The 219,193-nt window shown below is 43.8% G+C and overlaps 4 protein-coding genes and 1 long non-coding RNA gene across 7 annotated transcripts; 1 reads left to right on the top strand and 4 right to left on the bottom strand.

Moving 5' to 3' along the window:
- Positions 1-9,624: 9,624 nt before the first annotated feature.
- LOC125122757 (uncharacterized) lies at positions 9,625-21,494 on the top strand. Of its 2 annotated transcripts, none has more exons than XR_007133894.1 (2): positions 9,625-9,895; positions 20,772-21,494. It is a non-coding gene; the product is annotated as an uncharacterized LOC125122757 (long non-coding RNA). The 2 variants fall into 2 exon arrangements; XR_007133895.1 differs by lacking the exon at positions 9,625-9,895 and adding an exon at positions 18,731-19,329.
- A 1,191-nt stretch (positions 21,495-22,685) lies between these two features.
- On the bottom strand, positions 22,686-24,196 carry OXT (oxytocin/neurophysin I prepropeptide). The gene is made up of 3 exons (XM_047771476.1): positions 23,325-24,196; positions 22,816-23,017; positions 22,686-22,741 (listed from the first exon to the last, which is right to left on the bottom strand). The coding sequence occupies exons 1-3, from the start codon at positions 23,442-23,444 to the stop codon at positions 22,686-22,688; spliced, it is 378 nt and encodes a 125-aa protein (XP_047627432.1). The 5' UTR covers positions 23,445-24,196.
- A 21,485-nt stretch (positions 24,197-45,681) lies between these two features.
- MRPS26 (mitochondrial ribosomal protein S26) lies at positions 45,682-47,547 on the bottom strand. The gene is made up of 4 exons (XM_047771474.1): positions 47,302-47,547; positions 47,042-47,188; positions 46,832-46,955; positions 45,682-45,923 (listed from the first exon to the last, which is right to left on the bottom strand). The coding sequence occupies exons 1-4, from the start codon at positions 47,511-47,513 to the stop codon at positions 45,789-45,791; spliced, it is 618 nt and encodes a 205-aa protein (XP_047627430.1). The 5' UTR covers positions 47,514-47,547; the 3' UTR covers positions 45,682-45,788.
- Positions 47,548-47,661: 114 nt separating this feature from the next.
- LOC125122754 (progonadoliberin-2) lies at positions 47,662-50,626 on the bottom strand. Its single transcript, XM_047771475.1, has 2 exons — positions 48,912-50,626; positions 47,662-48,779 (listed from the first exon to the last, which is right to left on the bottom strand). Exons 1-2 carry the CDS (start codon positions 49,063-49,065, stop codon positions 48,484-48,486), a joined length of 450 nt encoding a protein of 149 aa, XP_047627431.1. The 5' UTR covers positions 49,066-50,626; the 3' UTR covers positions 47,662-48,483.
- A 4,040-nt stretch (positions 50,627-54,666) lies between these two features.
- On the bottom strand, positions 54,667-214,348 carry PTPRA (protein tyrosine phosphatase receptor type A). 2 transcript variants are annotated; one of them, XM_047771472.1, is made up of 23 exons: positions 214,051-214,337; positions 159,014-159,091; positions 118,357-118,435; positions 117,504-117,833; positions 109,263-109,289; positions 94,927-95,011; positions 93,156-93,229; positions 92,798-92,934; positions 79,092-79,182; positions 77,473-77,549; positions 73,313-73,349; positions 69,877-69,974; positions 68,337-68,456; positions 67,430-67,596; positions 66,825-66,960; positions 66,036-66,185; positions 64,260-64,353; positions 63,867-63,943; positions 63,248-63,382; positions 58,573-58,698; positions 58,342-58,493; positions 55,946-56,081; positions 54,667-55,299 (listed from the first exon to the last, which is right to left on the bottom strand). In XM_047771472.1, exons 2-23 carry the CDS (start codon positions 159,038-159,040, stop codon positions 55,225-55,227), a joined length of 2,430 nt encoding a protein of 809 aa, XP_047627428.1. In that variant the 5' UTR covers positions 159,041-159,091; positions 214,051-214,337; the 3' UTR covers positions 54,667-55,224. The 2 variants fall into 2 exon arrangements, with proteins under 2 accessions (XP_047627428.1, XP_047627429.1); XM_047771473.1 differs by lacking the exon at positions 109,263-109,289 and having other exon boundaries at positions 214,051-214,348.
- Positions 214,349-219,193: the final 4,845 nt, after the last annotated feature.

Raw genomic sequence — 219,193 nt, 5'->3', positions numbered from 1 at the left:
AAGACAAAAAGACCAATAATAATAATAACATCCTTGGAGACTGAGACACAGCTTCAGGGACCCACCCAGATTCCCAGCCTAACTCATCCAAGGCTATGCTTTATGCACCCAAGTGTTGGGGGACAACCCTAGACCCAGGAGAGAGAGGGGCCAGGTACTGCCTGTCCAGGAGGAAACTAAGCACCCCATTAGGGTTATACAGCCACCGTGAGAGACAGAGTTCACAGAGCCCACGGAGACTCTAGCTACATGCTGGCTCCCACCGGATACAGCTGCACCAACCACACACACACACCAAGACAAACACAGACAAGAAAAACAAAACTTTAGGGCCATGCCTCGTGATCCTTGACCACAGTTACAGATGCAGACCCTGAAATACACATTCAGAAGCAGACAGACCCAGAGAAACACAGACTTGGCCAAGTCCACTAGAGACAGGCACATATATATGTACACCCCCCCCCACACACACACACACACACACGGATCTTTCCAGCCTTGGCTCTGTAGCTTCAGGGCAGATGTCCCCTAGCATTTGGCAGATGCTCTTCTGTATCCCCCTGTCCCTCTTTGTCCCCTCTATCCCATCTGCCCCTTTATCCCTTTTGCACTTGTCCTCCCCCTCCAGCTCCTTGGCCCCCTGCTGCCTCTCACTTCTCCCTCCATCACCTACACCCCTCCCTTTCCTCTTCTGCCCCCACCCCCTGCCTCTCCCCTGTAACCTCCCAGCCTTCTCTCTCTACCCCCTTTCTTCTCTGCATCCTCTCCTTGGGACTTTTTGCTCCAGGGCCTTGGGGCCACCGGAGGCTGCACCTCCTCTGGAATCCTCGCAGACTTGGAGGCCAGGAGGGAGCACAGGGGGAGAGAAGTCACTCTGAGCCCTGACCCCCACACCCTGCCTTGGGGCAGAGCCTGGTGACTCAGCCTCAGTCAGCCCCAGGCTCTCTTCTGATCTTAGAGCGCTCTGCTCCTTCACCACCCCCTCCCGACTCAGTGTCCAGCGTGATTAAGTCTGGCTGGGGCAGGGCTCACACTGGCCTCTCTCCCTGCCGTGGTCTCACGCCTCTGCCCTAGTGTGGCCCACTCAGGGCCAGTCCCCAGGTCAGGACCAGCCCTAATGGAAATTCAGTAACATTTCCAGACAGAGTAGGTGAGAAGATGGAGATTGGTTTTTAAAAAATGGATCTTGGAGTTCCCGTCATGGCGCAGTGGTTAACGAATCCGACTAGGAACCATGAGGTTGTGGGTTCGGTCCCTGCCCTTGCTCAGTGGGTTAACGATCCGCCGTTGCCGTGAGCTGTGGTGTAGGTTGCAGATGCGGCTCGGATCCCGCGTTGCTGTGGCTCTGGCGTAAGCCGGTGGCTACAGCTCCGATTGGACCCCTAGCCTGGAAACCTCCATATGCCGCGGGAGCGGCCCAAGAAATAGCAACAACAACAACAAAGACAAAAGACAAAAAAAAAAATGGATCTTATGGGAGTTCCCATTGTGGCTCAGTGGTTAGCGAATCTGACTAGGAACCATGAGGTTGCAGGTTCAATTCCTGGCCTTGCTCAGTGGGTTAAGGATCTGGCGTTGCCATGAGCTGTGGTGTGGGTCGCAGATGCGACTTGGATTCCGAGTTGCTGTGGCTCTGGTGTAGGCTGGCGGCTACAGCTCCGATTCAACCCCTAGCCTGGGAACTACCATATGCTGCGGGTGCAGTCCTAAAAAGACAAAAAATAAATTAAAATAAAATAAATTTAAAAATAAAAATAAAAAATGGATCATATGTTCAACATCACTAATTATTAGAAATGTAAATCAAAATTACAATGAGGTATCACTTTACATGGGTTAGAATGGCTGTTAACAAAAAGTCTACAAAGGAGTTCCCATAGTGGCTTAACTGGTTATGAACCTGGCTAGTATCCATGAGGACACAGGTTTGATCTCTGGCCTCACTCAGTGGATTAAGGATCCAGCGTTGCTGTGAGTTGTGTAGGCTGAAGACTCAGCTCCGATCCCACATTGCTGTGGATGTGGCATAGGCCAGCAGCTGCAGCTCCAATTCAACCCCTAGCCCGGAAACTTCTTTTTTTTTTTGTCTTTTTGCCATTTTTTTTGGCCACTCCCTTGGCATATGGAGGTTCCCAGGTTAGGGGTCGAATCGGAGCTGTAGCCGCCAGCCTACACCAGAGCCACAGCAATGCGGGATCCGAGCCGCATCTGCAACCTACACCACAGCTCACGGCAATGCCAGATCCTTAACCCACTGAGCGAGGCCAGGGATCGAGCCCACAACCTCATGGTTCCTAGTTGGATTCGTCAACCACTGAGCCACGATGGGAGCTCCCGGAAACTTCTATATGCTGCAGGAGCAGCCCTAAAGAGTAAAAAAAAAGGAGTTCCTGTCGTCGCGCAGTGGTTAACGAATCCGACTAGGAACCATGAGGTTGTGGGTTCGATCCCTGCCCTTGCTCAGTGGGTTAATGATCCGGCGTTGCTGTGAGCTGTGGTGTAGGTTGCAGACGCGGCTCGGATCCTGGGTTGCTGTGGCTCTGGCGTAGGCTGGCAGCTACAGCTCCCGATTAGACCCCTAGCCTGGGAACCTCCATATGCCATGGGAGCGGCCCAAGAAATGGCAAAAAAAAAAAAAAAAAAAAAAAGACAAAAAAAAGAGTAAAAAAAAATCTACAAAAATAAAAAGGAGTTTCCATTGTGGCTTAGAGGGTTAAGAACCTGACATAGTATCCATGAGGATGTGGGTTCCATCCCAGGCCTCACTCTGTGGATTAAGGACCTGCAATCTGTAGGTCACAAATGCAGCTTGGATCTGGTGTTGTGGCTGTGGCATAGGTTGGAAGCTTCAGCTCCAATTCAATCCCTAGCCTGAGAATTTCCATATGCCGTGGGTGTGGCTCAAAAGAGGAAAAAAAGTCTACAAATAGTAAATGCTGGAAAGGGTGTGAAGAAAGACAACCCTCCTACACTACTGGTGGGACTGTAAATTGGTGGGACTGTAAATTGGTTCAACCACTTTTTATTTATTTATTTTTTTGGTCTTTTTGTCTTTTTAGAGCCGCGCCCAAGGCACATGGAGGTTCCCAGGCTAGGGGTCCAATCCGAGCTGCAGCCTCCAGCCTACATCACAGCCATAGCAACTCAGGATCCAAGGCTCATCTGTGACCTACACCACAAGCTCATGCCAATGCCAGATCCTTAACCCACTGAGCGAGACCAGGGGTGGAACCCACATCCTCATGGATGCTAGTAGAGTTCATTAACTGCTGAGCCACCATGGGAGCTCTGGTACGGCCACTTTGAAGAACAGCTCAGAGATTCCTTTAAAAACTAAGAATAAAGTTACCATATGATCCAGCAATCCCACTTCTGGGCATATATTCAGAGAAAACTCTAATTTGTAAGATGCATGCACCCCAATGTTCATTGCAGCATTATTTACAGTAGCTGAGATATGGTAACAACCTAAATGTCCATCAACGGCTGAATGGATAAAAAAGATGTGGTACAGGAATTCCCTGGTGGCTCAATGGCTTAAGGATCCAGGATTATCAAGCTTGTGGCACACATTCAATCTCTGGCCTTTGAACTTTTGAATGCCTTGGGCACAGTCAAAAAGAAAAAAAAGATAAATGTGGTATACACACACACACACACAGACACACACAGACACACACACACACACAATGGAATATTATTCAGCCATAAAAAAGAATGAAATATGCCATTTGTAGTAACATGGATGAACCTAGAGATTATCATACTAAGTGAAGTAAGTCAGACAGAGAAAGACAAATATATGATAGCGCTTATAGGTGGAATCTAAAAAATGGATGTAAATGAACTTGTCTATAAAACAGAAACAGATTACAGGTATAGAAAAAATTTATGATTACCAAAGGGGAAGGGTGGGGGGGATAAATTAGGAGTGTGTGATTAGCAGATACAAGCTGCTAAATTTAAAACAGAGATAAACAGCAAGGCCCTACTGTATAACACAGGGAGCTATGTTCAATCTTGTAATAAACTATAATGGCATAGTGGGTTAAGGATCACAGTGGCTCGGGTCACTGCAGAGGCAAGAGTTTGATCCCTGGCCTGGGGCAGTGGGTTGAAGGATGTGGTGTAGCTGCAACTGTGGTGTATGTCCCAGTTCTGGTCAGATTCAATGCCTGGTCCTGGAACTCCCATATGCTGAGAGTATTGCCACAAAAAAATATAAATAAATAAATAAACAAACCAAAATTGATTTGGCTTATTTATTTTCTTTTTAGTGGCACCTGTGGCATATGGAAGTTCCAGGCTAGGGGTCAAATGGGGGCTGCAGGGCAGGTCTACACCACACCTACAGCAATACCAAATCTAAGTCACATCTGTGACCTACACTGCAGCTTGCGGCAATGCTGGATCCTTAACCCACTGAGAGAGGCCAGGGATCAAACCCCACATCCTCATGAAGACAATGCTGGGTTTTTAATCCGCTGAGCCACTACAGGAGCTCCTGATTTGACTATTTTAGTTCCTTTGCAACTAGTACAAAAAAAAAGAAAAAATCCTGAGAGTTTGATTAGAATTGTGTAGTGATAGAATTGTAGCTCAATTTTCCAGCTTCATTTGCATCTATCTGGCCATGTTCTTGTCAATACAATGTGAGTAAAAGGAATAGTGAGGAGTTACTGTTGTGGCTCAGTGGTTAACGGATCTGACTAGCATCCATGAGCATGCAGGTTTGATACCTGTTCTTGCTCAGTGGGTAAAGGATCTGGTGTTGCCATGAGCTGTGGTGTTAAGTCAAAGATGCAGCTCGGATCCCTTGTTGCTGTGGCTGTGGTGTAGCCTGGCAACCTCCATAGGCTGCGGGTATGGCCCTAAAAAGATGAAAGACAAAAAAAAAAAAACTGGGTCCCTAAGTGGCAGAGTGGAACAGAGCCAAGAATGCTCCTTTAGGACTGGTAGGACAGACAGAAATAAACATCCACCTTCTTTAAGCCCCTAAGGTCACTTTACTGTTTGGGTGTCTTTCTTATAGCAGCCAAACCTTACCTTAACTAACTGTATCCCCTGATTTCTGAAAACAATTAAAAAATAAAACAGGAGTTCCCTGGTGGCTCAGCAGGTTAAGGACCCTTATTAAGTGACTGTTGTCACTGCTGCAGCTCCGGTTCGATCCTTGGACCAGGAATTTCCACATGCCACAGGTGCCGCCAAGAAAAGAAAGAAAAAAAGAAAAGAAATAAAGGAATGTGACATTTCGTGGTGGGAAGACTACCTTATTACTGATGAAACTGATATAAGAAAACGCATCTTAACATCTGCTGGCAAGGAGGCTTCATAAAGCTGAACAACAAGCTAGAGCTGTTCAGGTATGAGAACTGGACCTCCCAGTGCTTTCAGGCTGAGTTCCTGCATTTGCACGGCAGCCTGATCCCAAGAGGAATCGGAGAGGAAGGGGTGGGATGGTGCCTACTTTTTCCTTCTTACTCTCACCCCCAATCAGCTACTCCTTTCTCCCCTGGGAGGAGTGCTACCTCCGGGAAATCCTTCTACATGGAGGAAAATATCAGGAAAAGGGAAAAATATTCCAGACCTCTGCCCCACGGACAATCATCTTTTATGATGCTGGGAAAACTCTTGGTATAATTTCATACCATTCCAGATTTAACATAAACTCTACTCAATTTAGTAGGCATGGCAACAGGGCAAATTTATTTCAGCCATGGCTTACAGACTGAACAGAAAACTGAAATTGCTGCCTTTCAACGCGGTACTGGAGGAGCCAGAGAGTACAGTGTGACACAAACATAAGTCACAGCCATAAATGCTCGGGGACGAAGTTTGTGATTATGGTTTTCAGACAGGAATGCTCTGTCCTAAAGCTGCTCACAGCTGCGAGAAGTGGTCTGCATTTGTATTTTACAAACTGGTGTCATTTCATAATCTGTAGATACAAATTCATGTCTTTTTAAATAAAGTAAATTTGGGGTATCTCTCCGTATCAGAACCTACAATTGACCTACACCAGAATCTTTCTCCTTTTTTTTTTTTTTTTTTTTTGGCCGCATAGATGGCATATGGAAGACCCCAGGCCAGGGATTGAATCCAAGCCATGGCACTTCCCTTGTGGCTCACAGCGTCACTACTCTGCGTTGCCTCTACAGTGGCTGTGGCTCTATCCCTGAATCCAAGCCACAGCTGCTGAACTTCGCCACAGCTGCAGCAACACCGGATCATTTAACACACTTTGCGGGGCTGGGGATTCAACCCAAGCCTGAGCAGAAGTCAGAGCTGCTGCAGTCGGATTCTTAACTCACTGTGCCATAATGGGAATGCCTCCTTTTTCAGTTTTTACTATGAGAAATTCCTTTTTTTTTTAGGGCCACACCTAAGGCATATGGAGGTTCCCAGGCTAGGGGCGGAATCGGAGCTACAGCTGCTGGGCTACACCACCCACAGCAATGCAGGATCTGAGCCGTGTCTGCGAACTACACCGAAGTTCATGGCAATGCCAGATCCTTGACCCACCGAGCGTGGCTGGGGATCGAACCCACATCCTTATGGATGTTAGCTGGGTTCATTTCTGCTGAGCCACAATGGCAACTCCTAGGAATTTCAAATATTTTTAAAAAAGAAGGAGTTCCTGTCGTGGCTAAGCAGTTAACAAACCCAACTAGTATTTATGAGGACGCTGGTTCAGTCCTTGGCCTTACTCATTGGGTTAAAGATCCAGTGTTGCCGTGAGCTGTGGCGTAGGTGCTGCCGTGGCTCAGATCTGGCTGTGGTATAGGCCAACATCTACAGCTCTGATTCGACCCCTAACCTGGGCACATCCATATGCCAAGAGTGTGGCCCTAAAAAGACAAAAAAAAAAAAAAGAGTCACTAGACAAAACTCCTCATGTTCCCACCCCTTCCTTAGCTCCCACCCCCAAGTCGTCTTAGAATGATACCGTGTCATCTGTAAACGTTCTAGCGTGCATCTCAAATGATAGGAATTTTCTTAAAGACACAACACAACCACAGACTGTTTTTCTTTTCTTTTCTTTTTGGGCCCCTCTGAGGCATATGGAGTTCCCGGGTCAGCGATCAGATCTGAACCATAGTTGCGACCTAAGCCACAGCTGTGGCAATGCCATACCCTTAACCCACTGGGTTGGGCCGGGGTTTGACGCTGCATCCCAGCACCGATCCTGTAGCGCCACAGAGGGAGCTCCATCACATACTGTTATCACACACAGGCAAGCCCCAAGTCAAACTCAACAATATATTATTATCATCAAATAATCAGGCACTGTTCAAATTTCCCCAGGTATTCCATGAATATATTCTTTGTGATTCATCAATCTCTGAGTCCATTTTTTTTTTGGTGGTTTGAAGGGGTCATTCCGAGGAGGACCATGGCCATGGGGCTGAGCCAGGAAGAACGGTGAAGAAGAGCGGCAAGCTGGCTTCTGCGCTGTCTGATGTCCAGGCGCCTCGCTAGACAGACACACGGCTTCTCTCCAGCGCCTCCCCCTCACCAGGCCCAGCTGGACGCCACTGTTGGAACATCCCCTGAAAAAGAGGTGTCCATCTGCCCCTGGGCCGGAAAAGACAACACAGGAGGGGCGAGAGGACCCTGGACTCTCTCTGCCGGTGGGGAGACCTGGGCTGATTGCTTTGTGGAAGCTTCGGGGGTGTGGAGGGCTTGCAGGACACTCAGGGGCAGAGGTCCCAGAGGGGGACCCCAGGCTTCCTGCTGCTGTGGCAGGGGGACACACAAGCTTGGAAAAGCACAAAGCCGTAACCGTGTGTCCCTCTAGTTGAGCAGCGGGGTTCCTTCTAGTTGCTTCCCTCTCCGATTGTGTGGTTTCTGAGGGACCACAGATCTTTGACGTGGTCCTCAAATACCCATGTTTGTACATCACCTACTTCCCATTGCTGATCTGAACAGGACTCAGCTTTCAGTTTTTTCTTGCTCCAGATGCGGGGTCAGAGGAGGGACCTGCTCACAGCCTTGTCGGGACCATGGTCTGGGGTCTGGGCTGCTGTTGGCCATCAGGGTTGTCATGAACACTAGTTGGGTTCATTACTGCTGAGCCACAATGGGAACTCTTTTTTTTCTTTTTTCTTTTTGGTAGGGCCGTGCCTGCCGCATGTGGAAGTTTCCAGGGTAGGGGTTGAATTGGGGATGCATCTACAAGCCGCAGCCACAGCCACAGCCACTGCAACGTGGGATCTGAGCTGCTTTTGTGACCTACCTACACCACACCTCACAGCAATGTTGGATGCTTAACCCACTGAGCGAGGCCAGGGATTGAACCCGCGTCCTCATGGAAATTAGCTGGGTTCTCATTGGGGCTTTCAAAAGCCTCATCTCTATTCTCTTCATATCTCTTCGTAATAATGATGTTTTTCATTTAAAAAACTTTTATTCAAGTATAATATACATACAAATGTGAACAGATCACATGTGTGCAATCTGAATAAAATTTTTTCTTTTGTATTTTTGTCTTTTTTCAGGGCCACACCCGAGGCATATGGAGGTTCCCAGGCTGGGGGTCTAATCAGAGCTGTAGCTGCCGGCCTACACCACAGCCACAGCAATGCAGGATCCAAGCCGCGTCTGCAACCTACACCACAGCTCACGGCAACGCCGGATCCTTAACCCATGGAGCGAGGCCATGGATCGAGCCCCCAACCTCATGGTTCCTAGTCGGATTCGTTAACCACTGAGCCACAACAGGAACTCCAATCTGAATAAATTTTAATAAACTGAATGCATGTGTTTTACCAGCTCCTAGGCCAAGAAAAAATATAAGCACCCTAGAAGCCTTTGTATACCCCTTTCTGTCACTATCACACCCAAGACCTTCAGCACCATAGCTTAGTTTTCCTGTTTTTGTAATTTATAAAATTTATATAATTTATTTATTTATATTTATTTATGTATTTAGATGTTGGAGACCAAGGAACTGCTGAATTCTGCTGATTCTAAAGTACAGGGTCGCCTTCAAAGTACAAGAGTAGGAAGTTACGCATAAACCGTGCTCTTCACTAAGCAGCTGCTACGCCCTAGAGGCAGGCACCAGTGCTAATAGTTTCCTTTGTCATTCACTAAGAGTAGCTTTGTCATTGCCTGTGCTTGATTTTGCTCCTTCCCCTTCTTACTTTCCTTAATAAAAGGCGCGTGGGCTAAAGCCTGGGTGCCTTTTGTTCTCTGGAACCGAGTGCCTCCTGGTCCCCCTCTTTCTAAATCTAAAGAGCCTTGTTTGTGTGTTTTGTTATCCCGCCATCCCTCTTCCAGGATTCCCCGTGGCCCTGAAAGCGCAGGACACGGTCGAGTGGCGCCCACCGTGGGGCTGGAAGAGAAGCTCTGTTGTAGGAGAAAGAGTCCTGATAAAAATGCACAAAGGAGAGACCCCGGCCATGATGACGAAGCAAAGTCTAGCCAACTGCCCCCCACCCGCTCCCCCACACATCTGCTTCTGTAAACTTGTTTCCGCATCTGCTACTTTGCCTGACGTCACTCCGGCCTGACTAGCCAAGCATGGACCCGGAAGAGGTAGCCCTTCAAAGTCTTGTGAAACCCTTCTTCCGGGCTCAGACTTCGGAGAGCGATCTCCTCTGAGCCCGCCGGCGTCATAAACCTGAGTTCTCCAACTCTCCAAGTGCTCGCTTGGTTTCTCGCCGGGTCAAAGAGCTGATCCACTGCAGCCACAGAGCTGCTGGAGTTGGGACACGACAGCCACAGGGCTGTCGCCAGAACTGATACGCTGCGGCCCAGGGCTTCTGGGCAGCTGCCATAACACTGCCACAAGCAGAGGAAAGAGAAGTTGGGCCACGAGCAGGAAGAAGTGCAACTACAGACGGCGGAGACGGTAGCGTTGCACTCGACGGAATTGCAACCGTGAGTAAGTAGAAACTTTAAGCCAGGATAACAATGGGGCAGAGTCAATCACAGGAAACCAAACATTATATTCAGTTGCTGAAATGTGTGTTGAAATGGTCGGGGGCTCAGGTAACAGGGTCTGAGATCGAGGAATTGTTAGAAGCCGTGGTCAAATATAACCCTTGGTTTCCAGGCGAGGGTACTGTAGACCCGGAATGCTGGAATCTCGTGGGGAAAAATTTAAGGCATGCCCATCGGTCGGGGGCCTCTCTTTCTGTTTCTGTTTTTTCTACATGGGAACTAGTAAGACGTGTTTTGGAGCCCTTACGGGAGCATAAAGAAAAGCCTATGGCTTCTGCTCCCCCTCAGGCCGATCCCTTTCTTGATGAGAGTTTAAATAGGCCATTAGCTGTGGCAGCAGCACTAACTCCCCTTCAATCAGCCTTAAAGTCGGCTAGTCTAGAGGATCGGACCTTTTTAGCATGCCCTATACCTATTGTCCCCAATCCTCAAGTCCCAGGACAAAATATCCATGCACAGAACCCTTTTGATTTTAAAGATCTTAAAGCTCTCCGGGAGAGTGTGATACAGAACGGAGTGAGAGCTCCCTTTACGATGCGCTTGGTAGAAAGCATGGGGACACTCCAGCTTCCCCCGTGGGACTGGCATATGATAGCCAAAGCCACCCTAGATGGTATAGATTATTTAATTTGGAAGTCTAGTCTTTCAGATTTTTGTCGGGAACAGGCTTGCTTAAATCGAAGAAATCATGTTCCAATTACTTTTGAAATGTTGGTGGGGACAGGCCCTTTTCTTGACGTAACAAAACAACTGGCTTATGATCCTCTGGCGTATGAGCAGTTGAGCCTGGCCGCCCAAAGAGCATGGAAGACAATTCCTGGGACAGGAAAGCCACAAGGATCTTTTACACGTTGCCTTCAAGGCCCTACAGAACCTTACTCACAGTTTGTGGACCGCCTAACACAGGCCGTCCATCGCCAAGTAGCCCATTCTGAGGGGGCTGATATTTTAATTAAACTATTGGCATACGAAAACGCAAATAAAGACTGTAGAAGGGCAATGGCCCCTGTAAGAAATTCAGGAGACCTCTTTGATTATATTAAGGCATGTCAGGATGTAGGGAGTGTAGGTCATACTCAAGAGCTGCTTGCTGCAGCATTGAAAAGAGCACTTGGCCGCTCAGGAAAGACATGCTTTAACTGTGGAAAGGCAGGACACTTTCAGAGAGAATGCCGAGCCCCCTCAAAAGAAAAGGCACCCTCTGCGACAGGATCATCTCTGGGACCCAGTCAGAACCCCGGCTTATGTCCTCGCTGTCAGAAAGGCAATCACTGGGCTAATCAATGCCGATCTAAGTTTCACCGAAATGGTACTCCATTAACCACTCTGGTGTCGGGAAACGGGAACCGGGGCCAGCCCCGGCCCCGCCCAACAATGTGGGCTTTTGTGGCTCCAACTGAAAAGGGAACCGATCCCTCCCAGGGGTTTCCCAAGGGTTGGACTTGCCGGGCGCCACAGCAGCTGTTTTAGCATATGAACAGGGCTTTCAGGCAATCCCTCCAGGAATTTATGGCCCTCTTCCTCCAGACACCGTAGGCCTCTTTAGAGGGAGAAGTGGCTTAACCTTGAAAGGCTTACAAGTTTTGCCTGGAGTGATAGATGCAGACTGTCAAGGAGAGATTAAGGTGATGATGAAATCCAAAACTCTACTTCCTTTGCATCCTGGAAGGAGGATTGCTCAATTGTTACTGCTGCCATATCTTAAAATAGGACAGAGTCCTCAAAAAGAAAGGGGAACATCAGGATTGGAAGTGCAGGGACTTTTCAAGTCTTTTGGACTCAGGAAGTCACAACTGAACGTCCACAAATGACTATTACGGTTAATGGAAAAAAATATCACGGGATTAACAGATAATGGAGCCAATGTTTCAGTTATAGTGATTGCACCTCCCGCATGGTCTTTAATTACCCCCAAATCTAAAAAAAAAAAAATCTAAGTTGAGGGGATAGGAGTCCATCAAAGTCAGCAGATGCTTTCCTGGGTCGGACCAGAAGGAAAAACGGGTTATTTTATTTTATTTTGTCTTTTTAGGGCCGTATCTGCGGCATATGGAGGCTCCCAGGCTAGGGGTCTAATTGCAGCTGTTGCTCCCAGCCTACACCACAGCCACAGCAATGTCAGATCTGAGCCGTGTCTGCAACCTACACCACAGCTCACGGCAATGCCGGATCCTTAACCCACTGAGGAAGGCCAGGGATTGAACCCAAAACCTCATGGTTCCTGGAGTTCCTGTCGTGGCGCAGTGGTTAACGAATCTGACTAGGAACCATGAGGTTGCGGGTTCGGTCCCTGCCCTTGCTCAGTGGGTTAAGGATCCGGCGTTGCCGTGAGCTGTGGTGTAGGTGGCAGACGCGGCTCGGATCCCGCGTTGCTGTGGCTCTGGCGTAGGCCGGCGGCTACAGCTCCCATTAGACCCCTAGCCTGGGAACCTCCACATGCCTCAGGAAGTGGCCCTAGAAAAGGCAAAAAGATAAAAAAAAGCGACAAAAAAAACCCCCTCATGATTCCTAGTTGGATTCATTTCCTCTACACCATGAACTCCAAAAGGGGTTATTTTAAACCTTACATTGCTGATATACCTGTCACTTTATGAGGAAGAGATTTTCTTTCTGCTCTGAGACTTAAATTAACAACTGAGAATGTCTATTGTGATTCTAATGATTCTTCTCCTGGATGGAAATTAATGAAAAAATTAGGATAGCAAAAACAAACAGGTTTAGGAAAAAATAATCAAGGCATAAAGAACCTATGAACTTGCCCATTAAGCTTAATAAACATGGACTAGGATTTGATGAGGATTTTTAATAGGGGCCGTTGAAAATTCCTCTGTTCTTTGGGCCTCGGTTCAGGCTGGTGAGACACGTCAAAAACAATTGTTTGGAAGCTTTTGCCGTTTGGGGCTTTCCATAATGTATTAAAACTGATAATGGGAGTTCCCATCGTGGCGCAGTGGTTGACGAATCTGACTAGGAACCATGAGGTTGCGGGTTTGGTCCCTGCCCTTGCTCAGTGGGTTAACGATCCGGCGTTGCCGTGGGCTGTGGTGTAGGTTGCAGATGCGGCTCGGATCCCGCGTTGCTGTGGCTCTGGCGTAGGCCAGTGGCTACAGCTCCGATTAGACCCCTAGCCTGGGAATCTCCATATGCCGCGGAAGCGGCCCAAAGAAATAGCAAAAAGACAAAATAAATAAATATCCTGTGAACAGTAAAGCGGCCCAAAGAAGAAATAGCAAAAAAAAAAAAAAAACTGATAATGGTCCTGCTTATGCTAGTAAGGCTTTTGCTGAATTTTGTCAAATTTGGGGTATTTTACATGTCACTGACATCCCTTATAATCCCCAAGGACAAGCTCTAGCAGAATTGAGGTAGAATGCTTATTGCAGGTAGTCGGTGTAGGAGCAAGGGCTTTCTTTGATATGGCCATTGATTAATATTTGTGGCTTAAGAGCTCCAGGGAGTAACATCCCCACAGGCCTTGTTTACTATAGGGAGTGTGCCTATGCCCAGATGCACATTAATCCCTAATCCCCTGTGACTCAGTTTACGAGAAGAAAAGGGCAAAGAAACTGTGAGACTTATGAGACATTTCCACCCCTAGGACCTTATTGGACAAGGACTGAGCAAGGCCAATGGGAGAAAAAAACTGCATCTTTCTGAACCCCATGTTGGTACCCTCCCCACCTTTAAGTGATAAAAACCCCTATAGGACAATAGAGAATGGGGGCTCTTCTCTCCCCTCCCAGCAACCCTAGGAGCTATTTGCTTTCCTTTAATAAAGACTTTGTGGGGAGTTCCCATCGTGGCGCAGTGGTTAACGAATCCGACTAGGAACCATGCGCTTGCTCAGTGGGTTAACGATCCGGTGTTGCCATGAGCTGTGGTGTAGGTCGCAGATGTGGCTCGGATCTGGCGTTGCTGTGGCTCTGGTGTAGGCTGGCAGCAACAGCTCCAATTGGACCCCTAGCCTGGGAACCTCCATATGCCGCGGGAGCGACCCAAGAAATAGCAAAAAAAAAAAAAGAAAAATAAAGACTTTGTGGGAGTTCCCATCATGGCACGGCAGAAATGAATCCGACTCGGAACCATGAGGTTGCGGGTTTGATTCCTGGCCTTGCTCCAATTGGACCCCTAGCCTGGGAACCTCCATGTGGTGCAGGTGTTGCCCTAAAAGGACAAAAGACAAAAAAAAAAAAAAAAAAAAGGAAAAGACGTTGCTTGCTTGCTGCCTGTGTTTGCAGAGTTCATTCTTTGACTGCTATGAACAAAACCCCAGATTCTGGTATCATCTTTCCAGTGTCAGAACGTCTCATAAATTGAAACTCCAACTTAAAAACAAAAAGGAAACAAGAAGCAACACCCCCCCCCTCCCCGCCGCCGCCGCCCCCCCGCAAGATTATTAAGCCAAGCTTTGCTTACTTTAAATTTTTTCACCTGTAATGAACAAGGGATAACGCCCATGGAACGGCTCTATTGTTGGGGAAATAAGACAACTCTGGCTCTGGTTGTCAGTTTTGGAGAGTGGACAGGGGGAGATCTCAACAAGGCTCTTTCCTTCTGCAGAAGGGCGGGCACTCAAAAAGCCCACACACCCAAGACAAGAACCTCCCTATTTAGCCCTAAGGCAGGTGATGCACCTGTCCCCTTCCCATTGGTCAGGTCAGGGTGCACCTTCTTCCCAGTTGGCTAATTGAAACAAACTGTTGCTGGGAGAAGAGGTATCGAGGAGGGGGTCACAGGAGGGCGTTTCAGCTGAAAAACAGAGTAACCAAGATTTCCTTTGATAGAAAAGACATTATGGGAGCTCCCTTTGTGGCTCAGTGGTTAATGAATCCGACTAGGAACCATGAGGTTGTGGGTTCGATCCCTGGCCTTGCTCAGCGGGTTAAGAATCTGGTGTTGCCGTGAGCTGTGGTGTAGGTCGCAGACGTGGCTCAGATCCTGCGTTGCTGTGGCTCTGGCGTAGGCTGGCAGCTACAGCTTCGATTAGACCCCTAGCCTGGGAACCTCCACATGCTGTGGGAGCAGCCCAAGAAATGGCAAAAAAAAAGACCTTATGTTACTTTCCACAGTATGGCCAGCGTATTCCTTGTACCTGCGCATTAGTGTACCGGAAAACATCTGAGGAGAATACGTGGTCCTTACCCTGATCCTTTAATAACTTGGGGAAGAGGTTATGCTTTTGTCTTTCCAGAAACAGTGGCTACACCTTTTTGGAATCCTGGCAGGTGTGTGAAACTGGCATGGAAGAAGACCGACCGGGACACGCGCCTTCCAACAAATGAACTGGGAGCCTGGGGTCTGTACAATGCTCCATTTTAGAAGCCAGGCTTCCCCTGACAGGTGAAAACTACAAAAATTAGAACAGGGCCCACACACACCATTCCTGGTCTTACTTGACGTGGCCTTTAAGGTCTCAGGGAAGAGGCTTGTAAGTATTGAGGGAAATTTTTTCCGACCCTAAAGGAACAAAGTCATCCTCTAGGAACTAACCCGTGCCTTTGAGATGCAAATGTCTTACCTGACCTTCTGAAATCCTTCTCTCACCATCTTTTTGAAATACAAATTTCAGGAAAAGGGTCTAAGTTGGAAGTTGAATTCTCAGGGACAAAGAAGTCCTATGTCTTTTTCATAAGCATTATTAAAAGGGGGGTTAGCCATCTAGACAGGTGACAATGATTTATTCCATCTGCCAGAAACCCAGTTTGAATCCAGTGTCTCTTGTAACTGACAGGTTTTATACAGATGTACTTTATTCATGGCTGAAACTTCGAAATGGGAAATATGAGGTTTCTGTTTTGCTTGTTTGTACGTGTCTTTGTGTGTGTTATGTATGTATGGCATTGCCAAAATTAATTCTTAAAAGAGCTCAACTTAATTGGCTTAAAGGAACTTAAGCGCTTACATAAATTCTCAAAATACGTAAGGTAAATTTTTGGTTCATGTGAACTGGAAAATACTCAGTATTTGATATTCATTTTTAGATGTTAATATTGAAATTAAAATTTGTTTTTTTACTTTTATTTTTTTGTTTTAGGGCCACACCCAAGGCATATGGAATTTCCCCGGTGTGGGGTCTAAATCAGCTGTGGCTGCTGGCCTAAACCACAGCCACAGTAACATGGGATCTGAGCCTGCAACCTACACCACAGCTCACAGCTGTGCTGGATCCTTAACCCACTGAGTAAGGCCAGGGATCGAACCTGCATCCTCATGGATCCTAGTCGGGTTCATTAACTGCTGAGCCACGAAGGGAACTCCAAGATTAAATTTTGTTGATCTAATTAATATAGACATGTCTTTAGAGTCATCGACATAAGTATAATACCCATTGTACCTAAGTTTGATAAAAGTCAAATGAGATACTGAGACTTCAGTTAGAAAACAGAGAAACTGAAGTCATTTAAGACTATTAATCGGTATGTTCAGTGCCATCCTGAGATGTTCAACAAGAAAGCGCATGCCTTTAGAAATGATAAAAGACAGTCCATGGTTGCTTCAGAATGTAGGAAAAGTGCCGGAGGCCAGCTCCAGCAACCAGGTCTGGCAGCCAGGGTGTATACATCGCGATGAGAGATGAGATGGGAGATGAATGGCGTTGGCTTTTGCAACGGAGACAGCCTCTTTGTCCCTTCTTTCAGGGCGCTGGACTGCTCAAATTTTATTAGCCTAAGTGGTTGATTATATAGGCAGTTTTTTATTACAGATTACATCATAGTGTTAAAAGTACATTGGTAATTGTAATGTATACATGTAAGGATAACCTGACCCCCTTGCTGTACAGTGGGAAAAAAAAAAAAAAAAGTACATTGGTTAACTATTAGGCTTTGGTTTTTGATCACATGGTACAGTAGCAATACATCATGTTTTAAAATCTTCAGTTTAACTAAATTTAGTGAGTACAATTCAAGGACAAACAGGCACAGGATATCATATGGGAAAGAGGAGACCCAGTACAAACCATCTCATGGCCAGCCAGTTCCCACAAGCTGAAGAAATTACAGACACAAAAAATCTCGTCTTCAGACTAGTGTCTATCTTTAAAGCGTCCTTGGCAGGGAAACAGTATGAGAAAATACAAATCAACTTAGCTGCTACCGCTAAAAGTTTCTAAAGTCAAGGACAAAACTCACACCTGGGTTTCTTTTGATCAAGAATAATATATGTCTAACTTCTATAGACCTCATTAAAATCCTAACTCTAAAGTTTACTGTATAACTAGTTAGTAGATAAACACGATGTTTTAAGTTGGATTTAAATAGGGGAAAGTCCTTCAGGATGAAATTCTTATTACATTATTTTTGTAATTTTGTTAAAGCACAAACCAAATCACCACAGGAAAATAAGAATGGTAAATAAGAATAATAAACAAATAATCAGGAAAGACTGAGGAAAAACTGAAAAAACAACAGGAAAGACTAGCTCACCGAGAAACAATCCATGTTCCCCTGGCGCAAACATGGAAATTGTTTCCCAGGAAAGCCCCAATTCTTCCCCATCAACGTCAACATGAGAGCCCTGTAACCTGAGGCCTGCCCTCGGCTTGTACTGTTCAGGCAGGCTTCTATCCTGACCAGAAGCCCACCTTTGGCATGTACCCTTCAGGTGAGCTCCCTTCCTTGGTTAGGAACCTGCCTTCAGGTTTTTCTGCCAACAGGCAAGGTCCTTTTTACTGATTAGGAGCCTGCCCTCGGTTTTGCACCGTTCAGGCAAGCTCCCTTCCTTGGCTTCTTGTATCTTGGCTCCCCACAGAAAAGTAAGCTAGTTGCAAAACTTGAATTTGAATTCAGTCTCTCTGTTAAAAGAAGGTTTTCTTAAAATGCTGCTTTTGATAACAGATTATATGAATTTCTTTGCCTTGAATTTGTATTTGCTTTTGAAATCCTTTGTTACGTTGGTTGAATGAATAAGTAATGTGAAACAATAATCTATGATTCTATCTGACCAGGTATTTTTAAACTTTTCCTTGTGTGTTTTTTTTCTTTTCTTTCTTTCTTTCTTTCTTTTTTTTTTTTTTTTACAAACTAAGTGTAAATTACAGGGGAAACATTGTCAAATGAACAATATGGCACAAAGAATTAACCCCTCATTGTTAGACTTTTGCCATCCTGACGCCCTTGTAGCTTGGTAACAGTCTGTTCCTAAATCAGCTAACATAGGTAAACAGTAGTTGTGAATTAGGAGTTCCTGTCATGGTGCAGCAGAAATGAATTCGACTAGGAACCATGAGGTTGTGGGTTCGATCCCTGGCCTCATTCAGTGGGTTAAGGATCCAGCATTGCGGTGAGCTGTGGTACAGTTCACAGATAAGGATGGGATCTGGCGTTGCTGTGGCTCTGGTGCAGGCCGGCAGAAACAGCTCTGATTAGACCCCCTAGCCTGGGAAACTCCATGTGCTGTGAGTGCAGCCCTAAAAAGATAAAAGACCAAGAAAAAAAAAAAGTTATGAATTAAACAGTCAGGGCTATGGGAAATTCAAGACAGCCGCTTGGTTCTTCCCGGCTCCCTGGCAAACCCAGTAATATTAGACAATGTGTTTTCCATCTGGAGTATACTTTCTACAGTCCAGTCCAAATTTGGTTAAAATGAGGGTAATTTTAAAGAAAAAGAATGTTTTGGAGTTCGCGTCATGGCGCAGTGGTTAATGAATCCGACTAGGAACCATGAGGTTCGGTCCCTGCCCTTGGTCAGTAGGTTAACGATCCAGCAATCCTGTGAGCTATGGTGTAGGTTGCAGACACGGCTCGGATCCCTCATTGCTGTGGCTCTGGTGTAGGCCGGTGGCTACAGCTCCGACTGGACCCCTAGCCTGGGAACCTCCATATGCCACGGGAGTGGCCCAAAGAAATAGAAAAAAAAAAAGGAAAAGAAAAAGAATGTTTTGATTTATATTCTAGTTTTGTGTATTGACATTGTGTTTACTGACTGAAACTCGCCTCCCAAATAGTTCTTTGCCGCTGTTACATTATTATAAACGTTAACCAAGTTATTAAGGAAAATAATCTAAGCTTGTTTCTGAAGCTGATTGCTGTAATCCATTTCTGGGCAAATATATCAGATGTCCCATGATAACCAGGGGAATATATATACATTCTGGAAAAGTATCATTTAAAGGGTTGTCTCCAACCTAAGATATAAAAGCTTTCTTTTTAGGAATTCTTAAGTGCCATATGCACAAGGAAAGTGAAGAAAATTAACTCTTAAATTTATATTTCTCACTCAAGAAGGGCCTCTACATTGGATTGGTCTATAGAGTGAACTACTGACTTCAAACTCACCCTAAACCAAGGCCTTAATAAGAAAAACACCAGTGCAGGGACAAAAAGAAGACAACATCAGAAGCAGTCCACTATCCCGAGACTGTCGCCTGACTCGCTCGTATGGTTATTTGTTTTACTTCTGATTTACCCTGATGGGTTTCTCCCCTCCAAGGCTCTTATTATTGCTGTTACTAGGTGGGATCCCCACACCTGGCCAGTTAACACCTGCTCTGACCCAAACCATAAATACATTTTCTTCTAATGTTGCTCAAGCTCAATCAACAATAAGTGAGACTTCAGCCAAGAGATATAACTTTGCCAGGCTATATTAATTTAAACTTAAAGCCTCCCTTTTGTTGGGAACAATTAAACCATCTAGGGATAACCAGCCTGATAACACTAAGAAATTAGGCTGAATGGACAAAGCCAGTATATAATACTCTTTAAAGATAAGAAACAACCGGACTTTCTGTTGTGGCTCAGTGGTTAATGAGTCTGACTAGGAACCATGAGATTGAGGGTTCGATCCCTGGCCTCGCTCAGTGGGGTAAGGATCTGGGTCACAGTGGTAGCTCGCAGACACAGCTCAGATCTGGCGTGGCTGTGGCGTAGGCTGGTGGTTACAGTTCTGATTCGACCCCTAGACTGGGAACCTCCATATGCTCAAGTTAAATTTTTGTTTATAACTTTATGAACACATACTATTTTTATTAACTGCTTTCACAAAATTGCTATTTCTTGCCTTGCCAAATTTGTAACTGAGTCTCTGATGAAATGATAATACAGTCCCATATGAAGTCAGTGATCTCTAGATATGGGAAAATGCAACAAGAGGGAATATTTTCCTGGACCTTAACAGACTAGGAAGACAGGTGGTCCAGAGACGATTGGCTACTGTTAATAAGGCCTAGTCCAGCAATAGCACATTGAGTTGCCTGTCAGCGAAATCTTTGCCAGATCTAGGAATATCCATTCCTAGCACCGTGGGACAAAATGGTCATGACATGCCTCCCAAAACTATGGTCGAATTTATGACCGTGGGGGAGCGCTGGGCACTGGAGTTTGGCCCTTGCCATCAGCCTCTACATGGAGTAAAACATGAGCCACTGCAGCTTCCGACCCGCAACAGCCCCTGAGCAGAGCTCAGTGCGGAGACCAGGAGTGAGGCACTCGGTGCTAAGGGAAAACGGACCAAACAGGCCTTCAGATAGTTAGATTGCAGGTAAGGATTTTTATGGGCCCAAATTCTTGCTTCTTCTCATATCTAGAAAAGCAGAAGTCATTAACAGTGGCATCTGCATTGGCCATTAGAGAGAAAAGGCAGGATGGAGTAGCCTTGAGTCAGACACCCAAGCCAAGGTGATACTAGGAAATGTTAAGGGAGTGATTTTCGACAAGACTTTGTATTGCTAAGAACTTCAGGTTTATATGCCCTGTCAGACTTGATGCCACCAGCTACCAATAGCTCCTTAGATAAAACTACACACTTCAACAGTACCGGCGTCAACCTATATCACAAATCTCTGCTTAATCTTATTTTTTTCTTCCCATCTTCCATAGTAGGAACCTACCACGTCCAGTCCAGCGCCCCCAGCACTCGTCGCCCCTAGCCAGCAGGAAGTAGCTACAGAAGAGAGGACCGTCGCCCCATTCCATTTAAAAAAGGCTGGAATGATAGGTTCCCAGGAAGATGGAGACAGGACCCCTGACCCCTCCCCTCCGCCCCAATGTGACTGTTCACCTTGGAGACCTGCTGTGGATGTCGGTACCGCCCAGCACAAGGTCGACACCCTTTCCCGGACTATGGAGCCTAGATTCACCACCTACAAGGATTAACTGTCCTCCGTCTCGGCCGTCTCGGGACTCCATTGTTGTTTGAGAATCCAAATTATTTCTTTTATTTGTCCCTGTATTTGTAATTTCTCTTTTTTTGTGCAGTCTACAGAATTGGCTTGATCCATAGAAACCAAATGAACGCCCTGCAATCAAAATTTACTGTGGCTGTTCTTATACAACAAATAAGTGGAAATGGGAGGAGATGTTGGAAACCACTGAACTGCTGAATTCTGCTGATGCAGACTTCTGAAAGGTCACCTTTACAGACAAGATAAGGGCGTTTTTCCTAAACCATGCTCTTCACTAAGCAGCCACTATGCCCTAGAGGCAGGCACCAGTGTTAATAGTTTCCTTTGTTATTCACTAAGAGGTAGCTTTGTCATTGCCTGTGCTTGATTTTGTTAATTCACCTACATACTTTCCTTAATAAAAGGCGTGTGGGCTAAAGCCTGGGTGCCTTTTGTTCTGTGGAAGAGTGTCTCCTGGTCCCCCCCTTTCTAAATGTAAAAGAATCTTGTGTGTTTTGTTATACCGCGCCATCTCTTCCAGGATTCCCCCTTGTCCTGCAGTGCTGAACGTGACATTTATATGTAATTTAATTTATATAAATTATAATAATGTATGTAATTGATATAAAGAAAATCTTAGTCCTCTTTAGAATATTTTCTCTCCACTCTGGTGTGTGGGGAGCCTCTGAGTGCATCCTCATTGAGGCGGTGTGTGAGAAAGCCACAGAAAGAACATTTAACCAGCACAGTGATGCATGCCTGTTTTATTTGGAGCGGGAGTGTGGCATGCACCTTACCAAACTGCTTGTTCCACAGGATGAGTGAGTAAATGGGGATATGTTCTGGGGAGAGGGTTCAGGCTGTTATAGATTCCCCCCCAAAATGGTCTTTGATCCAGGAACAGATGACAAGTGTAGTTTGTGCGAGTCTCTGTGCGTGTCCATTGCATTTTGTGGTCATTTCAGTGGCCATGAGCTCGCAGGAGCAGGGCTTCTGGGTTCAGTCCAATGCTGGGGACACAAGTGCTCCTTGGCAGGAGCAACAAACAACAGGTGTGGGTGGCACTGTTCCTCTTCTGAGTACCTGTGACCTGAAAGTGCTCCCTTCAGCTGCCCCAGCCAAGCACCCCTCTCCCAGGCCAGGCCTCCTGTGTGGCTCAAGCCTCCTTCCAGATACCTGGAAGTCTTTCACTCTCCATTGACTGCCCTGTATCCCTCTGGTCCCTGGTCAGACCTTTATCTCGGGGACCACTCTGTCACTTTGAATCTTTGAAATCTCCTCTCATTGCCACCCTGCGGCAGGTCCCCAGTTCTGTTTGGAGCGGGAAGCTGGCTTGTGGTCCCCTTCCTTCCGCCACCGCTCCAGGATGGCGCCCGGATCCGCACGCCTTGCCTCCCGTCGGGGCGGTGGCCCGACGCTTCTCCCCTCGGCGGATTCTCGTTCCCTCCGAAGCGCCGAGAGCCGGCGCGATGTTCGACTCCCCCCCAGTGCCCGCCCCTCCCAGTTCTGACACTTAGACGCCAGGTTGCAAGGGAAAACATGTGCTTTATTTCAGAGTCATAATTTCGGGGGCGGGGTGACTACGGAGGGAGCAAGAGGTGCGATCCGACAGGGCTGGGGCCGGCGGGTCTCAGCGCTGGGAAAAGGTGGCTTCGGGGTCGCAGGCGGGGTCGAAGCGGCAGCCGTCTGTGAGAGAGACGCCAGGTCAGCGCCCGGCCCGGCCGGTCCCGATCCCTCGGTCCCTTCCCGTCCCGACTCACCAGGGTTGCAGCAGATGCCGGCGGCGGCGCAGCGGCCCTCGCTCCCGCACGGTTTCTGACCGGACTGGCAGGGCGACGGCAGGTAGTTCTCCTCCTGGCAGCGCAGCGCCTCGGCTGTGCCCACGAAGCAGCCCAGCTCATCCCCGCAGCAGATGCTGGGCCCGAAGCAGCGGCCTTTGCCCCCGGGGCCGCAGGGGAGGCACTGGCGGAAGGGCAGGGGTGAGCCGGGGTCGGGAAGGGGATCGGGCTGGGGCGGGAGACCCTGCGGGGCGAGGGGCTGAGCCGGGCGTGAGAGGGTGGGGCAGGGGAGCGCTGGGGGATCGGGTCTCTGGTGCTGTTTGGGTCCCAAAATTGGTCGAAGGAGGGCAGTCAAATCTACTTGATTCCCCGGGTTTCCAGGCCAGGAGAGGCTGGAGCGGGGTCAGCGCGGGGAAGGGACAGGTGGAGGCGGCCCTATGGCCGCAGGTCCCCCAGCCCCGATCGCCGCGGGACGAGGGCTGGGCGCTCACCTTGCGCACGTCGAGGTCCAGCACGGCCCTCTTGCCGCCCAGGGGGCAGTTCTGGATGTAGCAGGCGGAGGTCAGCGCCAGGAGGCCGAGCAGGCAGCAGGCAAGGCTGGGTCCGGCCATGGTGAGGGCGCGCTGGGGTTCGGGGTGCGGTGGCTGTGGCTGTCTCTGCGGCCCGGCCTTTTATGCCCAGGGCCCACGCGGGCCGAGCAGTGTCTAAGAGGACCGCCGCATGACTGGTCACAGCGGGCCGCTGCTGGGTCAGGCCCTGCGCTCCTGGCGCGCCCCCTCATTTGCAGGGGCCAGACCCAGGTCAAGGTCACCGCATTAAGCTAATGGCGAATGGCTAATGGACTGATGATGATACGGAGTGCCACTAGGGGAAGGAAGCAGCTCTGAGAAAGGAGCCTGTGCGGTGGCCTGGGCCCTAGGGTGGGCCAAGGAGTATGGGGGCTGCCTGGGGCCCCACCAAGAACTGTGGAGCCCACTCCCAATACTTTGGGGCAGCGGTCAAGGTGGACCATAGGGCCTCTATGGAACAGAAGAGACTCCAGCAGGACTCCCTATCTGCCCTCTTGGCCAGGGCACCCTAATTCCCCTCTGCAAAGAAATTCTCTTCCTGAACCCAAATTTTCTGGAACCCAATCTCTACTCCCCACACCAAAAGCCATTTCCCTGCACCTGGAACTTGGCTTTTATTTTCTCTCCTTTCTCACTGAAATTCAGCCTTTCCTTCAACTGTGAGATAGGCAACAAACCACAGTGAAAAGTGGCTTTGTCACCAAAAATGGCAGATCTTCTATCCCATCACAGCTATTACAAATGGCTCTAGGAATGCCCTTCGTGGCGCAGTGGAAACAACCCCACTAGGAACCATGAAGTTGCAGGTTCAATCCCTGGCCCCCTTCAGTGGGTTAAGTATCATGGGTTGTCGGGAGTTGTGGTGTAGTTCGCAGACGCAGCCAAGATCTGGAGTTGCTGTGGCTGTGGTGTAAGCCAGCAGCAGCTGCAGATCCGATTCGACCCTTAGCCCGGGAACTTCCATATGCTGCAGGTGCGGTCCTAAAAAGAAGAAAAAAAGTTTTTTTTTTTTTTTTTTTTTTTTAAGGAGTTCCCATTGTGGATCAGCAGCTTAAGAACCCAATAGTCTCCATGAAGATGTGAGTTCCACTTCTGGCCTTGCTCAGTGGGTTGGGAATCCGGTGTTGCCACAAGCTGTGCCATAGGTCACAGATGTAGCTCCCGTCTGGCATTGCTGTGGCTGCGGCATAGGCCCCAGCTGTAGCTCTGATTCGACCCCTGACCTATGAACTTCCATATGCGGCAGGTGAGGCCCTAAAAAAGAAAAAGAAAAGGCTTCTTTTGGAGTTCTCTCTGTGGTGCAGTGGGTTAAGAATCTGACTGCAGTAGCTTGTGTTGTTTTCAAAGTGCCAGACTGGTCCTTGGCCAGGAACTTCCATATGCCATCGGTATGGCTGTAAAAAAAATAAATTTTGTTTTGCGCTTGTACGGTATCTTTTTTTTTTCTCTTTAGGGCTGCACCCACAGCATATGGAGGTTCCCAGGCTAGGCGTCTAATCAGAGCTGCAGCCACCAGCCTATGCCACAGCCACAGTAACATCAGATCTGAGCTGTGTCTGCAACCTACACCACAGCTCATGGCAATGCTGGATCCTTAACCTACTGAGCGAGGCCAGGGATCGAACCCGCAAATCATTGTTCCTAGTCAGATTCGTTTCCGCTGTGCCACAATGGGAACTCTGCTCTCATACAGTATCTTACAATGAAAATAATTAAAATCGCAGAAAGACGGAGCACCTCTGTGGAAGGACTTTGGACAGGGTTGTCGTGACCAGGGAGGTGCTCCCCATGGATTCGCCTTCAAGAAGGGACGCGCCACCAAGCTGCTGGGAGAGAGGTCCGCAGACAGCCTTTGGCTGCTCCAGGGCCTGCCTCAGCTACAGAGAGCCTCCTAACCCAAGGTCATGGTCACACCTGTCCCCGGGGGCCCACATCCAATGACTGGCCCATTTTGGCCCAATGCTGGACACCTCTGAAGGGCTGTTTCAAGTTCAGATTTCCTTATGGAGTCAACTGAGGCTCGCGTGGAAGTTCTCGCTCTACCCAGTGCTGTTTCTACTCCCTCCCTCCCCCAGGCAGGGGTCCCAGGGTCCTTTGGTAATAAGCCTCCTGCATGTTAAACTCCATCTCAGTCTGCTCCCTGGGGAGCCCAATTTGCGGTAGGAAAATCCTTTCACCCCTGGTCGCCACCCCCCGACCCCCATCCCCCGCCCACGGAGGGAGCTGAGGCTGCGGGGCTGAGCAGGTCAGGCTGACCTGGATGACCAGTCAGCAGCTGGTCTTGTTTCTCACCCAAATCAGCTCATTGGCATTGCCAGGCTGGAAGGCCAAGGACTTGACCCCAAGGCAGCCCCAGAAAGCCCTCTCCCCTGCCCTGTGTGGGCACACTGACCTCACCCAAGTTAATACATGCACACAGATTCCATTAGCCTAATGGCCCCCATAGGGCTGGTGTTCCATCATCTGTTCAACAAACTGTCATCTGAAGATGCACCAGGTCCCAGTACAGAGGCTTGGAAACACCAGCCAACCAAAGAGACAAAAATCCCAGCCCTGGAAGTCCTGTCGTGGCTCATTGGTAACAAACATGACCGGTAACCATGAGGATGCGGGTTCAATCTCTGGCCTCGCTCAGTGGGTTAGGGATCTGGCATTGCCATGAGCTGTGGTGTAGGTCGCAGACTCAGCCTGGATCTTGCGTTGCTGTGGCTATGGTGTAGGCCAGCAGCCACAGCTCTGATTCGACCCCCAGCCTGGGAACTTCCATATGATACAGGTGTGGCCCTAAAAACATCAGAAAGAAAAGAAAAGAAAAAAAAGACATTAACCTATTATCCTACAGTTTCTGCAGGCCTGGGCGCAGGTCAGCTGGGTCCTCTGCTCAGGGTCTCATAGGGCTGCCATCAGAATGTCAGCCAGGCTGCATTCCTTTCTGCAGCCTGGGAGCCTGTTGGCAGAATGCATCTCCTTGCAGCTGTAGAACTCATGATGCATTGCTTCTTCAAGGCCAGCAACGAAGAGAGTCTCTGGTGCTATAAGCCTCTAAGTACAGAGAATCTTTATTTTATTTTTTGGGCTGCATGTGGAAGTTCCTGGGCTAGGGATCAAACTTGTGCCATAGCAGCAACCCAAGCCACTGCAGTGGCAATGCCAGAAACTTAACACAGTGCGTCACAAGGGAAACCTGGGAATCCTCTTTTTAAAGGGTTCACCTGATTAGACCTGGCCCACCAATGTCATCATTATTTTAACACAAAATCAAACTGATTAATTTGGATAGTTGGGCCCTTCATGACATCTGCAAAATCCCTTCATCTTTGCCATATAGTGTAGTATAATCATGGGCTTACTTTTGCCATATTCTTCTATTGGTTAGAAGAAAGCTAGCGGTCATACCCCCATGCAACAAGAGGAGATTACACAAAGGTGTGGATACCAGGGGCAGGAATCACAGGGGCACACATTTTAGAATTCTGAAGGGAGACTATTCTAGGCAGGGGAAAGAGCAAGTGCAAAGGTCCTGAGGTGGGAATGCCTGACATGTTCAAGGAAGAGCAAGAAGGCTGGTGGGACTGGAGCAGAGTGACCGCGTCCTGAGGTCAGAATGGTGACATGGGACTGGGTCACATAGGGCCAAATGAAATGCAGAACCAGAGAGGGTTCTGAACAGAGGTGAGATGTGATTGGGTTTATGTGTGATGAGCACAACTTTGGATATCGTGTTGCTTAAAGTCTGTGGGGAAAGGGTGGAAGCTGGAAAGAGGAGCGTCCTGCAGCAATCCCTGTGAGGGATGACGGTGGGCTGGGCCATGGTGGTGGGGTGCATGGGGAGAGTGGTGACCCAATTTGGGGTGTGTTCCTTTGTTTTGCAGAAGTTCCCGGGCCAGGGGTGGAACCCTCGCCACAGCCGTAACCAGAGCCACAGCAGTGACCATGCAGGATCCTTAACCCGTTGAGGCACAGCCGGAGTCCAGCCCTGGCGGTCAGGCGATTTCCCAAAGAGGAGAGGCGGCAGGAGCAGGAATCACGGAGACGCACACTCTCCAGTAGTGTTCACGCAGTCTCCCCTTTATTGGCGGTCAGCAGTGACTTAAACAGGAGAAAGGACTATAACTTGTAGAAACAGTAACAGATCAATATCTTGAAATGTTTTCAGAGTTACACATTAAGTTTAAAGATGAAGAAGCACATTGTCGGAGTTCCCGTCGTGGCGCAGTGGTTAACGAATCCGACTAGGAACCATGAGGTTGCAGGTTCGGTCCCTGCCCTTGCTCAGTGGGTTAACGATCCGGCGTTGCCGTGAGCTGTGGTGTAGGTTGCAGACGCGGCTCGGATCCTGCGTTGCTGTGGCTCTGGCGTAGGCCGGTGGCTACAGCTCCGATTGGACCCCTAGCCTGGGAACCTCCATATGCTGCGGGAGCGGCCCAAGAAATGGCAAAAAGACAAAAAAAAAAAAAGAAGAAGCACATTGTCCAGGCAGGGTAGGCGCTCAGCCTCTTCAAAGATAACCAGGCAGGACTCAAGATCACACGTAGGCCATCAGTGTCAGAGGTGTAAGACTTCTCGTGACCTTTGTGATTACTGCACATGCATTGTGTTTTTAGGACAGGTGTTTGGTTAGTAACTCAATAACCACAATCTGTTTTTTCTAACTTGTATTTAACAATCAACAATAGGCCTTGATGCCTATTTTCTTTTTATAGATTAATAAATCAGCCAAAGAAAAACAGCTTGTCAAACTAATCAACAACTCTAAATGTTTCAGGCTACATCTATAAAACTTAACAATTTCTTCTAAAACCACAAGTAGTAAATACCATTGTTATCTATGATTCTCTCATAAGGAAAAGGAATCCTTCTAAAGACTCACGTGATTTAGGTGCAGATAACAAAGAGCTATTCTCCCAAACATTTAGCAAGCAAGAATGACTCCCAAGATTTAGGAATCAAGAGTCAAGGCACAGTAAACAGAACACAGGGTGATCATTAAAAGCAAGAAGGGCAAGAATTTAGAAACATGTTTTTTCAGGCATTACGGCCTTCTGCCTTTTGTGTACTGGCGGACGTGCTGCCTTGCAGCCTTTCTTCAGAATCCCCTAGACTTTGTCATCAGGCAGATTCTCTTCTTGAAAACTCTATTCTTGAAAATCGGCTCCCAGCAAGGCACGAGGGAACTCCCTGGGTGTATTTAGAGGAAGTGCCAGTTGGGGTTTGCTGATGGATTGGACATGGGTGGAAGGGAAAAAGAGGAGTCAAAGATGACCCCAAGGCTTTTGGTCTGAGCAGCGGGAAGGATGGAGCTGCCGGCCACTGGGATGAGGGCCCTGAGGGTGGCACAGGTTTGGGTTGAGAAGGACAGGAGCTCAGTGTGGACATAGGACGTTTGGGATGCCCATCATACATCCAGAGGAGACTGTGAGCAGACATTTGGGTTTAAGAGCCTGGAACTCAGGAGAGAGGGCGGGGTACAGACACACAAAAGTGGAAATCATCAGTACTGATATTTAAAGGCACAGGACTGATCAAGATCACTTGGGGGAACGGACTGGATTCTGAGTAAGGTCGGAGAAAACACAAGTATAAAGTGAAGACAGGGAGTTCCCGTCGTGGCTCAGCGGTTAACAAACCCAATTAGGATCCGTGAGGATGCAGGTTCAATCCCTGGCCTCCCTCAGTGGTTAAGGATATGGCATTGCCGTGAGTTGTGGTGTAGGTCACAGACGTGGCTTGGATCTGGTGTTGGTGTGGCTGTGGTGTAGGCTGGAAGCTGTAGCTCTGACTGGAGACCCCTAGCCTGGGAACCTCCATATGCTGCGGGCGTGGCCCTAAAAAGCAAAAAAAGGAAAAAAAAAGTGAAGAGAGGATTTCAAGGAGGAGGAAATGATCAGCTGGGCCAAATGCTGCTTCACGTGAAAGCTGAACAATTTTAAGGAGGTATCATTTATATGGCATAAAATTCACCCACTGCAAAAGCACAGTTTGGTGATTTTAGTAGAGTTGTGCAACCATCACAACCTGATTTTAGAATGCTCCCATCCCAGAAAATGTCCCTCCTGCCTGTTTGCCATTACTCCCTGCTCCCACTCTCAGCTCCAGAAAACTACTGATGTAGGCTTACCTTTTCTAGAAAGTTCCTATAAATGGAACCATATGGTACTGCATGTAATTTTTTTTTTTTTTTTAGGGCTGCTCCATTGGCATATGGAGGTTCCTAGGCTTGGGGTCAAATCAGAGCTATAGATGCCAGCCACAGCCACAGCCACAGATCCAAGCCACGTCTGAGACCTACACCACAGCTCACAGCAATGCCAGATCCTTAACCCACTGACTGAGGCCCAAAATCAAACCTGCATCCTCACGGATGCTAGTCGGATTGTTTCCGCTGAACTACAACAGGAACTGCTGGTATGTAATCTCTTGTGTCTGGCTTATCTTACTTGCCATAGTGCTGTCGAGGTTCATCCACGTGTTGAGTGTGTCAGCAGTTCGTTCCTCAGTATTGCTAAGTCCATGGATGGACATTTTATCCATTCATCAGCTGATGAACATTTAATTGTTTCTAGTTTGGGTGATTATAATAATCTTGCTATGAATATTTATGTACACATCTTTGCGTGGGCATATGTCTCCATTTCGCTTGAGCAGTTACCAAGGAGTAGAATTGCCAGGTCCTATGGTAAGTGTCTGATGAAATTTTTTTTTTTTTTTTTTGGTCTTTCTAGGGCTGCTCCATTGGCATAAGGAGGTTCCCAGGCTAGGGGTCGAATCAGAGCTGTAGCCACCGGCCTACACCACAGCTACAGCAATGCGGGATCCGAGCTGCATCTGCGACCCACACCACAGCTCACGGCAACGCCAGATCCTTAACCCCCGAGCAAGGCCAGGGATCGAACCCGCAACCTCATGGTTCCTAGTCAGATTCATTAACTACTGCACCACGACAGGAACTCCTGATGAAATTTTTTAAGAGGTGAGAAGTATCACCTCCACCAAAGTGGAAGGTCCTGGTGCAGAGCCAGGCCAAGGCCTCGGGAACAGTCCCTTAGCGGCGGCTGGAGGAAGAGTAGGGCTGAGAGAATTTGGAGACGGTGCATAAAGCTGTGCCACGCAATCTTGGTTTTTGATGCTGAAGCTGCCTTCTCTCTTCTTATGCCAGAGTGACTGAGTACTGCTAATGGAAATCTTGCAGCTACAAAGAGTGAGCAGTTTCTAATTCAACTAGTCTCTCAGTACTTTTCATGAATTGCTCTTCTTTGAGGTTAGCCATTCTTTCCCACACCACGGCTTATGGGGAGAGAGCCCCACACATTGTTTGCAGATTCAGACAATGATATACCCCCAGGGAGTTCCCGTCTTGGCTCAGAGGGTTAAGAATCAAACTAGGATCCATGAGGATGCAGGTTCGATCCCTGGCCTTGCTCAGTGGGTTAAGGCTCCAGTGTGGCCATGAGCTGTGGTGTAGGTCGCAGACATGGCTCAGATCCCGCGTTGCTGTGGCTGTGGCAGAGGCCAGCAGCAGCAGTTCCAATTCAACTCCTAGCCTGGGAACTTCCATATATTGCGGGCTTGGTCCTAAAAATAAAAAAATAAAAAAATCTCCCCCCAGGTGTGGTCTCTGAGCTGGTGCCAGAACTCCATCTTCCTTTTTCAATAGGCTGCTCTGGCCTTTATCCTTCCTTTCCTATAAAGGAAGTTCTTTGGTCAAAAGCAGTTTGGCAGGATATCTGTCATGCTCTATGAGGCGTTCAGTGGGTGTCTCAGTACTGGTGCCGGCAGGGATTGGCTGGGCCCCAAGGAAACAGAGCTGTTGGTGGGTTAGATTCCCATCAGTGCTAGTGCTGGTACAAAATCAGTCTTTTTTTTTTTGTCTTTTTGCTATTTCTTGGGCCGCTCCCGCGGCATATGGAAGTTCCCAGGCTAGGGGTCTAATCGGAGCTGTAGCCGCCGGCCTATACCACAGCCACAGCAACGCGGGATCTGAGCCACGTCTGCGACCTACCCCACAGCTCATGGCAATGCTGGATCCTTAACCCACTGAGCAAGGCCAGGGATCGAACCAGCAACCTCATGGTTCCTAGTTGGATTCATTAACCACTGAGCTACGACAGGAACTCCCAAATCAGTCTTGATGAGGGGCAGTCCCTTTGGTTGAGCCCACACAGTCTCCACCTCAGCCACCGTGACCACTTTGCTCATAGGTCCAATGAGCAGGAATCGGGGTGGATGGAGATGGACCATGTCTGCCAAGCTGAAGGTACCTGTTCACCTGATTACTGGCAGCCACCCCTGCAGGAGGTCCTTTTGATGAGCCTCACAAATACCCCAGATAGTCTCCAACTTTAGGTCCATTCTGAGAGGTCCACCCACAAGCTTCCTTGTTACCAGTCCCCTGTCACATGCCTGCTAAGTCCCAAGTCCCTTATGCAGCCAGATCATTAGCTACATGTCTGTCCCTAAGGCTCTCTCTAGTTCCAGCTTAACTGGTTGCAATGTAATTTATCAAGTTCTGCCAGCTGGAGATTTATCTCCTTACTGCCCTTTGGTAAGACAGAGGGACACTTAAGCAAGACAGAAACACTGCAGCCACCTGCCATCTGGATATGAGCCATCTGAAAAATGGACTTCATTTTTTCCTCTTTGGTCAGCTGGACATATAAGACTCCCCCTGAGATCACAAGTATGGGCTGAGGAAGGAGTATGAATTCAGGAAGAGTCCATCTGCCCATGCAGCTACTCTGATCCCCTGCTGACCGTGAATGAGCCCAGCCAAGAGCAGAAGAATCATCCACAAGACCTGGAGTCTCAGAAGCAGTAATAATTGTGTACCATTTCAGGCCAGTAATGTTTTGGTGGTTTGTATACAGACTAAGCTAAATGATACACCCTGGGGTCTCAGCGTCAGGCAGTCTCTAACGAGGAGCTAGTGACTTGTCAAAAAGGGTTATGGCTTTGCTTTAAAACCCTAGGGATGGGAGTTCCCATTGCAGCTCAGCAGAAACCAAACTGACTAGGATCCATGAGGATGCGGGTTCGAACCCTGGCCTTGCTCAGTGGGAAAGGATCCAGCATTGCAGTGAGCTGTGGTGTAGGTCACAGATGCAGCTCTAATCTGCCATTGCTGTGGTTGTGCCAATTACACCTGCAGCTCTGATTCAACCCCTAGCCTGGGAACTTCAACATGCCGAGGGTGCAGCCCTAAAAAGAAAAGAAAACAGGGAGTTCCTGTCATGGCTCAGTGGTTGACGAATCCGACCAAGAACCATGAGGTTGCGGGTTTGATCCCTGGCCTTGCTCAGTGGGTTAGGGATCCAGTGTTGCCATGAGCTGTGGGGTAGGTCGCAGACGTGGCTCAGATCCCGCGTTGCTGTGGCTGTGGTGTAGGCCGGCGGCTACAGCTCCGATTTGACCCCTAGCCTGGGAACCTCCATATGCCGCGGGAGCGGCCCTAGAAAAGACAAAAAGACAAAACAACAACAACAAAAACAAGAAAAAGAAACAAAACCCTAGGGACTTCTGATGTGAGATCCCACGGGGGCTGGCCACAGGCTCCCTTAGCACTCAGATCACCCCTGGGCATCTTGAGCATGTGTATGTTGGGGGGATCCACTGGGCCATAAGGGCCCAAAGGCCAAGCTGCCTGCCTCGCAGCTGGATCTCCCGTGGCATCCTGGTGCCCCGCATGACCCTCAAAGCCAACAGCCCTCTGGTTCTGCTAAAGGGGTCAGAGTAGTACCTTCAAATGTGGCCAAGGTGGCTTCTGACATCCAGAGGTCACCGTGCACTGTCTTTCTTCTTCAGGGACAAAGCGCTCAAAGAATAACGACTTGTCCATCTTTTTTTTTTCGGGGTAGAAGACCTCTCTTTTGCTGTTACTGTCAGTGCAGCCAGTCATTTACATATTCATATGCATATTACATATTCATGTGTGTTCACAGGATGCACTTTCTCTTTTCGTGGCCAACAAATTTATGCTGTCCTTTCTAGCTATGTCATCTTGTCCTGTGATGAGAGATACGGGTCCTTCACTTTTATTATCAGAGTCAAATTTACATAAAGTGCACACATCTTGAGTGTACAGCTCAGTGAGCCTTCACCTATTTATACACTGTTTAAACCCAGAGTGATCAGCGCCCCAGAAGACCCCCCCCCCCGCCGCCCCACCATGCTCTCTCCATCACTGTCTCCTCAGAGACTGCTTCTGTTCCAAGGTGTATCACAGTAGATTTGTTTTGCCCATTTTTGAACTTCATATAGATGTAATCGTAGAGCATGTACCTTTTTTTTGTCTTTTTTTGTCTTTTTGCCATTTCTAGGGCCGTGTCTGCAGCATATGGAGGTTCCCAGGCTAGGGGTCTAATCTGAGCTGTAGCCATCAGCCTACACCACAGCCACAGCAACACCAGATCCAAGCTACATCTGTGACTTACACCACAGCTCACAGCAATGCCAGATCCTTAACCCACTGAGCAAGGCCAGGGATCGAACCTGCAGCCTCATGGTTCCTAGTTGGATTCATTAACCACTGAAGCACGATGGGAACTCAAGATGAACTCTCTTAAAATGAATAGAAAGACAATCTCAGCAAAGAAATAGGAGATATATGAGTTCCCTGGTGGCTGAGTGGGTTAAGGATTCAGCATTGTCACAGTCGTGGCTCAGGTCACTTCTGTGGTGTGGATTCACTCCCTGGTCTGGGAACTTCTGCATGCCGTAGGCATGGCCAAAAAAGAAAGAGAAGACATAAGTGGAGTTCCCATTGCGGTGCTGTAGAAACAATCGGACTAGTATCTATGAGGATACGGGTTCGACCCTTGGCCTCACTCATTGGGTCAGGGATCCGTCATTGCTGTGAGCTTCGGTGTAGATTATAGGCACGGCTTGGATCCCAAGTTGCTGTGGCTGTGGTGTAGGTCAGTGGCTGTAGCTCCGATTTGACCCCTAGCCTGGGAACTTCCATATGCTGTGGGTGAGGGCCTGAAAAAAAATTATTTTTCAAGTTCTTTTCCACTATAGGTTATTATAAGATATTGAATATACGGTAGGTGCTATATATTAGGTCCTTGTTTAAAATATATATTCTTGGGAGTTCCCTGGTGGCCTAGTGGGTTAAGGATCTGGTGTTGTCATGGCTGTGGTTTGGGTCACTGCTGTGGTAAGGGTTCAGTTCCTGGCCCTGGAACCTCTGTATGCTGCAGGCACAGCCAAAAAAATAAAATAAAATACATGTTCTTTTACAAAAGCATATGGAACTCACTGACCAATAGACTACATTGTGGGCCATAAAACAATATCTAATTGTTTACAATACAACAATTCTAATCAGAATCCCAGCAAGAGGAGTTCCTCTGTGGCTCAGTGGGCTATACATAACTAGTATCCATGAGGATGCAGGTTTTATCCCTGGCCTCGCTCAGTGGGTTAAGGATCTGGCATTACTATGAGGTGTGGTGTAGGTCATCCAAAAGAATTGAAAGCATGGTACTGAAGAGATATGTGGGAGTTCCCGTCGTGGCACAGTGGTTAACGAATCCGACTAGGAACCATGAGGTTGCGGGTTCGGTCCCTGCCCTTGCTCAGTGGGTTAAGGATCCGGCGTTGCCGTGAGCTGTGGTGTAGGTTGCAGACACGGCTCGGATCCCGCATTGCTGTGGCTCTGGCGTAGGCCGGTGGCTACAGCTCTGATTCAACCCCTAGCCTGGGAACCTCCATATGCCGCGGGAGCGGCCCAAGAAATAGCAACAACAACAACAACAAAAAAGACAAAAAGAAAAAAAAAAAAAAGGGAAGGGAATACTTGCCAGAGTCCAGCTCCAGCAGCCAGGGATGTTCCCGCGGGGATGGACGGTGTCCGCAGCAAGAACACGGAGACAGTCTCTTTGTGAGAGAACCGGACTGCTCGTTTATTAATTAAATCAACCATGCCTATATACAATTTTACTTTCCTTTGGCATACGTCATTCGTCATACATCTAGTGATATTTTTTAACTTTCCACTCCATCAAGTGTTACCTGGCACATGACCCGGCACATTTGGGAACACAGACAATGCTCTTTTTTGTACTTTCCACTTGACTTTTCAGAATCAAATGTATTCATATTCATGATCTAACTTTGTGGGTTGCAAAAGCACGAACTTATTAACTTTATAATTAAAAATATTTTATATGTCTAAAACTTAAGACCAAACTATGTTCTGTCAGTAAAGGTTAATCATATATATCAAAGGTTATTTTGATTCTTACAGAACTAGAAACCACAGGATTGACACTTCTTAGGGTTGGCCCAGTAGGCCTGGCATAACAATATACAGTTGACTGAGACTAGGTAATTTCCTGATTTGTATTCAATTATGTGGTGCAAACCGCACAGGTTTTTCTATAGCTAAGGCCTAATATCTACCCTATTCATCAACTAGTCTCTAGCATAGAAAAAGAACTACCTACTGGAGCATGGAGAGAGAGACCTGTGCCTCAAGCCTCTCTTTTGTCTCCAGGGTTTTCCACAGGTTAAACAGTAACAGTGAAAATATGAAAGCATTCTATTAGGGTCTCTATAGAAAAAAAGGGAGGAAACTCAGAAGTGGATGATGATCACAGAACAAGGGGACAGTAGGAATTTGTGGGTAAGCACTAGGCCCCAACATTTACACTCCCTGGGGTCTTTTTTCGGGGAACTTTATTTGACAGCAGTTTCCCAGCTCTCGCAGTTTTTATTAACAGCATAAGCAGGCAGAGCAGAAGCAGCAGGACCGTCACTTTCCCAGACATGCTGTGTCGCCTGGACTTTGTCAGCAGGCAGACCTGCACGAACGGCTCCCAGCAAATACTGACACATGATACAACATGGATAAACCGGGATATGTTAACCATGGGTAATGTGGAGTGAATAAGCCAGTCACAAAAAGACAAATACTCTATGAATTCCCTTATATGAGATATCTAGAGTAGTCAAATTCATAGAGACAGAAAGTAGGATGGCGGTTGCTCGAAGCTGGAAGGAGGGGGAAATAGGAGACTGATTTATTGGGTTGATCCCGATATTATGGTTATTTTGGTAAGTGACCTTGTGTTTAGAGATGAAGTGAACTGTTACGATGGATACAACGTATTTTCAAAGGAGTGACAGAAACAGTCAGCATTGCACAGAAAACAACAGATTTTTTTTTTTTTGGTCTTTTTGCCATTTCTTGGGCCGCTCCTGCAGCATATGAAGATTCCCAGGCTAGGGGTCTAATTGAGCTGTATCCGCCAGCCTACGCCAGAGCCACAGCAACGCGGAATCTGAGCCACATCTGCGACCTACACCACAGCTCACGGCAACGCCGGATCGTTAACCCACTGAGCAAGGGCAGGGATCGAACCTACAACCTCATGGTTCCTAGTTGGATTCGTTAACCACTGCAGAAAACAACAGATTTAAGAGACAGAGTGGTGTTAGAGAAAACAGACTGAGAGAACAACTAACTACCTAGGTTCCTGAGGCCCTTCCTTTCATGTCTTTGTAAGATAATGTAATCAGATTTACAAATTTATCTTTACATGTTTGAGGGCCCTCTCACTGTCTTGATGAGACTGCCCTCTGCTGGAGATAAGGGTAATTGCAGAGTGGATCTTAGCTTCCTCTAGCAATTGATTCCCAGTTTGACTGTATTTAGCAACATAATTCTTTTTCTTTAAATTAAAACTTTTTTCTTTTTCTTTTCATTGCTGCGCCTGCAGCATATGGAAATTCTTGGGCTGGGAGTCAAATAAGAGCTGTGGTGAGGGCTACGCCACAGCCACAGCAACACCAGATCTGAGCTGAATCTGTGATTTATGCCACAGCTTGTGGCAACGCAGGATCTTTCACCCACTGAGCGAGGGGCCAGGAATCGAACCCACATCCTCACGGAGAAAACTCTGGGTCTTTAGCCTGAGGAGCCACCATGGGACACAATGGGAACTCCAGTACAAAATTCTTTTGAGGAATCATCGTTTCAATCTCATGGTATGAGTTTGAAGCCACACTCTGGTTTCATTAAAAAATAGCATTGCTTGGAATTCCCATCGTGGCTCAGCGGAAACAAGTCTAACTAGTATCCATGAGGATGCAGGTTCAATCCCTGGCCTCGCTCAGTGGGTTAAGTATCCAGCATTGTCGTGAGCTGGTGGTGTAGTCAGCAGACGTGGCTGGGATCTGGCATTGCTGTAGCTGTGTAATTAAAAATTAATTTATTTGTAATTTTTTAATTGAAGTATAGTTGATTTACAATGTTCTGTTTCAGGTGTAAGCAAAGGGATCCATATATATACATAAATATATAAAACATATAAAGAACAAATACATATATATAAACACATAAAGAATATGTATATATGCTCTTTTTTTTTTTTTGCCTTTTCTAGGGCCGCTCCCACGGCATATGTGGTTCCCAGGCTAGGGGTCTAATCGGAGCTGTAGCCGCCGGCCTAAGCCAGAGCCACAGCAACGCGGGATCTGAGCCACGTCTGCAACCTACACCACAGCTCACAGATATGCCAGATCCTTAACCCACTGAGCAAGGGCAGGGATCGAACCTGAAACCTCATGGTTCCTAGTTGGATTTGTTAACCACTTTGTCACGACGGGAACTCCTTATATATGTTCTTTTTCAGATTCTTTTCCATTATGGGTTATTACAAGATACTGAATATAGTTCCCTGTGCTATACAGAAGGTCCTTGTTGCTCATCTATTTCATATATAGTAGTGGGTATCTGTCAATCCCAAACTCCTAATTTATCTCTCCTCCCACCCCTTTCCCCTTTGGTAACCATAAGATTGTTTTCTAACTTTGTGGGTCTGTTTGTTTTGTAAATAAGTTCATTTGTATCTTTTTTTATTCTTTATGTATTTATTTTTTGTCATTGTTGTTTTTTGTTTTTTTGCCTTTCTGCCTTTTCTAGGGTCGCTTCCCAAGGCATATGGAGGTTCCCAAGCTAGGGGTCGAATTGGAGCTGTAGCTGCCGGCCTACGCCAGAGCCATAGCAACTCGGGATCGGAGCCATGTCTATGACCTACACCACACCTCACACCTCACAGCAACGTCGGATCCCTAACCCACCGAGCAAGGCCAGGGATCGAACCTGCAACCTCGTGATTCCTAGCCGGATTTGTTAACCACTGAGCCACAACGGGAACTCCTGTATCTTTTTTTTTAAGATTTGAGTGCTAGCATATATTTGTCTTTCTCTGATTTACTTCACTTAGTACGATAATCTCTAGGTCCATACATTTTGCTGAAAATGTCATTATTTCATTCTTTTTGTTTGTTTGTTTTTTAGGGCTGTGTCTGCGGCATGTGGAAGTTCCCAGGCTAGGGGTTCAATTGGAGCTATGGCTGTGGACCTACCCCACAGCCACAGCAACGTGGGATCCGGGCCACATCTGCGACCTACACCACAGCTCACAGCAATGCTGGATTCTTAACCCACTGTGCGCGGCCGGGGATTGAACGTAAAACCTCATGGTTCCTAGTTGGATCGTTTCCGATGTGCTACAATGGGAACTTCCGTCATTATTTCATTCTTTTTATGGTTGAGTAGTTTTACATTCATCTTCTTAACTCATTCATCTGTCGATGGAACATTTCAGTTGCTTCGGTGTCTTGGCTTTTGTGAATAGTGCTGCTATGAACATTGGGGTGATTGTATCTCTGGATATATACCCAGGAGTGGGATTGCTGGACCATAACTCTATTTTTAGTTTTTTAAGGAACCTCCATACTGTTCTCCATAATGGCTGCACCAATTTGCATTCCCAACAGTGTAGGAATTTTCTTTTCTCCACATCCTCTCCAGCATTTATTGTTTGCAGAATTTTTTTTTTTTGGCTGCATCTGCGGAATGTGGAAGTTTCTGGGCCAGAGATTGAACCTGCACCACAATCGCAGCAATGCCAGATCCTTAACCCTCTGGGCCACAAGGGGACTTCCTGTTTGTAGATTTTTTGATGATGGCCATTCTGACCCATGTGGGATGATACCTCATTGTAGTTTTGATTTGCATTTCTCTGATAATTAGCGATGCTGAACATGTGGTTGTTGGCCCGTTGTATGACTTCTTTGGAGAAATGTCTCTTTGGGTCTTCTGCCCATTTTCTGATCTTTTTTTTTTTTTTCTCTTTTGGCTGCACCCGGGACATATGGAAGTTCCCAGATCAGGGATCAACCTGAGCCACAGCAGTGACAAGGCAAGACCTTTAACCTACTGAACCACCAGGGAACTTCTGATTTGTTTTATTTGATATTGAGTTGTATGAGCTATTTGTATATTTTGGAAATTAAGCACTTGTTGGTCCACTGTTTGCAAATATTTTCTCCCAGTCTGTAGGTTGTTTTGGAAATTTGTTATTTAAAAAAATTTCTGGGAGTTCCCGTCATGGCGCAGTGGTTAATGAATCTGACTAGGAACCATGAGGTTGCGGGTTTGATCCCTGCCCTTGCTCAGTGGGTTAACGATCCGGCCTTGCCGTGAGCTGTGGTATAGGTCGCAGACGCGGCTCGGATCCCGTGTTGCTGTGGCTCTGGCGTAGGCCGGGGAATATGGCTCCAATTCGGCCCCTAGCCTGGGAACCTCCATATGCCGCGGGAGCGGCCCAAGAAATGGCAAAAAGACAAAAAAAAAAAAAAAATCCTAAGTGCTGAATGTCACAGGCAGCAATCAAATATTCAGAGGGAAAAACCATGTTGTTTCACACAAGGATGTGACAGTCCTGATAGATGATGATAAAAGGGATGTAAAACAGCCGCCTATAAACTGTTTTCAAAAATATGATGACTTCTGCCGAACATTAATTTGGAGATATTTTATATGAAACTCTTCTTGCCAAATGCAATTTGTCTACTATTAAAAATTAGAGGAGTTCCCGTCATAGCTCAGCAGAAACAAATTGGACTAACATCCATGAGCCATGAGAACACAGGTTTGATCCCTGGCCTCGATCAGTGGGTTAAGGATCTGTCATTGCCATGAGCTCTGGTGTAGGTTGCAGACACAGCATGGATCCCGCGTTGCTGTGGCCATGGCATAAACCAGCAGCTGCAGCTCCATTTCGACCCCTACCTAGCCTGGCAACCTCCATATACTTCGGGTGGTACCTTAGAAAGACAAACAAACAAAAAAGAGGAAAAAAATAGAATTAAACTAAATTCGTTTTTAGACAAAATTCTAAAGTATCAGAATGTTTTTCAGATTAAAAAGCAAGCTAGTGACATGCTGTTTGTAGCTACTGATAATTTCTGTAGAATCTTAGAAAGTGTTAAGTCCCTCGGTGTCAAAATATTTTGTCTCAAATTTCGTTTCAGCTTATTTTATTTTTTATTTTTTTTCCTTTTAGGGCCGCACCCACAGCATGTGGAGGTTCCCAGGCTACAGGTTGAATCGGAGCTAAGCAAAAGCCATCGCCCTACGCCAGAGCCACAGCAACGCGGGATCTGAGCCGCATCTGTGACCTACACCACAGCTCATGGCTACGCTGGATCCCTAACCCACTGAATGTGGCTGGGGATCAAACCCGAGTCCTCATGGATACTAGTCTGGTTCGTTAACTGCTGAGCCATGACAGGGACATCTCCGCTTATTTTAAAAAAGCCCTCATAAACCAATTCTGCCTATCCCATTCTAATTACTGTAAATTATAATAGTGCTTCTAAAAAAATCAGTTTATACCAGTTATTCATTCATAGCTCTCAGTTCCACAGGAGCTGGAGGCCTGCACACAATTCCCAGCCTTCCTTGCCAGCTGGCTTCCATTATGAGTTATCCAGGAGGTACTAACAAAAGATTTGTTTTTAAGGCCAGAGGAAGGGCAAATCCACCCCCCCTGTCAGCTTCTGACACTGGCAGCAGCCACAGCAGTGAAGGTGGTGCGGCCGATGAGTGTGGTGTCTGGGTTCCTGCACAGGTGCTGCAGTTCCATCAGGAGCAGCAGTGGGTCAGCCTGCACCAGTACCTCCGGGTTTGGCTCTGGCAGTGACAGGCAAAGGTGCGATAGCCATGGTTGACTTTGTATCTGTTAGGGATTTCCCAGACACAAAGTCCTCCTCCCAGACTACCTTCTCCCCCAGTAGCCAGCATGAAAAATGAGAAAAAAAAAAAAAAAAGAGGGTGTAAATATAATGCTTCCCTCAGCGAGGGAAAATGTTCAAAGAATGTATGGGATATTGGTGACCTGCAGAGCCACTGTGGAGAACTGGTGAGGGTGGGACTTTTGCAGCTCTGCCTTTCCTTATGTCTTTTTTGGGCCCTTGTGGCAGTATGGTGTTCTTTCTGATAGGTTCTTGATCTTAAGGCCTTGTAAACAGCCCTATGCATTTACCCAATCTTGTCTTTTTTTTTTCTTTTTTGCTTTTTAGGGCTGCATCTGAGGCATATGGAAGTTCCCAGGTCAGGGGTCTAATTGGAGCTGTAGCTGCCAGCCTACGCCACAGCCATGCCAGATCTGAGCTGTGTCTGCGACCTACACCACAGCTCACAGCAATGCTGGATCCTTAACCCACTGAGCAAGGCCAGGGATCAAACCTGCATCTTCATGGATCCTAGTCAGACTCGTTTCCATTGAGCCACGACGGGAATGCCCCAATGCTGTTTCTTGACATGGATGTTCATTTACGGCTTATGCACTCACTTGCACTGAGGAAATAGTTATCGAACACCCCTCAAGAGAAATTACTGCCTATCTCAGGATTGGGGGTTGCAAATAGTGCTTCTGACTTCCTGCTTGAGAAGGAAAGATTTCCAAGCTTGACTCTTCCTGCCAGAATTCAGAATTGCCTTTATTTCAGCAGGCAACTGAGCTTGTTCCCTAGGTCTCCATTTCATTTGTGTACTTGTCGGGGAAATAACCACAGAGTAAGTTCAAAGGGAAACTTTCCCAAAGATTTCAGGGAATACTGGATACACACAGAGAGCTTGGAGCATATCGAAAAATATGGGGAATAACTCTCAGCTTACTCAGGTCTAGGTAGTCTCCTTGACGGAACAGACTAAGGGGATACCTGGCACCTGTCCGTGTGGCAAGTGCTTTCTTGGACCACTACCAGCAGCGTGCCTTGCCCTGGCAGCGGTGTTTCATTGCAATCCAGCCCTAGAGGCGAACTCCTAACATCCAGACCGAGGACATCATAGTGGTTCACCTTGTTGACATCATGCTGCTTTTCTTAGAGAACTGCAAGGGGAAAGAACCTGGGTGTCTTGGTAGAACACCCATGCTTAATTAGGGACATAAATCTTGGGAAAAAACTGTTCATTCATCGAAGTTCTTGGGGGTTGGTATACCTCTCCCCATAATGAAACACAAATTGCACTTGTCCCCCAGTCTACCCTCTCCACCCCACTGTGCATGAAGTATGGTAGGCTTCTTCAAATCCTGGCGAAAGCACTCACATTTGGGTACATTGCTTAGAGTGCTCCAAATGCCTTTACTGGGTAGACCTCACACCTACTGGCCTTGAGCAGAAGATTCTCTAGAAGGTACCACTGTCTATAGTGGGCCAAACCATATTTGAAACTTATTAAGAATCAGAAAAGACGCTAGTGGGAGTTCCTGTTGCGGCTCAGTGGTAACGAACCTGACTAGTATCCATGAGGACTCGGGTTCAGTCCTTGGCCTTGCTCAGTGGGTTGAGGATCCGGTGTTGTTGTGAGCTGTGGTGTAGGTTGCAGACGAAGCTCAGATCTAGTGTTGCTGTGGTTGTGGCACAGGCCAGCAGCTCCGAGTTGACCCCTGGCCTGGAACTTCCACATGCCTCAGGTGCAGCCTCAGAAAGACAACAACAGGAGTTCCCGTCGTGGCGCAGTGGTTGATGAATCCGACTAGGAACCATGAGGTTGCGGATTCGGTCCCTGCCCTTGCTCAGTGGGTTAATGATCTGGTGTTGCCGTGAGCTGTGGTGTAGGTTGCAGACGTGGCTTGGATCCCGCGTTGCTGTGGCTCTGGCGTAGGCCAGTGGCTACACCTCCGATTCGACCCCTAGCCTGGGAACCTCCATATGCCGTGAGAGTGGCCAAAAGAAATAGCAAAAAAGAAGAAAGAAAAAAAAAAAGAAAAAGAAAGACAACAACAAAAAAGACCCTGGGGAGTTCCTGATGTGGCACAATGGGATTGGCAGTGTCTCTATAGCACCAGGACACAGGTATGATCCCTGGCCTGGAACAGTGGGTTAAAGGATCCTGGAGTTCCTGTCATGGCTCAGCGGAAACCAACCTGACTAGCATCCATGAGGATGCAGGTTCGATTCCTGGCCTTGCTCAGTGGGTTAAGGCTCCTGCATTGCCAGGAGCTGTGGTGTAGGTTGTAGAGGTGGCTTGGATCTGTCATTGCTGTGACGGTGGTCTAGGTCAGTGGCTACACTCCAATTGATTCCTAACCTGGGAACCTCCATATGCCATGGGTGTAGCCCTAAAAATAAAAATTAAAAAAAAATAAAGGATCCAGCATTGTTGCAGGTGTGGCGTAGGTTGCAACTATGGCTCAGATCTGATCCCTGGGTTGGGAACTCTACATGCTGCGAGGTTCCCTGGTGTTTCTGAGCAAGACTGCCCATCAGGTTAACTATCAGGATTCTACCAGAGATTAGGCATTCTTCCATGGGGCACTACATAACTGCAACCTGGACTGGGTGTGATCTGATAGTTTACCTGTGCACCCAGCAGCACTCTACAATCTACCAGATGCAGGTACAAAGGGGACTGGGCTTGAGTTAATGCTGAAGGTATTAGTAAATTGACTATTTGTGCCTGAACCAGTAAGATGGCTATGGATGGACAACAAAAATGTTGAAGGTTGGTTTACAGGTGGCTCTGCATGATATACTGGCATCAGCAGTGAATGCTAAGGAGTTATAGCCCCATGCAGGGCACTAGTGAAGGAAAAACTATAGTTTCAAGAAGGTATGACACTGGTCTCCTGTACCTGAGGACAGATACCTTGTCTGCATCCTGACAGAGGGGCAGGAACTTGGCAAGAATAAAACTTGTCTTTCCAAAACAAGCCCCATGTCCCATGCGAAAGCTCACGCAAGGCTTCCACTGCAGGGTACCACCAGGTGGCTCACTCCTCACAACAAACCACAATGTGTGCCTACTGGCTTTCACCCCAGAAACTATGCTGAGCACCTGAAATCCAGGACTCCACTGAGCTACACCTGGGCTCAGTGCCAGGGAAGTTATTACCAGCCTGAGGAGGGAGGCCACTGCTCTCAGGGTGCAGGGCTTGGGGAATGGGTCCCAGGCACTATGATAAACACTGGCCCTTTGCTCTTGCACCTCTATTACCTGCTTCCCTGCTTGAATGTGAGGGACTGTCCGCATATATTCCCTAAAGGGTTTTCATTCTTGAGGGTCTAAGACCCCATCCACAACATGGGAGTTAGGGAAAGAAACTAGATTCTGTTTTTCCCTCTGGTGGTATCTGGCCAAGTTTCAGTGAATGATGGCAAAGGGACATTAAGCTCTGGCTCAGAGCAACATTTCTCTTACTGATCCTAGATGTTCCTTGAGGGCCTGCATCTGAATCAGGGCCATGGAGCTGAGCTTTAATCACAAGTACTTCTAGTATCCATAGGGTTTGCTCCAAGTGCTTGACAAGTCACACTGACCTCATCAAGGTGAACCAAGACCCTGCCATCACCACGTTGGTGTGTGGTCTAAGACGGCACTGCCAGGGTAAATGCAGTCACTGAAGTCAAAGGTGGAGAGACCACCAGAAAAATGGGGTCTTCTTGCCTGTGTGTCCTGGGCACACAAGACCTTGGCCCGTAAAACCCAGGGTCAAGCAGAAACAGCACTTTGGTCAATGGTTACTTTGTGTCTGTTACTTGCTCCCAGTTGAAGCCTGAGAGCCCTAGATCAAGGTGTCAGCAAGCTTCTCTAAGAAGTCATATAACAGTATTTTAGACTTCGCAAGTCACATGATCTCTGCTATAACTACTCATCTCTGCCATTGTAGTGTGAAAACAGTCAATGACTAGGTGTAGCTCTGTGCCAATAAACTTTATTTACAAAAAGAAGTAATGGGCCAGATTTGGCCCATGGACTGCAGTTTGCCAACCACTGTCCTTGATGATACTCAGATGACCTGGCTGCCTAAGGGGACTATGGCCTAACCTGCTCCTCTGTAAGATGGAAACTTCTAAGGTCTGGTGCTTGGCTGAGAATCATACATGGGTATGGAACAGGGCACTATGTGAGGGAATTTCTAACCAATTGGTGGGTGTTAAGTACCAAAGTGAGGGCTACAGTGGAATCCGTAGAGCCTCCTCCTTCATAAGAAACACCAACTGCTTTATTCCAGATCAGGTACGACACTCCAATCCCTCCGCCCCTCAACACACAATGGTTCCTGGGTGGGCACTGTCCTTACTGGGTCCTTATGAGCCCTTTTGCTGGGGCCTGACAACCAGCCCCTCTCTGGTGATGGCCCAGTTGTAGCTCTTTGGGGAGTCCAACGCTTCTTCCACCCGTGCCTCCAGGTTCTCTCGAGTGATGAAGGTTTTTGCCTCCTCCTATTGGAAGAGAGAAAGACAGCTGAATGGGAGCCCCCAGCACACACCTGCTGGCTTTAGCCCACTGAAGGCGGGGCTCCAGCTCCCCTGTGGGAAAGGTGTTTGGTCCAGGTCCTTTGAATGCTCCACTGACTTTCCAGTGAAGAACATCAGGCAGCTTGGCCACATTCAGCTTTCTTAGATAATCATGCCTTGGACACTGCCCAAAACCCAGGTACACCAGCTGTGACAATCCACTGGGTGGAATCAGTCCCTCAGTGTTGCCTGGGTCTCTCAATTTCTTTCAAACTGACCTTCTCCCTCTATAATTTAAATCTCATCCATTCCTGCTAGGTCATTTCTTTTTTGTCTTTTTGGGGCTGCACCTGAGGTATATGGAGGTCCCCAGGCTAGGGGTCAAATCAGAGCTGTAGCTGCCAGCTTACACCACAGCCACAGCAATGCTGGATCCAAGCCGCATCTTCGACCTACACCACATCTCACGGCAACCCCGGATCCTTAACCCACCGAGCAGAGCCAGGGATTGAACCCATCCTCATGGATACTAATCGGGTTCATTAACCACTGAGCCACGACGGGAACTCCACACTGGATTACTTCTAACTGGTCTCCCTGCTCTTAAGTCCCACATGTGACATCCGAGCCCAGAACGTTTAACCCCTCAGTGACTTTTTTACCCTTGTGGCAAAAAACAAACTTCTTGGGGAACAATGCAATGCCAACTCTCACCTTCGGCTTTTTGTGTCTGATAGACACTCACCCTGCACTGCTTCTCTCCTAAAGCCTCACCTGCTACTCCCCTCTCAAGACTCAAAGACACTCTGCACGTAGTTAGAACCTCCCCCCCCCCCCGCCAACACCTGTGGAGTTCTTGGCCTGCAGCCCCACCCTCGGGAGACGGGACCCACCTGCAGTTGCAGCACTTCCTGCTCCTTGAGCTGCGCCCAGGCCTGCGCCTCTCGGGCGTGCAGGACGGCCTCCTCGGCCTGCCGCCGCTCCTGCTCGAGGGCCTCCTGCCGCAGCCTGGCCAGCCTGGGAGGGGTGAGAAGCCGAGGCTGAGCGGGGCTGGGGGGGGAGTCTCCCGGACAAGCCAGGCGGCCCCGCCCCGCCCCACTCACCGCAGCTCGTACAACCGCTGGTTCTCCGCCTGGTTCCAGGCCATCAGCTCGCGATGCTCAGCAGCGTCCTCCTGCGCCTTGCGCTCTGCCTGGACCCCGGCCCGGGCCTCATGCAGCTTCTTGCGCACCTCGGACATGAACTCCAGCCTGGGCGGAGACGCGCCCAAAATTGGCACTCTCTTCGCCCGCCCGCTCGCTCGCCCGCCCCAACACACACGCCGGACAGCGACGACGGCCGCCGCCCCCTCCGTCTCACACACCTGAGCGCGCGCACCGTCTGGCGATACTGGCGGTAACGCTCGGTCAGCACAAAGAACTCCGTAGGATCCACCGCTGGCGGAGTCGCCACGCGCCCGACTTTGGACTTAGCCGGCGGGTCGTGGCGGGTCTTGCGGCCGCGCGCGGGGACCAGAAGCGGGGCCGGGAGCCGGCCCGCAGGCCGCGCACCCAGGCCGCCCAGCACGCGCAGCATGGCGAGGCCTCCCCGCCTCCGGCGAGCCGCAAGGCTTCATGGGTGTCCGGAAGTGGCGCGCGAAGCACCACGGGACATGTAGTCCGGCGGCTCTACCCCCACCCTCAGGAGCCCGCTGACACCTCAGGCTGCTCTCGCCTGCTGTGTCCTCCCTGCTGGGTCCAGTCCCGCCCCATGTCCCCGGCCCGCGTCTCTCCAGCCGCACGCGGGAATGGCTGTCAGTAGGGGTGGAAGAGAGGGGACAAACGAAAGAAGATGCAAAAACTCAGGGAACTTCACACCTTTATTGGAGGGCAGCGGGGCGCAGCGGTCGTGGTCGGTTCTGTGGGAGGAAGGGGCGGTCATTCCACTGGATGCTCTGGTCATCTGACCACCGAGCTGAGGCCTTGCCCACGCCCTCCTTTCCTTCCCGTCCCGACTAGGCCCAGCTGCGTGGGATCGGCCGCCGGCCGGCGGGTGTTCCCCGCTCCCACTTCTTGCGGACGCACTGTTGCCTCCTAGAGGACACAGCGTGCAGGTTCTCCAGCTTCGTAGGCGTGGAGGTATAGCTCACCTTAAACCTGAGCTCCTACCATCTTATATTTGGGGATAAGGTTTTGCCTGCCTTACAGGAATTTACCTTTCTCCTTTAGTTAAGATGCTCCCAAGGGGCACTTTAAAATACAATTTGCAAGACAGTAATAAACCACCTCCCTACACCTGTTTTTCGCTATTGGCCTTGGGGAGCTCTTGAGTCATTCCTAGTGCAGCTATCAGTAACCAGCTGGTTTTCAGGGCCCTACAGCTAAGTGTAAGGTCGCACCCCTCACTTTCCACTGGCTGCCGGCCTGCGCACCTGGAGACACAGTGGTTTCTCCAGACTGTCAAGAAGTCTGGGGAACCTCATTACTGCCACTGTCTTATTTATGGAGGTTTTTAGTAGTTACCTCCTGCTCCACTAGTAACTTATTTGCTTTAATCTATTATCTCATCATAAACTGTCTAGATTTGGGGGTACTGAATAGCAGGTGGCACCAATAGCTGGGCCAAGGGATATCTCAGTGGTATCTTGTTCCTTCCATCCCCAACCCCTCCCTGGCCAGTGCTGGGGGCCTTGCGCCCTACTTACCAGCAGTTTCTGCACCAGGTGCTGCTTCCCACGGAGAAGCCACTGGACCATGGTCTTGCCCTCCCAGGGTACAGTGTCCTCAGGGGGAGCCAGGGCATTGCTTGGGAGGCTATGAGCAATTTGGCCTGGGCTGCCTGCTGCAGTGCCCAGAACCCTTCCTTAGAAGGGAACTAAGCCTGCAGCCTAACCCTCTCAGCACCCCCTCCCCCCGCGTGTGTGCCAAGGTTCAAGGTAGGCAAAGGAGCCCCAGCCAGCACCTTCTTCTTCCCACTTGAGATCCTTCAACCCACCTGGGAGCCTAGGAGCATGCTGGGGTTCCTGGGATGAGCTAGAGGCTCGCTTTCCTCCAGGGTACCAGCCATGGGACCAGTGCTGAGCCTTTGAGGATCCAGGATGTGTGGTCAGCAGCAGCAGCAGCAGGAGGCCTAGCCCAAAGCTGGCCATGGCAGGGCTGCCCCCCTGGACAGTGGACAGCACTCAAGGAGTCTGACACCCCCATACACACCCCCTTCCCCTTCCTCCAAGGTCCCTTTGGACAACTGGCACTTCGGGGGCAGCTTTAGCATTTCCTAATGTCCTCCCTTCTGCTATTGTTTCTCATCCCAGACTACAGGGGTCCAGACCCTCGAGGTCTCCTGGGAAAGAGACTCCTCCCACCTTTGCCAGCAGGGGGCCCTCCCCAGTAGGTCAGGCCCACCTTTTCTCCCTTCAGGGCTTCCAGGAGAGAAGTTTGGAGAGGGGGAACAGACTCTGGTCAGGGGAGTTCTCCAAGAGACATGCAGCAATGTAGGGGTACTTGGGCACCCTGTGCTGGGGACCTGATTGACAGACCCCTTGCCCCTTTTCTCTGTGGGTTTCATGGCAATTAGGGATGTGGAATGCATGTGTGGTGGTTACAGGGGCAAGCGCCTCCTACCCCTTGCTCCTCTCACGCTAGGGAAGGGCAGCAGGCACAGGAATAGCGTTGTTGGGGAGAGAAGCGGGACAGGGGGCTTCTCTAGGCATGGGTCAGGGGTAGAGGGACGGGGAAGAGGAGCAGGGTGCCATGCACCCAGAATGGAACTCTGTCCTGGAACCCCAGCCCTTGGGGAGGGCAGCCTTTTCACTCACCAAGGGAGAGCTGTGGATGAAGTGGCTCCTTGAGGTGGCTCTCCAAGGTTGCAGTGGAACCCAGCCAGTCGGCCCCAGGCTTTATGGATCAAGCAGTTCCACCCCCATGGACGCCAGTGACGTCTCAAAGAGGAGAGGGGGAGCAGCTCGCCACCAACCCCCTTCCCATCCCAACATATGCATAGCTGCTGGCCCTGGGGTCACCAGATAGATGCTCCCTCCTCATGTCTCAGAGGTCTGGTCAGAGGACTGCTGCTTCAGCCTGGCCCCTGAAGTCTCATCTCCCCACTTTCCTGACTGCATTCTCAAGCTCCTGCCCTTAGGTCCTCAGAAAGCCTTCAGAGCCCTCTCTGACCCCCAAAATTGTGGCCCTGAGAGGCAATGCTTGGGGTCTCCTTGAGTCCCACTAGCTCAGGGCACTCCCCGATACAAACAGGGGGGCCTAAGAGGCCTGTTAAAAGGTCTGGGGAGTGATGACTACCCTTCCTGTGGGCCTGTTTGCCACCTGTAAAAGGGGTTGTGGGCATGGTCCTCATCTGCACATCTGGGCGCCAGGGCTGGGGCACTCCAGGTGGAAGCAGATATGCTGGGGCCTCTCTCTCCTTCCAGCCAGCCCATGTTAAGGGGGTGGCGTAGCCTCTGTGGGTCTATGAGCAGGAGGTAGGAATAATTTGGCCCCTGAAGGTTCTGACCCCTCCCCATCCTGTGCTCAACCCAGGACCACATTCATGGATTTGGGTACGGGTGCCCTGGAATGCTACAAACAGGCTCTCATCTGCGTCAGCTCAGCTTTCTAACGTCAGTGATCAGTCTCTGGGGGCAGAGGCCAGTTTACAGGGTTAATAGCCAATTTCTGCTTTTGGACTGCAATTTGAACAGCAAACACAAAGGGCTGGCGCTGGGCTGGGCATCATGATGAGCAATCATTGGGAGAGCAGGTGTGCTAGAGTCTGTGGCAGAGATGGGGGAGGGGATGGCATAACAGGCATTACAGTTGGTCTCGGGCACCTAGACTTCAGCTGCTCAGGCAGGAGGCACATGTGAATTTCCAGACTGACTCACCTGGAATGAATGGACTATGTGATCAGTTAAATTATTTTGAAAAAGACTGTCCCTTCATTCACTGGTTAACCAAGTAATTTTTAGGAAAACATTTGCTTTGTGGTTTAATGAAAATGATTCTTTGGGTTCAGTAAACTATCTCAGTTTTGGTTTGGGTTTACAGAATTTTATTCAAAGGCCCTGGTATTTATTTTGAAAGAGGAATGGGTTGTCTTTATTTTTTCTATAATTTGATTGTGGTTCTTCCTGAAAAATCCAAACACAACAACTAAGCTTTCCAGGCCAATCTCTGGTCCCTCTCTTCCTGGCAACATACGTAGCCTTTCAGGAACATTTGCCAGAACTTTCTAGACTAAAAACTCTGGAATGCATCCTTGAATCCCTCTCAGCAGGGCACAGAATGCCATTTGTTCACCATTATGCTCCAACTCATCCTTAGCCCCAAGGTGATATCATTCCAATCTGGGGGCTGCTGTAGTCAGGTAGGAAGGCAGAGGGTTTTTCTTTTTGGTCTTTTTTAGGACTGCACCCACGGCATATGGAGGTTCCCAGGCTAGGGGTCTAAACTGAGCTGTAGCCGCTGCCCTATGCCAGAGCCACAGCAATGCGGGATCCGAGCCACGTCTGTGACCTACACCACAGCTCATGGCAACACCGGATTCTTAACCCACTGAGCGAGGCCAGGGATTGAACTCACAACCTCATTGTTCCTAGTCGGATTCGTTAACTACTGAGCCACGATGGGAACGCCGAGCAGAGGTTTTGAGTTGAATTCTCAGGTGCTGTGGGAGCACAGAGGCCTAGGTGAAGGATGGAGACTTAGCTAGAGTCATGGCAACAGGGCAGCACTGGGTGCTCCAGGGCAAGGAAGAAAATGGAGAAGAGCCAACACAGGAGCTGCCAGGGGACTTGTGGGGCTGGGGCTGTTGGAAGTGGGGATGGGGACGGAGAATGCTGGAGGCTGCACAAAAGGGTAGTGGGCTTTGGAGACTGGGTGAACCCCTGGGTGTGGGGAGTCTGAGACTGGTGTCTCTAGACACCTGTGGAGTCACACTAGGAAGCAGGATATGTGGACCTGGAGCTCAGGGTCTGAGGAAGCCTGAGGGTCGACAACATACAAACTGCAGGAAGGCTGCCTCTGAAGAAGGGGACTGTGCAGGAAAAGCTACAGAGTGAGGATAAAAGTCAGGAGGCAGTCACCACACTGGACCTCTGAGGCTTAGCACTGAGGATGAAGGGGTCAGAAAGGAATAGGTGGGAATGGAGGAACTTGGGCTTGGGAAAGTGCCTTTTTTTATTTTTTTATTTTTTTTTTAAAAGGACAAGCATTTGGGGCAGGTGAGGGTAGAGGATGAAGGAAAATCCAGGTCAGAGCCCATCTGATGAAGTGAGGCCGCAGAGTGTGGCAGGCCACAGAGGCCTGGTGTATAGTGGGCACTGGATGCTACTCTTCCCTCCTGAGAACTCTCAGCCCTGCTCTCGCCCTCCACCCCCCACCCCCCCACCGGGTCACAGCTGACTGGCTGAGGGGTGGGCACAGGAGGAAGTGGTCGCCCCTGCCTTTCCCGCACAGTTGAGCTCTGTGAGCCCCAATACACTTCCCTTTGAGCCTAGATTCAACTCGACTCCTATTGGGTTTATGTCACTTGTGACCATGTGAGCCGTGAATCATACAGGAAAAGAGGTGAAGAGAGAGAGGCGAGCCATACCTTGTAAGCTGAGGGAGAGAAGGGAAGCAAAGAGCAGAGATAAGTCCTGCTTGAAGATGTCTAGCAACCAGGTGATACTGAAAATACTGGCCTATTCACCAACCAAATGGGCACAGACCCCAGCTTAACACCAGCCGGGGCAAAAAGGGGGAAGGCAGCCTGCAGGGAGGTGGGGAGGCAGTGCAGGGTGTACGAATGCCTCCCCTGTGTGATCACCATGTGGCTTGCTGACCCAAGGCTACTCTCCTGCATCTGCCTGGACTTGGTCACCCAGAGGCACCAGCAGTTAAGGAGACGGTTTTCTTCCTAAGATGGCACTCCTCTCCAGAACTTCCTTAGATTCTTATCTTCACTTAATTCATTCATGCTGCTGCTGCTTTTTTTTTTTTTTTTTTTTTTTTGGTCTTTTTAGGGCTGTACCTGCAGCATATGGAAGTTCCCAGGCTAGGGGTTGAATTAAAGCTACAGCTGCCGGCCACGGCCACAGCCACAGCCACAGCAACATGCCAGATCTGAGCCATGTTGGTGACCTACACCACAGCTCACGGCAACGCTGGATCATTAACCCACTGAGCAAGGCCAGGGATCTAACTTGGATAGATGGATATTGGTCACATTTGTTTCTGCTGGGCCACAATGGGAACTCCCATGCTTCTTTTAAAACTACTGACTCTTAGGAGTTCCCTGGTGGCTCATCAGGTTAAGGATCCAGTGTTGTCACTGCTGTGGCTCAGGTTATCACTGTGGTGGGTTTGACCCCTGGCCTTAGAACTTCTGTATGACGTGGGTGTGGCCAAAGAAATCTTTTAATTAAAAAAAATAAAACTACCGACTTTGGGGTTTATTTCCCCTTGGAGTGCCTCACTTCTTACAGAAGGATCAGAGTACCTCTACTGACCTACACTACTCACCTCTTAACAAGCTGTCTGTCACAGTGCCCCTGCTTCCTGCAGAGATCTTGACTCTGTGGCGCAGAACTTGGCTCCCACCTTGTCTTTGTTTGCCTGGACTCTCTAGTGCTGCTCCACTCATCTTTCCTCCTTTTCAGACATCTGCCTTCCCAGCATTCCTCGGGTCCAGTTCAAGTCCACCTCCTCAGGAAGCACGGCAGGTGGCACTGATCTTGGAGCATGCCTCCTTGGAGCAGGCAGGGGTGTCACTTCCCAGTCATAACAGCCCCTGAGGTGTCCCAGGCCCTCCCTGCTCCTCAAATAAAGGCTTTGAGGGCTGCAAGGTTCTCTCAGCCCTGCACTGACAGCCATGGCAACCAGATTCCTCTCCTGTTCCCACGAGCTGATCATGAGGACACAAGGCCACGGACAGACCCACCCTCTCAACTGTGCCCCCAACTAAAGACCACATTTATCAGCACTCTTTGGAGCTCAGTGTGGCCTTAGGACTTGGTTTTAGCCAAGGGGATATGAGGGGAAATGAAGAGTGCACCTTCTGCTTCATGTCCTTGAAAAATGAAGGTGCTTGCTCATGCTCTTTCAGCTTCTCCATGGGAAAAGACAGTGACCTCAACCGTGAGGTTGAGAACATCCTAAGGCACACTGAGACCACGAGATGGAGGACACTGGGTCTCTGAACTGGGCGGACTGTTACATGAGAAATAAAGGAACATCCACTTTATTAAGACACTCTAACATGTTAGGCTCAAAGTCAAGGTGGGGTCTAAGGCTCCCACCATTTTGGTCTCTGGATGGGAGGCACTTCCACACAGCGGTCCTGGAAATGAGGACAGATACACAATAGAAGCTGTTTAGCACAGCAAGTGTAGATGTCAATGCTTACTCTGGACAGAGCAATGTGATCCACAGAGTTCTGCAACAAAGCATCAAGGACTGGAGAGGTCACACTGACCTCAGCCCAAAGCCGAGCCACCCCTCTCTCCGCCACGCCTCGGTGCTTAGGGAAACGGTGAGGACCCTGGCCATCTTGCCCAGGGAGCGAGCCTGCCTGGGACCACAGTACCAAAGACATGTGGCGGGTGAAAGGAGGGTCCTGGGAACTACCTAAGAGCTGGAGGAAAAAGGAGTCAGGAAGACTGTGGCCTTTCTGTGGCCAGCTGAGATAGAACAGTAACAGCAGGGCCAGGAGTGGCCCAGAAGAAGCCCAGCCCTGGTAGGACTGCCCCGCCCCAGACAAAGGGAGAGACAGTTCCTCAGGGAGTCAAAGCTTTTATTACCTGATAATCCCTAGTGTGGTGCCAGAGGTACCGCTCTGGTCCCTTTACCCCTCATGGTGGGATGTGGGGGGTTCAAGAAGGGGGCAGGGATGAGGAGGGGAGAGATTATTTACAGAGCAGGGAGGGGACAGTGGCCTGAACTGGGGGCAGACTGGGACAACCAATTTCCTCAAGAGCTCTGATACCTTTGTGCTTTTTTTCTTAGTTGATGCCTAGGTACCTGGAACCAGGTTTTGCGTTTCTTCTTTAGGAAAAGATGTATAAACCAAAGAACACTAGAGCCCAATTTCCAGGCAGAGGATTTCACGATATCAATCCAAACATCACACTATTTAATTCCCCAATAAAACATTGGAAAAAGGACTATCAGTGCTAACACATTTACATATAAAATCTCCACCTAATAGGTAATAGAAGCCTATGTACCAATTTCTAAAACAGTTATAAGATATATACACAATTTTGGGTATATTAACAAAACAGAATATTACAAAATATTAAAGGCAATTCTCCTGTCCATGGCCTCATCGCCTCTTACTTGAAGTTGGCATAATCTGAGAATGCGTCAATATATTCCTGCACCACCTTGTAGCAGAATTCATACTGTTCCTGGAGAGTGAAAGGTGGGGGAAAAGGCCAGGGTTACTGAAGATAGCAACGTACATGCAGCTCCTGACCAGACCCATTTTTTAAAAAACAGAAATTAAGAGGAAACGAATGTTTCTGGATTTCCACCTGAGCCCCGATCTGCCTGCCAGAGTTGTGACAGCATTCCCTTTCTGGGCTGAGTGCAGCCACCTGCTACAGAGAACAGCGACTGGACATGCACACGGTGGTCCTAGGCCTGCAGAGGTCAGACATGAGCTCATTTCTGTCCCCACACTCAGTGGTTACTGGTCATGTAGACTGTAAAGGGGGCCTGAGCAGAGAAGAGGAGGTACGCCCGAGTCTTCCCCACCCCAGGACCCATGGAGGGTCTCTCCCGGGGCGGGGGGCACGTGAGCACCCCATTCTAGCCTTCACAGAAGCCACGTGCATCTCTTAGCGGTGTGGGCCTACATGTGTCCCCACTGCTCTCCTGCCTCCCAAAGCTCATGCTGTTTGACTAAGGCACTATGGGGAAGGATAAGTCTGGTTAGTCTTTTGATTACCAGATGGAGCCCTCAAAAGACCGCCCCCCCCATGCCCATGTTGGCACTGGCAGAGAAGAGCTGCAGATGATGTGGTGGCACGGATAAAGATGCAGGGAGCATACCAGTGTCTGGACCATATGTGGCCTCTGCAGCCGCAGGCTCTTGACGGTCTGGAAGACATCCAAAATCCCTTCCGCCTTCACTCGTTCTAGGACTGTGCTTAGGGCACAGAAGGTCCCTGTCCGTCCTGCCCCCGCACTGGAACAAAGCAGATATACTTATTACACCTGCAATGGCTCTCTGCCAATGTGTTGAGTGATAGTGGCATTGAGCAAAGAAAGGCTGAGGCTGGTGCTCCCAGGAAGGTCTGTCATCCCTGGAGCTACTGGGATTGGGGGCAGGAGCCCCGCACTCTGGGGAGGTGTGTGCACCCCTGCTCTCCTTCCTGCACGGCCCACTCTGCTTGCTGAGGGGCTCACTTACAGGCCAGTGGTGAAGAACTTTAAACCCCACCCCAACCCCTAGCAATGAGGCTTCGCTGTCTACCTACAAACAAGCCTGGGGTGCCTTGACCTGCGGCTCACTCATGTCAAGAGTTCTAGTCCTCTCTTTCCTGTCCCTCAGCCGCATTTAGCTGTATGGTGCAGGGTTTGCCAAGACAGTGTGAGCAAGGGAGAGAGGAGCATGGGAGATCACTAATAAGGATCTTCTCATGTTTACTGTCCATTTGCATCAGCTGATGTACTTTGCCATTTTTTCTAATTCTTTTTTTTTTTTTTGGCTTTTTAGGGCCGCACCCTGCGGCATATGGAGATTCCCAGGCTAGGGGTCGAATCGGAGCTACAGTTGCTGGCCTACACAACAGCCACAGCAACATAGGATCCGAGCCGCGTCTGCGACCTCCACCTCAGCTCATGGCAACGCCAGATCCCTAACCCACTGAACAAGGTCAGGGATCGAATCTGCATCCTCATGGATCCTAGTTGGGTTCATTAACCGCTGAGCCATGACGGGAACTCCCTGCCACTTTTTCTTCTTAAAAACATTTTTAAAATGATTAATTTTTACGTAGGTAATAAATTAGCATAGTTCAAACTTCAAAAAGGTCCAAACAGTGAAAAGTCTTCCTATTCCACTTCTTCCCCTGTCTTTTCTCCTGGGAAACAACCAATGTCATCAGGTCTTTATGCGTCCTTCCACAGATCACTGACGCATATACCAACATAAACATACACATATTCTTTTTCTGTCTTCCACTGCTTTTCTTACTAAGCAATAAATCTAGAGGATTTTTCCATATCAGCACGTAAACAGATTCCTAATTTACTTTCTGAAGCTTTGTAGTATGAGATATATCAGAGCTTACAGAACCAGTCCCCTATTAATACATGTTTAGATTATTTACCACCTTCTACTATTATAAGCAGTGCTTCAATTCTTGTAATTACATATTTCATTTTAGCCATTTGAAGAACATGTACTGGATACATTTCTAGAAGTTACTTGTTAATTTTTTTTTTTTTTGGCTGTGCCCATGGCATGCAGAAGTTCCCAGCAGGGATTGAACCCATGCCACTGCAGTTAGCCAAGCCTCAAGAGTGACAACACCGGATCCTTTAACTGCTACGCCACCAGGGAACTTCATCCTTTGTTCATTTTTCTATCTTCAAACCCAATTTGTAGGAATTTTAAATATTTTCTTACTTCCTCTTTAAAAGAGATTTCCCCCTCTATAATTATAAAAGCCACACTCACGGTACATTTTTTTTCTAAAATGCAATCTCAAACAATGTGTCCCAAACACCCGCCCCGCCACGGGTCCCCTTACTATCTTCATTCCATCAGTGACATCGGCCATTACCCAGCCTCACACCTAGGAGACACCCTTGATTCCTCTTTTTTTCACAACTCTGTTCCTAGTCTTGTTCATTTTTTTTCAAACTGTTTTTCAAAATAGTTGCCCTTTTCTCTTTTCCTGTGTTTCTGAAGGAGGCCAGGCCTCATTCCCACATTGCCCAACTGGTCTTCTCCACTGTCATTCTCCCCTGCTGTTCTCCTGTGCCCCATCATCACCTCAAATGCTCCCCTACCCCATAGCCTAACTCAGGGAATGTGGTTCCCTTGCACTTAACGTGTGAAATTCAAGGCTAGGCGTCAAATCAGAGCTGTAGCTGCTGGCCTACACCACGGCCACGACAACACCAGGATCTGAGCCATATCTGGGAACTACACCACAGCTCATGGCAGCACCAGATCCTTAACCCACTGAGTGAGGCCAGGAATTGAACCCACATCCTCATGGACACTAGTCAGGTTTGTAACCCACGGAACCAAAATGGGAACTCCTCCAAGGTCTTTTCTTATCATCTGGGTCTGTCCTGGTCATCAGACCTGATTGCCATGTGCTCACCAAGACCCTGTTCTTATCTGGCTTTCCTCACTGCTACATGCCCCGCCCCCCCCAGTCTGCCTCTCACGGCTTGCTCTCTCTTCCCCCCGAGGGCTGGGGTGCGCGTACCTGCAGTGCACAGTGATGGGGTGGTTTCCCGACTGCTGCTGCTGCTTCTGCACGGCTGCAATGATGCTGATCATGCCTTTTCCATCGCTGGGGATGCCCACTTCAGGCCAGCCATGGAAGTGGAACTGCCGGATCTGCCGGCTCTTGTTCTCCTTTGGAGGAAGGAGGATCAGAGAAGGAGGGGCAACCCTGCTTTCCCTGTGGAAGGGGTCCACCCACTGGGCATCTTACCCTGGTGTTGGTAACCAGGAGGTCCCTGACGGTATAACTCTCACATTCCTCCTCCTTCTTCAGCTCCACTGTGATGTCTCCATAGGACACCAGTCCATCAGAGGGCCAGTACTGGGCACACTTCTCCTGGGGGACAAATGGGAGCAGTGAGGGGTTCAGAATTTCACACACAGTAAAGGCAGGACTGCCCGATGAGCAGCCTGCTCCTCTCAATACAGCCACTTCTCACACCAACACACTTCTTCCCCAAGGGATCAAATACTCAGAGGGGCTATTCCATTACTAAACATCACTCCAATTAACTTCTTTTTTTTTTGGTCAGTTTTGGCCACACCGTGGGATATGGAGCTCCTGGCCAGGGATCAGATCAGAGCCACAGTTGAGACCTAAGCCTCAGCTGTGGCAATGCAGGATCCCTAACCCACTGTGCCGGGTCAGGGATTGAACCCACATCCAAGTGGCTCCAAAGACGCCGCTGATCCCATTGCGCCACAGCAGGAGTTCCTCCAATTCTGATCCTCACCAGGACATCTATATTTAACAACTTGATTCCACTACTGGAGACAATCACTTAACCTTTTGCTGTTACTTATTTATAGTCTAACTTGCAACACTGACAGGGTCTGTGAAGAACTCTGACCATCAGCTCGCAGCTGCATCCAATACTCAATGGCAGGCGGAGGAAGAGGAAGAATGAATGTCTTTGTTGCAATTCTTCTTTTTTTTTTTGGCTCCTTTGGGATGTTCCCACATTTTATAGTTGCTTATATATGTTCGACTGCTAACCCAGAGAAACTGACCCACTCACATTCCCACCCTGCCAAGATGTGTCACCACAGCCCAGTCCGCACTATGCTTTCATCCCTTTCCTCTTTCATACTTTCATCTGCAGTGGCACCTTAGAGTCGCTAGTACTTGCATTTCTGTCCTTGTTAATGAGCAGATAGTGTACCGTTGTCTCTGTCTGCACCTGACTCGGTTCCCTCTACAGTTTGTTGTGGGCAGGGGCCGCCTCTTCATCTTTGTTTTTCCAGGACCTCTGCACCCTGCCTGCATCTGGGAGGCTCTCAATAAGTATCTGCTAAATGAATGCGTTTAATGTCTGCAGAACAAACCAGGGTAAAAGTACATCAACAAAACACAGTTATGCGGTCCCTTTCTTCAGAGCATTTGGCAGAGTGGATCCTAGATACTTCACTGTTAGCAATTTAAAAATACTCAACCACTCCTAGGCTTAAGTCCTAATTTTGCCCCAAATAAAATGTAACTCAAAAAAAAGAAAAAAAGAAAAAAGACACTAAACCATAAATGTACTGATCCATTAGAAGCTTCCGAGGGCAAGAGCTACTGCTCGTTTCACCAGCCCAAGGAAGAGAGAAGCACAAGGCATGGTGGTAGGTAGACGGGAATGGGCTTCACTCAACTGACCACAATCCTGGCCAATGGGCAGGACAATTTGTGTGCACATGTCCTCTTTCTCCCTACTTCTACCCCGGGGAAGGTTTCCGACCTCTGTGCCCTCACTAGGTCTGCTTCAAGGATGGAATCTGACTAGACAGAGTTTGAGGTCTTCACTGCGTCACTTTTCATTACAGGGCAGTGGGCTGAGATGTGCTCGCCATTCCAGTTTTTCTGTCTGCTCTCTGGACCTGCTCATCCCAGATTCAGAGGGTGGAAATGCGTGGGGAACCTCACGTGGTCCTTGGTTGTACTTCCACCAGGGCTTATCAGAGAGGGAGGCTGGCTGGCCTTTGTTACTCAGGTGTACACTTCCCCCAAACCTCTCACCTCAGTGTTGTTCTTTTTTACGGCCAAACTCATGGCATATGGAAGTTCCCAGTTGAGGCGTAGACTCTGAGCTGCAGCTGCCAGCCTAGCCACAGCCATGGCAACACCGGATTCTGAGCCACATCTGTGACCTACCCCATAGCCTGTGACAACGCCATATCCTTAACCCACTGAGGGAAGGCCAGGGATTGAGTCTGCATTCTCGAAGAGACAATGTCAGGCCCTTAACCCACTGAGCCACAATGGGAAGTCCATTAGTATTGTTCTTTTTTTTTTTTTTTTTTTTTTAATCTTTTCTAGGGCCGCTTCCTGCGGCATATGGAGGTTCCCAGGCTAGGGCTCTAATTGGAGCTGTAGCCGCTGGCCTACATCAGAGCCACAGCAACGTGGGATCCGAGCCGCATCTGTGACCTACACCACAGCTCACAGCAACGCTGGATCCTTAACCCACTGAGCAAGGCCAGGGATCAAACCCGCAACCTCATAGTTCCTAGTCAGATTCGTCAACCATTGCGCCACGATGGGAACTCCTAGTATTGTTCTCAATGATAGGTGAAGACCTATAAAGTATGTCTGTTGATTAGGTACATGATACTAATCTGGGAAGAACAGCTAATGAGTTAAATGAATAAACAAAAAAAAATCTTGACATAATAGAATATCAGGGTGAGCAAATATGTATAAAGCCTGAATCAAGGTTAAAATAAACAAACTGCCCAAGTACAGAATGGGGAAGGTGTAGCCTGGAACAACTGATGTAAAAAACATACTTAATTCTTCCTCCCCTCACCCCAGCCCAGTCAGTCCACCCCTTCATCATCTCTGGAGCAGACCGCTTCTCACCAGCATCACTACTGCAGCTTCCTCTCTGCTTCTGCCTCGCTCATTTCTAATCTGTACTCACTGTAGCCAAAGAGATTTTTAAGAGTGCACAAATCTGATTCTGTCAAGGGTTCTTAAACTTCTTTTATAAAATCCAAACTATGTTTTAGAAGGACCTTTATCCCCAGGCTCTTGATGGCCTCTCCAGCTCATTCTCTCCATCCTGACGTGTGAAGTTATGCACCAGGCATCATGAAGCACCCATTTATTGCACCGTCATCCTCAGCAGAAAGAGCTTGAAGGTAATAAGACTGTCTGAACAGACTGGGCCACCGATAATACTGAGGGCTGGGGTGGGAATGGAGAGAAAAAGAGGGACCCAGGAGACAGAAAGTGCTCAGTAGAGGTTGCGAGATTCTGACTCAGGAATAGTGTTAAGAGATTTGCTACAGTGAATGGGAGCTGGCCTGGGGGCCTCTAAGGTCTCTGTATATTCTGAGTTTGCAGACAATTCTAATTTGTAATTGACTCAAGGGCTTTTTCCTTTAAAAGTTTTTCTTGTTATTAAATGGCCTTGGTTTTGTTATTTCTCAAATTCTACAGCTTTCTTGGTGTGGTCAGCAAAGAGGTGACCCATCTGGCTTGGAAGGCACTCTTTTCTTAGGGACACTCACACAAATGCCACATCAGAGCCTGTGTGGCTATGCATCCCTCATCTCACTAGCTCTGTCATGGCTGTGGAGGTGGGTGCAGAGGGCATGCACAGAGCTAGGCTTGGGGAGACCACACTCAGAAGTGAGAGGGTGTAAACGGAGTTCCCATCGTGGTGCAGTGGAAACGAATCTGACTAGGAACCATGAGGTTGCGGGTTTGATCCCTGGCCTTGCTCAGTGGTTGAGGATCTGGCATTACTGTGACCTGTGGTGTAGGTCGAAGATGCAGCTCGGATCCTGCATTGCTGTGGCTCTGGCGTAGGCCAGCGGCTACAGCTCCAATTAGAGCCCTAGCCTGGGAACCTCCATATGCCATGGGTACAGCCCTAAAACGACAAAAAGACAAAAAAAAAAAAAAAAAGAGAGAGAGAGGGTGTAAATGTTCTGGGAATCGAATGGAAGCTCAGACAGTCTTTCTTTTTCTTTTTTTTTTTTTGTCTTTTTGCCATTTCTTGGGCCACTCCTGCGGCATATGGAGGTTCCCGGGCTAGGGGTCGAATCGGAGCTGCAGTTGCCAGCCTACGCCAGAGCCACAGCAACGCAGGATCCAAGTCGCGTCTTCGACCTACACCACAGCTCACGGCAACGCCGGAACCTTGACCCACTGAGCAAGGGCAGGGATAGAACCCGCAACCTCACGGTTCCTAGTCGGATTCGTTCACCACTGCGCCACGAAGGGAACTCCAGACCAGTCTTTTTTATTTGGTTTGTTTATTGTGCTTTTTTAGGGGTTCCCAGGCTAGGGGTCAAATCGGAGCTGCAGCTGTTGGCCTATGCCACAGCCACAGCAACTCAGGATCTGAGCTGTGTCTGAGAAACTACACTATGGCTCACAGCAATGCTGGATCCTTAACCCACTGAGCGAGGCCAGGGATCAAACCTGCCTCCTCGTGGATACTATTTGGATTCATTTCCGCTGCACTACAATGGGAACTCCTCCGATTAGTCTTGAGAGAAGCTACTTACTGGCTGCTCTCAGACACCAAGTGGCTGGGTGGTATTGTCTGAAAATGGTTCTTTTTCTTTTTTTGGCCACACCTGTGGCATGTGGAAGTTTCATCTGTCGATGGACATTTAGGTTGTTTCCATGTCTTGGCTATTGTGAATATGCTGCAGTGAACATCATGTGAAGTTTCCAGGCAAGGGATCGTACTCCTGCCACAGCAGTGACCCAAGCTGCTGCAGTGACACCACTGGATCCTTAACCCACTGCGCCACAGGAGAACTCCATGAAAACGGCTCTTTGAATAGTTTAAAGTCGAAGAAAAAGCCCACCATACCCTCTTAGCTCCCCCTATGCCCTTTTCCACTTGTCCCTGGTGTCCAACAGCTCAGGACCTTTTTGAGCTCACCTGGCCTCTCTCCTCCAGTTCTGTCAGCATCACGATAGAGCAGGATTTCCACTCCCAGATCATTCGCCAGAAGTCCTCAATCGTGTGGAGAAGAGGGCCCTGGCTGGCAATGTAGGAGTCCTTCTGCCGGTAGCCCTATACAGGCCAGGTCAATGGTAGGAGTGAGATGGTTTGATCAGGAAGAAGCCAGTAGAGAAGACAGGCCACTGGGAGGGGATGAGGGCTGTTTGGAGGTAGGCAAACACACCCAGGCAGGGCTCCCCTCTGGGCAAGCACCAAACCCTGGCTGGTATGCTGGTCTCTTTGTATGAGGGCGAGGGAGGGGGTGCTGGGGCTAGGATGGAGAAAGCAGGAATGGGAAGGACCAGAGGTTAGTGTTTTCAGCCTCTGGCTGCGGCCTGTGCTGTGAACTTTTCCTCCAGCCATTACACTCGTGTTTGCCCTCTGTTCCCCCACCTTCTGCCTTCAGGGGCCTGACAGACCTAGTATGCAGGGAGGGTCTAGCAGTTCTGTATTTGGTGACTGACTCAAAGACCATCCTTCCAAGCACTGCGAGGGCAGCAATGCAAGGCCTAGTGAATCTCCTTGGAGTGTTGGGAGCTCGGGGGACACCACTTACGTCAATGAAGGATGCGTTCACGTAGTCTGTGTTCTCCTCACCCCTCTTAACTGGAATGATCACCCTGTTGAATTCATCTGCAAGAAGGACAGCAGCTTGTGGTCCCCCAGAATCACCGGTCCTTCCCTCCCTCTCCTTCCTTCTCTCCTCCACCCCCAGGCCCTGGGCAGCTATAATTCCAGCTGGGCAACAATATGCCTGTTCCTAGCCCAGGAAACAGAAAGCCTCTGGCCTTCTTGCTCTTTCCAGAAGCCACTCAAGAACTGGGAGCAGTTAGAGACAATGCCATAATTCTTGTCTCAAGCTCTTCTTTAACTAGCACCTGAGAAGTGGAAAGGGGGAAGGGCGAGGAGAATGGCTCACTGGGCTTTGGGGTGGGGAGAAGGCTCTTACATGGAATGATCTGTAAAACCCGGTTCTTCTTCATATTGGCTGGAAGGTTTCCGGTCCGCATCTTGTCATTCTGGATTTTGATGGATGTCAATTTCTGAATTGGGCAGGGGAGGGGAAAATTACTGTGCTCAGTAACTGAACTTGACAAGATTATGTCTGTCACTGGATCTGCTCCAGGCCACACTGGCTGCATACAGCTCTTCTCACCAGAGCCCCGACCTCCATTTCCACAGGTTATCAGAACACTTTTCTCCCGTATTTAAGGTCAGTGAATAGTAAGCCAAGAGTGTTTGAGAAACACTGCTTTCCTGGCTCCTGTGGACCATTCTGGGATTCCCTTAGGCTGGAACTTTATGATTCTGGATTTTTTTTTTTTTTTTTTTGTCTTTTTAGGGCTTCACCTGTGGCATATGGAAGTTCCCAGGCTAGGGGGCAAACTGGAGCTACAGATGCTGGCCTACATACACCATAGTCACAGCAATGCCAGATCTGAGCCTCATCTGTGACTTTCACCACAGCTTGCGGCAACCCGATCCTTAAACTACTGAGGCCAGGGATCCAACCCAAGTCCTCAGCATACTAGTTGGGTTCGCTACTGCTGAGCCACAGTGGCAACTCCTGGAACTTTATGATTCTGGAGCAAAGAACCTGGTTTTATAGGAGAGAGAGTGCCTTTCTTCTTCTCTATCTGCTATTGTAGTCCTGGAGGCTTAGATTTTTTTTTTTTTTTTTTTTCCAAAAACAGCCACACCTACAGCATATGAAAGTTCCCAGGCTAGGGGTCGAATCAGAGCTGCAGCTGCAGGCCTACGCCACAGCAACAGTAACTTGGGATCCGAGCTGTAACTGTGACCTATGGCTGTAGCTTGTGGCAATGCTGGATCCTTAAACCACTGATCAAGGCAAGAGATCAAACCAGAATCTTTAGAGGGACTATGTCAGGTCCAGGTCCTTAACCTGCTAAGCCACAATGGGAACCCCTGTCTTAGATTCTTTAGGAAACCTCATTCAAATGTTCTGAACCCGACTCTAAGGTTCCTTCTCGATCTTTGCCACTCAAAGTGTAGCCGCTAACCAGCAGCATCAGCCTCATCTTGTTATATATATATAGAATCTCAGGCCCCAACTCAGACCTGCTGAATCAGAACCTGCATCACAACAGGATCTCAAAGTAATTCATGTGCACATGGTAGCCTGAGGAGTACTTTAAGGAAGAGGTCTTCCCCATTCCAATCCAGAATCTCTTGCTTCTGGGAGCACTTTTATTGATGAGAGCACTTTGAGAACTACCGTCTAGAATGCAGGGGCCAGCAATCTATGGGTCCAGGCCAAATGTGTTCTGTTGACTGTAAATGAAATTTCATGGAAACACTGCCACATTCTTTTGTCACATAGTGTCGGTGACTGCTTTAGTGCTACAACAGCAGTGTTAAGTAACTGCAACAGAGACCGTACAGCCCGCAAACCCAAAAATATTTAATTATCTCGCCCTTTAAAGAAAAAGTTTGCTCTTGCGGTACATTATGATTATCTGGGAGGGGGAGCTGAGGGACTTAAAAAAATACCACTGCCAGTCCCCTCCCCTCCTTAACACAACCCAAGTGATTCTAACATGAAGGATGGGTTGAGGATGACTAAGGTGTGAGCAAGAGGCCGGAGACTCATCTCTTTCACCACCCACATGCCTCGCAAGGGGATTCACCATTTGTTGGTAAATCCACAAGAAGTCAATCATTCCCCAGGTCATTATGAAAGAGATGACCAGCCCCAACTCACCTTAAACTCCTCCTCTAATCCATTGTTGCTGGTCCCTGGGATTTTGTTGTAAATTTTCTGCAGATGTGTTTCTAGAGAGGTGACTTCCAGTTCTGTGTCTCCATAGAGATAATGCTCCAGAAGGGCTTGGTATATGAAGACGTACTGCATCTGAAATACGGATGATGCCCGAGTTCACAGTTACACACACACACGGGCCTGGCAGTGCCAGGGTACCCTCTCCCACTTGCATTTCACTCCAGTCCACTTCTTCAATCCTAGCACAGATAAAATGACTGCTCTCATTCCAATTCAGGGAGGCAGGCCTTAAAGTACATGAGTCTCTCTGGGGTTGCTTACACTTGGGAGGAAGGGTTCTACTCTGGCACCCTCTTGGAGAGAAGGACAAATCCAACTCCTACTCATTCGGAGAGCACCGAATGGATAGACAGAGGGGCTGTCAAATTCTGGTGACACACAAAACCTGTGCCAGCCTCTCTCCCAGTGCTGTGCCCTTTGAACTCCATGCTCTAACCACTGAGCCAATCTCACTGTTGCTCCTGGATGGATCTGGCTGGGCTGCATCACAACTGTGGCAATGGATTGGCTGCCCACATATATGCTTCCCTCAGGACCTGTTCCATTTCCTTAGAGCCTGGTACAAATGACATCTGCCCCACCTTCCTGACTCCCCTAGGTACAACCTCCTCCATGCTCCATGGTTTGTAAGGGCCCCTCATCACACATGAGGCGGTAGATAGTTTGGCCCTGGAATGCCCCCCACCTTCATTTCACCCATAAACCACTCACGTCTGTTTGCACCATCTGGCAGCGCTGTGCCCGGATCCGGCTCACAAAGCCATACACGTCCACCTTCCGCTCTGTATGCATCATGTCCAGCATGGCGTCAATGACAACAAAGGTACCTGTACGCCCTACACCCGCACTGCAGCCAGAGAGCAGGAGTATTACTGGGATGGCCAATGCCTTGTGGAAACACAGGGAGAGGACAGCACAGGGCAGGGCTCCTTCTTCAAGTCTCTAAATTCTAATTCTGTATGAGGCAGAGCTGGAACTTTCATGGAGGCAAGAACCCTGCTATACCCTAAACTCCTCACCTCTAGCTATGAGGACAAGGGAAGCGTGACACTTAGAAGAGCCTGAAGGTTCCCAGTACATGATGGCTTCAGAGCAGTGGTCTCCCCACCCCCAGTCTTGGGACTGCCTATCCCTCTTTCCTCAAGTGCTGTCCACCCAACTAAAACGTGAGGCCTCTCTCTGGCTGCTACCCTGGAGCCCCAACAGCTCGTCTGCTCTGTGCCAGCCTCCTCAGCCAGGGCCCCTGCACCATCCCTACTCTGGCCATGGGAGCAGAATGTGGTATGAGTGGGAAGCCAAGCTCAGGCCATACTGACCTGCAGTGTACCACGATGGCCCCTGCATACTGAGGGTTGCAGGCCTTCACCTTCTTGAGGAACTTGAGCATGCCGATCGGGGTGAAAGGCACCCCAAAGTCTGGCCAGCTGGTAAAGTGGAACTGAGTGATGAGGCGCTGAGGCTTTCTGTTGGTCACGTCCCCCACCTGTGAATTGAAGAGATCCTGCGTGGTCCTGATACCCTGGCGTGAGGCAGCACCAGGGGAAGGAGGGTGAGGCTTAGGGGCCAGGGCCAGCCTAAGTGGCTGTCAGTGACAACAGCGAAGTGAGAGTATTAAGCTTTCCAAGGAAGTTTAAACCATGAGCAGAGAAGCTTCTGAGGAACCCCATGGAGTTGGCAGGGCTGTGGATGTGAAACTCCAAGAAGTTAAATGACCGGCTCAAAGCCCCTGAACTAGTAAATGGCAAATTCAGTACTAAAATGCAGGTCTCCTGACTTGGTAAACCCCCTCTTCACAGCACCACCCTGCCCTCAGCTGAAGGCAACCTTTGCTCAAGCCTCCAGGTTGCTCTGGAGGATCAGGAGCAGGGGCCACCACATCCTTGACGTCAGGAGCCTTTTGGGGTAAGGACGGTGGAGAGGTAAGTCAAGTGCCTGGAAGATAACACTACGGTGCACCTGGTTCATCCCTAAGATAACCAAACGCCATCTCAGTAATACTTTTTCTCCCAGTCATGAAAAGTCACAAAAATGTTCCTGCCTTGGCTTTGTCCCCCCCCCCCCCCAAAAAAACAAAATAAAACATCGTCTGGTTTCAGAGTCCAAACATACTGCACACTCAGCAACTCCTGCCCACCTTGAATAAGAGGGTGACCACCCAGCCTGTTCTGCCATCTCAATGGTCAACAGATCCCAAAAGAGAAGCAATCAAGTAGGAGACAGTACCTGTTGAATGCAGAACTTCCGCACTGTGTAGTCCACCAGCACAGTCACATCCTCTACTGAAACGCGGATATTCCCATAGGTCCAGCAGCCTTGGTCTGGCCAGTACTGGGCGCACTTACACTGGAAAAGAACAGACACGCATCCCCCTCACCTCAGACTCCCTGCCCCCAGCAGATGCAAAGGACTCGAAGGGAAAGGAGCACAAAAGCCCAGACTGAAGCCCTCAAAAAGACCTCTGGCCTCTTCTCTCACCTCAGTCAAATGCAGACTTTAAAGAAAAATTTTTTTATTTTATTGAAGTATAGTTGATTTACAATGTTGTGTTAGCAAAGTGATTCAGGTATACATATACACGCATTCCCTTTCAGATTCTTTTCCATTATGGCTTGTCACAGGATACTGAATATAGTTCCCTGTGCTCTACAATAGGACCCTGTAGTTTATCCATTCCATATATAACAGTTTGCATCTGTTCATCCCAGCCTCCCAATCCATCCCTCCCCAACCTCCCTGACCCAAAATTTATTTAATTTATTTAACTGTTCTTTTTTTAAGTTCCTCAGCTTCTATCCTGTTTAGCAAAATCTTCTAATTTATGCACAGCCCCAGCCCTATACTTCTAATTCGTTCCCACCTCTATTCCCTCACAGTTCAGGGCAAACTGGAAACCATTTTACCTACAAAATCTGCTCTTCCACAATATCCAGGTCTGCTCTAGGGACAAGCCTGTTTGATCTGGAATGAGCAACTTGCTGCGAAGGAGTCACCAGGGTGGACTGATGCAGACTGTAAAAATGCCATGAGAGGTCCAAGGCTTTCTCTGGTGATTAGGCCTTGGACAGCTCCCAAGAGCCAGAGGTAGGGTTGAAGGAAACGAACCTAAAGCCCAGCCCTAAAGCTATTCTTTCTAAGCTGATCAACACAGCCAACAGCCCAGTGGGGGTACCGGGGTGACTCTAGGCTATCCTGGAGAGAGAGAGACTGTCACCAATCAGGATTCCTCTCTGGGGCTTAATCCAGGACTCAGGACTGGTGCTGGCTATGACCCAGTGATGGGGCTCGTCAGGCACGGACTTGGCAACCACAGAAGCAAAAGGACCCATTTCAAGGCTGCCTAAAGCCAGGACCTCACATTTCCTTATACGCTGCAGGGTCTCAGTTTATACAGCTCCCTCTGCTGACTCAGGAAGAGGAAGCAAGACACCCAGGGGAATGAGGGAGTAGAGACGCTAGGGGAAAAAGCTCCTCTATGGTTTTTCCTTGGCTAATGGCCCAATTCTTTCTTCCAGGATGTTCTGGATCCACAGTGAGCTGTTTGATTACTAGACAAGCTGTGACCTGGATACACCCCTAAGTTCATCAGAGGCTTCCAGGCCACAGGAAAGTGGTAGGCACATTAGCCTGCATTCTGTCTGGATGAATGACTGGCACAGGAACCACAAAGGGTGGAGAGCTTAGGCTCAAACACGCAGAGCTCCAGCAGAGCAGACCCTCTGCTCTGCCATTATCAGGAGCCATTCTGTCTAATTTCTCCACTCACCTCCTTTCTCTCCTTGAGATTGGTCACCATGACAATGGTGGCTGTGTTTTGTTCCCAGATCATCCTCCAAAAATCGTTCACTGTTTCTTCTTTTGGTCCTAAAGTAGCCAATAGCAAAGATGAGGAGAACCAAGGGGAAGAAAGATGCTGGGAAACTGGGAAACTTTTGGAAGCCTGTGTCCATATGTCCCCAGCTAAATATCCAGTCCATCTATCCACCCACTCACCTACTAAATTAACATTTCCTGTGTATCTACCAGGCACTTCATTAAGAAGTGGGGTGGAGATGTGAGGTTGCCAAAATAAAAAGAGAACAGGAACAATGTCTCCCAAAAAGAGAGGATTAGAAATCATGACTCCTACTGAATACCTATATTATGGGGCAGATATTGAGCTATGTGCTTTATATCTCATTTATTTCTTCCTACTATGATCTGAGGCGGGTGTCATTAGCCAGAGAGGTTGGGTAAGTTGCTTAGGCTGAAATTTAAAATTTATTTCCTGCACAGCCTTTTCTAGAAAGCCACTAGAGATTTCTAAACAATGAGGGCATAAATAGAGAAAAATGGGATCTAACACTGAAGAGAGGCTAATAGAATACCTAGGGTGTTGGTAAAGGGAAGGCTCAGGATAATTACTCTGCCAGGGGCAGCAAGAACGAATATAGGACATCCAAGGGCTATAAGGAGTTCAGTGAGGTCACTGCGTAGGGTGCGTGCAGGGGTAGAAGTTGGAGCTGGAAAGATAGGTAAGGAACCAGAATCTAGAGCAGTAGTGGCCAGGAGCTCAGTGGTTAATGAATCCGACTAGGAACCATGAGGTTGTGGGTTCAATCCCTGGCCTCAGTCAGTGGGTTAAGGATCCGGTGTTGCCGTGAGCTGTGGTGTAGGTCGAAGACGCAGCTCAGATCCCCAGTTGCTCTGGCTGTGGTGTAGGCCAGCGGCTACAGCTCTGATTCAACCCCTAGCCTGGGAACCTCCATGTGGTGCAAGTGCGGCCCTAGTAAAAAAAAAAAAGACCAAAAAAATAGAGTAGGGGCCAGGCTAAGGAAGCCTTGTTCTACAGATAATGAAAAATCATTACAGGATTTTTTTTTTTGAAGGTTCTCTTTTATTTTATGTCTGAAAATGTCTATTTTACTTTCGCATTTAGCATATTTTTGCAGATCACGTATTTCCTTGTTGGTAGTTTTTGTTTTTTTCTTTTTTCTTATTTATTTTTTTCCACTATACAGCATGGGGACATTACAGGATTTTCATGAGAGTCTGAAGAAAGTTTTGCATTAAGAAAGGCTATTCTGGGAGTTCATTGTTGTGGTTCAGCAATAAGGAACCCGACTAGTATCCATGAGGACTCGGGTTGGATCCCTGGCCTTGCTCCGTGGGTTAAGGACCCAGTGTTGCCATGAGCTATGGTGTAGGTAGCAGATGTGGTTCAGATCTGATGTTACTGTGGCTGTGGTGTAGTCCAGGAGCTACAGCTCCAATTCGATCCCTAGCCTGGGAACTTCCATATGCCACAGGTGTGGCCCTAAAAAGACAAAAACCAACCAAACAAAAAAACTTGCCATTCTGGTGGAAGGAAAGCCAAGAGCAAAGCTGGGGCCTAGAGGGATCAATCACTAAGCTACTGCAACAGAGCTGGAAGAAAAGAAGAGAGTAAGGCAGTGTGTCAGAGAAAACAGATTTTGGAGAGAGAAAGAAGAGGCCTAGTCATACTTGGAGCAAGGGACAGGTAAGAGAGCTGGGTGATCTCAAATTGGCTTGAGTGATTAGGTGGATTACATTCCAGTCTCCAAAGAACATGGAGAGAAAGCAGCTTTGGGCTGAGGGAGAATATTTAGAAAAGTAAGAAGAATCAAAAGAACTAAATGTCAGGAAATAACAGAGTTTCGAATAGTGTGAGGTACTGTGCGGAGGTTCAAGAGGGTGGGAATGTGAAAAAAGGTCCTTCAGGAAATCAAAGGTGACCTAATTTAACAAATATTATAGCATCAACAAAGCCCCATGAGTACAAGAGAAGAGACTGCATGTGGTTGTTGACGCCAAATCATCACTGAGGAGGCTGGGTCTCAGAGGGTGGACATGAATTGACAGATGGCTGCAGAGGGAGGGAAAGTGGGGCCTGGTTAGGCAAGGGCCAGGCCCCAGTGGGAGACTGCAAGGGCAAGGAGGATCTAAGGCTTTTCCCAACCATTGCCACCTTATGTTACCTCTATTCCTATACCATGATCATAGTACTGTCCAAAAGAACTTTCTGTGATGATGGACATGCTTCCAGTTGCACTAATACGTAGCCTCTATTGAGCCTTAAAATGTGACTGTTGAGGAACTGAATTTAAAATTTTATTTAATTTTAATTAATTAAAATTTTAATTTTAATTTTTTTTTTTTAGGGCTGCACCTAAAAAAAGTATATGGAAGTTCCCAGGCTAGGGGTCAAATCGGAGCTGCAGCTTCTGGCCTACGCCACAGCCACAGCAATGTGGGATTAGAGCTGCAGCTGCAACCTATACCACAGCTCATGGCAATGCTGGATCCTTAACCCACTGAGCTAGGCCAGGGTTCAAACCTGCATATTCATGGACACTAGTCGAGTTCTTAACCTGCTGAGCCACAATAGAAACTCAAAAATTTTAATTTTAAATGGCCACATGTGGCTACTGGCTACTGTATTGAATAGGATAGCCACTTACCAAAATTTATTTTGCTATAAATGATTCCTTACCAACCAAAGGCTCCAAAGAGGCAGAGACCATGTTCTGTTTTATTCCCCTACACACCCCCAGACCTAGGCCAGTGACTGGCACACAATAAATAATCAATAATAAATATTTGCTGAATGACTAAATACGTGAGTATGAACATCAACTACTTTTTAGTGCTGCAAACATCAAGATATTTTTTGCTACAGGATCCCAAAGATAAGGACACCTGTTAGAACTTCGGGCTATGGAAATGTGTGCAGAGCACGTATAGAGCATGTGTAGGTCCCTGCTCCAAGGTTTCCTAGACCACTTATCTGCAGGTAACAGTGGAGCTCAGGCCCATGAGCGGGAGGAGGAGATCAGTCAGCCTGGATCCTGTGAGGTAGTCAAATCCTCTTTGGACCCTAAATCCAAATTCAAATTCTGAATAGCTTGGTTTGAACCCGAGGTTCCCAAAGGGCTCCAAGACAGAGGACCCTGTTAGACTGTGGGTTTTGTGTGTGTGTGTGTATTTTTTCTCCAGTATTTTTTATGTACATATACAAAAGAACTTCTTTTAAAGGACCCCTGGACACTAAGTCATCAAGATGAAGGCCCTCAGTTATAAACCTGCAAGGTAGATCATCACAGAAAAGCTAATGCATTCTGATTAATCTATTTAGTAACTGGAATAAAAAACCCAAACTGATTCATGGTTAACCCCAAGAGTAAAAAAAAATCTTACTTTACCTTGTGCAGCAATGAATTTGTTCTTTTCTTGGTAGCCCTGGAGGTGGAGTGAGGGAGGAGTGGAGGAGAAAAACAAAGTGAAAATCAAAAATGGAGAGGAATGAAATTTCCTGCATTCCCAACCAGTTTACAAAGCCTCCCTTGTGAAAAGGTCCAGGCAATTAACAAGGATTTCCACTCTAGAAATTTTCACGGGATTAGCTTTGGATAGCAGAAAGCAAAGATTACAAGGATTACAGGGTCTAAGCAGTCTTCTCAAAGGGACTTATTCACAAACATTGGTATAAGAACATCCAAATAACAATGCCTAGGCTGTTGGTATTTTCTGTTTCTGCTGCTTTCTCAGAAGCTGACACTCTGGGTCTTAGTCTTAATGGATAAGAACCCTCCAAGTCAGAAGCATATGTGGTGGGTCCAAGGCTGAGGCTGGGCCCACACTAGGTAGGAAAAAGGGTTATTTATTTATTCATTTATTTGTCTTTTCCAGGGCCACACCCTCAGAATATGGAGGTTCCCAGGCTAGGAGTCTAATTGGCTAGGTGGCTAATTGAGCCACAGCAACGCAGGATCCGAGCTGCATTTGCGACCTATACTATAGGCCATGGCAACAATGGATCCTTAACACACTGAGCGAGGCCAGGGATAGAACCCACAGCCTCATGGTTCCTAGTCAGATTTGTTAACAGTTGAGCCATGGCAGGAACTCCCAAGGGTTATTTTCTTTACCCAGGTGCAAAGATTTCCTAGGAGTAGCCTGTGGATTTGGTGTAACAGCTCCCAGTGTTTGACACCAGGGTTCTCTATTGCAGACAGTGGGAGGTGAAGAAGCCATGGAGCCCGGGATGTCACTTAATAGAGAAGGAGCCTCTGAAAAACTAACAGTGGCAGTAACTTTCTTTTTCAGTCTTTAATGTTTAGTCATATATCTTTTCAACTTCATTGTTGTTCACTTGAAAAGTCCTAGGTGAGTGGAAAGTCATTTGATTTAAGGGCTGCAAATCACCTTCTGCTGCTCCCATACAGCTTTAAGATGGGCATAAGGGAGGCAGCTTTGTGGATAGGACACTATGTCACACCAAGGTGACGATGTTGAAATACAAGTCTTTGAGGCTATGGCAGAACAAAGGAGGGGGCTGAGTCTGAGAAGCCACGTCCTGTTCCAGCTTAAACAAGGGCAGGAATGCCTCCCCGAACAGGAGGAGAAAGCTTTTGGCCTTGATGGGACATGTTTGGAGTTAACAATAAGAAGCTTGTTAAAATTTTTGAGAAGAGGAACTTAAGTTTCTTCAAATGCTTTTAATCATTAGAAGATGGAAACTGATAAAGCTTTAATTCAGGATGCTCCATTCTGCTTATAGCACTAAACTTGCAATTAAAACTGAGAAGCTCTTTAGAGTATTTTAAGCCACACTGTCCCTGCCCCAGGAGAAGCTGCTGCCAAGTTCTCAGGAGAGCATGTGGGCCAGGAACAGCTTGAAAGCACTGTTGGAGGGCCCAGCCCCAAAGTGCTTCCCGCCCTAGCTTTAGCAGGAATGTGCCATATCCCCCATGAAAGAATGCTTACACAGTGACATGGTGACACTGCTTAACCAATAAGGGAGAACTAGAAGGAGGCAAAACTATTGATCTTCCTCAGGTTACAGTCAAAGATGAAAGGTGAAATGTGGCTCTCTGGTCCTGAGATGTCTTTGGATTCTGAATCCCCAGTTGTCTCTTGGTGGTACTTACATTCCTACCAGTTTAAAACAAAAACAAAACACCTCTAAAAGATCCTCTAGGAGTTCCCGTCGTGGCGCAGTGGTTAACGAATCTGACTAGGAACCATGAGGTTGCGGGTTTGATCCCTGCCCTTGCTCAGTGGGTTAACGATCCGGCGCTGCCGTGAGCTGTGGTGTAGGTCGCAGACGCAGCTCGGATCCTGCGTTGCTGTGACTCTGGCGTAGGCCGGTGGCTACAGCTCCGATTAGACCCCTAGCCTGGGAACCTCCATATGCGGAGGGAGTGGCCCAAGAAATGGCAAAAAGACAAAAAAAAAAAAAAAGATTCTCTATACATCTCTATACACCCAGGTATCTAAAGGTGAATGAGGAAACTGGTCCCTCCTAAGACCCCAGCCAGGAAGCCCTGTTACCAACTGTGCCACTGCCTGCTTCATCTTCTCCTGTTACCAGCATCAGGTTGGCTTTCAGACCTTTGTATTCTCCAAAGCAGAGGCTACAATCCCCTGCCTGTTGCCAGCACTTCATGGTGCCTGACGCCAAGTCTCTTTGAGATCTATGTGATCTTAGTTCTCTGTGCCAAAATGCCTTGGTAAGTGATTGCCAGTGTGGGAATGGGGATTAACTGTATATGGACAAGAAGGTTCTCACTGGGATGAGCAAAGTTCTAAAACTAAGAGGCAATAGTTAAAAGGTATAGGGTTTTTTTTCCCCCCTTTTATTTTTTTCTCCTGTTTTGGTTACCCCACAGCATATGGAGTTTCTGGACCAGGGATCAGATCTGAGCCAAAGTTGTGACCTACACTGGATCCTTTAAGCCGCTGTACCAGGCTAGGGATCAAACCTGCATCCTGGCACCGCAAGATGCCGCTGATCCCCTTGTGCCACAGTGGGAACTCCAGGCCTAATTTTTTTTTTTTTGGTCTTTTTGCTATTTCTTGGGCCGCTCCCTCAGCATATGTAGGTTCCCAGGCTAGGGGTCCAATCGGAGCTGTAGCCGCCAGCCTACACCAGAGCCACAGCAACTCGGGATCCGAGCCACGCCTGCAACCTACACCACTGATCACGGCAACGCCGGATCGTTAACCCACTGAGCAAGGGCAGGGACCGAACCCGCAACCTCATGGTTCCTAGTCAGATTCGTTAACCACTGCGCCACGACAGGAACTCCCCAGGCCTTATTTTTTGAGATGCCGAAATGTTCTAAAATTGGTGACCGTTGTACATATCTGTGAATATATATGTGTGTGTATCTGTGATATACATATATATTAGTGTATCTGTGAATATACTAAAAACCACTGAACTGAAAACTTGAAATTGGTAAAAATTATAGCATGTGAACTATATCTCAATAATGCCATTAAAAAAGTTCTAAAACAATTAGTCACGACAGCATAACTTGGTAAATGTAATAAAAATCAAGAATTCCACTTTTTTGGGGGTCTTTTTAGGGCTACACTCGCAGCATATGGAAATTCCCAGGCAAGGGGTCAAATCAGGGCTGCAGCTGCCGGTCTACACCACAGCCATAGCAAGGCCAGATCTGAGCCACATCTGCAACCTGTGCTGTGGCTCAGGGTAACACTGGGTCCTTAACCCATTGAGCAAAGCCCGGGATCAAAACCACATCCTCATGGATACTACCACTGAGCCACAAGGGAACTCCCTGGAATTGTACCGTATTTACTCTTTGTGACATTGGCTTTTTTCACTTGTAATAATGTCTTCAGGGTTCATCCATGTTGTAACATGTGTCAGAATTTCTTCCCTAAATAATATTCCATTGTCTGCATACAACATATTTTACCTATTCATTCTTCCGTTGATGGGCACCTGGGTTGGTTCCACCTTTTGGCTATCGTGACTCATGCTGCTATGAACATGGGTGTACAAATTCTATCAGTATTCTCTTCATGCATCCTGCTTTAGTAGTCAGGATTGCTCTTTGCAGCTCACTTGCTTGCTCTCTCTCTTTACTGGCTCCTTCCCCTCAGCCTATCAAGTCTCTAACATCACCTCTACAAACATTCTCTGAATCACCTTTGAAAACCTCTTTCCAGTTTCAGTTCACAGTAGATACAACTAACAGACATACCTGGTGTCAGATACTCTTGTCCTGTTTTCCCTTACTTTTACTATAGATGGCAAGGTGTGCTTTTGTTCTTAGTTCTCTGAATAAGGTCAATATAGGATTCATTGGCTCTTACAGAGAAGTATACATTTACATTCAGATTTCTGCACAGGAAAACTTTGGGAACGGTGAGAGGTAAACATAAGAATACATTTTAAACTGTTTGGTCTTTAAAATTTTTTTCAGTCCCTTAAAAAAATTAGACTCTTCAGGGAAAATCTGAAATGACAAATATTTCTCCTAATGTGCAGTGGGGAAGGAACCAACAATCATTCAAGGTAATAATGAGAAAAGCTCAAGTTCCTTACATTGATGAATGAAGCATTGATGTAATCAGAATCTGGAACTCCTTCAACAGGTGTCAGATGGACTCTAGAGTGGTCATCTAGAAAAAAAATTTTTTTTCAATTAAATTCAGTTTTTTCCCCACAGGTCCTGATACAACCAGACCAGTTGTGACATCTACAACTTGTGTACAGAGACATACATATGTAAAGTAGTCACTGCAACACTATACGGCGAAAATCTGGACACACCCAACCATCATTAGGAGACTAAGTTAAATAAATTAAAATATATCCGTAATACGGAATACTAAGCAGCTGATAAAAAAGAAAGAGAATACTTCTGTTTCTTGACAACTTCTGATATACATTAGATCTTGTTACTGTTTTCTACATTTCTCCATATTATAGCAGTTTCAGGCATTATAGCTCAAAATCTATATAACTACAGAGTGATCACCACAAGTCCAGTTACTATCCATCACCATACAGCAGACCCCCACCCCCATCTTCATCCATTCTGCCTACCCCCAATCCCTTTCTCCTCTGGTAACTATAAATCTGTTCTCTGTATCTATGAGTTTGTGTTTTTTTTAATTTTAATTTTTTTTTTTTGGTCTTTTTAGGGTGGCACCTGTGGCAAATGGAAGTTTCCAGGCTAGGGGTCACACTGGGGCTACACCATAGCCACAGCAACACAGATCCGAGCCACATCTGTGACCTACACTGGAGCTTGCAACAACACCAGATCCTTAACCCACTGAGTGAGGCCAAGGATAGAAACCGTATCCTCATGGATACTAGTTGGGTTCTTAACCTGCTGAACCACAACAGGAACTCATTTTGTTTTTTAGATTCCACACGAGTGAAATCATACAGTTATTTGTCTTTTTCCGTCTTATTTTCCAATATATATTGGAAAAAAAAGAAAAAAATCAGAGCAATGTATACAGCATACCAGTTATATTTTTAGAAAAATACACTATATGCACAGATATTCTACATGAATAAGAAGACCTAAGTATCTGTAAATGCCCAGCACAGTGGTCTCCAATATGTTATGCACCCAAAAACACATCAAGAATTTTTAAAGGATGAATTAAGAAAAAAAAAAAAAAAAAAGCAATTATCAAAATAAAGCCAAGTTTAAACATTTTGCTCTTGCATCTCACTGGATTATGCATATTCCATTCTGGAGACCACTTGCATCTCCCTGGATTATGCATATTCCATCTGGAGACCACTAGCCCAGAAAAATGTCTGTTAGCTTATAGTTAAACTGATTCGCAATGGCTAACTCTGGGAAGAAGTTGTAAAGAGAACTCTGACTTGGAATTTCTTTGCAATGAGCAAAAAACACAACAAAAAACACAACAAACATGCACATGCTATTTGGCCCAAGTGAAACTGCTCTAACCTCCTAGAAATTTTAGGCCTGTAACAAAAAACCTGGTCAAGCACCCCAACTGATTTTATGAGCACCTGGTGTTGCCCTTGGAGCCATAAAGGCTCTTTTAGCTCAAAGGCTTGACTCTATTATTACCAGCCTTCCAATGATCAATCACGAGATTCTTTCCATCCTCAGAAATCTGGCTACACATGTAGTTTCAGGCTACATCCCAAGAAATCTTACACACACTCACAAGGCAAGATGTTTACATATCGATTTTTTTCCTTGTTCTCCTCCTTGGAGGCAGCTTCACAGGTGGCCTGGATAGGACAAGCAGGGAGAGCCTGAAAGGTTAGGAGAAATTAGAGGAGTTACTAACACCAAAAATGCAAACTGCTGCACCATACACTGACCTGGCAGCAAGTTCTATCTTTTCTTGAGGAAAAAGGATGGGCCCAGGTGAACACCTGCGGCCTAATACAGACAGTGCACTTCTCTTCTAAACAGCCTCTAAGCTCCTTGGAGTCTGAATCCCCAGAGGGCAGAATGCCCTTCTTGTTCCTAAACAGCATGCTCTTTATATGATTACCATGTGGTTAGGGGCCTGGTACAATGCTGGGTCAAAATGGACCACTCCAGTATATAAGTGGGGACATAACCGAAGAGACAGGCCATTTATGCACATGCTGACCACCATGCAAAGTTGAGATGCATCTTAGAATAAACCACAAAGGAGGGGTTTGGATGGCCAGGTGAGTCAGGGTCCTGACAAGGGGGTGTGGCAGCCCAGGCTCCAGCAGCATGTGGGAAGGAAGCAAGGACAGGAAGGTGTGGGTAAGAGAACATTCACAGGGATGCAACAGTTAGGAAGCAAAGGTTGTGGGTGAGGTGACACGGAACCTGATGCAGTTTTGGAGCAAATGTAAATTAGCCAGCACTGGGAGGTATGTGGGTAAGTATAAATGGTTTCATCTGAGATAATCCAGGTTGCATGACTTTGAGCAAATCTGTTAAATTTTCTTGGCCAAAGTTTCTCATAAAATTGGGAAAATGATAAGTTCCCAGGCCAGGGATTGAACCTGCGCCACAAGCAGTGACCTAAACCACAGCAGTGACAATGTCAGATCTTTAACTGGCCACCAGGAACTTCCTAGACAATCTTTCCGAAAGTGATTTGGAAATATCTTTTACAAGCCTTAAAAATAATCATAGCCTTTGATCTAGCAGCTCCGGATTTCTAGCCTAAATGAATAAAAACCTCTATGTTCAAATTATTTACTTCATCATTGTTTAGAATGACCCCAAACTGAAAACAACCTTAGTATTCAGCAGTAGGAAAACAGTTAAGTAAAATTTTAGTTCATGTGTTACTTTTCATTCACTCGTTCTTTTTTTTTTTTGCCACACCTGTAGTATGTGTTAGTTCCTGGGCCAGGAATCAAACCTGTACCACAGTGACCTGAGCCACTGCAGTGACAACACCAGATCCTTAAGCCACTGTGCCACAAGAGAACTCTTTCATTCATTCTTTCAACAAAGATATAATGCATAGCTACCAGGTTAGGTACAGAGCAAATAGTGATGAATCAATCATACACACAGTTCTTGCTCTCATGGACAAATTTGTGGGTGAAAGGCAGATATCAAATAAAGAAAAGAAAAGAAAGCTATATACCATGATAAATGCAATGAAAGAACAGAATAATACTAAAGTATCAGAAAGCCCCAAAATATCTCAGTACCGATTAAATGTAGGTTTCTGGGAGGAAGGGTGAGTATGGAAAATAGTATTCCAGGTACAAAGAACAGCATGTGTGATGACCCAGAGGCAGGAGAAGGCTTGGTGTGGTGAGGAAATAAATCATCAGAGAGGATGTTATGCAGACAGTGTGGTTGGTGGGGATGGCAAGGGGAAGTGGCAGGAAATGAGTTTGACAAGGTTAGATCATGTAGATCCCTGAATAGGAGGTCTGAATTTTACTTAAGTGCATAAGGAAACCATTTAAGGTTTTTAAACTGCAATCTACTTTACATGTTAAAGAATCACTCTGGGAGTTCCCGGTGTGGCTCAGTGGAAATCTGACTAGTATCCATGAGGACACAAGGTTCAATCCCTGGCCTCGCTCAGTGGGTTAAGGATCCGGTATTGGTGTAGGTCACAGATGCAGCTCGGATTTGCCATTGCTGTGGCTGTGGCGTAGGCCGGTGACTACACCTCCCATTTAACCTCTAGCCTGGGAACCTCTGTATGCCGACAGTGCAGCCCTAAAAAACAAAGCAAAAAACAAAAAATGAAAAAAAAAAAAAGAAAAAGAATCACTCTGGCTGCTACATGGAGAATGGGCATGGGAGGGTGATGGCAATGAAGATGTATTATGGAGTTAAAATTACATTTAGAGAAGCAATGAACAAAAGGAAAGCTGGGGAGAGAAAGAGGAATGAAGGATGACTCTCAGGTTTCTAGCTTGGATAATAATAATTTTTAAATTTTAAGTAAAGGGAATGCCAGCCTAAAAGGAACCAATTTTGCGAGATGGAAGCAAGAGCTTTAAGAAGGAGCAACTATATATTCTGGGAACCAGCAAGTCGGTGGCAGGAGAAATTAAAGTGAAAGACCCTAAAATAACAGGAGTCAACATCTCATAGTCTATCTACCTGAAGTTCCTCAAGAGATTTCCTTTTCAGAGTTAAAACCCTGGAGGCTCTGCATGTTATTTTACCAAGAAAGCCAATTTCTTTAGTCTCGGTGCTGACATACATAAAAGGAAAAAAGAGTTTCCTGGGCCAGAAGATTGTTATCTCCCAATTCACCCACAGTGTGCCCTCTCTTCACCCAGACAGGCTAGATTTCCAGACTTCCACCTTGATGCAGGGCAGGATGAGAAACAAGTTTTTAAAAGCCTTCATGACTAATCCTGAAGCATTATTTTTCCTGTACATCCTTTGTCTAAAATGAAGTGCAAGAGAAGCAGTGACAACAAGATTCTTGAAAATAGTCCTCAGGGTCATTAATGACAATGACCACACCTCAAAGTCCTATCAGCATCCCTAGCTCCCCCAGTCATGTTGAACAAAAATTAGGTCTCCAGCTACCTTTAGGCTCCTAAAAAGAAAATTAAGAAACAGGAGACACAGTTTAACAAGAGAAAATAAAGGGTTTGCTCTACAGAACACTGTGTTACATGCAAAAATGTCAGACTGAAGACTAGGTCAGGGATGAAAATAAGGGGCTCCTACTCCTTTTGGTTTCTACTCTGAAAATCCCAGCCCAGAGAGCTGGGCGGGCAGAAGCAACTGAATGCTCTAACTTGCTAAATTCTCTATAAACAGTAGGTGGCATCAAAGACCATTTCATTCCTTGCTTAAGCCTTTACTGGAAGCAAGCCTAAGTCACTTTTTAAAAAAGCTGTTACAAATTTTGGTCTTTCAATTTTTATATTTATTTTTTTTTAAAAGTGTATCCATTACCCAATTTAATGCAGAAGTTCACTTTGGGCCTTTCCTCATATCCTCTTCCTTCTCCTCCCACGTTAGACTTGGAATTTTGTATTATTCCCTTGCTTTATTTGTATCCCATACATTCTGCATGCTTAAACAACATATTTTCGTTGTTCAATTTTTTTTTTTAATAAAAATGGAACGGTAATCAAGTGGTGACTTGCTTTTTGGCCCAACATTATGTTCTGAAGATTCATCCAGGTTGTTCCACACAGGTAAACGTCATTCATTTCATTTTATTTTGTATTTTTAGGGCTGCACTTGTGCCATACGGAGGTTCCTAGGCTAGGGGTCGAATGAGGGCTGCAGCTGCCGGCCTATGCCATAGCCACAACAACACAGGATCCAAGCTGTGTCTGCAACCTACACTACAGCTCATAGCAAGGCCAGGGATCAAACCCATGTCCTCATGGATACTAGGTGGGTTGGTTACCGCTGAGCCACAACAGGAACTGCAAAACTTCATTTATTTTAACTACTTTGTAGTGCTCCATTTTAAGGTCATACAAACATTTATTTATCCATTCTACTACTGATGAATACGTGGGCTGTTTACAATTAATGATCCTGCTTTGAGCACTAATTTTTTGTGTCTCCTTGTGCACGTACGCAAGAGTTTCAGGTATGAGTATCTTTCTTTAACCTTACCAAATGAGGCCAGATTGTTTTTCAAAGTAGCTGTACCAGTGAACACTCCTACCAGCAAGGTAAAGAGTTCTAGTTGTTCCGTATCCTCATCAACATTTGCTGTGGTCAGACTTTCAGTGTATCAAATGCAGGTTTAATTTACATTTCTCTGATTATTAATGAGGTTCACCATTTTCCCACTGCTTACTGGTCAACAGGATTTCCTCTTCTGTGAAGAATCTAGTTGAGTGTTTCCCAATTTTTCTACTGGATTATTTCCTTAATAATTTGCAGGGGTTTTTTTTTAAACATGTTTCGGATACTCATCCTTTATCAGCTACAAGTGTTGCAAGTATCTTTTACCAAGTTTGTGGTCTATCCTTTCATTTTCTTTATGGTATTTGTTTTTAAGTTTTTCATTTTAATGTAGTCAAGTTGATCTTTCCCTTAGTAAAAGTTTTAAGTCTCAAGAATTCTTTCCTACGTAAGATCATAGTATATTTTCCTACACTATTGGCTATACATTTTGTCCTCTAAATTGCAGTGTTTTCACCAAGTGGGATGGACTTTCATGTCTGCTATGAGACAGCAGTTCCATTTCATTTATTCCCACGAGGTTATACAATTGTCCGAGCGCTATTTTTTTGGTCAAGGTCATCCTTTCCACCACCAAAACTGCAACAGCATTTCTCCTTCTCTCACAGATAGGTTTCCCTTTACATATGAACCTGCTTCTGGGTCCTCTATTTTACTCCGCTGGTCAATTCATCTATCCCAGTGCCAATACAAAACTGTCTTAATTACTAAACTTTATAATAACTATACTGGTAAGGCAGGTCTCCTCACCTTGTTCTTCTTCTTCAGGAATGTCTTGGCTATTCTTGAATCTTTTCTCCTCCATATAAATTTTAGAATCAGCTTGTCAAGTTCCACAAAAAACCTGTGGGGATTTTTATCGGAATTGCATTGAATCTATACATCAGTTTGGGGAGAATTGACAACTTTACAATATTAAGCCTTCTACTTCATAGCTCTAACCTCTTTCACTAATTTAGGCTTTTTTCTTTAATGTCTTCAAACATTTTTATAACTTTCTCCAAAGATTTTGTTAAATTTATTTCTATGTCCTTTACATTTTGGATGCTATTGTAAATAACATCTTTTAAAAATTTTTTGATTTTCTGATTGTGGCTTATGTACAGAAATGAATTTTTTTAATGCTGCTCTTCTATCAACCTTGCTACAATAACATTAATTCTAATAATTTATCTGATGAGTCTTTGAATTTTTCTGAGGACAAAATTCTCCTCTGTGAAAAAAACGGATTTTTGTCTCCTCCTTTCCAGTCCTTAATACCTTTCATTCTTTTTCTTGCCTTACTGTGCTATCAAACATCTCCAGTATAGCGCTGAATCTCATTCGTTTCAAGTTTGAATCCCCTCCCAAATACTCTTGTCTCACTCACAGAGCCTGAACACTCTGCCTACTAACTTCCAAGGCAGTCACCTCATCTTAGAACAGTTCTGTTGAGAAGGACTTAACACCCAGATACACAATATCCTTTGTACTTCCCTTGTACTGATTTTTGTAAAACCCAGACGTCAGCTGGCACCTTTTCTGCCCTGTGGAAATCCTGAACCCCAATGCCCAGGACTGCTGAATTCCAAAATCTTTGACACACACAGTTGCTGCTAATTCCTATGGGCTTTTGGCTCTGATTCATTTATTTGGAGATAATTCGTCAATGTAGAAGCTGTTTTGCCTCTGCCTCACTCAGATGCCACACAATCCTGTTACTAGATTACATATACATGCTTCTTTACCTGCTAATCTAAGAATTAAGCTGTCTCTACTAAAGATGGCAGGGTCTTGAGTGGAGCTGAAAGGCTTCACATCTCACAATTTACAAATTTGGACTACCTCACTGCCTCCAGTTCTTTCCTTCATCTCCTATTCCCTTCATCTCAGGAGCTAGCTAGCTAACTCACTTTATTTACTAAACCTTAAACATGCTTTAGGGACTTCAGTAAGTGGCTTTTCAAAGTATTTCTTTTAAGTAAGTTCAGTACTTCCTTCTGAGACAAATGCTGGTTAGTAAAAAAGTTCCAGCTTTTAACTTTAGGACAAAAGTTCCACTGCCTGGAACCTTCAATCACGGTGGTGTTTCACAGAAATGCTACACACTCTCCTTTTAGCTTGTCAGATATCTGAAAACAGCTGTCATTTCATATGATTACTGTTCCTTCAGCTGTTCATCCCTATGGTCCAGTTTTTCTCCAGAACAACTTCCCATTTAGTGGTATTCTTTTTCACGGAGACCTGACTGCAAGACTCTTGGCATTGAAACGGGGATTCTTTACTTTACATGCTGTGTATCCATTAAAGCATAATGAATATGTGTTAAAGCGAACAAGCTTGAATAACTTTATTTACTATATTAAAAAAACTTTTTAAAGTTTGTTTTTAATAATGCTATTCAAGAGTTTCTGTGTGGTACACAGTGGGTTAAGGATCCAGCATTGTCATTGCTAAGATGCACAGTGCAACTGTGGTGTGAGTTTGGCCCCCAAAAATGTAATTTAAAAATGCTTGTCATTGGACTTCCCGTGTGGCTCACAACATAAAAATGCTTGTTGTAAAAGAAAGTGGAAGTTCCCTATCATGTCTCTCCTATCTGCCCTTACGCCCACTCCCCGACCCTGGGTAACCACTGCTCACAGTTCACAGTATTTTTCCAGACTTTAAAAAACATTCACCTGCATACATAGGTTTTTTTTTTTTTTCTTTTTTAAAATGGGTGGTGGTGGTGGGGTGTACCAAGTAAAGTTTCCTGCAATGTTTTTTCCCATGTTTGTGTTAACACATTTAATTTCAAAATAGACACAAGAAATCATTTAGCCATTCTGCTACTTGACAAATACTTTTCATTTTATTTTCCCTATTATAAACAATGATGTATCGAACATCCTTGTACAAGTATCTATTTGGTTTTCTGTTAGAGCCCCATAAGTTAGGTCAGTTAGGTAAGCATTTAAAATTTGGTTAATACTGCCAAAGCATCCATCCAATGTTGTATCATTTTAAGGTCCCCCTACCTGCATGTATGAGTGCCTTTAACCCCATTCCTTTGCCCATTCTTGATATCAATCATTAAAAATTTTCAAGTCTAGCAGGCCCAAAATAATGGTTAATTTTAATCTATATTTTCTCATTGCTAGATAGAGCTAATATTCTTTTCATTTTGTTTCTAGACCACTCGTTTTTCTTCTCTGAACTGCCAATTTTTCTATTACAATGTTTACTTTTTTCCCACAGGTTTGGAGGAATCCTATTTGGTATGGAAAATTCTCTGTCTACCTGTTGCAAATAGTGTCTCCCAGTTGGCCACTTTTTTTATGGTGGCATTTTTCATAGAGACATTTGAAATTTTAATGTTTTTATCATCTATCAATCTATTCCATTCTAGCTTCTGAATCTTGTATTTGGCTTAGGCCTTCTGCACCCCATTGTTATAACAATATTATTCTATGATAGTAAACACAAACTGCAGGGTTTGTTCTGTGTGTTATTGCTCCTTTCTCTGCCAGGGCCAATCACTGTAAGCAGTCACATCTGACCTATACTGTGCCAACTAGATTCTCTTTCTCAGGATTTTGAAACCCAGGAAGAAGCAGAGGCTTCCCCAGAGGGCCCCAGACCCACCAGGATAGGAACTGCTCTGCCCAAGCATTGTAAGTCTTTCTCATCTTTTGATTCTGCCAGCTTCCTCAGTGTCTTTCTGATTGATGGTTTTAGTTTTTTGCTGAATTGACTTCTCTTGTTTTTAAGAGAGTGGGGCTCTTTTTGAGAGACTGATGAGGGAAATGAGTGATATGAACCTGATTACCAAGTTCAGATGAGGGGAAGGAACTATCAACCAATTTTCATTATGGGGAAGAGCAAGCCATTCATACCTCACAACTTTGGTTACTGGCCTGTAATCACCTGGGATGTGTCCCAGCTGATGGTAAAGGAGTTGGGGGATGGAGAATCCCAATTAAAAGGAGATAGGAAATGCTGAAACTAAGGAGATGACTTCTGACCAGCTTAGACAATAAAACAAGGAAAAGCCCAGCTCTAACATCAAATTCTCATCTCCAAAGACGGCATAAGAATCAGGGTCCTTCTATGAGTGTGCTATGTACTTTGCTGAACCAAAAGCTAAGAGTTGAGAATTTTGCTGGTTGCTAAAGGTTAATATCAATAGAATTCACATCTTTTCTTGGCTGGTCCTGTGAAAGACAGGGCTTTAAAGTGAGATAATTGAAATGATGCGGAAAAGAAACAGAGAAGTTGGAGAAAGCCAACTTCTAAAAATCTCTATTATCTTCTGTACTGCATTGTGCTTTCATGATGAAAACTGCTTCACAATCCAGCTCTCATTGCTCATAGATAATCAGGACAATCAGGCATAACATGATCTAGAGGGTAAAAGACATAAAGAAAGTAGAAAAGCACTAATACTGAAAGAACTAATACCCAGAAGAAACCGTAGGAATTCACTGAGTTGGATAATCAAAAGCCATAGAAACAGTTGTTGATATGGATGTTAGGGATGTTAGACCAAGGAGGGGAGAGCATAATTTTTTAACGGGGCCAAATTTCTAGTTACGATATGGTTAAGTGAACTTCTGCAGTTAGTATAACTGCTCAGGAAACTGGCTGCAGTTCCAATGGTGGAGTGGGCTGGCCAGCAGGGACCTGGACTGAATGCTGGATTCAGCGAGATAACAATGAAAAGCCAGAAAGCTCTTGGCACAAAGTAGAGGAGATGAGTGTTACATGGGATCAAACAGGCTCAACCTTCCTACTGACACTTTCACCATGTCCTTGATGGGATCCGCTAGCCTTGCTAGAGGGTGTACACTGGAGGAAAGCACCTGGATCTTTTAGAAGAAGCTACTGATTTCAAAATAGGCTTCTTGATCTTAGTGGGATGAAAAAAGTCTCAGAGGCCATGGTTCAGCAGGGCTCAGAGGTGGATAATTTGTTGTGAAGCTTCCCCAAACAGAAAAGGGATACAGCCAGCCAGCCAGCCAGCTCAGGGCAGTTGAGGGCATCTGACTAGACTCCGATGCTAGAGAAGGGCCCTTCTTCATCCAATTCCCAGGCCTGAGTCAGTTCATAGACCTAGAACCCTTCAATGATGGACACATATAAGAAAGAACCTCACCACAGCACATCAACACTCATGTACCATGAACCTTCTGTCTCACCTTCCCTTAAGAATCTGTAGGAGTTCCCGTTGTGGCTTAGTGGTTAGCGAACCCGACTAGCATCCATGAGGACGCAGGTTGGATCCCTGGCCTCGCTCAGTGGGTTAAGGGTCCAGTGTTGCCATGAGCTGTTGAGTAGGTCACAGATGTGGACATGGCTTGGCTCCCACGATGCTGTGGCTTTGGTGTAGGCCAGTGGCTATAGCTCTGACTGGACCCCTAACCTAGGAACCCCCATATGGCACGGGTGCGGCCCTAAAAAAAGACAAAAATACAAAAAAAAAATCTGTAGCTATTTACCATGGCAGTTCCACTGGGCAAAGGGAAATACATCTTTTTGGGTCTATTGGGTGCTGGCCTTCAACTAATTCCTAGGAATTCAGAATGCCACTATTCTATGCTTTTATGTTAGAATGGAGCCTTTGTAGGCCAGGATATGGAATGAGTTTGGCTTGAATTGGCCTCATGTGAGGAACTACATATTTCCCCAATGTATGGTTGAAATGGAATTCTATAGCAAGCAGCAGAATAACCACACTGGCTCTCTATCCCTTTGAACAGGAACCATTACAGTATCAAGAGCAAATTCAAGTTGCTGGAGCAGTAATCTTTCTTTGTCAAAAGGCTAGGTCCCTAGGTGAGTCACAGAGACCCTAACTGCTACAGGTGACTTAAAAGTTGCAGGATAATGATGAGATAATCCATTTACATGCCAGAGATGGTGCAGTTTTGGTTTTATTTTTGGCTGCACCCACGGCATGTGGAATTTCCCAGGCCAGGGATTGAACCTGCACAACAGCAGTGACCCAAGCCACTGCAGTGACAACTACTGGATCCGTAACCCACTGTGCCACAAGAGAACTCCCAGTGAAGAACAGTTTTTAAGAATGTCAGTATAATATCACACATGAATCATGTTGAGCTGCAGATCCAAAGTTGCTTTTCCAGATGTGCCCATCTTCCTAGAGATTAACATAACCCCCTGGAATATCACCATTAATGAGGCAAGTGCACTTTTTTCCCCCTTTATGATGCACAAAGAGTACATGAAGCAGTTTCCCTTTCTTGTGAAAGAAGCAGCTTCTGTGATAAATCATCTTGACCTCTCTCTACTGTGATCTAGCTCATTGAGATTTTTGTTTCACTGTTTCATAGGACATTACCCTGACAACTATGCTGCTGACATGAAGCTGATAGGACCTGAAGAGCAGGATATTATGTATCTAAGATGTATACGCTAGACATAAAAATAAGGTGCGGGCCACCTTGGCCAAGTTTTCTAAAAGTCAGAGGCCTGCAACATGTCAGGGTATCAGCCCCCAAAGTAAAGGCCAAGTTGCTACTCCTACCCACCCCGCCCCCAACACACACACACACACACACACACATTTCAAGGAAGAGGAGTGATGCTTGCTGGGCCATTTTGGATTTTGGATACAGCATGTATCACATGCCGGTGTCCTGCTCTGGTTCATTTATTGAGTGATCTGCAAAGAGAAGGCTCTCTAGATGATTCAGGCCACAGAGAAATTAGCTCTGGTAGATTCTATGGGGGCCTAAATGTCTGTTGTTAAGGCTGAACAGGAGAATCATAATGAAAAACCTTAGGATTTGGGGACAAGATCACAATCCTGTCAGCAAGATCATGTTCCCAACTTAGCCCTGGGTTCTTGTAGACTGTAAGCCTGACCGTGGGACACTAGATATCCATACGACTTCAATTGCCCATCATCAACTAAGTATTCTGCGACTCAATAAGCTATAAATTGGGACATGTTCAGAATTCAGCTAAAGTGATGTGCACAGAATGCTTGCCAAACACCCACTCTTTCAACAGCTACCTCTGACTTCCTGATGATATTAACAGTTAACTAAAGAAGAAAAGTCCAGCCTAGTGTACAAACGACACTGTGAGACATGCTAGCCCATTCTGGAAGTAGGCTGCAGTGGGATAATCTATTTAAGGTATGGCTCTAAATGAGTATAAAAGAGAAATCCGTCCGGTGAACAGAACTTCAAGCAAGGTATCACACTATCTATTTCACTGGATGTCAGGATTTAAACCATGCCTGGGTAGCAGACAACTGGGACAAGACAAGAAATATTTATGCTCCACGTACATGCCCACCAGATGGTGCTCACTACAAGACCCAGGAGGTATTGGCTGGCCTTTCCCTTACCACCCCAGTGCAGGCCCAATGAGCACATGGACATAGTGGCCATGGGAGCACTGTTTGGCTGTCACAGTACCTACCTAAATTCACCTACCATGCCTCTAGGAACACCACTTCTATCCAGGTATTCACTGGAATGCCGTATTAGGGGACCTCCATAAACAGAATTCATTTCACAGAAAAAGCATGGCCACAGGTCACATACCCCATTCCCCAGAAGCAGCTGGCACCACAGATTACAAAACAGTAGAATGCCTAGTGGAGACCTCGCTATAGTGTTGAGGCTGGGGTGCTATCTTGTGGGAGGAGGTGAATGTTCTTAATAAAGAGCATTAAATGGTGTTGTTTTTCTAACAGCCAGAAAAAAGTGTCCAAGTTATTCCCTGAACTCTTGCCTGGTTTCTGCCCATCTCTTCTCCACACTGAAGCTAGTGATTTTCTTTGAGTGCAAATCTGACCACATCACCATCCACTCCCCCAAGCCCGCCCTTTGACGGTGGAGCAGATACGAGTGGTGACCCACCTACCCAACAACCATTCCTCCTTGCTACTAGAGCCCCTGTTCTGCAGATCATCTGCCTATCCTGTACACGACACTCTAATAATCTAGAGTGGTCTCAGCCAGCTGCAGAATGCCTATTCCCTTGTCTCTGACTGGTTTGAGGAGCATGTGACCAGGGGAATCTCCAGAAGCTTTTGGGAAGGCTTTCCTCACTAATAAAAGGAGACACACAGGGAGTTCCTGTTGTGGCTCAGCAGAAATGAACCCGACTAGTATCCCCTAGCCTGGGAACTTCCATATGCTGCACCTATGGTAGTTCTAAAAAGCAAAAAACAAAAACCAAAACAAACAAAAACAAACAAAAAAACCACACTGGAAGAAAGAGTCCTTCTTTTCCCACTGGACCTTGTTTACTTTCATGTGGTGCCTAGAACTGGGGCAGTCATTTTGGCATCAGGAGAGGAGTCAGCTTAAGAGACAAAGCTGACGTGTGGCTGAGTGGAAATGTACGAAGGACTGGAAGTTGAACAATGCCCAAACTGGTGAAGTAGCCCACTCTGGAACTGCTCCTGTGTCCTCAAATCCATTCCCTTCTCCCTAATCATTACTTTAAATAATCTATCAGCACCTCTGGTCTCAACGGCTGCAGCCCCTAACTGCATTTTCCCACTTCTATCTCCATGAGCTATTTCCTAACTAGCAGTCTGAGTCATTTTTTTTTTTTTTTCCACAATACAAATCTGGTTGGTCTGTGAAACCACTCCTTTCATGACAATCTACAAGATCTATAGCCTGGCCCAGTCATCTACATTTTCATCTCTTACTACTCTGCCTTTCAGCCACTGGGCCCTTCATTACTTTTTGAATATGCCCTTCCCTCACTCACCCTCACCACTGACAGCCTGCTCCTGATATGCCCAGAACGTTCCCCATGCCCCCTTTCTTCGAAGCCCTGTCTAAACTCTCAATTAAAAAAAAAATTTTTTTTTTTAAATGGCTGCACCTATGGCACATGGACATTCCCAGGCCAGGGGTCAAACTGGAGCTGCAGCTGTGCCCTACATCATAGCCACAGCAACATTGGATCTGAGCCGCATCTGCCCCGCAGCCTGCAGCAATGCTGGATCCTTAACCCACTGAGCAAGGCCAGGGATTAAACCTGCATCCTCACGGACATAATGTCGGGTCCTTAACCAGCTGGCCCTATAGTGGGACTTTCAAAACATCACTTTTTAAGGAAGTTCTGAGTTAGGATCAGAACCGGTGGACTGGAATCAACTGGTGGATAGCAGATTCACAAATATATTCTGCTTCCTTGAGGGAGTTATAAGACATACGAGTCTAAATACCACCCAAAGTAAGTTGAGGCCTGTGCTCTGCAGTCTGCCATGGTCCTCACTTTCCACACAGATCTACTATTGTCTGCTTAAGATACCCTGGGACCCCTGCTCTCAAGTCTAAAAGGCCACCTTTTAATATAAGCTGCTACACCTCTACATCAGCTCCTCATGTCCTATATTGCTGTTTGAACTTAGTTATTTCTGTTCTTGTTTATGAGGATTTTCCTACTGGACAGCAAGTTCCCTGAGTGTAGGGACTAGATCTGTTTTTGCTCCCCAGAAAATCTCTGGCACCCAGCACATACCAGATGCTTGGTAAGTATTTATTAAAGTAACAGACACAATGATGAATGAATGAGTGGATGGATGGATAGATGAAGGAGGTAAGGCACATCTTTTTCATTTCCTGTCCATGATCACATAGAAAAGGAGTTAGATGAACCTGGTAAAAAGTTTTTCACCTCTTAACCCATTAGAAGCCTGTTTTCTACCCCATGACTCAAAAAGGCCTAACCTTAGGGCCTTCCTCCCTGCTAACACACCAGCCTCAGCAAAGAACTCACGTTGAATTCCTCTCTGAAGAGCTTATTGTCATCAGCCATTCTCCGGTTAATCTCCTCTTCCAGCTTGTCCACAGGCAGGGGCGGATACTTCCTGTTGGTGCTTGGGGACCTGGCCAGAAGTGGTACGCTCTGGGGCTCTGCAGTGCACAAGGGGGAAGGCTGGTCAGGTGCTCTGGGGATATAGCCTTATCTGGAGACTAAATTAGGAAGGGGTTCTAGTTCATGAATCAGGTGTCCAAAAACTAGGGCTGCTCTCTCAAGTCTTTTTTTTTTGTCTTCTCTTTTAGGATGCAGAAACTCCTATTTTCTTGATTTTCTTCTCCATGAAGGTTCCCCGTGTCATTAAGGGGTGTCTTACCTACATCTTCAGTGCGGCCATTGGATAAGCGGAAAGAATTGGAATGGCTCCCAGCTTGCTTGTATTTCTTAAACCTAATGAGAAAATGTTAATAGTGAAATACTAAGTACAGAGTCAGGAGAGATCAATTGCTGGCTTTGCAGTTCCACTTATAAATTCAGTCTTTAAAAATACATTTACCAAAAAAACCAGGCTTTTTTATTTATTTATTTTTTGTTTTGTTTTGCTTGCTTTTTAGGGCCGCACCCACAGCATATGGAGGTTCCCAGGCTAGGGGTTGAATCGGAGCTACAGCTGCCGGCCTATGTCACAGCCACAGCAGATCTGAGCCGCGTCTGCGACCCACACCACAGCTCACAGCAACACTGGATCCTTAACCCACTGAGCGAGGCCAGAGATTGAACCCACAACCTCATGGTCGGATTTGTTTCTGGGGAAGTCCAAAATAGGCTTTTTTAGAGACAGGTTCTGCACACACTGAAGCAGCTCCACTGGTGACTGCATGCCTCAGGGTGCTCCTGCTCACCCTCAGCATACTGAATGCAACCCAGGTAATCCCATAGTATGTTCTGGCTTGAATGGCTCCTCTGTGCAGCTGTGGTTCTAGAATTCACTGGAGATCACAGCCATACCAGGTAGAGACAGGACATGTGGGTAGAGCACAGTAGGGGGTGGGGAGTGGGGGGTGGGGGCATAGGGCCAGAGAGAGGTAAGACTATCTAACAAAAACCCTGGTATTTTCCCACTGTAAGCAGGGCGAACCCCAGTGCTTCAGTCTGGGTGGGGGCACAGGTCTGGCCACACGTCTCCTACAGAAAGGTGAAGACATATGACAAACTGCAGGGGTGTACAAGGTTCTCCTCTCTTTATCCCTGCAGAAGAACAGAGGGAGCAGAGAGCAGCTTAAGCCAAAATGAAGGCAGAGTTTAACCTAATTAGGGTGGTGACTTTGCAGGAAGAGAACAAATGCATCTCCCTCTCCCCTCCCTTAGGTTCCCCTCCCTGGCTTTTGATCCCTGTTTGAAGACCCTGAAAGAAAGCCAGAAAGAGGAACCCTGTTACTCACATGGTTCAGTTCAGCATGCAGGGGTCAGGGATCTTAGAGGAGTTTGGGGACAAAGCCCCAACCAGAAATAAAGTGACCTTTATTGCTTCAATAGGACTACCTCTGAGGATCTTAAAACACCTATTGGTAACAACAGACTGTCTTCCTCCCTCAACCTCTAAACCACTGTCCTGGGCTTTAGGTTGAAGTGGAGTTGGAGGACAAGACTTGGGACAGATGTTGGGCTGGGTGTTAAGGAAGGCCATGTACAGCCTTTTTTTTTGGCTTTTGTCTTTGTTGTTGTTGTTGCTATTTCTTGTGCTGCTCCCGCAGCATATGGAGGTTCCCAGGCTAGGGGTTGAATCGGAGCTGTAGCCACCGGCCTATGCCAGAGCCACAGCAACTCGGGATCCGAGCCGCGTCTGCAACCTACACCACAGCTCACGACAACGCCGGATCCTTAACCCACTGAGCAAGGGCAGGGACCGAACCCGTAACCTCATGGTTCCTAGTCGGATTCGCTAACCACTGCGCCACGACGGGAACTCCCGTGTACAGCTTTTAAAACATTTCTAAGCAGCATTTCAATTTTCGGAGGACTATCATTAGTCATTCCCTTCCATCCCATTCATTGTCCTTATCCTACTGTCCTCTGGACTGTGTGGGCTTACGGAAGCCCTGGGCGGTTGAAAGAGTCCTAGAGAATGCAGAAGCGTGAGCACTCACCTTAACATGTACAGAACTATGATAATAAACACGATCACTAGCAGAGAGGACAAGGCCACCATCACTGCAATAATTGGCGTCTCATCTGAAAGCAAGAGAACAAAACATGTTGTTACCAATGCATGCAATGGGGGCCTCAAGCTGGCCGCTCAGGGAAACACCTGATGAGGAAGAAGCACTCCTCCAATGCTTCTGCAGATGGTCAGGCATGGAAAGAGAGCGAAAAGAGAATACCTCCAACTGCCAGCCCAGGTCTATCGGGCGATGAAAGGGGTACAGCACAGGGTGATGTGCCCAGCCCATCTCTGACTTATCACACATTTGTTTACTTTCTGTTTCCCTGCATTAGAATGAAAGCTCTTTGTAGGTAGAGACTTTGGCTATAAATCCAAAAACAAAAACAGTGCTTAGCACATAAGAAATACTCAAATATTTGAAAGCATGAACACATCCAACCCTGATGGCAAGCTGGTGTGCAGGGCCAACAATGTACTTTCTTCCAGGCAGAATGGGTTCTTCTAGAAAAAGATGGGAGAGGAAGGAAAAAAGACAATTTTCCTATCAAAAACCCAAATGGTTTCCTAGCACAGAGAATTTCGTTCCTGATTAAATCAAGGGGACATGATTAGATTCTTAAGCACTATGTATCCAAAAGTGCTGAGTACTCTTTTCTTTGTCACAGCCACCTTTCACCAGGACCCCAACTATACCAACATCTGGCTTGGAGATAGAGTAACTCTGCCCTCCACTCCATAGGGCCTGGCTTCCTTTCCACTCCATATTGAGCCTCATAACAGCGGACCAGGTGCTGCCTCATCCTCCTCTTCCACTTTCATGCCCCGACCACAAACTACAGAACCAGTCTGAATTGGTAACCATCTTCACCATTTTCTATCCTTTCTGGCAGCAGCACTTTCCGTTCTCTCCGTCCCCCCATGTAAAGGCCAATACTCTCATACATGCTCTGGATTACATCTATTGCTGTCACCTCGAAGACTTTCTTCTTGACCTCATTTACCCTCCTCCAGCCACCAACAGCCAGCTCCATGTCTCTCTTCACAGTTTACTTCTCACGACAGTTGTCTTATAAAACAGTTGTTTTCTCTAACACCTTATCTATGGGTACTCCTTAATTTATTCTGCTCTGACTCCTACCCTCAGTGGTGCATTTAAGCTGCTCAGCGAGGACACTAACAAATGGCATACTGCCAAATCCAATAGAAACATTCCCATCCTCATCTGATTCAACCCCTTAACAGCGTTAAATCAAAAAATATTTGTGGACCAGCAACTGTATTCCAGGCACTGTTCCAGATACTGGGAATAGAGAGGTGATCAAACAAACAGGTGAGGGAGGAAAGCAGAGGAAACTATTCATGAACAAGCCAATGATGTCAGATGGGAACAAGTGACAGGAAGAAAAAAAGGGTAAGGCGCTAGAAAGTGAAGGGTTTGGGGGAGGGAGCAGTGGCTGGCTATGTTAGAGCAGTTTGGAAGGTCTGAAGCACTAAGCACAGGTCTACGTGATGTGAAGTGAACCACACAAAGATCTGTGCAAAGACCTTTCTAGGCAGAGGGAATGGCGAGCACAATAGCCCTTAGGAGTTTGGTAGGTTCAAGAAAAAGCACAAAGACCAGTTTCGGTATAAGATGTGGCTAGAGAGGTGGGCAGAAGCCAGAAGACTTAGGGGTTGAAGGCAATGGTAACGAATGTGGATTTCATTCTGAATGTGATGAGGAACGCTATGTGATTGGAGGGCTTCAAACAGGGAAGAGATATAAATGGATTTACATTCTTTTAAAAGATCAGCTAGTTAAACTGACTCATAAGCAACAGTCATGAGGTAGGAGGTAATCCAGAAGAATGTGCTGTCATGTAAGCTAAGAACAGAATTTTTCAAGGAGGAGGGAATAATTGACTCAATCAAACACGACCACCAAATTAGGTAGGATGAAAACAGAGAAGAGAAACTGGACGCCATACCTTTTTTTTTTTTTTGGTCTTTTTAGGGCCGCACCCACAGCCTATGGAGGTTCCCAGGCTAGGGGTCGAATCAGGGCTGTAGCTGCCAGCCTACACCAGAGCCACGGCAACTCAGAATCCGACCTGCATCTGCGACCTATACTGCAACTTGCAGCAATGGTGGATCCTTAACCCACGGGAGTGGGGCCAGGGATCAAACCTGCATCCTCATGGATACTAGTTGGGTTCATTACTGCTGAGCCACAACAAGAACTCCCTGATTTTCCTTCTATCTCTCAGTTGCTCCATGTTATATTCCCTAACTAGCTGTTGCTCTTCTAACACAAATCTCTAAATGTCTGTCCTTGGCACTCTTCTCTATCTGGGTCTAAAAAGTTTCCCTCACCATTCAGTAGCTAGCACTGCCATCCACCCATCCTGCTGCTCAAGTAAGAAATGTGGAAATCTCCTTAATTCCTTCCCCATGCTATCTTCTATATCCAATCCAGTTGCAAGTTATATGTCTTAGGGCTAAAACCAATAGCTCAAACTTGTCTGCCTTTTTTACTGTTCTATTGCCACCATTCTTGTCTGAATCTCTGTACTCTGTCAACTGAATCACAGTAAGTCTCTGTCCTCTGCCAATCTATTTTCCAACAAGCAGGCAGAGTGATCTCTAAGAAAGCAGAGCAGATCATGTTCCCCTCTTATGTAAGATCTTTTGATGTTTTCCCAAGCCTTTAGAATGAAATCTAATATCCTTACCCTGGCCAATAACAACCTCCCGCCAGCCTATGCCACAGCCGCAGCAACACGGGATCTGAGCTGCATCTGCGACCTATACCACAGCTCATGGCAACGCCAGATCCTTAACCCACTGAGCAAAGCCAGGGATTGAACCCTCTATGGGGTTCCTAGTCGGATTCGTTTCCACTGTGCCACGATGCGAACTCCAGATCTTATTTTCTTTATTAGTCTCACAGAGTATTCTGTTATTTCACCTAATATCTCTTACACTTCGTAATTATATACTTATTTGCATATAGTTGATTAATGAGCGTCCCTCTTTAGACCACAAATTTTTCAAGGGCAAGGAAAACAAATCTCCTTTGCTTCTTACTATATTCATAACACCTAACACACAGAGTAGCTACTAAACAAATACTGGACTACACTAAGTGAATGAATAAAATAACTAATGGCTTACCACTAAATACGTCTGTTCAATGCCAATCACATATACTAAGTATTAAAAGAAGGTCACTAGAGACATCTGGCTTGGAGTTCCCAAGCCATATATTTCTGACTAGTATCCAGATATGAGGACGCAGGTTTGATCCTGGCCTTGCTCAGCCGGTTAAGGATCCGGCATTGATGAGAACTGCGGTGTAGGTCCCAGACAAGGCTCAGATCTGGCATTGCTGTGGCTGTGGTGCTGGCCAGCAGCTACAGCTCCGAATGGACCCCTAGCCTGGGAACCTCCATGTGCCATGGGTGCAGCCCTAAAAAAGACAAAACATCAACAAAAAAGAGATATCTGGCTCAAGAGAGTGAGCTGAAATATAATTTAATTTCTCTTTCTTTCCCAAAAGGACACTGGAATAATAGAAGAAATATAAAAATACTAATGAAATTAAAAAAGTGCATCTGGAAGGCAGCAAAGAGTGGCATCAGCAGACCAGAAACTTTGAGGGATTTTTGGAAGACAAAGCAGATGGGATTAGACTGCTGAAGAGATCAATCAGAGCTGAAGAATCTCTAGCTGAAAGCTAAGTATTAGTTTTACCAGTCTGAACCTGGAAAACACCTCAAGCTTAGAGTCAACCAGGATTGGGGATGAAAGTAGGCCTTGGAGTAGCAGGGTATTTAACAAAAGGCTTACCAACACTCCAAGGCCGAACAAGCTGTGGTGTCAGATGGAAAATCAGTGCTCTATATAGAGTGGGGTGTGCTGACGGCTTCTTTATTTAAAAAAAAAAAGGTGCATATACATATATATATATATTTTATAACTTTTTATTATGAAAAACTATCAAACCTATACAAGAGTAAAGAGAACACTAAAATGCCTGTATACTTGTGATTTCACTTTGACAATATCACTATATGTAAGTTTTTTTCACCTATACCAAGGTTTCTCAAGCCCATTCTAATAACATTAGGGGATAGGTAAGTCTCTGTTGTGGGGGGGCTGCAGTGTGTGCTGTAGGATGTTTAACAACATCTCTGGCCTCTAGCTATTAGATACCAGTAGCAAACCCCCAATTGTGAAGACCAAAATCACCTTAGCCATTGCCAAATGTTTTCTGAGAGGAAAATTACCCTGAATGTTGAGAACCACTGGACTATACCCACCCTACTGGATTACATTAAAGCAATTCTGAGACATATAATTTCAGCTGTAATTACTTCAGTAGGTAGCACTAAGAGATAAGGATTCTTAATAATCACAATACCCTGACCCTATTTAAAAAGGGGTACTATTTCTTGATACTAATTCCTTGATTTAATCTAACATTCAGTTACTGTTTAAATATCACTGATGTCTTACAAATTTTTGTTTGTTTGTTTGTTTTGCTTTGGTTAAAATTGGCAGCCAGAGAGGATGCACTACTCTAGGTCCATGGAGGGTTTCCTGGGTGAGCCTAAAGATAGAGAAAGAACAAAGGTGGTGCGTCTGAGGTTATTTTAGGCAGTCACAAGAGATGAAGGAGGAGAAAAGCTCTGCTTTGTGTCCAACTTACTAAACCATGACTGAGCCCCTGACTTAGGATATGTCCAGTTTGTGCTCCTGAAGGGATTACTGTGAGCAGTCTAATCCACTCAATGCTCCAGAGCCCTACAGGCAACCCCAACAAATACCAAGGACAGCAGAGTAACACAAGAAATAGAATAAACCTTTAAAAATATATTGCAGGGAGTTCCTATTGTGGTTCAGTGGTTAACAAACCCGACTAGCATCCATGAGGATGTAGGTTCGATCCCTGGCCTTGCTTTGTGGGTTAAGGATCCGGCGTTGCCGAGAGCTATGGTGTACGTTGTAGACAAGGCTTGGATCCTGTGTTGCTGTGGCTGTGGTGTAGGCCGTCAGCTACAACTCTGATTTGACCCCTAGTCTGAGAATCTCCATATGCTGTAGGTACAGCCCTAAAAAGACAAAAAAAATTTTTTTTAATTAAAAAAAAACTATATTGTAATTTATACGAGAGGACACTGCATTGATTTTTTTTTAAATGCCACTATAAAAATGAGGAGCAATCTCACACCTATCAGGACGGTTACTATAAAAAGTCCCAGAAAATAACAAATTTGGCCAAGATGTGGAGAAACTGGAACCCTTGAGCACTGTTGGTTGAAACGTAAAATAGGATAGGTGCTGTGCAAACAGTATGGTGGTTCCATAAAAAATTAAAAATAGGAGTTCCTTGGTGGTTCAGCAGATTAAGGATCTGGCACTGTTACTGCTGTGGCTCTGGTTACCGCTGTGTTGCAGGTTTGATACCTGGCCCAAGAACTTCCGCATGCCATGCATGTAGTCAAAAAAAAATTAGAAACAGAATTACCATATGATCCAGCAATTCCACTTTTGGGTACATACCCCAAAGAATACATTCAGAAAAATCTGAAACGGTGGGACCAACAAAGGCTTGATTTCCAAAATATACAAACAGCTCATACAATTCAATTACATAAAAACAATAAAAAAATAAGAAGATTGAAGTAGACATTTCTCCAAAGACATACATATGGTCAAAAAGCATATGGAAAGATACTCAACATCACGACTACAATGAAGTATCACTTTACACCAATCAGAATGGTCATGATTAGGAAGTCTACAAATAACAAATGCTGGAGAGAGTATGGAGAAAAGGAAACCCTCCTACACAGTTGGTGTGAATGTAAATTGGTGCAGCCACTATGGAAAACTGTGGGGAGGTTCCTTAAAGAACTAAAAATAGAGTTGACATATGATCCAGCAAGTCCATTCCTAGGTATATAGCCAGAGAAAATCATAATGTGAAAAAATTCACTGTCAGCACCTATTTACAACAGCCACGACATGTAAGCAACCCAAATACCCACTGACAGAGGAATGGATAAAGATGTGGTATATATACACACTGGAATACTTTACTCAGCCATAAAAAGAATGAAATAATGTAATTTGCAGCAACACGTATGGACCTAGAGATTATCATACTAAGTGAAGTCAAGTCAGAAAGAGAAAGACAAATACCATATGATATCACTTACATGTGGAATCTAATATAAGGCACAAATAAAGTTATCTATGAAACAGAAACAAACTCACAGACATAGAGAACAGACTTGTGGTTGCCAAGGGAGAAAAGGGTGGGGAAAGGATGGGTGGGGGGTAGGGATTAACATGCAAGCTATTATATAGAGAATAAATAAACAAACAGGATGCTGCTGTACAGCACAGGGAACTATAGTCAATATCCTGATAAGCCATGATAGAAGGAATATGTATATATATGTATAACTGAATCTCTTTGCTGTACACCTGAAACCCAACACTGTAAGTCAACTATACTTCAATTATGAACTCATGTTCATAACATCAGTCACAATAGCTGAAATGCAGAAGCAACCAAATGTTCACTGACAGATGAAGAGATAAACAAAATGTAGTATACTATATATAATGAAATATTTTTAGTCTTAAAAAGGAAGGAAGTCTCCCAAGGCAATAGAGATAAAAACAAAAATAAACAAATGGGACCTACTCAAACGTACAAGCTTTTGCACAGCAAAGGAAATCATTAAAAAAAAAAAAAAAACACACAAAAAGACAGCCTACAGAATGGGAGAAAATATTTGCAAATAATGCAACCAACAAGGGCTTAATCTCAAAAATGTACAAACAACTCATACAACTCAACAACAAAAAAAACCCAATCGAAGGAGAAGAGAGTTCCTGTTGTAGCTCAGTGGTAACAAACCTGACTAGTATCCATGAGGATATGGGTTCAATCCCTGGGCTCATTCAGTGGGTTAAGGATCCCACATTGCCTTGAGCTGTGGTGCAGGTTACAGATGTGGCTCAGATCCCCATTGCTGTGGCTGTGGCATAGGCCAGCAGCTGCAGCTCTGATTCCACCCCTAGCCTGGGAAGTTCCATATGCCAAAGGTGTGGACCGAAAAAGCAAAAAAAAAAAGGGGGGGGGGGGCAGAAGACCTAAAGAGACATTTCTCCAAAGAAGACATACAGATGGCCTGTAAGTTCATGAAAAGATGCTCAATTATCATTAATTATTAGAGCAATGCAAATCAAAACTAACAATGAGGTACAACCTCACAACAGTCAGAATGGCCATCATTAAAAAGTCTACAAATAGGAGTTCCCATCGTGGTGCAGTGGTTAATGAATCCGACTAGGAACCACGAGGTTGTGGGTTTGATCCCTGGCCTTGCTGAGTGGGTTAAAGATCCGGCGTTGTGGTGAGCTGTGGTGTAGGTTGCAGACACGGCTTGGATCCCGCGTTGCTGTGGCCCTGGCATAGGCCGGCAGCTACAGCTCCGATTGGACCCCTGGCCTGGGAACCTCCACATGCCTCGGGAGCGGATCAAGAAAAGGCAAAAAGACAAAAATAAATAAATAAATAAATAAATAAATAAATAAATAAATAAAATAAATAAATAAAAAATAAAAAGGAAGAAACATATGCTACCATATATGGATGAACAGTGAAGACAACATGCTAAGTAAGCCAGTCACAAAAAGACAAATACATTGTGATTCCATTATATGAGCTACTAAGAGTAATGAAATTCACAGAAACAGAAAGTTTAAGGTGTACAGCATAAAAATCTGACTTACATCATGAAATGATCACAGTAAGTTTAGTGAACATCCATGATCTCGTACAGATACAAAATTTAAATAGAAAAAATTTTTTCTTGCGATAACCTCTTAGGATTAACAACTTTCATATTTAACATACAGCAGAGTTAATTATATTTATTATGTTGTACCTTACATTCCTCATACTTATTTATCTTACACTGGAAGTCTACCTTTTGTGTTTGTTTTGTTTTTTTAGGGTTGCATCCGTGGCATATGGAGGTTCCCAGGCTAGGGGTCCAGTAGAAGCTGTAGCCACTGGCCTACACCACAGCCACAGCAATGCCAGATCCGAGCAGCATCTGTGACCTACGCCACAGATCACAGCAACACCGGATCCTTAACCCACTGAGTGAGGCCAGGGATCAAACCTGTGTCCTCATGGATTGTAGTCATATTTGTTTCCACTGAGCCAACAGGAACTGTGGTTTTTTTTGGTTTTTTTTTTTTTTTTTTTTTTGCTTTCTGGGGCCATGCCTGTGGCATGTGGAGGTTCCCAGGCTAGGGGTTGATTTGGAGCTGCAGGTGCCAGCCACAGCTACAGCCACAGCAATGCCAGACCTGAGCTACATCTGCAACCTACACCACAGTTCACGGCAATGCCAGATCCTTAAGCCACTGATCAGGGCCAGGGATCGAACCCTATCCTCATGAGTACTAGTCAGGTTCACTATACTGAGCCGCAATGGGAACTCCCACAGAAGCCTGTACCCTTTGACTGCCTTCATCCAATGTTCCCACCGACTACCCTCTCCCATGTCTCTGGTAACCATAAAATTATCTTTTTCCTAAGAGTGTATTTGTTGGAAAAATAACACTTCTTTGTTTTTTCATTTTTTAAAGTTTTATTGAAGTATAGTTAATTTACAATGTTTCCAGTGCTTTGTTAACTCTCCAAAGCTTTCAGGTCAAACAGTCCTCTATCATAAAAGTCAGATTTTACCTCTTGACATCTGAATTACACCCATGTTTTTGATATAGTTAAAGACAACGCAGGGAGTTCCCTGGTGGACTAGTGGTTAGAATTCAGCACTTTTACCACTGTGGCCTAAGTTTAATCCCTGGACTGGGAACTGAGATCTCACATCAAGACAAGACAGATATTCTGTGATAATCTATATGGGGAAGGAATCTGAAAAAGAATGGATGCGTGTGAATGTATAAGTGCATCATTTTATTGCACAGCAGAAATTGCGACAATATTGTAAATCAACTATACTTCAATAAAACTTAAAAAAAAAAAAGACAATACAGATAGTAAAGATGTCCCCAGGGCTACATGGGCAAAGGAGACTCAGATCTATTAAGAAAGCAGGAGAGAATTTATAGCTCCTTGTATCAAATCTCAGACTTGACGATGGGCTCAGAATCAAGTCACCCTCCTAGGGCTCCTCCCAATCTGGACAGATTCATAACGTCATCATGTTTAGCCTTGTCCTGATCTGGGCCCTCTGGAGAAGTGGCCTTGCATGATACAGGCAAGACAGGAACAGTGGTCCATTCCCTGCCACACCCACCCCCACCCTCCATCCCCCAACCATCCATTCTAAGCAAAAAAAATTCACTTCCTAGACTCAGGCCACAGGGTATCATTTTAAAAGTACTAAAACAGTGGTCTGGGACAATAGTTATCTATTTGCTTATATTCCCTTTCCAAGAAAACAAAGGGTCACATTATTCTAAGGGCTCACATGTAGACAAGTGAGTCACCCAAGGACTTAAAACACACCTTGGTCAAATAATCAGTGAAGTAAAAGCTATCCTCCTTTAGCCTCAGTTTCTAAGGCCCATTTTTTTTCTTGTCGCCACACTTTTTGGCAGAAGTATTTATCAATTCTCAAAGGCATTATAGTTTTTTGTTTGTTTGTTTGTTTGTTTTTTGCCTTTTTGCCATTTCTTGGGCCGCTCCCGTGGCATATGGAGGTTCCCGGGCTACGGGTCGAATCGGAGCTGCAGCTGCCAGCCTATGCCAGAGCCATAGCAACACAGGATCCGAGCCGAGCCGCGTCTGCGACCTACACCACAGCTCACGGCAACGCCGGAACCCTGACCCACTGAGCAAGGGCAGGGATCGAACCCTCAACCTCATGGTTCCTAGTCGGATTTGTTAACCACTGTGCCACGACGGGAACTCCGGCATTATAGTTTTAAGTGCTTCCTTTTAAGTTACTAAGTGCTCTAAAAACAGCTTCAAGAGCCCGAACCTCTGGGCTGAAACCAATCACTGTTGTCTTGGGCAAAATTACCATTTGGAGCCCTATATTTCTATTGCTCATCCATCTTCCAGAGGACCTCTGGAGTTATCTTTTTAAAACAAAAATCTGACTGTGTCATGCCCTTTCTTATCACCAGGAGACACTGGGACTCCTGAGCTCATTGCACCACTGCAGAGACCACCACCACTTCCCAACACATGCACATCAACCATGCATGGCTCCTCAAACATGTCTCCTTGCTTTTACCCCATCCAGTGATCATTTTCCTAAGTACCATATTAATTTAAACTGCCAATATCTCACCTTCATGCCTTCCCCCCCACCAGTATAGTGAGTCTTTTAAGCTCTCTTCATAGCACTTTGTATGGTATATCTAATAGCAGGTAGCTGAGCGGACTTTTTGAGTCTTGGTGTTCACAAGTTTTTTCCATGAGACAGGGAACTTTTTTTTTCTTCCTTTCTGGATTCCTCAGCACTTCACAGGTGCTGAATGAATATATTATTAAAAAGGTGCTTGGGGAAAGCCATCATAAACGAAGTTGACATAATAATGTCACTTACTACGATAATCCCCAAAAATCTCTTTAACAAGAACATCAACCCCATTCTAGACCCCAAATCTAGCACAATATTGAAGGAAAAAGCCAGAGAGCAGGTGATCTGATCTGAGGCTAAAAAACTTTAAGGAGCCTCTGCAGTGTAATAGAACGTTTATCTTGCCTGGTTCTAGAACTCTTTCATTCAAGGACTCCTTCACAAATATTAATAGTGTACTACTCCAGATATTAAAAATACCTCAGTTACATAAATTATTATATCTAAAATAATTTAAAGTTTGGTTAGAAAAGCCTTATCCTGTGTTCTTTCTATTTAAGAAATATCAGTTATAAGTTCTTCATGTGATACCCTAATTTAAAAAACTACTGGGATCCTGCTGTGGCACAGTAGGTTAAGAATCCAACTGCAGCAGGTTGGAGGTGTGGGTTTGATCCCCAGCCTGGTGCAGTGGGTTAAAGGATCTGGCATTGCCACAGCTGCCGCTTGGGTCAAAGCTGCAGCTCAGATTCACTCCCTGGCCCAGGAACTTCTCCATATCACGGGCCATAAAGAAAAGAGTTATGGTAGTTTTATGGTAGTAAGCTGCAGGGTGACTCTGCCTTGGGAGGCCAAGAAGTGCCCTTGTTTCCATGAATTCCGATTGAAGGACAGATTCCTGATCCTCTTAGGCTCCCATCTAATTAACAGTAATGGAAACAGTGATGGTGGTAGTAGGAGTTGCTGAACAACTGCTATATGCTGACCAAGCACTAGTTCAATGATACTCCATTCCTCGCAACAACCCTATAAAGGAAATTCTGTTCCCATCCTATCTTGCAAATGGCAAAAGGAGGCACAGGAATTAAATACCTACCCCACCCTGCTGGTAAGTGGTAGAGTCAACATACAAACTCAGGTGGTCTAGCTCCAAAGCCCACGTGTTATTTAACCACTGCATATACTACCTCTCCAAATACGCTACTATGCCATTCGCTCCCCAGCCTTAATGCATATATCAAAACCATTCAATAGCATTTTCTTAGATGGGACAATTGCTATGAATGGGAGCAGGCATCGCTGTCTTGATCAAACTTTAAGAGAACAATAGCAATTATTACAGATTCTCCTTCAGGACCGAAGAACCCATCACCCAGCTGCTGGGAGGGTCAGCAGCTAATGGCTCTCAGCCAAGTCTTTCCCTAGGAACCGCCCTTAGCTCAAGAGAGTACCCAGATCCACGGAGAGCCTCCCTCCCACCCTATTCTACCTCCAGAGTTTCCTGTGGGACTGGCTGATAGCCTTTCTCCAACCACATGGCATCTCATTTCCTCCCTTTACCCAATACTTCACTGCCTGACAGGTGCTGCACGGGAGTCTCCATTTCAGGGTCAATTTCCCATAAACAAAACTAATAAAACTGAGATATAAAACTAGTGAAGACTAAATAATGACCAGAGAATATACTTATGACCACAGACTTCTTGGTGAAGAGGTACTTGGTAGATAATGCCAGAACTGGATCTAATCCATTACTATATATTACACAAATCATCCAAACTAACACCAGTGAAAATGCTTTAAAAGCAAAGCTGGCTACAGACGGACAAATATTGTATAATTTCACTGAAATGAGATACACAGAATAGATAAATTAGATGGTAGTGATGACTGCACAACAATGTGAATATACTTAATACCACTGAACTGCGTGGTAAAAATGATAAATTTTATATTATTTATATTTTTCAAAATTAGGGAAAGCCTAGCTCTACTGAAATAATTTAGAAGACATTAAAAAAAATAATGCACATGAGAAAATTACCAGTTTCTTCAACTTTGAAAGAAAAGAAGCAAAGCTGATTGCCTCCTTTCCTCTCTCTCTTTTTTTTTGGCCGTGCCCATGGCATGTGTAAGTTCTCAGGTCAGGGATTGAACCTGCACCACAGTAGCACTTGAGCTGCTGTGGTGACACCAGATCCTTAATCCACTGTGCCACAAGGGAACTCCTCTCTTCCTCTCTTTATATTCTTTTATGCCCTGTCAATTAAAACACCAGCTATTGCTGTTCAAAAGTATCCAAAAGGCCAATGCAAAAAAATTTCTAACCCTTGGCTATTTTCCTGATGGCCTAGTGGGTTAAGGATCTAGCACTGTCACTGCTGTGACACAAGTTCAACCCCTGGCTCGGGAACTTCTGCATGCCGTAGGCACAGGCAAAATAAATTAAGAAAAAAAAATTTTTCTAACCCTTAACCATCTAAATATCATTCGCTTATTATTAGAAAACCCATTATAATGCAAATGTTTCAAAACAATAGCCTCATTTCTCAAAAAGCACTTGACTTTATGTATGCCTCTTCATTTTCCTTTTTGGTCAAAAGCAATTATACAAAATTATTTTTTAAACTTAAAAAGACTTACCAAAAAAAAAAAGAAAGAAAGAAAAAAAAGTAAAAAAAAAAAGGAGTTCCCGTCGTGGTGCAGTGGTTAACGAATCCGACTAGGAACCATGAGGTTGCGGGTTCGGTCCCTGCCCTTGCTTAGTGGGTTGACAATCCGGCGTTGCCGTGAGCTGTGGTGTAGGTTGCAGACGCGGCTCAGATCCCGTGTAGCTGTGGCTCTGGCATAGGCTGGTGGCTACAGCTCCGATTTGACCCCTAGCCTGGGAACCTCCATATGCCGAGGGAGCGGCCCAAGAAATAGCAAAAAGACAAAAAAAAAGACTTACTATATTAGTATGTCTCAATTAGTAAGAATCTAGATAATTAAGGTAATTTATTTCTTTTTAATCATAATATTGAAACTACTCAAATCCCTATTAGTCGGCTATGTAAAACGGGTAATGTCTGGGGCAAGGAAAAGGCTGAAGAGTAAGAAAAGGCTAAGCAGAGCGAGGAATCATAGATCTCATGTTTAATTTTGAAGCCTACCACTTTGACTTTTGCTGTACAGAGTATCTACTTTTCTGATTCAAATGTTCCCTACTTAATGCGACTTCATAAGCCTTCAAGTATTCCATTACTTATGCAGGAAAAACTGTGCATGGTTAAATAATGGAATCAGAAAATATCTCAAAAAGTCTGATTAGATAAAATAGGAAATCCATGAAAAAAACTGCTTCCCAGATTAATATTTTCCAAACTCAAATGCAATGATCATTTCTTAGGCTGTTGGATAATCTACTTTACCCTCTTTAACGGTAGCCTTTCTATGGTCCTAGGCAAAATGTGTCATTTCTATACATGCGTACCCATGATTTCTCTTCTCCAGTGACTAGGGGTATAGCAGTCCTGCTTAGACCTCTGACACAGCATCTCCAGCCACAGGGACTTTATACCAGAGGGCTGAAAATTCATAACACCCATATAAAGTGACAAAAGGTCGACATTTTATAGATGAGGGAAAAAAACAACAAAAAGCTAGGGTGTTTAAAGGTAATCAAAGGAAAAAAATTAACAATGGTGTGGAAATTATAGCTTAATATCATCAAAGGATAATATTAACAAGGTATTGTGATAAAGACACACTGTTTATAATACATCATAGCTCTTGGAATCTGTAATCTACATTTAAAAATATAATGAATATTTGTTTCTGTTACTCCTCTCCATGGGGTTAATATGGAAACAATGCAAGGAAAAGTAAACACATAACAACCAGAGATGCACAAGGTTACTACAGACTGTGAGCAGAGGAAACACAAATATCGTACACTGTAAAAAGGACAACAGACACAAGGTGAATAGCTCACCTCTTCTGTCCTTCGAGTCAGAATTACCTGTGTAATAAGTAAAAAATAGAAACATTCACTCAGATTAAAGAAAAACATTATTATTCAACCTAAGGTAAGACAAAATAAGCTCTAGGAATAGGGATACTTTCCCTCTGTATATGTAGGGGCTAGAACGAGACAGCCTCCAACCCCTGGGAAATAAGATTGCCCAGACTCACCAAACTTTTTTTTTTTTTTTGGTCTTTTTGCTATTTCTTGGGCTGCTCCCTCGGCATATGGAGGTTCCCAGGCTGGGGGTCTAATCGGAGCTGTGGCCGCCAGCCTATGCCAGAGCCACAGCAATGCGGGATCCGAGCCGCGTCTGCAACCTACACCACAGCTCACGGCAACGCCGGATCATTAACCCATTGAGCAAGGGCAGGGACCGAACCCGCAACCTCATGGTTCCTAGTCGGATTCGTTAACCACTGCGCCACGACGGGAACTCCTCACCAAACTTTTATCAATGGTTTGCCCTTCTCTCTGAGTGCAAAAACAATGCAGTATCAATATACACAAAAAGCACAAGAACACAAAGAGAGACACAAACACAATGGTTCTTGTGGTCTTTATGTCTTTCTGGGCCATTAAAATGCAAGAGGGCGAAGTTAGAAATATAAAAGACCTAAATGATAATAGATAACAAAATCTAATTGGCATAGGCTAAACTCCATATACTAATAGAGAAAATCTTTTCTAAGGTTTATGGAATATCCACAAGCCCTGATAAATTCCTCATAGTAGAAACAGTACAGATAATATTCCTTTATCATAATGCAATACAACTAGAAATTTAAAAAGTAGGAAAACAATTGAAAATTAAAATCAAAACCAAGCAACAGAGTTCCCATTGGGCTCAGCAGAAACAAACTCGACTAGTATCCATGAGGATGCAAGTTCGATCGCTGGCCTTGCTCAGTGGGTCAAGGAGCCAGCTTTGTCTTGAGCTGTGGCACAGGTCAAAGACGAGGCTCGGATCTGGCATTGCTGTGGCTGTGGTGTAGGCCAGCAGCTGCAGCTCCGATTTGATCCCTTAGCCTGGGAACTTCAATATGCCACAGGTGCGGCCCTAAAATAAAAACAAAAACAAACTGCAAAATATCTAAAAAAATCACAAATCACACTTGTGGCACAATCTATCAACTTGTCCTCAATATCAATCAGTCTCTTCCTCTTCTCGCCTTTGGTAGGAACATCGCCCCCTCTTTAAATGAGCATAAAGCTGCCCAGTTAGATTCTAGGTGGAGTCATATGAAGAATTCCAATCAATGGGAGGTGAACACAAGTGATGAATTTTAGTGTGTCTTTGTCAGGGGAGCTTAGACCACAACCTAACTAATACAACTACCTATAGGAAAACTTATGGGCTACGGCTAAAGCAGTGCTTATAAAAAAGCATAGCATTAAGTTATATCAAATAAATATAAATGAAGCATTCAATTCAGGAAGATAGAAAAAGCACAAAATAAATCTCAGAAAAAATATGAAGAAAGAAATGAATGAAATAAAAACTAAAAAAATGACAGAATTAATAAATACACAATAGCAGCTCTTTGGAAGAAAAAAGCAACAAACCATGAAATAGATAAATCTAAAGTTAGTTAGGAGTTCCCGTCATGGCTCAGGTTGTTAACGAATCTGACTAGGAACCGTGAGGTTCCGGGTTCGATCCCTGGCCTTGCTCAGTGGGTTAAGGATCTGGCGTTGCCGTGAGCTGTGGTGTAGGTTGCAGACGCGGCTTGGATCCCTTGTTGCTGTGGCTCTGGCGTAGGCCAGTGGCTACAGCTCTGATTCAACCCCTAGCCTGGGAACCTCCATATGCTGCGGGAGCGGCCCAAGAAATAGCAACAACAACAACAACAAAAAAAGACAAAAGACAAAAAAAAATCTGGAAGAGATATTTGCAGATGAAATGATTTGAAGACTTAAGATTATTGTAGAAAATTATGCCAAACACCAAGGAAGTTAGTTAAAATGATCGGTATAAAAATATACCTTAAAAAAAAAGTCAATGGCCTTATGGTGTTCAGCTAAAACTAAAAACAATGTTATATTGTCAATTATATCTTAATTTTTAAAAAATCGATAAGTTTTGGAGTTCCTGTCGTGGCTCAGAGGAAACAAATCTGACTAGCATTCATGAGGACAAAGGTTCAATCCACGACCTCAGTGGGTTAAGGATCCGGCGTTGCTATGAGCTGTGGTGTAGGTTGCAGATGTGGCTTGGATCCGCTGGTGCTGTGGCCCTGGCATAGGCCCTAGCCCGGGAAACTCTGTAAGCTGCGGGTGTGGCCCTAAAAAGACCAAAAAAAAAACAAAACCAAAAAACATCGATAGGTTTCATATCCCCAACAGCAGCCAGTTAGAAGGCATAATATTCTATCTATACTAATAAAAACCAAAAAACAACAAAACAAAAAGAAAAACTTTTGAAATATTTAGAAATAAGCTGAACATGTGCGACACAAGTGGTAAGAAACACAAAATAAAACACTTTGGCAAATGCAACATGCAGCATTTTTGGATAAGAAGACTTAAATACATCAACTGATTCTGTCAATCTAAACCTAGAATGATCAAAAAAAACTTTTCTCCGGTTATACAATAAATTGATTCTTTTTTGTTTTTGTTTTTGTTTTTTTTTTTAGGGTCACACACTTGGCATATGAAAGTCCCAGGCTAGGAGTCGAACTGGAGCTACAGCTGCCAGCCACAGCCGCAGCAATGCCGGATCCAAGCCACCTCTGTGACCTACACCACAGCTCACAGCAACGCTAGATCCCCAACCCACTGAGTGAGGCCAGGGATCGAATCCCCATCCTCATGGATACTAGTTGGATTTGTTTCTACTGCACCACAACGGGAACTCCCAATAAACTGATTCTAACGTTCATGAAGAAAAATAATCAAGAATTGCTAGGGGAGTTCCTGTCGTGGCGCAGTGGTTAACGAATCCGACTAGGAACCATGAGGTTGCGGGTTTGGTCCCTGCCCTTGCTCAGTGGGTTAACGATCCGGCGTTGCCGTGAGCTGTGGTGTAGGTTGCAGACGCGGCTCGGATCCCGCATTGCTGTGGCTCTGGCGTAGGCCGGTGGCTACAGCTCTGATTCAACCCCTAGCCTGGGAACCTCCATATGCCGCGGGAGCGGCCCAAGAAATAGCAACAACAACAACAAAAAGATTAAAAAAAAAAAAAAAAAGAATTGCTAGGGAGTTCCCATTGTGGAATAGTGGGTTAAGAATCTGGCACTTCTGCAAACTGGGGTGTAGGTAGCAGATGTGGCTTGGATCCAGTCTTGCTGTGGCCATGGCATAGGCTGGCAGCTGCAGCTCTAATTCCACCCCTAGTCTGGGAACTTTCATGTGCTGCAGGTATGGCCCTAAAAATAAGAAAAAAAAAAAAAGAACTGCTGGCAAAATTCTGAAAAAAAGATTAAGAAGAGATTCTCACCTTATCAGATATTAAGCACTTTAGCATTTTATAAAGTCACGATTATTAAAATAGTGGGGTTCTGTACATGAACAGAGAAAAAGATTAACAGAAAATACGGCCCAGAAAGAGAACTCAAATACATATGGGAGCCTAAATACATATCAAAACTCAATATGTGGAGTTCCTGCTGTGGCTCAGGGGTAACAAACCTGACTAGTTTCCATGATAGGGTTTGACCCTGGCTTCGCTCAGTGGGTTAAGGATCTGGCCTTGGGATGAGCTGTGGTATAGGTCGCAGAGGTGGCTTGGATCTCACATTTGCTGTGGCTCTGGTATAGGCTGGCAGCTATAGCTCTGATTCAACCCCTAGCCTGGGAACCTCCATATGCCATACTTGTGGCCCTTAAAAAAAAAAAAAACCTCAATATATGCTAAAGGTGGCATTTCACCGCAATGAGGGAAAAAAAGATTATGCTTTAAAGGGTACTGGGAACAATTAGTTAACCATTTAGGAAAAAACCAGATCCATAGCTCACACTTTACATCAGAATAAACTCCAGATCAAAGATTTAAGCATACACACACGTGCACACACACACACAGAAGAAACCAAAAGAGTCTAGAAGAAAAAATAAAATTATTGTATAATTTGCCTTCCTATATATGATCTAATACCTCAAAAACATTTAGTTAAAACAAACTGATAATTTAAATAAAAACTGCTAACAACAGCTTCTGTAATGCAGAAAAACCAGATGACCATCTGAGACAAATATCTTCAATCTTTTCATAAATAAGCAAAAGGCTCATCTCCGTAACATTAAAGATCTTCTATGAATGAGAAAAACCTGACATACTAATATGAAAAAGGATAATAATAAAGGATGCCAACAGAGTTCTCAAAAAAAAATATAAATGTTCCTTCCAAATATGGAAAGATGCTCAATCTCACTCAGTAAAATGCAAATTAAAGCTACACTGATAGAGTTCTCTTGTGGTGCAGGAGGTTAAGGATCTGCTATTGTCACTGCAGCAGCTCAGGTCACGGCCAAAAAGAAAAACAATAAAAAAGCTACACTGAAATACTAATGTTCACCAATCTGACACAGATCCAGGTATTTGATAATTTACTGACTAAAGAACGTGTAGGAAAATAGGCACTCCAGCACACAACCTACAGGAAGATATTTCCCTGTAGTGGCAGACCTGGCAATATCCAATGTCAATTTATTTATTTATTTATTTATTTTTAATTTTTTTATTTTTTTGGTCTTTTTGCTATTTCTTTGGGCCGCTCCCGCGGCATATGGAGGTTTCCAGGCTAGGGGTCAAATCGGAGCTGTAGCCACCGGCCTACGCCAGAGCCACAGCAACTAGGGATCCGAGCCGCATCTGCAACCTACACCACAGCTCACGGCAACGCCGGATCATTAACCCACTGAGCAAGGGCAGGGACCGAACCCGCAACCTCATGGTTCCTAGTCGGATTCGTTAACCACTGCGCCACGACGGGAACTCCCCAATGTCAATTTAAAATGCACACTTAGGAGTTCCTGTCGTGGCGCAGGGGTTAACGAATCCGACTAGGAACCATGAGGTTGCAGGTTCGGTCCCTGGCCTTGCTCAGTGGGTTAAGGATCTGGCGTTGCCGTGAGCTGTGGTGTAGGTTGCAGACGCGGCTCGGATCCCGAGTTGCTGTGGCTCTGGCGTAGGCCGGTGGCTACAGCTCCGATTCGACCCCTAGCCTGGGAACCTCCATATGCCGCAGGAGCGGCCCAAGAAATAGCTAAAAAGACAAGACAAAAAAAAAAAAAAAGCACACTTAAAATAATTTATCCTAGGGGAGTTCCCTGGTGGTTTAGTGTTTAGGACTCTGTGCTTTCACTGCTGCAGCCCGGTTCAATCCCTGGTATCCAAACTGAGATCCCATATGAAGCTGCTACATACCTGGGGGGCGGGGGCAGGAACGCTACCTATATTCTCATAAATGCTTGAATAGACAAACAGCATTGTTTAAAAGAGTACTCTGGAGTTCCCACTGAGGCACAACAGGTGGCACCTCTACAGCGCCAGGATGCAGGTTCTACACCTGGCCTGGCACAATGGGTTAAAGGATCCAGCATTGCTGCATTTGTGGCACAGGTTGCAACTGCAGCTCAGATCTGATCCCTGGTCCTCGAAGTCCATATGCTGTAGAGAGCAAAGCAAAAAAAAAAAAAAAGAGTACTCTAATAATAACCTTAACTAGGCTAATAGAGGAAACTGGATAAATACATCAGAGTAAATAAAGCCACAAAATGAGGCAGCTCTTTAATATAGAAAGGTATGATAGGCTAATTGAAAAAATAATGTGTAGAAATATACATGGTATATTTTTACCTGTGTTATAAATGGAAGAAGAATGTGTATTTATATATATGTACATGTACTTTAAAAAAAGAGAAAAACATATTCAAAGCAAAAGTCAATAGGAAAAAAAATTAAGAAGATTAAAGAATTAATTCAGGATACATCCAATATCTAAATAATAAGAATTTTAGGAGGACAGAGAAAATGAAAGAGGGAAGAAAAATTTTGAAGAAGTACAAGGAAATTTCTTAGACTGAAGGACCAAAGCTCTAAAGGTCCTCTCTTAACATCATGAATGAAAAAGACCCATTTAAGAGTTTCCTGGTGGCCTTGTGGTTAAGGATTCAGTATTGTCCTAATGGATACTAGTCAGGTTTGTTACTGCTGAGCCACAATGGGAACTCCCAAATACTGATTTTTATCAAAAGTTATGATGTAACAATCATGGAAGGATAAAATGGTGTCAATGAGGAGTGTGGGGTTTAAGACTATAACATCCTGATAAACCATGAAGTTTTCCTTTTACTGATCTTGAATAAAAATCACCAGTGAAATGCAGTCCGTCTCTTCTGAGACATGAAATGTGTTAACTGTATAATTACAGGTTTCTCAGCCACAGCTTAATTTGGATCTATGGCAGATTACAGAAAATGTGGTTCCCTGACAACAGTGTGGCATGGCCATCGAAAAAAAAAATAGGTCTAACTTTCTACCTGACAGTATTTAGACCTAAGGCAAATCATTTAACCTCTACGGTCTTACATTAAGCATCTACTAAAACCCACCATCATTCATTCTTGTACACATATGAAGAAACTGAGGTACAGAGGTTAAATAAACTTGTCTATTGTCGTACGACTAGCATATGGCACAGCTGAGATTTGAACTCAGTAGTGTGGCTCAGCAGATGGCTCATCTTAACTGCAGATGCTGCACAACCTTTACAGTGAAAATACGGGATTGAAGCTGGCAGGTGCAGGGTTGGAGTTGTAAGGTCTATATAAAAGATGTCATCTGTAGTAACCAAATGAGATTCAATTCAATAAATATGTCCCCCCCGCCACGAGCCATACGTGATCCCACCCTGGGGGCACTCACCATCTAACTAGGATAGAATATACACCAAGGGGTGAGACCAACCAAGGGGAACAGTGATTTTTTGCTAGAAAAGGAATAACAATTATACAGCTGCCAAGGAACAATTATTTCCTCTACTACTCACAGAAGCCCTCTGAGGGACTCTCCAATCCTCTTTTATAAACCAGAGCCCTAAGGTTCAAAGAGGTCAGAACTTGCCCTACCCCATCTGGTCTCAGCCTCAGGTCTCCGATTCTGTCTTCAAAGACACTTCTGCTTCAACCAGTGATTGACTCAAGGAGAGAAGTGGGACTGTCCCTTAACAAGCTGGCACCATAGCTGTTTCCCTGACCTCTTCTTCCTAACTCCACTCCTGGCCACAGATCTTCCACTCCTAACTAACTGCTATGGACTCAGACCCATTCTCCTTCCCACGGTCTCCAAGGATCCCCTCCTTTTCAAGGTTAACCATATTACTCAGTTTCACGATCCTTTCATCTTTAGTCCCTTACATCATCAATTAGTTTCTCTCTTCTTGTATTTTCAACCTTCTCTTTTACCTTTAAACACGACTAAGTCTTCCCAGTCTAACCATCTCCCACACAAAGTAGGATATCCTCCAGAATCTTTCTTCTTGCCTCTTAACTCTATGTTAACCAGATACTCCTGAGAATTTCCAGTCTCTAGGCTTCATTACTTTGCTTGGACAATTCTACTTATTTCAAGATACTTTATGGCTGAAAAGCACAAACAAAAATAATAAAAGGGTAGGGAGTTCCCGTCGTGACTCAGTAGTAACGAACCCAACTAGTATCCATGAGGATGGGGGTTCGATCCCTGGCCTTGCTCACTGGGTTAAGGATCTGGTGTTGCTGTGAGCTGTGGTGTAGGCTGCAGACACGGTGGCTCAGATCCTGCATTGCTGTGGCTGTGGTGCAGGCCAGGAGCCACCCACAGCTCCAATTCAACCCCTAGCCTGGGAACTTTCATATCCTGTGGGCATGGCCCGAAAAAGACAACAACAACAACAACAATAATAATTATGAAAGGCTGAATAAACTCAGAGAGCAATGGAAAGAACAAACAGAAACCAGAGTTCCTGCTGTGGCGCAGGGGAAACAAATCTGACTAGTATCCATGAAGATGCAGGTTCGATCCCAGGCCTCATGGTGAGTTGGGGATCCGACTTTGCCATGAGCTGTGGTGTAGGTCGTAGACGTGGCTCAGATCTCGAGTTGCTATGGCTGTGGCATGGGCTGACAGCTGTAGCTCCAATTTGACCCTTAGTCTGGGAACTTCCATATTCCACAGGTATGGCCCAAAAAAAGAAAAGAAAAAAAAATTGAAACCATCTCTAGTACCTGAAGGAGGAAAAGTTTCCGGAGTGGTTGCTGCAGTGCTGGCATTCCCCTCCCAAGGTTCTGTTCTGGTATCTACATGCCATGTTCCATTTGGTGAAACTGTAGTGACTACAGAATTGGTGCTCACTGTTCTTGTGGTCCCATTGTCAGAGTCTGAAGAATTGACAGTGGTTGTTACATAGGTGGGTCCCAGAGTTAGATTTGGGCTGAATGTTGGTGCCAAGGAAGGAGAAGTTACTGAAGAAGTAGGATTTGAAGTTTTGGTCTCTTCTTTAAATGATTCTGCTGTAGTTGCTTTAATAGATCTTGTAACGCCTACTGAAGGTGAAACTGTAAACCGAAAGGAAAAAAAAGAGAGACAGGGAGAAAAAATATCACACAAAGAATTTGAAAGCTCAAAAGTTATAAAGCACAAAGCCGAAAGCCCTTACTACACTCTCAAATACTTAGAACCAAAGATCAGATAGATACAAACGCACTCTCTCTTTTATTTAATGATGGATCCTTCCTTCCACTTCCAAAGCGCTACCATCTAATATAAGGAGAAACTGGATTCTTAGTTCCTCAGAATCAATATATAGGAATCTTAAATAGTAACCCCCCCCCTTTTTTTTTTAACATTTCAGGAATAAACACACAATCTCTTCATTTAAAGTAGTATGTAGTATACAGAACAATGCTAGGCATACAATACCACCCAGAAACTTCTAAAGACACTTATTTTACCATCACTTTTAAGTAAAACCTTAATATACTTTTCCTTTCTTTAGTATCATCAAAGCCTCAAATGTAGGCATTAAATGTAAAACCAAAATTCTGTTCCAAATACCAGTCTCATCAAATAGCAATTTACCTATGGTAGTGTTGCTGGCACCAGCATGTATCAGACCACTGCCCAGCAGAACAAGAAGGAACCAGGAATCCATGCTGACCTGAAAAATTAGAGAGCCATGTTAGGTAAGATCCCATAAAACTGTGATTATGTCCAAACTATTCACCCAAGGAGTGTTTTGGGCAAAACTTTCCTAGCAACTAAAGTGTACAAATAGGACCAATGATCTTCTGGGAATCTGATAAGCACAATTCCCCAAGAATCCAACTACTTAACTGAATCTTTATATAACTATAATACTTAATAAGAACCTTTAGTAAGAACACTTTTTCAAGTGATTCTCAACCTTGGCTACACTTTAGAATCACACAAACAATTAAAAAAAAAAAAACATCCCTGTGCCAGACTGCATCTCTGGGGGTGAGAGCTAGATGGTAATTCCTTTAAAAACTCCCCAGGCAAATGCTATGTGTAGCTTTCGTGTCTTCAGAATAAGAGGTATGGAGAAGGTAGGTTGACTGCATGAATGTACTGCCCTCCAAGGCAGACATTATGCAGCTGTTTTCAACCTTTATTTTTACTTCAAACCACGTAACATGGCTGTGGCACATTCTCAATGGTAATAGTGGCTCATTCCTCCTTTCAGATGCCTATGTCCTATACTAAGCTAGGTACTAGGCAAACAATTAGGGAGCAATACTCTCAGAGGTCCCATCTTATAAGACTCACAGCCTAGAGATAATTCAATATGCTAATGGTTTTCTAAGGGGCACGCCTCTCCAAGGGGCACAGGACAATTTGAGGGAGGGTAGAGAGATGCAAGTGGTTTATACACAGAGTTTGCCTCTGGTACCAGCAACTAGGCCTAGCAGGGAATGAGCGGCCTTGCCAAGGTACACTCACATAAGATTTGACCAGTTCCCCACTTGACCATAACATGAAATTGGGAAACCATACAATCCCCTCTGTAAGGGTTAGAAAACAGACTGAAAGGCTGATTATTACGTATGTATATTTGTCTGATTTAAAAAAAATTTTTTTGGGCCTCGCTTGAGGCACATGAAAGTTTCCTGGCCAGAGATTGAATCCACACCACAGCAGTGACAACGCCAGATCCTTAACGTGCTGAGCCACAAGGGAACTACTATTTTGGAGAAAAATTAACTGTATATTTGGGAGTTCCTGCCATGGCGCAGTGGGTTAAGAATCTAACTGCAGGAGTTCCTGTCATGGCTCAGTGGTTAACAAATCTGACTAGGAATCATGAGGTTTCAGGTTCGATCCCTGGCCTCATTCAGTGGGTTAAGGATCCGGTGTTGCCGTGAGCTGTGGTGTAGATCACAGACGTGGCTCGGATCTGGCATTGCTGTGGCTCTGGCTTAGGCCAGGGGCTACAGCTCTAATTAGACCCCTAGCCTGGGAACCTCCATATGCTGTGGGTGCAGCCCTAGAAAAAACAAAAAAAGACATCCCCCCCAAAAATAATTTAACTGCAGTGGCTTGGGTCCCTACAGAGGTGTGGGTTCAATCACCAGCCTGGGAACTTCCACATGCCCCAGGTGCAGCTGTAAAAAAATGAAAGCAAAAACAAAGCTATGTATTTGGGGGCAGGGGGTTAGACCATTACCTCATTCCATAGACCAAAATAAAATCCAGATGGGTTGAAAAATTAAATGTTTAGAAACACATTTTTGAAAGGAATAAATGAATATGAGAGCTTAGGATGAGGAAGGATTTTCTAAACATCATGTAAGAAACCACAAAATAATAAATCACAAAAGTAAAAATGTACATCTGATAATAGGAAAAAAAGCTGCAAAATATCATAAACAATGTTCATGGATAGGAAGACTCAATATTGTCAAGATGTCAGTTCTTCCCAACTTGGTTTACAGATTCAATGCAATCTCAATCAAAATCCCACAAAGCGGTTTTGTGGATATCAACAAACTGGTTCTAAAGTTTATACAGAGATGCAAAAGACTGAGAATAGCCAATTCAATACTGAAGGAGCAAAGTCAGAAGATTACTATAAAAGCAAATAGTAATATAAAAAAGCAACAGTGATCAAGACAGAAAGAATAAATAAACAGATCAATGGTACAGGAGAGAGAATCCAGATATAGACCTACATAAATAGTCAACTGATCTTTGACAAAGGAGCAAAGATAGTCTTTTCAACACTGGTACTGCAGTAACTTGGCACACACATACCCCACCCCACCCCAAAAATCTAAATGCAGACCTTATGTTCTCCACAAAAATTAACTCAAAATGAACACAGACCTCAATGTAAATGCAAAAGACTTCCTGAAGATAACACAGGAGAAAACCTAGATGACCTTGGGTATGGCAATGACTTTTTAGATATACCACCAAAGGCAGAACCATAAAAAAATAATAAGCTGCACTTGATTAAAATTAAAAATTGTTCAGAGTTTCCTGGTGATGCAGTGGGTTAAGTATATGGCGTTGTCACTGCAGTGGCTTCAGTCCCTGCTGTGGCATGGTTTCGATTCCTGGGCTGGAACTTCAGCATGCCATGGGCACAACCAACCAAATAAACGAACAAAAAACCCAAAACTGCTCTGCAGAAGACAATGTCAAGAGAACAACACAAGAAGAAAGCCACAGACTATGAGAAAATATTGGCAAAAGACAACAGCTAAAGAACTGCTATCCAAAATAATGAACTCTTGGAAACTCCCTTGTGGTGCAGCAGGTTAAGAATCTGGTGTTGGAGTTCCCGTCGTGGCGCAGTGGTTAACGAATCCGACTAGGAACCATGAGGTTGCGGGTTCGGTCTCTGCCCTTGCTCAGTGGGTTAATGTTCCAGTGTTGCTGTTAGCTGTGGTGTAGGTTGCAGACGCGGCTCGGATCCCGAGTTGCTGTGGCTCTGGCGTAGGCCGGTGGCTACAGCTCCAATTCAACCCCTAGCCTGGGAACCTCCATATGCCGCGGGAGCGGCCCAAGAAATAGCAACAACAACAACAACAACCAAAAAGACAAAAAAAAAAAAAGAATCTGGTGTTGTCACTTACGGCAGCTTGGGTAGCGGTTACAGGTTCAATCCCTGGCCTGGGAACTTCAACATGCCATGGGTGTGGGCAAAAATCAAATAAGATGAAAACAAAATAAAGAACTCATTTCCCCCCCTTTTTACTGCCAGACTGTGGCATATGGAAGTTCCCAGGCTAGGGGTCGAATCAGAGCTCCAGGTGATGGCCTACACCACAGCCACAGCATTGTGGGATCTGAGACTCATCTGCGACCTACACTGCAGCTCATGGCACGGCTGGATCCTTAACCCAGAGTGAGGCCAGGGATTGACCCTGCGTCCTCATGGATACTAGCTGGGTTCACTACTGTGAGCCACAATGGGAACTCCCAAAATAAAGAACTCTTAAAACTCAGGAAAACCATCAACTCAATAAAATGGTAGATACATGTCATTATACATTTGACCAAACCCACACAATGTATACCGCCAGAAGTGAACCCTAATGTAAACTATGGACTTTGAGTGATAATACTATCAATGCAGGTTCACTGATTTGTAATAAATGTACCACTGTGGAGCAGGATGTCAACAGCAGGGGAGGTTTTGTATGTGTCTGTGTGTGTGTGTGTGTGTGTGTGTGTGTGTGTGTGTGTGTGTGTGTGTGAAAGAGAGAGCAAGCAGGGGTATTTGGAAACTTTTATACTTTCTAATCAATTTTGTTGTGAATATAAAACTGCTCTGAAAATGCAGTCTTTTTTTTTTGTTAAATTTTATGACCACACCCAGAGCATATGGAAGTTCCTGGGCCAGGGACTGAATCTGACCCATAGCTGTGACCTACATAGCAGCTGTGGCAATGCAAGATCCTTTTAACCCACTGTACCAGGCCAGGTATTAAACTCGCCTTCACATGACCAGAGCCATTGTAAGTCGGATTTGTAATTCACTGTGCCACATCAGGAACTCCAAAAATCTGCTATACCTGTTCTCCGACCTCACCCAGACTTTCGGTCCCTTGAACTTCTAGTTTTCTTTCCAATATCTCTGTTTAGTCTTTATTTCCTTCTCAACCAAGAAAACCTGGTGTCAGTTCAACTATTCCCTTGCAAATATCCTAAATTCTTTTGCTACATTGCTCTTCTAGTGCACCTACCCGGGGAAAATAACCCCCAATCACGAACTAAGCTAACTGTCAGCCCTACATTTAGACTGTCAAATGCTCCTTAAGACAATCAAACAACCCATAAGGTTGATACCACTATTTTTGCCTCAATGGAACTCTGAACACTTTCTGGGATCCTTCTGTATTTCCCTCAACTCTCTCTCCAATTCCCCACAGCAGTGGTTTCTAAGAACCTCCTCTCTTCTCCAACCATCTCTTTCTCACATCCTTGGCTGCTGGCCTTGTCTCAGAGAAAACAGAAGCCACTGGACTAGGATACCCTTAACTCCCAGTCACCTTACTTAATAAACCTCCTCCTCTCTGCAATATCTCCCAAAACTCTGAGTCCCTTAGGAATCTTGTCCTGTAGATCATCTACCACGATCTCTTAGCTTTAATAAAGCATTTAAACATGATTAAGAACATCTCAAAGAAAAGAACTCCTTTTATTTATTTTTTGTCTTTTTGCCATTTCTTGGGCCGCTCCCGCGGCATACGGAGGTTCCCAGGCTAGGGGTCTAATTGGAGCTGCAGCCACTGGCCTACACCACAACCACAGCAATGTGGGATCTCAGACGTGTCTTCGACCTACACCACAGCTCACAGCAACGCCAGATCCTTAACCCACTGAGCAAGGCCAGGGATCGAACCCACAACCTCATGGTTCTTAGTCAGATTCGTTAACCACTGAGCCACAACGAGAACTCCAAAAGAATTCCTTTTAATCCACATCACTTTTCTAGTTAGCATTCTCTCAATTCCACCTCGCAGCCAAATTTCTAGAAAGAGTTGTTTCCATGGCAACCTGGCTTCTTTTTCCACCATTCCACCAAAACAACTATCTCCATATTTGTAATGAATATGCTCTTTAAAAATATTTCCAACTCATTTACAAAGGTCTGATTTCCCTGATATTTAAAGGACTCCTACAGATTAAGAGATGAAAAAGACAATTCACAGAAAACCAATCTCATTCATGTTCAAAGAAAGCCAAATTAACCTATATTGCAATATAATTTTTCACCTATCAGGCAAATATAAAAACCTTTTAACAACATTTTGTTGGCAAAGGTTTGTCTAAACAAATACTCTCATATGATCTGTAAATCCCAGAATTACATAAGCACAAACCTTTGACACATTTGAACTTGTAAACTTTACATATACACTATAATTTTTCTTTTTTTTTCTTTGCTGTGCCCATGGCATGTAGGAGTTCCCAGGCCAGGGACTGAGCCCAGAAGTGACAATGCCGAATCCTTAACCATCAGGCCACCAGGGAACTTCTATCCCATACTTTTAAAGTGACCTATGTATAGGTTACTCAATGCGGCATAGTTTGCAATAGAAAAAGACCAAAAATAATCTAAATATTTATCAATGGGAGAAGAGGGCACAATTAAATAAATTATGGCATATTCATAAAATGTAATACTATGCAGCTGTTAAACAGAATGAGAAGGCTCTTTGGAGATCATTTAATTCAGCGCACAGGACATTTAAAGTTAAATCTTAAAAAAAACTTTTGAGGGAGTTCCCGTCGTGGCGCAGTGGTTAACGAATCCGACTAGGAACCATGAGGTTGCAGGTTCGATCCTTGCCCTTGCTCAGTGGGTTAACGATCCGGCGTTGCCGTGAGCTGTGGTGTAGGTTGCAGACGTGGCTCGGATCCCACGTTGCTGTGGCTCTGGCGTAGGCCAGTGGCTACAGCTCCGACTGGACCCCTAGCCTGGGAACCTCCATATGCCGCGGGAGCGTCCCAAAGAAATAGCAAAAAGACAAAAAAAAATTAAAATAAAAATAAATAAATAAATAAATAAAAATAAATTAAAAAAAAAAACTTTTGAGGAGTTCCCATCATGGCTCAGCAGAAACAAATCTGACTAGTATCCATCCTTGGCCTCACTCAGTGGGTTAAGGATCCAGCATTGCCATGAGCTGTGGTGTAGGGCACAGACGCAGCTTGATCTGGCGTTGCTGTGGCTGTGGTGTAGCTGGTAGCCGCAGCTCCGATTCCAACCCCTAGCCTGGGAATGTCCATATGCCTCGGGGCGGCCCTAAAAAGACAAAACAAAACAAAACAAAAAAACCTTAGATTAAAAAATAACTTTTGCAAAAGCTCAATTAAAAGTCAGGAGAGGAGGAGTTCCCTTTGTGGCAGGTTAAGAACCTGACAAGAGTCTCCATGAGGATGTGGGTTCAATCCCTGGCCTCGCTCAGTGGGTTAAGGATCCAGCACTGCTGCAACCTGTGGTGTAGGCTGCAGATGTGGCTTGGATCCCACATTGCCGTGGCTGTGGCTTAGGCCAGTCACTGCAGCTCAGATCCAACCCGTAGCCTGGAAACTTCCATATGCCATAGGTGCAATCATAAAAAAGGAAAAGGGGTGAAAAAAGGAGGAAAGGGAAAAAAAAAAATCACAAGAGGAAAACCCCATTGGTATGTCTTTCTCCTTAGCCCATTCTCCTTTCTCTTTCCCTCCCCCCCACCTGTGTGTGTGTGTGTGTGTGTGTGTGTGTGTGTGTGTGTCCGTGTCTGTCTGTTTATCTCACTCACACACTCCCTCTTTGTTGTTAAATTCTTCAACTTCTCTGTCACATCTGATTTACTGACATCCCATACTCTCCTAAATTCATCTCTTCCCCATACCTCTCTGAATTGAGGGCTTTAAAAGCTGACTCTACAACAAAGGCATTGTCCTGACACAGATGAACAGTTAAATAGTTTGAGAGAAATAGGCACTATCGATCGTCAGGAGGAAACCAGTCCCTGTCAGCTGTACTGTGCACGATGCCAGAAATCCTGTGCACAAATTCTAATAGCGGAATGATTTTTAGGATGAGCTACTCGTGATACTTCTATTTTTAAAATTAGTTTGTCTGACAACTTCTTTTATAAAAATAGACACCTAACTTTATGACCCAGTAATTCCATTTCTATATATTTATGCAAGAGAAATAAGAACATATGTCCAGAAAAAGATTAGTACAAGAATGTTCCTAACAAATAGCTGAAAATAACCCAAGGAACCATCAATAAGAGAATATATCAATAACAGAGAGTGGTTTCTTTCTCACAATAGAATACTGCTCAGGAACAAAAAGGAAAAAAATACTGATACACACCAAAAAAATGGACGAATCTTTTTTTTTTTCGGGCTGCACCTGCAGCATGTGGAAGTTCCCAGGCCAGGGGTGGAATCGGAGCCACATCTGCGACCTACACCACAGCCACAGCAACACAGGATTCTTAAACTACTAAGCAAGGCCAGGAATCGAATCCACATCCTCATGGTTACTAGTTGGCTTTTTACCACTGAGCCACGATGGGAAATCCTCTTTTTTTCTAATTAAGGCCACACCTGTGGCATATGGACGTTCCCAGGCTAGTGGTCGAATCGGAGCTGCAGCTGCCAGCCTGTACCACAGCCACAGCAACATGGGATCTGAGCAACCTATGCTGCAGCTTGCAGCAACACCAGATTCTTACTTAACCCACTGATCGAGGCCAGGGATCAAACCCGCATCCTCATGGATACTAGTCAGATTCTTATCCCACTGAGCCACAACAGGAACTCCTGGATGAATCTTAAAAACATCATGCTGAGTGAAAAAAGCCTTACACAAGAATATAAAACATGTTGGAGTTCCTGTCGTGGCGCAGTGGTTAATAAAGCCGACTAGGAACCATGAAATTGCGGGTTCCATCCCTGGCCTCGCTCAGTGGGTTAAGGATCCAGCGTTGCCGTGAGCTGTGGTGTAGGTCGCAGATGAAGCTTGGATCTGGCCTTGCTGTGGCTGCAGCTCCAATTAGACCCCTAGCCTGGGAACCTCCATATGCTGCGGGTGCAGCCTTAAAAAGACCAAATAAAATAAAATAAAATGAAATAATTTAAAAAAAAGAATATAAAACATGTGACTTTATGTAGATGAAGCTCTAGAAAAAGCAAAACTAACCTATGGTGGAAAAATCAGAAGAATGGTTGACTGGAAAAAGATGGAGGATTTATCGGAAAGGAACATGAGGGTTCCTGGAAAACAGTAATATTCAGTATCTTGATAGAGCCGGTTGCATGGGTATATGTGTTTTTCAGAACTCACTGAATGATATCTTAAGATTTGTGCACTTCACTGTACATAAATTTTATCTCTATAAAAGATTCCACCCATAAACACATATTGTAAATGATATGTATGCTTTAGTATTTAGGAAGAAGTACACTGATCTATGCAATTTACTTTGCAATACACTGAAAATGATATGAACTGATGGATGAATAGAGGAGATGGATAAATAGATAAAACAGTAAAATGTTACAGATGTTGTATGATCTATCTGGTAGATATAAAACTTTCTCAGCTTTTCTCTAGAATAAAAGGCTGATAGGAAGTTCCTGTGTGGCACAGCAGGTTAAGGATCCAGCATTGCCTAACTGTGGTGCAGATCACAACTGTGGTGCAAGTTTGATCCCTGGCCCGGGGAACTTTCGTATGCTGCAGCTGTGGCTGTAAGGAGGAAAAAAAAAATTTTAAATAAAAGAATAAAAGGCTGATTAAAGAAAAACAACAACAAAAAAAAACCCCCAAAAGTTCAGGAGTTTCCATTGCAGCTCAGTGGGTTAAGAACCCAATTAGTATCCATGAGGATGTGGGTTTAATACTGGCCTTGCTCACTGGGTTAATGATCCAGCAATGCCGAATGAAAGCTGCATTATATTGCAGATGTGGCTTGAATCTGGCGTGGCTGTTGCTGTTGCTTAGGTCGGCAACTGAAGCTCTGATTGGACCTCTAGCCTGGGAACTTCCATATGCCACAGTTGTGGCCCTAAAGAAAAAAAAATGAGTTCAGCAACCAAGTAAATCAACTATACTTCAATAAAGCTTTAAAAAAATTAAAAGTAGGCGTTCCCGTCGTGGTTCAGTGGTTAATGAATCTGGCTAGGAACCATGAGGTTGCGGGTTTGATCCCTGGCCTTGCTCAGTGGGTTGGGGATCTGGCGTTGCCGTGAGCTGTGGTGTGGGTTGCAGATGCGGCTTGGATCCCGAGTTGTTGTGGCTGTGGCATAGGCTGGCGGCTATAGCTCCGATTGGACCCCTAGCCTGGGAACCTCCATGTGCCGCAGGAGCAGCCCAAGAAACGGCAAAAAGACAAAAATAAATAAATAATAAAAGTACACTGATTTTTTAAAAATCAGTTCAGGGAGAATTGGTATTTTTATAATCCTGGACCCGGTATTTTCTCTGTTTATTCAAGTTTTTATGTTCAGAGTGTTCCTTTATTTTTCTGTGCTATTCATTTGTTCCTGGTTGTTTTATATTATAAATTTATATTATGAATCTTTTTTCTATTCTTTTCCTTTTTTTCTTTTTTGGCTACCCCACAGCATATGGAGTTCCAGGCCAGCGATCCGATTCAAGCCACAGTTGCAACCTACATCACAGCAGCTGTGGCAACGCCAAATCCTTAACCCACTGTGCCAGGCCAGGGATCAAATCTGTGCTCCAGCACTCCGGAGACACAACCGATTCCAGTGTGCCATACGGGAACTCCTGAAATCTTTTATTTTTTATTTTTATTTTTTTAAATTTCATCTTCACTAAAGAAAAACTGACATATAAAGTTATATTTAGGGAGTTCTCATTGTAGCACAGCAGAAATGAATCCAAATACTAATGAGGATGCGGGTTCGATCTATAGCCTCACTCAGTGTGTCAGGGATCTGGCGTTGCTGTGAGCTGTGACGTAGGTTGCAGACTTGGCTCGGATCTGGCGTTGCTGTGGCTGTGGCATGGGCCAGCAGCTGCAGCTCCTATTTGACCCCAAGGCTGGGAACTTCCATATGTTGCAGGTGCAGCCCTAAAGAGCAAAAAAGAAAAGAAAAGAAAAAAAAAAGATATTTAAAGTGTACATTGTGGTGATTTTATACATACACACAGACACACACACTGTAAAAATGTCCCCCTTCTAGTTAATTAATATATTCATTACCTCACCTGTCATTTTTTTAAGGGGGTGGGGGAGAGAAAATTTAAGTTCTATTTTCTTAGCAAATTTCAATTATACAACATAGTATTATGAACTGCCAATAACATCTTTAAATTAGATCCTCAGACTATCTTCTAGTTGAAATGAATGTAATCTTTTAATATTACTAAAAGACTACTTTTTTATATAGGGAAGACACTGATCTTCCTCCCCTCCACTGAAATTATAAACTATTAAAATATATAAATACAGAATGATCATTATAAGACATACAAACAGAAGAGATGGATACAAAGAAGAGCCTAAGTTTCATTCACCTCCTGCCAGTCCCATTTCCCAAAAGTGATCACTAAATAATTTCTTCCATATTCTTTAGCTATTTCTTATACTACTCAAGCATATACCTACATATAATAAATAAATATTTTTTCAGATAAACAGGAGAGTACACATACTGTCCATAGCTTGCATTTTTACTTAAATTATAAATCCTGGACATCTTCCATACCAACAGTTTCTAGCTACCTTTCTTTTCAGTAGCTGCAGAGTGTTTTGTCTTACGGATATACCACAACTATTTTAACCAGTCTTTCTGATTGCTTTTGCTAGGTAGGAGTTAACTACACATAATTTCCTCCCCTATCTTATACATTATTTTTGACTGGGCAACAGTGGCCTAAGCAAATACAGATATATTCCAGGAAAATCAAATAATGGAAGAAACTCGTTTATACATTTTTCAATTTTCCAAAAACACATGTGAATCAAAAGCTTTGGTTATGTGAGTATAGAATAAATGAGCAGGGAGGCTTCAGATGAGTCATGAAGGATGGGAGAGTTCCCTAATTTATTAAACACAATGGCACACGCATTACATCCTTTCTCCTACCCTATCACACCCAGACAAATGGCTAATATTCAGTTCTTTTATCACTACAAAAACTTTTTTTTTTCTTTTTTTAGGGCCACACCAGCAGCATAGAGGTTCCCAGGCTAGGGGTCCAATTGGAGCTGTAGCCACTAGCCTACACCATAGCCACAGCAAGGCCAGATCCAAGCTGAGTCTGCAACCTACATCACAGCTCACAGCAATGCCGGATCCCTAACCGGCCGAGCGAAGCCAGGGATTGAACCTGTGTCATCATGGATGATAGTCAGATTTGTTTCCACGGAGACACAATGGAACTCCACAAAAACATTTCTTACTAAAAAAAGAAAAAAAAAATGTTGCCATTGCACAGACATTAGGGAGATAAATCAGGAAAGTTTAACATTCAAATAACCGAGAAAAACCAAAACACCACTGGCAATTCTTAAAAGTCTTGGGACAGGGAGTTCCCGTCCTGGCGCAGTGGTTAATGAATCCGACTAGGAACCATGAGGTTGCGGGTTCGGTCCCTGCCCTTGCTCAGTGGGTTAACGATCCGGCGTTGCCGTGAGCTGTGGTGTAGGTCGCAGATGCGGCTCGGATCCCGAGTTGCGGTGGCTCTGGCATAGGCCGGTGGCTACAGCTCCGATTAGACCCCTAGCCTGGGAACTCCATATGCCGTAAGAGCAGCCCAATAAATGGCAAAAAAAGACACCCCCCCCAAAAAAAAAGCAAAACAAGCAAACAAAACAAACAACAGGCAGGGAGGGAGACTTTTCCTCTATTTTCTCTCCTATAACCTAGAATTTAGATGTGATGATTAGAGCCCCAACAGCCACTAAGGACCCTGAAGTGACTTTTAGGATAACAGAAAAGAGAGACAAGAGACTGAGTTCTCTAATGACACTGCTGAACTGCCATATCAGCCCTCCTTACTTGTGGACTTTGTATATACAAGAAAGAAATAAACCTATTTTCTGATATATGCAACCAACCTTGATCCTGATACAGACAGTAATGAAAAATAAGATCAACTCCTAACATTATGATTTATGATGGATGAGAAATGGAAATTATGAGGGTGCTCTGCAATGCAGTTTTCTCCATGCTCTTACTAGGAGGCACAATGCTGCACACATTTCCTAAAGAAGAAAAATGTTAGAAGGAATCAGTATTTTTAAGTTCCCACTAGCAAAGGAGAGCTCAGCCAATCTGTCTATTCCCCAGAGTTTGCATTCCTGCTGTGATAGCTTCCAATTAAGAGTCATCTATTCAGGAGTTCCTGTTGTGGCTCAGCGGTAACGAATCAGACTAGTAACTGTGAAGATATGGGTTCAATCTCCAGCCTGATCAGTGGGTTAAGGATCCGGCATTGCCATGAACTGTGGTGTAGGTCACAGATGTGGCTTAGATCTGGCATTGCTGTGGCCTTGGCTGTGGTGTAGGCCGACAGCTGTAGCTCTGATTTGAACCCTAGTCTGGGAACTTCCATAAGCTGCGGGTGCGGCCCTAAAAAGGAAAAAAAAAAAAAAACTAGCTATTCAAAGTTAAGCATTCAATAGTCAATATATAAGTACTGATAAAACATGACCAAGTATCAGGTTCATATTATTTCAATATTCAACCTTCTATCTCAGTTAAATCTCAGAGTAACTCTACAAGAGAAATTCTCCTTTTACTCCCATTTTGAAGATAAAGAAATTGAGAGATGGTCACATAGCTGGTAACTGCAGAAGTAGAATCCAAATCCAGATCTACCTGACTTTTCTTTGACCCTTCAAAAGCTTAAAGACTGTTGAAGGATGTCTCCTAGGCATGGGAGAAATAAAGAAGTGTGGCAGCTAGGAGTGTTAAGCTCTGCCTAGGCCTTCTAGAGCTGCTCAGGTTCTTGGATTTGAGAAAAAGGCACACAGAAGGAGAGTTCAGTTCCTTTAGTGAAGTGTTCACTCAATACTATATTATTTATTATTAAGAACAAACTATTCTTAAAACTATAATCCTTGGGTACCTGCTATAGGCTAGGCACCTTAGGCATGCTATATACTTTAAACCAATCAATCCCTACAACCATCTATGAGTTAGATACTGTTTTTCCATTCTACAAATGAATCTAAAAATCACAGAGGTTAAGGAATTTATTTGAGGCCATATACCTATTAAGTGGCTACTAGGATTCAAACACAAGGCTTTCAAAACTCCAAAGCTCACATTTTCCCCTTTGTGCTTCACCAGACAATGGCAATACACAGATTAGACAAGGACTAGATATAAGCGGTCATCAAGTAGTTCACTAACCAGTAGTGAGGCACAAATGAACTATTTATTCAAAACCTGAGTATCACCTGGCACAATGTTAGTCAATTAACACTAAGGTGAGGTAGCGAAACTGCAGAACAAAGAAGGCATTTGCAGGGGAGATAATGCTTGAGATGAACTTGGGAAGATAAAGAGCAGTTATCCAAGGGTCAGAAACAAGAATCATTCTTTAAAGCAGAGAGGACTTAATGCTTGAAAAAGCATTTGGCTCCTGGAGTGGCAAAAGAGCTGGGCAAGAGCATCAAACAGGACCTCAATAAACCTTTGCTAAATGAATGTGAAAATGGCAGACATAAAAGATTGGGGTCTGTAAGGCTATGTGGAGGAAATTCAGGAGAGGAGTCTAGAAGCAGTGAAGGGATCACAAAGGAGCCTGCTAGGTCACAATAAAAAGTTCTGATTTTCCACTGAACACACTGAAGAACCACCAAAATCTTTAACACAGAAAAGTTGACCATAATTATTTGGATTTTAAAAACAGTGACTGACAGTAGGGCAGAGGATCAACTGGTGTGGTTTGAGGTTAGGAGGGATGCTGACTGAAGCCTTGAGAAGTTAATCTAGCCAATAAGCCAGAAGGACATCAGAGCAGGACTGATTTTTTTTTTTTGAGTTTTTAATTTTTTTTTTTTTTTTGCTTTTTTTTAGGGCCGCACCTGCGGCATATGGAGGTTCCCAGGCTAGGGGTCGAATCGGAGCTACAGCTGCTGACCTATGCCACAGTCACAGTAGCACAGGATCCACGCTGCGTCTGAGACCTAAACCACAGCTCATGGCAATGCCGGATCCCCAACTCACTAAGGGAGGCCAGGGATCGAACCCGTAACCTCATGGTTCCTAGTTGGATTCATTTCTGCTGAGCCACAACGGGAACTCCAGGACTGATAAATTTACAGAAGTGAAACTGAAGACTTAACAATAAAGATGCCGGAGGTAAGGAAGGCCCAGGTCTCTGACTTAGATGAATCTTAATGCTATAAGTAGGAGGATGACTGCTTTGGGACATAACATAGGGAAGGTGATGAGCTTAGCTCTGAACACAGAATAATGCAGTACTACAGTACATGTTGTTCTTATATGGGAAAGGGATGCGAGGTGAAGGGTAGGAGAAAGGGCAGAATGGCTGATGGGCAATGACAAAGCAGCTGTCACGGAAGTCAGGCAGTACGCCAAAGGAAGGAAAAAGACAGCTGTAAGACAACTGACAAAAGCAGCAAAGAGTCAGCCTGGCAGGAGACATCTGACAAGCACAGAAGGCAGGAGTAGGTGGGTGTTGGTGTGTCAAAGACTGATACATGCCACCAAGGGGAGGATTGAGTACGAACAGCACACTCAATACCTGCTAGTGAGAAAAAAGAATCAGAAAAACTGCTGAAGAGTGCTGGAACACCAGAAATCAACTTTCATTACAGGTCTTCTATGGAGAAAGACAATGTGACAGAGACCCAAAGTAAAGGGAAGAGGACCTCCTAAATTAGTAGGAGCCTGAAGCTCTTAAGAGCAGCTTGTTTCCGTAGGTGAATTTACGTAGAGAATGAAAAAGGACCACCAAAGCTGCAAAATAAAACTGTTAAATTCTACTGTCTATAAGTTACACCTAAGGTAAGATTCAGTTTGGGGTCTGGAAAGAGATGAGCCCGGAGGCAAGGAGGTCAATTAGATTACTTCAATAAACAGAACAGTCTGGTATAAACTTATATTGCAGATTAATCAAGACAAAGAACAATATGGAAAAGTATTTGTTCCGCTTATAGCACACCTTGGAATAAATCACTAGATTTATGAAACCAACATACAGTACAGGTTATATGCATAAAATAAAACTTAAAAACAAACCAGGGATGAAGCTTGGCCAAAATGGCAGAGTAGGAGACCCTAAGCTCACCTCCTCTCATAGGCACACCAAAATCAGAATTATCTGCAGAGCAACTACTGATGAGAAAGACCGGAATCTAGCAGAAAAGATCTACAACTAAAGGCACAAAGAAAAGAGTAGTAGGGGTGTAGCTGAGAGAGAGTCAGGACCCATACCCCCAGGTGGGCAACCCACAACAGAAGGGTAGTTATGATTGCAGAGGTTCTCCCGAGCAGCAATGGGTCTGAGCCCAGGGTTCCTGCACCAGGAAGACAAGCCCCAGAACATTGGGCTTTGAAGGCCAAAAGAGCTTGCTTGTGGGAGTTCCAGAGAGCTGTGGGAAATAGCCTGTTAAAGGGCATACACAAAATAGCGTATGTTTCAGGGCCCAGGGCAGAAGCTGTAATTTGAAAGAAAGCTGGGTCAGACCCACCTGCTGATCTTGGAGAGTGTCCCAGAGATGCAGGAGGCAAGTGGAGCTCACCTGGGGAACCCTCACACTGGTGGCAGCCATTTTGGGGAGCTTGTTCTACCACGTGCATACTGGCGCTAGCAAGCACATTTTGAACCCTCCCTCTAGCTTATTAGCACTGGATACTGCCCCACCCACCAGTATTGGGTTGCCTCAGGCCAAGCAACTAGCCAGGCAGGGACACAGCCCCACCCATCAGCAGGCAGGCTACCTCTAGAGACCACAGCCAACTTGGGACATGCTCTGTCCACTAGAGAGCCCAGAACCTGGCCCTATAACCAACATGCAGGCACTAATCCGGGGACCTCCAGGACCTGCAGCCAGAGATCCTAGAAATCAGCACTGCCCACCAGCACGCCAACACAACTCCAGGACCCCCAGAGCCCTGCAGCCAGAGACCCTGGGTCCTGGCTCTGCCCATCAGTGAGCTGGCACTAGCCCAAGGACCAGCCTCAAAAATCAATGGGCAGATGAAGTTCCCATCATGGCTCAGTGGTAATGAACCCAACTAGTATCCATGTGGATGCAGGTTTGATCCCCTGGCCTCGCTCAGTGGGTTAAGGATCCAGCGTTGCCATGAGCTGTGGTGTAGGTCACAGACTCAGCTTGGATCTGGTGTTGCTGTGGCTGTGGGGTAGGCCAGCAACTGTAGCTCTGATTAGACCCCTAGCCTGAGAACTTCCACATGCTGTGGGTATGGCTCTAAAAAGACCAAAAAAAAAAAACAAAACAAAACCCATGGGCAGAGTTCCCATTGTGGCTCAGCTAAAAACCAGACATAGTATCCATGACGATAGAGGATATGGGCTCAATCGCTGGCATTGCTCAGTGAGTTAAGGATCTGGCATTGCTGCAAGGTGTGGCATAGGCCTGCAGCTGCAGCTGTGATTCAATCCCCAATGCAGGAAATTCCATATGCTGCGGGTGAGGCCATAAAAAGGAAAAAAAAAAAAAAAAAAATCAGTGGGCAGGCACCAGCCCCAGGACTCTCTGGGTGCCAGCTATACCCACCAGCAAGCCAACACCAGCTCCAAGAAACCTCAGGCCCCTCAGCCCTAGAATCCAGTCTCATGTACCAGAAGGCCAGCAGAAGCTTTGTGACAACCCAAACCAAACAGTCAGCTGTGTCAGAAACTGACCCCACTTACCAGAAGGCCAGCACCAGCTCTAAGACCACCAGGGCCTTACAGCAGAAGTCATAGGACCTGGCTCTACCTGCCAGCAAGGCAGCACTAGTCCCAGAATCCCCTGGACCTTGGTATCATTCATCAGTGGTTCAACACCAGCTTTGGGACCACTTGGCCCTATAGCCAGAGACCCTAGGACCTAGCTTCACTCACTGGTGGATGGGCTCTAGCTCTAGGACCTCCATTGCACCAGGACCCAGCCCTGCCCACCAGCAGACCAACACTAGCTCTGGGACACTTGGGACCCCTCATCCAGTGGCCCTACACACCAGCAGGCTGACACTAGCTTTGGGACCTCGGAGCCCTGCACCTAGAGACCCCAGGACCCAGCTCCTCCTAGCAGTAAGCTGGCACTAACCCAAGACCCGCTAGGCCCTGGCCCTGCCCACTAGCTGACCAATAGTAGCCGGGCCTCATCTACTAGTAAAAAGGAGCAGGATCCTGTGGGGCTCCTAGGCACAAAAGCTTTTCTTTGCCGTTTCTTGTATGTAGGAAAGAAGTTTCATTCAGCCTCCATAACCTCCCCTGGGTTCCAAAGGGCAGGTTCAAAGAGTTGCTAATCAGGGAAGGGATGCAAAGACCAGGGAGGAATAGTCAAGAAACAACAGTGCAGCCTTGGGGCAAGTCTTGGTTTCTCCTCAAGGGATACACAAAGCAGAGTTTTTGAGCCCTTCTACAGAACTAAAACCCTCAACAAATGGTAGATGTTAATTAGTAGAACTCATCACTCTTCATTCTACAAAGAAGGTTATGGAGATAGCCTCAAGGACCACCAGAACCTGTCCTGGGACATCATGACACCAGCTTTGAAGAATGCAAGCTTGCATCTACCTTGATTCTTATCTGTGGCCCTATTTTCTACTTGCAAACTATAAGACCCCTTCCTATTCTTTCTCAAGAGGAGGCACAGCCTTTACGGCATTAGCCTGCTGTAGCCTCCTTTGCCTGGCAAAGCAATAACACCCCTTTTCTACTTCACCCAAAGCTCTACCCCTGCCCTTTTATTCAGCACCAGTGGACACAGGCTGAGTTTCAGCAACACACACTAGTAGGCCAACACGAGCTCTGAGATGCCTTTGATTCCTTCTCCAGGTGCCCCAGGATCTAGACCCACTCACCAGTGAGGCAGCACCAGCTCTGCAACATCCCAGAACTTGCATCCAGCCATGTCAGAATCTGGCTTCACCCACCAGCTGGCCTACACTAGATCTAGGAACACTGTATGTGTAACCAACCACCCCAGAAGCCGGCTCTGGCCACCAGTAAGCCAATACTAGCCCTGAGATACCCTCTCAGGGTTACATAGTCAGCTACCTCTGCAAAAGGCAGGGCCTGGCAATCAGCAAGACTGGGGACCAGCCATGCCTACCAGAGCACAGTAGTCAGCCCACCACAACAGAAGGACCCATGCAGTCCATAGAGAGAGCACCCCTGGAGCATATAGCTCTGGGGACTGGAGGGGAGTGCACTGCTGGGATGCACAGAATGTCTCATACAAACGGCTACTTCTCCAAGGTTGAGAAATGTAACCCATATACCAGGCACATAGAAATTAAAAGAGTGCATCAGGCAAAACAAGATGACTAGGGAACATGTTATTCAGCCTTACACAGTAAATTCTGATACATGCAATCACATGGATAATCCTTGAAGACATTGTACAAGTGAAATAAATCAGTTACAAGAGGACAAATATTGTACGATTTCATTTATATGAGATAGGTAAAAGAGTCATATTCATAAAGATAAAAATCAAAAAGGGAACTATCAGGAGCTGAAGGGGGAATGGGACATTATTATTTAATGGGCACAAAGTTTCAGTTAGGGAAGATGAAAAAGTTTAGAAGTGGGCAGTGGCAACAGTTACTTAAAGCCACAGAAATATACACTTAAAAATGGTTAAAATGATACATTTTATTTTTTGGCTGTGCCCACGGCATGCAGAAATTTCTAGGCCAGGGAATGAATTTGTGCCACAGCAGTAACTAGAGTGATGGCAGTGACAACACCAGATCCTTGACCCACTGGGCTACCAGGGAACTCAAAAATGGTACATTTTTTTTTTCCTTTTGGCTGCACCAGTGGCACATGGAAGTTCCCAGGCCAATGATCAAACCTACGCCTCAACAGTGACCCAAGCCACTGTAGAGACAATGCTGGACCCTTAACCCAATGCATTAGAGCCGTAACTCCCCAAATGGTACATTTTATCATGTACATGTATCCTCAAATTTTTAAAAAGACAAGCCACACACTGCGAGAAAAACCTCACAAAGCATTTATCTGATAAAGGATTGGTATCCAAATACACGAAAACTCTCAACAATAAGAAGCATCCCAATAAAATAATGGACAAAAAATTCAAACAAACAAGCACATGAAAGAGGCTGCAAATCATTAATCATTAGGGAAATGCAAAGTGAAATATAAAATATCCCTATGTTGCCCATTAAAGTGGCTAAGATTAAAAGATCAACAAACCAAGGATATGAAGAAATCAGAACCCTCACACATTGCTGGTAACACCATAAAGTCAAATAACCATTGTGGAAAACTATTTGGCAGTTTCCTAAAAAGTTAAACACATACTATGATCCAGTTGATCTACTCTTAGGTATTCACCCAAGAGAACAGAAAGGTGTGTCCATACCAAAAAAATGAATAGAATAGAATAGAATAGACGGAGTTCCTGTTGTGGCGCAATGGAAACGAATCCCACCAGGAACAATGAGGTTGCAGGTTTGATTCCTGGCCTTACTCAGTGGGTTAAGGATCCAGCGCTACTGTGAGCTGTGATGTAGGATGCAGATGTGGCTTGGATGTGGCGTTGCTATGGCTGTGGTGTAGGCCGGTGGCTACAGGTCCAATTTGACTTGAGCCCTAGCCTGGGAACCTCCACATGCCACAGGTGCAGCCTTAGAGAGACAAAAGACCAAAAAAAAAAAAAAAAAAAAAAGAAAGAAAGAAAGAAAGAAAGGAACAGAACAGAATAGAATGTAGGTTTTATTATTCAAGCATTCTGAGACCAAAACAAATTAGATGACTGTCATTGAAAAGATAGCTTGTCAGCTTGTTATTCACGGTTCCCAAAAGGAGGTGGCATACCATGGGGCCACATCTGAAAAATATAAAACTGAATCACTTTGCTGTATGCCTGAACCTAACACAACATTGTACACCAGGGTTGGTGTCAGGAGGAAGAAGGAGTGAGGAGAAAACTTGAGTAAAAGCTGTTATTGTGCTTTCTTCAGAAAGAAATGAGCAAAAAAAAAAAACCAAACCAGGGATTTCCCTGGTGGCTCAGCAGGTTAAGGATCTGGCATTGTCACTGCTATGTACAATATCAAATCCATAGATATAACTCACTCACATAAAAGAAGATCAAGAAATTAACACAACATTGTAAATCAACTACACCTCAATAAATTTTTTAAAATATACACCAAAATCACAACAAACTGCAGAACAACTATTGCTGAAAAAGTATGAAACCAAGAATGAAAGATCTTCTACAGCTAAAGATATAAAGAAAGAACCACAATGAGACTGGCTAGGATGCGTGAAATCATGATACAATCAAACCTCATACTCCCCCAGGTGGGCAACCCACAAACTAGAGAATACCTATGTTATTACAGAGGTTCTCCCACAGGAGTGAGAGTTCTGAGACCCACATCAGGCCCCCAGGCCAGGATCGGCACTAGGAAGAGGAGCCCCTAGAGAATTTGGCTTTGAAGGCCAGTGAGGCTTCACTGCAGGAGCATGTGGGAGAAAAAGAGACTTCGCTCTTAAAGGGTGCACACAAAATCTCACACTCACCAGGATTAAAGGCAAAAGCAGTTATTTCATAGAAGCCTGGGCCAACCTGCTTGCCAATCTCCTGGGAAGGCTTGTTAGTGTAATAAAATAAGAATAGGGAACTTTGACACCTCTTTAACTTACATAAATGGACAGGTCATTGAGATAGAAAAGCAACAAGGTAACACTGACCTGAAATGATACATTAAAGCAGATGGACTTAATACATGTTATAGAACATTCCATTCCAAAAGCAGCAGAATACACATTCTTTTCAACTGCAAAAGGAACACTCTCCAGGATAGATCACATGGTAGGCAACAAAAGAAGTCAGAAAATTTAAGAAAATTGAAATTATATCAAACATCTTTTCTGACCACAACACTATGAGACTAGAAGTCAACTACTAGAAAAACAAAAACATGGAATTCCTGTCATGGCTCAGCAGTAACAAACCTGACTAGCAACCATGAGGATGCGGGTTAGATCCCTCTCCTCGCTCAATGGGTTAAGGATCTGGTGTTGCCATGAGCCATGGTGTAGGTCGCAGACTTGGGTCAGATCCTGTATTATCGTGGCTGTGATGTAGGCTGGTAGTTGCAGCTCTGATTCAACCCCTAGCCTGGAAACTTCTCTATGCCATGGGTGTGGCCCTAAAAAAAAAGACCAAAAAGAAAAAGAAAAAAAAAAGGTAAACAAAACCAAAAACCTGCAAAATCCACAAACACTTGGAGGCCGAACAATATTCACTCAACAACCAATGTGTCACTGAAGAAATCAAAGAAGAAATAAAAAATACCTGGAGACAAATGAAAATGAAAACACAATGATCTATAATGTATGAGATGTGACAAAAGCAGTTCTAAGAGGGATGTTTACAGCAATACAAGCCTACCTCAGATAATAAGGAAAATCTCAAATAAACAACGCAACCATTTATCTAAAGTAACTAGAAAAAGAACAAACATAACTCAAAGTTAGAAAAGGTAAAGAAATCATAAAGATCAGAGCAGAAATAAATGAAGCAGAGATGAAGAAAACAAAAGATCAATGAAACTAAAAGCTGGTTCTTTGAAAAGAGAAACAATATTGATAAACCTTTAGCTAGACTCATCAAGAAAAAAGGGAAATGGCTCAAATCAATAAAATCAGAAATGAAAAGGGATAAGTTATAACCAACCGTAGAGAAATACAAAGGATCATAAGCATCTACCATAGGCAACTATATAACAATAAAACAACTTAGAAGAAATGGAAAAACTGTTAGAAGGGTACAATTTTCCAAGACTGAACTAGAAAGAAACAAAAAATACAGACCAATTACCAAAACTGAAATTGAATCAGTAGTTTTAAAACTCCCAGTAAACAAAAGTCCAGGACCAGATGGTTTCACAGGTGAATTGTACCAAACATTAAGAGTTAATACCTATTGTTCTCGAACTATTCCAAAAAATTACGGAGAAAAGAATACTTCCAAATTCTATTAAGATCACCATCACCATGACACCAAACCAAAGATATCTCAAAAAAAGAAAACTACAGCCCAATATCACTGATGAACATAGATGCAAAAGTCCTCAGGAAAATACTAGCAAACCAAATGTAACAATGCATTAAAAGGAACACAGACTATGATCAAATGGGATTTATCCCAAGGATGCAATGATTTCAGAACATTTTCTAACACCACATACAAAAAAAATAAACTCAAAACAGATTAAAGACCTAAATTTTAAGACCAGATACTATAAAACTCCTAGAAGAAAACAAAGGTAGGATACACTTTGACATAAATTGCAACAATATTTTTTGGATCCATCTCCTAATGGAAGAGTAATGGAAATAAAAGTAAATTAAATTTAAAAGCTTTTGCACAGCAAAGGAAACCATCAACAAAACAATAAGACAAACTAAGGACTGGGAGAAAATATGTGCAAATGATTCTACCATCAAGAGATTAATTTCTAAAACATACAAACAGCTCATAAAGCTTAATACAAAAAAAACCAAACACCACATCAAAAGATGGGCAGAAGACCTAAACAGACATTTCTCCAAAGATGGCCAAAAGGCACACAAAAAGATGCTCAAGGTCACTAATGATGAGAAAAATGCAAATCGAAACCAGTCTATCACCTCACACTGGTCAAAATGCTCGCTATCAGAAGTCTACAAACAATAAATGCTGGAGAGCATGTAGAGAAAAGGGAATCTCCGCTACACTGTTGGTGATGTAAACTGGTGCAGCCACTATGGAAAAAAAGTGTGGAGGTTCCTTAAAAAACAAAAACTAATATCTCTTGCGGTGCAGCAGGTTAAGGATCCAGCATTGTCACCACAGTAGCACAGGTTCAATCCCTGGAGCAGGAACTTCCACATGCCATGGGTGCAGCTAAATAATAATAATAATAAAAATTAAAATTAAAAATAAAATTATCATACAATCCAGCAATCCCACTCCTCAGCATACATCCAGAGAAAGCTCTAATTCAAAAAGATACATGCACCTCAATGTTCATACCAGCACTTATTTACAATAGCCAAGACATGGAAGCAACTAAAGTACCCACTGACAGATGAATGGATAGAAAATGTGGTGCATACACACAATGGAGTATTATTCAGCCATAAAAAAGAATAAAATAAGCCCATGTGCAGCAACATAGATGGACCCAGAGATTATATTAAGTGAATTAAATCAGACAGAGAAAGACAAATATCATATGATATCATTTATATGTGGTGTCTTAAAAACAAACCTAAAGTTACCAGAGGGGATAGCAGGGGGTTGGGAGAGTTTGGGATTAATATATATACACTATTATGTGTAAAATAAATAAGGACCTGCTGTATAGCACAGGGAACTATATTCAGCGTTTTGTAATAACCCCTAATAGAAAGAATCTGAAAAATATAAAACTGAATCACTTTGCTGTATGCCTGAATCTAATACAACATTGTACATTAACTATACTTTGGCTAAAGAAGGGAATAAACTCTTAAGTAGAAATTGAGGAAAATTCCTTAACCTGATAAAACAGTTTCTTTAAAACAACAACAAAACTTTACAATTTTTTTTTTTTCTTTTTTAGAGCCACACCCGCAGCATATGAAGGTTCCCAGGCTAGGGGTCTAATCGGAGCTACAGCTGGCAGCCTATACCACAGTCACAGCAACATGGGATCTGAGCTGCATCTGCAACCTACACCACAGCTCACGGCAATGCCGGATCCTTAACCCACTGAGCGAAGCCAGGGATAAAACCTGCAACCTCATGGTTCCTAGTTGGATTTGTTTCCCCTGCGCCATGACGGAAACTCCACAATAATCATCTTCAATGGGGAAACATTGAAAGTATTCTTTACAATGAGAAATAAGACAAAGCAACCCACTATTACTTCTATTTAATAATGTATAAGCCTTTGCAATAAGAAAAAAAATCATAAATCATAAAAATCAGGCAAAATTACATATTTGCAGGAAGTATTATTTACACAGAAAATTCACAAGAACCTACTATCAAATTTTAGGGAGTTACCAAGGTGACTAGATATGGGTTTTTACACCCAGTAAAAATAGCCACTGATTTGCGCTTAAGAGAAGGTTTGTTGGTTAGGAAGGTTAAGAGAGATGAATCATGTATAAATGTTGATAAGAACATCTAAGAAGGATGGTATGTAAAAAAGATAAGAAAAGGTAATGGAACTGATAAAAGGTAATACGCTTTCATCTTCAAGATTTTCTGTGAAGTATCTAGCAAAATCAAAAGCTAAGAGAAGAGGAGTTCCAGTCATGGCTCAGTGGTAACAAACCAGACTAGTATCTATGAGGAGGCAGGTTTGATCCCTGCCCTCACTCAGTGGGTTAAGGACCTGGAGTTGCTCTATATACAGCTACTATTGAAAAACATGGGGGTTAAGAGAGCCAACTCTTCATGCAGTTGAAAATCTACATACAACTTACAGTTGGCCTTCCCTACATTTAGAATTCAACTGAGGGAGTTCCCATTGTGGCTCAGTGGTAATGAACCTGACCAGTATCCATGAGGATGCATATCTGATCCCTGGCCCTGCTCAGTGGGTTTAAGGATCTGGCATTGCCACAAGCTGTGGTGTAGGTCACACCACAGGTCAATGGCTTGGATCCAGCACAGCTGTGGCTGTGGCATAGGCCAGCAGCTGCAGCTCTGATTCAACCCCTAGTCTGGGAGCTTACATGTGCTGCAGTGCAGCCTAAAAAGAGAAGGAAAAAAAAAAAAAAAAGGAAAAAGCAGAATTCAACTAACTGTGGATAATGTAGTACTATTTACTACTGAAAAAAGTCCACACATAAGTGGACTTGCGCAGTTCAAACCCATGTTGTTCAAGAGCCAACTGCATTTTACCAGCATTAGATCTATATATTTCTAATGCAGGTAAAATCCAAATACTTTACTATTCCCAGAAAACACCACCTGCTTAATATCCCTTCAAAATTCCACATTTACTTTTTTCCTCTACTGCAGGCAAAGCAAACTATTTCAGTGCTGATTATCTTCTTTTAAAAAGTATAATTAACTTGGAGTTCCCGTCGTGGCGCAGTGGTTACTGAATCCGACTAGGAACCATGAGGTTGCGGGTTCAATCCCTGGCCTTGCTCAGTGGGTTAAGGATCCGGCATTGCCGTGAGCTGTGGTGTAGGTTGCAGACTCGGCTTGGATCCCGCATTGCTGTGGCTGTGGTGTAGGCTGGCGGCTACAGCTCCGATTTGACCCCTAGCCTGGGAATCTCCATATGCTGTGGGAGCAGCCCTAGAAAAGGCAAAAAGACCAAAAAAAAAAAAAGTATAATTAACTTTTTATGCGCATGTCGGTTGTTTGAAGCATTCATCAATCTCCTATCCAGCTGATGAGACAGAAAATTATCTAGAGGCCAATTTTACATATAATAACTTCATTTTTCAATTTACTTAATACCTTAATCTATTTCAATTTATTTAATACTTTAATCATTTAAATATAGTTGATTTACAATGTTGTGTTAATTTCTGCTGTACAACAAAGTGATTCAGTCATGCTTATATACATATTCACTTCCAAATAGGTTATCACAGAACATTCAGTAGATTTTTCCCATTGATTATCCATTCCATATACAGAAGTATGTCTTTTCCATTCCCAAACCCCAAGCCATCCCCCTCACCACTCAACCTTTCCCCTTTGGTAACAATACTTTGTTTTCAAAGTCTATGAGTCTGTTTTATAACTTTCACTGGTATCATTTTGAAAATTCCACACATATAGTAGTGATATCATATGGTATTTGTCTTTCTCTGACTTACTTCACTGAGCATGATAATCTCTAGATCCATCCATGTTGTTGCAAATGGCATTATTTTGTTCTTTTTGTGGCTGAGTAATATTCTATTGCATATATGTAGCACTTCTTTATCCATTCTTCCGTTGATGGACATTTAGGTTCCTTCCATGTCTTGGCTATTATAAATAGTGCTGCAATGAACATATATACCCAGGAGTAGGACTGCTGGATTCTATGTTAGTTCTATTTTTAGTTTTTTGAGGACGTGCCATACTGATTTCCATAGTGGTTGTACCAATTTACATTCCCACCAACAGTACAGGAGAGTTCCTGTTTCTCCTCACCCCTTCCAGCATTTACTTTTATTTATTTTTGGCCATGCCTGGAGCATGAAGACGTTCTAGGGCCAGGAATCAAACCCTCGCCATAGCAGTGACCCTGAGCCACTGCAGTGACACCACCACATCCTTAATCTGCTACTCCATGAGGGAACTCCTCCAGCATTTATTGATTGTAGACTTTTTGATGACAGGCATTCTAACTTACATGAGATTACACCTTATTGCAGTTCTGATTTGCATTTCTCTATTAGCATTGTTGAGTATTTTTTCATTACTTTTTGGCCATTTGTATGTCTACTTTAGAGAAGTGTCTATTTAGATCTGCATTTTTTTTAAATTGGGTTGTGTGTTTTTTTGATATTGAACTGCATGAGTGCTTTGTATATTTTGGAGATTAATCACTTGGTTGCTTCGTTTGTATTTTCTCCCATTCTGTGAGCTGTCTCTCTGTTTTCTTTCTTTCCTTTGCTATGCAAAAGCTTTTAAGTGTAATTCGGTCCCGTTTGTTTATTTTTGTTTTATTTTCATTACTCTAGGAGGTGGCTCCAAAAAAATATTGCTGCGATTTACATCAAGGAGGGTTGTGGCAGTGTTCTCCCTCTAAGAGTTTTATGGTGGTACGTATAATAATTTTAAACATTTATTAAAATTTGGCCTAAATCTGGCAGAAATTATGCTGTAAGTCACTGTATCTATTAGATATCAGCAGACACTAACTTTTGTGGCTGTAACACTGATCAATCCTGAATTCTTTTAACTGGAAGGACTGTTCATATATTCACTGTCTGCAAAGAAAGTTCCTGTTGAACTAAAAATGCAGTGCAGTGTGTACTCTACGAAAGAGTCCATGAGACAAGCATGGGGTTGGGGATAAGTTTAATTCTTTCACAAGGCCTGCAGAGAGTCTGGCAGTGATAAAAGCCTAGAAAATTCATGAAAGGCTCTTTTATAAGCAGAGTGAATGTGGAACACAAAAGCAGTCAGATGACCTACTTAAAGCTTTGCTTTTACTGATGAGAATTCATTCTCATTCCAGATTAGTCTCTTTCTAGAAAAAGAAAACCTTACATAATGGTTGAAAAATTAAGAAACAAGGAGTGTAATTAAGTACTAAGTTCCAATCTTTCCCTTCAAATAGCAGCTCAAGACCTAGGGTCTATGGCTAGAGACAGAATATACCTCATAAGACTCAGAGGTATGATCTTGTTTACCTCAGTGTAACAATCTGTTCTCTGAGTAGCTGTGAAGAAATTTAAATTCTATAATCCATCAGTCAGATCAGAAGTTTCACTAATAATATTATGAGAGAAAATAGTTTCTTAATCTCTCCTTGGAATTTATACAAAACAAATGGATGGTAAACCTATCTGGTAAGATAAGAATAGTCAAAGTTGCTTCAAAGCAGGGAAACACTCATTTGCTTAATGTTCAGATAAACTTCTTCTCTTGTGCCAGGTAGGGATGCAAAGGAGAGAGAAGCTCCTGCCATTGAGGAGCTCACATCTCAGGTGTATCTCACCCACCATTCTCATGTTATTCCAAACTTTTCTAGTCAATAAAATCCTTATCATCCAGAGGTAGATAAATATGGCTTTTCTTCATTTTAATTCATTTACTCTCTTTCCTTTAAATATAGAAGATGTAAAATTCTTATTCTTCTCTTCCATGATTAAATTCCCATTAAAAACATGATCTGATCTATTCTCATTTTGCTAAATCAGCAAGTGTACAATGCCTACTGTACATTTCCAAACAGTGCAAACACTTGTGAGGAATACAAAGAAACTTGACCTGGTCTCTCTCCTTGCGCTCCTTTCACTACTTTCCATTACAACTCCATACTTGTCCCCTCCTTCTCCTCTCTCTCCCTTCATTATGCTTTGAATGAAGATTTAGGTAATTGGTCCAAGATCACAGAGCTAGATCTAGTATTTGATTTGTCAAATCCCAATTCATTAACCTTTCTGAAGGGAAATTAAAGAAAAATTTCAGTGATGGGGCGTGGGGGTGGTGCTGTCTCCCAGGACTCATTATTATAATTCTAAATCAATCTCAACTCTCTTCCCACATCTCTTTTCTTCCCCACTTTGTTGTTGTTGCCACCCATTCTTTATACTGGCACTGCTGCTCTTTTAAAGCTTCTGCTCCCAGTGCTCTCACATCAGGCAGATCTCAGGTTAAACAAAACCTGCCCCAGTTAGTTATAATATATGGCCATTCTCACTCCCTCAGCAGTCTATTCATTGCTTTCAAAAAACTTAATTGCACATACATTTACCTGTCAATTATAATCAACAGTCTGTGCTCCATGTGAATCAAAGACCATGGCTACTCTGCTCACAGGACCTACCCAGTACCTGCCAAAGCTCCCCATATGTAACAGGTATTCCAGGTAGTGGAATGAAGTCAACCTGCCTCTCCTTAGAAGCAATTCAGTCCCTGAAAACAATTAAAATGATTCAATACCTCTAAGCAAGACCAGAAACAAATGTAAATCCCCTAGAAAATGATATCCTAGTTCCCATTATACCTACAATTTTCAAAATACAGTATCTGGTCCATGAGAAGATAACATGAAAATCAGTACAAAACAGACAAGAACAGAACCACAGCATTGAGAATTTCAGCCAAGAGTCAATAATATTTAAAAATGTAATGACAGAACTTAAAAAAAAAAAAAGAAATTCTAGAACTAAGAAAATACAATAGGAGTTCCTGTCGTGGCTCAGTGGTTAACGAATCTGACTAAGAACTATGAGGTTGTGGGTTTGATCCCTGGCCTTGCTCAGTAGGTTAAGGATCCGGCGTTGCCGTGATCAGTGGTGTAGGTCACAGATGTGGCTCGGATCCCGCGTTGCTGTGGCTCTGGTGTAGGCCAGCGGCTACAGATCCGATTGGACCCCTAGCCTGGGAACCTCCATATGCTGCTGGCGCAGCCCAAGAAAATGGCAAAAAGACAAAAAAAAAAAAAAACAATAGCTGAAACAAAGATCTCAAAACAAGTTTTTAAGAACAGAAAACATAACTGAAGAGAGATTCATGAAATGGAAGACAGGTCAAAATGAAGTATCCAGAATAAAGCAGAGGGTATCAAGAGGATAAAAAAACACAGGAGAGGATAAGAGGTACACAAGAATATGAGTGAGATGATCTAACTACATGAAATTTGAGTCCCAGATAAGAGGAGAGAGAGAAATGAGACAGAAGAGAGAAAGGGGACAGAGGAAATACTTGAAGAGACAAAGACTAAAAATTCTCCAAAACTGATAAAAGACATGAAGCCACAGATTTAAGCAGTTCCAAGAACTCCAAGCAGATAAATAAAAAAGAAAGATGTGTCTAGATACACCAAAGTAATAATTCTGAAAAACAAGGAATTTTCTTCTTTTTAAAAAATATAAGCATTCAGAAAGGGAAAAAAGACATTGTGGTAAACTGCAAAGATGGCTACAAACATTCCTCCTGTTTCTGTACATATACATTTTATAATGAGACTTTGGTACTCCTCCTACCAAAAGGTGAAATTTATTTCCCCATCTCTTAAATCTGGGCTGGTCTTGTGACTTGCTTGAACCACTACAGTGCACCAGAAGTGATGGCATAACTTCCAAGTTGAGACCTGAAGAGTCCTTACAGCTTCCATTTTGCTCTCTGGGAACACTGCTACCATAATGTGAAGCAACCCTTGCTGACCTCTTTACATAGAGTGCTCCACCAGAAAGGCAACGCCAGACATGCGCTTGAGACAATCTCAGTCCCAGACCAACTAACTAGCTAACTAAAGCTGCACACAAATGACTCCAGTCAAGACCAAAACAGCAAACCCAGCACAGACTGCTAATTCACAGGAGAGTAAATTACAGGTCTTCCCCAGCTTACAGTGGGGTTATACCCAGATTTATAAGTTGAAAAAGCCCAAGTCAAAAATGTATTTGAGGGGAGTTCCCGTCGTGGCGCAGTGGTTAACGAATCCGACTAGGAACCATAAGGTTGCGGGTTTGGTCCCTGCCCTTGCTCAGTGGGTTAACGATCCGGCGTTGCCATGAGCTGTGGTGTAGGTGGCAGACGCGGCTCGGATCCCGCGTTGCTGTGGCTCTGGTGTAGGCAGGTGGCTACAGCTCCGATTCAACCCCTAGCCTGGGAATCTCCATATGCCGTGGGAGCGGCCCAAGAAATAGCAACAACAACAACAACAACAACAACAAAGACAAAAAAAAGACCAAAAAAAAAATGTATTTGAGGAGTTCCTGTCAAGGCACAGTAGAAATGAAGCCGACTAGTATCCCTGGCTTTGTTCAGTGGATCGGGGATCCTGTGTTGCTGTGGCTGTGGTGTAGGCCAGCAAATGTAGCTCCGATTCAACCCCTAGCCTGGGAACTTCCATAGGCTGAGGGTTCAGCCCTAAAAAAGAAAAAGAAAAGGCATTTGATAATCATTAATAGCTCAGTTTAGCCTACCTTAAACATACTCAAAATACTTACATTAGCGTATAGTGGAGAAAATTTTATAATAGTGTTGAATACTTCATGTAATTTACTGAATACTGTATTGAAAAACAAAATGACTATATGAACAGAATGTATAAATGTTAGCAGTTGTTTACCCTTGTGATTGTGCGCTGACTTGGGATCTGGGGCTCAATGCTACTCTCCCAGAGAGTATTGTACACATATCATTAGCCCAAAGAGAAAAAAATCAAAATTCAAAATTTGAAGTATGGTTTCTATTGAATGTAAATTGCTTTCACACCATCATAAAATCAAAAAATCTTTTTTTTTGTCTTTTTTTGCTATTTCTTTGGGCCGCTCCCGCGGCATATGGAGGTTCCCAGGCTAGGGGTCAAATCGGAGCTGTAGCCACTGGCCTACGCCAGAGCCACAGCAACGCAGGATCCAAGCCACGTCTGCAACCTACACCACAGCTCACGGCAACGCCGGATCGTTAACCCACTGAGCAGGGGCAGGGACCGAACCCGCAACCTCATGGTTCCTAGTCGGATTCGTTAACCACTGCGCCACGACGGGAACTCCCAAAAAATCTTAAATCAAACCACTGTAAGCTGGGGATTGTTTGTAGATGGTTGTTGCTTTACTAAGTTTGGGGATCTTAGGGTTTGCAGCAATAGAAAATAGAGATACTTTCTTCAAGAAAAAAGCAGTTAGAAGTTCCCCTTGTAGCTCAGCAGTAACGAATCTAATTAGTATCTGTGAGGATGCAGGTTCATTCCCTAACCCCACTCATTGGGTTAAGGATCTGGCATTGCCATGAGCTGCAGTGTAGGTCGCAGATGAGGCTCAGATCTGGCATTACTGTGGCTATGGCTTAGGTTGACAGCTGCAGCTCCAACTGGACTCTAGCCTGGGAACTTTCATATGCTGTGGGTGCAGCTCTAAAAAAATTTTTTTTTAAATTAAAAATAGACTAAATAGCTGATGATAGTATTTATATATTATTGACTTTATATCTCAGTATTTAAGTTACAAGGTATCAAGGAAAAAGATAAACAGCATCTAAGGCTTTGCATCCTCCTCTGGGAAAGGGATAGTGAGGTTTTCATTGTATGCAGGGGAGTTGTTATCATGTTAGATGGAAGCACACCTTACTGTTGTTTTGAAGATTAAATATATGTTAAGATGTGTGTGGGTGCCAAGTTAGCAAGGGACAGACTTGTGATGGTTAATTTTATGTGTCAACTTGGCTCGACCACAGTCCCCAGATATTTGGTCAAACACTGGTCTGCTCTTTCTGTGCAGGTGTTTTTAGATGAGATTTACATGAGCCTCCAGCCTGTTGCCCAACCCCTCATCAGATTTTGAACCTGCCAAGTTGCCACTACTGGGTGAGCCATTTCCTTAAAAAAAATATTTTTATGTATACATGCACACACAACCTACTGGTTCTGTTTCTTTGGAGAATCCTGACTACTACAGACAGAAGACAGAAGACACAGAATGGTATCTTCGAAGGGCAAAAATAATTGCCAACTTAGAATTCTATACCCACCAAAAATCTTTAAAGAGGGAATTCCCGTCATGGTACAGTGGTTAACGAATCCGACTAGGAACCATGAGGTTGAGGGTTTGATCCCTGCCCTTGCTCAGTGGGTTAAGGATCCGGTGTTGCCGTGATCAGTGGTGTAGGTCGCAGACGTGGCTCGGATCCCGCGTTGCTGTGGCTCTGGTGTAGGCCGATGGCTACAGCTCCGATTCGACCCCTAGCCTGGGAACCTCCATATGCCTCGGGAGCGGCCCAAAAAATGGCAAAAAAAAAAAAAATCTTTAAAGAGTCTTGGGGTAAAATTTAAAAATCTTAAGACTAAGAAAAGCAAACAAAATTCATCACTGGTAAAACTACAGTAAGAAATTACTGGAGTTCCCGTCGTGGCTCAGTGGTTAACGAATCTGACTAGGAACCATGAGGTCGCAGGTTCGATCCCCGATCTTGCTCAGTGGTTTAAGGATCCAGCGTTGCCATGAGCTGTGATGTAGGTCTCAGACATAGGCTCGGATCCCATGTTGTTGTGGCTCTGGTGTAGGCTGGCAGCTACAGCTCCGATTCGACTCCTAGCCTGGGAACCTCCATATGCCTCAGGAGCAACCCTGGAAAAGGCAAAAAGATGGAGAAAAAAAAAAAGAAATTACTAAAGGATATTCTTCAGGCGGGAGGAAAATAATCTCAAAAAGATTCAAAGAGAGTGAAGCAAAATGAAAACAGTAACATGTTGGTAGCTCCAAATATATGCCAACCATATAAAACAATAATGTTTTTTGGAGTTTAAAACATATATGACTAAAATATACAACAAAAACAGGTACACATGAGGAGGGAGATTAAAGAAATCAAGCATTCAAAGATCTTTGTATTGTTTAAGAACCAATGTACCTAATACTGTTAACATTAATCTGATAGTTTAGGTTGCCTGTTGTGTTCTCTAGAGCAACTACTAAACAATGTAGAGTCTATAACTCCAAAGATAAGAGAGGAAAAAAACACTGCAGTAGTAAAGAAGCCAATCAACCCAAAAAAGAAAGAAAGGAGAGAAAAAAGGAGCCTAGAACAGATGGGTCTAAATAGAAGCAAGGAGTTAAAATGGCAGATATACTAATAATTCAATAAATAATAATAATTTAATAAGAAATAATAAATTCAAATATATTAATTATATTTAATTAAACATTAGATGAGCTAAATGTTCCAATTAAAATATGAAAATTATAAGACCTAATCAGAAGAAATCCAACTAAGAAATATTTTTAAAAGATATAGAAGAGTTAGAACTAAAAGAACAGAATAAAATAAACCATGAAATTAACAGGATAATGCTGATATTAATATCTGATAAAGCAAACACACACAAAGTAATTGGAAAGATCTTGAAATTCTAACCAAAAAAATGCAGCATGTGTTATAATTATACTACAACACAATACGACTTACTTCAGAAATTTAACAACAGTCTATTATTAGGAAATATGTTAATAAAAATCCTCAAAAAAATTCAATATATCAAAGCCACATGATTACATTGATGACTGCAGAAAATCTGCTTGTAAAACTCTGGTTTTTCAAAAATGCATTCATTAGACAAAAACATTTACTGAGCACTCATTTTATGCTAGGTCTTATTCCTTGTAAAAAATCAAATAGTAATAAGCAAAATCTAACTGAAGCATGACTTGCCTTCATGAAACTTACAGTTTAGAAGCAAAAAAATAACATTAAACAACTCACTTCATGGATTAATGTGAGGAGAATGACAGGTCTCTAAGAACCTATATGAAGAAAGTCTGACCTAGTCAGGGAGCTTGGAGAACTCTACCTCCTGAATTAGGATGTTAGGCATGAATAGGAGTTACACAGGCAAGGAGGAGAGGGAATTTTATTCTAGCCGATGGTCTCCGAAACGGTGGGAACAAGGCTTGAAAGCAGCCATTGTGTTTGGAGCACAAAGAGCAGGGAAGATGATGGTACCAGAGAAGGCTGGAGATGTATGCAGGTCAGGAGCACACAAGGGGGATTCTTCTTTGTCCTAAGAGCATTAAGAAGCCTTTGAAGAGTAGAAGCATGACTTGTACTTCTGCTAGAGGGGACTTACCTAACAGGCATTTTAGAATGAACATTCTGACTGGGTTCAGAAGACAGAGTATACAATGCAGGTAGCCCAGCCAGGAGATTAGCCTACTGGCAAAGATGTAAAAGTATTTTGGGTAGGGAGTATTTGGGAGGCAAACTGCACAGGACTTGATAGTGGACTTGCTCTTCAGCCGAGGGAGAGGAAGATGGGAAGTGCTACTCCTCTTGGCTTTCTGGTTTACATAGCTTGTGCCATTTGATGTGTTAGGAAATGAAGGAAAAGAATCACATCTGTGAGTCAAAGTTCTCAGGAATCCTTAGAAACCAGAAACAAAATAATCTACCAACTGAGAAAATTATCTCAAAATAATGGCCAAAAACACACCAAAAAGCAAAGCACCAAAAAAATGTATCACTAAACCAGGACAAGAGAGGCAGGCTGGCTATAACATAATGATTCAGTAAGCTACAACAGGGGCTGGCACACAGCCTCTGTTGCAACTACTCAAATCTGCTGCTGTATCATAAAGCAGCCATGAACAATATGTAAATAAATCAGCACAACTGCATTCCAAAAAGAAACTTTATTTATGAACACTGAAATTTAAACTTCATGTAATTTATAAAATTTCACCTAATATTATTCTCTTTTTGAGTCTTTTTTCCAACCACTTAAAAATGTAAAACTCATTTTGAGCTCAAATGTCATACCAAAAAAGGCAGTAGGCTGAATATGGGAGAGAGCCATAGGTTGCTGACCTTCTAGAAGTTCCAGTTAATGGGGTGAGAAAACAAAAGGAGACATCATTATTGAGGACCCCCTCACCCAGACTTATTTGCAGATGCAAGACTATGTACTTAGGGGGAAAAGGTACAGAGGTGAAAAGCTACTGTTTTTAATTGAAAACTGAAACATGGACTTTCAGGTCAGGACAAGATGGAATAAGCATATTTCACTCTATTCCCCCAAAATTACAAAACAAACAAACAAAAAAAACAAAACCAAAAAAACCCCACAAAATTCATGAGCAACTGACAGAAGATTCTGAAAAGGAGAAAAAAGAAAGTAGACTGGCTAGCAACCATGGGACACAGAACTGCCCTAACAGGAAGTTTTCTTCTTTTTTTGTCTTTTTAGGGCCACATATGCAGGTTCCCAGGCTAGGAGTCGAATTGGAGCTATTGATGCTGGCCTACACTACAGCCACAGCAACACCAGATCCGAGTTGCATCTGTGACCTACATACACCACAGCTCACGGCGAGGCTGGATCCTTAACCCACTGAGCAAGGCCAGAGATCGAACCTGCAACCTCATGGATGCTAGTCGGATTCGTTTCTGTTGAGCCACGATGGGAACTCCCTAACAGGAAGTTTTCGATTTTTTGTTTGGTTTGGTTTGGTCTGACTTCTAATAAGTCTTACCCTAAGCTCTGGAGAGGCAACCTGAAAACACCGATGTGCACAAACTAAAAAGCAGCAAGAAAAGCCTGCTTTCTCTAGACTCAGGACCAGGAAAAGGGCAGCACAGCAGAAAGAAACATTTTGACCATACCTGTGCTACTCCAGGCAAACAACAACATAAAGTGGCACCCCTCCTTCTCCTCACCAGGCAGTGTTTCCCAACTCTGCCCTGTAATGAGGCAGCACCTCCCTCCACCCCCACCAGCCTGCAGCTTCAGAGAGTGTGGGTGGAGCACTGTTTTCATTTCCACCCTAGAATAACAAGGTGGAGCTCCAACTTTAACCCAACTAGAGAATGGGGAGGTAGGGTAGATCATGATGAGGAGGGAGCTAGAAAAAGAATCCTCTGAATATCAGTATAAAATCCTAGACTATCTCTAAGTGACCCACTGTGTAAAAGTGACCAGAAACAACAGCAAAGGGTTTCACACTAATCACTGGTTTGAATAATGCCCAAAGTTCCAGGTTGGTCTTGGTAGCATATACACAGGGCAAACCAGAATGGCATAGTAAGATTTTGAAAACTAAGCTGACTTTTGAACCAGAGCCAACGAATGTGGGCCAGGGTACATACTCTAAACCTAAACAGGTTGACTACCTGTTTAATAAAAAGATTTAAGTAAGAACCAGAATATTCAAAATGTCTAGGATGCAATCCAAAATTACCTGTCACACAAGGAACCATGAAAATCTCAACTTGAATGAAAAAAAGGCAATTAGCATATGTCAACATCAAGAAAATACATGTGATTAAATTATCTGAAAATGATTTTAAAGCACCTATCTTAAAGTTCTCCAAAAAGAAACTGTAAACTCTCAACAAACAGAAGATATAGGGTACCAAATGGAAATTTTAGAACTATAAAAAGCACAATAAGTGAAACTGAAAACAAACAAACAAAAAATGCAAAACATTAGATGGGCTCAACAGCAGACTGGAAATGACAGAGGATACGTAGCATCACTAAACTTAAAAACAAATCAATAGAAAATGTTCAGTATGGGGAGCTCCCATTGTGTCTTAGGGGTAACGAACCCGACTGGTATCCTTGAGGATGCGGGTTCCATCCCTGGCCTCACTCAGTGGGTTAAGGACCCAGCGTTGCCCTGAGCTGTGGTGTAGGTCCCAGATGCAGCTTGGATCCCATGCTGTTGTGGCTGTGGTGTAGGCTGGCAGCTACAGCTCTGATTGCACCCCTAGCCAGGGAACTTCAATAATCGATGGGTGCAGCCCTTAAAAAAGACCAAAAAAAAAAAAAAATCCAATCTGGGAGTTCCCATTGTGGCTCAGTGGAAACAAACCCTACTAGTATCCATTAGGATGCAGGGTCAATCCCTGGTCTTACTCAGTGGGTTAGGATCCAGCGTTGCTGTGGCTGTGGTGTAGGCTGGCAGCTGTAGCTCCATTTGGACCCCTGGCCTGGGAACTTCTATATGATGTAGGTGTGGCCCTAAAACAAAAGAAAATGTCCAATCTGTACAACTGAGAGAAAAGAGATTAAAAAGAAATGAAAAAAGCTTCAGAGTCCTGTGGGACAATAATAAAGATCTAACATTTGTGCCACTAGAGTCCCCAAACATGAGAGGAAAAAGAATGCAGAAATAAAAAAATTATTTAAAAAATAATGGCTGATGGAGTTCCTGTTGTGGCTCAGTAGTTTACAAACCTGACTAGCATCCATGAAGATGCGGGTTTGATCCCTGGCCTCACTCAGTGGGTTAAGGATCTGGCATTGCCATGAGCTGTGGTGTACATACACCACAGACGCAGTTCAGATCCCACGTTGCTGTGGCTGTGGTGTAGGCTGGCAGCTACAGCTCTGATTAGACCCCTAGCCTGGGAACCTCCCATATGCCGCTGGTGCGGCCCTAAAAGACAAAAAGATCAATGAATGAATGAATGAACGAATGAATGAATAAATGAATAAATAAAGGCTGAAAACTTCCAAAATGTAATTAAGGATAAAAACATTCAAACTGCTGAAAACTAAAGCCAAAAGTCCTGAAAAGCAGTTAGAGAAAAATGATACACTACTTCTTCTTTTTTTTTTTTTGTCTTTTTGGTTGTTGTTGTTGTTGTTGTTGCTATTTCTTGGGCTGCTCCCGCGGCATATGGAGGTTCCCAGGCTAGGGGTTGAATCAGAGCTGTAGCCACCAGCCCACGCCAGAGCCACAGCAACGCGGGATCCAAGCCACGTCTGCAACCTACACCACAGCTCACGGCAACGCTGGATCGTTAACCCACTAAGCAAGGGCAGGGACCGAACCCGCAACCTCGTGGTTCCTAGTTGGATTCGTTAACCACTGTGCCACGACGGGAACTCCGATACACTACTTCTAAAAGAACCACAATTTGAAGGACACCCTATTTTTCCATTAGGAACCATGGGAGCCATAAGCAAGTATACAATATTTTTCAAATGCTTAAATAAATGATCAAGCCAAAATATTACTTAGAGTAAAAATAGCATTGTCAGGAATGGAGGTAAAATAAAGACACTGGAAGATGAGGAAATAACGTGTCAAAGCTCCCTTGTGGTGACGCATGTTAAGGATTTAGAATTGTCACTGCAGTTGCTTGGGTCACTGATATGGTGTAAGTTCGATCCCTGACCCAGGAATTTCCACATGCTGTAGGTGTGTCCAAAAAAAAAAAAAAAAAAAGAAAAGAAAATAATGCATTATCAACAAAATAACCCTGAAAGAATGGCTAAAGGAATTTCTTAGATAGGAAGTAAACGATAACAGAAGGAAACCTCCAAACATCAGGAATAACAAGCAGCAGAAAGAGTCCCTGCACATGTATATGCTATACATGTACTGAATATATACATATACACTAACTAAGCAATTCTTCTCTTCCTGACTTTGTTTTCTGTCTCTCTGCCACCCTGCAGCATATGGAGTTCCGGGCCAGGAATCAGATCCAGCAACACTACATCTTAGGCGTATCTGACCTTATGCTACAGCCTGCAGCAATACCGGATCCTTAACCCACTGAATGAGGCCAGAGATTGAACTTGCATCCTCATGGACGCTGGTCTGGTTCTTAACCCACTGAGCCACAATGGGAACTCCTGCATAGTTTTTTTTTATTGTGATTGTTCTAGGGATTAAAATAGGGATTATCACAGTCTACTAATAATCAACCTTTTACTACTTTAAGTGGAAAGTAGAAACCTTACTATCTTTAAGGTCCTTTTATCTTACCCCTTTACGATATACTTGTCTTAAGTATTTTCTCCGTGCACGTTGAGAGCCACAAGGCACTATTATAATTTTTAATTTTGCCCATCAAATGTACTTTTAAAAAACTCAAGGAGTTTCTGTTGTGTCACAATGGGATAGGTGACATCTTTGCAGCACCAGGATGCAGGTTCAATCCCTGGCTTGGACAGTGGATTAAAGGATCTGGTGTTGCCACAGCTGTTGCGTAGGCTGCCACTGTGGCTTGGATCTGATTCCTGGCCTGGAACTACATATGCCTTTACTTTCTTTCTTTTTTTAAATTTTATGGCTGCAACTGTGGCATATGGAAGTTCCCTGGCCAAGGACTTAATCTGCCTGGGATCCTAGCCACGACTGCCCCAACAGTGGATCCTTTAACCCACTATGCCAGGCCGGGGATCAACCCCACACCTCTACAGTGACCTGAGCCACTGTAACTGGATTCTTAAACCCACCATTCCACAGTGGGAATACCTGTAAAACCTTTTCTTTTTCTTTTTTGTCTTTTTAGGGCCACACCCACAGCATATGGAGGTTCTCAGACCAGGGGTTGAAATGGAGCTGCAGTCGCCAGCTTATGCCGCAGCCACAGCAACTGGATTCAAGCTGCATCTTCGACCACACCACAGCTCATGGCAACGCCTGATCCTTAACCCACTGAGCAAGGCCAGGGATCAAACCCTCATCCTCATGGATACCAGTTGGGTTCGTTACCACTGAGCCATGACAGGAACTCCTCTAAAACCTTTTCAATGCTGCTCTCTCATACTTCCTCCTTCTGCCAGAGGAACCACTAGTCTGACTTCTATCATCATAGCTTCTGGCAACTGAACTACATCCACTATTTTTTGTGACTGATTTCTTTCACTCAAACTTATACTTGTGAGATTCACCCATGTTCCTGTGCAGTAGTTCATTCTTTCTACTGTCGAGTAGAATTCCACTGTATGAATATATCACTGGTTATTTATCTTTTCACCTGTTTTTACATTTGATATTTGACTGTTTCCCCTTTTTTCCTGCTACTAGAAAAAGCTACAGTGAATATTCACATGCAAGTCTTTATGTAGACATATGTTTTCATTTCTCAAAGGTAAATACCCAGGAGTGGAATTTCTCGGTTATTAGACAGATGTATGTTTAGCTTTGTAGAAAATATTCAAAAGTTTTCTGAAGCTGTAGTGCTGGTTTACACTGCCACTTAAAACTCAGAGCAATGGGAAAGTTGAATGATGAAAACCGCTTTTTCCTTAATAATGCAAGTTGTTGCTTAATGCTACACAGACTGAGTACTGTATGTTCTGAATCTCTCAGTGCAACAGGCCTTCAACAAGGATCCATAGCAGGATCACCCATGTTCTACACACAGAAACTTTAATTCAACAAGGGCAGGACAGCAGGGCACAGCTCTGGCCTTTTATATCTTAAAGCTCTTTAAGTGATTCTGATTCATGACCAGGTTGAGAATCATTATCTTAAATGATAATTATAACATTTTTAATCATAAAAAATGAACTACTCTTATAGCTTGGAGATAAAATGGAGAAGGAGAGAAGACGACTTTAGCTGTACTGTGTGAGGACACTAACTTGGGTGACAGTCTCCTTGCAGCTCAGGTTTTATTTCTCTTACCTTAGTTATTTGAACTGCATCATCCATCTCCACTCATTGGAATTCATAAATAACTTTTTTCAGTTCCGCCACCTGCAACTAAAGAAAGAAAACCTTTAGAAAGATGAAACAGTCCTATTTAAATACCACTGGTTATTCTGGGGGAGAGGAGTACACTCTAATAAGATGTCCTTCCTGTGAAGGCAGGATGGAGCACTTCTCCCTAATCCCCAAACCTGAACTATACCACTACAGGGTTGTTAAGTACCATAAGGCTCCCCCCAGGTGACATGTGACAATGTATGAAGACAGTTTTGACTGTCTAACAAAGCTCAGGACAGCCCCTTCCATAACAAAGAATTATCCACAAAGGCCAAGACTGAAAACCCCTACATTGGTCAAAGACCCATCTTTAGCTCCAAGCTCTGCAACCCATTAGCTAAGAGACCCAGGCCAAATCTATCAATCAGTTTTCTCTGCTGGAAAAAGACTAGAGTCTGAATTTAATGTTCTAAATCTTAAAATACTAAAATAATCACATTTACTTTGAAATAATACCGAACATATAAGTACATGCAATGAGCCAGAGATCATACTAAGTGTTTTAATGTGTTCTACCTCATTTAAGCCTCAACATCCCTATAAGGCAGATGCTACCATTATCCTTGTTATTCAGATGAATAAACAGATGCAGAGACTTGTCCCAGGTCACAAAGAGGTAAGTAGCAGAGCCAGGTTTTGAACCTGATCAATCTGATTCTGGAGACCTCATTATCATTATCATCTTCATTCCTTTGGACTAAGTTAACCAAATCCTTCAATTCACAATCCGTTAAAGACCATAAAGGATGCAGTCAAGAAACAAAGGGACTTCATTTTTCAGTTACACATCAGCCAAAATTAAGAAAACAAGATCCAAAGCTGTTGAGGATCCGATGGTACAGGCTGCTTATAACTTCCACTGACACTGTAGATTTCAACATGCCTTCATGAACATGCCCTTGCCTTAAGAATGTTCATACTCAACACACACACACACACTCACACACAGAAAAGAAAAGAAATGTTTAGAGTCTTCAATCTACTTCGGGGAGCCTATTCAAAGAAAACAATTCTAAACACAATAAAAAAAAAAAAACCTTCACAGAAAGATATTCATTGCTGTACTTTTACTAATACAGAAAATTTAGAAACCTAGGGAATGGATACATAAAGTAAGCACATGTGAGAACATTACCTATCGATCTAAAAAGTTTAGAAGATTACAAAATAACCCACTTATGTTACACATGAAAATTGAGAATCAATTTTTATACCTTTTTTGTGTTAAAACATATATAACAAAAATTTTTTAATTTTTATTTTACCTTAACCATTTTTAAACGCACAGTTCAGTGGTATTAACTATATTCACATTGTTATGCCGCCACGACTATCCATCTCCAAAATTCTTTTCATCTTGTAAAACTGAAATTCCATATCTTTAAACAATAACTCCCCAAGCTTCCCTCCCTCAAAGTCCCTGGCAACCACCATTCTTTTGTTTCTGTGATTCTGACCAGTCCACATACCTCATATAAGTGGAATCATACAATATCTGTTACTAGCTTATTTCACTTCACATAATGCCCTCAAGGCTCATCCATGCTGAAGCATACTGCAGAATCTCCCAAGGCTCAGTGTTACCCCACTGTGTGTGTATACCACATTTTGCTTAGTTATGCATCTGCTGATGGATTCTTGGGTTGTTCCCACATTTTAGCTACTGTGAATAATGCTGCTAATGAACACTGGCGTACAAAAATCTCTTTAAGATGCCTTCAATTCTTTTGGGCATATATTAGAAGCAGAACTGCAGGTCATACAGTAATTTTATGTTTAATTTTTTTGAAGAAACTCCATACTGTTTTCCACAGCTGCTATATCACTTTACATTCCCACCAACAGCGTACAGAGTTCAAAATTTCCTGACACCTTCACCAACATATGTCTTCTAATTTGTTTTGTTTGATGGTAGCCATCCTAATGGATGTGATAACATTTTGTGTCCTGGCAGACACAAAGACAGACTGCTCAGATCCCCCTTCAATAAGGGACTTGATGTCTAGTTGCAAAAAGTGTGGTCAGCTGACAGCTCCTGGCTATTAAACTCTTTAGAATCCACCTTCAAAGAGAGGGCATCCTTTCCTCAAGACTGCCCCCAGCCAATGACTGGGCAAGGTATGGTACAAAGAAGAGGCCCTTTCTGACCAGTGAGATATTCCTCTATCAGGCAACCTGGGCTGGCAGAAATTTTGTCAGGTGAATCTGATGGCTTTCCATGCCCAACCTAATCCTTTCTCCCTACTCATCTCAATCTGATTCCTGGAGAACCCAACTGCACATATTAAGTGTACTACTTACACTGATAGAGGAACAAAAACCATTGGGGAAAAATAAGACTCCCCATAAACAAAACGTTGACAATGGTGGGAACTATGAACTATCCGAGTACTCTTTAATCATATATTACTTGTGCATAATAAAAAACATTAAAAGAAGACTGTGGAGGAGTTCCCGTCATGGAGCAGAGGAAACAAATCTGACTAGGAACCATGGGGTTGAGGGTTTGATACCTGGCCTTGCTCAGCAGGTTAAGGATCCAGCGTTGCCATGAGCTGTGGTGTAGGTCGCAGATGTGGCTCAGATCTGATGTCGCTGTGGCTGTGGTGTAGGCAGGCAGCTGTAGCTCCGACTGGACCCCTAGCTTGGGAACCTCCGTATGCCACAGGTGTGGCCCTAAAAAGCAAAACCAAAAAACAAACAAAAAAAAGAAGACTATGGAGCTCCCACTATGTCTCAGCAGGTTACAAACCCAACTAGCATCCATGAGGATGCGGGTTCAATCCCTGGCTTCAGTCAGCTGCTTAAGGACTGGCACTGCTGTGAGCTGTGGTGTAGGTCCAAGACACAGCTCAGATCCTGCAATGCTGCAGCTGCAGCTCCGATTCGACCCCAGCTCGGGAACTTGCGTATGCCACAGGTGAGGCCCTGAAAAGACCAAAAAAAAAAAAAAAAAGACTCTACACGAAATTTTGCTCCTGAGGAAATAGCCTTACAGTAGGGTAAATTGATATATTTTATATACAATGTGCTCAAATTCACAGAGAGGTGAGTCATAAATAAACCAAAAAGCACAAGGCCAGGTACTAAGGAACTAAAAAGTCAGGTAGGGCGTTTCTGCTATGGTACAGTGGGTTAGGAACCCACCCCCCCACCATCCCCAGCCCAAGGACATCATAATCTCAGAGGGTGGGGGTGGAAAGTGTCCCAGCAGGGTGTGTTTGGGGTTTTGGGGGTTGATTTTTTGTTTTGGGTTGTGCGGTTTTTTCTTTCTTCTTTTGCTTTTTAGGGCCACACCTGCAGCATATGGAAGTTCCTAATGGATACTAGTCAGATTTGTTACCACTGAGCCACAACAGGAACTCCAGGGGTTGTTTTCAATCAAATCTTTTGATTTGCTTTTTTTTTTTCCCCAACCATTAAAAACAATTCTTAGTTTGTGGGCTCTGCAAACATTGTCAGCAGGCCAGTTTGCCAAATGTTGTATGGATTTTTGAAACAGTCAATTTGAGATGCCAATACAGTGGCTGATGAGCACTAGAGCTGGGTCTAGGAGTAGTCTTTATGCCTTTTACACACGTCTCCTTTCTAAATGGCACCTTTAAGTATAATCACATCTTGAAAGTCAACTAATAAAGAAGGAAAAACCAGGCATACTTTAAAAAAAGATTTTTTTAAAGAAATAACCAGACACATCAAAAAAAATAGCAGCACACCAAGGATCAAAATAATAACTTTTGGACTTTCCCACTGTGGCTCAGCAGTAATGAGCCCAACTAATACCCATGAGGATGTGGATTCGATCCCTGGCCTCTCTCAGTGGGTTAAGGATCTGGTGTTGTCATGAACTGCAGTGTAGGTCACAGACTCGGCTCGGGTCCCAAGTTGCTATGGCTGTGGCATAGGCTGGCAGCTGTAGCTTCGATTCGACCCCCAGACTGGAAACTTCCATATGCCACAGGTATGCCCCCCCCCAAAAAAAAAGGCAGAATAATTACCCTTTAAAAAATTTTTTTCTTATCTTTGGCTGCCCCTTGGCATGTGGAGTTCCCGAGCCAGGGATCAGATCTGAGCCGCAGTCTTGACTTAAGCCACAGCTGCAAGCAACACCAGATCCTTAACCCACTCTTCCAGGCTGGGGATCAAACCTGCAACTCAGCACTCCCAAGATATTGCCAATCCCATTGTGCCACAGTGGGAACTCCAATAACCATTTATTAATGCTTAGTATACGTATGTCAGGCACTGTGTCAAGTGTATAATGTACACTGTTTAACGTATCAAAACAAGCACAGAAAATAGATGCTTCTGAAACTGACAACACTTATGAATTGAACCTAGCCTAAACCCAGACTGGGACTGGAACCCACGGGTCAGGAGTCAAACCCAGCCAAAAGATTGGGACTTGAACCCATGGTTTTTAATTTAGAATCACTCACCCAGTGTCTGGACTTACTGAGGTTCAGGTTCTTTTACTTCAATGCAGAAGGAATTCAGTGGAGACAAAGTGATAGGCAAGAAATAGATTTATTAAGATAAGACACTGGTGAGAGATGCAAACAGGCTAGCAAGGAGGCTCTGCCCCGAGGATAGGTGAGCTACATTTTATATTACAAGGGAACTGGGGAGTGGGAAAAACCACCTCTTCCTCTTTCTTCGAGTAGAGGTCAGGCTTACATCATTAGCTCCTCCTTTGTATCCAGTAACAGAGTATTTGACCCTATGAGGTCAAACTAGGACCGTCATACTGCTTATTCAAATCAGCAGAAGGGCAGTAACATATGCTAAAATACATGGAATTATCTCAGGTTGCTGTATAACAAGGGTCTCCTACTTTGGAATGTCATCTTTCCTTTCATCTCTGATCCTTGGTCATTGTCTTGCTGAACTTGAAGGCAGGCCTCATTTTATCTTTCACTTAATAACCTGAGGCATATCTTATGCTTTTATTAACTAAACTTGCTTCATTCTGATGGCTTTCTTGAGCAATTATTAACTTGCAGTTATCCCCCAAAGTTCCCTAGGTTTCCCTCTCTATCTATGCTCTCCTATTGGGACTTCTAACTACAACTATCCTGCTCCATCCCTATCACTTCATTTTGCAGATGAAAAAACTGTGGCACAGAGCAGTTAAATAACTTGCCCACTGTCAAACAATTGGTAGGCCACAAGACTGAGACTCAAACCCAAGTATGTCTGATTCTATGTTCTCACCATCTGGTTGAATACAGTCTATAATCAACATATGTCAGTAGCCACTGGAGGAAAAGGGCTTCCTTCTGAAGGACATACATGCAAGTTTTAGAGCCCTGTTTGAAATGTGTCATAATTGTCACATAATTACAAAACTCGTAAGTATCATGCAATGTACACAGTCCGAGAGGCTTTCTAATCACTGTCTGACTGAATAAATAAAATAAACTGGAAGAGCCAATTCCTTGATATAGCAGAATTTCTTACCCTAAAGATGGGAAACAAAATCTTATGGCAAATTAGAGGAACACTACTACCATGGTTCCATTTCCTACTGTTAATAGAGTCATTGCCAGGAAGTCCCATGCTTACTATAGCAACCACTAGTCTCGCTATTCACCAAGTTTCTGCCTTTTTGCTTCCTCAGGAAACAGACAGGAAAATCAGGCTCCTGATCTCTTTTTTTTTTTTTTTTTTAAAGAGGAAGCTGTCATTTAAAACTGGAAATTAAGAAATGAATAAAGTAATTTTACACTTTGGCTGACACCCAATATTTCTGTATATGAAACTCAACCTTTAAAGTACACAATTATCTTTTTTAATCTTCTAATAATAGCAGTCTAGAAAATCTGCTAAAACTCTCCTGCTACAAAAATCTAAAAATACTGGATAAATGCTTACATCCTTTGAAAAGTTTAGCTACGTTCTCAAGAAAGTAGAGAAAACGAGTTCCTACTGTGGCTCAGCGGTAATGTACCTGACTATCCTTGAGGACATGGGTTTAATCCCTGGCCTCGCTCAGTGGGTTAAGGATCCAGCGTTGCCATAAGCTGTGGTATAGGTTGCAGATGTGGCTCGGATCCCACACTGCTGTGGCGGTGGCTTAGGCCGACAGTTGCAGCTCTGATTCCACCCCTAGCCTGGGAACTTTCATATGCCACAGGTGCAGCCTTGGAAAAAAGAAAAGAAAAAGAAAATTCTAAAAAAAAAGAAAGCAGAGAAAACTGCCAAAGGAACAGCAAATTACCACAAAGTTAGAGGTCAGAAGTCCAGACACATCAGAGTTGGATTTTTCTGCTTAGGATCTCACAGGATAAACTCAAGATTTATGCCATGCTGAGTTCTCATCTAGAGCTCAAGATCCTCTTCCAAGTTCACATGGTTGTGGCAGAATTCAGTTCCTTGTAATTGCAGGACTATGTTTCTTTGCTACTTCTCATCCAAGGGTTGTAGAAGGTGACATCTCAGGTCGCATCCCTGGGGACAGGCTGCCAAGTGAGGGTCCTTAGCTTCACATAGGGAAGAATTTAGAAGCAAGCCATGTAGAGTGCAAGCAGATTTATTTGGGAAGAAACACACTCCACAGAGTGTGGGCCATCTCAGAAGGTGAGAGTGGCCTTGCAGGATACACATTCCATAGGCAGAATGCTGATGTCTCAGAAGGTGAGAGTGGCCGCAAACTGTGGGGGTGGTTAGTTTTTATGAGCTGGGTAATTTCATATGCTAAGTGGGAGGATTATTCCAACTATCTTGGGGAAAAGGCAGGGAGTTCCAGAAACTAGGCCTTTTATGCCAGCTTCAGAATTGTGAAGGCGCTGGTGGGTGTGTCATTTATATGTTAATGTATTACAAGCATATAAGGAGGCTCAAGGTCCACCGGAAGTCTAACCTTCTGCCACCTTGGGCCAAGTTGGTTCTAACTAGTTTTTGTCCTCAGTGGCTGTGTCAGTCTTGTTACAACAACAGTTGTGCCTTGCCCTCTTCCTTCCTGTCTCATAAGGGCCATTCTCAGATGACAGAGGCAATCTGCAGTCCTTGCCACATAGACCCTTAGAATTTTACAGACAGCAACAGAAAAATCTCCCTCTTGTTGGATCTTTCTCATGTTTTAAATCCTGAGTCTTCCTCAATGAAGTTGATTTTAAGAAGATAATGTCATTTAATATTTGATATCCTGAGGACAATCTTGCAGAATAATCATTCATAATAAACCCTATGTACAGTGAGAAAAGATAGGAAAAAGGCAAGCTAACAACCAATTAATTACTATTTAAAACTGTGTATCACAATTGAATATATCTATATAACGGAAACAGGCTCATAGACATAGAGAACAGACCTGTGGTTGCCAAGGGGGAGGGGGCTGAGGGAGGGAAGGATTCCAAATTTGGGATTAGCGAATGCAAACTAGTTTATATAGGATGGATAAACCACAGGGTCCTACTGTGTAGCACAGGCACCTATATTCAATATCCTGTGACAAACTATAATAGAAAAGAAGAGGAAAAACAATATATGTATGTATAACTGAGTCAGTTTGCTGTACAGTAGAATTTAATACAAAGCTGAATACCAACTATACTTCAATAAGAATTTTAAAAGTCTATAAATAGCAATGTCATACATCATCATAATAAAAGGAAAATATATATGATCATCTTAACTAATGCAAAAAAAGTGACAAAAATCAAACACCCTTTTCATGACAAAAACACTCAGCAAACTAGAAACAGAAGGGAACTTCCTCAATATGATAAAGGGAATTATGAAAAACCCACAGCTAATATCAGGAATAAAACATGAATGCCCAATTTTGCTGCTGCCAATCATCAACACACTGGGAGTTTTTGCCAGAGCCTTAGGCAAGAAAAAGAAAAATAAGGGGTTCCCACTGTGGTTCAGTGAGTTAAGGACCCAGTGCTGTCTCCATGAGGATGCAGGTTCAATCCCCGGCCTCACTCAGTGGGTTAAGAATCTGGTGTTGGCATAAGCTGCAGCGCAGGTCACAGATGTGGTTCTGATTCAGTGTTGGTGTGGCTGTGGATTAGGCCACAGCTGTAGCTGCAACTTGCCCCCTAGCCTGGGAACCTCCACACACCACAGGTGAGGCCATTTAAAAAAAAAGGAAGAAAGAAAGAAAGGGTATTCAAAGGTCTACTGGAAGTAGAAAGGAAGAAGTAAAACTATCTCTCTTCATAGAAAATTCTAAAAAATCCACACACCAATTGTTATGACTAATAAGTACAGCAAAGATGCAAGATACATTGCTGAAATAAAGATGACCTAAATAAATGGAAAGACAGCTTGTGTTCAGGGATTACAGGACTTAATATTGTTAAGATACTTAATACTGTTAAGATAGCAACACTCCTCAAAGCAATCTAGAGAGATAATGTAATCCCTATTTAAATCCCAACAGTAGAGATATAAAAAAGGTGATTCTAAAATTAATATGGAATTGCAAAGGACCCCCAAATCTTGAAAAAGAATTAAAGGACTCATACTTCCCAATTTCAAAACTTACTACAAACCTACTACAAAGCTACAGTAATTAAAACAGCGTGGTAGGAGTATAAGGAGATAAAGATCAAAGGAATAATACTGAGAATCCAAAAATAAACACATACACCTTTGGTCCACTGATTTTTTGACAAGAGTGCTAAGATTCAATGGAAGGGGAAATAGGCTCTGCAATAAATGGTACTGGGAAAACTGGATAGCCACATGCAAAATAATAAAGTTGAACTCTTACCTCACACTGTATATGAAAACTAATTCAAAACAAATCAATGACAAAAACAACAACGTCCTACTATATATTTATAGCACAGTATATTTAATATACTGAGATAAATAATACAAGAGAATATTAAAAAGAATGTATATACATGTATAACTGAATCACTATGCTGTATAGCAAAATTAACACACTGCAAATCAGCTATGCCTTAATTTATTTTATTATTATTATTTTTTCTTTTTAGGGCTGCACCCCAGGATATGGAGGTTCCCAGGCTAGGGGCTGAATCGGAGCTACAGCTGCCAGCCTACACCACAGCCACAGCAATGCAGGATCCAAGCCACATCTGTGACCTACACCACAGCTCACAGCAACACCAGATCCTTAACCCACCGAGCACAGCCAGGGATTGAACCTACAACCTCATGGTTCCCAGTTGGATTAGTTTCTGCTGCCCCACAATAGGAACACCTATGCCTTAATTTTTTTTAAAAAAATCAATGACTTAAATATAAGGATAGAACTGTAACTCTTAGAAGAAAGCAAAGGGGTAAGTCTTCATGATTTGAATTTGGAAATGAATTCCTAAAAATCTTATCTAAATATGACACCAAAAACACAAACAAAAGAAAATATAAAGTGGACTTCATTAAAATTTTAAAATGTTGCACACCAAAGGGCACTACCAAGAAGGTAAAAAGACAACCTACAGAAAGAATATACCTGCAAATTCCATATGTGATAAGAATCTAGTGAACAGAACATACAAAGAACTCTCGAAACTCAGCAACAAAAAGATTCTCTCCTCCAATTAAAAAAATGAGCAAAGGATTGCCTATACATTTCTCCCAAAAGAAGATATACAAATGGGCCAACAAGCACATGGAAAAATGTTCAACATCATTAGTTGTCACCCAAGTGCAAATAAAAAACACAATGAGATACTACTTCATTGAGACACGTCATACATTGCTGGTGGTAATGTAAAATAATGTGGCCACTATGGGGAACATTTTGGTGGTTCCTCAAAAAGTCAAAGAGAGAATTACTTTACAACCTAGTGATTCCACAACTAGGTGTATGTACAAAAAACCTGAAAACAGGTATTCAAACAAAATCTTATACATGAACGTTCAAAGAAGCCAATATTCACAATAGCCTAAAGGTAGAAACAATCTAAAGATCCACTGCTAGATGGGTGGGTAAACAAAACATGGTCCACAAATACAACAAAATATTATTCAGCCTTAAAAAGGAATAAAGTACTGATCCGTGCCACAATATGAACAGACCTCAAAAATGTTACGCTAAATGAAAGAAGCCAGACAACAGACCAAATACTCTATGATTCAATTTATATGAAATATCCAGAACCGGCAAATCCGGGAAGACAAATGCAGATTAGCGGTTGGTTGCCAGAAGCTGGGGGTAGGGAGGAATGGGGAGTGAGTATTTAATGGGTACAATGTTTCCTTTCAGGGTGATAAAACTGTTTTGAAACTAGAGACCTTGGCTGTACAGTGCAGTGAATATTCTAAATGTCAATGAATTGTATATTTTAAAATGGTTAATTTTATGCTATGTGAATTTTGATTCAATTTTTTTAAAAATCTATGTAATTTAAAGTATGGCTAAGAATTTACCTACGTAAGCGAAATCAATTAAGGTGGTACATTCTGCACAAGAATAATGGCTTTTATACATACCATTTGAATTTGAGATAATCTCTTTTTTGCCTGTCATACCTCTTCACATGGATACCATGAAGAGTAAAGTCTTTACTTTGAGATTTTCAAATCTGTATGTAGAGAGGAAGAACAAGACCAAGCAGAAACCGGGAGAAAAGCTAAGATTCTGATTTTTTTTTAACAAGGTTTTTCACAAGTGATGCTAAGACTAGAGATAACATATGATGCTACTTTTATATAGAGAATAAAAATCAACTGTTTTCTTAAAAAACTAAAACTAAAACTACAGCCAATGCTTGTTATTTGTAGTAATGTTCTATAAAGTTGCCACGCATACTGAATTAGTGAATATTGAACTGTTAATCCTAGGGGAAATACAGGGTTAAGTAATCGTGAGCCTCTGGTTTGTCAACCAAAATGCCATCTGCGGTAACATAAGTTCCTTCATCAGTGACTTTATAAACAAATCAATCTCAGAATTAAAAAACTGCTTTTCCATTAACCCTTTTCCTGTATAACACTTAGTAGATACTTAAAATTTTTTTCCAAAGGTTCCTAATCTGTAAAATCTGCACTGCCTGCAAATTTACCATTTCACACTATTACCTTTTGAAACATGTAAACCAGCCAGCACTAGCCAAGAAGAGTTTCATATTTCTTTGTTCTGGGCCTGACTGTAAATTTCTTTGGCCTTCGGCCTTACAGCAATACTATCTGCCTACCATGCCTTTTTTATGTTTGTCACCTCACAAATCCACAAATTTACCCACTTTTCCCTTTTTGCAAATGCACGCCAATATTATCCTATGACTTTCTGAAATGACCTCATGTACAAATCAGCAAATTTTCTCTTCCTTTTTCAGAATGTTGGTTCATTAACACTGAACTTAGGGTCAACAGCACTAAAAGTTAGGACTGAATGAGGCTTACCTAAAACATATTTTCCCATAAGGCACACCACAGCCTTCTGGCAACTTGGGAATATTAGGCAGCACACTGGGGGCAGTTTTATATAGCAAAATCATCAATAAAAGCGCAAAAATGTAAAAAGCACAGCACTGGGAGTTTCTGCTGTGGCTCAGTGGTAATGAACCCGACAGTATCCATGAAGATGAGGGTTCGATCCCTGGCCTCGCTGAGTGGGTTAAAGGATCCAGCATTGCCTTAGGCTGCAGTGTAGGTCACAGACACAGCTTGGATCTGGTGTTGCTGTGGCTGTGGTGTAGACTGGCAGCTGCAGCTTCGATTTGACCCCTAGCCTGGGAATTTCCATATGCTGCAGGTGCAGACCTAAAAAGACAAACTAAATTAATTAATAATACAAAGTTAAAAAGCACAGCACTAAATAGACAGTAAAAAGGGACTTTATTTACAGTACAAGAGGTGAAACAAGAAGGCAGCGCCTCCTCTCTTCCTCTCTACCTCCCGCCCTGTCTGCCTGTATTTTCTCCACACCTGTCTCTCTTCTCTCTTTAAATAAACACTTATTTGCCTCACTACCCTTAGTCTCTCTGCCGAATTCTTTCTCCAAAGGAACAAAGTTCTGGGGACCTACATCATGTGGTCAGGACTCAGCAATCTCAACTGACAGCCACTGGAGAACAATTTTGGCACTGAAACCCAGGAATTCAAGGGCCTTCATTAGACTGGTCTAAAGAAAGAAACACTGACTTAAAACTCACCTTAAAACAAGGCTCTAATAAGAAAAAAAGGATGAAATAAAAACAAACCCCAAAAACCTAACACCAGGACCAAAAGAACACTAAATCAGCAGTAGACAGCTATCCCAAGGTTGCCAGGCCTGACCCATAAGGTTACTTACGGTTATTTATTTTCTCACACAAATCAAATATCCATGATCCCATGTGAATTTTAAAAAACCAATCCAATTGTTGTGTTTGTGGTCAATTACCTGCATCTAGTACTTCTGGATTTACCTTGGAGGATTTCTCCCCTCCAAGGCTCTTATTAGTTGGCTTTTTGGGAATTTATTCTAGAAAAAAAAATTATTTTATTTCCATTCAGGCCTCTACTGATATTACTAGGTGAGATTCCCCTCAAATGGCCTATTTACAATATCTGCTCTAGCCTTGGCCATAAATATGTTTTCTTCTAATGTTAATCAAGCTCAATCAGCAACAAGTAAGACTTCCGCCAAGGGACATAACTTTCCCAGGCTATGGTAATTTAAATTTAAAGGCTCCCTTATGTTGGGAACAACTAGATCATCTAGGGATAACCTGCCTAGCAACACTAGGATATTAGGCTGAATGGACAAACCCAGTATATAATTTCCTTTAAACATGAGGAACAGTCTAAGGCAGCTGAACAGGGATATACTGGGTGAAAGCTCTTGACTTAAATTCTTATTTATGACTTGACTAATACTGCTAGCTATATTATTTTGCATTAAATGTTTTTACAGAATTGTAATTTCTTGCACTGCCAAGTGTTTAACTGAGTCTCTGATAAAATGATACACAGTTTCATGTGATCGTAATAGTGTAACTCCAGATATGGGAAAATAAAACAAGAGGGAATATTTTCCTGAACCATGAGAGACTAGTAAGACAGGTGGTCCAGAGACTTTAGGCTGCTGTTAATAAGGCCTAGTCCAGTAACAGCACATTGAATGGCCTGTCAACCAAATCTTCACCAGACCTAGGAATTAGCATTCCTAACACCATGGGACAAAATGGTCATGAAATGCTTTCCATGAATTTTGACCATGGAAGAGGCCTGAAAACTGGAGATTGGCACTTGCCATCTGTCCCTATGAGGGTTAAATCTTGAGCTACTGAAACTGCTGAACTTCAACACTCCTCGAAAGGAGTTCAGGGTGGACATCAGAAATAAGGCACTCTGTGCTCTGAAAAAAAAAAAAAAACAAAAAAACAAAAAACGCTGGCAGAACAGGCCTTCAGACAGATAAATGTTTTCAGGCAAGGATTTTTATGAGCCCAAATTCTTATATCTTCTCATATCTAGAAAAGCACTAAAAATCATTAACAGTGACATCTGCTTAGGGCCGTTAAAGAGAGAAATGAAACTGAAAGGCAGAATGGAATAGCTGTGGTTCAGACACCCAACTAATAGTACTAGGTAGCATTACGGGTATAATTTTATTTATTCATTCATTAATTCATTCATTCGTTTATTTTTTAGGGCCACGCCTGCGGCATATGAAAGTTCCGGGCTAGGGGTCCAATCCGATCTGTAGTCACAAACCTATGCTACAGCCACAGCCACAGCAACACAGGATCCGAACCACATCTGTGACCTACACCAAAGCTCAGGGCAACACCGGATCCTTTAACCCACTGAGTGAGTCCAGAGATCGAACCTGCGTTCTCATGGATACTAGTTGGGTTCATTACCACTGAACCACAACAAGAAGTCCAGTGGGTGTAATTTTAGACATGTCCTTGTATTCCTAAGAACTTAAGGTTTATGCACTGTGTCAGACTTGATGCCACCAATCAAAGCAGAATCAGCTGACAGCGGCAACTTTACATTTTCAGTACATTAACAGAAAGAGGAGACACGTGTGTAATGACAAATCGCTCCTGTTGTTTATGGGTTAATACCACATTAAACTTTAAAACCTACTAAGATAAAATTACACAACTGGCTTCCAGGTCTCCTGGAAGTGCCAGGTCCAAACTGAATTTCACACTTATTCTCCTCCTTATAAAGAAATGAGATCTATTTTGTCTAGAAACATTTAGGTTGTCATTCCAACTACTTCTAACTGGGTCTGTTACGTTTACATCAGTAACACTGGACTAAAAGAAGAAAAAAAATTATACACACACACACACACACACACAGAGCCATGCCAAATGGCTCCATTTCTCCGGACAGTGTAACCCAAGCACTAACTCTATTTGGACTATAATAAAAAATGTTATCAAACATAACCTGATTCTTACCCCTGCTTGGGCCCCTAGTTACAATAATTCTTCTGCTGACCTTTGGCCTCGACTCGTTAATCTGCTTCTTAAATTTGTCTTTACCAGATTACAACAGTTTTCTTAACAGAGTTAACAGTGATGCAGGGATTCCAGCCACGCCTCAAAACTGATCCTGCCTGATACAACAGCAGAAGTCACCTGGGACCCCTTGACAAGACATGGTGAGAGTTCTGTGGCCCTAGTTAGATATGGTCTGCGAGGCCCATGTCAGCCTGAAGAAGCTACAGAAGATAGACCATCACCCTCCATCTTTCCAATAAAGATTTACTGGGATTCCGCATCTCTCAGGGGGGATTTGAAGCAGGAGATAGATGGGTCCCAGGCTGAGCAACTGCAATCTGTTCCCTGTGGACAGATAACTTCAAGATAACAGCTGCATCCTGCTTGGATAAAAGATAGAGATTATCTATTTCTCACTCTTGAGGTCAAGGAGACCTCCGGAACTACACACTCACAGAAAGGTTGCTCAGGGGTCAGAGAAAGGAAGGGCACCAGATCACAGAACTTCCTGTGAACTTCCCAGAGACCCTTGTGCTAAAATCCACCCTGAGAGCAGGGCCCTGAGTCAGGGCAGAGCCAAACGAAGCAAGATGATCGGCCAGAGGAAACCCGTAAGGATGCCCCCATACCAGGGATTTAAACAGCCTCCAGAGCACATGTTGCTCTCTTCCTCTCTTGCTCCTTCTCTCGGTCTGTCTCTGTCTTTCTCTCTCCTTTTCTAGGCAACCCCCCCAACACCCACCCAGCCTGCCTATATTTTCTCAGCACCCATCTTCTCTCTCTTCTCTCTTCAAATAAACACTTATTTGCCTCACCTGAAAAAAGGGGAGGGGGGCAGAGCATCACTCTGACTTTAGCTGGGAATATACTTGTTGGATGACGCATATTTTTCAATACTGATTTTGGGATTACAAATAAGTTTTGGCAAGAAGATGAATCTGCAGGAGTTCCTGTCGTGGTTCAGCAGAAACAAGCCCGACTAGCATCCATGAGGATACGGGTTCAATCCCTCGCCACGCTCAGTGGGTTAAGGATCCAGCGTTACGAAAGCTGTGGTGTACATCGAAGGCGTGGCTCAGATCTGGCATTGCTGTGGCAGTGGTGTAGACTGGCAGCTCTAGCTCCAATTCGACCCCTAGCCTGAGAACTTCCTAATGCCACACCTGTGGCCCTTAAAAAAAGAAAAAAAGAAAAATATGCAAATGATAATCTACTTTCCTTCCTTCTTGAATAATTAAGTCTAAAAACCAGAAGGGAGTGCTGAGCAAGGTTGGTATCCACATGGTCTCATAAGGAAAGAAAGACTATGTACATTACAGAGGTATGATCAATTAAGTAAGTATAATAAGAATAATAGGAGCCGAGTTTCTCTGTCAGGGGAGTTACAAGTATAAAAAGGGAGAAAAATTAAATGAATTCTGAGGTGTTAGCCTGGAATTGGAGGTTCCAGGGTGAACTAATTTTATATACACATATATATACATACATACAGAGAGAGAGAATACAGATACGGATGTGTGTATATATATATGCCCGTGTGTGTGTACATATACATACACACACACAGACATACATGTGTATACAGTCCACAAGTCTGTCCGTAAAGGCTCACAAGCAGCGATGGCCCAGGAGAACAATCACACCTAGTGTCCAGACCCGCTTTTTAAACATTCCCCAATAAGAACCCAGGTTCCTTGAAATGACTGACAGGGCTAAGGGAGGAAAAGTACAAGAGATTGGAACACCCTCTTGGGCTAGAAGGTAAGAAAAGGAGTGGTTAAAGAATAACAGGACATGTTGGAGTTCCAGTCATGGCTCAGCGGTTAATGAAGCTGACTAGCAACCATGAGGACTCGGGTTCGCTCCCTGGCCTCAGGTGCTCAGTGGGTTGGGGATCTGGTATTGCCATGAGCTGTGGTGTAGGTCGCAGACTTGGCTTGGATCCTGCGTTGCTGTGGATGTGGCTGTGGCTGTGGAATAGGCCAGTGGGTACAGCTCAGATTCAGCCTCTAGCCTGGGAACCTCCATATGCCGTAGGTATGGCCCTAAAAGGACAAAAAACAAAAGAAGAAAAAAGAATGACGGACATGTCAAAAGGATACAAGTGCCAACTTGAAGGGTTTCCACTGGCCAAATGTGGGACAAATTCAGGCCCAAAGTAACAAATTAGACTAATAAATAATAACTCACTGAATAAAATCAAAATCCCTAAGTCCGTGCCAATTTAAAAAATGAATGAAAAGAAAAGAAAGCTTTTTGTTACAATGGAATGTCAACTTATTACTGTGGGAAGAATAATGAAGTTAGAAAACCATCATTTGGCAACCATTATAGTAAGAATCCAGTCAAAAATCATCAATGGATGCTAACACTAGTGGATGGAGGTTTGATAAGGAAAAGGATATTTACATGGTCTCAAAGTACCTCTTCCTCACAAAAACCTTATTAACTACAAAGGGAAAAATAGATAAAATTTACAGCAGAGGAAACTGGTAGACACCACCTTAATATCAAGTAATCAAGGTTAACACTACGAGAAACAGGACACAATGGAAACTGTGTACCTTCTGACAGGACAGAATAAAACTATAGCACCCCTTACATGTATTCCTGACAAAATGCATATTCTGAACCAAACCATAAAGAAACATCAGGCCAAAGAGAGGAATATTTCTCAAAATAACTAGCTTATACTCTTCAAAAATATCAAGGTGATCAAGTCATAGACAGATACAACAACTTGGTGAAATATGATTCTGAACTCAATCCTCTTGCTACACAGTATTATTATCAAGACAACTGATATCTATGGATATCTGATTTTAATGAACTCTAAGGATTAGCTAGTACTACTGTATCACTATTAAGTTCCTGATTTTAATGCGTTGTGATTATAAAGAAGAAATATCCCTGTTTGTAGGAAAGATACACTGAAGCATTCAGGGCTAAAGAGGCATCAAGTGAGCATTTTACTCAAATGGTTCAGGGAGGGAAAAGGCTCTATGTACAATTATTGCATCTTACCTGTAAATTTAAAGTTATTTTAAAATAAAGGACAAAATCCAAGTACAACAAAAGCACACACCAATGTGTCATAAAAACCTGGCACTCCTGCTGGGGCAGAATGGTATTGGTGGCATCTTTGGAGCACTGGGATATGGGTTTGATCCCCAGCCCTGAACTGTGGGTTAAAGATCCAGTGTTGCCGCAGCTGTGGCTTAAGTCAAGACTATGGCTCAGATCTGATCCCCAACTTACTTTTACTAGCTTTTCTAATAATTAATCTCACTTTTTAAGCACTTCCCAACAGAAGTTTTTCAGTGTGTTGGAAATGTTCTACACACGTTGCCCAACACACTAGCACACAGCTGAGGCCTATCATTTGGACAGTGCAGTTCTAGAGAATAGAAGTAAGAGCCATACAAGGTTAAAGAGCTTTTTCATTTAAAGAGTTTCATTTAATACTAATTAGATTTTAAAACAAATTAAGGTACTTTAATTTTTCATAGCTGCTACACTGTATGTACTTGGTGTTAGAAGTTTATTTCTGCCACCTTCAGGATAAGGTTCCTCCTGATCAGATCAGTTCATTTTGGGAAAAGCATATTATTCCTTTTCCACATGAAATATACATAATTATTACTTAGTTGATCCAAGACCTAAAAGTCAAAGTCTAGTACAATGAAATCATCTACATAGAAAAGAGGAAAAGATAACACAGTATGCTTCGTACATATCAAATTCTACAACTCCTGATTTGAAAAGAAATAGGTAGAATCCTCATCCCCTATGATTCACTTTGGTAACCTAATGCCTTGAGCAAATGCAGCAGGAGTCACCTACCAGTTCTATTACTGTCCACAACTGACTTAATTCAGAACCAGAAAAAGAAGAAGAAAAAAAAACTGGTTGTATACAACAGGCCCATAAAGTTAACATCTATACCAAATATCTTTAGAAACAATTAACATCTAGTTAAATACAGAATCCTATCAAAAGTAGAATTATTTAAATGAGAGTTGATTTAGAAAATACTCTCCCCCCTTGCTTCTATTCATTACTACTTAAAATGACAAAAATAGAGGAGTTTCCAGGTGGCACAGCAGGTTAAGGATCCAGTATTGTCACTGCTATGGCTCGGATCGCTGCTGACACACACATTTGATCCCTGGCCTGGGAATTTCCACATGCCATTGGTGTGGGCAAAAAAAAACACCCTGCAATTCAAAATTCTTAACATCAAAATTATTTGTAAAATGCTTAATGGGGGAGTTCCCATTGTGGCTCAGTGGGTTGAGAACTCAGCTAGAAGAGGATACGGATTTGATCCCTGGCCTCGCTCAGTGGGTTAAGGATCTGGCATTGCCACAGCTGCAGCATAAGTCGCAGATGTGGCTTGGATCTAGTGTGGCTGTGGTGTAGGCCAGCAGCTGCAGCTTCGATTCGACCCCTAGCATGGGAAGTTCCCTATGCTGCAGGGGCTTACAGCTGTGGCATGGGTTCGGTCCCTGGTCCAGGAACTTCTGCATGCCGACAGTATGACCATAACTAACTAACTAATTAATTAAAATAAAATGCTTGGAGTTCCTGCTATGTCACAACAGGATCAGTGGCATCTCTACAGCACCAGGACACAGGTTCAACCCCAGCCCAGCACAGTGGGTTAAAGGCTCCAGCGTGGCCACAGCGGCAGCAGAGGTCACACCCGCGGCTCAGATATGATCTTTGGCGTGGGAACCCCATATGCCACAGGGCGGCCAAAAAAAGAAAAATATATAAAAATTAAAAATAAAATAAAATTTAATGGAATCATGAAAGTTCTACCTTCATTTGAAAAATCAAACTCTAGACTTCCAGGTCAATAGACATCCATGCAAACAGTGCCCATCATGTTGTGGAGGTAAAACACTCAATATGATACAAAAGACTGGGGTGGAGGAATTTAGCCAGCGGGGGGGGGGGGGGGGGGGGGGGGCACCAACTCCACACGCTCTGATTTCTGAACCAAAGCAACATTAGAGTATAGAAGAGGCAGAAAAGGGACAGGACCCACCCTCCTCTATGTCTGTTTGGAAATACAGAAAATTAAGGGCCAGAAATCCAAGCAGCAATTCAAAAATTATAAGAAAACTTTTTTGTTTGTTTGTTTTGTCTTTTTAGGGCCAAGCCTGAGGCATATGGAGGTTCCCAGGCTAGGGGTCCAATTGGAGCTTCAACTGCCAGCCTAGGCCACAGCCGCAGCAACACGGGATCCGAGCCGAGCCTGCAACCTACACCACAGCTCACGGCAACACCGGATCCTTAACCCATTGAGCAGGGCTAGGGATTGAACCGGCAACCTCATGGATACTAGTCTGGTTCCTTAACCACTGAGCCATGACCAGAACTCCTTGTTTGTTTTAAACTTGATAAATGTAGTTACTGCTTGCTATAAAAATCTCAAGCAGGAGTTCCCGTCATGGCGCAGCAGAAACAAATCTGACTAGTATCCATGAGGACAAAGGTTAGATCCCCGGCCTCGCTCAGTGGGTTAAGGATTGGCATTGTTGTGAGTTGTGGTGTAGGTTACAGACGTGGCACTGATCTGGCATTGCTGTGGCTGTGGTGTAGGCCAGTGGCTACAACTCTGATTTGACCCCTAGCCTGGGAACTTCCACATGCTGCTGATGGGCCCTAAAAAGACAAAAAAAAATCTCAAGCAATACTCAAGTTTATAAAGTACAAAGTGAAAGCATCTCATGTTTCCATGGTTCAGTACTGAATCAACAGTTCATATCGTTACTGACATTTTTATTTATTTGGTGAACTGTCTTTGCCCATTTTTCTGACAGGGTATTGGTCTGTTTCTTTTCTGTAGGTATTCTTCCACAGAAAGATGATGTTAACCTTTTCCTGACATACATTTGCAAAATTTGCTTCCCCAATTTGCAGTTTATCTTTTAGTTTTGTTTACATTATCTTTTTATTCAGTCAAACTTTATGTGGTGTTTTTCTTCTTGATTTTGGCCTTGTATAATGCTCTATCCTAAATCTATCTGATTTTAATTTTTTCTTTTCTTCTTTTGTCTTTTTGCCTTTTCTAGGCCCACTCCTGTGGCATATGGAGGTTCCCAGGCTAGGGGTCTAATCGGAGCTGTAGCTGCCGGCCTACACCACAGCTCACTGCAACGCTGGATCCTTAACCCACTGAGCAAGGCCAGGGATCGAACCCACAACCTCATGGTTCCTAGTCTGATTTGTTAACCACTGAGCCATGACAGGAACTCCTCCATCTGATTTTAGTAAGACCTATGAGTTAAGAAACACTTTTACACTTTTTAATGGTTAAAAAAAAAAATACAAGGAGCCTCCATATGCCAAAGGTGCAGACCTAAAAAGACAAAAAAAAAAACAAAAAAAAAACCCACAAAGCAAGTGATTTCAAGTAGATTCCTCTGTCCCTTGATGAGTTAGATGTTACTAATACTGCTCTGTTGTTATTGTTTACTCAAGAAGTCAATGCCTTAAGAATTAGCTTCTAAGAATAGTCTGTGTGGACAGAAGTTGAGAAAATACTAATTCAGAGCAACCTGAAGTAGAATCTGTTAAGGTGCATTGTAACTGATGTTTGTAATAATACATGTGGAAAAGAAAAAGGCTTAGTTGGATTATCTACACAAATGTAAAGTGAACAATAGTGTCAATGGTGAGCTTTACTGTCACAGGTGAAATCACTGGTAGCAACGGGGGCAGAACAACCTGTCTTGCCTGCCCACACAGCAGTTTGATGGCTTAACAGTTGTAAAGTTCTACCTCAGTTTTGTTTTGTTTTTTTTTTTGTCTTTTTGCTATTTCTTGGGCCGCTCCCACGGCATATGGAGGTTCCCAGGCTAGGGGTTGAATCGGAGCAGTAGCCACTGGCCTACGCCAGAGCCACAGCAATGTGGGATCCGAGCCACGTCTGCAACCTACACCACAGCTCACGGCAACACCGGATCGTCAACCCACTGAGCAAGGGCAGGGATAGAACCCACAAACTCATGGTTCCTAGTCAGATTCATTAACGACTGCGCCATGACTGGAACTCCAGTTTGTTTGTTTGTTTTTTAAAGCTAAGGGCTGAGGTTAAAGTTTCAGAACAGTAAGATCTTTTTCGGTCACTATTATCACCAACCAATGGCCCTGAAACTTAGCTTTTGTTGCAGATTTGATAATATTTAAATAAATTCAACCTAACCTTATAGGGCAGATCAGGACTTATGTGTGAAACTGCAGTTAAGTAATTTAGACAAAAACTAATATTTGAATCATAAGTAATGTCAAGCTGTTTTATACACTTCCCATGCTGTCAAAAGTTAAAACAAGAAGTGAGATCTCCATTCTCAAACAAGTTTGTGGTGGATATATATTTTTAGCTCAAACCACAATTCTAGAAGCAATTTTAGGACTTCAATGCAAGTGCAAAGAAAATTTCCATATTTCAAAATCTATTTAACAGTGCAATTACAGAGCTTCCACCTAACCTTCAATTGGAAGTAATTAATCTGCAATGTAATGATATGCTAAAAGGCAAAAACTAAAAGAAAAATCTAATTCTATAAATGCTTCCCAACTGATTAATAGGCTCAATTAAAATCATATGCTTGTAGGCTGATATCAATATTTGGCTGTACATCTGTGTGAAGATATTTTCAAAGATGAAATACGTAAAATCTCATTACAGATCAGCACTAATAGATGAACATTTGCAATCAGTTTTGATGACAGGAAACACTAATTCTGAACCCCAATTAAGCAGAATGTGTCACCTAAAAATGAAGTCCATTTTTCTCATCACTATACTGATACTACAAAACGTTGTACTTGGTGGTAATAATAATAATAATAATAATTACTATTATAATATTTGAATTTAATCATTAAGAAATTTGTGGAGGAGCTCCCTGGTGGCTCGGTGGGTTAAGGACCTGGTATTGTCATTGCTGTGGCTCCAGTTACTGCCATGGGTGGGTTCATCCCTGGCCTAGGAACTTCTGAGTGCCACCCACCCAAAAAAAGAAAAAGAAAGAAAGGAAAGGAAAGGGAAGGAAATTTGTGGAAATATGTTTTTTCCCTTGTTATAAAGTACCTACATAAGAGCCTCAATTTTCTATTTTAGACTGCAAAGCCTAAAATATTTACTCTCTGGCCTTTTACAGAGACTGTCTGATGACCTTGCTTTAAAGAAAGGTTTTGCATATAAAAGCATCTCCTCTACTTTCTCCAGAGATTGGTAAAGACTTTTACTCAGCACAAACAGGCCTGGTTGGTAACACGAAAAAATACAGTAAATTAGGAGTTCTCTTGTGTTGCAGCAGGTTAAGGACCTGGTGTTGTCACTGCAGTAGTGGTGCGGGATTTATCCCTGGCCAGGGAACTTCCACACACTGAGGGTGTAGCCAAAAAATAAATAAATATAATAAATCAGGTAATCGAAAAAAATATATCTATATGCAACTTAAATATGACTTTTAATTGAAACAAACACAAGTACACTCATCTGCCAATATTTTGGTAAAATGCCAACGCATCTTCTTTGATTACAGATATGTTAATCAATGGTGTTTCTTTTTGGTGGGAGCACCACACCCGCAGCATGTGGAAGTTCCTGGGCTAGAGAGCAAACCCTCACCACAGCTATGGCAACGTCGGATCCTTAACCCTCTACGCCACAGTAACTTTCCACATGTTCTTTCTTGCATAGATCATATCCATAAATACACATCTATGATTTCAATTTTCAGTTTCTTTTTTTCTCTGCTTTTTAGGGCCACATCTGCAGCATACAGAGGTTCCCAGGCTAGGGGTTGAATCAGAGCTTCCGCTGCCAGCCTACACCATAGCCACAGCAACTAGGGATCTAAGCCATGTCTGTAATCTACACCACAACTCATGGCAATACCAGATCCTTAACCCACTGAGCAAGGCCAGGGATCAAACCCACATCCTCATGGATAATAGTCAGGTTCATCACCACTGAGACAATGACAAGAACTCCTCTTTTTTTTTTTTTTTTGGTCTTTTTTGGGCCACACCTGCGGCACACGGAGGTTCCATTCTAGGGGTCTAATCAGAACTACAGCTGCTGGCCTACACCAGAGCCACAGCCATGCCAGATCCGAGCCACATATACACCACAGCTCACAGCAACGCCGGATCCTTAACCCACTGAGCAAGGCCAAGGATTGAACCCACAACCTCATGGTTCCTAGTCGGATTTGTTTCCCCTGCGCCACGATGGGAACGCCCTTCTTTCTTTTTTTAATTCAAGTATAGTTGGTTTACAATGTTGCGTTAATTTCTGCTGTACATCAAAACGATTGTTATACATACATACACTCTTTTTAAAAAAATATTCTTTTCCATTATGGTTTATCATAGGACACTATGGTTCTGTTTGCTGGAGTTCCCGTTGTGGCACAGTGGAAATGAATCCAACTAGTATCCATGAGGATGTAGGTCTGATCCCTGGCCTAGCTCAGTGGGTTAAGAATCTGGCATCATCATGAGCTGTGGTGTAGATCAGAGCCTCTGCTCAGATCCTGCGTTGCTATGACTGTGATGCAGGCCAGCAGCTGTAGCTCTGGTTCAACCCCTATGATTCTCCTCTCTACAGCAGGACCTTGTTGTTTACCCCCTCCAGGTATAACAGCTAACACCTGCTAACCCCAACCTCTGCCTCCATCTCACCAGAAACCTCCTCCCCTTAGATCTGTCCATTTATTTCTATTTCCTTTTTTTAATTTAAGTATAGCTCATTTACAATGTTGTGTTAATTTCTGCTGTATAGCAGGGTGATTCAGTTATACATATATATATACACACACACACACTCTTTTTAAAAAATTCTTTTCAAATTTCAAGTTTCTTTAGAGTGGAACAACAACTTAGATAACTGTGAGACAATTGAGCACAGAAGCTTTAATAAGATTTTTGTGGGAGTTCCCTGGTGGTCTAGCAGTTAAGGATCTGGCATTGTCACTGCTGTGGCACAGGTTTGATCCCTGGTCCAGGAACTTCCACATGCCACAGGTGCAGCCAAAGAAAACAAAGATTTTTATGATTTTTTTTCCCCATTAATCAAAGTGTTCACGCCCAAAGCTAATAAGAAAGTAATCTGTGGGGAAGGGATTTGTGTTTATCCAATCCTTTCAAGATCTTCAACTTAACGTTCTTAAAAATGACTATTTTTATATATTTCATTGGTTTATACGATATTTAATTAGGTTACAAAATTACAGTAAGTATTACTGGCATAAAAACAGGTTTAGAACATACTGACTCCTGATATAAATTCAACTAATGATTGCAGAAGGTAAGATACACTAGTGAATAGCCTATCAGTCATGAATGTTAAGCTTATTTTAAGAACCATTCAGTACATTCTACAGAATGAAAAGTGTGGTTAATTCAGCAATCTGGTTAAGCATACTCTATAATCTTATGATTATCTGAGCATAGTCTAAATTAGCAATCTTTACGTATATTTCCCCCCCAAACAGCCAACTGTTGCAGGACTATTTATTGAATACTCCATCCTTTTTTCCCTGGTTTTTTTCCTTTCCTTTCCTTTCTTTCTTTCTTTCTTTCTTTTTTTTTTTTTTTTTTTGTGTGTGTGTGTGTGTGTGTCTTCTTAGGGCTGCACCTCGGCATAGGGAAGTTCCCAGGCTAGGGGCTGAATTGGAGCTGTAGCTGCTGGCCTACACCACAGCCACAACAACGGGGAATCCGAGCTGTGTCTTTGACCTATGCCACAGCTCACGGCAATACCAGATCCTTAACCAGCCGAGCAAGGTCAGGGATAGAACCCGCAACCTCACGGATACTAGTCAGATTTGTTACCGCTGAGCCACAACGGGAACTCCTCCCTGATTTTTAAATGCTATTTTTATCACATTCTAAATTTCCAAAAATATCCTAAGGTCTATTTCTAAACTTACCATTCTACTCTAAATACTTATTTTGTCTATTCTAACACAAATGCTAAACTGTCTTAAATACCTTTAACTTTTTGATTTACTTTACTATCTGGAGGGTCAAGTGTGACATACTCTGCCCACTTCTGCTGCCCTCCAATTACTGCTGTATTTCAAAATTTTCTGAACTAATGAATTTACTGTTCCAAATGAACTGTACATGCAATTTGTCAAGCTCTTGAAAAGGCTTACCCCACTAGGCTTATAAATACTTTGCTTCAAATCTGTAGAATAATTTGGGTGGCACTGGCATCTACACAACATTTTTATAACATCTAAGTTTCTCACATTCTAGAACACAGCATAAATACTGAATTTATATCTTTTTAAAAAAAACTTCAATAAAGCTTCATAGTTTTTTCATATTAGTTTTGCATATTTCTTATTGAGTTCATTTGTGCTCTCTCCTAGCATCATATCATTTTTTAAAATTTAAAATTCTGCTAGTATAGTATTTAACACAATTTATAAAGAATTAAGTTCTGTAGACTCGTGGACATGGAGAACAGACTTGTGGTTGCCAAGGGGGAGTGGGATGGGCTGTGAGTTTGGGGTTAGTAGATACAAACTATTACTTTTTTCTTTTTTTTTGTCTTTTTAAGGGCTGCACCCAGGGCATATGGAAGTTCCCAGGCTAGGGGTGGAACAGGAGATGCAGCTGCTGGCCTACAGCACAGCCACAGCAACTTGGGGTCTGAGCCACCTCTGTGACCTACACCACAGCTCATGGTAATGCCAGATCCTTAACCCACTGAGGGAGGCCAGGGTCCTCAAGAATACTAGTTGGGTTCATTAACCACTGAGCCACAATGAGAACGCCTATTACATTTAGAATGGATAAGCAATGAAATCCTGCTGTACAGTGCAGAGAACTGTATCCAATCCACTGGTGATAGAACATGATAGAAAATAATACGAGAAAAAGATACGTATGTATGCTGGGTCACTTTGCTGTACCGCAGAAATTGACAGAACACTGTAAATCAACTATAACAAAACTTTTTTCTAAAAAAAGAATTAAGCTTTCTAAGAATAGGTCATTCTCACTTCTTCACCCTTCTCTATTCATACTTCTCCAAAACAGGAAGCTGTCAGGGAAGAAGATGTGGTTCATTCACCTATGAAATCCTAGCACCTACCCTGTACGTAGCAATTAATCAATTACTGTTTTGCAAACTGACAATATCTTGCTAAATTATGTAAACCCAATAGTAAATCTCTAGAAGGAATAAGAAAACAAGATGATTTATTCATTTGGAATAGGGAGGAGATTCCTAAACTCTCTACCACCCTTGTTAACCTAAAAAATAGTGCATGTGTTAAAAAAAAACTTCCTTAGAAATAAATTACAAACAACAATAAAAATATTCCTTCTTTTTTTTTCTGGCCACGCCCACAGCAATGGAGAAATTCCTGGACCAGGGACTGAACTCAAACCACAGCCGTAACCACATCCACAGACATGACAGTGCTGGATTCTTAACCCACTGAGCTACAAGGAAGCTCCTTTTCCTTCCTTTAAAGGTCTTGCATAAATGAACTCAGTAAAAACCTTTTCTGAATTTACTTATATTTCAGCCTTTACTACCTCATCAATAATTCTATTCTTTACGCATAAATGGAATGGCCAACATTTGCTGAATGCTTTCTATAACTTAGACATGTTACATAATTTAGCTAATTTACTCCTCACCACAAATCTATGAAGTGGATGTTATTATGCCTCATTTTGCAGAGAGGAAATTGAGGCACAGAGAGGTTAAGCAACTTGCTCAAGGTTACATATCTAATAAACAGCAGAGATAGAATTTGAATCAAAGCAGTCAGCTTCAGAATCCACAAAATATTTTAAAGAACATGTTATTTCATATTTTTATTTCACCAGTGGATAGACTTTAGTGAGCCAACTGAAAATTTTCATTGTGCTAAATAAAGCTCAGCATAGCTATAATTCTTAACATTTTAAATTCATAAAGTTAAAAATGAAATGTAAAGTCTTTGGAGTTCCCTGATGGCCTAGCAGGTTAAGGGATCTGGTGTTGTCATGGCTGTGGCTCGGGTTTGATTCCTGGCCCAGGAACTTCCTCATGCTATGGACACAGCCAAATAAATTAAAAAAAAATCCTCAAATTATTCTTAGGAATGTTTTAAAATATTCTTAAAGAGGACTAACATTAATAATTCTGTACTTTATAGTCCTGTTTAAATCAGACATAAAAAATCCTTAGTTAAATCACTACAGTTTTGTTTAGCAACCTATTAATACTTAACTGAATCACTTAAATCTCTTTAACAACCTTCCCAGCCCCCCTCTGGGATGACCTGGAATCATTTGGCACCAACCTTCCCAAAATGAATTATTAAAGAATCTCATGCTTTTAAAAGAACTGATCAGACCAATGGTGGCAGCTGCCAAGAATAAGTTTACTGCCTGGTTTCCATGACTGCATCAATCTGAGACCAGTGTAAGAAAGAAGATGTATCCTTGGAAACCAATTCTTTGCTTCCCTCAATTAAGAAAAGGAGTAGGAGAAAAACAGAAAAAGCTTCAGAATAATTTAACTTGTGTTTAATGTGTTTGTTGCACATTGATAATCAATGGCAAAAGTCCTGTCCCAATCAAACTTATGAGAAAGTTATACGGTGCCTAGTGAAAAACCCCAAATTTGTTTTACAGAGATTATCTTCTGATCCATAAATAGTTATTTTGGTTTCAGTCTTTTAAAGAAAATCACTGAAGGAGTTCCATTTTGTGGCTCAGCGGTAATGAGCCTGACTGGTATCCATGAGGATGCAGGTTTGATCCCAGGCCTCGCTCAGCAGGTTAAGGATCCGGTGTTGCCATGAGCTGCAGTGTAGTTGCAGACGAGGCTGGCATCCGGCATTGCTGTGGCTGTGGCATAGGCCGGCAGCTGAAGCTCTGATTCGACCCCTTAGCCTGGGAACTTCCACATGTGGCAGATGCGGCCCTAAAAAGCAAAAAAAGAAAAGAAAAGAAAATCACTAGAGCCGGAAGTTCCCTGGCTAGGGGTCGAATAGGAGCTGCAGCTGCCAACATATGCCACAGCCACAGCAAAGCAGGATCTGAGCCCCATCTGCAACCTACACCACAGCTCATGGCAACACCAGATCTTTAACCCACTGAGTAAGGCCAGGGATCAATCGAACCCACATCCCCATGGATACTAGTCAGGCTGATTACTGCTGAGCCACAATGGAAACTTCTGTTCATGAATAATATTTAATTGGGAGTTTCTACTGTAGCGCAGTGGGTTAAGGATCTGGCACTGTCACTGCAGTTGCTCAGGTCTGATCCCTGGTCTTGGAAAGTCCCCATGCCAAGAGCACAGCCAAAAAATAAATTAATAAATAATAATATTTAATTGGGGAAAATATTTGTTAAGTCCTCAACTATACAACTACATGTTACCATCTGAACTCTCCACACACATCCTGTGTGCTCTAGAAGTGTCCTTAGTCTTAGGTGGTGTAAATTGTGAAATTTCAAAATGGAATGTTTATCTAAATTCTGGAGCAGACTGAATATACTTCCTCTTTTTTTTTTTTTTTGGCTCAAACTCAAGCCACAGCAGTAACAATACCAAATCCTTAACCACTAGGCCACCAGGGAACTCCAGACTGAATATACTTATGAAAATAACTACACTTCATAATGTAAGCTACAGGTCCACTCATCTCAATTTCTTGTCCCATGAAGTGCAAATGAGCTTTAATGAAATATATTTAAGAAGAGCCTCCCAGGACCCTACTTCCTTGGAGCTATAAATATGTTTCCTGTAATCAACAGCAATGGCTGAAGCAATCCCTCTGTTCAAAAGAACTAAAAATACATCTTTGTACATATCCTCTCTTCTGCTACCCACCCACCATTTCAAGAGGAACTGACAGAGGGAAATGCAGAGCTATGTAAAGTTCAGCTGAGAGCAATGAAGAGACTATAACTTTTCTTTGATGAGGTGGCTACCTTCAATTGAATAATGTCTAGGAATTAGCTAGAATGGGGTCAGAGTAAATTTTAAAATTTTTGGAAAAGTTATTCTTGATCACAAGTTATATTTTGCATTTCATTAATATATTTGGGGACCAGTGTCATTTAGTTAAACCACGTCAACAAAAATTCAAACATATTGGAACTATGAAAAGTGAGAACTGTCTGTATATAAAAGTGACTCATGGAATTAGACTGGGGGTGCTCAGCCAGCACTCTCTCAGTGGGGCTGCGGTCAATGAGATGATGCTCACAGTCAGGAGACTGTTACCCACAAGGGGGCTGGAGTAAAAAAGATAGTCAGATTCTAAATGTTAGAGAAAGGAGGTCCAAATTCAAAGGGGAAAGACTAGAAAAAACCCTGTGGTATTGAAAAAGAATTAAAGGCATGCGAGCGGGAGTTCCCGTCGTGGCGCAGTGGGTAACGAATCCGACTAGGAACCATGAGGTTGTGGGTTCGGTCCCTGCCCTTGCTCAGTGGGTTAACGATCCGGCGTTGCCGTGAACTGTGGTGTAGGTTGCAGATGCGGCTCGGATCCCACGTTGCTGTGGCTCTGGCGTAGGCTGGTGGCTACAGCTCCGATTCAACCCCTAGCCTGGGAACCTCCATATGCCGAGGGAGCGGCCCAAGAAACAGAAAAAAGACCAAAAAAAAAAACAAAATAAAAAATAAATAAAGGTATGAGAGCGAAATCATGGCTTTCAATATTTATAGGCAGACATCAATGTTTGTGTATATTTATATATCATATGTATGCATATGTATAAAAATATTACAAACCCTCCAACCACAAAACCCAACATTTGTGTTTCACTTACTGCCCAATAGGGGACATTTCCACCTATCAACTTCCCACCACCATAGTGAAAAAGGCTCTCATCCATACCGTCCCCTCACTCCTGCCTCCAGACTAGTGCTTCTCCCATGTGGCCTTACATAGCATGGTACCTCTTGCCTCTGAGGAACTATGAATAATAATTTCCTTCAATGGCACTAACATCTTCATGCCATCACTCAGTCATACTTATATATTAAACCCCAGGCACATTTTAAAACAATATCCTACCTCTGACCTCTAATAGACCCTAAGAGCAACGACATCCCAGAAGCAAAAATCAGATGAGATATATCTTATTTTCTAAATATACCCTCTAATAAGAGGAACCAGAGTTCCTTAATGAAATGGTTCATTCCAGGACTGGGGCAGTAAAAGTACAAGATGGCTTGGAAAATCTCATTGTGCAAAACAATAAGAAAAGTAAGTGATGGAAGTTCCCAGGTGGCTCAGCAGGTTAAGGATCTGGCGTTGCTGCAGCTGTAGCGCTGGTTTGATCCCGGGCTCAGGAACTTCCACATTCCACAGGTGCAGCCAAAAAAAAAAGGGGAAGTGATCAAAGAATGAGGAAGACATGAAAAAAGGGCACAGCTTGAAAGGGTTATTACCATGGCCAAATCTTGGACAATTTGAGCATCAAAATAAATTAACAGGGAGTTCCCGTCGAGGCGCAGTGGTTAACGAATCCGACTAGGAACCATGAGGTTGCGGGTTCGGTCCCTGCCCTTGCTCAGTGGGTTAATGTTCCGGTGTTGCCGTGAGCTGTGGTGTAGGCTGCAGACGAGGCTCGGATCCCATGTTGCTGTGGCTCTGGCGTAGGCCGGTGGCTACAGCTCCGATTCAACCCCTAGCCTGGGAACCTCCATATGCCGCGGGAGCGGCCCAAGAAATAGCAACAACAACAACAACAATAACAACAACAAAAGACAAAAAATTAAAAAATAAAAATTAATTAATTAACAGGAATCCAGGAGTTCATGTTGATATGTTTAAATGATTTTTAAGAAGAAAAAAAAAAAAAGGAGAGAGAAAGCTTTTCCTTAGGTGAAATGCCAAATGATGAACTCAAAAAGAATGATGAAATTTTAAAAATTTTACCATCTGGTAACAACTATAATAATAACTGACTCAGGCACCAATCATCGATGGATGCTAAAACTAGAAGGTAAAAATTTAATAACAAATGAACTATTTATATAGCCTCAAAATAGCTCACAAAATGTATATTATTTACTTATTAGCAAATGCAAAACAGTTCTGAACTAACTTCACATTACAGAAACCTGTCGGACGACATCTTAACCAAATTATAAAATTCAACATAACCAGGAGTTCCCGTCGTGGCGCAGTGGTTAACGAATCCGACTAGGAACCATGAGGTTGCGGGTTCGGTCCCTGCCCCTGCTCAGTGGGTTAACGATCCCGCGTTGCTGTGGCTCTGGCGTAGGCCAGTGGCTACAGCTCCGATTCGACCCCTAGCCTGGGAACCTCCATATGCCGCGGGAGCGGCCCAAAGAAATAGCAAAAAGACAAAAAAAAAAAAATTTTTTTCAACATAACCAGTAATGAATGAGCCAAACTGACACATGCTTCCTGATATGATATAGGGAGAAGAACACAGCATCTTGCCTATGGTATTCCTGCCCAAAATGCACAACCTAAATCTATTTATGGGGAAGCATTCAATTAACTCAAACTGAGGAACATTCCACAAAATACCTGGCCTATTCTTCCAAAATGTTAAGCTCACTGTAAACAAGTATAGACTTCAATTCCAAATTGAAGGAGACTAAAGAGACATGACAACTAAATGCAAGGCATGGTCCTGGATGGACTCTGAATTGGAAATACTGGGGAAAGGGAAGCAGTTTTTCTGTTTTTGTTTTGGGAGGGGGGACTTGTGTTTTTGTGGATTTTTTGGGTGGAGGGGACGGTTTGCTGTAAAGAACATAACTGGGGAGTTCCTGTGGTGGTGCAGCAGAAACAAATCCAACTAGGAACCATGAGGTTTCGGGTTCAATCCCTGGCCTTGCTCAGTGGGTTAAAGATCTGGTGTTGCCGTGAACTGTGGTGTGGGCTGCAGATGCAGCTCTGATCTGGTGTTGCTGTGGCTGTGGTGTAGGCCAGCAGCTATAGCTTCAATTAGACTGGGAACCTCCATATGCTGCAGGTGTGGCCCTGAAAAACAAAAAACAAAACAAACAAACAAACAAAAAACCCAAAACCTAACCGGGAGATGAGTGAAATTTAAGTGGTATCCATGAATTAGATAGCAGTATTATATCAATATTAAATGAGTGTGCTGTGGTTAACCAGAAGAGTATCCTTACAGGATATACATACTGATTTAGGGGTTACAGAGCCTTTTGTTTGTAACCTATTTCTCAAATGATTCAGAAAAATTTTATAGCTAGAAGAATATAGTGCCAAAGATAAGGTAATTATGATAAAATATTAATAACTTAACATTAACAATATGGAATCTGGGTGAAGAATATATTCAGCCAAACAATCAATCAATTCTGATTTCCAATGGACTAAAATTATATAGGCCAAATTCTTTAACCACAATGCAATTAAACCTATAAATCTATATTCAAAAACATCTCACAGTTAAATATTAAAAGGCACACTTATAAGTAACCCACAGATCAAAGAAGAAAACCACAATGAAGATCAGAAAATAGTCTGAACTGCTATTGAAAAAATTCCAACCAAAGTATTAGTAATCTGATGCCATCAATGTAGACGATAAAAGATAATACAGTACACATCACAACCAAACTGTGTTTTGTTAAAATAACACTTCTAATTAATGAAAGGTAGTTGCCAGGGGCTACAAGGAGGGAGAAATAGGAACCTACTGTTTAAAGAGTACAGAGTTCCAGTTAGGGATGATGAAAAAGTCCTGGAGATGGATGGTAGTGATATCACAACAATCAATGTGAATGTACACTGAGCTGTACACCTAAAAATAGTGAAAATGTGAGTTCCCGTTGTGGCCCAGTAGTTAACGAACCTGACTAGTATCCATGAAGACAGGGACGGGTACAATCCCTGGCCTGGCTCAGTGGGTTAAGGATCCAGCATTGCCATGAGCTGTGCTGCAGGTCACAGACTTGGCTTGGATCCTACATTGCTGTGGATGTATGTAGCCTGGCAGCTAGATCTCCAAATGGACCCTGAGCCCGGGAAACTCCATATGCCATGGGTGCGGCCCTAAAAACAAAGAAAAAAAAAATTGGTGAAAACGGTAAATTCTGTTATGTATATTTTACAATAAAATTAGATTAAATGAGCTTAAGAGAAAGAAAAGGATAAAACACTTTTTCATGAAAAGCTGACTAGTGTAATTTATTATATTGACAATTTAAAGAAATAACCTATGAATATCAATAGATGAAGAAAAAAGCATGGGATAGAATTCAACATCCACTCATTAAAAACTCTTTGGGGAGTTCCTGCTGTGTCACAACAGGACAGCAGAATCTTGGGAGTGCAGGGACACAGGTTCAATCTCTGGCCCAGCAGAGTGGGTTTAGGATCCCATGTTAGCACAGCTGTGGCTTAGGTTGCAACTGCAGCTCAGATCTGATCCCCAGCCCAGGAACTCCATCAGACCAGGAACTCCATCGGCCGAGGTACAGTCAAAAACAAAAACCTCTTTGGAACAAGGAATGGAGGGTACTTCCTCAATCTCATAGATGGTATCTACAGCCAAGTGCCCTAAGAATCACAGGGGAGGATCAACAGACTGCTGCCAGGTAACACTGCATAGAATATAAAATCTTGCATCCTTCCTTTAAAATTCTATTACAGGGAGTTCCCGTCGTGGTGCAGTGGTTAACGAATCTGACTAGGAACCATGAGGTTGTGGGTTCGGTCCCTGCCCTTGCTCAGTAGGTTAACGATCCGGTATTGCCGTGAGCTGTGGTGTAGGTTGCAGACGCGGCTCGGATCCCGAGTTGCTGTGGCTCTGGCGTAGGCCAGTGGCTACAGCTCCGATTAGACCCCTAGCCTGGGAACCTCCATATGCTTCGGGAGCGGCCCAAAGAAATAGCAAAAAGACAAAAAAAAAATTCTATTACAATTATTTGAAATGTAAAAGACAGAAAGGAAGTTATCTCCTCTATGCTAATAAATACTGTTTTGATGTCAAGAACAATTACCTCAACAGAAAAAACAATTCTTCTAAGCTACTAACAAAAAATGGCTTCAGATCAACAACTTTAAAATCAAAATTATTTTGAGCAGTATGTTAATATCCAACAATCTTTTAAATAGCACAAATCTGTTTCCCAGAGTTGCCTTTTCCAAAATAGATGTCCTCACTAGAGGACTCACCAGAAAACTACACTATTTGAAATTAGGCAAATTACTGAAATCTTTCTACAGCTAAAATGAATAATTGGGCACTTCAACTTTGACCTTTTTTTCAGACTATAACTCATTCAAGTCATGTTCTCTTCAACTGTGAGACAGTTGGAGCCTGGTCTATTCATTCACCTGTGGGTTAGAGCAGCTGAATTCTTTTCTGATAACCATCTTAGCCCTGGGACTGCTCCATTTAAATAGAGATGGAGTCACCACTTCGTCAAGGCAGTGTTGACTTCAGACTCCTTCATTTTCAAAGTTGGATTTGTCAATCAGCAACTGCACTCATGATCTCAAAGGGATTTTTTCCTAATTCAACAAAATTTAATGAGAAATGGTATGTAGAAAATTGCCCCTTATTTGGGCACATGTGAACTCTGCTTAGAATGAACAAAGCTGAAGTAAGATTATAACAAAATCACTACTGCAAGATTTCTCAAATTTGAAAGATATAGATTCCCTTTCAAAGGAAAACAAAATTCTAATACCTCCAATTTAATTAAGAATTTTTAAGGAAAAAATATAACACTGTGCTATCATATGGCTATAAAATAAAAACAAATTTATAAATATAAGAGATATAAAACTAACGAGATTCAAATTAACAATAGATGACAATAGACTCAATGCTGAAATTAAATTACCACTCACAGCACTGCTACCATGTGGACTATTTTTTTTTATTACTCAAATGAATTTATCACATCTGTAGTTGTATAACAATCCAATTTCACAGGATTTCCATCCCACAACCCAAGCACATCCCCCCACCCCCCAAACTGTCTCCTCTGGAGACCATAAGTTTTTCAATGTGAGTCAGCATCTGTTCTGCAAAGAAGTTCAGTCTGTCCTTCTTTCAGATTCCACATGTCAGTGAAAGCATTTGATGTTGGTGTCTCATTGTATGGCTGACTTCACTCAGTATGAGAATCTCTAGGTCCATCCATGTTGCTAAGAATGCCAGTATTTCGTTCTTTTTAATGGCTGGGTAATATTCCATTGTGTATATGTACCACCTCTTCTTGATCCACTCCTCTGTCAATGGACATTTAGGTTGTTTCCATGTCTTGGCTATTGTAAATAGTGCTGCAATGAACATCGGAGTACACGTGTCTTTGCGAGTCGTGGTTTTCTCTGGATAGATGCCCAGGAGTGGGATTGCTGGATCAAATGGTAGTTCTATGTTTAGTTTTCTGAGGAATCTCCATACTGCTTTCCACAGTGGTTGCACCAATTTACAATCCCACCAACAGTGTATTAGGGTTCTTTTTCTCCACACCCTCTCCAGCAGTTATTGTTTGTAGACTTTTGGATGATGGCCATTCTGGCTGGTGTAAGGTGGTACCTCACAGTGGTTTTGATTTGCATTTCTCTAACAATGAGTGATGCTGAACATCTTTTCATGCGTTTTTCGGCCATCTGTATGTCTTCTTTGGAGAACTGTCTGTTATCATGTGGACTATTACCACAGTGGTTTTTTTTTAGCATGGCATACCTAAACACATATGTCAAATAAGACCAATTCTCCCACCACTTTCCCATTCAAACAACTGTGAACAAGTTGCCCAGGGTGACCAGCACTACTTGGTCTTCCACTGACTGGTCACTTACAAACGAAGAAGTAGATAGCCAGTGATCCTAGACACACACGCAAACGTGGACACTGAAATTGCGTGGTAATACTCAGTTACAAGGTGGGCACTCATCATATGCTTACAGTTCAGATTACTGAATATTTAAAAACAGTCTGCTCAGAGAAACTTCTCTCCAAAATATATCCTAGGACTCTCCTTTGAGGGGAGTATGCACTACAGTATGGTGGGAGAAAATACCATATCGCACAATACCCTTTTAAGAGGAAAATGCTTCAAACTATAGTCCCAAGAAAGGCTGTTTTCACTATTAATGATGATTTACATCTGTATGTCAAGTGAATTTCTTGGAACCTGCAGCTAATATATCTCAATAGATAATCTCATTTAAATAACTGTATCTAATGGACCATACTCCCAACCCCAAGACCTTCTCTTAGCATAAGATCTTTACTTTCCCTTTACTCTAACTTCTTTATGTGTTCATTTACATGTTACATTTTTTTTCAGTTTATTTATTTATTTAGCCACGCCCATGGCTCTGGAAGTTCCCAGGCCAGGGATCAAACCCACTGCTGCAGCTGACAATGCCAGATCCTTAAACCGTGCTGCAGAACTCCCTATATTAAAATTTATTTGTTCTTAGTGGGTAGAAAATCAAGCACACAATATAAAAGTCAAAGAATAAAAAAGAAAATAGAATGAATAAAAAGTATCCTTCCTACCAGCCATTCAGTTACCTACTCCCCAGGAATTATTATTATTACCAGTTCTTTCCAGTGAACTCCTAAAACACATACTCTCTAGACACACGCACAGCAGCATTATAAGTATCTCAATAAATTACTTCCAATTCTCCCTAAAATGAGCTAGACCACAAGTATTTCCTTCACTGGTCCTAATATTTTAGAAATTATAGTGCTTTCGAATTAAATAATCTTAGGGACAGAAGGATCTTAAACCATCAAGGCCCTTATTGCTTTACAGAAGAAGAAACTGACCAGAATAGATTTACAGGGAAAGACTTGCCTAATGTCACATGGCTAATTAGCATTGCCAAAAATAGGACTGAGGTCTGCTTACTCCGAACTCTTCTTTTAATCCAAGGTATACTCAAATTACTTTACATTTTCCAGGCATCAGGTGATTAATTTGTCTTAACTGTACAAAGTTGGAAGCAGGAAGCTCCCCTTGTAAAGGATCTTTTCTCAGAGGGATGAAACATTGATTATTCGCAATTAAGTTTGTTCAGTCACCATCTGCACACAGATCTGTCCTCACCAAACCCAGATCGATCATCGCTAATATTCTTGGTAATTTCCAAGAAACAAAGCTAAGATTTAGTTTAGACATATGGCCCTTTGAATCATCAAGAAAAAAAAGAAATGTCGTATCACAGACTCGCACATTTTGGTTTTCATCAACCTGCTCATCAACAAACATGTCTGCTTACTATGCCTACCACTTCGCTCAATTTTCCACACAAATGTATTGAACTCCTAATAAAATTAATAAGAAACATTCCTCAATACATAATTGTCCTCGATAAACAGGAAATTAGATACGAAAATAAATAATTAAAATACATTGTAATCAATGCTATATTTGTTATGCTAACCCTAAAAAGGAGGAAAAAACAATTCCTAGGAGAATTCAGGAGACTTCACTAAGCAGGTGATACTTCAGCTGGGTCTAGTAGAATAAGTAGTACTATGGTTACTTCAGTTTTTGTTTAATCTATTCAGTTTAACAATACTGATGATACACTAAAGATACACTAAATCATACAGCGTTTGGCAATTATAGTGAAGGCTGCAAACTGGCAGCACAAAGTATTATAAAAATGATGAATATGAACTCCTTTAGATAGGCCATGGAAACTCCAATGTGGCCTATGACTCAAGAGACCTACCTCTCTTATTCATATAAGCGGCCTAGCCTCCAAAGACATATTGGAGTTTACATCCCCTAACTTAATTCTAAAGGTAAGGGAGATGTAAAGAGGAGAGAAGAAAAAGCCACCTTAAAAACCTTCTGGAGAGTTCCTGCTGTGACTCAGCGGAAACGAATCTGACTAGCATCCACGAGGATGCAGGTTCAATCCCTGGCCTTGCTCAGTGGGTTAAGGATCCGGTGTTGCCATGAGCTGTGGTGTAGGTCATAGACGTGGCTCAGATCTGGCATGGTATGGCTGTGGTGTAGGCTGGCAGCTGTAGCTCCAGTTCAACCCCTAGTCTGGGAACTTCCATATGCCATATGTGTGGCCCTAAAAAGCAAAAAAAAAAAAAAAAAAAAAAAAACAAACTTCTGAATTTTCAAGCCATAACAGGGACTTAAAATGTCTTCTTTAAATTTATTTTCCAGTTTTAGAACCAGAAAAGAAAGCCTACAAAACTAGAAAATGAACAGGAAAAAGAAGGAAATAATAAAAAGACAGCTTTAGATGCTAAGTGAAGTCAGGCTCACTAGAGAACTAAGTGGACTTACCTGCTGTTACCAAAATCAAAGTGCAGGTAATATGAATCCATGCCTCAGCAAAATTACTACACATCTTGGACCACCAGGATTCTTCTAAAACCATTGCTCTCCACAGGTCAATGTATGGATTATCATACAAGTATCTGGACTGTCACACAATATGACTAAGTGACTTGACAGAAATAAGCACAGGTTCTAGACCTAGATCAGACTTGGGGCAGTCAGTACTGCTGACTCCCTACCTAAGGAATTACAATGCAAAGGTAAAGAAGAGGGAGATGGGCAGTCCAGCTAAAGACAGAGGGTTTGAAAGAACACAGTGCGGTCAAGAGGTAGTGAGCACAGGGAAAAGGTAAGGCTAAAAGGAGATGAGGGGTTGGATCACAAAAGCTTGCTCTGATAAGGAGTTTGGACTTTATCCAGAGGAATTTAAACTGGGGTGTGCTGTGATTAGATAAGTCAAAAAGGTCACTCTTGGCAGCAATGTGATAAATGACATGGAATAAGGAAATAATAATAATAATAATAATCTGCAGTAGTCATCTTAGTGAGAAGAAACCAGAACTAAGAGAAGAGATGGGGGAAAGTAGGCAAGTTTGAGCAACAGTAAAGGTAAAACAGACAGGAATGCATCACCAACCAGCTGAATAATACTCTCTAAGTTTCTGCTTTGGGTTACTGGGTTATGCTATTCATCAAGATAGAGAATATAAAAATAACACATTTAAAGGGAAGAGGTCAGTTCTGAGCCTGTTTTAGGTGCCTGGGAAACAGTCCAACGGAGAGGACCAGTAGGTGTTGGCTATCATCCAGTGCTAAGGACAAATTTTCTCACAATTAGCAAGGAGCTGGAAGCTAAAATCATGGGCATAAGCATGTGCTTCCAGAAAAAATGTGTAGGATGAAACACAAGAGGGCTGAGGATAGATTCTTTAGTAAGTCGAAGAGAGGCCTAAGAGAACTGAGGAGTGGCCAGAGAGGTAGAGAAAAACTAGGAAAGTGTGTCACAGAACTACAGGGAAGAAGGTTCAGGGAGCAATATTTTTTCTTTATATGGCCACACCCGAGGCAGATGGAAGTTCCCGGGCTAGGAGTCAAATCTGAGCTGCAACTGCTGGCCTACCCCACAGTGGCGGCCACATCAGATCCCAGCGGAGTCTGCGACCTACACCACTGCTCACCACCTGTCAAATCCTTAACCCACCGAGCAAGGCCAGGGATCAAACCCACATCCTCACTGACACTATGTTGAGTTCTTAACCTGCTGAGCCACAACAGGAACTCCTCAGGGAGCAAAAGTTGTACAGTTTATTTATGGTATTTAATCAATTCTTCTCACTCTCTCTTCCTTCTCTCATCCTTTCTACGTTTTCTCCTGTTTAAAGCAGGAGGATAAAATTTATTCTGTGATCAATTATATAGCTGCAAAGTATCCAACCAACACTGGGGAAGAAAGACAAACAGAATCAAGATTACTACAGGAAAAGTCCCCACTAGGGGTACTGGGAGGACTTGATTCCTATCCCCAGCCCAGCACAGTGGGTTAAAGGATCCAGCCTGGCCACAGCTGTGGTTCAGATGCAATCCCTGGCCTAGGGAACTTCCATACGCTGTAGGTGCAGCCAAAAAAAAAAAAAAAAAAAAAAAACAACAAAAATCAAGATTATTATAGTGTTTCCTAACACTTATTGAAAGTTTACCACATACTAAGAAAGTTTACCACACACTATGCTAAATACTTAATGTGCACTAATCCTTAAGACAAACGTGTAGTAAAAGAGCACTACTGCTGAATCCATTTTTTTAGGTGAGCAATAGTCTCAGAAGGATTAGACACTCTGTCCAATTTCCCAAAGTACAGCAGGTATCGGAACTCTAGTCACTTCCAACTCTGCAAATTAAAATAACTACAAGGCCTGACAAGGAAAATATCAAATACAAAAGAAATACAAAATCTAATTTGATTTAGAAAAAAATTAAGAGGTTAATTTGAAAACAAAACAAAATATATAGAGGGTTACAAAGCAAACCCCAGACACTGATTCCCCCACTGATGCCAAATTCAAGACTCTAATACAAGTACATCTCTTAAAAAGAATTATCCTAGAAACATAGAGCTCTTAGTTCTCTCCTCAGTTTTGAACCTCTGACCAATAAATAATTGTACTGTGGTCTGTATTTTCAATCGGCTCTCTTGGATGGTAAAGCTATCCTCTTCAATTGGGCAAGTGATTACAATCCAGAAGGAAAAGATGTTAGCAACAAGATGAGAGGTATCAAACTCATGGTACTCCTGAGTTAAGTTTAGGATTTTATTTTTTAAATGCTGGTAGTTCAGATTCAACTGAAGAAAAGCACTGGAAATCTTTAAAGAATCTGCTTTACTACATTTATAAGTTTAAATTCTTGGTACTGCTGAAGTGTTTAAGGAGATTCTGCTTGTCAAGGTGGTAACTCTGACCTGTCCAGGACTGGAGGTATTTGACAGACTGATGGTATAAATCTATTTTAAATACCTAAGAAAATTTAATTCATTAACAAAGAGGTTTGGAGGAATTTAAGCAGTTAAGCCTGAATTAACATTAAAGAGCAAGTGAAAGTTATTGTTCTTATTTCTATACAAAAATTACAATGCTTATGAGTACAATAACAAGACTAAAGGAAAACTAGGTTTTAATTTGCCACTTAAATAAATCAAATATTAATTTGAAACCCAAGTAATTTTAAGCAGTCCTTTCCATGCACAAAAGCCCCGCTCACACATTAAAAAAAAAAAAAATAACCAAACTGCTCTGTTAACCACTACTTATTCTACAAATAGCCTTCTTCAAAGTAGAACCTTTGAAAACTAAGTGCAGATGAATAGGAGGAAATGTTAGCTGAAACGTCAAACCTAAGTAACTCTCATGTTGTATAGGCGTGGCCTCTTTCTGAAAGGTTTCACAAGTACTGTTCCGAGTACCTGGGGATGCCTCTGAAAAGGGGAACTGAGAAGATGGGGGAGAATTACTTTTTACAGTATATTTTTAGTACTAATATTTGAATATTTTCACATGTATATCTATCAATCCTTCAAATGAGCACACATGATTTTATTTATTTATTTATTTATTTTGTCTTTTTAGGGCTGCACCCACAGCACATGGAGGTTCACAGGCTAGGGGTCTAATCAGAGCTGTAGCTGCCGGTCTACACCACAGCCACCACAACGCCAGATCTGAGCCGTGTCTGCGACCTACATACATCACAGCTCACAGCAATGCCGGATCCTTAACCCACTGAGCAAGGCCGAGGATCAGACCTGCAACCTCATGGTTCCTAGTCGGATTCGTTTCCGCTGCACCATGCCAGGAACTCCCATGATTTTATTTTTACATTAAAGTATAGCTGATTTACAATGTTGTGCCAATTTCTTCTGTACAGCAAGGTGACTCAGTTATACATATATACCCCAGGAGACTGGATATAGTTCCCTGTGCTATATACAGTAGGACCTTGTTGTTTATCCATTCTAAATGTAATAGCTGCATTTAATACATGATTTTAAATGAAGCAAAAATTTAAAATACACTGACTAAAAAACATAAAGCTATGTTTTTCCCTTTTTTAGAAAAAGATGCTTTTTCAAATTTATCTCTCCTTCCCATCACAGTCAGCCACTACTGAGAACTGCTGCCTTAGAGGTCTGCAACTGCTACCAACAGCTCTATTGCTAACTCTGTACCAACTACAGGAAGAAAAAAGATCTTCTATGACTGCTACCAACTAGTAGCAAGATCCTGGGCCAGGCTAACTCTCCAGAATGGAGAGACAGAGAAAAACCTGCTCGCAGTCATGAAGTAGCAGGCCCAGGCAGGAAGCAGGGAGCACTGAAGAGGAATGGTCTCATGGACAGTGCAGCAGCAGCACTGATTCAGGGACTGACCTCACTCCCTGAAAGGTGGGTAAAGCCTTCCAATCACTGGAGACAAGGAAAGGGGCACCAGGAGAACAGAAGCATCCCTGTGAAAGCTCTCCCACCTACACACCCACCTTTCCTTTTAGAAGAACAGTGGAAGTCCTGGAACTATTCCACATATTGATGTACTGCTGATACATCAATGGAAGACATTCTTTTTGTTAATGGGTAGTATAAATGCATTTAAATGTTGTATTAAGCCACCAGTTAACCAGTGTTTGAAAACCAATTGCTGGTTAAGCCGTTTGCCAATCAATATTTGAGAACTCTTGAACAATTTACAGCAGCTGGGTTTTACCTTCTTCCCACAAAAAAGAAAAAAAAAAAAAACCCTCAGTTCTCTAACAATCACTTCCCCAAAGCCAAAAATCTGGACCCCTAATGATGCTTCTACTGCTTCAATCACACTTATCCACATATCTCCATCCCCATCACCACTCCCCCTTTCCCAAATCAGTTCACAACACCATCACCCTGGTCAAATCTGCTCCAACAATCACCAAATTAGTCCCTATGCTCTGTCCAGTTCATTCTCCAGTAGTAACAATCAAAACTTTTGACTGCACATTGGCCAATCCACCAATACACACACCCCCAACATGGTCACCAATAAATATGATTAAGGAATACATATAAATACTACAAAAATACCCATTCATTTCCAAATGTAATAAAATGACTGCAAAATGGCTTTATACAGGTAAGTATAAAAATCATTGCTATCACTAAGATATTAATATTAAACTCATTTTAAAAATATTTAGTGTGATCCATATGATAAAATATTAATCATTTGCTTGAAAAACCTCATTTTAATACTCTATGACAGGAGTTTTCTTGTGACACAGTAGGTTAAGGATCCAATATTGTCACTGCAGCAGTTAGGGTCACTGCTGTGATACAGGTTCAATCCCTGGCCCAGGAACTTCCACGTGTTGTAGGGTTGGCAAAACAAAACAACTTTGTGATAGAGCAATCTGAAGACTAGTTTCAAGTTAAAACTTGGTTATTGTTGTTGTTGTTGTTTTCATTTTTACAGCTGTACCTGCAGCATACAGACATTCCTAGGCTAGGGGGTTGAACTGGAGCTGCAGCTGAAGCCTATGCCACAGCCACAGCAACAGTGGATCCAAGCTGCATCTGCAACCTACACTGCAGCTTGTGGCAATGCTGAACCCTTAACCCCTGAGCAAGGCCAGGAATCAAACCTGCATCCTCACAGAGACAGCATCAGGTCCTTAACCCACTGAGTCACAATGGGAACTCCAATACTTGGTTTTAATTTCTATCATAGTCAAAAAGAAACATGGATCCAAATGGAAGAACTATGATGTGTTTGCTAAATTGTTATATTTATTTTTCCCGCCCTATCCAATTATAAAAACATTTTCCTTTAAATTTAGATGGCAAATGTCTATCTTCCCTTGAAAAGGAAACTACACTTGAAAACTAGTCAGAAGATTTTACTTTTTAAATTTCCAACAAATAAATTTGAAACCCACGAAAACCAAGCGCAACAGCAAACTCTACTAATAAACTCATATACCTGTTATCCAGCTTCAATAATTATCAATATATGGTAAACAGTCTGTAACCCTCCAGACACAATGAATTATTTTAGAGCAAATTCCAGATATCATATCATTTCAAACATAAATACCTCAGTACTTATCTCTAAGGGAAAGAATTCCTTCCTTTTAATATAATTAAAATATTGTTACAGTAACTTTTAAAAATTTAAACAATTGTTTAAAAAATCATTTAATATATTAAGTCATATTCAAATTACTCCCAATGTTCTCATAAATACCTTTTTACAGTTGGTTTGTATAGAACAGGAACTAAACAAGGTCTGCAACATTACATTTAGTTAATATATCTCAAATACTTTCTTTTTTTTTGGCCATGGCCGCAGCATGCAGAAGTTCCTGGGCCAGGGATCAAACCTAAGCCACAGCAGTGACAATACAGATCCTTAACTGCTAGGCAACAAGAAAACTCCTCAAATATTTTCTAATCTGTAATAGTTTCTCCACTTTTTTTCTTGCCATTTATTTGAAGTAACTGGGTTCATTTGTCCTATAGGATTTCTCACATTCTGAATTTTCTAATTAAATTCTGTAAGCTGGTTGTTAGATCTAGATGCTTAATCAGAGTCAGGTTTGATTTGATTCTGATGTGGAAAGAATGTTTAATGAATTCCTACTGCATCACATCAGAGGAACATAAAGTTTGGTACCCATTTTAGAAATATTATGACTGATCAGAAGATTGTCAGTTTGATTCCTCTATTATAAAGTTCCCTATTGGTTTTTTTTTTTTTTTTTTGCTTTTTAGTGCCCCTGCGGCACATGGAGGTTCCCAGGCTAGGGGTCGAATTGGAGCTGTAGCCAATGGCCTTCGCCACAGCCACATGAGATCTGAGCTATCGTCTTCAACCTACACCACAGCTCACTGCAACGCCAGATCCTTAATCCACTGAGTGAGGCAACCTCATGGCTCCTAGTAGGATTAGTTTCCACTGCACCACGACAGGAACTCCAAGCTCCCTACTGATGATCAATGCCTAGGTCCTTTATTTAATTAATCATCTGGAAATATTTTTAGAAATATAGTTTCTAAATTTTTTCAAATTTAGATTTTTGCACCCGCAGTATATGGAACTTCCCGGGCCAGGGATAGAACTCATGCCACAGCAGTGCTGCTGCAGTGACGATACTGGATCCTTAACCCACTGCGCCACAAGAGAACCCTTTAGATTTCTTTTAATGAAGAGAATGTAGCAAATACCAAGGCATGCTACAAGCTTCTAGACTTTTATAACTATATAGTAAACCTCCACACTGGGAATTTTGTACTAATATTGTTTGTTCAAATCTTCACCAACATTTTCCATGTATCTTTCCTAAGTTATTTGCTGACCAAAACTACAATGAGGTACCACTTCATACCAGTCAGAATGACTATCATCAAAGTCTACAAACAATAAATGCTAGGGAGGGTGTGGAAAAAGTAAACCCTCCTACACTGTTAGTGGAAATGTAAACTGGCACAACCAGTATGGAGGTTCCTTAAAAAACTAAAACAATATGATCCAGCAATCCCACTCCTGGGCATATATCTGGAGAAAACCATTAATTCAAAAAGATGCATGCACCCCAATGTTCACTGCAGCACAATTTACAATAGCCAAGACATGGAAACAACCAAAATGTCCATTAATATTTGAAGGATCAAGAAGATGTGGTATATATACACAATAGAATTTTACTCAACCATAAAAAAGAACGAAATAATGCCATTTGCAGTAACATGGATGGACCAGCGATCATACTAAGTGAAGTCAGAGAAAGAAATATATGGGTTCATTAACATGTGGAATCTAATAGGAATGATACAACAGAACTTATTACAAAACGAAACAAACTCAAAGATTTCAAAACCAAATTCATGTTTACCAAAAGGGAAATGTGGGGGGATATAAATTAGGGGGTTGGGATTAATATACTCACAATACTATATACAGAAGAGATGGGTAACAGGGGACCTACTGTATAGCACAGAGATCTTAACCTAAATGGAGAAGAATCTGAAAAGGAATGGACATGTGTATATGTAAAACTGATTTATTTTGCTTACACCTGAAATTAACAGACTCTATAGGAGTTCCCGTCGTGGCGCAGTGGTTAACGAATCCGACTAGGAACCATGAGGTTGCGGGTTCCATCCCTGCCCTTGCTCAGTGGGTTAACGATCCGGCGTTGCCGTGAGCTGTGGTGTAGGTTGCAGACGTGGCTCGGATCCCGCGTTGCTGTGGCTCTAGCATAGGCCAGTGGCTACAGCTCCGATTGGACCCCTAGCCTGGGAACCTCCATATGCCGCGGGAGCAGCCCAAGAAATAGCAAAAAAGACCAAAAAAAAAAAAAAAAAAGACTCTATAAATCAACTATATTCCAAAAATTAAAATATACATATATACCAAAAAAAGAGTATTTGCTGACAAAGGAATACACTTTGGTTTCTTGACATATTATTTTCCACATATTACATCAGTCTTGGTGGGGACAGGTGGTGCAGACAGGAAGAACCTGCCTGTTATGTGCCCTTTTTTTGTCTTTTGTAAAAACAGAAAACCTTTTGTCTTTTGTCACGGCATATGGAGGTTCCCTGGCTAGGGATCTAACCAGAGCTACAGCTGCCAGCCTACACCACAGCCCCAGCAATGCCAAATCAGAGTCACATCTGCAACCCACACCACAGCTTATGGCAAGGCCGGATCCTCAACCCACTGAGCAAGGCCAGGAATCGAATCTGCAACCTCAGGGTTCCTAGTTGGATTACTTTCCACTGCACCATGACAGGAACTCCAAAACAGAAAACCTTGACAGAGAAACTTGTAATCAACAAGTTAGTAAAATTATGTACAGCATCTGATTGAATAGCCTTTGACTTTAAACATCACTGAGGAGAAAAAAAGGTAGAGCTTCTCTTTATGTTCCAGATGCTTAGTTTTCAAATGTCTTGGTACTAGTGACAGCTTCATATTTTGTTATTTAATTTTTACTTTTATTTATTTATTTTGCTCTTTTTAGCGCTGCACCTGCAGCATATGGAGGTTCCCATGCTAGGGGTCAAATCAGAGCTGCAGTTGCCAGCCTATGCCACTGCGATAGCAACGCTGCATCTGCAACCTACACCATAGCTCACAGTAAAGCCGGATCCTTAACCCTCTGAGCAAGGCCAGGGATCAAACCTGCATCCTCACAGATGCTAGTCAGATTCATTTCTGCTGAATCACGATGGGAACTCCCATACTTTATTATTTAATATCTTAAGTTCTACATACTCTTAGAGGATCTCTATTAATGACAGAAGATGTAAATCCATGTCTCAAATAGGCTTCTAGATACTTTCCAATGCATTACAAGCTGACTTATTTAATCCAATTTAATAGCTCACCAGGAGTTCATAATAGGAGCTAGATAAGATTCAGCTTTGCCATTTTGTTTGTTTCTTTGTGCTTGCATTATTTTGTTTTGTTTTTGTCTTTTTATCTTTTTCTAGGGCCGCACCTACAGCATATGGAGGTTCCCAGGCTAGGGGTCTAGTAGGAGCTGTAGCTCCTGGCCTATGCCATAGCCACAGCAATGCCAGATCCGAGCCGTGTTGGTGACCTACACCACAGCTCATGGCGTTGCTGGATCCTTAACCCACTGAGCAAGGCCAGGGATCGAACCCGAAACCTCATGGTTCCTAGTTGGATTCGTTAACCACTGAGCCACGATGGGAACTCCTGTGCTTGCATTATTAATATCCTCTTCATTCACTGGTTTCTTTGCAAAGATCCTTTTAAGCTGCTTGTCCATTTTGTGGTTAGTTTAATGAGAACTGGATAATATAAACTGTTATCAATATGTTGCAATACACTGAAAGCAAATGTATGAATACAGTTCTGCTTCCCCACTACAAAACTCCCTTCTCTTAGTTCTGAACACCCAAAGTTCTGTAGTTAATGTATTAATATTGTTTGACCTATAGACCCAAGAAGATACCAATGACAGTCCCTAAATCTAGCATTTTTAAGATAAAAAAATAAACTCTAAAACTTCCTTCCAGCATCCCAGCATCTTATCTACCTCATTGTGAAAACCACTGTTCTGCATTGCAGTCATGGTAAACTTTTCACAAGTGCAAATCAGATCAGTTCACTCCTTAAAATCCTTCAATGGCCTTCAGGATAAAGTCCAAAATCCTTGCATGGTGTATAAGGCCCTCAACTGTGGCCTCCGCTTCTCTAGTCCAGTGGTTCTCAACCCTGGCTGCATATTAGAATCACTCAGGGAATTCCATAATCAAAATTCCTGGGGATAGGCTATTTGCATCCCAGATTTTTTTTTTTTTCTTTTTAAGTTTCCCAGGCGAACCTAAAGTGCAGCCAGGACAGAGAACTCCTCCCTCCTATTTACTAGAGACAGTAAGCTGCTGATGTTCCCCACGCTTTCAATTAGGCCTTGCTACTCAAATGTGGTCCACCCACCAGCAGCACCTTCCTCACCAAGTAGCTGGTTAGGAATGCAGAATCCCAAGTTCCACCTCAGACCTACTGAATCAGGACTTGTCATTTTAACAAGACCCCCAGATGGTTCACATGAACACTCAAGTTAGAGAAGCACTACCCTGAGGTACCAAACCCCTTCCCAGTTCAGGGTCTTTGTGTTGAAAAATGTTACTTAACTGCTGAACTTCTCTGGAACTTCCAAGACATCCTATTCTTCCCTTTTGATCACATTTTAATTACCATAGGGTAATTAATGTCTGTCTACTGCATGAGCCCATAAGGACAAACATCACATCCACGTTACTCTGAGGTATCCCTAACTCCTGGCACAATGTCTGTTATTTTTCACTTGACAGTACCCAGTCTTATATTTCATACTAACATCATCTTATCCTAAATTTCCACAATACTTCTGTTCTATCAACCAGGGCTTTCTTCAAAAACTAGCTGGCTTTAGCAACATAACCCTTGGAGAGGATATATATCACAACACCGTACTTATTTCAAAATCTAAATATGCTACTTATCTCTCTTTCTAAAGAAATGTAAATTAAACCTAATTCAAAAGTACTGGAGCTTCCACAGTGGCGCAGCAGAAACAAATCCAACTAGGAACCATGAGGTTGCAGGTTCAATCCCTGGCCTCGCTCAGTGGGTTAAGGATCCAGCGTTGCTGTGAGCTGTAGTGTAGGTCATAGATGAAGCTCGGATCTTTCGTTGCTGTGGCTGCGGTGCAGGCCAGCAGCTGTAGCTCCGATTGGACCCCTAGCCTGGGAACCTCCATACGCTGTAGGTATGGCCTTAAAAAGCAAAAACATTAAAAAATCAAATCAAATCAAACATTGCATTTTGTTTGTAACAGCATTGGCTATATTATGAGGAAATAGGACCACATAAATTGCTGATGGTGTTGTAAACTAGTTCAACCTATCTAGATAGCAATTTGGCACTACAACCATACCCTGAGTCAACGAACCCAATTTAGGGATAAGAGTCCAAGAAATAATCCAAAAGAAGTATCTGAACAAGGGTACTCAGAAGTACCATTTATAAATAGTAAAAAGGAGAGGAAAAAAAGAAAAATCAAAAAAGATTCCACAAACCATGGTTATCAATGCAGAAAATACATGTCTGTGATTTAAAAGAAGAAACAAATGAGTACATATAAAATATTTAATGTTATTCAAGAATATGAAAATCATATTTTTATATATTTATCTGCCAAATATATAAAAAGGTTATAACCATAAAAAATTATGCCTATACATTGATACAAGTAGATGTGAATTTAGAGAAATACAATTTCACGTTTAATGGATTCTCTTTTCTATAGAGAATATATTAAAACAAAGTTTAATGTTGGGTTATTTGTGGATCTGCAACTCAACTGTTTTAAGTTAGTGTTATATTATTACTATTTTTGTTGTACTCAGAGTCACTGAAAAAATTTCTTCAGGTTTGGCACTTGGGAATACTTATTAGTTATGGCATTAGATGTAGAAAGACAAGATTCTTTATTTGGCCAGATTACTGCTTATAACCCAAGTTTCATCGCATCTCATTTTTTCCACATGAAGGTGGAGAAAAATAATGCAACAATATTTATAAATCAACTCTGAGCACCTCCAATGAAAGGTGCTGGGCAAATAAAATATCAGAGCTGCTTTAAAAAACAATCACCAAGGGCTTAATCTCTAGAATATATAAACAACTTCTACAACCCAACAGCAAAAAAGCCAATCAATGGAAAAATGGGCAAAAGACCTGAATAGACATTTCTCCAAAGAAGATATACAGATGGCCAACAAACACATGAAAAAATGCTCAACATCGCTGATTATAAGAGAAATGCAAATCAAAACTACCATGAGATACCACCTCGCACCATCATTAATGGCCATCATTAATAAATCCACAAATAACAAGTGCTGGAGGGGCTGTGGAGAAAAGGGAACCTCCTGCACTGTTGGTGGGAATGTAAACTGGTACAGCCACTATGGAGAACAGTTTGGAGATACCTTAGAAATCTATACATAGAACTTCCATATGACCCCGCAATCCCACTCTTGGGCATCTATCCGGACAAAACTCTACTTAAAAGAGACACATGCACCCGCATGTTCATTGCAGCACTATTCACAATAGCCAGGACATGGAAACAACCCAAATGTCCACCAACAGATGATTGGATTAGGAAGATGTGGTATATATACACAATGGAATACTACTCAGCCATAAAAAAGAACGACATAATGCCATTTGTAGCAACATGGTTGGAACTAGAGAATCTCATACTGAGTGAAATGAGCCAGAAAGACAAAGACAAATACCATAACTGGAATCTAATATCCAGCACAAATGGACACCTCCTCAGAAAAGAAAATCATGGACTTAGAGAAAAGACTTGTGGCTGCCTGATGGGAGGGGGAGGGAGTGGGAGGGATCGGGAGCTTAGGCTTATCACACAACTTAGAATAACAGATTTACAAGGAGATCCTGCTGAGTAGCATTGAGAACTTTGTCTAGATACTCATGTTGCAACAGAACAAAGGGTGGGGGAAAAAATGTAATTGTGATGTATACATGTAAGGATAACTTGATCCCCTTGCTGTACAGTGGGAAAATAAAAAAAATAAAAAAAAAAACCAATCACCACCCACATTATCTTGCACAAGTCACTTTATCCTTCTGAGCCTCAGAGTATCCCCCTGCAAACTGCAGGAAATAGGCCAGAATCACCCAGGGGAAGGTTAGGTGAGGGAAAAGCAAGCACATATCTGAAAAAGCATCCTAGGCATCCTGATGCATAGTCTGATAAAGATTCGCTAAATTCTATTCACATTTTTGGAGAGAGGATAAATTAGTACAACTCCCTCCAAGGGGTAGTTAATTTGGCCAAATGTCTACAAATTTAAAATACACATATATCCTTTGGCCCAATAATTCCACTTTTAGAAGTATACTATTCAGATAATTTTACATACAAGTTCATAACAAAGTATGTAGAAGAACATTCACTGCAATGGTGTCATAGAAAAAGCTGGGAACAACTTAAATGTTGTTTAATCCAAAAACTAGTTACAAATTATGGTGCAGCCAAACAATGAAATAAGTAAAAGAATATCAATAAAAAGAATGAACAGGAGTTCCCGTCGTGGCGCAGTGGTTAACGAATCCGACTAGGAACCATGAGGTTGCGGGTTCGGTCCCTGCCCTTGCTTAGTGGGTTAACGATCCAGCGTTGCCGTGAGCTGTGGTGTAGGTTGCAGACGCGGCTCGGATCCCGCGTTGCTGTGGCTCTGGCTTAGGCTGGTGGCTGCAGCTCCGATTCGACCCCTAGCCTGGGAACCTCCATATGCCGCAGGAGCGGCCCAAGAAATAGTTAAAAAGACAAAAAAAAAAAAAAGAACAGCTCTATATGTACTGATATATAATGATTTTCTAAATATGTTAAGTAAAAAGGTATAAGGTGTGACTGGTATGTACCATGGGGTAGGAGTGTGGATAGGTAGACACGTTTATAAAGGAACAGGGTCTATAGGCAAAAGGGAGACATTTCTCTATATATACACTTTGGTACTGCTGGAATTTTTTCTTGTATGTATTATCTTTTCCCAAAACTCAATGATATTCTCTTTAGGCCTCACTCTGGGTCTAAGAGGCTGTGACTGCTTCTGTGAGGCCTGGCTATTGCCTCCTAAATTGGTGGGGCATCAGTGTCTTGCCCCACACTGCCCTCAAATGACCTTTCCAAAGCCTGGTTTGCCTAAGTTTCTGACCTCTTCTAAAATACTCCTAAATTAGGAGTTCTGTCATGGCTCAGCGGTCAACAAACCCAACTTGCATCCATGAGGATGCGGGTTTGATCCCTGGCCTCACTCAGTGGGTTAAGGATCTGGTGCTGCCGTGAGCTGTGGCATAGGTGGCAGACACAGATTAGATCCAGCGTTGCTGTGGGTGTGGCACAAGCTGGCAACGACAGCTCTGACTGGACCCCTAGCCTGGGAACCTCCATATGCTGCTGGTGCGGCCCTAAAAAGACAAGACTAAAATCCTCCTTTAAAATCTCCACTGCCCAAACTCTAACACAGCACACACAGCCTTTCAAGTTGACCTAATCTCACCTCCCATCCTTCCCTCTACCTGATCCAACTATGTTTAACCTCTCCTTTCTCCCCCACAGACAATGGGTTCCTTCCACCTCCAAGCCTACCTGTGTCGCTCCCTCTGTCCTGTATCCTATCCACCATACATAAATTTCTACCCATCCTTCATGACCCAAAGGCCCTCTCCCAGTAAAGTTTTCTCAGATCACCCAGGAAGGGAATGCTTCTACCGCCAGGCAGACACCTGGAACTAGACTGCCAAGACTCAAATCCTGACTGTTTCCTCATCTGCACACTGTATGGACTCAGTTTCTACCCTTGTCTAGTAGGAACAAGCCCCTATATGATGGTAGAAAGGATTCAATAAGATAATCCATGGAAAACATTACAATGCCTGACACCAGGCAAATAAAAGATAACAGCTGTTATTACTACCCTCTCATAGCCCCCGTGATATACGTATTTTGTATCCCCACCTGTCCTGCATTATGCTGAGTCCCTCAAAGATACACACATGACTTTCTCACTTTTGTGTCCCAAGCACTTCGCCGGGCAAACAGAACTCACGTGAACGTAGTTAAGACAGAGGATTGGATTTTCTGGTTCTGAATTTCATCTACCTTTCTAAAAGGTACTCAGTGAACAGCCTCCCGGATCTCACCATGCCTCAGAGTGCACATATTAGCCAGGCCACTTCAGGCAGGCAGAGATGAAAAAGAGACCATGAGACTCTGAGCTTTTCAGAGACAGGTGAAGGCCAGTGAGATTATGGGACCAGCCAGTTCCTCCCTGTTGATTACTTATGGGGGCTGGATGGTATGGACATGGGGAGATGGGGTTTCAAGATACAAAGTCCTAGGTGTGCCCTCCAAGCAGGAAACACTCAGGAGAAATACTCTCAGGAAGTGGGTACCTGGAAGTAAACAGAGTCAAGGCATAAGGGGACCAAACTGAACAAGACACAGCTACTGCCCTCATCAAGCTTCTCAAATGAGAAGGGCTTTAACAGAAGAGGTGGAGCTTAGCAGGTAAAGGTGGGGAGGAAGAAGGAACGCACATCCAAAAGCATCCAAACATGTGAAGAGAGGGAAGAAGGGAAAGAAAATGGAAGGATTAAGCTAAATGTAAGTTGAGGTAAGACTGTCAAGGGCTTTGCATGACCTGATTAGGCTTTCTGAGCTTCATTCATCCCATGGGAAAAGGAAAGCCAGGGAGTTTTAAGTAAACAAGTGACAGCATCAGATTTGTGTTTTCTAAAGGAGTGGCCAGGCAGGAAGATGCTCTCCCATCTTCCACCACCAAGCTCCCCGCCAATCCTCTCCTCACCTACCATCTTCTGGCTCTAGAGCTGCCTTAACAGCAAGCAGGTGGCAAGCGAGGAGATCCTGCAGAAGGTGTGACTGGTTCTAGAGCAGGGATCCCTACCCTAAGCAAAGGTTTCTAAGACTTTTCACCCTCCTAGAGACTGTGAACATTCCTCTTCTGTCTTACAAACATCATTCACTGCCCTCAAAAACAAAAGACCCTCAACACTGGGCTCAGCTCTGCTATTTTCATCTTCAGAAACTCCAATGAAGAACTAATTTTTCAAAAAACGATATTCTTTGTGTTATTCACCAAAAGCAAGAGGGAGGGCACTTACATCCCCAATTGGCTCATTTTGAATTCTGGGCAGCTCTGAGCCCCTATTTTCTTCTTAAGCGGCCCCAATTGTAGGGAGTGGACGGAAAAAAGAGGGGCCGAGGAGAAGGACCCAGGGGGCTTTTAAGGAAAAGAAAAGTTAGTCACTGCAAGAGCAAATTTTCTCATGCCCAGAGTTTTCCTCTTTCTTCCCACTAAATGGACCTGGGCAAACTCGATCTCACTGTCCAAAATTCTTCGTTCAGTATGAACTATGGCAGCCCCGGCCCGGCCACCGGAGGACGCACGCAAAGTTCCCGGGCAGTGAGAGGGGTCTGCGCCCGGGGCCGGCGCGTTTCCGGGGAACCCCCCCCCCGCCCCGCCCCCGCCCCCCGGACAGCGCAAGGATGTGGGATCCCTGGAGAAGCCGGATGGATCCTGCCCGGAAAAGCGGGATTTGGGCTCCGGCTGGGAACCCCTCCCACCGCGCCCAGGAGTCGCCCCGACTCCTGAGCCCGCCGGGGCGGCGGCGGCGGCGGCCGCAGCGAACACTCACCGAGTCCGGCGTTGGGCGGGATCGCCGGGGACGAGGACGGCGGCTCCGCCTCGGTGCCGCGGCGGCGTCTCGGCCCGCCACACGCCCTCAGGGCCGCCGCCCGGCCCGCGGCTCGGAGCCCCGCGGCGGCGGCGGCGGCCTCGCCTCCATGGCCAGGGGAAGCGGCTGAGGGGTGACTGAGCAGACGACGGTGATGGCGGCAGCGGCGGCGGCGGCCCCGGGTCCGAGCAAGATCGCGCGCGCGTCTCTGTCAGCGCCGCACTCGCCGCAGCCTTGCTCCAGACCCGGCCTTGGCTGTAAGACGCTTCCTCATTGGCGGTTCAGAGACAAGCGCCGGTTGGCCCATACCGAAAGGGCGTCTCCCAGCCCTCGCGGGCCCCGCCCTTGCGCGCCTCAGAGCGCTAGGTTGCCCGTCAGCCTGGGGCGCAGACCCGGGTCTCAAGGTCTCACTATCTCATAGGGGCCTGGGAGATGTGCGCCGCGAGGCAACCCAATCCTGGGAGAAGCGGGATTCCAGGTGCACTGACCGACCGTGCACCAACGCTTCCCTCCTTTCTGCATCCCAGCCCCCTGAACGTGGGCCCTCTTCCCAGTGTACAGATGCAGAAACTGAGGCCAAACAAAAGTTAGACCAACGTCTCAAGATCAGGGCGGCCTGGAACTCAAAAGCCGTCTTTTCGCTCCTCTCCAAAAAAAATTGTTTCCCCTTTTCTAATTGCTGCAAGGTATTTAAAGGATGGAGGCTCTCACTGGGGAGGGAGAGGAACCTGCAAAGCCCCTAGAAGAGGCCTGGATCCGTGACTGTCGTGTTACATGAAGTCAGCCTACGCCATCCCCACCCGAGCCCCAGGGAAATCTCCGAGCTGTCCAGATGCGCCGACTGGGGCCTGGCTTGCACCGAGTAGGGTAGAAGCACGGGTGGGAGGGCCGTTTGTGATAGGCCTGGAGGGGAGGAGAAGTTCAAAGCGCAGAGAGGACCCGGAGACGTGTCTCTTTCTGGAGCCCAGCCACCGGGAGGGAGGCTCAGACGTCCTTCTCAGCTTCGCTCCGCCGCACGCGGGCGCCTCAAAGCCATCCATCCTTTCGCCAGGCAGCAGCGGGTCCCGGACTGCAGGATTTCGGGATGTGTGGCTGAAGGCCAATTCAGAATCGTGGTGGGTGGCACACTCACCTAGTTGTAGTTCCCACACGGGGTCCCTCGGACCTACCAAGACCCACATAGGGAGAGAGGCTGGGAGTCCGTAGGCTGGGGACAGATTGCACAGCAGTGTATAAGCGGAGCTTGCTGGGAGGCGCTTCATCCCAGACCTGCAGCCTGCTCCAGGCTCTCAACCCCAGAGCCCCCTTCTCCCATCCCTAGTGGGACAGAGCCCCATGTAATGCGCGCCCCAGGGGAAAGGGTCTGTGGCTGGTGGTAATTCTTTTTCCTGGCGAGGACATTTCGGCTCTGGAAAAGTCCACATCAACTGCTGCTTCCATGGTGTTCGTGCTCCTACCACCTGCAGTCTCCACTACCACCTGCATTTGGGGCATCAATTTGGGAAACTGTGAGCCTTGCTGCCCTGTATGTGTGGAATGAGTATGTGCTAACCAGGGCCACGGCCTGGGAATGCAGGGTGTGGCCGGCCTTCTTCAGGGCATCACCTCCCTGGCAGGGAAGTCCCTCCTTGAGTGGGAGTTGTGTCTCCCACTCCCTCTCAGCAGGGCTGGCCCAGAGATCTTGTGAAATGGCCAAATCCATGACTCCTCTGCTGGACAGACTCACCAGCCCAAAAATCCAGAGGCCACACACCCTGTTAGATCCCAGGGGCAGCCAATGAGGGCAGGTCCTCCTACACACCAGCCATTCAGTTACCTAGCAAGTCCAAACTCACTCTATCCACACACCAAATGGAAAAGTGAAAAAGCCTGAACCCAAGTGTTTGGAAACCCTGGAAAAATTATAACTGTGAGTTCAGGAGGTACCTGAGTAGCTAAGATAACAGCATCCTAGAACCAAACCCCACCAGGCTTGCCTTATCATCTGACCTACACTACCACACCAAGGCACATGGAAGTTCCTGGGCCAGGCACTGGGCATATGGAAGTTCCTGGGCCAGGGATGGAATCAGAACTGAGCTGCGCAACCTATGCTACAACAGCAGCAACATGCTGGGCTACATCGGGAACCCACTGCGCCACAGCAGGAACTCCTATACTACTATTTCTTAATAGGTTTCTCTTTTTATTATTATTATTATTTATAGTTTTACTTATACTACCATAAGAGTTTGGTATGCTACTTATATTTCCTAACCTACATTAAAATAAATAGCTATTATAATAAAAAGCATTCATCCCTGAGATCATCTGAAGAATTCCCATCCAATGGGCTCTGAACACAGGGGAAAATGCTGTAGTTGGGTGTGGTAGTGGAGCCCTGAGTTTCAAGCCTTGCCATTGGCTGCTTGACCTGAGTCCCCCACTGCTACGCTTCCTGGAAGGTCCCAGGGCTGTACCAAGAATTACAGGCATGTACCGCTTGGCAAGTAACCCATCCTCGATCCTCAGGAAATGCAGTTCCTTCTCTCCATGAGACAGCTGCACTGTGGTCAGGGCACTTGTGTGTGTGCAGAGGTGCACACCAAGGAGACAGAGACCCTTGAATGTTCCATCCTAGAAACCCTGAGAGGGAAACTAGTTTGGTGGTACAGGTCCTATTAGCAGTGGGAAAGCAGAGTCCCATCCTCAGCTGTCTACCTGTGGAATCCTGTCCAGATTCCCCATCCTACCCGACTCCCAGGTGTCCATAGCTCCCCCTGACCCCCCCGCCCCCGATGCCCATCCCCACAAAGCAAAAGACTATCCTAGAAAAGGAGAGAAGAGGAACTGAGAGAGACTGGGAGGCTTCTTGTACCCAGGCCTACCCAAGCCGGAGGCCAAAGCCCTGCTCCCAGTCCTGCTTTAGTCTCAGCCCACAGGAGCATCCACACCTGCAGGTAGGCACTGGTCAGCCATCCCACAAGTGCCCCAGAAATCACAGGTTTCATGAGAACAGGACTGGACTGGAAGGAGAGGTGGAGGGTGGGAGTAAAGGACTCCTGTTTCTTTAGGCAACTCACTTCCCCTTTCGGGGCCCCCTTTCCCCACCGAGTAAATGAAACAATGTCATTCACTCAACAAATACTTATTGAGTGCAGACCAAGTGCTGGACACAGCAGGGAGCAGGGAGAAAAGGTCTCTGCTCTCGAAAACTTACATTCTGGATGAGGAAACAGACAATAAACAAGTGAAAAAGAAAATTTCCTAAATGCTGTAATGAAAATAAAGAAAGGCAGTGCACTAGAAAGTTGAAGTAAATGAGCCAGTGCCTTTCCAGGCTTTTCACTGTTCTATTTCCAAGGGTCATTTGCCAGAGTTTTGTACTTGAAAGATACTTCAGCCCCCTTACCCTAAGAAGGTGGCTTACCCCAAGAAGGGAACTTGGCCCTGACTCTGGCTCCAGAGCTGCCACTGACGTCCTAATCCAGAAGTGGTTCCAGATTTTCTGCCCTCAACCCCCAAACCCTGGTCACAGGCTCAATTCTAGCTCCATCCATTGGCCAAGATGACCTCACCTGTGATTGCAGACCTGGACCTGCTGTGCAAATTGCTCAGGGTAGAGAAGGCATTTCACACTAATTACAGTAGAGCAACTGAGTATTTGAAAAATATATCCTAGTTGTTTATTTTTTTGTGTTTGCTGAAAGTGATGTTTGAACTAACAGTTTTTTGTTTTTGTTTTGTCTTTCTAGGGCTGCACCGGCAGCAAATGGAGGTTCCCAGGCTAGGGGTCTAATCGGAGCTGTAGCTGCCAGCCTATATCACAGCCACAGCAATGTGGGATCCGAGCCGCCTCTATGACCTATACTCCAGCTCACGGCAACACCAGATCCTTAACCCATTGAGTAAGGCCAGGGATCGAACCCATGTCCTCATGGATGCTAGTCAGGTTCGTTAACCACTGAGCCATGACAGGAGCTCCTTGAAGTAGCAGTTTTTAAAATATCACTATAAATGTATGCATTTGTCAAAACTCAGCAAATGGAGTAGAGATGAGCATTATATATTTTATCTGAAAAAATTGCACACAATGAACTGCAGTTAATGAAATGCATTCTAAAGTACTTAGAGGAAGATGCACCAATGACAACTTACTTTGAAATGTGTTAAAAATAAGATGGATTAATAAGATGGATCCAGGGACGGATAAGTGAATAGACAGATGTACAAAAATTAAGCTTCATAAAATGTTTATGGTAGAATCCAGGTGTTCATTGTAAATTCTTTCAACTTAGCTATATGTTTGAAAAAAATTTTTTTTAATTTTCATGATAAAATGTTGCAGAATCAATGTTTAACTTTACAAGAAATTACCTACGACTGCTTTTAATTTTCAAACAACTCCCCCATGGACAAGCCCAGTGCCTCCTCACACACCTACACTTTTTATGACGTTGTAATCTCTGTATAAATGTCATCATTATTATTTCTCCAGTATTTTTTTCTTTTCTTTCTTTCTTTTTTTTTTTAGCGCCACGCCTGCATCCTTAACCCACCAAGTGAGGCCAGGGATTGAACCTGCATCCTCATGCATACTGGTCAGGTTCGTTTTCGCTGAGCTGCAACAGGAACTCTCTCTCCCATATTTCTAAAACTTCATGCGTGTGGTGTTTAATGTTTGCATATCCCATAAATAAATATGCTGCATTTTACCTTGAGTGCATAGGCTTTTTACTGTGTACATTCTAAATGCACTGCTCCGGGCTCCCCTTTCAGAGAGAGAGAGAGAGAGCACAAGGACTGGGTTGGATGGCTCCAAACCTTTTTCTTTTTCTTTCTTTCTTTTTTTTTTTTTTGTCTTTTTGCTATTTCTTGGGCCGCTCCCGCGGCATATGGAGGTTCCCAGGCTAGGGGTCTAATCAGAGCTGTAGCCGCCGGCCTACGCCAGAGCCACAGCAACGCGGGATCTGAGCCGCGTCTGCAACCTACACCACAGCTCACGGCAACGCCGGATCCTTAACCCACTGAGCAAGGGCAGGGACCAAACCCGCAACCTCATGGTTCCTAGTCAGATTAGGTAACCACTACACCACAACGGGAACTCCCCAAACCTTTTTCTGGT

The sequence above is a fragment of the Phacochoerus africanus genome, chromosome 3 (assembly GCF_016906955.1).
Source record: "Phacochoerus africanus isolate WHEZ1 chromosome 3, ROS_Pafr_v1, whole genome shotgun sequence".
In the NCBI taxonomy this organism is placed as follows: Eukaryota; Metazoa; Chordata; class Mammalia; order Artiodactyla; family Suidae; genus Phacochoerus; species Phacochoerus africanus.
Note: the sequence above shows the minus strand (reverse complement) of the source record. Positions and strands in the feature narration are given on the sequence as shown.

Coding starts and splice junctions, on each gene's coding strand:
- OXT (XM_047771476.1), bottom strand. CDS start 23,444: ATGGCCGGACCCAGCCTTGCCTGCTGCCTGCTCGGCCTCCTGGCGCTG. Junction 23,018..23,324: donor TGGACCTCGACGTGCGCAAG/GTGAGCGCCCAG, acceptor CCCTTCCGCCAG/TGCCTCCCCTGCGGCCCCGG. Junction 22,742..22,815: donor CGGCATCTGCTGCAACCCTG/GTGAGTCGGGAC, acceptor TCTCTCTCACAG/ACGGCTGCCGCTTCGACCCC.
- MRPS26 (XM_047771474.1), bottom strand. CDS start 47,513: ATGCTGCGCGTGCTGGGCGGCCTGGGTGCGCGGCCTGCGGGCCGGCTC. Junction 47,189..47,301: donor CAGACGGTGCGCGCGCTCAG/GTGTGTGAGACG, acceptor GTCTCCGCCCAG/GCTGGAGTTCATGTCCGAGG. Junction 46,956..47,041: donor CAGCGGTTGTACGAGCTGCG/GTGAGTGGGGCG, acceptor CACCCCTCCCAG/GCTGGCCAGGCTGCGGCAGG.
- LOC125122754 (XM_047771475.1), bottom strand. CDS start 49,065: ATGGCCAGCTTTGGGCTAGGCCTCCTGCTGCTGCTGCTGCTGACCACA. Junction 48,780..48,911: donor GCATGCTCCTAGGCTCCCAG/GTGGGTTGAAGG, acceptor TTCCCTTCTAAG/GAAGGGTTCTGGGCACTGCA.
- PTPRA (XM_047771472.1), bottom strand. CDS start 159,040: ATGGATGATGCAGTTCAAATAACTAAG. Junction 69,975..73,312: donor CAAATTCATTGCTGCACAAG/GTAAAGTAAGAT, acceptor TGGCTACTTTAG/GACCAAAAGAAGAAACAGTG. Junction 66,961..67,429: donor GCCATCGTGGTACACTGCAG/GTCAGTATGGCC, acceptor CTCTGGCTGCAG/TGCGGGTGTAGGGCGTACAG.